At 38.8% G+C, this 277,799-nt stretch overlaps 10 protein-coding genes across 21 annotated transcripts; 5 read left to right on the top strand and 5 right to left on the bottom strand.

Moving 5' to 3' along the window:
* Positions 1–9,219: 9,219 nt before the first annotated feature.
* On the bottom strand, positions 9,220–23,648 carry LOC311081187 (uncharacterized protein; the record flags this gene model as incomplete). Its single annotated transcript, XM_084111602.1, has 5 exons — positions 9,220–9,338; positions 9,499–9,811; positions 17,332–17,400; positions 23,227–23,368; positions 23,547–23,648. 5 exons carry the CDS (start codon positions 23,646–23,648, stop codon positions 9,272–9,274), a joined length of 693 nt encoding a protein of 230 aa, XP_083967728.1. The 3' UTR covers positions 9,220–9,271.
* A 3,396-nt stretch (positions 23,649–27,044) lies between these two features.
* Positions 27,045–37,315, top strand: suz12a (SUZ12 polycomb repressive complex 2 subunit a). Its single transcript, XM_084114745.1, has 16 exons — positions 27,045–27,777; positions 28,424–28,470; positions 28,599–28,663; positions 28,888–28,947; positions 29,053–29,102; positions 29,211–29,296; positions 31,519–31,738; positions 31,830–31,932; positions 32,043–32,148; positions 32,241–32,421; positions 32,551–32,639; positions 32,920–33,063; positions 33,218–33,375; positions 34,700–34,898; positions 35,239–35,318; positions 35,508–37,315. The coding sequence occupies exons 1-16, from the start codon at positions 27,606–27,608 to the stop codon at positions 35,797–35,799; spliced, it is 2,052 nt and encodes a 683-aa protein (XP_083970871.1). The 5' UTR covers positions 27,045–27,605; the 3' UTR covers positions 35,800–37,315.
* Positions 37,237–52,993, bottom strand: crlf3 (cytokine receptor-like factor 3). The gene is made up of 9 exons (XM_084114757.1): positions 52,854–52,993; positions 49,841–49,969; positions 43,078–43,285; positions 41,905–41,992; positions 41,003–41,180; positions 40,690–40,912; positions 39,884–40,022; positions 39,535–39,647; positions 37,237–38,763 (listed from the first exon to the last, which is right to left on the bottom strand). The coding sequence occupies exons 2-9, from the start codon at positions 49,955–49,957 to the stop codon at positions 38,495–38,497; spliced, it is 1,335 nt and encodes a 444-aa protein (XP_083970883.1). The 5' UTR covers positions 49,958–49,969; positions 52,854–52,993; the 3' UTR covers positions 37,237–38,494.
* A 5,313-nt stretch (positions 52,994–58,306) lies between these two features.
* On the top strand, positions 58,307–167,792 carry caskin1 (CASK interacting protein 1). Of its 8 annotated transcripts, none has more exons than XM_084133937.1 (23): positions 58,307–59,425; positions 123,866–123,917; positions 137,571–137,668; positions 137,811–137,956; positions 143,524–143,619; positions 143,723–143,853; positions 149,638–149,746; positions 151,094–151,202; positions 151,328–151,422; positions 152,464–152,590; positions 154,123–154,353; positions 154,635–154,661; positions 156,072–156,176; positions 156,654–156,769; positions 157,582–157,681; positions 157,955–158,058; positions 159,297–159,407; positions 160,363–160,464; positions 160,801–160,939; positions 161,072–162,267; positions 162,371–163,106; positions 163,264–163,795; positions 164,413–167,792. In XM_084133937.1, exons 1-23 carry the CDS (start codon positions 59,332–59,334, stop codon positions 164,507–164,509), a joined length of 4,653 nt encoding a protein of 1,550 aa, XP_083990063.1. In that variant the 5' UTR covers positions 58,307–59,331; the 3' UTR covers positions 164,510–167,792. The 8 variants fall into 8 exon arrangements, with proteins under 8 accessions (XP_083990063.1, XP_083990062.1, XP_083990064.1 ...); XM_084133936.1 differs by having other exon boundaries at positions 152,464–152,611; XM_084133934.1 differs by having other exon boundaries at positions 58,308–59,425; positions 162,371–163,154.
* Positions 167,793–168,551: 759 nt separating this feature from the next.
* Positions 168,552–181,143, bottom strand: traf7 (TNF receptor-associated factor 7). The gene is made up of 21 exons (XM_084134007.1): positions 181,047–181,143; positions 179,848–179,980; positions 179,693–179,750; positions 179,258–179,343; positions 177,023–177,139; positions 176,790–176,882; positions 176,486–176,519; positions 175,330–175,513; positions 175,082–175,216; positions 174,754–174,971; positions 174,590–174,663; positions 174,446–174,494; positions 174,232–174,359; positions 174,056–174,138; positions 173,838–173,877; positions 172,485–172,601; positions 171,961–172,083; positions 170,735–170,854; positions 170,481–170,612; positions 170,281–170,400; positions 168,552–169,538 (listed from the first exon to the last, which is right to left on the bottom strand). Exons 2-21 carry the CDS (start codon positions 179,941–179,943, stop codon positions 169,524–169,526), a joined length of 2,022 nt encoding a protein of 673 aa, XP_083990133.1. The 5' UTR covers positions 179,944–179,980; positions 181,047–181,143; the 3' UTR covers positions 168,552–169,523.
* A 4,992-nt stretch (positions 181,144–186,135) lies between these two features.
* Positions 186,136–196,001, top strand: gng13b (guanine nucleotide binding protein (G protein), gamma 13b). The gene is made up of 3 exons (XM_084133918.1): positions 186,136–187,055; positions 192,791–192,923; positions 194,771–196,001. Exons 2-3 carry the CDS (start codon positions 192,826–192,828, stop codon positions 194,874–194,876), a joined length of 204 nt encoding a protein of 67 aa, XP_083990044.1. The 5' UTR covers positions 186,136–187,055; positions 192,791–192,825; the 3' UTR covers positions 194,877–196,001.
* Positions 196,002–211,577: 15,576 nt separating this feature from the next.
* dctn5 (dynactin 5) lies at positions 211,578–213,715 on the top strand. Its single transcript, XM_084126255.1, has 6 exons — positions 211,578–211,721; positions 211,974–212,042; positions 212,140–212,258; positions 212,651–212,762; positions 212,841–212,943; positions 213,163–213,715. Exons 1-6 carry the CDS (start codon positions 211,674–211,676, stop codon positions 213,258–213,260), a joined length of 549 nt encoding a protein of 182 aa, XP_083982381.1. The 5' UTR covers positions 211,578–211,673; the 3' UTR covers positions 213,261–213,715.
* Positions 213,716–214,317: 602 nt separating this feature from the next.
* On the bottom strand, positions 214,318–217,401 carry rpusd1 (RNA pseudouridine synthase domain containing 1). Of its 2 annotated transcripts, XR_014607942.1 has the most exons (7): positions 216,977–217,401; positions 216,650–216,845; positions 216,417–216,540; positions 216,234–216,336; positions 216,044–216,145; positions 215,490–215,966; positions 214,318–215,287 (listed from the first exon to the last, which is right to left on the bottom strand). XR_014607942.1 is itself a non-coding variant. In XM_084126239.1 (6 exons), exons 2-6 carry the CDS (start codon positions 216,829–216,831, stop codon positions 215,593–215,595), a joined length of 885 nt encoding a protein of 294 aa, XP_083982365.1. In that variant the 5' UTR covers positions 216,832–216,845; positions 216,977–217,318; the 3' UTR covers positions 214,318–215,592. The 2 variants fall into 2 exon arrangements, 1 of the variants encoding a protein (XP_083982365.1); XM_084126239.1 differs by having other exon boundaries at positions 214,318–215,966; positions 216,977–217,318.
* Positions 217,402–218,019: 618 nt separating this feature from the next.
* Positions 218,020–219,853, top strand: ndufab1b (NADH:ubiquinone oxidoreductase subunit AB1b). Its single transcript, XM_084126355.1, has 5 exons — positions 218,020–218,249; positions 218,920–219,042; positions 219,285–219,372; positions 219,462–219,555; positions 219,670–219,853. The coding sequence occupies exons 1-4, from the start codon at positions 218,079–218,081 to the stop codon at positions 219,551–219,553; spliced, it is 474 nt and encodes a 157-aa protein (XP_083982481.1). The 5' UTR covers positions 218,020–218,078; the 3' UTR covers positions 219,554–219,555; positions 219,670–219,853.
* A 4,595-nt stretch (positions 219,854–224,448) lies between these two features.
* LOC311083260 (trinucleotide repeat-containing gene 6A protein-like) lies at positions 224,449–265,014 on the bottom strand. Of its 4 annotated transcripts, none has more exons than XM_084114674.1 (23): positions 264,844–265,014; positions 262,910–262,961; positions 254,264–254,353; positions 241,460–241,777; positions 240,143–240,190; positions 236,003–238,552; positions 234,912–235,121; positions 234,558–234,718; positions 234,359–234,436; positions 234,180–234,231; positions 233,941–234,068; positions 232,286–232,417; positions 231,822–231,956; positions 231,641–231,715; positions 231,112–231,550; positions 230,415–230,552; positions 229,979–230,140; positions 229,690–229,830; positions 229,203–229,310; positions 228,910–229,119; positions 228,736–228,803; positions 228,465–228,604; positions 224,449–225,836 (listed from the first exon to the last, which is right to left on the bottom strand). In XM_084114674.1, exons 5-23 carry the CDS (start codon positions 240,186–240,188, stop codon positions 225,461–225,463), a joined length of 5,349 nt encoding a protein of 1,782 aa, XP_083970800.1. In that variant the 5' UTR covers positions 240,189–240,190; positions 241,460–241,777; positions 254,264–254,353; positions 262,910–262,961; positions 264,844–265,014; the 3' UTR covers positions 224,449–225,460. The 4 variants fall into 4 exon arrangements, with proteins under 4 accessions (XP_083970800.1, XP_083970799.1, XP_083970802.1 ...); XM_084114673.1 differs by having other exon boundaries at positions 262,914–262,961; XM_084114676.1 differs by having other exon boundaries at positions 231,346–231,550; positions 262,914–262,961.
* Between the last annotated feature and the right edge of the window lie 12,785 nt (positions 265,015–277,799).

Here is a 277,799-nt window from a genome sequence, read left to right as displayed (position 1 = left end):
ATCTATGACTGAGTTGAATATTCAACCAGAAAAAGAAAAAAAACTAGTAGGTTTTTATCCATATCCGTAAAGAATTGTTTGGATCTTTCATACCAAAATGGATCCAAACCAAGCAAAGTTTGAAAAAATAGCTATTTGCCTGTTATTCAACATTACTTGTGTGGTCCAAGTTACATCCTCTTTTCTGAAATTATTTATTATTTATTCAAGATTTAAAACAATTATTTTACAATCCTTAATAAAACAAAGAGTCCCTTTTCTGGGACTCTTTGTTTTATTAAGGATTGTAAAATCATTTTTCTTTGCAAGAACATGCAATGATGAAATGCTCATAATGAGACCAGGAACATGCTTTAAAGGGTTAGTTCACCCAATAAGGAAAAATCAAGCGTAGCGTCAGTTCTGGCAGGTCACGTTAGTCAAGCTCACATCAGCTGAGTCTCAGCTGATACACGTCTACCTATAGGAATACGATGCCTATCACTGTATACATATATAAGCTCCTTCAGTATTATCAACAGCTATCGCGTTTCTCAGGAGGTAATTACCCTCCTCCATCCTCAGCTCTTCCTCTCGTCCAGTCAGGATTTGGTATTCTGATTCTCCTTTGAATCAGACTAAAATCTCAAATTATGTTTTACATTAAAATCTTGAATTAATGATATCTGCAATACATTCATGTTGGTTCTGTTCTGTTTACCCTAAGGGGGGTTATTGCTGCTCTCCCTGCTCTTATCCATGCTATAGTCTGCATAGATACAAAGGGAGTTCTTGCCCAGAACACACCCATACCGCCAATCCCAATTGTAAATACCACTTTCAAGCCCCAGAAAAGTAGTAAAGACATCATAAAAGTAATCCATGTGACTCCACTGGTTTAACCTCAATGTTATGGAGCGATGCGAGTGCTTTGTTTGCGACTTTATTTACAAATTATTAACTATAGGCTTGAAAGTGGTATTTGTGTAGACTGTCAATGGAGGGACAGAAAGCTCTCAGATTTCATCAAAATTATCTTCATTTGTGCTCCGAAGATGAACGAAAGTCTTACGGGTTTGGAACGACATGAGGGTGAGTAATTAATGACAGAATTTTCATTTTTGGGTGAACTATCCCTTTAAGGAAGTAAAAGAGGGCTAATAGCTTAAAGTCAGCTTCAAAATGGACCCTATGGTTTAAATGACCTGTCGATGTTGCTGTAGCCCACAGCTGTTTCACTCCCACACCAGACCTTAGAGTCTCTACTCTCCTGTCATGGTGTGTGCTACATTACCTCTCTGCTAGGGGAATGTAGTGCTTTATTTGGGCCAGGCGCGGCTGCTCCTCATGATTGAGCACTGCAAGGTGTGAATGACCTCCTTCTCACAAGAGCAGGGAGGACGTAAGTGAGGAACCCAAAGTACTCATTTGTGTACCCAAAGTCTGTCCCACTTACACACTTTTCTCAGATCTCCTTTTAGGATCGGGCGTCTTGGACCATAGACTCCAAATCACAGCTGAGAATGACTTTATAGTCTGATATATAGATGAGCATATTGACCTGATCTAACACTCATAAAGCCTGTTATGGAACATTAACTATTTGATCAGATCTGTTTAGACTAGGAAACTCATCCAAGATCAGATTTAGTCTGAGTTTTTCTATATTGTAAGTTTCTGACTTGATAAATCGTCACCTTGGATAGAAATGATAGTTTAGAAAGTTCTATATGACATTTTCGTCCAAATGGAGTTATTCACATATTCTTATTCTATGACAACTTTATGTGATGTTTAAAAAAAAAAGAAAAAGTTGGTGTACATTTTGGGATTCTTTATTTAAAAAAAACAAAACAAAAGTTCTATCTACAAAGTCGAATGGAATGCAAAAACTTCTCAAAACCGTCCAGAATGCAGAAAGAACCTTATAATTCCAAGGTGGGGAAATGTAATCGACAGTTTTTTTTATTTTTATTTTACTTTTAGTTATTTATTTATTATTTAATGAAAATGAGAAATATTGCCTTGCATCTAGCTGCAATATAAAACATTTAGGTTTTTATGTATTTATTTTATTTCAGTTAATGTTTATTTTATAATGTTTAGCAAAAATGTTTTTATGGTTTTAGTTTTAGTTTTATTATATCCCCGATCCAAACCTTTATGACTTTTTTGCATCTTTCTACATCTTAGAAAAAAAACAGGTTTGGAAGGACATGAGGGTGAGTAAATGATGACAGAATTGTAATTTCGGGGTGAACTGTCCCTTTAAGTCTCTGTTGTCCATACTGAGTGCTTTTCCCACAGGGCCCTGTTAAGGGGACTCACATCCCTCCCCACTGCAAAATCAATTGACTTCGTGTTAATTGCTGTTCTCAACATGATGTCTGCCCTCTGGCCATAAAAAGATCACAGTTCTCCCACATGTCTGGCAGGCCATCTTCACACAGCTCTTTTGAGAGTCTTCAGTGAGGTTTCACTCTGTGTTTCTTGAGGGGGAAAATCAATCTGACGGCCTCCTGCGTAGTTAAACTGGTAACAGAAGGACAGAGTAGTCAATGTTAGATAATTCTCTCATATGCAAGGCTCTATTGAATGTAACGAAGGAAAAAATAATCACTGGTCATGTTGCTTAAAAAGTCAGTAAGTGTTGTTTTGGATCGGCCACATTCATTTTCTTTCAGTCTGCTCTCTCTCTGGTTTTTAAAGGGTTAGTTCACCCAAAAATGAAAATTCTGTCAGTAATTACTCACCCTCATGTTGTTCCAACCCCCTAAGACCTTCGTTCATCTTCGGAACACAAATTAAGATATTTTTGATGAAATCTGAGTGCTGGATCACTTCTCCGTAGGCTGCTAGGTGACCGAAACTTGCTGGCCCAGAAAAGTTATTAAAGAGATCGTTAATATAGTCCAAGTGACTACAGTGGCTCAATCTTAAGTATATCAAGCGACGAAAATACTTTTTGTGCGCAAAAACAAACAAAAATAACGACTTTATTCCACTATTCATTTCCTTCTCTCTGGGCCTCTAGTTGGTTCACGTAGTGTTTTTGCGCTGCGCGTCTGTGTTACACGTCACCACGTAGGCTCACTATTGGCCGACGCTGGTCATGTGTGTGATGCGTGATGACGTGTAACACAGACGCGCTGAGCAAAAACACTACGAGGCCCAGAGAGAAGGAAATGAATAGTGGAATAAAGTCGTTATTTTTGTTTGTTTTTGCGCACAAAAAGTATTCTCGTCGCTTGATATACTTAAGATTGAGCCACTGTAGTCACTTGGACTATATTAACGATCTCTTTAATAACTTTTCTGGGCCAGCAAGTTTCGGTCACCTAGCAGCCTATGGAGGAGTGATCCAGCACTCAGATTTCATCAAAAATATCTTAATTTGTGTTCCGAAGATGAACGAAGGTCTTACGCAGTTGGAACAACATGAGGGTGAGTAATTACTGACAGAATTTTCATTTTGGGGTGAACTAACCCTTTAAAGGGATAGTCCCCCCCCCCCCCCCCCAAAAAAAAAATTCTGTCATTATTTACTCTGATGTTGTTCCAAACCTTGTTCTGCTGAGGCACATCTTATAACTAGATTATTACAGTCCATGGAGTGCATGTTGTTTGAGCCCTAGTGTTGTAAGTGAAATATCTTTATTTGTTTCATGCAGAAGAAAGAAAATCATTTGGGTTTGGAACGACATGAAGGTGAATAAATCATGACAGAATTTTAATTTTTTGGATGAAGAATCACTTTAAGTAACTGCTTTTCTTGGCCTGCAATGCAGTATGAATGACACAGCATCAAGGGACTTTATGTACGGTAGTCTCTTTAGAACTGAACATATGGAAGCTTTACGGCCATGTGGTGTTGACTGCAATATGCGGCAGAAGTCATTGAGATCTGCATTAAGAACAGTATGGGATACAGAAAAGATAAAGACAAATTTAGTGCGACTTTGGGTCCCAAATGACACTTTGTAAAAATAAAATTAAAAAAACTTTTGGAGAGCATTTAGTGTGTGACTCAGTGTGTGTGTGTGTGTGTGTTGTAAAGGGGAACTCCGATCTGTCCAGGCATGCCTCCAGCACTCTCTCTTTCCCATATAATGACTCATAGAAACGTGTTGTTTAAAGTAGGGGAATTCTGCCCTGGTCTGGCTGCCCTGCACTTTGGGGGCTAATGTGAGACAATGGCTCATGGAAAGCTTTTGCTAAGAAGCGCTAGCCAATGAGAGCCTAAAACAGTCCCGCTGCAGTGTTTTTGGCGTATCGCGCTGGAATGACATTTGGCAATAATCTGTTTGTCAGTCTAAACGCAGAGCAGAAACAGATTCCAGCTAGGCATTTCAGGTTCTCTGTAACTGATGGAAAAACAGATTGCAGTGTTGAGAAATTTTCTGTGTTCTGGCTTTGCCAAACCCGCCAATAGGGGAGCAGACTTCAACTGTTGCTGGGCAACTGTGCCAGTCCTGCCTGGAGAGAGTGCCAAGCTTAGAGAGAGCTGTGTGTGGAGCCATGTGGGTCGTGTTAGCGCTGGCATTCCTGTTCATCTAGCTCATCTACTGCCACCAAGCCTAAGATGTCTCCTGAGATGGCACCGATGCCTCGGTCTAAGTGACTCTTGAATATCTTCTGACACATGCCATGACTCCAAACGATGTCTATTCAATCTAAAGCATTTAATCAGATTAATATGCACGGCAAATTCAGTCATGCACAGTAGACAGTGTTCCTGGAGCAACCTTATGAGGGTGCAGGTGGAAACCAAAGAGGTTTATGATACTTTGAGAGAGCTATCTGTTAGCATTTCCATTCACCACAATGGCAGTTGCTCAGCTTGCACAGAGAAGCCAGTTTCACACTTTAATGAGCCCACCAAAAACCTACTATAACAGAATACTTGAATGGCTGTGGAGAAAGTTACTCTTTATCTATCAGCTGAGACTAACTGAACCGTGCTAACCAGCCGTGGTGGGAAAAACAATTTGAAAGTAATTTTACGGACCACACTCAAAAGTAGGACTTAAAATACCGCATTTGGAGCTCTCAGTAACTTGAACTGGCTTGCTAACAGGGCTCACAGTGCTATGTTTGTAACCACAGAAAACAGTCATCACATGTGAATTTCAGGTATGAGAAGAGCAAATGTTTTGGAAGGGCTGAAAAACTGCTTTGGCTTATAGTCTTGAAAAGAAGAATGATGTCAGTGTAAATACATTGTTGATTTTAGATTTGAGCTGCTTCCTGAAAATCCAGGATAATCTCAGAATGTCGGAAACAATCTTTCGTGAAGGAAGCCATACAAACAAACAAACATACAATAAATAATACATTGGCATTATTTTGATATATTTAATCCGTTGTTGCTGAATAAATGTATTAATTTATTTTGTAAATATATATATAGTCAATGCAATAGGCAACATAAAATAAAATGATGTTAAGGACAGATACTGTGCGTGAGAGAAATTTTATAAAAATTATAAAATGTAAGGATTTTGTAAAAATGATATGATCAGTAAGTCAAGACAATGTGTGTTTTTCCATTACTTTTACTCTTTAAAATAATTTAACCAATTTCAATTTCATTTTTTAAAGGTAGGGTAGAGAATTTCGGAGAGGCTATAAAGCAAACTAGCTTAGAAAGCATAAGATCCCACCCTCCCCCTTAGAGCAACTCCAAAACACATTTAAGGTGATGATACACAGGGCAACTTTTTGAGCAATGTTGCCATCAACGGGCAACCAGGTGAGACACAGGGCCGATGACCAATCTGAATTATCCAGATAGAAATGTATTGCCCATTTTCAATGGGAAAGTGCCCAAGCAACAATCGCTCGGCAAGATTGCCCAGCAACATTGCTCTAAAAGTTGCCCTGTGTATCATCACCTTAACACAGCAGAGTCTGCAAAGCGTCACGAGAGATGGCGTTAAACTACCTCATGTACCCCTAAGCACATAACATTACAATAATAATCATTGTAAACAACTTACAGAGCTCTTACTTGTACCACCTGACTGCTGCAGATTCATTTCAGCGTTGATAGTGTTTCCAGAGAAACACATCAATTCGAGTCTGAGGACGTGAACAGCTCCAGGTTGTCCCGAGAACATCACGGGTTGCCATCTTGTAATTACAGTTACGATATGGCGTGAACGCAGCATAAGCTTGTTGTTTTGGTTCAGGAGGAACTTTAAAAGGCGGCTGCTTTTTGTTTGTAGTGCTCGCTGACTCTGTCCAAAACTCTGCACCAAATGCAATGATTGGACGAACATGTTTTGGTCCTGTGACTTCCACAGAAGATATATATACATGTTTTAATATTAAAATTGCTATCAGGATGTGAAGAGAGTTTCAACCAGTAGGCATATAACAAAAAAGGCTTTATAAAACAAATTGCCTATAGCCTACCTTTAAGTTACAAGATTCAACTAGGCAAGATTATAATTTTTTTAATAGTTTAAATGACTTGTACAACCAATTTGATTATATTTGAATATGGCAGCAACTAAACTAGTTGAATTAGGGGGACATTTTTTTACAGTGTAAACATAAAATATACTGGAGAGCGAGTTGATATGCAATTGATACATGCTACAGGCCGGACTTGAACCTGTGTCAAGTAATAATGCCCCACTGACATTATATCACTGTACTCATTATATCACATGGCTCCTTTTATTCTATGACAGCTTACAATGGGATATTTCAGCGGTGTTACTGGTATTCCTCAGGAATATGAGGAAATGAGTCAGACTTGAAGACCGTGTCATCTTTGTTGTACACCCCGCCCATGCATCCCTGTGTCTGGGTTCAAGAGCTCTTGTATCTTCTTGGTCAGCAGAGAACAGATGTTTTCCAGGACATCATTGAGTAAACATATCTTCCTCTACGTCTCCTGTGCCATATGACAGGTTGGAGAGTTGTTTGTCGGGAAGGTGCAAAGCCTCCACCTTCATCATACTAGAGACATCCAAGACATTTATCATGGATTTCAAAACTACATAACCGCTGTGCGCTAATGATGCTATTTTGAGACACTGGGAAAAACGTCTACTGCATGATAGCCATCTTAAAATATTGTTCTGGAGTTTGCGCATGTGTTACTATGAGTGGGAGAAGGTCTCATTAAGCTCGCTAGGTATGGATGGGACTTTGGGTCAGTAATATGAGTATTTGTCTGACAGTGAAACCTGCAGACATTGTGGCTTAACAACATACGTCCAATGTTAACATTGGCTCTGAGCTTTGCATTGCCTGAGTGTTTCATCATCATGATTTAAGGCCATTGTCTCTTACTGTCGAGGCTATGGATTTCCCCCATGAGTTTGTCTGTGTGCAACCACCAATGAATACATTTATTCTATTGCTTGTGATACTATTTTAATGACATTTACAGCATTTGAACAACATACATGTTTGATGTAGCCTAGTATAGCTACAAATGCATCATTTTATTAAGCAAAATCACACAAACACGAGTGCTGTCGTTATAAATACCAGCACAGCAGTAATTCAAACAAGCAGTTGATATCAAGAAACTTAAGCTTTACAGAAACAATCGAATCAGATTGGCCAAGCTTGCACTTGCCTCCACCATTTGTTATTATGCATTTTTCTATTATTTGTATTTTACTTATGTTCAACTTGTAAATAAGATAAATATACGACAAATATTTCCAATAGCCCAGGGATTGTTCACTGTTTCAGGTTTGCATCTCTGCGCTTGTCCGTGTACTCCAGTAGATGGCGACAAGTTACTTTCTTTATGAGTGAGTCATTGAATCATTCATTGAACCGATTCGTTCAAACACTCAGATTCACTGTGTGTTGATGAGACACGTCGCTCAAATTGATTCTGCTTTGACTTCGTTTGGATAAATGTTCGTTGGCACTTGGCAGAGCGACTGGCAATAATGTGTCTAAAATGTAAGTTACTTAATATTAACACAGTTTTTGTTTGTTTTAACCGTTGTATAAAAAGCAATATCACTTTGTCACATAAGTAATATGAAATGTAATATCACATACATAGGCCTAAATTAAGCCCAATTTATACTTCTGCATCGAACTTACGCCGTAGCTACGTCGTAGGCTGTGTGTAGCGCGCGTACCCTTCGGCGTACCCTGACGTGCACCTCTCCAAAAATGTAACAAAGCGTCAACTCTACGCGGACGCAAGCGCTGTGATTGGTCTGCTAGGACCGCTCCCTCGGGTTTCACATGCTCCCTCTGCGCGCGTGAACGCGGACAACGACGCAGAAGTATAAATGAAAACCAACGCGTTGCCTACAGCGTAGAGGCTCCGGCGTAGGTCCGACGCAGAAGTATAAATCAGCCTTTAGGTGTGGGGATGAACCTTTTGAAACTCAGCAGCCTCGCTTGGCTTCAGAAGAACTTCCTGTTAGTTAACTTGGTATGTCGGCGTTGTGATTTATCTCCAGCTATATGGAGGCATGATTAGTTTTTGTATTTTGTTACTGATAGTCCTGTTGATTTATACCGGAGCTCCATGCCTCAGGCCTGACCTCTCAAAGCATCGTCTCGTTAAATCAGCCTGTTCTCCATCACTGTAATATATACGAGATGAGGATGTAAATAATTAGAGTATACATCGTAATCCCCTCTAAAAGGGTGAAATTGAGTGTGACGGTGTGTATATATTTGCGTCCCCCCTCATGCTTACAGTTCATATCTCACCAACAGGATAGCATCAGCTCGACCTTTAATTGTACAAAAGGGTCCCAAAGCAGTGCTGTTTTCGTTGATTAATACATTTAATGGAAAGAATGTGTGTGTAAGAATGTATATATATATATATATATAATGAAAAACTTAAAAACTGAATTGATGCCTTGGGAGCTAAAAAAAGAAACATTTAAAAAATCTAAAACTAAAATGACAAGCACAAAACCAAATTACTAAAACTAAAAAGCCAATTCAAAATATGAATACTATAATAGAATATAAATAATACTAAAATAACACTGTTCCAAAGTCTTAAGACCACATTGAAAATCAGATATTTAAAATTTAATTTAAACCTGGAAATAAACAAACTTTTCGTATTTAAAAAAAAAAAAAAATCATCATCATCATAGAATTTACACACATGATGTAAGACTTATTTGATTATGCAATATTTAATTCAGCAATATTTAATGATTAGTAGAAGCATATTTGCATCTTTTTTATTTATTTTTTTATTTTGCAAATGTTTAATCAATTTCATAACTTGATCCCTGGTGAAACGACAGACTTCTCTCTGGTAACATATGCCTCTATCTTACTGCAAGCTCACATTCAGCAGATCTGCCTCCATCCAAACAACAATTGATTGACAGAACCAAGTCCTAGCCATAAAAAAAAGTCACAATACGGAAGAAAAGATTTGCTGTGACTTTAAAGCAAATTGTGTTATTTTCAATGTTTTACTCAAACTGTTATGCTGATAATTTTCACCATTAGTCACCGACTTTTCAACCACGTTTTGGATCCATGTTTCATATTCACCTTGGAGAGAAGTGGGTTTTCTGTCGTTTCTCTGGCTTCATTTTACTCCCCGTGGCCTTTGTTCTCCTCATCCAGACGCCTCTCTGTTTGAAATGTTTTTGGAGAGACCTGGCCCTCTCCCTATACGACTCCTCCATCCACGAAAACCTCCAGAGCGCAGTAACACTGCACAATCTCCCGGTCATCCTTAAATCATCCCTGGAATGTAATCTTAACAGTATTAATGGTCTCTCTTTTAAGCAGGGCCAGGACGGCTTCGTTAATGCATGGTGGCCTGTAGAAATGCTCCTCTCGGGCCTGACGCAGATAAGTGCTGCACAAAAGACAGGAAACGGTCTAAATAAAAACGTCTGATATAGATTTTAAAAGTGAACATTCATTGATGATTATGTATTGAGAAGATTTGTTTTCAGTGCTGGATGTCTAAACGCATCCGCTTGTTTTCTCCCCCATTCTGATCATTTAATAACATCTATTTTGAGTGCTACACCTGTGAAACAGAGTATTTGGCATTTTTACAGCGTGTGCTGGTATTGATGATGTTATATGGCTGGTGTGCACATGCGTCTGTGTTTGTGTTACAGCAATACGTCTCTCTCTGCATCTGTGTGCTATTGTGTGTTTGTCAGCTGTTGTGTCAGGCCATGCCCAGTTCTTCGCTCTGATTGGAGAGCAGCAGAGCCTCTCAGCGTTCCCGTGAGTAATGCTGGGCCGCTGATCCAGGGTGTGTCGACCCGCTCGTGTCCCTGCAGCTTACTGACTGTCAAACCCACTCCAGCTCTCAGCCCACTGCTCACCAAACTCTTCAGCTTCACACAAGCACATGGTTATAGTTATTCGCTACAATTCCGTCCATTTCAGATGGCGAAAACCTGAATATTGCAAACATAATTTGTGATTATTTGTAGCACTTACATAACAAGACTTCCATAACTCTATCACTTTTTTTTATGTGTAAAAAATATGCAACTCAATACAAATTAAATAATTACTAGATATTGTTTGTTTGTTTTTATTTGTTTTTTTTATTTTTAGCTTTGGTGCAGTGATTTTTACACCATACTAAAGGCTCTGTATGACAACGTACACTATAACATTCAAAAGTTTGGGGTCAACTTTGACCTTAATGAACAACTTTATGATAAGGATTTTTTTTTTTTTTTACAGTTTTTTATTTATTAATGTTTGAAAAGCTGCTGATAATATATATATATATATATATATATATATATATCATAGTTTCATCAAGGTTGCATTATTCGATAAAAAAAAAAAAATCAGTAAAAACAATAGAATGAAGTATTTGCAATTTAAAATAACTGTTTTCTATTTGAATACATTTTAAAATGTAATTTATTCCTGTGATGTCAAAGCTGAATTTTCAGCATCATTACTCCAGTCTTCAGTGTCACATGATCCTTCAGAAATCAGTCTAATATGATGATTTGATGCAAGAAACATTTATTATTATCAGTGTTGAAAACAGTTGTGCTGCTTAATATTTTTTTAAATATATATATTTGATTTGTCAGGATTCTTTGATGAATAAAAAGTTTAAAAGAACAAATTTTATTTGATAGATAAATCTTTTGTAACATTTTTATTACTGTCACTTTTGATCAATTTAATGCATCTTTGTTGAATAAAATATTAACTTCTTAAAAAAAAAAAAAAAAAAAAAACTTACTGACCCTGAAGTTTGAATGGTATTGTTTCCTTTATTCTTTAGGAAGAGAGTCTCCTACAATATCATTCTTAGGGTCATTGACTCCTGCCATAGACTAATGCATGCATTTCTAGGCAATTTCTTATTCAAATGTTTCTGTGGATTCAAATTGGATTACTTAAATATTTTATCGGGATAGGATAAAACAAACCATCATCTTGATTAAATTAAAAACAGGATGACGACAATCATTGAGCCAATTCTATCTGTAAAAAAGAAGACAGAATAACTATGCAGCTTCAAAGATGGGCTTTTATTGAAATTCATGAGATTGATTCCAATCCATTGTGAGTTAAATAGGAAGTTGATATCCTGACTTGTTGCTTCGGGTGGAAATAAGCAAGCATGTGACTAGTTGTCCCCGTGTAGGCGTAAAGGCTGGAGTAAAAAATAAATACCAGAAATACTTCTATTATTTTCTTTAACATTACTAACACATAAGCGAGAGAGCAATAGAAGACATGAGAACATTTCTGAGTAGAAATTAACATCTGGTATGTGCTTTTATATCATCCAGTACATGAATCCACAGGATGTGTGACCTTTAAAGTGCATTCTGTTTCTCAGTTTGTGTGAACAACTTGTGTCTGTTCTGGATTATCTATGTAGTTCTCCTGTTTCTGACCTCAGCGCAGGTTCAGGAGGCTTGAGGGATGACATACACTAGAGATGAAGTGTGCAGAAGGACCTCGTTTCTGTATCCCATTAACATCACCTCGTAAAATGCTCCTACACGACATGAGCAAACTGACACCCATATGTTAGCTGGCTCAGCTTTCTGCAGGTATGGCATTTTTGGGTTTTCATTTAGCCCTTGGCTCACACAGTGGTGATGGATTGTCAGAAAACGACGTGGTTGCGGGTGTAGGGCATGGCAGAAGAATCTACCCGACCCTCTGTCGAGCCATTTGTGCATTTCTGTGTGTTGTTTTGCCCTGGCAGAAGCGGCCGCTCATCTGTGTCTTATATTAGTGTCAGGAAACTCACACCTTAGCAGTGCGTCCATCACGTATTTAGAAAATCACTCTGCTAAGGAACTCGAAATAGAAGTAAACTAACTGCATAACAGCTGATGTATTAATTAGGGTTCATTTCGCATCTATTACAAAACATACCGGTCTTAAATTGCAAATTAACTAACTGCTAATTAAGGTCAGCACATTTCGACTTCGAATGCTGATGTTAACTTCCATTAGAGAGTCATGGGTTGAATTTCACAAGCAACAGGCTCAGGATAATGTGTGTGTGTGGGTTTCCTCCGTGGCCTCTGTCATAAACACTGACTTGTTAATCCTGTGGGTCAAATCGCTGGGCTGTCGGAGAGGGGTGAGAGATGCTGAGAATACCTGGCTATATTAAGCCGACCCTCTTCATCAAAAACATCCTCTGTCTCAAATAAAGGCAGAGGAAAAAAAGAAAAAAAAGAACATTCTGTCATCATTTACACACACATCCATGTCATTCCAAATATGAATTACTTACTTTCTTCTGTGATACACAAAAGAAGATATTTTTTGAAAATGTTTATTCATTTATTAAAAGTCAATGGGGTCCAGTGTTATTTTGGACCCCACTGATTTTCATTATTTGGAACAGGGCATTTGAAACGTTGCTTTTTTTAAATGTTCCACAGAAAAGGAAAGGTTTGGAATAACATGAAGGTGAGTAAATAATGGCATAACCTTAATTTTTGGGTGAACTAACCCTTTAAAGCTACATGTGAGCTCCCAGTGTAATATATATATATATAGGGATTCCCTCGAAAATGAGATGTTACATCTCAAGGGGCTATCCTTTCAATAAAATTCAAATATATATATATTTGTGTTTGGACATTTAAATACCTTAAATTAAGAACATTCATTACTACATTAAAAATGTGTAAAGATTTATATTTCAAATAAATGTTCTTCTTTTGAACATTCAATTCAACAAAGAATCCTGATTTAAAAAACAAAATATTAAGCAGCACAACTGTTTTGAACATTGATAAAAATAATAAATGATTCTTGAGCATCAAATCATATTAAAATGATTTCTGAAGGATCAAAAATTCAGCTTTGATCACAAAAATAAATACATTTAAACAGTTATTTTAAACTTAATTTTAATAATATTGCACAATATTGCTGTTTTTACTGTATTTTTGATGAAATAAATGCAGCCTTGGCGAGCAGAAGAGACTTCTTTTAATAACAAAAAAAGTGGTTACCACAATAAGGTTTCATTTGTTAACATTATTTAACAAAGAACAATACTTCTAATCTACAGCATCTTCTTAATGTTAATTTTTACATGAACTAATACACTTATGTTAACAGATACACCTTTTGATGTTAATAGTTAATGCACTGTGAACTAACCAGAACAGTTGTAATTTTATTAACTAACATTATCAAAGGCTGATAACTGCTGTTGTCCTTCCTCTGCACCTGTGCAGCAGTAGATGTGCTGTGCGGCTGGAGCTCTCATTTAGTCCATTTAGCATCATCAATTTCTACCAGTCTAGCTGGCCTGGCCCACAATGGGCTAAATTTGGGCACTGGTGCTCCTCTTTATCTCCCCGCAACAAAGATGTCAACTCCCCTGATGTACTCATTCAAAGAGCATTCAGCACAAGTGGGTCAAGCCAGTGGTTGATTCCCTCACCCAGCCTGCACAAGCAAAAGTGTGTTTTGTTTCTTACTAGGGTTATTTAAGGTTGCCTTTCAGTTTGGTAATTGGTTACAGTTTGCGACCACATTTGCCAAAAATTAATCAACGCTTTTACAGCTCTGGTGGCGCAAGAACACAGCAAATATGTTGCTCCGTTAATACTAATTTGTTAAAAAAATATTCATTTATTTATTCAACATTATTTGTTCTTTTGAAACTGTTTATTATTGATTAAGTGTAGCATTGTCATTATTTTGTTTGTCAAGAGAATGTGAGGTCTTTGTTTATAAAACTATTATCTTAATATTGATAGTATGCTATTTACTACATATGTGTAAATAAAACACATTTGTGACGTGCTAATATACACAGTGATTGTAAAATAAATGCTTTTTGTGAACCAAAAAGGCTTTTAAAACAGTCTAGGTCATGACAAGTGTCACCATATGTCAACAGTCCATTAATCTGTGGCCTGTAGTTCACAAATGCATTCAAAACAAATGGACATTATTTCTAGCAGAAGTAAGAGCTCTTGCTGTACACACTGGAGAAGTGTGTGTGTTTTTTTTGTTTTTTTTTTGAAAAATCCTGTTTACCACTAGGCTAGACTCATTAAACATGATGTTGAGGAAGGGTAAACGGCCCCCTGTTATTTTGGAGCTGTCAGTTGTGTACACTAGACCGCTGGGTCAACTACATGAAACACTAATTCTCTGCCAAATGTGGAAGAGCATGGTTTGGGCAAGAAAACTCCATTTAGACTTAGTTTAAGCATTGTAGACATGATGAACATGGTCTTTGTATTTTTAAAATCTCTTAAACATTTCGGCACTGATTCAAGCAGTGAAAAGGCACATTGTTTGGCATTTAGGACAAGCATCGTTCATTGCAATGAAAGAAACATATTTGTTAACTTTAAGAAACTGAGGGATCATGACTTTTTAATTAAAAAAACTAGATGAGTAAAGTTCGTAAACAAGTTGCGAATAAGTTGGCTTGAAGAAAGTTTGAAGTAGTTTTAACAGCTTTTTAAGGTTTTAAGTTCAAAATAGTTATCAATAAACTTATAAAACTAACAATAAAATCAAACCCAAAATAAACAATAAACAATAAAATCAAAATCAGACAGTTCTCAGCACATAGCACAGCATTATTAGTCTCGTCATACTGTAGAGTTTGACAATAAAACATCTGCCTCAGATTAAATAAATGTAACACACCTGTCTGTTAAGATTCGCTGATTCTGAAATAAATATTTATGCATGCGACTGTCTCAGCAAATACAAGAGATATCAGCAAGAAAAATGTATGTGTGCTGTGGTGCCATTTACAATCTATTGTGGGATGACATCAGCTGAAATTGTGAAATTCCCATGATAGGGATAATAATGATTTTTTTTTTTTTTATGTAATTACAACTTACATTTACATTCAGGGCATTTAGCAGTGCCATTAAAAAGTGCTTTATCTTGACATATGACAATATTGTGGTCAAAATATGACCTTACAGGCACTTTCATAGATCTTTTTTATCACAATTTCACAAGAAACTTAAGCCATAATGGATAGTTGAGAATGGTTGAGATAACAGAGACTTTCTGGATCTGGATTCTTCTCTGCACATCGGCTGTCCAGCCACACACAATTGTAAATGTTTGTAAAAGCAGATGTTTTCAAGCCAACTTTTCACCTGAATTCATCACTTTAACCAATATAAGGTTACACTTTATTTTGATGGTCCAGTTTAGACATTCTACCAACTAACTTTGCAAATACATGTCAACTACTAGTCACTGGGGACTTTACGGTTAGGTGTAAGGGTTCGGGTTAGTTTAATAAGTTGACATGTAGTTGCAAAGTTACTTATAATTAGTAAAAAGTCTGTTGGGAGACTATCAAAATAAAGTGTCAGCAGATATTAAACACAGTCTAATAATACTCTAATGAGAGCTAGTTAACATGCAGTTGCAAAACTACATATAGTTATAGAGAATGTCAGACCATAAATAGACGATAGAAAAATAAAGAAGAAATTATTAATAAACATTTATGAAAATGTCAATAATTCCATGTAATGTAATTTAACTTATTGGTTACTTTACTTATGTCTGAAACCCAACTTTTAAGAAAAGAAAGTTATTGGATCTCTCTTGCAAAAGGAATTTTTATTCCTTGTCTGGGATATGAAAATGCTTTTGGCTGCCCAGATGGATTGGCAATAGACTGACTTTACCACACAGTTGGTTCTTCTTACTCTCCAGTGTGTTTATGACTGCTCATATTGCATATCATTCAGATTGTTACAGGCCCAAGTCTTTACCACATTAGGGATTCGAAAAAGTCCAGTTCAGGAAGTTGTTTTGTCCATTTTTGATCCTTTTAACCCACTGCTAAAAGGCCTGTATCCAGAGAAAAGCATGTCATGGAATTATAGGGTGGACAGAAAGTTTGATAAATACCGTTTTCAAACAAATTTGTGCCTTGTATAAATTCATAATTTTCCCTTTTATAAACAAGAGGTCCAATTTGTGCACAAATTCAGCCGCACTCTGTCACATCACTTTCCGTCTTCCTAAACTGATTTGATTTCATTTTGACGCTTTTATGAAAGACACCCTGTCATCTATATGTTTGATTGACCAGACGCTCTTCAGAAACTTTCTCTGCTTGGCAGATGGTAAATAATTTGCATGTGGAATTATAGGCATCATGGGGCATATTCATGCCAGATGACAGACTGTGCAAGTCCACATGAAGCATGTCATTCGAATAAAAGATATTTTGTCTGTTTCTTTAAAAAGCTTATTTTTCATGCCTTGACAGACATGCTAGGAGGGAATACAGAGAAAATTGTTTGCCTTAAACTAAAAATAAATTTGGTGGTATAGAGCACACCACAAGGCTGAAGACCGCTGGCTGAATACGGCTGAATGTGTAATTTGTTTCGTGTTCACAATAGGACTTCAGTTGTTCATGCATCATATATATATATCTGTTTTTTGCACATCACTTCTTTTTCTATGATATCTGTACTTCTGCTTCCTCTGTTTCTAACTCTCATATCTCGCCACTGCCGTCTCTCTCTTTTTTCACTTAAACAAACGCAGATTTCTTCACCTCTGCTCATCTTGTTTCTTATATTTGATAGGATCTTTCGTTTCTCCTGGCAGATCTTTCACTGTTCACAAAGTTTTGGCAGAGCTCTAACAGACCACAGGGCATGTTTGCGAATCATTTTAATCACGAGGTGTATGATTTATTCTGGCATTCCCTCTCCTTATTCCATCCAGCAGAGGCTTTAGAGTCTGTGTATCTTGGTTACGATTGCTTTGCATTAACAATGCTATGTATATACACCCGCACACACTATATAAATATATATAGCCAGCAATTTGACAATTACACCTGGGTAAAACTACTACAGTATGTAAATGAAAACTTAAAAGAAGTACTTTGATTGTGGTTAGAGCTTTGGATCAGTCGGAGCTGGATGGTTCCTACAGGCCTGAGGCCTCTTCCTGCTGCGGAGAAGAAAACAACACTGTGTGTGTAGCAGGCACCAGAAACAACACCACTTTAAACAACTGAGAGGCGGAATTGCTGTGTTCTGTTAAAATACTGGCTTCAGATTCAGTCAGGATCGTCAAGCACCTATTTTTGCAGTCCTGGCTCATTTGGTGCTCTGTAGGCAAGATAAAACATGACCAAAGTACATACATATATGTATAAAAAGTGATCCAAAAGTGATCTTACTAGGGGGGGTCCAGGGGCATGCCCGAGTAAATTTTCCCGACCTACACGAGCATTTTACGGTGTTTGAATGCAAAAAATAAAATAAAAAATTGGATAACAGTAGCTTTAAAAGCATGTCAGTGGGCAGTATCAATTATTTGCAGATTGTTTATGCTTATTGTTGACAAAATACAATCCCATAGCCTATTCGAAACAGGATTATTTTGCATAGATGTTACATTTTCAATCGAACGCCAATGCAATCGTTCTGTGTCCAGAGGCACATACAGTACAGGTCAAAAGTTTGGAAACATTACTATTTTTAATGTTTTTGAATTTTGAATGCAATTTAAAATAATTGGTTTTCAATTTATTTTACTTTAAATTATCATTTATTTCTGTGATGCAAAGCTGAATTTTCAGGATCATTACTCCAGTCTTCAGTGTCACATGTGACATCCAGTCTATCACATGATCCTTTAGAAATCATTCTAATATGATGATTCTTTATCAAAGTTGGAAACAGTTATGCTGCTTAATATTTTTTCATAACCTGTGATACTTTTTTAGGATACTTTGATGAATAAAAAGTAAAAAAATAAAAATAAAATAAAAAGAAGCAAATTTTTTGAAAATAGAAATCTTTTGTAACAACAATATACACTACAGGTCAGTCATTTGGGGTCAGTCATTTTTTTTTTTTTTTTTTTTTTAAATAAATCAATACTTTTATTCAGCAAGGATGTGTTAAATTGATAAAAAGTGATAGTAAAGAAGATTTATATTATTAGAAAATATTTTTTTATTTTGAATAAATGCAGTTCTTTTTAACCTTTTATTCATCAAATATATTAGGCAGCAGAACTGTTTCCAACACTCATAATAAATCAGAATATTAGAATGATTTCTAAAGGATCATGTGATAGACTGGATGTCACATGTGACACTGAAGACTGGAGTAATGATGCTGAAAATTCAGCTTTGCATCACAGGAATAAATTTTTTTTTAAAGTATATTCAAATAGAAAACTATTATTTTAAGTTGTAATAATATTTCATAATATTACTGTTTTTTTTTCTGTATTTTTTTTATCAAATAAACGCAGCTTTGATGAGCATTAGAGACTTAGCAAAAATATAAAAAAACGTAATGTTTCCAAACTTTTGACCTGTACTGTATGAGCAATTAGTATGAGCATTGAGCATCAAAGGTCAGTTTCCACAACTTTTTTCTTTCCTAAATGAATCAATGTTTTTGGACTATGCTGACTATGAAGCATCGCGCTGGAATTTATTTCTGAAAATGGTATATGATGTATCATCACCACACAAAATTATCACGAGAACTTGAAGCAGTAACAATTAACTAAATTAAACAAATGTAACAAAGCAGAGTGTGAACGAACTGTGAAGCATTAATATGGTTATATATAATAATATCGAAATGGTTTCCAGATAAACAAATTCCTCAGCGTGATTGTGAGTCAGTGTGGCTCAGGAGGTGTGTCTGTGCTGAGTCACCACATGTGTCACCTTTCATTTCGGTTCCCCACCCAGTCCGACCACTGCCTCTTCACTCCTCAACAACACACAGCTGCAGTTTTCACTCGTGGTTATTATGCATGGATGTTTGTAAAAAGTGAGTGTGATTCATACGTGAACTCTGGGTTTTTGAGTGCATCATAAAATCACATTCATGTCAATGCTTTCCTGTGAGCTTAATCAATATTACATACTACAGTCACAGAAGTAGATCACAATGTGTGATACTCAAAGGAGATGTCTGAAATCAACATCAGCTTTCATGAGAAGTATCCATGACCTAAATGAGTGAGTGGATGACCTCCATTTCTCTCAAATTAAACAATGACAGAACCGAAATCCTGCTAGTTGGCCCAAAATCTTTTTCTTCTCTGACCTCTGATGATCAAGTGAGGCCTTCACATGCTGTATGTAACCTGGGTGTGACGTTTGACTCATTACTCAAGCCCATTTCAAGCACTTCATCAAGTCTTGTCATCTGCACCTCCAAACCTTTATTTGTATTTCACTTATCTTTAAAGATGCCGAAATTGTAATCCATGCCTTTATAACCTCACACCTAGATTACTGTAACTCCCTGTACTGTAATTAAACTGTTTAAGCAGTTGATTTTTCCTGAACTCTGCAGCCCATAACACTCCCATTGTCCTCCAAAGGCAGTAACTTCAGGGTCATGGCACCAAAATTCTGAAATACCCCCCAATATCTCTCTAAAATATCAAAACTCAGTTGAAAATCTGAACTGTTATTCAAATGTGTGTAATCTTTGATTCCCTCTAGTGCTGTACCTGTTCTTGTTTTTATATTAGTTGTTTCTGTCTTTTTCTTTTGCTCACAGCGCTCGTAATGCGAGACACGACACAACAAAGACATCAGTCTGCCTGCGTTCAGTACATAACCAAACAAATTAAACAAATGGATTGCTATGAACTTATATTTACATTTACATTTTACATTTATGCATTTGGCAGACGCTTTTATCCAAAGCGACTTGCATTGCATTTCAAGGTACACATTTACATTCTTATCAGTTCTTGTTCTTATATTGTGCTATAATGATATGGAAAAAAACTATACTGACTTTTAAAGCCACTTTTTGTAAAGTCATTCAATTCTTTATTTGTCTTCTACAATAATGCAATGTCTTTGAATTATCTTCATTTGGGTTTTTTTCTCAGCAAATATTAGTATTGATTGAATAATGCAATTAATTTGCTTAACATTTTAAATCAATTGAGATCATAAATTATTTCAAAGAAAAGAGTTGAATGAGCAAAAAAATTAATACTCTCTATACTTTTTTCTTCTGCTTACAAAGGCTGCATTTATTTGATCAAAAATACAGTAAAAACAGTAATATTGTAAAATATTATTACAATTTAAAATAAATATTTTCTTCCTACATATATTTAAAAATGTAATTTATTCCTGTGATGTCAAAGCTGAATTATCAGCATAATTACTCCAGTCTTCAGTGTCACATGATCCTTCAGAAATCATTATAATATGATGATTTGCTGCTTAAAAAAACATTTATTATCATTATTATGTTGAAAACGGTTGTGCTGCTTAATATATATATTTTTTCAGTATTCTTTGATGAATAGAACGTTCAAAAGAACAGCATTTATTTAAAATAGAAATATTTTGTAACATTATAAATGACTTGATCAATTTAAGTTGCCTGTTTAAATGATTAGTTTCTAAAATAAAAACACACTGACCCCAGACTTTTGATACGGTAGAGTAGATAATATATAGTACATCATTTATATTTCAGTGTGTAAAGTGTCTTAAATATTGCTATGGTCTTTAATGGCCATGCCTTTCTCTTTGGCTTATTTTTGCACAGGGACGTCCTGACCCAAATCATCTTCTGCTCTCAGCGAAGGGAAATGCTGTGATAATAGTGACGTGCAAATGAGACGTGTGGGACAGCAGGCGATCTCAAAGAGCAGCTCGAGATTCCACAGGCTTACTCTCTTAAGAGTGCATGCATCCTCTCCGAGCTGAGTCATTTTTCTCCCTCAGCCGCTGTGCAGGCTATTACCTGCCCCTCACTAAAATGAGACCATACAGACCGTTTATTGAGTTTGTCAGTGTGATTTCCATGTGACATTATAATAAGATAGAATGAAGCAGGGCTCGGGCTCAAGCTCAAGCTCAAAACGCATGCAGTAACACGATCATGTCCAGAGGAACTGTAAGATTTAATATAGAGTTTTGGGAGAATGAATGTGCTCAAACTGATATTGACAACACAACACAAACTCTAAAAAGTCATAACCTCAAGCCAGCGAACTACATTCTGTGTTTACAAGGCTTACATTGACAAAAAAGCAGTCCGATTCAGAGCTGAATGAAGTCACGTCTTTGAAAAGAGCTCGATGGTTTGAAAGAGAAAACGGACATTGCATTGCATTAATGAAAGGAAAGGGTGTATTTACTGAACCGCTTATTAACATAAACCACATAGTGTTTTGCATTAAGTGACACCACATCTTTTGTCAATCCTTTACAGTCTGTCGCAAATACCTAAATTGCTAAATTAAGAGCCTGCATTTGAAACAGGAGGGTCTGAAAAGTATTTCACAAGAAGGCTTTCTTTTTCTCTATTCTCCTGTTATGTTAGAGCGCGTATGAGCGTTTAAGCCCTGCTAGGTCATGTCTGTCCACGCAGGGACGCTGAAAATTGCAAGAGCAATAAGGATTTTTAGGGGCATTATGACTGGGTTAATAAAACACAGCTGCCCCTAAAAGTCCCTCATTTTTCTTGCTGCCTTTTGGGTCCTCTTCCTAGACTCACATTTCAACAGCACGGAGCCGGCTTTCAGTCCGGCGGCTGGGTGTTGGTGAGAGCCCTCTCCCTCCCCTGGGGAAGCGCAGACATGGGGCTGCTGTATCGCGTCCCTGCTTCTGACGGCTGGAAGCGAGCAAGACCCTGTTTGTCAGCCGTCCAACAAATGAAAAGTTTAAATTAAGAAGAGAGAGAGAGAGGGGAATTTTAACCTCCCTCCTCCCCTCAAGCGTGCATGCCAGGGGTTTATAAATTGCCCTTATAAAAAAGGGGTTTGCTTTGGGATTTAAGTGGGTAGCGGAGAGAGGTGAATGAGTTCAGTGCATTTTGGAGCGGGATTCTTTCCTATTCGGATTGGTATTTCTGTGTTTATACATGCACTACAAACATGCCCATTAGACAGCGTGAAGTCCCTTTCAATATTACAGTCATGAGCCACGGAAATGTTTGTGAAGTTAAAGTCTACATACTAGGTTCTAATTCCAATTTGAGTGGCCTATATAAGTGTGCTAGTGAAACAAATCACAGTACAATAGACAATAACAATGTGCTCAGTCCAAAATGAGCCACGATGCAATTTAAGCAAAGGCAACAGGAAGCTTTTGGCAAATAGATCCAAACAAACTTTCATAAGATTTGAACTTCCAAAAGTGGGATATTAAATAGGGAATCCTTGACAGAACACCTTGAGCAAACTATTTAATACTGTAATTCTAATTATTGTTCTCAAAAGTATTATATTCTAAATAGTATTCTATTACTTATAAGCAAAATAGACTGATTTTAAAACTTTCTTTCCCATTTGAATGTATCCCATGATCAACAGTACATATTATTTCATTATTATTTACGTGTGTGTTATAATGTACCTGTTCGGACAGAAATAAGTGAGGATGATTACATGAGCCAGAAACTGGGACTTTGTAGGCCAGTTGAGAGTAAATTTAACTACTCACCTTGCCCGCAAAGACCCAACCTCTAACACATTCATGTCTTTAACCCCAAATATACACAGTTTATTATTATACATTCATTATTGATTTTTAAAAAATATATATATTTCATGATTAATAGCCTTAAAAATACACTATTTCACAAAATTCTAATTTAACGTGGTTAACCTAGCCTGTTTCATTCATTCACTGCTATAATTCATATTGACATAAACCAAAACATATCACAAAATCTTTACATTTCATCAGGGATGAAGCAGCACATATTGATGTAGGCTATTTTCTTATCAACAATTAACTAACGTTACAGCAGATTCATTTACCTCGGCTGGACTTCCACTGTTTGAGCGTTGTATCAACACAGCCTGTTTCTGATTTATGTCCACGGTCATAATCGCACGTATTGACACTCAAACAGTTGGAGAAAAGTTTGTCGATGGTACGGTCCAGTTCTGGTTCTGATTGCTGCCAAAGAAATGGAATAAAGATGCATTCTTCACTAAAGCCAACATAAAAGTTTCTTCTCATAAGATGTGCGTGTTTTTTTCCTGTTGGATGCGCCAAAATTGTATGAATATCCTTGTAAGTTCCCTCCTCGGTAGCGCAGTCATGACTGTCACCGCCGCCTTCTTAAATGATTTACCTGTATTCTGCAGAGCCGCGTGCCATGTGCGACAGACATCAGCGAGCGGAGATCCCGTGCCGTTCTCAGGCCCTCCCCAAAATGCAATTCTAGGTAGCACATGCATTAATGAATGTCACACTCACCTATTGTTGGTAATCTTGACGGTATGTCTTAAATGCGAAATGTGTGCGTTGGTGTCGGGAGACATCCTATTAATTTATTTAAAATGGCAAACATATGCAATGAGTCCCACAGAGGAACAGCAGTTCTGTTGTTTGGGTCGAACCTTTACAGTTTTATAATTTTGAGCTGTAGAATATTCACTATATTAGCTGCGTAGCCTACCCGCTTGTGTAGATATGTTTTAATTTGAAGCGCTAGCGACATCTTGTGGATACATGCGTAACACTACATGACCGACCGATAGGCTAGGACACCAGTTTACATTCTTCTGTTAAACTTTCCCAATGAACAATTTGTCTCTCTGCATTAACACAAAAATAAAATCACACAATCATGAATATTTTTCTTTAAAATGACTTTCCTTGCATTAGAATCAATATTTTGTTTATTATAAATGTTTGTACTTTTAAATTGAGGAGTTTTTGCACGTTATTCATTGTGTTCAGTCCAACGTTTCTAAATTACACAGAGAGCGTCTGTAGACTGTTCAGGCAGGCCATCATAACCATAAACTCTGCTTGACAGAAACAGTTTATCTTAAGGGTTTGCCTGAATTTGGCTCTATTCATGTTAGTCTTGATGACAACAAGCTTTCTATTTCCTCCTGCTGAAATGAAACCTTCTGTAGTGTAATAATCTTAAAGTAAAATAGGACTATTTGTATGCGGTTTCGCCACACCGCATTTATGCAAAAGCAAGTTAGTTCCATTGATCGAGGCACGGACGGGGTTCGAACCCGCGATCTTCGGTTTACGAGACCGACGCCTTACCACTTGGCCACCGCGCCTATTGGCCGCCAGGGCGCAAATAACTTTATTTGGTCTAGGTTCGACCTACGAATAAACACTTGTTCTTTCTTATTTTTATCCCCGATAATTCTTTCTCCCATGTGAATTCACGCCTCTTCTTTGTACATATTATAGAAGTGATCTAACGACCCAGGTTATTTTATTCCCTCTGCTGACACATCCGGTAGACGTTAGATTATTAGAGGTGTCCCGGATGTGAATCAAACCAAGAACAAATTTATCGACCTCATCACACAATAAATGTTAGCACATGTTATTGGTAATTTAATTTTAAATATGGATCCAGAAAGCAATAATATTTCCCTTGTACTAATTATATACTAGCAAAATAATATTTTTTGAGCTTTTATTAAATGTTAGCACGTGTTATTGGTAATTTAATTTTAAACATTAATATTTCCCTTGTACTAATTATATACTAGCAAATTATTATTTTTTGAGCTTTACATAAATACACAATACGGCCTGAAACATATAATCATTTTATTTTTTCCTTTTCATCAAATGGAAACAACCTTTAGCGCGCTTAACCTATGTCAATTTAGGAGGTTAAACTAAGTATTATGATTTTTTATTTATTAGTTCTCCATTTATTTCCAACATTTGGAACATGTATAAATATAATTTAAGTATAAAATCTTGAAAAATGTGCATTTCACTACTCCCATGGTGTATGCTTGCAGAAATATATGTATGTTTTTATTGAACTTTGATGGAGCAACAGATTTTGTGTGAAAATAAATTATAAAAGTGGTTTGTTTGTTTAAAAATCTAATAAATGAGGAGGCAAGTGGGTCTGTTACCCCACACACGGGGTAAAACCAGCATGGGGCAAAAGGCACAAAGTATTTTATATTTATATTCATTTTTCTAATTATGTCTAAGTTAATACTTGTTCTAAACAATCACTTTAGCAAAATTTGCACTGTTTTCAGTTTATTTTGATAAATAAAAGAATTAATTTTTGTTCAATAAATATATTCTCATAAAAATAAAGATTCTGAAAGCATTGAATGAGATCCCACAATAATTTAATATAGCTTTACAGTAGTAACAATGATATGATATTTTATTATATGATATGATTAATATTTTATACCACCCTTTTACATATTCTTTTTGTTGGAAAACTATTGCTTTAATTACCTTGAACAAAACTGAAAATCAATAATTAATTATTGAATTATATTCAATAATTTTAGCGATTCTCATTTGCTACTTGAACTACGAATACACAAAAAATTGACTGGATTTGAGGAGTTTTGTTTAAAAAAGTAACAAATCCCATTTGCCCCCCTTAGGAATAAATAGAATGCGAGGAATGCTTCAGTACACAGAAAAACCTAAAAATGCTCAAAATTCTAACTAAAAACATCATTTGCTCCATATTGAGCTATGATAGCTATAAGGTCATCTGGAGGCAAGAGTCATGAAAAATCATGTTATATATATATATATATATATATATATATATATATATTGGGGGGTTTTTTTCACAAGAGGTCAGCAAAGACACACAATGTAAGATATTTTGAGCTGAATTAAAAGGGTTATGCATGAAATTGTGTTGTTTTGAATTTAAGTTGAAAGAATGTAAAGACTGTGCTTAAATTCTTATTTATTCATTATTTATTGATCAAATCTAGTAATTTAAAGGAAAAGAAAATGCATTAAAAATAGAAAAATATTATCAAAATGAAATGAAAGAAGCTTTCTGGACAAAAAAAAAATGCAAGTATTATTTTAGGGCTTCGGGTCATTTTGATCCGCAAGGGAAGGATTTTTTTTTACAAAGTGCGAGGGAAGGATTGCTGAGCTGAATTTATGTACCATCTAGTGGTTTAGAGAAAAATAAAATCAAAGGCGCCTTTTACCCGGGTGTGCCTCAAGCCCCATTGTTTGTAATCAATACATAAAATCTAGTGTTGTAGCTTGGTTCCCAAAAAAAGTTGGTATTTTCTTGGCTTTCATAACAGTGTTGTTACTGCCATATCAAGTGATGAGAGTCTCTAGTGAAATAACCATCCAAAAAACTTTTCATGGGGAATAAAATAAAATGGCGAATGCCATTATATTATGGAAAATATGTATTAAAAAAAAAGAATAACATTTTTCACAGCTGCTCATTATTGCTTATTATTTGTGTTTGTGGACATTTGATCACATCTCAAAAGTAGATAGCCTATATAAGTATGTACACACAACTGATTAAAAGTTTGATCAGATTTCAGATTTTATGAGCTGGAAAAGTAATGAACTTTCATAAAGCAATGAGTAGTAATTGTACCACTTATAACGAGAGGCCCTAAAAAAAGAACTGTTCTGTTAGTTTAAATTGATATAGTTACTATCAAACAAAACGGCTTTTAACATTTTCAAAAACAACTTAAATAATATGTCTACAGATAAACTAGGGGCCCGAATGTACACCCTGAACTTTTTTCTCGCCACAATATCTACTCTGGAAAACGAATTTCCCGCGAAAATATAATAAGCAAAACTGAAGGCAGCGCGAGCGCACAGCACACTCTCTACCGAACTTGACTGCAATACTGTCCAAACTCGAGGTTTTATCAGCTGAGAGTGGAATACATTCAAGAAAGAGGGCGGTAATATTCACGGCACTTTCGACTTCAGGCTGTTTCCCATAGGGCACAAAGCTTCTGGGCTTGTATATTGCTAACAAGTAAACAGCGGCGATATTCCCTTCGCAGCACAATAGTGGACAGCTAATCTTTAAGCATACTTTCTGCTGCGGCTGGCTTCTGTGTTGTAACGTTAGTCGGCGTTCACTATCGCGTGGAGTCCAAATTATGATCCGATAAGAGTTCGCGAAGCGCTCTTTTTTTTCCACGCTAATGAGTCGTCATTGTTGCGATGTTTTTCTACGTGTACATTTGCGTTGTCGCGAATTCCATCCGGTCTGTAAAACAAACTGATCTGCCGGCTCGTGGATGTTAACTGTTACTTTGTTGAGGGGGCGAACCGGTCTCGGCTGCTCTCCCTTTGTTTGGGCTCAGGACTCGGCTGAATCCACTGGGCTTCCGTTTCAAACATCTCATTCGACCGCGAACACAATTCTAGGATGGCTCCACAAAAACACGGCTCTGGTGGAAATGGGTTTTATTCCAACAGCACGAGTAAAGCTGCAAATGGAGGAGCGCACGTATCGTCCGGTGTTGTGATGCCTTCAGTCAAGCGACCCAAGATGGAGCAGATCCAAGCCGACCACGAACTCTTCCTGCAGGCGTTCGAGAGTAAGTTGCTCCGGTTTGCTCGTAAATCTAACTTTTTTCACCCTCTTCGCTTTGTAAACGCGATAAACGGCTGTTTTTCTAGCACACTTAACTGTATCCAATTGTTTTATGTCACACACTCCTAGCTTGAGGACTAAACAACAATACTAACCAATACTACTGTGTCCAGTAGTTCGTGGAATTTCTTAAATATTAATTTTAATGCGGATTATCTGCTCAAGTCATGTTTTTTTTTGTCACAATAGAGTTATTTTAAACACATATTAGTTGTCTAGGCCACATCCTATATGAAACTTAGACACGTGTATCAAGAGATGACACGTGCTTTATGGTGATTTTATGTGTTTTACTATTATATGGCATTGGGGACTTAGACTTATAGTCATAGAAGAGCAAGGGAAATCACCAGTCACAAACAACACAAAACCCTTGAAAACCAGAAGTTTCTCTACACGAACTAAGACAAGTCTTGCCAAACTGCCATCTTGATTAATGTATAAGAGTGTCATTATAAAATAATGGGGTTAATTTCATAGATGCTGGCTCGACATGCTTAGTATGATTTAAAAATAGCAGCTTATTTATTTACATGGCATCTAATTTTGCAACATCAGTGTACGTGATTTCTCTGCACTTCTGTTCACAGAACCAACTCAAATATACAGATTTCTTCGCACGAGGAATCTCATAGCAGTAAGTAGAGCATAATCATGAAGAAATGGTGTGCTGTTCTCCTTTGGATGTAAACTTGGAGAACTGTACATGGCTGCCATAACAATAGCTTAACTGGTTGCATCTTTAATTTTTTCCTTTTCCATCAGCCTATCTTCCTGCACAGATCTCTTACATATATGGCCCACAGAAACTCGAGAACAAGTTCAAAAAGGTAAAATGATTGCTGTATATTAAACAAACTTCATGCAAGTTAATCTCTTTGTTTGTCAAAAAGCCACACCTTCCATTTCCTTGTGTAGGCCTCACAGTGAGACAATTTGTTGACAGATTCACTGCAACTGAGTGATCTTCTTTAGTTGTAGGTGGAGAAGTTAAATGAGGGCTTCACATCTCAACAGATAAAATAACAATGTTTGTTGGCGTCCGTTCTTTCAGAAAGTGCTTTAGAGTGAACGATCTGCTAGAGAAGTCAAAAGTGGATCAGGAACCTCACAAGTAAGATGTCCTTTTATTGCAGATTATTGTGGCTCTTGTTTTCTGAACTTGACTGAATGGGTCAAATGCATGCAGAGGTTTTAACTCCAGTCTTTTGTCTTGTAGTGTGGCTTCAAACCTGCAGCTCACTTTCACTGGATTCTTCCATAAAACTGGTAAGCCAACGTTAAGTTTACATTATTTTTTTTTTATGCTCTTACCAGCATGTACAAATAATATCCCCTGATCCTTTAGTAATTTTGATTTGTTGTTCAATGTATCAGAGAAGCCACTGCAGAACTCAGAGAATGAAGAAAACTCAGTGTCTGTAGAAGTGCTACTCGTCAAGGTCTGCCACAAGAAGAGAAAGGTAAAACTTTGCGCCATAGAGAAGTAAAAAATAACTTGCATTGACCTTGCACACCAACAAAAATAAGCTTCCTCAATGAAAAAAAAAAATGTGTCCTTGTCTTGATATTGTATGTGCACATGAAGGTTAATTTTTAATCTGGTTTTATCTTTGCCATTGGCACATAATTAAAGACCCAATGAAATCACTTGACAAGCACAGTTTTGTGTCCTTTGTTGAGAGCATTTGATTACACCAGTGGTTCTCAATTCCAGTCCTCGTGACCCACTGCTCTGCACATTTTGTATGTCTCCCTTATTTAACACACCTGAACCAGATCATCAGCTCATTAGGAGAGACTCCATGAACTGAACTGAGTGTGTCAGATAAGAGAGACATACAAAATGTGCAGAGCAGTGGGTCACGAGTACTGGAATTGAGAACCACTGGATTACACAAATGCTCACACATTTGCCGTCATTTTTTGTGGGAGAAATTCAGTCAATTCAATAGAAATTTCAAGTGAGGGTGAAAGAATTCCCCACGCAGATTTCCAGTGGATCTGCCATGCTGACCAACAGAAAGCTGCTTGGTTCAAAAGTGAGCTGTGCTTTATAGATTTCTACTCTATTGACAATAGTAGGGCTGTCCCCTAATAGTCGACTAAACGTTATGCCAAGTTCACGCTGCAAAATCACAGGATTTTAAGTCTTATTTGCAAATCATCGAGCTGTGATTGGGGGCAAATCAGCGGGTGATCAGCCCTCGCCGATCTTTATGTGTGAACTACTCGACGGCTCGCCGACGCCAGACAAATATCTAGCATTATAAATATCTGGAGCTATCGGCCGACTCGACATCCTGTGGACGAGCTACAGCCAATGAGAGAGTAAGGTATTGGGTTGAGATCACTGAAAGAAAAACAGCAGCAGCAACAGGCAGCTACTTTCTCATTATTAAACATGTTTTACTTGCCTCCAACTCTCTCTGAAGCACAGACAATCCTTGCTGTCCACGTGTGCTGATCCATTCTTTCACACATATTCTTTGTCTTTTACTTTTTCAGGGTTTTCAGATCATCGCGCTAACTGCTTGCAGCGCTAATTTCTTCCCGATGTCCATGTTCAAATAAACAATTCTTGTTTCGTGTCATTTCCCGTTCCACTTCTTGCGTGTGTTTTCGTTTCAAAACGTGGTTTGGGGACCAGATAGAGTCATTGGGTGACAGTTGTTGTTAGCTTGTGTAGTGTGGCACCCCCTGTTGCGGATCATTTACTTACATTTACATTTACTTCAAGACAGACAGCAAGTCATGTAATCTGAACAGCACAGCGATCTGCCGACGTCTAAAGTTGTTTAATCTGAACTAGGCATTAGTCGACGAACTAGTAATAGTCGGAACTACATTTTAATCAGTCGGTTAGTCGGAGAAAAAAAAAAAAAACTCCACAGGCTTTGGCGAAGTCAGGCGATGACGGATCGCCAACTCGGCTGGCCCATGTGGTGATAAGTTGGGCAAAAAATCCAAAGTGTGGGGAACATTTCAAAAGGGTGAAGAACGACCACAAAAATGTGACGTGCAATCTAATTGTCCATATTGTTGTAGTGTCTTAGTTTGCTGCTATACATTTTATTTATTCGTTTACATATAGGCTAATGTATATTTATTATTTTGTTAGTTTTCATTTAATGTTAAGGCTATTTGTCCGTTGGACTGATTGTTTGCACTAATATATTTAAGTGTTTCAGTTTGCTGTATATTTATTTTATTCATTTGTTTATAATTTATATTTATGTCCTAAATTTCACAAATATATTCGTAAAATTTCAGGGGGTTCTTTGTTTTAAGATAAGGCTGTTATTTATATTATAGATTTATTTTCTTTGCATTCTGATCTCATGCAACATTTGCCTTTGTCGCTGCAGCAAGCTTTATGTGCGTGCTTGAACGCTTAATTTATATTTTAAATGCTCGTTATTATGGTTTAGTATTTCTCCCCCGACTAATAGAGTAATGGCTTAAATGAACGACTAACAGTTGACTAGGAAAATCTTAAGTTGGGGGCAGCCCTAGACAATAGACAACGAATCTTTTTGCCTCAAATTTCATAGAAATTTCACTAATGTGACTAATGTAATTTTAAATTTGTAAATGTTAATTTAGCCAACTTTTAGTAGTACACTAGCATATATATTTAATGGCTGCTAAGCTAACAGACATTTTGAACTCATTTCTGTTTTAGGATGTAAGTTGCCCTGTGAAGCAAGTGCCTACAGGTAAAAAGCAGGTGCCTCTGAACCCCGACATCAGTCAGACCAAGATGGGAGCTTTTCCCACACTCGTAGTGCCCAGCCATGAGTTTGAACCCAGTAACAGCCACATGGTGAAGTCCTACTCCCTTCTGTTCAGAGTGTCACGTCCAGGCGGGAGAGAGCTCAACGGCATGACCACCAGAGACTCCAGTATGAGCTTCAGCTTTTGAGACTTAATAATATTACACCTTGAAACACATTTTGATGAGGCCTGTTCACAAAAAAGTTGTTATCTTCTCAGATGTTATTGAAGAGATGTCTAACAGGAAGAAGAGATACTGCTCTCATCAGGATGATGGAGAAACTACATTTGTGGCACAAATGACAGTTTTTGATAAAAATAGGTAAACATACTTTATTTAACACTACTTTAAATTGCTTATTCTTTTTCGTATTTAGTTGCTTTGTGTTTGCGTGTCTAGTTTAAGACTTTATTTTTGCGTTCCTTCAAAAGACGCCTCCAGCTTTTGGATGGCGAGTATGAAGTCTCCATGCAGGAGATGGAGGAGAGTCCTGTAGGAAAGAAAAGGGCAACGTGGGAAACCATACGAGATGGGAAGGTCAGTTTCAGGCGGTGTTTTATTAGTCTGCATTTTGTACATCATTAAGTAGTTTTTGGTCATCCGTTTGTGATCTTTACCCCATGTTTCAGTGGCTCCCACCCTTCGAGACCTTTTCTCAGGGACCCACACTGCAGTTCACTTTGCGGTGGAACAATGACACTGCTGACAGAGGAACGGCACCAGTGGCCAAACCGCTCGCCACACGCAATTCTGAATCCAGCACAGTAGACAGCAGCAAGCCTAGTAATGTAAAGCCGCCACATGCAGTAGGTAAGATCACAAGCACTGGTTAGTGTTTACAAGTAAAGTTCAATAACTTTTTGGCTTTTAAAGCATATTGATTTGTGTGCAATACTTAAGAAGATTCTAGTCATAACAATGGCTTTTGACATGTTGCAGCTGTGAATGATTCAGTTGGCACTGATCTACCAGTAAGAAGAGAACAAACTCATGTTGAACCTCGTCAGAAACTACATGTTTATTATCAGGTGAGTAACATGCATCTGTAAATTTACCTGACGACACCAACAAAGCTTTCAAAGCAGACGGCACACACAATAATAAAGCACACCTATCTGTGATCCCAGGCCTTTATAATGACTATCAAAGTGCAGGGTGTTTCCTTGCTTGTCTTTCCACTGTAGAATTCTGTGCTGTATGATATCAGCATGAGAGCGCTGGAGTTCATAAGTCCCGCTGTGACATTTCGCTCTGTCCATGGGCCGCTGTGTGGTCATGGTGTGTTGTATCCATCCTCTTGTTTCCTAGTTCCTCTACAACAATAACACACGGCAGCAGACGGAGGCCAGAGATGACCTGCACTGTCCGTGGTGCACGTTGAACTGCCGTAAACTCTACAGCCTCCTCAAGCACCTCAAGCTCTCGCACAGCCGCTTCATCTTCAACTATGTGGTGAGAGACATCACCAGAACAACATCTCAGTGTTTTTTATATTTATGAATGCATTATTTGTAGTTGGACTGGGTTAAATCACATATCTAACCTTTGCATATAGTCAATATTTGGTAGAAATGTTTATACTGAAGTAAAGGTGTTTCTCACCCAGCCTCATCCTAAAGGAGCCAGGATAGATGTGTCAATTAATGAATGCTATGATGGCTCTTACGTGGGAAACCCTCAGGACATCCACTGCCAGCCTGGCTTTGCCTTCAGCCGTAACGGCCCAGTGAAGAGGACTCCGGTTACACACTTCCTTGTCTGCAGGTCTGTGTGGTTTGAAAAAGAGACTGAAAGTATGTGTATCCAAATTAAAAAATGCTGATGCTTTAGCTGCTGCGTGGGCTTAGCGAAAGGTTTCATTATTCATTTCTATTGTGGTTGCGGTGTATATATATATATCACAATATAGTTAAAATTTGATCAAAAATGCATTACTTGGTCATTAATTTCCCCATTAACTAGTCCGTTAAATTATTTGGAAGCAAAACAGATTGTTCATAAGAAATTAATGATGCGTCTGGCATCAGTGCTGAAACAGCTGCTTTGTTCTATAATGCTTGAGTTAAGAGTAAGACTCAAACAGTAGTTTGTTATGAATTTGACTGGTTAATCCGTGTTCTACTCCATTGTAAATTGGTGAATATATGCAAACTTTTTAGGGCGCGTAATTTGAATTCTAGCCCGACTACCATTCAACTGGTAGGTGTCTGAAAGAATTTTTCATACACACAAAAAAGTATCTTATGCTAACCAGGGCTGTGTTTATTTGATCCAAAACAGGAATACTGTGAAATATTACAATTTAAAATAATTTTCTTTTTTTAATGTCACATGATCTTTCAGAAATCATTCTAATATGATTATTTGCTGCTCATGGAACACTTCTTATCAATGTTGAAACGGTGTTGCTTATTATTTGGCATATCTTTTTTTCCAAAATCTTTTGATTTAATATAAAAAAGTTAAAGAAAACTGCATTTATTTGAAATAGAAACCTTTTGTAACATTATCAGTATCTTTACTGTCACTTTTGATTGGTTTAATGCATCCTTGCTGAATAGAGGTATTCATTTCTTTTTTTTTCTTTTTTAAATCTTACTGACCTCAAACTTCTTGGTAGCCGTTAACAGCCTACATCATATGTACTCCGGACACTTGTATTGTAGACATAATCATTTGAGTGTAGACATAAGGCAGCCATCTGTGGCACAGACTTGTTCTCCTTGGTGTCAGATTTGCCATTTCTATAGTATATACTGTAGTGTTGCCCAGGCCTTTTACACTGCATTCACACTTGGTGCTGACGTGAGCATCATAGTGACAACAGCCAATCACTTTTACTTTTTCAGTGTTGCATGAACGCAATTGCATAGGCGATCTGATTGGCTAACTCCTGCGTTGGCGCTTGAAAAGTTGAACGTTTTTCAACTTCTGCCATGAGCGACGCAACGGAACCCACAATTCAGTCCGGCACCCATTCAAAGTAAATGAGAAGCGTTAACTCCGAGGCCCGTGTGAATGCACCGTTACCGACCTTGTATTCATTTCTTTGAATCTGATGTTAAACGCAGTGTTGCGGTCTCCACAGGCCCAAGCGCTCAAAGCCCAGCCTCTCTGAGTTCCTGGAGCCCGAGGATGGAGAACAGGAGCAGCCGCGGACCTGCATCAGCGGCCACAACCGCCTGTACTTCCACAGCGACAGTTGCGTGCCACTTAGACCACAGGAAATGGAAGTGGACAGTGAGGACGAGAGGGACCCGGAGTGGCTCAGGGAGAAGACTGCTATGGTGAGGAAGCAGTCATAATATCATTTAAGACCCTTTGGTTCTGTTACCATTGAAGATGCAGCGTAGAGGACAGATGGCGTGCTGTTTGTGACTCATTGTGTGTGTGTGTGAGTGAGACGTCGTGTCAGAGGAATTATGTTACATTCCCATATTCAAATCACATCTCTGGATCTGATGTAAATTTTCACTAAATCAGTGTTAGTCTGAAAAGGGTCAAATTGACCCACAATGTTGTGTTGAGTGACTATGGATTTCACGCACCTATGAAATTGCAAATAAGTTTGATTTTTATTTGTCATTTTCTGTTTAAATGATTTTGTTCATCTTCATCACCCCTCAGCAAATCGAGGAGTTCACAGATGTCAATGAGGGAGAGAAAGAGGTCATGAAACTGTGGAACCTGCATGTAATGAAACATGGGTACGTATTTTCACTTCTTTCACACTGTCCTTTATATTTTTTTAAGTTTGTTGTATTGACTCTCCTCTTCCATTAAACACAATCCATGTTCCGTATGTTCGGTGTATCACCTTGCACATATGTGAGCTTATCTCTCAGAGGTTGATCACATTTCTGCCAGTAATTTGCTTCTTATTTCCTTCTGTGCAGATTCATAGCTGACAACCAAATGAATCATGCCTGCGTGTTGTTTGTGGAGAACCACGGCACCACCATCGTGGAGAAGAATCTGTGCCAGAACACTCTGCTCCATCTGGTCAGCATGCACGACTTTGGCTTAGTGAATACAGCGACTATAGACAAGGCCATGGCTCACCTGAGAGATCTGAAACCGCACAAAGATAGCCAGGAGCAATCCAAAACGCAAGACAATGCTGATGGCGGATCCAGCGGCGATGGCGAAGTCAGTGTATCAAATTTAGTCAAGACCCAGAATCACTGAAACCACCTCCTCCTCGCTCTTGATTGAATTAAGTGTCACATGGGTGTCAAACGGCCCCTGGACGTGAGAACCACCACTTTCTGCACTCACAGGGTTAAAGATGATGTCTAGTTACTTAGGAACAGGTTGTGTGGGGATTTGACCTGATGTCATCAGAGTTCAAAGCAACTCTAGATTCAAATTACTTGAAGATGCCATTAGAACTACATTCAGATTTTTTTTTTCTCTACTCACACAATCCCCCCCCGTAGCTCTAGCAAGTTTTTAGCACTTGTTTTAGGTGCCTGTTTTTAAAAGGACTATGAAAATATTTTTTAATATATTTTGAATATTGATGGTTGGAAATGGCTCCTACAAACTTGCTTTTATTGCATATTTTTCACAGGGGTTGATAAACTCCTTCTGAAAACTTGAACATATTAGTTTGGCTGGTGTAGAGTTTTTTTTTCTTCGTTGTTGTTATTCAACATTTCTGTTTGTGCCACTTCTAGCATTTTTGGACCAAAGTTTTGCTGATTTCTTTGTGGTGGCTAAAGTGAAAGTTATCCACATTCATTTTTCACCACACTTGAAGACTTCAAATGACTTTTCTTTGGAATCTCGGCTTGAAGAATAACCATCAGTGATGGAGGCTGCCTATGCCTACACTGCAATTCTTTTAAGTTTGTCAAGTTTTTCAGAGCCTTCATTCCACTGACCTTGCAACACAGATACATACAGGTTCAGGGTACTAAAAACAGTGGGATGGGATGCCTTGCAGAAATGTTTACATTTGCCTTATCCATGGAAACATGGACTCTAAGCAGGGTTTGATATTTTGGTGTAAATTGTGGTGTGAACAGGTTTCTTTTACTCTTGTTTGAATTTCAGTGACGTTTTACTGCACACAATACTGTGTCCAGTTCCACCTATTAATATATGTTAGTTTTCTCATAATGCATCTGCTCTGCTGTATCTATCAGTTTACTTTGATTCCAATTTGTTCTTAATGGTGCCCATTTGTTTTATTTTCAGGTGTTTCTGTTGAACCCTGTTATAATATGTACATAAATTTAGTGACATGGCTTTGCTGAAGGTGACTGCATTCAAGAAAGATTATTTTAGACCAAAGTGAAATGGCTACAATGTTTGTCTAGTTTGTTTCAACTCAGAAATGCAAGTCTTCATAGTTGTTTTTTTGCTGTATGCATCTGTTTTAAAGGAAAGGGATCTGTTTGTAAAACACTGTTTTATTTAGCTAAAACTGTGCACTGGTTTAAAAAAAATGTTTTTGGTCAATATGTGAGATCAGTTACTTAACTGGCTGATGCAGTTGCGTAACTGTGAGTGCGTAACACACTCCAGCATCAATTACACAAGATGTGGATTACTGATATGAATTAATGTCAAAAAAAGATATTTATATCAAGAATATGATAGGGACATTATGAAACCTGCTTGAGTTTCTGAATTATGCTGAAACGAGTGCTTCAGGTTCATTATTTAAAATAAAGGTTTTTTTTTGTTTTACAATTGATACCTCACAAGTCATGTTCACACATTCTTTCATTTGTTGGTTTTATTTTAGTAAACATTTGCAAAAAAACGGGAATTTGTCTAAATGTTCCAAACTGTTTATTGCAAATGTTACATCTGTACTGAGAAGGCACAGGCAAAATGAGGTAAATATACATGAAACGGTCACAGTTTTATAAATATAGTATCAGATATTTCATGGGTGTATCCTCATTGGGTTACAAATGTTTTCCTTTCTGCAGTGAGCAATTACATAGTACCTTGTAAATGATGTTCTTCTACCTCAGGAGCAAGTGAATTGGGTGCTTGGCCCCTCATTTTGTTGTGTGAAATGCGTTTTATTTTTTCTAAATCACCGACAAATGCATTATAACAGTTACCGTAAGGTAAGCCAGCTAATGAAAACATGAAATGGAAAAGCAAGACGTATGTATAAAAAAAATAATTAAAAAAAACCAGTTCATCATAAAATGGCACAACACTTAAGCTTAGTGCGAACTATCACATTTCTGTGGAAACATTGTATTGGTATCTACTGATCAGTATTGTGTCGAAGCTGTGAACTGGTTTTAAAAACAGTACTTTCTAGAATACTGAGTACCAGGCAAACAAGAATAAATTACTAGTTGTTAGGTACGCCATCTCTAAATGTTACTGTGTCCTACATAAACCAACATCCAGCTATGTTTAAACAGGCAACAGTTTCTTCCACAGATACATTCTCCACTTCTGACTTGAGAAAACTCATGCAGAAAGATTGTCAGAGCATTAAAGATTGATCTTTGTTGGTCGTTGTGAAGAACTTTTATTTTGCACATTTTCTGAGCAGTTTTGAGTGCCTTTGATCTCTGATCACCTTTTTTTTCTGTGGTAAACCAGACCAACATGCTTTGCAACTTAACACCTGCAGGAAAAGACTTTATTAGACTAACATGTAACAGTCTCTTTTGCAAACATGTACTGTTATGCAAATAACTCAACACCTGTAATGAGGTCAAAGAGTAGTGGTTGGCGTCATACCTCAAAACAGAAGGTTTAATGTTATTCTGCAGTGATATCTGTGACTGATAATAAGAAAAAAGGGCAAAATGTGACACTGTAAGCACTTGGAAAGTTTGATCAAATTAAAGGAACTTGAGGTCTTGAATTCCAGCAGACTGGATATTTCATCATGCAACAATCAAAACACTAGCACTTTCCATCCAGGGTGTGTGAAGGAGCAGCCAAAGAAAAGGCTGTCCAACACCTGATCCAGCAGCCAATCAAACACCACTTCTCTGTTCCCTGAGCCAATCGTCACCCTCAGCTTGAAGTTGCCCCCGTCGCTAGGGTTGTTGTTGTTGCTCACAGGAAAGAGGTTGACCATTTCCATGTCAAAGGTCACAGATGAGCCAACAGTGATGGCTGGCAGCTGGTTGGTCATCTCCTTTCCGTTCACAAACACAGCACCTGGAAACGGGAAAGCACATGTTGACTTAACTCTAATGTTTGCATCACCTTAAGAAGCCTGCAGTCGGTGAGTGGGCGGTGCAGCAGGGAACAATCACACACACAAAAAAAACTTCACTTTTTCTGATTTAACCTTCAACAGCAAAGATGGTGTTATTTTGAGCTGATTTTAAGAAACTTAAATGACTATCAATTTCAATGCATCAGTTCAAAACTGACTTGAACAAAACATTTGAGTCCCAGAAGTCGTCGTTTTTTTGTTTATTTAATTGTTTTAGCAATAAGTATTAATACTTACCTGTTTAGTTTAGTTAAAACAGTGTGATAAACAAGCCTGGATTATTGCTAGATTTAAAGCGTCTGCCAAATGTTACTATACATTGTTACTATTTACATTAATGTGGATTTAAGAATTTAAGAGAAAATGTGTCACCATTTCCACAAAAATATTAAGCAGCGCATCTATTTTCAACATTGATAATAATAATAAATGTTTCTTGAGCAGCAAATCATCATATTAGAATGATTTCTGAAGGATCATGTGACACTGAAGACTGGAGTAATGATGCTGAAAATTCAGCTTGTTTTAAATTGTAGCATTATTTCTTCATATTACAGTTTTTACAGTTTTTGATCAAATAAATGCAGCTGTGGTGAGCAGAAGAGACTTCTTTCACACACAACTAAATCTAACCAACCCCAAACTTTCGAACAGTAGTGTATATACTGCATATCTTCAAAAGGTATTTAACTATATTTTCCTGCTCGTACCATTAGTGGAGATGCAGACAGCCTGATCCCTCTGCAGTGAGTCTGTGTCAGTTCTGCTGTCCGCACACACACCCAAACTGTCACGCTTATCTGTCTGTCCAGCAGCTGTGATCCTGCAAACAAACAAAGAGCAAAGAAATCAGGCACAGTGAGTGAGACATTTGATAGGCCTGCTGATATTTGTTCCTGTAAAAATGTCTTTTACGATGATTCTGCATCTTTCCGTCGTTTTGAATAATTAATCGGTATACGAGTAATATGATCTTAACCTATTTATAGTGTCCCACTTTCAAATGTCCCACAGTTTATCTGCTATGAGAGTGTGAAGAAGAATGAAATGCTGATGTACTTGAAGGTGAGGGTCTGGCCACAGAAGTATGTGGAAGAGTTGGAGTACAGCACGCCTCCATGACCAGCTGATGAGTCACTGCGCATGGCGATGTTCTTCCTACTGCTTAAAATGTAACCATCCACGCCAGGAAGCCATTCTGGAAACACACAGTGAAACAATATTCGTGAAACATGTTCGTTTGGAGGTGTTTCATGAACAATTTACACAGAAATATGTGTTATGAAAAAAGCCCGGTGAGATGTTCCTCTGAACAGTACTCTGAATATACATAAAGGCATAGTTTACCCAAAATTTTAATTCTGGAATCATTTAATCATCCTCATGCCATCCCCGATGTATATGACTTTGTTTGACTATAGGCCATTGCTTTCGGCCAACTGCCCTAAGCGCATTTACAAGTTCAGCTTGACATAAACGTAAGAGGACCGCCACTTCTCGCGCCACGTCACAACGTCCCATAGTCATGAACACTTGTATGACAGCAGACCGGAAGCAATGATTTACAGTTAAAAAAAGTTACAAATATTAGTATTTTTCTCACACACACCTATTGTTTCACTTCAGAAAACAGAATGATTCATCCGCTGGGTCGTACGGAATACCGTCCTGATCGCTGTGTGTGGTTTTTTCAAGTGTCAACCGAGCGGCACCCATTCAATGGCATTATATGGACTAAAAAATGTTCTCTGAAGACAAAAAGCTGTACATCGAGATGGCATGAGGGTGAGTAAATGATGAGAGAATTTTCATTACTATAGCTAATGTTAGAGAGTGTTTGCAATGCTAGGTTTCCTAGTCTGTACCGTGGGGTGCGAGTGTGGTGTAGCCGGTCTGCGGGATGCTCCACGGGCTCCATTCGGTTCGGCCCTCTCCTCTGGCGCACACGCGGAACAGGTGGTCGATGTGCGGGTCAAGGTGGAGCACCAGGAACTCATTGTCTTTCCCGATGTACGCGTCCTCATACTGAGAAGAGTTACCGCGACGGTACTGCAACCGGTAGTCCTGAGGGGTAAAGTCATCGTCCACCTACATGCAAAAAGAACAGGCATTACCAAGAGGCTCACATGGGGTTAAAGAAAACATCTGATGGGCATGAACGTGGGAGGCCAGACCCACCTTACACCAGCGCACCAGCACACCGCCTGGTCTCTCCACCAGCTCCTCAATCTGGACGGGCGGATGAGACGCCACGCTGCCGTGCCGAGCCACGTGCGATCGGAACATATGCAGCAGAGAGTCGTCCAGCTGCGCCGACAGACACGGCACGTCCACCAGCACAGGTACCTCGGGCAGACTGAGGACACATGTATTTACATATACTGTCCTTACGCAGGCTCTATTGATGTCTAGAGAACAGATGCTTTATATGATTCAATATAAATCTTTGGCAAATAATCCTAAAGGCACATCAAGTAGCTAAACTGTCCTTCAGTTAGTATAAAGTAGCACAAAACAATGTGACGATTGTATATTTTTAATAGAGGTGCACAGTTATCCAGCAACATTGTCTTTTCATATTTTTTAGATAATTTCATTAAAACTAAAACTATCCAAAAACACAGACCCTCCTTAGACAAGAGCCTAGCCAACAAAGAGGTGGAGAGCAACGGTTATTCATGTAGGATCGGTGAGTAATGTTTTGAAGGCGGGAATTAAGTCCCGTTTACATGTAACTATAAATTATTCAAAAGTGTTTATTCTAAAACACAAAAGTTAGGATTGTTATTTAAATGTCATCTGAGTTAGATGCTTGGGTGATTCAGCACATCACTGCGAGTACGGCTGCCACCTCTCCATTAAACTTTGAGAAGATGCGTCACAAAACAGATGAGTCATAAAACCAGGCATTAGTAAAGGTTAGCTAATGCGTTTAAGTAAGTGCTGCAGTAATGGAATTACGGGAATATTGTCTTCTGAACTTCAGAAATAGGTTGCTTTGTTTCTGAGTGTGACAGTGATATATCAAAGCTCTGGGCCAGTTGAGGTTTGTCAAGAGAATGAGTGTGTGCGCTCCTCACCTGTCTAACTGGATCTGCAGGGCTTTCTTAGTGAAGCTGCCCAGCTTGTCCTCCTTCTCATTTATACCACAGCGGATGGCAGCCTCCCCTGAAAGGACAGATGTATTATTACATTCATAACTGAACATCAGGGCAACTGTAACAAATATGTGACCCTGGATCACAAAACCAGTCACATGTCGCACGGTATACATTGTATGGGTCAAAATGATTGATTATTGATATTAAGTAAAGATCATGTTCCATGAAGATATTTAGTACATTTCCTACCGTATATATATAAAACATTTATTTTTGTGAGTGAATGCAGCACAATCGCGAACATAAATGGACAACTTTAAAGGAGATTTTCTCAATGTTTGATTTTTTTGCACCCTCAGATTCCAGATGTTCAAATAGTTGTATATCAGACAAATATTGTCCTATCCTAACAAATACGTCAATGGAAAGCTTGTTTATTCAGCTTTCAGATGATGTATAAATCTCAATTTTAAAAAATTGTGGTCCAGGGTCACATATAATCAAATGAGCTCAAGAGGACATTATAGCTATTGCAAAATCAAAATAAATTGCAAAATAAAACTCTTAAATATTTAATAAGCTAACAATTTGATAGCTAGCAATTATCAACAATAAGATTTCTTTTTCTGCTGGTCCATATGTGCCAGTAGGTTCAAATTTGTACTTTATCTGCTTATACTTTCAATGACCCTACAGCAAAAATGTATATATTTTAAATACAATTTATTTGAATAAAATTAATTTCCTTTTTAGCAACATCATTTTATGTTTGAAAAAAAATATTTATGTAAATTATTATATTTCAATGTTTTTAAACAAATCTTTACAAAAAGCTAAAAAATATTTAGTTTTAATTAAACTAAACTCTTTCACACAGGCTCTGAGCGCCATCATTGCTGAGCCTTGAATAGCCCATTTTTTTCACAGTTTGATCAGATTCTACCACACAATGGCTATTCTTCAACTACTTAAGCAAATGTCTGGCCTGATTTCATTTCATACCGTTGACATAGACCTACAAGCTGGCATATGACTGATCTCTAAAAGAAACTGACTGACATGAAATCAGATTAGTGTGACTGTAGTTGAAGAATCATTTTAGCTTGAACAATGAGTGGCCAGCCTCCACTTCCACTGATCTGACAGACTCACCCTCTCGGAGCAGCTCATCAGCTGTGCTGACTCCACTCTCAATGAGCTTCTGGCAGTCATCTAAGGGACTGACACTGTCCAGCTCGATGTTGTCGACTTCTTGCAACAGAGCGTTCAGTCTCTCGGTCAGCAGTCGACTCACCGCCACCTGCACCTCCTGGAAGTGCCGCTGCAGAGCATCACGTGTCTGACTGGCACTGCCTCGCACCTGGACACACACACACACACACACACACACACAATGTTAAAATTTTCACATTTTACTATCTTTGTGGGGACATTTGGTCCTAGCAATGTAGGTTAAACTAGAACGAACACACACACACACACACACACACATACACACACACACACACACACACACACACACACACAGACAAGATTTACATACAAACACCTCCATTACACTAAACTGCTAAGGATAACTTTTAGAAAATTTGCATTTCCTCAAACCATTAAGTATACTTTTTAAAGTGTATTTTTATTAAACGTTTAGAAAATGCTTCATTTCTCAGTCTACAGTGTAAAGTATAAAGTGTAAAACTCAGAAGGGCTCAGAAAAGGCCTCAGGTCATAGAGTGCACTGTGTCTCCCTTCAGTAGCTCTGAGCACCAAATGCAACAATGATAAGGAGATACTTTCGATGTTGAGATGTGCAGGAAGTGTAGGATGTGCAAGAAGTGTAGGAGTGTTCATGCAAGAAAGATTAAAATGTGTACCTGATATTTTCCTCTGCTTTAAGAGCAGGAAGAGGATGGGCTGATAAAAATTTAAGATAACCCAACGAATGACCATTGGTTGAGAAAAGTTTAAACAGGTTGTAAGAAATTGTATAAAGGCCAGGACGCACCAAGCCAATGGTCGGCCATCGGGCCGTTTCTGAGCATCGGTCGGCTTAGTTTTTTCGGTGTGTGCACAGCTCAGTCAGATTCCGCCAGGTTTTTTTTGGGCCGATGCAGCATGTTTAATCAGCGTCGGGCTGTTGGTGAGAGAGAGAACTCTGATTGGCTGTTCAGCTTAGCGAATGAGTCCGTGCACGAGAATAACAGTGAAAGTGATGAAAGCGAGCAAAGAAGTCAAGATGGTACCGACAGAAGCTGTTATAATTTTACATCGTCTTACCTGAGCATTCGAACACACGGATATTTTCATAATAACATGAGCGGACTGGAATAAAGAAAGTGATTAACATGATTGCTATTCAAAATGTTAAAGCTACACTGTGTAATTTTTTAAGTTGATTCTTAGCAAAAAACACTTTGTTCTTTAAAAATGATGTGCTCATTAATGTGTAATTACTTCTACCAACTAATCAAGTATTCTCGTAAGCGTAGAATCTGCCATTTAGAATACATACGAGCGAGTCGCTCGAATGGCGGCAGCCATGTTGCGCCTCCATCTTGAAAATACATTAGCCAAAGAGGGACATACCTGGAAATTCGAGCTTCGCCTTTCGCGTTTTTACTCAGTGGCACCGTGACGAATGCGAGGGGGAGATTACTCGCGACTGCCGGCAGATTTGAAATAATACGGCCACCGTAGGAGTTAAAACGCCCTTGGAATGGGAGGGGCTAGAAAGTAATATTCAGTTGGTAGTCATAAACAATTTCACCGCTAGATGGGAGAAAATCCTGACCTACACAGTGTAGCTTTAAGCAAACACTGATTTGTATACGGTTTTATATCTACAGTCCTAGTTTCGGTTTCCCTTTTTGAATGACGAAAATAGACTCTTGATACCTGCTGATATACAGTAGACAGATATTTACTTACACTCAGGCACAGAACGCACGTGCTAGTCGACAGTCGCCTTTAGTCCTTTTGGTGCGTTCAAGCGCAGCTTTTTGTCTAAGAAAAAGTTCTGCAGGCATCTCGGCTTTGTTGTCTCCACCAATAAAGTCTGAGCTTTGGCATCTGGAAGTCCTTGACTCGAGTGCATTTTGAAAAGAGGGGAAGACTTTTTCCACGACAACCACAGGCTCAAAAGAGATTTTGACACTGTTTTTAAGAAGTCTATAGTACTATTCAGACAGGACTTGTTTTTTAAACAATGTTTGAATTACAAATATTTGTAACAATTATTAAGTTACTTTAGGGTGTCAATGAAGTCCATGAAGGTGCACCAGGTAGTAAAGAAAATGATCTATTGTTATGGTAAATTACAGTAAATAAGAAGAAATTTTGTGAAATATACAACGTTCAAAAGTTTGCACTCGGTAAGATTTTTTAAATGTTTTTGAAAGAAGTCTTTTACACTCACACTCATGCATTTATTTGATCAAAAGTACAGTAAAAATAGCAACATTGTGAAATATTATTATGGGGCTGTTGAATGCTTGATTCTGATTGGTTGACGAACGTTCTAAGTTGTGCAGTTATTTTCAGGTAAACGCACGGCTAAAGTAGTTCCAGGCAGGTCTTGACCGCATTACAGTTCCATATCACCTACAGAACCAAAACCCACAATCACAATTTTATTGACGATTTTATTAGTAAAATAGTTTAGAAACTTAAAAGCTACATGACGTTTGGTGTACTCACTTTTGTGAGATACTGTAACTGCATTAGACTGCTATCAGTGGCTCAAGTTCTCCGTTGGAAGCTCTAAAATTATGTTTTGGAATTAGCAACGGAGGATGAGATGCATAAGAAATGATTCCCAAACAAGAGCTGTTTTAAGAACAAAAACCTGACAAACGTTTGTCAAACCTGTTTGTCAAAATGTTTTGAGGTGTGGTAACCGTAGTATAAGCGGAATACTTGACTCTGGCCCGTTGAATTATTAGAAAAATAAGGCACACTCGAGGTGTAACTCCGCTTCGCGTTGTGGAAGCATTACCACATCGGGTGTGCGTTATTTTTCTAATAATTCAACGGCCTGGAGTAAATTATTCCTTACTTAAAATAACTTTTCTATTTTAATGTTTTAAAATGTGTAATTTCTTTCTTTAAAATGTAATTTCTTCCTGTGATGTCAAAGCTGAATTTTCAGCATCATTACTCCAGTCTTCAGTGTCACACGATCCTTCAGAAATCATTCTAATATACTTAGATATTAGATAATATTCATTTTGTGGAAACGTGAAACTTTTTTCAGGATTCATGATGAATAAAAAGTTCAAGAGAACAGAATTTATAGGAAACAGGGATCTTTTGTAACAATATAAATGTCTTTACTGTCCCTTTTTATTAATTTAATGCATCCTTTAGTTTATCCTATATTCATTTAGTCATATATGAGGGTTACATAAATCAGTGATAGTAAGTGCCACTGTCTTATTTTGAACATGAAGTGTAGGACTGAAAGCGGAAGTGGTGAGAAGTGAATGGCACATTTCTTGGTGCATCTTTCAGACTAACTGCTTCACCTTCAACAAAATGGAGCCAAGAGTGACAGGAAGCCTGGCGGTTTTCAATGTAAAAAAAACAAACAGTTCCTCTTATCTTGTGAACATGAAACTTGCACTTGCAAAAGAAAGTTAGCTTGGGCCCTTTAATGCCATGTATCAATGAACATTTGTATCTGTGCTGCAAGTGAACTGTGAACCAGTACACTAGCTTAAAACCTAGTGAAATACCACACACAAGCACTCTTCACACTGACATAAAAGGACACGTTAAAGCCTGTAATTATAAGAATTCCTTGAGTCATATTTCTGGAACGAGGAAAAGTCTCATTCCCTTATAATCAGTGAAGCCCAATGCAGCCCTGGGCAAAGCATGTTGACAGAAATGCACAACAGGCCGCAGAGCAAAAGTGTTGACGATTAGCACCGTGGAACTAGACAGACTGTAGCCACAGTGTGTGTAGGTAGAGACAGCACCAGGAAGTGGGAAGAGAGTCTAAAATAACACAGATAAAGTGGTGCAGGATAAATGGATGAAACCCAAAAAAGACGGTGCTATTAATGAACCTTAGTGGAAAGTTCCAGACATGGCTTTGTTTGCAACTGACGCAGGAAATGCTGCTGTCCAGAGACGTGCATCATTCCACATACGTTGAAGTCTTATCAGGATCAGTCTGAATATTTTGAGCCAGGACAGAATCCTTTGCCTAAATATTGTTATTCGTGACAATGCGCTGTGAGGAGCGCGTGGAGGGTGGAGGTGATTAGAAGTGCAGGCTCCCCATCACAGGATGTTTAGACTCAGCCTTCCCAAAGATTCAGTAGGATCATACAAAACTCTTCAGTAACTCTTTTATAATGTCAGACGAACACAGGCGCAAGAACAATATTCCTGGAATTTATGTTCAGCGTAATGTGCTTCAAAATTATATTCTTAGCTTGTTCTGAGCTGGCATTTTGGTCAAATTTAAATAATTGAAAGTGAATTGATCTAAGGCCACAGTGAGAGTATGAGAGTGGAGCGACAGCAATTTCACTTCCCAATTAAAGCCCAAAATCACATCGTTCCATGTTTACTTCATAGTCAAATTGATCAAAATCGAAATATAAAAAAATACCTGAAATATATAATTAATTTATTTTTCATCTGGGCACAAGACATTTAAATAAACACAAAAATTAACAAAACAGAACTGTAAATATAATTAACAATTATAAATAAATAATTATATAATTATATATATATATTATATAGACAAATATGTATGCTAGTGTTGACCAAACACGCTATAGCTCTGCATGTGTTCCCTGTGATCATGTATTAAGACTCCAGCTGGCTGCAGTGTGGCTCGTGGGTGACAGGCTATGGGAAACAGAGGCCACTTGAAGGATTTAAGGAAGCATCAGTGGCTGAAACAGAGTGTAATAACTTAAAGAGGAAGTAGACAAGAAACAACAGCTAATGTTAAAGATCTAGCATCAAGCTCAACTACTGCCCAGGAAGCTTCAGTTCTTTTAATACATGAAGAATCTTGATACAGAAGAGCCTCTACAGCTGGAAGCTGGAAGTAGTTCTGTTCATACAGGACAAATGCAGTTTGACCCGAAGATTAACCGCAAATGTTGTCACTGCTGTGAATAACAGAGCATGTGATATGATCATATCAGATGGGCTGCACATATGGGATCTCACTCAGACAGCTGCACACGCTGTGAGGTTAATCACAGTACCGTGGGGCATCATACAATCACCAGTCAATGATCCAAAAAGTTTGGTTCAATTCTCTGTCCTGTGGTGGATGTGAGGAGAGAGAGCTTAACATTCTCTGAGTTTAATGTCTCATAATGAAGAGCAGGAAATTACAGCCTTGTTTACTCTCCGAATGAAGCATTGTGGGAGGTGGGGGAAGGAGGAAGTTGGGTAAGATGCCAGAAGCAAAGACTGAAGATAACACCGAGCAGCAGGCCGGCTTTACATCCTACAGTCACCCCGGGAGACGTGCGGCATGAATCAGCCCTTCTGTGCTGACCAACAGGCTTCCTGGCACTGAGGATCCGAGACAGCAGGGGTATCACTTACCCACGCTCTCTCAAAAACACCCACATATGTTCCGTTATTTGGTTACTGTGTAGGGAACCACTATCTTTGTGGAGCTGAATTGTTTCTGGCATTTTCTACATTGTGTTCGATGTAGTATTTTTATGCATTGGTGCATGCTGGGTGTGATCAGTAGCAATTTCACTACTGTCTCTATGGTTTGTCCAAACCAGACACGATCAGATAAAAACAGATTTACATGGAAGAGATCGCTTTATCTGAGCCAGCCTTGACCAAGACAAGTTACGAGCAAGAGGACATTTTGTCAATTGCTTGGTTCCTATTCCTGTCAATGTTGCGCAAAATTGGACAGAGAGATAGACAGACAGATAGAAACATAGACAGATAGATATCAAAACAAAAGCTAATTCAAAACATTAATAAATACTATAATATTGGATAAATCATTTCAAAATAACACGGCACAATTTTAATTTTATGGACCAAAGTGGAAAAACACTAAATTTCCAGATTACCTGTTGAATTCCAATACATTATAAACAAAAATTTCCACAATTCAACTTCCTTTCTTCTTCAATTGGTGTTGCCAATTAAAGTGCCCCTATTATGATTTTTCAAATATTACCTTTCATGTAGTGTGTTATACAACTGTTTGTGAATGTAAAAGGTCTGCAAAGTTTTAAAGATCAAAGTGCACGACAAAGTTATTGTCTCCTAAAATAAAGATTTGATTCTGAACTGCTGAAACGAGTCATCAGCAATTCCAGTCTCACTTCCTGTTACAAACCTACGTATTAACAATGTAACAAATTCGCATAATGCCAGCCTATGATCTTCATTGACTGCTCGTGAACAACGTCTACTTAGTACTATTCTATTCTGTTGTTACTATTCACATCACTGTGTATACTGATGAGCAGAGTAGCTCATGTAAAGGAGGGGTTTAGAGAGACTAAATCTTCAAACAAACCGTTTTCAGACTCTTTGAGAAATAAGGTGATGTGCAATGTATATTATGAGAAAAAAGTGGTTTTTGACCTTGGAGGCCTGTAAACCTATTGTAGGAGACCTCCAAAACCAAATTAGGAACCTTTAAAATAGAAAATTCAAATTCAAATTCCAACTCATGAATTCTTAAATTCAGAATTTTGGCCAATCCTGATTTCTGCAGCGCCACACTGGGTAGCCCCGCCCACTGTGAAATCTCATTGGTCCAAAATCCCACCGTATATGAAATATCTTCTGATTGGCAGTGATTGTGTCACATTGCACAGCAGTTTCGGTGTGGACTGACATGTTGCAAGTTGTTGGAAACCTATTTATTCCTTCCGCGGCAGTGCAGAGAGCTGCAGCGTACCTGTTTGCGTGCCTGGCTGAGTCCATGCAGTCTCTGCTGTAGTTCGCTTCTGTAGTTCTGGGCTGCCTCGATGCTCTCCTTCGCCTCCTGCAGCAACGCCTCTGCCTCTATTGACATCCTTGTTGGCCTCTGCCAAAGCACAAATATCAAGGTAAAGTGTAGGAAAACATTTCCATTGATAGAGATAACTTTTAGTTTGACTAGATTTCTCATTATGGGGTTAGAAAACATTACAGCGAAAGGCTAAAGCCAAACACCCATTCTGGAAAATGTCACTCTAACAAAGCTAAAATAATAATAACAGGAGCATGAAATTCCACACAGGCCTGAAAAACAGAGCCTGTTCCTCATGGTCTGTGCTCATAAAAATGTAACACCAACTTTATGCAACCATCAGGCTATCATTTCCACGTCATGTGGAAGTAAGGAAGCGTGTTTTGAAACATAAAAACATGTTCACAGGCTTATCTGTTGAATTTTAGCACACGGGGATGATGCAGTCATGTATAGTTATGACTAAAAGGCTCAGACGCTATAACCTTGAGAAACCACATTCAAGTCAACCGTCATATCAGTGCAAAATCACAGGAGTCATGGAAATTAATCACTGGCCTGAAGGTTACATGTACTGAAAACAAGACCTGATGAGATGTGTGTGCAATAAACTCATTCGCATAACAGTGCGAGCCACGGTTTTAGATAGGATGGCATCAATCTGTGTGACACTCGACACACGGCTGTGCCGGTTTGTGCTTTGACTGCTTTCACTTTAAATAGCAAATCTGTGATCAAGGAACATTGATTCTCAATCAAATAATTATTCACATTCACAACTGTTCTGATTCTGGTTTTTGGACAGGAGAGCACAAAGTCAATACTAGATGCAAATATTAATAATGCAACTAACCATATACTCGCAAATAGTTTTAAAAAGGAGGAGAAAATGTTCCTATATATTTAGTTGTTAACATCAAAGAAACTCAAAATCATCCACCACTTGTCATGGCAATTAATGCTAAAATAATATTTGGACTATTGTTTGTTCTGTGTTAAGGGCCAGTCACACCAAGGAACATAACGATAACTATATATATATATATATATATATATATATAAAACGATAAAGTTTTAATAATCATTCTACTTCTATAAGAATAGTAAAGTCCTCTCCACACAGCTAAACAGAAGAACGATATTGTTGGAATCACTTTTCAGAATGTTTTTTCTTATCTGATAAACAATTACAACACTAGAGGCCAATCAGAATCCACCTTGAGCATTTAAAGCGGCAGATGACGTAACTGCGGCACACACTGATAATAAACAGAATGCTATTGTGCATTGGTTTGAAATATGCTACTGTATTTATAGTTATGATTCTTGGTCTGAACAGGCCTTTAGGCTGGTAATCACATTTCTGCTGGTATTTATGAACTAACTTCATAAATGTGATTACCAGCCTAAAGGCCTGTTCAGACCAAGAATATATTAAAAACCTTATTTACATATTTATAAACCTTCTCTACAACTACTAACAAGAAAACTCACTTCTTTACTGATCAGGGGATCTGTTTTGAGGCTAGCATGCTACAATGAAACCACTTCCGTTAAAATGGGTGTTCCGTTCAAGTGAAAGAAACTGCACTTTCCTTACATGTGCCCATGTGGCTTCAATTTATAAGCATGACTGAACCTACCCATATACACTGCCCTTAACTAAAACTACACCTTAACTTTTGTACAATAGTGCCTGTATAACACTGGTGTCATTGTGCAGGAGAGAACAGCTGCCTATTTGTTTTTTGCGTGTAAGTGAACACAAATACAGGACAGGTGGATCGGCAGCTCTGTTATGCAAGCTATTAAATGTACCCTTGTTTAACACAAAGATGCTGACTTTAGTACACAGAGCAGAGAACGAAGCTGTGCTCAACTCTCAAAAACACCCTTTCATCCATACACATGTGAGAGAGAAACCTAAATAACAAACTGTGACCTGCACCAACAAGCCTGTGTTTCCACACTCATCTCCCTCATGATCAATGCCTAAAAAATGTGATGAGCTGCAACCGCTGCATATTTAGCAGATTTTGACATTTAATGATCAAGGGAAAGGGAGCGGTTCTCCAAATTCATAGTCTAATCCTCTGATTTAGCAGCAGGGTTCTCATCCAGACTGGGGTTAAGAGCATTAAGACTAGCAATTATATTATCTATTGCTCTTCCAGAATCCTTTCCCACAAGTGAATCCATCAGGGAGTACAGCAGAAGACTGGATAACTTTCAGAGGGACATGAATGACCTAGATTCAAAAAAAAAAAAAAAAAAATCTGCTACCAAAAGACAATGTTGGGAATTCCAGGATGAGATGTGTCAGATCTGAGGATCATGTGTCCCGCTTCACAATCTGTGACCGTTCCCTGATAAGGGCCACAGTATAAAGGGCCCTTCTCTTAAGATGAATACCATAAGATGCATTTAAACAAACAAGTGTTTATAAACCACCAGAGGTCATTTTCATCCTGCTGCCTATCAGCTTTACTGTTATATTCTTAAATAAAAACGTGTATTCCTCTTTTGGTCCAATCCAAGTATTAGAGGACAGTTATGTAAAGTGCAGTATTTATCTATGGGCCACACTGATGCATCGTGCACACTCAACATGTTTATACATGTCCAAAACAAGTGAAAAGTACAGGAAGATGGGAGAAGAGCAGTAAAGATATATAAATATTACATTTAAAATCATCTTTGAGAAACAACTGATAACTAAAGTAGATAGAACTTAGCAGTTATTTTAAAACTCAGGAAAAGAAGCAGTTCATGAGACTCTTCTATGAGGATCGCCACACCAACACTCATCACTTTAACTCATCTCAATCTTACAGTAAGCTCTTCAAACTGCTCCACCCATAAACCTGCTCACGAAGAGACAGCATATCTAATTGAGCACTGAAAAATAAACTGTAACGAAAAATATGCTATTATTGTAAAGAGGTTTTTGCAGTATTACCTTATGCGAGTCTGTCTTGTGTCATATTAACTTCTGCTGCGGAGTTCCGCCATTGACGCCCTGGCAACAGAAGAGCTCGAGGCACATATTTTCACTTTGATACAAACCCGTCATCCAATCAGATGCCGCATCGCTGTGTTTTCCTCCTGCCTGCTGTCAGTTCTAGCCAATCAGATGATTTAACCTCTCTTAACCCCGCCCCATCTTTTGTTAAAAACCCAAAGCGCACGAAGGCGTCAACAGAGTTATTTGGCGTCAGACAACAAGGGAAGGTAACTTCTGTTGATCACAATATAACTGTTGTCTTGCAGATATTTGTGAATTATGAACAGTACTGTAGCTCAAGACTTTCAGAAGAAAAATGTACAACCATCGTTGTCAGAACGCGGAATACCAAATTTACTGTGAAATAATAGACTCATGTTTCATCAGCTGAATGGTTGCTACTGGTATTGTAGTTTTGAGTTATTGTTTTGTGTGATCTATTTTGTAAAATATACAAAAACCAGAGTTTCGTAAGCAAACCCATTAATTTATCTCTCTCTCTCACACACACACACACACACACACACACTCAGTTATCTAAATGGGGACATTCCATAGACGTTATGGTTTTTATAATGTACAAACTGAGATTTTGTCAGGTTTTGTTCACTTCTGGGTGTGGTGACAGTTTGGTAGCTGCTTTGTGTGGGCAGTGAAAGCTAATTATACACATTATACACAGTTATTTTGTGATGACTCATTAAATGTTGTGATATGAAACGTTACAGCTTGAAATAACTTTACAATACCAAAGTACTTATATGAATAAATGAATGAATGACTGAGGCATTTATATAGCGCTTTTCATATGTACTTCTGTTCTGTACACCCAAAGCCCTTTACAATTGTATCAGGGAATCTCCTCAACCACCTCGAGTGTGCAGCATATGTTATAACTACAAAGTACTTCTATAATGTGTGCCTCTAAATTAAAATATTAAAGTTTCTTGAAACACTAAAACACCCTTTTCAGGTGTTAACATATGTAGGCTACAGGTTGCACATTACTGAAAACAATGATAAAATCCAAGTAAGGTCAAGTCACCTAAATAATTGTTTCAGAGCAGCTTTACAGTGATAAGCAGGAAAATAATGATCACTGATGCAAACAGAATTCAATTCTGCTGTAAAGCAGCTCTAAAAAGACAATAGTGTCATTGTTCAGCTGAAGTCCGTACAGTGTTAATTCGGTCCAGTTCAGTGTAAAACTCATCAATTATTACATGAGTTCAGTTCAGCTATGAAGCAGCTCTGGAGAAAACTGATATCATCATCCAGCTCAGTTCATTTCTCATCCAATAGTGTCAGTGCAGTCAAATGTATTATAATATTGCTGAATATTAAAGCTACAATATGTAAGATTTTTGTAATAAAATATCCCAAAATCACTTGCACAGTGTGATATATTTCCTGCAGTTGTGTAGTTTACAATATCCCAAAAGTTACCAAAGATTTTTAATTTCAGAGAAATTCCAATTTTAAATAATGGCTCATCCCTGGTTATTGTCGCCTGTCAATGACGTAATATCCTTGTTATCCCTGGTTTCCGCTCGTACTGCCATAGTAACCATGGCGACAGACGTGGACAACTGCAACTAGCGGCACACTCACGCTGTTATTTCGTCCAAATATTATGGACCATGGCAAGCAGACTTTGGGACAAAAGGAGAACTAAAACGAGGATCAATATCAGCGTTGCGTTTTCGAGATGCCAAGAGCTACACGTCCGTGACTAACTTCGACTTGACAGAGACGCCGCTCCTGCATGTACTTTATTAGACAGGTGAGCAAATGTACATAAAACGAATCAATGTTATATAGCTCAAAATGAGAAAATGTTAGAATCTGATCAGTATGTTATTCTAATGTTGATCTAGCTTACTGCTAGTCTCATACAGCCAACAAACAAACACATAGAATAACATTATAACTTTCAACACACTCAAATGCAGTTTAGTGTGATAGTGTAGACCAAGTGAAACAGCGCTGCGTTACTTCACAAGTTTAATTCGTCTAATAAACTGACCTGTGTGAGTAGTAATTCAGTAATTCAGGAAAAAAACCTTGGGAGAAACCAAGAGACCAGTTCTCCTCTGGCCAAATGAACCAACAAGGTGTGATTATGATTCCATGCTGCATTACAAGTCAGATTGCGGACTGATGTCATTAAGAATATTTCATCCAGTTCCAACATTCATTATGCTAATTATTAAGGTTCAGGAGGAGCCACTTATCTAATCTGCAAATCAATCTCGTTGCTGCCTGCCTGTCTCTGGTGATGTTTTTTCTGGCATCTGTCCTAGTCACCACCTCCATCCTCACTCCTTTAAGAGATTCTGCCTTATATACAGTAGCTGTCTTCAGCCATTAATAGTATCATGGGACAATTGGACAATTGGACAAGGCTTGAGTTGAGCCTCATTCTTGAGTCCCTCCTTTGCGTACAGCAAGCCAAATACCTGTACCCTTTCAGCAGTTCTGATGTAACATGAACATCATGTTTATTTTTCAGACAAGTGTAAAATGTCTCTCCTGGGTGATATGTAATTCACCTATAGCCTGCATCATGTCTAAAAGTGCTTGATGCTGGCATATTTCTCCTAAAGCAGTTTTCCTCTATCTAATTCTAAACCATTTGCCTCTGGCCTCTTGCAACAGTTATCTTATTCACTTATCTTACTGTATTATACACTCTCAAAAAGGATGAGGTCACTCTTTCGCCGGAACTCGACTCGCGTACGGTTGTTACCGGAAGCCAGTGATTATAGTTTATAAAGTTATAAATATGGGTATTTTTCATACAAAAACACACCGCTTCGCTTCAGAAGGCCTTTATTAATCCCCTGGAGCCAGATATGGATTATTTTATGATGGATGGATGAGCTTTTATGGGCTTCAAAATCTAAGGTACCATTCACTCCCATTATAAATCTGGGAAGAGCCAGGATATTTTTTAATATAACTCCGATTGTGTTTGGTTGCAAGAAGAAAGTCATATATACCTAGGATGGCTTAAGGATCAGTAAATAATGGGACAATTTTTTTGGTGAACTAACCCTTTAGTAATATTATTGTTATGGCTATTTTAACACATTTTGTGTAATTTTGTGTTGGTTATTTGTTAAAAAATGCTTTCTATAATGTTATTAGGTATAGTCTATGTATAAAATATGTGTTTGTATTTGCATTCTTGCAGCTGTAAATGGAAGATGCTTCAAACACTTGTTGTCGATGGTGGAGATATGCAAGAAACTCAGCCTCGCTTGTATGCACTCGAAGTATAAATGTAAACGAGATGAATGTAAAAGAACTGTATGTGAATTTGAGTGAATGTTAACTGTTTTTAATATAAATGTAACAGTGAAGTTTTAATAAAGCGAGTTTGTTTTTTGCATTGCATGTTTTTGTCAAATTGTCTCAAAGATGGCACATTTCTGACAAAAATAGTGTGATTATAACACATTAGTGTGTAAAAGATCTAAACACACTTTGTGTTAAGATGGTTTACACTGGTTGAGTTAACACAAAATGTTTTATCCTTGTATAGACATGAAATAGCACAATTTGTTTTGTTTCCAACACATCGGTTTTATGAGTGTTGCAATTAAGTGCTCAGTGCCTTATTTCAATTGTTCATTTGGTACTGAAAAATATTTATGACTGCTAAAAGCTTTCAGAACTGTCAGAAGAGTGTGTGAGACCATATTTTTTCATATATTTTCATATATTCATATTGAATATTTTCATATTTTATGAGATGCACGTTTTAATGGCGTTCAATACATGGTCTTTATATAGGGTGGTAGCCACAAGAGGCCTGTCTCCACCCATTCACTGCATTCTATCTGCAAAAAACTGACAGCTGAAATTTAATGTGCATAGTGAACACTAGAGGTCTGCAAGATGTTTTATAGGGCATTTTAGAATTGGTTTTCTATTATGTAACACTGGGTGGCGCTGGATCACAGTACAGTGAACAGGACAGGGTCTGTAATGTCTGGATGGAGGATGTGCAGGTATGTTGGATGATGGTGATGATGAGGGCAAATTGGTGAAACCATATTAGAGAGTTAAAACACAATTGGAGCAAAATGGCTTTTCATATCATTTGTTTAAAATCATTTAAAATATTAAAATATCTGGGTAGTTTTTAAATCTCTTACTGTTGCTAATTTTTAGGCTACTGCTAAACCAGTGCTGCAGATGCAGAACATTCTGGGATGATAATAATAATAATAATAATAATAATTATAAAAATAATAATTGGTGTACAAATTAGAGAATTTTCAGAGATCGTCTATGATGAAGATGAAACATTATATGGACTTGTTCAGACGTTTGAGCCCCAAGTCACCCTCATGTCGTTCAAAACCTTTATGACTTTCTTCTTTAAAACACATTCATTTTGGTTTCCAACATTTTGAAGATTTTGTAGCCAATTTGATTTCCACCTTTTTGAAGAATGTTGGAAACCAAACAGTTTTGGTAACTACTGACTTCCATTGTATGGACAAAAACAAACAAAAAATCATAGGTTTGGAACAACATGAGAGTGAGTAAGTGATGATAGAACTATCTGGGTGAAATATCCATTTAAAGACTTTGGGTGACAAGATCAGTAACTTTGAAAGTGCAGTTTCCTAATTTCCAAAAAAAGAAAAGAAAAAACCCTTATAGGCATAATATTACAGTTTTCTTTTCTGAGGTGGTAAATCAAGTGTTAAGTAGCTGTGAATAGAACATGACAGACAGTCATGGATCTGGATCCTGCTCTGAAAGAGGGTCATTGTGACTTGGATATAAGACTCTGAAAGAAACCCCATGTAGTTAAGACAATAACTCTGACCAGGCATTCAGGGAACAGTTTTGTTTTGTAGGCTTCATGCAGCCAAACTCTTTTTGTATCCTACTTTGTAATCTTCAGGCTCCTTCAAACTGAAGAACTGACAGCATTGTTGGGTCTGAGAGGTAAGAAAAACAAAACTGCAAGTGTTATTTTATGTCCTATGTATTCTTTTAACTTGTAAGAAAACAAATCTGGAAAACTGCATGAATCATAGCATCCTACAAGACAACACAGTTCAGAAATGCTCAGTCTTTATGGAAATCTTCCTTACAGCATCCAGATAAATGACAACGAATTCCTTTAAACTAACTAGTATATATTTTTATGTTAGTACTTTTTAATAAATGAATAAGTAATTCAATAGACTATTTTTTAAATATTTTCTAATCGTAATTAATATATTTCACTACTTAGATTCTGGATATAATCCAATATCCATGAAGTATCATCACTAATAGTTTTTCGTTACCTGCTAATAATTATTTTTAGTTTTGCATATTAGCACCTGATAAACTATTGTTAATGTTTCTCATGTCACTTGTTATTTGCTTTATTTTTGGTAATGAATCGTCAATGGTTTTGTTAATAATTGTTACTAATGACAATTTACCAATATTTGGAAAATAGGCACTACTAGAAGCAAAGGAAGTATTAGGGACTAATTCAATTCTACTGACTATCGGATTATTTACTAATTACAAATAATTACTAGTAGCATAAACAATTTTCGTTTTAAAAGATGAAATTTATTTCCAGTGCACAGGTGAAGTTGTCCAGCTGTAATCCACCTTTGGCAGTTGGGCAAAAGGTAGGTTACTAAACAAGATCATAACAAAGTTCCCAGTGCCAGCTACAGGGTAATGGTGTTTTCAACAGCATGTCTTTATGATACAGCAGTGCATGAATGTAGACTCGTAGCATGTGGCTGTCAACACTGGAATAGGGGGGGTGTTCCTACACTTTGGGACCGCCCTCTGGATGAAGCGGAGCCATTTACCACAGCAATGTCAGCCCAATCCACGGCTGGGGAAATGCACATTGCACGCTCCTTGTGTATTTCCATCGCAGCATAGAAAATAACGGGTCGAGTAGCCTACTACGGAGCGATGGCACCGCCGACTGACGCGTCTTCTGAACAGCCTCACGGATCCCAGGAAAAAAATGCTCGTGGGAATTTAAAGGAACATTGATTTTGCTGTATTTTAAAGCATCGCATCAACTCCGCTCACGCTACCAAAACGTGATTGAAGCTGATTTATCTGATGATGGTTTTCTAGAACAAACTGTTCAGTTTTGGCCATCACAACGCAGACTGAAGATCCAATCCATCACCGATGCGTTAATCGCAAGTCCGTCGCCGCGTTGCTTGTCTTCTTGATATCAGAATAAGAACATCTGTGATTCATAGGAGCCAGCTGCACCAGCTCTATAGTATTCGAGCATCCTTCCGCCAGTGTGCATCATCATCACCATCATCATCATCATCATCGCGCCCTGCAGGTCCATCGCAAGAGGGAGGATCCGCAGAGGAAATCTCCGGGCAACACCACACATTCAGAGGATGCTTTGGATGTAAAATAAATAACGATGGGGAAAGATCATGAATTACTTCAAGCGGTGAAGACTGAGGACCTGATGACGGTGCAGAAGCTCCTGCAGAGGCCCAAACCCGGGAAAGCAAGTAGGTCTTGCTTGATTTTTAAAAAAATGCGTTTGCATTATTGCTTACCATGTTGTCATGGCTGGTAGGCAAGAGAGATCGTAAGTTGTTGGGTGTACTTTCTGATGAGAAGGAGAACACTTGCCCTACCTTTTAATTATGGCTGTATGTTTAGGATTTCACTCAAGGTGTTGAAAATACCAGAATATGTTGTGTTTTGGGTGCTGATGCTCTCAACAAGCTTCCTAACTGGCATTATCAACAAGGTCAATCAGCTTGGTGAACATCTTGGTTTTGTTGGTCCACCAAGACCAGCATAAACCAGCATGGCAATTCATTACTGGGCTGAGCTGGTCTTTTTCAGAATTATATGTCCCATGTTGAATACTGTGATGTTCCAGACTTTCATATGATTATGGAGCTGATCCTGATGAGCATCACATCACTTTTTTTATTTTAATCAATGATAAATGTTTTTGAAAGCCCAATGTATTCACTTGATTTGCAATGTGATTCGGATGCTTTCCCCTTCGTAAAGGGGCGTTTAAGAGGTGGAATACTGTTTGTGCGTGGCGTGCATAAAAAAAGAGTTATATGAACATTTTTAGGTGTAAAATGTTTTTCAACAGGCAACAACTTCTAGACAAAGCTGGGTGGTAAACATGATTTATTTTTAGAAGGGGGGGGGGGGGGGGGATGCATTTCATATGGTGAGAAAAACACTCTCCCATTGAGAACTAGATTTGCTTGGCAGGTTCACACTATCATCTGAAAAGCAAGCGTGAACATTCATATGCCCACCTGGACTGAGCTTCTCATCGATGTTCTGCCTTGAATACCACAAACTGAGCTGGCTGCACATCAGGATGCATTGTGCTGGTCTGCTTTCTGTCTCCTCCACCACATCTGTGACATTATCAACAGCATCTCACACAACAGCTCGACTGAGATTTCTTTGTCTTACGTGCCTGTCTGCGCAGAGCATGTTTGGATTATAATAACCCCTGGGGCTCAAGGCAGAGAGCCACAGCCGTCATGACGCTCAGAGCACCAGGCTGTGTCTCGGCACTCGTCTGCCTGTTCTCCAGTGTGGCAGCAGCACACTCCTGCTCTGCTAAACACTGCCCCCTGTAATGATGGGGTGAACGAGCATGAGGTGCATCCACATCACTGCACTTTCACAATAGGAGAGAGAGGAATGAGCTGCCAGCGAGCTTCATCACATGGCTTCTTGCCATCGAAGCAACACGTAGATTTATTCTGTAAACGATGACAGCTTTTTGACATTGAATATGTATGATGCCGCTCTGTGGGAAAAGCAAAATCTTGGAGTATTATGTCTTTTATAGTTGGTTATTTCAGGTCATGGTTGATTATTGTAAGTCATTTCACTTAGGAAGACTCAAATTGTGTTTATGAAAATCTGTGTTGAGTTCACATGTTCATGTAACATAGTTTTTTGTCACTCAAACAATGAGTCTGCTTCAAACAGAGAGTGATATGCCTCTGTGAAAGTGTTGTTGGTTAGCTTTTATGTAAAGCTCCACCTCTGTATTGGAAACACAAAGCTACCCAGAAGCCAATTAGTTCCAGTCAGAGCAACTGCAGTCTCCTGTTTGACAGTGATTGGTTGGGCTGGATGCTCTCTGTGCTCTGTAACAAAGTTTTGGTCAATTGACTGAAATGCAGCACCTGCATTTGTTTTGTACGAAAATCCTATTATTATAAAATCATAGCTTATTAGTTTAAGGACTGTAGCTTTGAACAATCAAGTGCCTGGTGTCGTTGATGCCAACTTTGAATTGTTGTGTGTTTGACACATGCAAGTTCCCTTATACATTTGTAAACATTTTTAATATGAATGTAGAGTTTATTTCTGGTTATTACTAGATGCCTAGATGTACTTTTACATTGGTACAGCATTTAATTTAATTTTAAAGGGGTCCTATTATGCTTTTGAACTTTTTCAACATTAGTTAGTGTGTAATGTTGCTATTTGAGCATAAAAAACATCTGCAAGGTTACAAAGCTCAAAGTCCACTCCAAAGGGAGATATTCTTATATATAAATATATATATATATTTAAACGCTTTTTTCCTGGGCTTTGTGAAGTCACAATGCTACTCATTTAAATAATCCCCACCCACGGAATTCGCAAAAAAAGGTGCGAGGCCTGGCTGAGCTGCTGCTATGTCAAAGAGACGCTGTTTTTTCCACCCCTTTTCCAAAACTCATTTGTTTGACCTTCCTAAGGCTGATGAGAGTGGTTAAAATTGATTATAAGCACTGTTGCTAAAAATTATACCCCAACATTTATCTGTGTGCTGCACATTTTACGGAGAACAGTAGACAGACAGAGTACAATGCAGGCTATACGCACAAAAGCTTCTCCTGAAATGGAGCAGTCCCCAATTTGTCGGGACAATCTGTTGTTTGTGGATCACAACTTGTAAGTATGTCTTATTATTTGTAGTTGCGTTTCTATTAACAGTTCCTATTATAAGTTTAATAGTTGCCATGATGTAAACAAAGGGCAAAGCGTTTGCCTCTGCTAGCCTGCTAACTAACATTACAGTACTGATGTAGGCTAGTGTTTACTGTAGCATTTGTAAGCTCTTGCTTTTGTAAGACTGTTCACCGCCCCTTAGGAAAATTAACCATGGTTTTGTGATCGATTACTGTTTGTATTACCATAGTTTTCAGACAAATATCATAATTAAATGGTGTAGAACATCGTACCTAAAATGTATAAGAAAATTACGGGGGGCAAAACACACCACTCTGAAAATTTCCTGTGAAATCTGTTCTTGTAAAGTCCGTTCTGGACGATCCTCTTGTTAACATTCTGAATTCTGAATCAGGCTTGAATTGGTTTGAAATTGACGCCATCCTTAATATTTACACCTTTCCCAAACACACACTAAGTCGTGCCAATCAACAATCACAGCACATTTCGTATTTCGGAAAGAGGGGCTTCATGGAAATCGGAACTAAACGGTGCTGTTATAATGTATATCTATCTATCTATCTATCTATCTATCTATCTAAAAATAGCTTGCATCACGTAAAATATTGGCAATATTATGAGGTGAGTTCAGACAACATCATTAAACATCCCTCAAAAAGTGAAACCAAGCTGCTGGCCGAGCTCATATTTGCACTCACTGCCAGTCAATATTAAGACAGTGGCTTGGAGCCCTGTAGCTAATCCAAGTAATCATTACTTTCACTGCTTAGTGTGATGATTGAATTACAGTGCAGATGGCTTTGAGTGAGTCGCAGAAGAGAGAGAAAGAAAGGAGGAAAGAGTGCTGGGAGAGAAAGCAAGAGAAGCAGAAATACATCAGTTACTCTGAGTCTGACATAACGAAACGTTCACATCTCACTGGACGGTTGGCCACCTTTGGGGGATTTTAGTGGTGAGCATGACTCTAGTGCAGATGTCTCACGCAAGAAGCGTTTGTTTCTCAATGGGGGTGAAGCTCCTTTTCTGTTCATTTATCCGAAGTACTGAGGTCTGAATTCTGAGGTGTTACTGTGTGTATGAGCCCAGAGGGAGAGTGAATTGGAAAGAGTGTTTCCAGACGATTTCTGCGCAGCATTTTTCCACATATTCAGCACATTCTCCACCTTTTCCACAAGCATTCAATGCAGAACCCTACAGAAAGAACATCTGGAATATAGTATATCTTATTGCAGTAAATTGCTGATTAGATTCATTAGCATGAAGTGAGTGGAACATTGCAGAGCGTGACTCAACATACTGATGAAGACATGATGGGATGGGTTATCTATTCTCCACCTCTACAACCTGTTCACATATCCCAGCAGCAATTAGAGACAAGCTATTTTAGCAGTCGAAGCATATGGGGTCCCAAAGGAAAAAAAAAACTCGCTCACTCTGCTTTCCTCTGCCGGCTTGATTCTGATGTTTTGGAGTGAAATAAATCTTGTGAGAAAATGAAAGTAGGGGTTTAGTATAGTGTAGTGCTATATTGATGGATGACAGTCAGCTCACCGAAGTACTAATACTGTTGAGATTGGTTGGAGGATTTTTTTTCACTGTATATAAGCTCAGAGTCTGCAGCGGGTCTCCATGGAGACATCATATGTGTGACTATCCAGGACAAGTGTAAATTAAATGTAGATGCTTGACATGGCATGCTTTATTAAATGTCCAAGGTTGGATATCTTATTGGGTGGTCAAATGTATAATATAGTTCAGTAAGTACTCACAAATCTCTCTAAAGAGCTGAACATCGAATTACACATTTGCGGTTGTCTTCCAGACCAGGATGTTTTCTCTTTGTACACAAATAATTAAAATAAATCCTAATAAAAAAACAGAGTGAACACAGAAATAGTGGTTGTATTTGCTTGTATTCACCCTGTATTATGAAGCCCATGCATATTGCTGAATATTAAGCTTTTAAGATATAAAACACCTTTGTCTAAGAAATGGGTAATTTTTTTTAATACTATATTTAGCTGTGGAATAGACATTTATTTAGTTGCTATTGAGTCAAAGCAGACCCCCCCCCCCCCCCCCCCCCAATAACATCGATGACAGGACAAAAACTGTTAGAGCTGTCAATTTATGATAAAGTTTCTTATTCTGTTAATATCTTATGTAATTAAAAAGCAACTTGATGTGATATTCAAAATATGTTTTTGAAATTAAAAAGTTTTTTTTTAGTAGACTAAATTGTATTAGTCTATTTTAGACTAATAACTGGAAATGGTTATGCAAAATGTTTAAGTGCTCAATTTGTTAACATTAGTTAATACGGTAACACTTTAGTTAGGGTCCAATTATTGCATTTAACTAGTTGCTTGTTAGCATGCATATTACTAGGATATTGGCTGTTTATACTTATAAAGCACATATTAATGCCTTATTTCTGCATGACCATATTCAACATCCCATAATCCAACCCAATACCTTACAACTATATACAACTTAACAACTACCTTACTAACTATTAGTAAGCACTAAGCAGAAATTAGGAGTTTATTGAGGAAAAAAACGTAGTTAATATAATAGTGAGAATTGGACCCTAAACAAAAGTGTTACCGTTAATTCATTAGGTATCATAAACAAACAATGTACAACTTTTTTATCTGCATTTATTAACCTACATTAATGTTAACATACTATTATACATTGTTAATTCATGTTCATTCAAAATACATGTTAATTGATAATACTTGAAATACTAATGGATTAGAATTGTATATGAAGAAATTAACATTAAACAGTTTAATTCAGTAAATGCTTTGATAGTATTGTTCATTGTTATTTTGTGCATTAACTATTATATGAATGTAATTTATTCCTGTGATGTCAAAGCTGAATTTTCAGCATCATTACTGCAGTCTTCACTGTCACATGATCCTTCAGAATCATTCTAATATGATAATTTGATGCTTAAAGAAGCATTTCTTATTGTAATACATGTTGAAAAAAGTTGTGTTGCATAATATTTTTGGGGAAACTGTGATGCTTTTATGGACTCATTGATGAAAAGACAACAGCATTTATTTGAAATAGAACAATGTTAAGTCTTTAATAAGTTTAATGCATCCTTGCTGAATAAAACATATGTGCATCTATATCATTTGATAAAGGATTTGATACCATATTGTGCAAATTTCCTTCCCAATTGTAATGGCTGCTGACCCTGTGAGCACATATCCATCCAGATCTCCTCATTCACACTCCAGATGGGAACTTTAATCATGCCTGAGTCTGTAAGGATCAGATGGATTCAGGTTTGCTAGATATGTGATCCATTTGTCTGCTGTAGCCCGGCAAATATGGCCTCCAGACAAGAGACATCTGCACTATTTCTCAGCCGACAGACACAATTCTCCACACAGCTGCCTGTCGGTCAGCTCACTCCAATCCAACATCTGGATGTGAAGATCCTCAATATCTCTCAAGATTCTTTATTTTCAGTTACATTGGGTTTACTGAGTCACTCTTAGTGAGTCACTCATTAAATCTGTTTATTTGCAGTGAGGATTATGATTAATGACTCTTGCAGTGACTGTCCTTAGAAACTCATACTAATAATAATGTAAAAAAGTGTGTGTACTTTCCAAAGGTTTAGTAAAAATGTGAAAATCTGTGGTGATGGCATGGAATATATTTCAGAATATGTAAGAAAGAAGGAGGTACTCACTTAATAACATTAGAAATTGATTGAATTGAAGAAAAAGGGTGTTCTTTAAATAAAAAGTAACCATTAATGATATAGAATACAGATTAAAGTATTCATATGAATGTGTGCTGTAATACATTAAAAGTTATGTTTATTTCACTTTATTTATATTAAAAAACAGCCTTAAAATTCAGTTTCAGTTATCAACATTCTGCTATATTGTTAGTTTTCAGGCGATGTTCTGTAACACTGCAGCATATAAGAAATGACAAAACACACAGTCCACTTTTTCCACCCTCTCTCTCCGTCCACCCACCTCCACTATACCCACAACTCCATTGTGTGAGGTTACATAACAGCATCCTCTGTTTCTCTTCACACCTCTCATTGATGTTCACAATAGCGCAAGGTTTTATAGACTTTTTGAACCGTACAAGGGCATTTTTCAATTTTTCAAACGTATGAAATCATCAAAACTGCAATTATGCTCTCAAGGCTATCATAAGGAAACTTAAACAGATTTCATGTGTACCATGCTGTGGTGTCTGATCAAAGTGATAGCGATAAGCACATTTATACATGCCAGAGTATGTGGCTGGAATCAGCAACAGTTAATGTGCTTAAGAATGCTGCCGCCTCCTCTACCTCCAGGATTATGTGGGTCAGGTCCCCAGATTAAGGTCATGTGTTGTAAATGCTCCAGGGGACCAAGGCAAAAACGGGACAATGGGTGGTTGACATTTTCTTAGTCAACTATTGTTGTGTTACACATACTACAACTGATACCTCATTTCTTTCTATATTATCTCTGCTTTTACAAAATGCAAAAAGGTCATACATTCTATATATTATATATACATTCTCATATATTCTTCTGACAGAACTTCAGAAACACTGTCAAAATAGTCTCCCACACATTCTCCAAGAGTGTCATCTCTGCTTCCCTAGCTCCCATGTGTAGGATTGTTTCATTTGTATAATTTTTCTTTTAAATAAACCTCTTGCCGCTCACCAGATCACACTTTCCCAGAGGGGGCGATTGAAGCCAGGCATTTGTCTCTGCAACCGACCCAGTCTGTTGAGGAAATGGACATTTTCTCCCCCTTGTGACATTAATCTTCCTCCCAGTGTAGCTCCAAGTTATTTCAAACCAATCTAGTCTGTGAATTAATTCTCTGCACTCAGGCCCACTTTTAATAAATCATAACTCGCACTTTGTGATAAATCAGTCACGCGCATGGCAAAAGTTTCACCTTTTTGAACTGTTTTCTTTGCCTGTTCTCTTTTAGCGATAATGAATTTTCTAATGGATTCCTGATGATGTCATGTATTACATCCCTATCAAGCAGAGAGGATAAAAACACATTTCCCTAAGCTTTTCCATTTGATGAGACCTCATTGCTTGAAATGGCAATTAACAAATTTAAGTTATAATCAGATTTTCCAATAATATTCTACAATTTTTTTTTTCCATTTGACCTGTTTGTCTTATCTTAACATGCACAGACCATATAACAAGCTAGCCTCTAATAATGGATCTAATTGAACTTTATGATGAAAGGTTTTGGAATGCCCTTTAAGATCCATCTTTAATCTGGTCAGAACTGCATCTTGGTACTGAATGTTGAAAAAACATTTCCCATTTGTCTTCAGTTCAAAGAATTTATTCCACTATTCTTGTTCTCTCAATAGTGAAAGGGCTTGTAGATGCTTTGATGAGAGCAATCAGTAGGCTGTTTGCATAAAGATCCTTTTCTTTGTGTTGTCTGAGGTTGAAGGTAAAAAATATCATGGAGACGGTCTACGTTCTATAACTGAAGCCTGTTCACACTAATTAAATCCCTGGAGGTTATTGAGTCGTTGTGCTATTGTTTTCTAATATGCATTCAAACTCCATGTCATAGCCATAGCCTTTATTGTGCCGCTGCTCATTCACATAAAGTTCTTTCTTATGTCACAAAGAAAATGTCATTCAGACACTTTGTCTTTGCAAATCACTGTCAGTGTGAACTCCTCTTTAAGACATAATTCATTCAAGATTCATCCATTATGATTGTGTTCATACATGGTCATAATACATCTTATTTTGTGAAAATGCATGTTTCCATACTGTATGTGGCTACGTTGTGGCTCACAATACTTGGCTTTGCCAAACCAACATAGTACAATTACTCGTGGAAATCTGAGTGACTTGTAAGATTTCAGTTTCCTCAACTCTTAATTGATATAATCATGGAGCCTTCACGTGCTATGGTAATTATGGTAAATACCAAAAGCCGACGTGGAAAATGCACATGAACACCCCCTCATGTGGTATTTTCCACTGGGCAGCTCGTAGAATATTTTGATGCACGAGTTGCCGAGATGAGATAACCTTTGACCTTTTCAAAATGGCAGAGAGCAACGCAAGAGTTGTGAATGGTTAAGCATTGTACACAACTAAACGTTTTTTGCTACTGTTAGCGGATAGTTTTTGTAGCCTATACAATGTTGTGTCATTAACAATTGTAATATAATGCGTTAACACTCAGTGTCAGTTTTAAAAATACCGTTATGGTTTGGTGTTACCTACCCAGAGCAGATGCTAGCTAGCAATCAAAGTTATTCACTTTATGTATGCGTGTATGTATGGTAGGCCTTATTACAACAACACTGTTTTTGAGCTGCTAGGAAAGATTAGGCTAGTAGCTATGCTTCACATAAGGGTAGACCTAGCGTTTGCAGCTAAAACAGAAATATTAGCTCTATTAACTCCCTTGTCCTTAAAAAAATCTCTACTATTCATGATCTAGAAAATATACAGCATATTATTTACCGTTTGAGTTTTGATAAGTCATCTTCTTGCTGTAGCAGATGACTTAAGCAATCTAAAATTGTTTTAGCCAAACAACAGGTCTGGATCTGTGAGTCCATCTTTTCCCTACATTACGACAACAAAAGCACTTGAACACAACACACTGGTAAATACCAGTTCACAAGTGGAAAATATCATCTTTTCCATAGCACGTGAAGGCTCCATTATAATGGTAACTACACAGTAACTATATTAACATCCACACAATTGAGCGATAATGCTGCAGTTTTGTCATCAGCCTTTTGAAATCCTTAAGCTCTTTAAAGTCAGCTGAATTCTGAATCGCTGTCAGTGTTTTATCATTCATCAGCTGAATTTTTTTTGTGAAAGTGATTCCAATGATATCGTTCATCTGTGTCGTTGTTATACCAGTGGTGTGGACTTTACTATTCACATAGAATTAGAACAATTGTTAACATTTTCTTGTTACAGTTATCGTCCTTGGTGTTAACTGCCTTTAATCCAAAATGCAAATAACTGTTCCTGAATGTAATGCGGCGCTAACAACCACCAAAATAGACAAATGCAATTTTGATCTAGGTTGGAAACTAGTTAACATTTAGTTTGAAAGCTCAATTTAACCGTTGTGTAATTTACAGTCAGAGATGTCCATTGAGAAAAGGGCTTATCTTGTATTTGGATTTCCGCACTAAGGATTATAATCTGCAACTGGTTATTATTGAGAATTGAATTTCATGCCTATTGACCCAGTGACTGGTATCTCACCTCTCATCAGGCTCTGCAGGTTGAGGATGTTTCCCAGCAATCATAGCAGCCCTAGCCTACTGGTGGACTGTTTGCTGGCCTAAAGAGATCGGTTCAAATATCAGGCTGTTTCTCCTGTGTGTGTGCTAATGGTGCCCAACAGGGCAGCGGGCAGATGGTGCCAGGGTTTACAGGTGCCACACTGTGAGAGTGGTCCTGGCAGAGATTAGGGACTGAGAGCGCTCGTGTTGGGACGCCCAGGATGAAGATAAAAAAGTTGCCCATAGTTGATGATGCTGTTTGCTATGGAGATTCACATATATTTTTGTCTAGTTCAGCTCTTTGGCTGTGATAAAGTTGGATGCATACTGCATTGAGCTGAGCATACATTCCTTCAGACTGTGGCATCACTCAGGAGTAGCTCTAGATAACAGATGCCTTGTCCTGGGGATCTGTCAGACCCATCCATGCTTTTCTTATCGTTTGCTATCTTTCTCTCTCTCTCTCTCTCTCTCTCTCTCTCTCTCTCTCTCTCTCTCTCTCAAACAGATGCCTTCGTCCTGCAGTGATGTGTGGGTAGAGAAGGCCCTCCAGCACCAAATTATACTTGACATTTTTTGTTGAATCTGTAATTTTCCTAGCTTTCAACAGACAGCTTTTAGTCTCATATATTTAAAGTCAGTATGAAATGGAAGTTGCGATTGCTTTTCATCCCTATTGTGACATATATCTGAGTGAAATGGCTTCTCAAATGAGAAAAATATGTCATTGTGTCAATAAGATGTCAATAACAATTCTCAAGTTTGATTTTGTAATGACTTTAAAGGAATAGTTCATAGTAAAAAACAACAACAAAAAAACAAACAATAAAAAAACATTCTGTCATTATTTACTTCCCCTCATGCCATTTCAAACCTGTATGATCTTCTGTAATCCTCCCCTTCAATAGGCTGTTAAATGGTGGGCTGTTGCAATGTTGAACTCAGGGCCCCTATTTGTGAATGATTCATTCAGACCAGTTTTGTGAACTGGACCAACCGATTTATTGAAACGATCAAACTTAAAAGAATGTTTCAATGTTACTGTGACAATCAGGGTGGGGCCGAGAGCAGTGGGAATGGAGCAGGCCGGTGGTGTGAGTGCTAATGAGTGTCACCTGCGCGCCACACCGGTCTCGAGTCTCACGGAGGAGCTCCAGAAGGGTAAAAGGAGGATTGACAACAGTGAGGGACAAGAGAGGACCAGGCCTGGACTTTATGTTGTTGCCTTGCTTTAGTTTATGCGTCAGTCGTCTGTGAGGGGCTGCCGCTTTATTTTCGATTTGTTGTTTATTTATTTTGTGATTCAAGTTTTACGTTGAATGTTTGTCGGTTTCCGCCTCCTTCTTCCCTGAACACAAACCTTGTTACAGTTACATTCTGGCATGCTTTGCAAGGTCATATTAGCCTGGCTAACGTCAGACCTCGTCTCATTGAGACGTGGTCTGGGAACCACATGTTAATTTTCTCGTAATTGAGGCGTGGTTTACGAATGCCCAGAGCTGTTTATTGGGCGCTACGAATGTCTATCAAATGCGCCTGTACGTAGCTCATAGCCAATTATATTGTCGTTTCAATTATACCAGATGACGTATGTAGAGCGACAGAAATTCGACGAGGAAGAAGATGATGGGTCAGAGATTCATGTGTACACGATGGCGTTCAGCGACTAAACTACTTAGAACACTATCTAAGGCTGCATCGAAAGGTAACTTCGCGTCTGATGCCATGTTGGATCCATAAATATAAACAAACTGCTTCGGTGTGTCGCATAGACGTCGTCGTCGTCTTGCTGCTCCCTCCCCGTTCTGTGATTGGTTCCCTTTTTGAGGGGAAAATCTGGTCCATGGTGTCCAGGCTGCCTAGCAGCGTGAATAAAATCACGCTGCGCACAAGGCAGCATGAAGAAACCCAGGCTAAGGTCATATATGAATTTAATGAGTGTTTCCCATGGGTATGTTTGAGTGTCTGTCTAACAGTAGCTTGCTCACGTATTAGACTACTCATACTACTCATGAATGCGTCAAGAAGAGCTAGAACTGAATAATAACTTAAATATTGGCCCGTTTCTCAAAAATATTGTTTGGCTTCGAAAGACATGAAAAAAGAGTATGGAAACTTTTGATTCTTTCACCTTTTGCATCCTGCAGAAGAAAGAAATTCATCAGGTTTGGAACAACATGAAGATGAGTAAATGCTGACAGGATTATTATTTTTGGGTGAACTATGGAAAATAGCAAGCTACAGTAGTGTTTGAGTGTAGATAGACTACTCTCAAACATATCCATGGGAAGCACTCAATAATTTACATGACCTTGCAAAGTTTGCCAGAATGTAACAGTGAGTCGACTGCTGGAATTACCCTTATTAACAATGTTTCACAGCTAACATTTGAAATACTATATTCCCACGCTCATTTATATTGTGGTGTGTCTTTTGACTCCAAGTATATCATTGTATGTCTGTTCACCCCACCCTTAAACCAATATCCATGGAGATGACTTACAAAAATGGGTTATTGTGGCAACTTGCATTTCCAGTTTCAGCTATAGAATTAGTCTCATTGTCAGCGCCTTGTTTGGATAGATGATAAGCCACACTGATAGCGCTCCATGAATATATAATTTGAGAAGTGCTGCCAGCTCCTTACCAACATCATACTATCAGCGTGTGTTATCTTAGAGCGCAGCTCCAGCTGTTAGCTAAAGTGCAGTGTTAAGCTTAAGTGGAGGCTCTTCAGGAGCTTGACAGGGTCTATGAGCTGGAACACACTGCAGTGAACGGGAGCTGTTCTTCAGAGAGTCCACTGGAGAATGGAAGATAATAGAAATACTATCCTTTATCTAGACTTTAACTCTTCTCTGGTCACAGCCGGTATTCACAACACAAGATGCAACTTAACACACAGGGTGCATGCAGCTATTCATTTTTTCTTTTGTCTGCAGCATTTCTCCTAATCACTTGTCCTGTATGGTAGTTTTTTTGTTATGAATGTTTTAATTTATTTTTATTTCATTTCATTTTAATCTGTGGCTCTGCTTGGCTCAGTAGAAAATCATTAATGGGTCAATAGATAAATGTAGTACATGAAAATAACTGTTTTCATTTATTTTTTTATCATTATTTGTATTTTAGTAAATGGAAAACCTAATATTTATCTATGTTTTTATTAATTGATTACTTTGATCAAATTGTAAATTTGAATACATATAGTCATATGTCAGTAATGCTTAATTGATTTAATTTTTCTAATTAAGTTTTTTTTTTTTTTTGGCCTATCAATTTCTCAAATAATTATAAATTGTCACAGTTACTGCTTTACTGCCTTACTGCTTGTGTCCAGAGTAAATGTGATGTAACTGTAGGTTGTGATGATTGACAGATTACAACCACAATAGTTTGCTTGACATGTAAAACACTAGATTTCTAAAGGTTGATGTCCTGAGGACAAGATGTGTTCCATAGTCCTTCCAGCCAACGATTAATCAGCTGGGTTTGAGTGTCTGCTGATGCAGCGTTATAGCACTTCATTACATGGATGAGTGGTCTTAATCTATCCTGCTAGTCCTTAAACCACAGAGTCCTCATTATTGCTACTCCACAGGCTCAGCCTCCTCTCTCAGTATCCTGCAAGACTGCCGCCTTAATCTCAGTCCAATATGCCATTTCCTCCTATACAAACATTGGCCTGATTCCATATTCACTGGCTAACTGCGCTTTTGGGAAATGGGAGCGGGCTTGAGTAGTCCTGACCCCCTATCCTGTGCAGCACAATGCAAGAAGCCCTATCATAGACAGGAAGGAGTTTGGTTCCTGGCACATGGAAAAAGCTCTTTGTGTTCCAAGACCAAGCGAGGAAAGGAGCTCGAATCTCCCTGCTGGAGGAGATTAGGCCCTGGAAGAGTATCAAGAGCAGGGCGGTTTTAGTGGCACTGTCGTTCTGGGAGCCGTTTTCTTCATATATCCATGTGTTGTGTGTAGCATTTCATCCTGTAATTCACTCACGCTGGATTTGTTTACTCCTTCTGTGGCAGAAAACGAGTTTAAATCGATAGTTCACCTCCAAAACCATGTCGTTCCTAAGCTGTATGAGCTTCTTTCTTCTTTGGAATTCAAAAGGAGATTTTTTTGTTGTTGAAAAAATCGTGATGTAAAAATGCTTTAAAAATTGTGAGTTTGTTAAAACATGAATGGTAATGTTTATGCAAATGTAAACCTTTGTACATCTTTGTACTTTTTTGTTGATGTTTTTCGAGTTGATTTCTCTTTGCACAGTTTGGAGTTGGTACGAATTTTAAAATGTTTATGAAAGAAGTCTATTATGCTCACCAAGGCTGAATTTATTTGATGCAGTAAAAATAGCAATATTGTGAAATATTATTACAATTTAAAATAACTGTTTTGTATTTGAATATATTTTAAAATGTAATTTATTCCTTTTATGCAAAGCTGAATTTTCAGCATCATTGCTCCAGTCTTCAGTGTCACATTATTTTGTTCTCAAGAAACATTTCTAATTATTATCATTATGTTGAAAACTGTGCTGCTTAATATATTTGTGAAAACGATGCAAATTTTTATTTCAGGATTCTTTGATGAATAAAAAATTCAAAAGAACAGCTACTTTTTTGTAACAATGTTAAAGTTTTTGTGGTCGCTTTTGATCAATTGAACAAATCCTTGCTGAATAAATGTTTAGTTCTTTATATAAAAATCTTACTGACCCCAAACTTTACAACAGTAGTGACAAAAGTACTGATAAATGTTTGTGATGAAGAGTTGTTTGATTTCATCCATCTCTGCGTATTGGAAGCTTTTTGCAAACATACTTGGCAATAAAGCTCTTTCTGATTCTGATTCTGATAACAGAAAAGAGACATAAAAGATGTATCATGTTGATAAACAATCCCCCCCCCCCCCCCCCCAAAAAAAATCTAAATATTTAAAGATTTAGTTAAAGTTTGGTCTGTTACAGTTTCACACACATTTTTTATGTTGCACCTTATATAATGTTTTTATTTATTTATTTCAGTCCAAATAAAATGAATTAAAATGAATGAATATGACATGGCAAAATACTGACTACATTTATTGGGTCAAAAGGCAAAAATTGTGACCAAAAAAAAAAAGAAGAAGAAAAGTTTTGACACTCATCCAAGTGGTTTCAGCTACTATGTAGTGATGGTGGAGATTCCCTGGCACTGAACCGCATCACAACGTCATAATACTCATGAATCGCTGCCTCCAGATGGTGTGCATCACAATCACTGTGTGAAACGGGGCACATTTGCAGGGGTAAAGATGAAAGGACGAAACTCTGACAAGTCCCGAAGGCCCACCCTGGTTCAGAGATGATTTCATCTTTACCCTGGCAGTTGGTTACGCTTGTGTCTTAACATTTGTAGATTTGACTGGTAGCATGTGAGTGCAAACCAGTTATATATTTCAGACCCTCAAATCAAAAAAGAGATGCCATCAGTTATCATCACAGAGTGAAAAGGCCTCTGCTTTTTGGCACTGGAACAGTTGGCAGTGTCCTGTCCTAAGATTTGTGCACCCTCAGAGGAACGTTTCCAACACAATTCCCATTAAGTGGATGCTTTCATTATGACAATAACTTGGATAAGGTTTCTATGTCTATATATTTTGTCAACTAATGGAATTTATGATTGCTGATGGATGGCTTCTGCTCGGGGTGACCTGCGGTGTTGGCTCCTTGATGACATTTGTCGAGCGCTCCGTAATGGAAACTGAGTGTCAGAAAGCACAACATTTCAGGCAACAGCATTTCAGGCAAGCACAACAAGTAGCGCTAGATGCAAAAAGAGTCCTGCGAGAAAAGAGTTCAGAATGATCTTTAAGAGATAGTTCACTGAAAAAATGTTAATTATTTTATCATGTTCTCACCCTCAAACAAGATTTTTTTTGTGTGTGTGTGTGTCTGTGTGTGTAACTATTCCTTTAAGTAAAGAAATAATTAAATTAATCGGAATCAACAGGAAGTTCCTTTTCAAATCAAGTAGTTAAATGTTGACGTTAGATGTCTTTAGTAATTACGCTCTCTGCTTTCTGCAGGGTGTCTTAAAAGAAACTGATCAATGAGATTTTATGTCTGTATTTATGTCAGTCATTGTTATTCAGAAAATGCAGTGAAACATTGCTTATTCAGAACACATAGTGTTTAATAAAGCATGGTTCATTATCTCTAGAACTTGACAATAAATTACAAAGTTAGATAAATCTTATGATACAAAAACAGAGCTTGTTCACTTGCACATGCACACGCACACTCAGGCCTCAATGGTTTGAAGTTGTGATTTTAATTAGGAGAGCATTAATGATACAGATAGGCTGTAATTTGCTGGTGGGAAAGAAGTACTACAGCCTCATTTGACCCAGCATTCATTATAGTTGCAGTGTGAACTGTGGAAAGAATAGACAAAGCAGTCCCATGTAAAGCCTTACGAAGACGTGCCCGCACACAAACAGAGATTTGATGATATTTTGGCGTTAGCTCCATGGAAACAGGCCTTACGGATTCAGGGCAATAAAGCTGTTACTAGCTTGCTCAGTGTGCAGGACATATCAAGGCTGTGTCTTCGTAATTCATGGAGGTGACCATGATGGGACATGCACATCCAATAACACCCCACCCCCACTGGCAAATCTCTCTGTTCTTCACTCTCAGTCTGTTCTCACCTTTCTTTCTGTTTTTGTGCTGTCATATCATCTCCTCTCTTGCTGTGTCCGAATTCAATGCAGAACTTGCTACTTGACTATTAATGAAGGATCTTACGCAGGTTTGCTGAACAAGTAATTTAACCACAGTGAACAACTTTGCATTTACAAATCTCAGAGTATGCAGTAAGTCATCTGGGTATTGTACGCCTATACTGTTTTATGAATTTTGAGTAATTGAGCATTTTCTATTTTAAAATACTGCCTTTTTTTGCAGTTTACTCATCTACTTTATATGAAATTATAATATTTCGCTCTGTCCTGTGACTGCTGCAATCATGTTTCGAAAGATTACATATTGTTTGTTGGTAGGTTTAGAGGTTGGAGTGGGATTAGCGGCATCAAAATATCTTTTGAATGCTATATTGTTACTAAAAGTGACATTTTCCTACACATTTCTGTCCATTACGTTTTATATATTCTCAAACATGTTTGGGTTTGGGGGGTAGGGTTAAGGGATCTACAACTAATCTTTAAAATGGTAAAAGGACAATTATATCTTAATGAAATAAAAGATTTGTAAATATTTTACATTTCTTTAGCTGTAAATACATAATGAATACGTTTAAATGTTGTCAATACGTCCTTATTGTAGCATCTATTCAAACATACAATAGCCTAATGTACATTTTGCACCTGAAAATGTTATGTATTGATACCTATGTATTAACAATTTTAAAATGTACTTTATTCATGTGATGGTGATGGTAAAGCTGAGTTTTTAGCATCATTACTCTCCAGTCTTCAGTGTCACATGATCCTTCAGAAATCAGTATAATATGTTACATTTTTATTCTCAAGAAACATTTCTGATTTTTATTAATGTTAAAAACAGTTGTGCTGCTTAAAATTTACGTGGAAACCATTATAAAAAAAGGTATATATACATTTTTGTAGCATTATAAATGTCTTTATTCTGACTATTCTGAATTTAATGGATCCTTACTGAATAAATGTATCAATTTTTTCAACAAAAAAAGAAAAAAACTTGCTCCAAACATTAAAACGGTAGGCTAGTGTATGTGACTCATGACTCATGGCAGAAATAGTAAGAGTTGTAGTATGCTATTCTTAATTCAGCCAATCTTTATACATTATATATAGTAGTATAATATAGTAGTAGTCAGAATCGGTTTGCCCAGGGCTCTTAATGTGACTTCCTGTACTATCGTCAGTTCCCTGTGACATTCTTAGACAGAATTCCTAAACCATTAAATGCATTGCTTAAACTCTTCCTCTGTTTACAGCAAAACCATTTGTTTTTCTCAAGAAAATGCCAACTTTTGAACATATGGCCACAATTACTTGTGGGGAAGCATGTTTTCAATCTGCCAGTTTCATGATCTGAATGCAGTGTAGATTGAGACTCAGAATGAAAGAGAGGGTTCCTGTGGCTGTGTTGTTTTTATCTTCAGCTCTTTGATACAGTATGTTGTGCAGTAAGTTGTCATTGGTAATTGCAGTGAATAAGTCTGGAGGCTGTTTACTAACTGAGATGTGCACTCTTAACAGGTCAGCTTGCCTCGGCCTTGCCCCGGCTGTTTTTGTGTGCTGGTGAGAGCTGGCAGGCCGTTTCGTGTGAAGAGTCTTGTTTACTTTGCCCACCATCCCATGCTTGTTTGTGTCCATCATTCTCCACTCCAGCTTATTTGTCTTGTCGCTGTGGTGATAATTGTGAGTGAGATTGGTGAATGGTGGTTTGTTTAGAATGGATGTTTAAGTAGTCTGGCTTGTGGGGGACGGTATGATTTTAAGGCACACTTAACACTAAACACAAAATTCCCCAAGCAAGAGAGATAAAGAGGCATGAAGGACCACATTAGTCTGATCTGGAGTGAGCAGGACCCAAAGGAGGTGCAGGGTATCCCTGTGAATCTGAAATGAAAGGAACAACAGAAGTTCTGAAAGATATTTCGTGAAAATGTGTTCAATTAATTAACATAATATATCATGCATATAATTTTGTCATGAAATAGGTTATTGTCAAATTTTTATATTATTTTATTCTTACTTAAAAAGTAATAAAAAGTAAAGTAATATGAATGCATGAAATTGATCACAAGTGACAGTAAAGTCATTTATAATGCTACATCATGCATTTATAAAGGTATCTAAAATAAATGAATTTTCTATTCATCAAGGAAAAAACTTTACACCAAAATTTTAGCACAACTGTTTCAAGATAACATAATAATAATAAATGTTTCTTGCATCAAATCATCATTAGAATGATTTCTGAAGGATCATGTGACACTGAAGACTGGAGTAATGATGATGCTGATAATTCAGCACAGGAATAAAATTACATTTTAAATATAGGCCTATATAAACAGTTATTTTCAAAAATCACTGTATTTTTGACCAAATAAACTTCTTTCAAAAACATTAAAAAATCTTACAGACACTTTTTGAATGGTAGTGTATATTTTATTAAAAGTAGTTATTGTAAATATAACGTAGTTAAATACAGTAATATAAGAAGATGTATTTGTCACCTTATATATTATGCTAATTATTTAATATTCCAGATACATCAACATTAGAATGAGGGTATTTTTTGCATGAGAAACTTTTCTATTTGCATAAGTACACAACTTGTACACAGATAACAGCGAACGAGACCCAGTGATATTATGCTTTAGAGACTGTAGTACGAGTTCATGGAAGTGCGTTGTCTGTCTCATCGTTCTCTGTGTCACAGGCTCTTGGCTCAATACTGGAGTGTGTTCAGTATAAGAGCAGAGTGCAGGCTATTACTGTCAGAAATGGCATTTACAATGATGAGGATATTTCTTCAAAACCACAGGCTCGGTGCAACCTGGGTGTCCCACATGCTGAGAAAGAGAAGAGAGATACAGAAATGGAGAAAAAATAGCACGGCTTGCAGACAGCGCGCTGGATGTGCTTACATTAACTTTGCGGTTTCTCTGTTTTTGCATGTTGTGGAGAAGCTTCAGTTTTACTCTTATCGGAATGGTCCTGGCTCTTGCCTACGCATCAATAACAAACCCTGCAGGACAGACGCAAAGCTGCAGAGCTGTGTTTATGCCCAGGCTCTGTCAGAGCTGCCAACCAGGGCTAATTTAATTGTATCACCTCCATCAAAGCAAAGCAGAATCAGCACACAGGATCCAGAAAGCAGATGCAGTGTATAAAAGTTACAGGTTATCTCCCAGATGGACTCGCCATGTTTAATTGACCAAGAAAATGACGCTCTTAGGAAAAGATGAAGGTGTTGTAGTTTAAGAAAAAAGGAAAAGGCCTCCAGTGGTATTTAGCATGGCTGCCCACAAGCCTTATCTAGTAGTAGTGCTCTTGACACATGCTATGCTAATGTACTCTTTATCTGTCCTCGTTACACTGTGTTCTAGCTAGGCGAGATGCAACCAAGAAATACAACCAAGTCATCAACAAAATGTCCCAACGTTCATTATGGCTTGTTGGGAAAAACACTCTAACATGAAAATAGCCTTTGGCTTTTGACGGTTTATCGGTTGTATGTGGTTAAGACGCTGTGTTAGAGTATTGTCTGTGTGCCCTCAGACTGAGATCACAGCTAAAAAAAAAACACCCCCAGCATTTTGACCCTGTCAAAAAAAAAAAATGTTTATAGTTTATAGTCAACTTATACTGACACCTTGTGACGTGAATGTAGCATCACGCTGCACGCAAATGTAAATGTTTGTGGCTATTGATGCCGCTGGAGAAATGCCCTATTTGCAGTCAGCCATGATTTACTGTGTCCAATTATAAGTGTCCCATAACAAGTAAAGTGAGTAGCATTCGACTTGTTTTGTGGGACTGCAACACGTCGGCCCCCATGAGGCGACCCGCTATATATGTGCAGTAAGCCAACGTTTATTAGGCTACTGAAATGACTGAAGTCATCTCATGTGAGTAGACATGATTTTAAACATATTTTCATAAAGAAGTTGTTTTGATGCCTTGTAAAACATTAAATGGTTCTAATTCAGAGCACTTTTGCATTATTTCAAGAATACGAGAAGTGTAGGCTATTTCTTCTTCAGTTGCCTGTCAAATGAATAAAATATAAGACACAGAAATATTCGGGTAAATATTTATACCCCGTATTCCAGACCTGACATTTACCCAAACAGTGTTCAAACCGCTTTTCTCTGTTGTTTAGAGGATGACCTCTGCTGTGAAAAGAAATGAGATGACTCTTTTTTTCTTTTGCTCTCTTTCTGTCTCTATTCCTTTCACCCTCTCTATTTGCTTTGCCTGGAGGAGAATAAGACGGACAATGCAGCAATATAATCCAAAGTTTGCTGTGTTTAATCTCATTACACTAAAGCTGAATCCATGAATGACCCAGAGAAATGGAGACCCTCAGCCCTATACAACCCCACCTGCTTTGACCTTTCACAACCAGAGTGTCCTTAGCTTCAAAGACTGACAATTCTTTTGAAGCTTGTGATATGGCTGCGAGAGCCAGCAAGCCTTTTAGTTTATCATGAGCCAAGAAGAACAATAACAAAACCTCAGTGAAACCCAACACACATCAAGAAGAGTAGATACTCTTATATTATAGCATTGTGGAGGCCACCAAATTGCTTGACGGCAGTTACTGTCACGGTATCAAATGAAGAGAAGGATTTGCAGGTTAACAGTGTTTAATAAAAACAGAAAACTCACAGCCGTACACAAAATGATAATCCAAACAGGTGACACAGAGAAGGCCACAGAACAACCAGTGACATCAAACAATGAACCAGCAAAAGACACACACAAAGACACAGCTTATATATGCAGGTTAATGGGAAACAGCTGGTGACAAATGATCAATGATTAACAGACAGGAGTATGGGAAATGCAGTTCATGATACATATGACAGTGAGGGGAAGAGACATCTGGTGGCAACTCAGGGAACACTAATACAATAAACACAAAACACAGTCTCACACTGTGACAGTACTCCCCCCTAAAAGGAGTGGCTTCCAGACACTCCATAAGACCAAGCACAAAAGTTCAGGTGGGTGGAGGAACGGAGGTGGATCTGGGGGAGGGATGGAGGGTCTAGAACGCCAGGGCGGGGCCGCAGGCGGTGCAGGGAGCCAGGGCGGGGCCGCAGGCGGTGCAGGGAGCCAGGGCGGGGCCGCAGGCGGTGCAGGGAGCCAGGGCGGGGCCGCAGGCGGTGCAGGGAGCCAGGGCGGGGCCGCAGGCGGTGCAGGGAGCCAGGGCGGGGCCGCAGGCGGGACCAGAGACCAGAACGGCGCTGGAGACCAGGGTGGTGCTGCAGGCATCTCCAGACACCAGAGCCGAGCTGCAACCCATGGTGGTGCTGGCGGTAACAGGAACCTGGGCAAAGAAGCACAAGAGGCCCTATGGGCCAGGTTAGCTAGGGCAGACAGTTCAACTAGCTTGGGGTCGGCCATCTCGGGCCAGGCAGAGAGTTCAAGGAGCTCGGGGACGGCCATCTTGGGCCGGGCAGAGAGTTCAAGGAGCTCAGGGACGGCCATCTTGGGCCGGGCAGAGAGTTCAGGGAGCTCAGGATCGGCCATCTTGGGCCAGGCAGAGAGTTCAGAGACCTCGGAGTCATCCATCTTGGGCAGGACGGAGAGACTTTCAGTCGTGACAGGAAGTGCAGTAGACTCAGGTTCAGACCTCTCAGCCGTGACAGGAGAGACATCTTGCTGAACAGAAGAGCAGAAAGCAGACCACACACACCACAGAGCCATGGTAAACACAGGAAATACTGAGTCCAATGAACATACCTCTGGTGCCTTCCTGAGAACAGGTGCAGGCGTGATGATAGCCCTCCTTAGAACAGGTGACGCTGAGACAACAGCCATCTGGAGTGTAGGGGCAGGTATAACCCCAGCAGTCTCAAAAATAGGTGCAGGCATAGTGACAGCCATCTTGGGTACTGCTGCTGGCTTGGCGGCGGCCATTTTGAGGACGGGTGCAGGCTTGGCAGTGGCCCTCGTGAAAACCGGCACCGGGGTTGGAAGGCCAGCCCTCCGCACTGACCTTAATGGAGTCTCTGCCAGACTAGACCTCAGACGCTGGGTTCTGGCATGGATAGGAGAGAAAGGTGAGGCAGCCATCCTATGAAGTGGCTCTGGTGCGGCAGCCATCTTGTGAAGTGGCTCTGGTGCGGCAGCCATCTTGTGAATAGGCTTGGGTCTCCTCTCCATCTCCCTCTCTCGTGGCCGACGCTCGGGAAAGAGTGAAACAATCATGTCTCTAGCACTCGCTACATCCATAATTGGCTCGGGTGTGGCAGCCATCTTGTGAAGAGGCTCAGGTGTGGCAGCCATCTTGTGATATGACTCAGGTGTGTATTCCCGCAGGCCCAGAGTCCCAACACACAACGACCGGTGCGCACTACCTCCCCTCAAAAAATTGCTTGGACGGGGTCTCCTCCCTGACCTCCGAGAAGAATTCACCTTAGTCTTGGAAAAGACCCGAATCATCTCCCCGGTAAGTGCCTTGAAAGAGGCACAGCATGGGTCCCGTCTCTCCCACATCTCTGTTCCCCATGTGGCTGCTGGACCGGTCAGCAGCAGTAGCACGAACGCTACTTTCGATTCCTCAGTTTCGAAAGTCCTGTGATGCATATCTAGATGCAGAGAACACTGATTAATAAAGTTTTCACATAACTTAGGCTCACCAGCGTATCTCTCAGGGAAGTCCGTGCTAGGCTCCGGCTGACCACTCGACTCCGTGGGGTTGGGGGAAATGGATGGTGTGGGCGACACGGAACCACTCTGCAACAACAGGAGCTGTTGTTGCAAATCCGCCACCCTGGTACTCAGTGCTTCTCTCACCCGCTCCAAGTTGCTCTCCTGTGTCAGATCCATAGTAGTGATACAAAAATAACTCCGGCTACAAATAACTCCTGTGGCTGATAACCCGCTCCTTCCTTAATGGCTGGTTCATTCTGTCACGGTATCAAATGAAGAGAAGGATTTGCAGGTTAACAGTGTTTAATAAAAACAGAAAACTCACAGCCGTACACAAAATGATAATCCAAACAGGTGACACAGAGAAGGCCACAGAACAACCAGTGACATCAAACAATGAACCAGCAAAAGACACACACAAAGACACAGCTTATATATGCAGGTTAATGGGAAACAGCTGGTGACAAATGATCAATGATTAACAGACAGGAGTATGGGAAATGCAGTTCATGATACATATGACAGTGAGGGGAAGAGACATCTGGGGCCTGTACCATGAAGGTAGCTTAACAAACTCGGGGTTACAGGATTAGTTTTGAGTTGACAAAACCAAACCGATGCAATCAGGCTTTATTGGTACCATGATGCAGCTCATCAACTTTCTTTGTCAACTCAGGCTTTGATCCTTAAGCTATGATTACTCCACGCGCGCGTGCACATAAAAGAGTGACGTCGACACTGAACAGCCAATCGCGGGTAGAGCGAGAGCGATATATTTTTCCGCGGAGGAGCAAGAGATAATCATTCATAATTACGATTAATTTAAATATGTATGTCAAGCTCGAAACAATACGGTCTCTGCTGCCAAAGCAAGAGAAGACTGTTGGAGAAAGATTGCTGATTGTTAATGTGTAAGTTAAACAAATACGTTCTATATTTATCTAAAATTATGTATGTATATATGTATGTGTAGCCTATATGTGTAATATAGCCAATAGCCTATTTTTATAATATATAAAAAATGTGCATGTATGTCCTAAGAAAGATAAATATTCATTGATTTTTAGATTTTTAGATGCAACCCCAACTCCAAATGTTCTTGGCAGCAGATAAAGACAAAATATAAAAATATAATTCAAAGTGGTTATTTCAAGGAGTTAATTCAAAGAGTATTTACCACAACCTTTTATTACTTTTGTGAACATTTTATCACACTTGTTTGCAGCAAACAGAAATAAAGAATTAAATTCAGAAAACCAGAATACACTGGCGGAGGAGTTGGCTCTGAGTAGGCAATAAGGGACGGCCGATTATGGATGTGATTACAGGTGCTGTACAATCTGACCCTGGTGCTGGCTCCTCTAAGCAAGTAACACTGGGTAAGTGTGCAATACATTACTACTTTTTTTTAAGTTTTAAATATGGCTGACTGTATGTTCTGCAGGGAAATACAGTGTCCCTGTTGAAGCTAGCACACACACACACACACACACACACACACACACACACACAGTCTCCCACACAGAGGTCAGTATGCAGCAGACAGAACACCAAACATAACCTGCTTTACAACAGTTATGCTTTACATTGGCCTTTTTTTATTTATTAGGGTGAAGCAAATGATGAAGACACTCTGTCTGTGTGTTCAGTTGCTGATGTGGATGCACTGGGCTTTTTATTATGGCAAACATTTGAATGTGTGGCATAAAAAAGGGACTGGCCCTTACACATCTCTTTTGTAGGATTTTTCACAACCTGCCCCAGAAACTGAGGCCTCTCTCAATGGGCTTCAGAAGAAATGTGTAAGGATTTAAAACCCTTGACATAAATTACAGTCAGTCCTGTGTTTGTAGGAAGTCAAGGAACTTTTTGTGATTTTGATGAGCCTCCAGAAAACTTGTAATGATCATGTTTGTGGTGGAATTATGTTTCAGGTGGAAACAGACTCAGTCAGGGCCCTGCACAAAAGGAGTCTTGAACTAGACTGCACACTAAAGGAGACTTGAACTAGACTGTTCACTAAAGGAGACTTGAACTAGACTGCACACTAAAGGAGCTGACTGTGAGCTGAGGAGGCTCCAAACAAAATCAAACAGCTGGATAAAACTGATCTCAGTATGTATATAGTTATATATATATATATATATATATAACTTATTTAACCAAGTAACACTTTAGTACGAATATTTATTAATGCAACTTTCTCTTGCTCTCTTTCTCCCTCCCATCCCACAAAACCAATAAAACAGTTTGAGACCCATCTGCAGTTTCAATGTGCTTTTATTAAGTGTAATATTGTATGGTGATTGCATCTACATCTGCACCAGCTGGGTGGTCAAGTGTGATCGGGTCAGTTTCATCAGGGAGAAGCTGGTTTTGTGGTGTTTCTCGCTCCTTTCTACTGGTGGCTATAATATACAGAATGGCACATGCAGACACTATCTGTGATGCCCGCTCTGGTGACTCTGAAGCGCCGAACACAGTTGAAATGTGCCTTTAGGATGCCAAAGGTCATCTCTATCTTCACTCTGGTTTTACTGAGGGCCACATTGAAGCGGTGCTGTGGCCCTGTCTGAGGGTCATGATAGGGGGTTATTGTGTAGGTTTTTCTATCTCAGTTTAAATGAACAGTGTTTTGTACTGTACCAAATTTAACTTGCTTTCCTCAAAGCGCTGACACAACACAGACTCATGGAAAATTTGTAAGACAAGTACTGGAGCCAGGCCATTTGGCATCCAAACTTGATCATATGTTCATGACCACAAGTCGTCTGCAGATGAAATGTTTAGTAGATCATTGTTATATCTGTTAAAGTTACTATTAATTTAAAGATTCATCTCACAGAAAATAATCATCTCACATATTCACATCATCTCTACCTGAACATTAAGGCTGTGATAGGACTTCCTATTAACATAATCTGCCTCATGTTCCCCTAGAGCAGTGGAGATTGGAGCAATAGACTGCATACATGTTGCATCATAAGAATAAGATTAAGAATAAGAATCCTATCATAAGATTAACAGAATAATAATAAAAAAGATTCAAAATAATTCTTAATATGTATTATATTGTATAGTACATTTGTGAAATTTGCTTTTTGAGAAAAAAAAAAGTGTTCATGTGATGTCACCCTATCAATATATCTTACCGGCAATTTTATAAAAGCCCTCTTTTATGGACATGGTCGATAAATGTCCGGGGAACATTATTAATTAAACTTTTCATGTACTCCTGCAGAGCGAGGACCACCTTGCGAATGGTTCGACAAACCGTGTTTTCCCCTAGCTTCTGTGCGTCACCCACCGTGCAAGAATGTACCACTTGCAAAAAAAAAAAAAAAAAAAAAAAAAAAATGCAACGCAATACAATTTGCGGTACAGTAAGTGCATGAATTCGACGTGTTAAATTCTTTATGTGCGGCTCAAGAAGTTCGCAAAGATAAGACATTCCTTCCGCGGAAAATCTGTATCTTTCATACAAGTAACTATCAGTTAAGGCAAGGGGATTTTGTCTGGCTAAAAACTCTTTCTCTACGAAGTGCTCGTCAAACAATTTGCGCTGAGATGTCCACCGGATTTGGAAGAAAAGGTGAAGTCATTGCAACAGACACTGGGAATAAGTTACGTCACCTGTATGTTTCTTTGCTCTCAGCTGATTGGTCAAACTTCGGTCTGAGATCTTGAATCCAGAACATAGCCTGCCCCGGAGCAGGTTAGCCGTGCAGCGTAAGATACCATGGCAACGAACACCGATTAAAGCCGAGCTACTTTCATAGTACCTAAAACCCAGGGTTGGCGGAAACTAAGCTGAAACATAGCTGGCTAGCCACCTAATCCGGCATCATGGTACAGGCCCCTGGTGGCAACTCAGGGAACACTAATACAATAAACACAAAACACAGTCTCACACTGTGACAGTTACGTCTTGGCTTCGCAGACTTTGACCGTCCCCTTTCTGTGTGAGCTGTGGTGTTATGCTTAAATAGTAGATTTTATGATGTTTGCGACGGGCTTAGTGGTGGTCTGTTCGTTGACATCGTTTAAAATGCTTATTTGACTGTTTTCCAGGCTCCTAATACTCTGAAACACACACAGCCTGCCGTTTACTGCGGTAACAGGGACGCTGCATGTTTGTGCGATGTGCAGTTACATCTCTTTGCTAAGCTCTCGGTCCACACACAACAAAGCTCCTCCGCCTGCGCTTCAAATTGAGATAAATGAGGCTGATGTTTACCTTGAATTGGAAAGCAGTCTGTTGTTGTTTATTTACCACTTGGGATTCGAGCATGCTCTTCTATACAAGTCTGTGTTATTTGAGACAATGATGTTAAGCTTTGGCATTTTCAATAACCGTCACAAGAGTGGTACTTTATTAAAATACACAAGTAGTTGTGCTCTTGATTGTTGACATAATTGACATATCCAATGGCCTGTGTTTGACCTGAGGTTACTGTTAGTCATCAAATGAACGCAGAGTGTCCAAGCTATTTATAGGGATACGCTCAAGACTGCCCTGAAACAGCTGCACGAGTTCAAAGGAGGCCTTGCGTAAGTTTGTACATGTACTATTGTGCTTGTCTTTAGATGGATACATGTATTAACAAAGGCAAGATTGTGCAGATATTCGTAGGCTATTGCTTTATTTGTTATTGAGGCGTGTTTGAAGTAAACTTGGAAAATCGATTGTTTACCTTTTTAATAAATGTCTATGGTGACATTGTGGACGTCATTGAAAAGAAACACAAAGGTGCTTCATAATCTTTAATCAACATGAAACTGCTTCTCTATAAAAATAGTACATAAAAATAGCATCATCAACCAATAATTATTTTCAAGATCTTCAAAATCCTCTTAGAGATCACAGCATCTCTCATACTTGAGCATGAACATCACTTTGTTTTAAAAAGTTGTAGGAACAGTTGGACTGCCGGTTGTGATGTCATGAAATGGGGAGGACTTAGCTCATGAATATTAATTAGCATAGGCTCAAATAATTTAACATGTTCTTTTATTGTGTTGAGATATCCTATGAGGTGCACTGATCCGAAGATCAAGTCTGCATAGAGTATTTTTCAGAAATTGTTCTCTACACTGACTTCATAAAGCAGTCATTTTTGTTGACATCCAAGTGCTTGAGTGAACTTGTGACATACACTACTGTTCAAAAGTTTGGGGTTGGTAAAATTTTTATGTTTTTGAAAGAAGTCTTGCTCACTATGCTCACTGAGGCCTTATTTTTGTAATCAAAAACAGTTTAAATGACTGTTTTCTATTAAAATGTAATTTATTCCTGTGATGAATTTTCAGCATCATTACTCCAGTCTTCAGTGTCTAATATGCTGATTTGCTGCTCAAGAAACATTTATTATTATTATCCATTCTGAAAACAGTTGTGCTGCTTAATATTTTTATATAAATTTGTGGAAACCGTGTTACTTTACCCTAATGATTTTCAAATCAGGGGATAAAATATGTATTGGCAACAACTCTTTAGTCTAGTGGTAATATTCTTCTGATGATTCTCGCTTAAAATACAAAAGGGCTCTGGGTTCCAAATAATCTGCCTTAATATAACATTTTGTTTTTGTGAACCAAATTTGTATATCAGGAGGCAGGAAACAGTTTGCATTTTGTTTTGTGATTTCACTAGAATGGATAAAAGGTGCATTTCTGAGAGATGTGTGCTGGAGAGAAAATATTACTGCTGATGATTTCTGCAGTGGATAATGGCAGTGACCACTCAGTAAAGTATTCAAAATTATGCATTCCACCATTCATTATAACACACACACACACACACACACACACACACACACACACACACACACACACACACACACACACACACACACACACACACACAATGCTTGACAGCTGGAGATTTGATGTGTCTGTATTACATATTGTTAGGATTGATATTACCACTGACATAAAATGTGTATTCCCACCATAAATGATACCTGTGTAGACATGGCCTCTTGTCTTTGATTGACAGGAGATCCATCACTTCTGATCCATGTTGCATAACACTCTTTTGCACTTCAGTTTTGCACTCTTTGATCTAAATTCTAAGAGATCTTTTGTGGAGTCTGAGAACTGCTGGATCACTGTTTCTCAGCCAGTTTTAATTCAGAAGTAAAAGATCTGTCGTAGTAATTTGGAGGTAGGCTAGGAATGACTCAGCATTTACAGTATTTACATATTCCCAAGAATGTAGTATGTAGTAGCACATAAAAACCTCTCAGACTAATGGCCTCTTATTATCGGCTGATTGAATTTGTGTTTGTTTGTGTGTGTGTGTGTGTGTGTGTGTGTGTGTGTGTGTGTGTGTGTGTGTGTGTGTGTGTGCGTGTGTGTGTATTGTATTTGTAGTGTGTGTTAATGGGTCTGTGTATTTAAGCCTGCTGTGTACCTGAAATATTCCAGAGCTTTTAAGTGGGTCTAATCATATCAGTCACCAGAGCTTTGAAGCTCTGCTTCTGTCTGTGAATGACTGAGAGCATCTATAAACATCTGAGTGATCAGCTCTAAAGGATCCTCTGCTACCAAGGGAATAAGAGGCTTTTTAATTCAGCCTGGGAATTGTTATGATTTTAATGATTCCAGCTTCGGTAATGTTTCCGTTATTGATTCTCTTTGTAATTTCAAGGAATGTAAGGGATGTACAAAAAATTATTTGAAAACAATTCTTCTCACATGCACAATATAAATAAGAATGGAATGTATTGTCTGTTAGTATTGCATTAGTTTAGTTATTTTGTGAGGAATGTCATATGTCTGTGAAAAACTAAGTTTAAAGGAGTCTATACACTGTGCAAAAAGTGTCACTTATACCAGAGTGTTTTCAAACTTTTTGAAGCTGTATATTTCCATGTGCAAAGACCCACTTAGTTAGTGTGTGAACAAAATATTAAGTGTGATATTATAAAGAAAATTAAATAATTGGCTTTTATATTGTCACTCTACTAAAGGCAATTATTAAAATATTATATGAAAAATATTTACTTAATATTTATATTAAGTTGACAGTGCATATTAATTCTACCCATTAGAGTAATATTAGATATAATAACCTGAATATAAATCCTTTAAATTCAATGCAGGTTTATTTGCAAAGCTCTTTTCACAATACACATCTTTCCAAAATATAAAAAAAATACTGCATTCAACTTGACAGCCCTGAAAACATATTGCATAAAATCAGTTTCTTTTTTCTCAAATTCATTCAACCTCTAATGTATACCATAACAATACATTCCTATTTCCTGTGATTCATATTAACAGTGTCACTGACTCTTTTTTTGATCTGATTACTTTTTTTAAAATCTGAATTATTATATGTAGTATAAAAGTCTCCTTTATTTTTTGTTTGGATATTTTTATTGAAAAATATGGCACATTGAAAAATACATAACAATGAGGTAGAGATGACACAAAAATAAAGCCATACTTCGCTGTTTTTTCTTTTTTTAAACGTACAATACATAAAAAATAAAATAAATAAATAAAAATAAAAACGAGTACACAATGCAAGCTAAGTGCAAAGTTCAAAACATACAGGCATTCACAAATTCACAAAAGCAGAGAAAAAAAAAAAAAAAAAAAAAAAATGAAACCAATAACTGATAAACAACAATAAGGGAGGGAGGGAGGGGGGGCTCAAATTAATCAGGGGGTAAAGAGGGAAGAGATTTAAAGAAAGTTAAAAAGGGCTGCCATATTCTGTAAAACTTGTTGGAATCACCTCTCAGAGAATATTTAATCTTTTCTAATTTCAGAAAAAACAAAACATCCCTTAGCCATTGAGCGCTGGAAGGGGCTTTTGTAGATTTCCAGTGGAGAAGGAGATGTCGTCTCGCCAGTAAAGATGTGAAAGCAAAGATGTCTAATTGCATTGATGTAAATCTATCATAATCCTCTGGGCATCCGAATATGGCAATATGGGGAGAGATAGTTACAGTCGTCACAAGTATTTCAGAGATAATATCAAAGTACCTCCGCCAGAAAGAAAAAACTAACGGGCAAGAATAAAACATATGGGTTAGATTGCAGGGAGAGGTATGGCATTTATCACAGCTGTCGGTGACAGTGGGAAAAATTTGTGACAAACGTGCCTTGGAGAAATGGATCCTGTACAATACTTTGAATTGTATCAAAGTAAGACGGGCACAGGTTGAGGTAGAGTGGATTTTGTTGAGGGCAACGTCCCACCAAGTGTCATGCAACTCCAACCCAAGTTCACCCTCCCAGGCAGCCTTAACTTTAGTGATGGATGAGGTATCATGATTCAGGAGTTTGTTATAGATTTCTGAAATGAATGACTTCTGAGGGGGGTCCGGAGAGAGAAATTCTTCCCACAATTGGAGTGGGGGAGATGAGGGAAAGGCCGGGAACAAGGATTTGGCGCAGTGTCTGATTTGGAAATAGCGGAAGAGGTGAGATGGCGGGAGTTGAAATTCACTAGACAAATCTGCAAAGCTACGGAAAGTACCATCTCTATAGAAATCTTTAAAAGTTTTCAGGCCTTTGTCATACCATGTAGAAAACGTGGGATCAGATAGTGCAGGTTGAAACAAATGATTTTTTAGCAAAGGAGCTGAAATAGATGGAGAAGTAGAGTTAAGATACCTTCTAAGTTGGAACCAGATTTTTAGAGTGGAAATTACCACTGGGTTATCTGTAAAGCCAGAGAAGTTGGTAGGGATAGAGGAGGTGAGCAAAGCAGGCAAAGAGGATGAGCAGCATATGTATCTCTAACTTGCACCATGGGGGATGTGTGGATTTGGACCAAAATGAGATTTTATGAATATGTGTTGCCCATTAGTATAATTGGATATTTGGGAGAGAGAGTCCGGCATTAAGTTTACATCTCTGAAGAATTGATTTACTTATTCTGGATGCCTTTCCACACCATAAAAAGCTAGATATATCCTGATCAATAGTTTTAAAAAAGCGCTTAGATAGGAATAGAGGGAGACATTGGAATAGAAACAAGAACTTGGGTAAAATGTTCATTTTAACTGTGTTGATCCTACCTATAAGCGATAATGGCAAGACCCTCCATCTTTGAAAGTCAGACTTAATTTTAGACATTAAAGGGGAGAAATTGGCAGAAAAAAGAGAGGTTAGCTTTCTGGTTACATTAACTCCTAAATACTTAAAACCTAAGGGGCTCAATTTGAAGGGGATATCAGACTGACTCAGTTGACAGGCTAGAGCGTTAACAGGATAACATTCGCTTTTGGAGATATTAACTTTGTAACCTGAAAAATAACCAAATTTCTGAATAAAGGACAAAATTACTGGTATAGAGCGGCCGGGGTCGGAGACATATAACAACAAGTCGTCCGCGTAAAGAGAAAGTTTAAATTCCATTCCAAAACGTGAAATACCAGAAAAAATGGAGGAGGATCTCAGATAGATAGACAAAGGCTCTATGGCCAGCGCAAAGAGTAAAGGAGATAATGGACAACCCTGTCGGGTGCCTCGAGATAAAGGAAAATAAGAAGATTGAACGCCATTGGTGGAGATACTAGCTTCTGGAGATGTATAGAGAAGGCGTATCCATGAAATGAATATATCACCCAACCCAAATTTATTTAGTACGGCAAGCAGGAAGTTCCATTCGACCCTGTCGAATGCCTTTTCAGCGTCAACTGAGATGACCACTTTAGGGGTTATAGTTGAATTTTTAGAGTATATTATATTTAAAAGGGTGCGGACGTTGTAAAATAACTGACGGCCCTTTATAAAGCCAGTTTGCTCTTGTGAAATCATGGCCGGAAGTAATCTTTCCAAGCGGCTGGCCAGAGCCTTAGCAAGGATTTTTGCATCCACGTTTAGTAAAGATAAGGGTCTGTAAGAACCACAGAGATCGGGATCCTTGTCTTTCTTTAACAGCAGACTTATGGAGGCTTGTCTTAAAGTAAGAGGGAGAGAGCCAACCTGCAGAGATTCCTTATATACAGAAAGCAAAATCGGGGCCAATTTAGATTGAAATCTTTAAAAAAATTCCACTGGGAATCCATCAGGGCCAGGAGCTTTAGATTTTTGCATGTTGTTAATAGCAGTGTTGATTTCATCAACTGTTAGCGGCAGATCAAGATCTTTGGTAACATGTGGGCTAATAGTAGGAAAGTCGAGGCTATCTAAAAAAGCACCCATCTCAGAAGCGTCAGAAGAGGACTCGGACTTATACAGAGAAGAATAGAATGAGCAGAATACAGAGTTAATGGAATTAGGGTCAGTATGCAGTGTGCCTGAGGGATCCTTGATTTGAAGAATCATACGTGAGGCAGCCTGGCGACGCAACTGATGGGCTAGGAGCCGGCTTGCCTTATCGCCATGCTCATAATATGAGGAACGCGAGCGCAAAAGAAGGCGCTCTGCCTCAGTAGTCGTAACGAGGTCAAATTCAGTTTGTAAATCAACACGGTCTTTGAGTAAGTTAGGGGAGGGGCAAGTGGCTAGCTGTTGATCTAATTTGTCCAATCTAGTTGAAAGCTCTTGAAGTTTAGCTATTCGAGTTTTATTTAAATGTGTAGAGTAGGAAATTATTTGACCACGCAAGTATGCTTTGAGTGATTCCCATAGCAGTGAACAAGAAATAGGATCAGCCTTGTTTTGATTGATCATGATAAAATCATCAATTGAAGATACAATAAAAGAGTTAAATTTATCATCTGATAAGAGCAGAGTATTTAACCTCCATGGTGAGGAGTATCGGGATTGCGGAGAGAGCTGAATATCCAAAGAGAGCGGGGCATGGTCAGAGATAACTATAGGATGATATTTAATCGTTGACACCTTGGAGATAAGTTTAGCATCAATGAAAAAATAATCAATCCGAGAAAAGGATTTATGCATATGTGAAAAAAAAGATTACTCCTTAATGGTAGGGTTGTAGAATCTCCAGGGATCAATGCAACCATTTTTGGCCATGAAGTCAGAGAGCGATCTGGACATTAATGATGGGGTCAAGCTTTTGGGAGAGGAGCGTTCTAACCTAGGATCAATAACACAGTTCATGTCCCCTCCAAAGATGAGGAGGTTATCATGCAGAGAAGGGAGACGTTCAAATACCTTATTCATAAAATCTGGGTTATCAAAATTTGGAGCATAGATATTGACTAGTAATACAGGAATGTGCGACAGCGTGCCTGAAATGATTAAATATCTGCCATTTTCGTCAGAAATCAATTTAGAAGTAGAAAATTGAACTGATTTACCAATTAAGATAGCAACTCCTCTGGCTTTAGAGTTAAAGTTGGAGTGAAACACCTCAGAGACCCAGAGAAAAAGTCAGAGACTTTTTATAGGGCTTCCCAAACCCTTGATGTTCCAACTCACAAACCTAATATGTGAACCTCTAATAGTGGGTCCTGAATTGCCAGTGTTAGTAGACATTTATGGATTATTAACTAAGAGCCGTAGATGAATGAAGAACACCACCCCAGAGAGAGAGAGAGAAAAAAGAAAAAAAAAAGAAAAAAAAAGAAAAAGGGGGGCAAACACACACACACACACACACACACACACACACACACACACACACACACACACACACACACACATACACACACACACATAAACTGGATGGCCAAACAGGCTGAACATTAGCCACACCCCTCCCACCCTCACCAAAGCACTTACAACAACCCCATCCCCAAACGATGGAGAACCCAGTGCTAACTCCAAAAAGTCTCCTTTATAACGGTGTGAGAAGATGGATAAAGTGGTGGGTGTCTTGCTCTAACTGGCAGCTGTCTGAGCACATTGGAGACGTTTTGTGCTCCCTGTTGTCCTGCTGTCCATCCTCGACTCCCCACTTCTTTCATGGGCATCAGAAATGACAAAAGACCCTTTAACCCCATTAGAGAGGGCAAAAATTGTCAGAATGGTAGTGCAGATCTTTTGAGGCCACACAGTGACCTTTTGACCTTAGTAGAGTTCTTGTGACACCACTGTATGTATGACTTCACACAATGAAAGTGAGGCATTTTGTTTGCTTCATTACATCATTCCTTCTTTCATTCATCCATTTATGCTTGATTCTTTCTAAAATTTAAATCTTCATTCCACTTCACTCCCTGTGGGAGTTCCAAGGTCAACAGCCCTGATTGGGATCTTTTAATTGAGGATGCTTGTACTGAGTATGGAGAATGATGTAATTGTAGCTGATGGATAGATTCCATTGATTTCTTATTTAACCCTCTGTTTGAGTCCTATGGACATCATGGTAAAGGTCAGAATCTCCACTATTAGAGGCCCTCTGCCTTTCATTTTGCTCTCTTTGCATTTCAATGGCTAGCCTTTAATCTTTTTATTTGTAGATACTGACCATATATCATGGATTCTTAAGTGAACAACAGTGTTCCCTCAAATTTTTTTTCTTGCTGTGACATTTTGGCCACAAACATTCTTTAAGTGAGTGACGTGAAGGCCAAGTATGGTAACCAATACTCGGAATTTGTCCTCTGCATGCAACCCATCCAAGTAAGTGCACACACATTAGGAGTAGTGAGTAGTGAACACTGAACACACATGCACACTGCAAACCGTGGACACACACTCCCAGAGCAGTGGGCAGCCATTTTTGTTGTGGCACCGAGAGCGATTGGGGGTTCGGTGCAGCAACACTAACTCTATAGCGGTTTGCCCGAGCACTGCAATTATTTATCATTTACTAGAATACAATCAAATGACTTTCCTCTGTCATGTTTGCATCTGCATTTTTGGCATTTTATTTTTTCTGCATGGCTGCAACATAGGAGGGGGAACAGAATTAGAGGAAGCATTGGTGAACACTATTTTTAAAAACTGTGACTTATGGATAGTTGACCCAAAAATGAAAATTCTGTCACTATTGTCAAAATTCTGTCATTATTTTATCTAAAAAAGTAATTAATTACTAGATACTACATCTTTAACCATGTAATTAGATTACTGTACTAAATACTCTCATCTAATCTAAAAAGTATTGCATTCCTTATAATTACTTTCTAAATCCCATATCAACCTAGACCATTTGAACAATACAAGGATAGACATAAAACTTCTCTTTTAATTTTGACTAAAGTGGGAGAAGGTTATATTAAAAACATACATTTTAACATTAGACCTTACATTTTGATATTAATTCCACTATTGTTCTATATCAAATTTTTCTCTGTATATGCCGTATTTAATGCAATTACATCAGAAGTAAATGTAATTAAACTACAGAAAAATTAAAGGTAATCCCTTACTTTACTTTTTCAAGGGAAAAGTAATTAAATTACAGGAATTCATTACTTAGTAATGTATTTGTTACATGTCTGGTTTTGGATTTCTTTTCATGTTCATGTTGTTCAGTTTCCCACAACTCATTGTTCCCAGGTTCACCATCTTCATTAGTTCATTTAGTTCAGCTGTGTCTTGTTAATTAGTCTCGTTAGCTCCCCTCGTTTGCCATGTATATATTCCCTGTGTTCTTGCTCTGGGGTTGGGGTTGGGGTGCTCCTGAGTTTCTCCATGTAATGTGTTCGATGATTAAAGTCTTCCTTCTCCAGTAATTCCTCGTCGTGAGTACTTCTATGCACCAGTAATAACAGTATTAACAGTATTACACTCAACACTGCCCTCATATTGCTCCAAACTTTATTTCACCCGATATTTTATCAGTTGAAAGTGGATGTTTAATTGTGCAAGCTCATTTCCCACATTTTTACATTTAGATTACCTTTGCCATCCTCTAAAGCTCACTTAAAAACACAATTTAATGATAATGTTAAATGTAATCTTAACATCAAATCTCAAAATGAAAATCCATTTTTCGTATTGAACATTATAATGTTGTGATGCCTAAATTCATTTGTAGCATTTAAAACGATAGATTTTAGTTGTTAGTGTTTCACTGTAAATGTTTACAATCTTATTTATCAACCATTTATTGATTAACGGCCATAAAATGAACATAATTACTGCCTTTCAGTATCAGCTAGTATTTCAATATCTGTAATGTGCTGTTAGTCATTCCCCTCCACTGCAGCTCTTAAATCAATGGTTTGAAGTTTCATCACAAATCACAAGAACCAGTGGCATTTGGTGTTAATGACCACAAACTTAATATTTGTAGTTCATATGACTTTTGTAGTCCATTTCAAAGGGAATGTTTTTTTTATATTTTTGGGTGAACTGGTAACACAGTAGTACAAGCCTATGCATGAGAACCTTGACACTGAAACGCAGTTGCTAGGAGACAAGATTTATGCCGCTCATGGCAGGATCAGCAAAAACTAGCAGCAAACATTATTAATGGCTGAGGACAAGATCATATTTCGATTGCGATTATTGTATGTGTGTCATTTGTACATCTAATTGAGTTCCTCTCTGATAGTTACATTAGCTGAGGCAGAGCTTGCCTTAGATCAGGTTGTTTTCTTTAGCTGAATGGCTGTCTGAGAGGAGAGGAAACATTGGTATTATCCATCGCTGCTGTCTGAAAGCCTCTGCGGTTTTGCTGCACTTGATTTTCCATTTTTTTTCTTATTCTATTATGATGGAGCTATTCTTTGAGTTCAGGTTTCATGCAGACTCACCAGGGATGATATTTTGTCTAATCAGAGGGTGAAACCAGCGTTACGGTGGTGTCATTAAACTCATGTCGTCGTTAAACCGCCCAGTTTCCTCTACTTGTCGGCAGAGGGTTTGTATTAAAGGTTATACATCTGACTGAGATCACAGAGGAAGACATGTACCTGTAGGCTTTCAAGAAGACTTGTCACAGGAGAAGAGAAACTCTATATTCTCAGTGCTGTCGTAGAGTAGCTCAGACCAATACGGCAAGGTCAGGAAGAAGCCATGATCTTCCATTTAACACCCATGCATTAGGTGTTTCATTTTGTTAAGCAATATTCTGTTAAATATTTAATATTTTATGAAATGTCAGGGGGGTCAGAAAGGGTTAATTTTCCTTATGTTAGTCCTTTAGATAAACAAGACCTTTGATTGTCAAATGGTTGAGTAGCACATAATTACACCATCATATTGGTTGATTTCTAAGATTCAGATTCAAAGATCTGTTTTGTAACCATAGAGACTGCATCTCCAAAAGGTTCAAACATAAAGATAACCTCAGCATCGCAGTCACAAACACACTATCCTCGTTCATAAACACTGCACATCCACTCCCACACACACATGCATAATTTATACGAGGTTTGATCCGAAATGAAGCCTTTTGCGAGGACGGGGTCAGATTTCATAGCTTGCACACAATGAATATCACTGCATTATAACGTTTGTGTTTCATTTTGTCCATCGTTATTACACAAAAGTAAACGTAATTCAATGAACCACAGCAGTGATTACTGTACACTAAATAAAGGTTCCTAAAGCAGATTAGAAGAGTGGCACACATTGTGCGTACCATGAGCACTACAACTGACCTGAGAAACATGTCAGTGGATGTTATGTGTCTCCTGTATTTATGTCGACAAAACTAGCTATGCCAGCCATTCGTGAATTAATCATTCTTAAGTCGGTTCTTTCTTTTCAGTGATTTGGCCAATCGGGTTTGATTCTCATTCGTTCGGACTGCTTTTCTACTGAATCATCTGGAGCTGTTTCTCAGTAGAGATACCTAAGAACATGGAGAGCAAACAGTGCTGGATGAAATGGTTATACACTTACGAACAATTAAGTGCTGCTGTGTCATGAATAAGCAGCCGTTCACACTGCAAGTGTTTTTGTGTCCGTCCATGCTGTTTTTAATTTCCTATGTGAACAAGCACTAGATGGATTTGACGATTTCATTGCTTTTTGTCATTTTCCTGTTTTAAAGTTTAAAACTTGTCTACGTAAAACGTGCATGGATCTCAAGCTGTCTGGCGGACATCTCGGCATGGGTGAAGGAACATCACCTGCAGCTCAACCTGGCAAAGACTGAGCTTCTCGTCCTCCCTGCCAATCCGTCTCTACAGCACGACTTCACCATCCAGCTAGATTCATCATCAATCACCCCGTCAAGGTCGGTCAGAAATCTTGGAGTAATATTGGATGACCAGCTGACCTTCACAGATCACATTTCAAAGACCGCTCGATCATGCAGGTTTGCACTGCACAACATCAGGAAGATCAGGCCTTTCCTAACTGAGCATGCAACACAACTTCTCGTCCAGGCCATGGTCATCTCTAGGCTTGACTACTGCAGTGCTCTTCTGGCTGGACTTCCATCATGCACAACTAAACCTCTACAAATGATTCAGAATGCTGCAGCTCGTCTTGTCTTCAACGAGCCCAAGAGGGCCCACGTCACTCCTCTGTTCATCTCTCTGCACTGGCTACCACTCGCTGCCCGCATCAAGTTCAAGGCATTGACGGTTGCTTACAGATCTACCACAGGCTCAGCTCCCTCCTACTTCCACTCACTCCTACGAGCCTACATCCCTACCAGAAGCCTACGATCGGTCAACGAGCGACGTCTCGTGGTTCCATCACAGAAAGCCACAAAATCACTTTCCAGAACATTCTCATACACAGTTCCATGCTGGTGGAATGCTCTCCCCACCCTCATCCGGAATGCAGAATCCCTGACAAACTCTCAAAAGACAGCTGAAAACCCATCTCTTCCGTGAGCACTTAACCTCATAAAAAAAAAAAAATCTCTCCTTTTTCCTTTTAATCCTCGCTTATCGGGCTTATGCTACTCTGAACAATGCCTGAACTTTGTATTTTTGAGCACTTCTTGCATTGTTTCTTGCCTCTTCATGATGACTCACTTAATTTAGTCATAATTTGTAAGTCGCTTTGGACAAAAGCGTCTGCTAAATGACTAAATGTAAATGTCTAGAGACACATTCTTTCTTTTCGGGTGTTTCATTGCTCACATGATCGTTTGGTCTCAGATCTTATAGTTGTGTAACAGTTACATTAATGCCAAACATACTCAAGAAAATTTCAACTTCTTTCAGAGTTGAATTTTTAACATGAGCATGTATTCAATTGTTTAACTACTTAGTGTTAGGAAAAAATTCCCTCAGATGAAATCATGCATGGTGCCCCTGCCATAGAAAAAACATTTTTGGTTCCCTGAGGGACCTTTCAGTGAACAGTTCTTAAATTAACCATTTTTTCTTTGTGAAGAACATTTTAATAACCTAAAGAGCCTTTTTCTACTCAAAATAACCTTTTGTGCAATGGAAAGATTCCATGGATGTTAAAGGTTCTTCATTAAACCATAGGTTTTATTTCAACTTTTATTTTTTAAGTGCCCCTATTATGCTATTTTAAAGTCCCCCTGTAGTCAATAATTGTATCCCTTAAAACTCATCTTTGAAAAAAATTCTTAAATACTCATCAATGGTGTTGACTTATGAATTTGCACATAGTTTGTCTTAAAGCACATTAGAAACACCACATAGACATCTAAACAACATTAAAAACTTTTTTTCACCACAGGGGGACTTTAAAGGTTCATAATTTTGTTTTGGAGATCTCCTACAATAGGTTTACATGCATCCAAGGTAACAAAAAACAACAACCTTTTTCTCATAACATACATTATACATCACCTCATTTCTCAAAAGGTTGTTGAAAATGGTTCGTTAGAAGATTCAGTCTCTCTAAACACCTTTCCGAGAGCTACTCTGCTCTGATTGGTCAGACGGCCCAGTCTGTTGTGATTTGTCTACCGCTTACAGCGCTTGTTGGAAACGTAAAGCCTATTACCACCCATTACCATATCTGAATTTCAGCTCTGGAGGCTTCCTCAGCACTTTTACAGTGATACAGTAACGATAGAGTTGGTTTTACTGTATCAATTCAAGTTAGAGTATGCTGCGGCTGCGCAGAAAACAGCGTCTTTTCGACATGTTGACAACATAAACCAAACTCTTCCATGCTTCAGTGTTTGATGGCGGGCAAAAGTACTTAGTAGACGTTGTTCGTGGGCATGCAGCTAATGAAGATCATAGGCTGGCATTGTGCAAATTTGTTATAAAACCTATACATAGGTATGTAACAGGAAGTTAGAATGGAATTGATGACGACTCATTTCAGCAGTTCAGAATTGATTCTTTCTTTTAGGAGACAATAACTTTTGTCGTGCAAAACTTTGCGTTCACAAACAGCTGTATAACACTAAATGAAAGGTAATATTCGAAAAAAACAAAATACAACAAAAAGAACGTGTGGCACACATGCATACAAATGCAGATTCTTGTTGTCAGGAGCTGTAGAGCCAATGACATGTCTTGTAGTGGGAGCATTGACCCGAGGAGACCCTGCCTCTGTGGGGGACACGGGGGCAGCAGATGCTTATGGGATGTTCTTCTCTGAGTGGCAAACTATAACACAAGCAATATGGCAGAAGTTAGCATGATGGACAGGCCCAGGGCCCACCCAGGCTTCTGAGCATAGCATACAGCTTTTGCCCCCTCTCATTCAGATGCTAATGGCTTTCTCACTGCTACGCAAAGGAACGAGACCCTTCGGAGTCCAGCCAGCCTAAACACAACATCCACCTGCTGTTATAACCAGCTTCAGCTGCGTAAATATATTCAAGAATGCTCCCCTCATACATCAGTTAGACGGTGTACAAACAGGATGTTTTTTGCTACATTTTTTTTAATGGTCTTTGTACACAGGGCGTTAACGTCAGCTTGCTTGCTAGCTAAATGACAGAAAGACTCTACCATCTTCTATAAAAGGTCTTATTAACATTTTAACAAGTTGTGTTAATTAATTAGTAAACTGATGCATTAAACATGCAGAGAAACTGGCGACAAGCCTGGGCGCTAAATGGCCCTACGTTCTGTTACATTGTGTCTAGCTGTCCTGTCAGCTGTATACTGTCATCATCTCCAGGCTTTACGTGCAGAAACATTTCCACATGTGCCAGAAGATTTCCTTCTTATCATTTCTTAAGAAATATTTTGGTTTCTTTTTAGTCAAGCAATTGAAAGTTTTTACTTTTCTCAGCTTTGTTATCTGCATTTTTGTGCTCTTAAGTGCCATTCAATGACATCTTTTCCAGCTCAAATTAGAAAAAAAAGTTTAGTTGCAGTTGCTGACTAAAAACAGATGTTAGTCTCAGAGAGTTGTCATTATGAATTGCTGAGACTTGAAGATCAAGTCCAGATTTTAGTCCTGAAAAACTGAAATATTGTTTTGTTCAGCATATTACATAAGAATTCCAAAGATAAATGCCATTTTCACTAAATATCATTATTTAATTTATGTTCAGTCAAAGGTACTTAGTTTTTAATATTTTATTAATGGTTTAATGAATTTTTATTTCTGCTGATTCAGAGGACATATTCAAGGGGGATTTGTCAGAGGACAAATTCATACTTGAAATCAACCCAAGACATTTGCAACCCATGTTATTTCCATAATGTGACATTTTGAAGTAATACTGGATATTTCATTAGAAAATGTAGGGCTGATATCAATAAGAACATCATTGGATCGTGAAAAGTTGTGCATATGACAGGTGGTTGGAGTGGAGGGGTCGAACTCTTTATTTATATAAAGATTTATATTATTTATATTAGCAGAGGGGTTGAACTCTTTGTTTATATAATATACAACATATGCATACACATACATACAAGCATACATATTACAGACATACAGTACATAATTCTCTCTTGTGTTCCTTTTCTCTCTCTCTCTCTCTCTCTCTCACACACACACACACACACACACACACACACACACACACACACACACACACACACACACACACACACAAACAAACAAACTGCCGTGTTTGATTTGGCTCAGGATGTCATAACACACACAACATTGAGCTGTCAGTAATTAATAAAACATTCTTATTTATGAAGGATGTTTAACCACATGCCTGATTAAGACTCTCCTTTACACTGCAATAAATGAAGTGGCCAATTGCAGGACACACACAAGAATCTGGGAACACGTACTGCCAACATAATTAAGGCCACGTTTAACCTCTCTCTGCTGCTTATCTCACACACAGACAAGTAAAGGTGGATTATGTTATATTTGTACCTCCAAGAGTTACATGTTTTAAGCAGCAATTTTGAGACCACTCTATACAATCTAATGGTTATTTTAGAGTTTTATCTCACTTAAGTAACATTGCTAGAACAGCTGTACCTGTTTCTAGAGCTGAAATAGTGCTGTTGGTAAAGCACAGGGACATGAGCAGACACTTTGAGGTCCAAGCATCCTGCCTGAGTAAATATTAATCAGTTTGCAGTTTACTGTAAGCCAGGCAATACCAAGAGTACCTCCATAGAGGTGTTTCTTTAGCTGAAGAAGAAATCTTAACAGATATGCAAAGATTTTTTTGTGAAAGTATTCTATCTCAAAGTGCACAATAAAGTTGAATTTCATTGGCCGAAAAAAACCATGACATCATTACAGCACTTGCAGAGTGCAATGCATTGCCATTTATCTCCCTCTTGTATATGAACCAGTGAACTACTCGTATTGTACTAGAAATTAACATAAGCATATTGCATTCACAGTCTTTGTTGGCAGAAGTATGTGTTTAAGATATTGCTGCTTTTACATAAAGATGGATAAAGTCCAATCCAATGTAACAATTATTAAATCCCACCAAAATACCATCAAAACCTTTTCCCTCCCATTTAGTTTGTTTTTTAGTTAAACATATATTTTAGTTAATGTACTAATATTTTTCATGTACATTATTTAAAAATAATGTTTTTTTATTGGCATCTATGGTTCCATGAAGAGCCTTTCTTAAAAGTAAAGGTTCCGTAAATGGGTTTTCTCATTGATGCCATAGAAGAACCATTTTGGGTTCCCTAAAGAACCTTACAGTGAACAGTTCTTAAAAGAAGCATTTTTTTCTTAGTATGAAGAAAATTTTAATAATTTAAAGATTTTTTTTCCACAATAAAGAACCTTTTGTGCAATGGAAAAGTTCCATGATTCCAATAAATAATCATACCATGCCTTTATTTTTATGAGTGTGGAATATTTCCATTGCACAAAAGGTTCTTTATAGCATAAAAATCCACTAAGAAGAAATGCTTATTTTAAGACATGTTCACTGAAAGGTTCTTTGGGGAACCCAAAATGGTTCTTCAATGGCATCACTGTGAAAACCCTCTTTTGGATCATTCATTTATTTATATTTAGTCCGAGATTTAGATTTAATTTAGATTAAATAAGTCTGAAAAAACAAAGCTTTGGTAAAGTTTGACAAAACAGTTATTTCTCTTTCTTTTAATGTAGCTGATATTTTCTCTGCACTGCCACCTGCTGTTTCTGAGAATAGAGCAATGACGGAATGCGTAAAGTATAAAGTCTGTCCATGTAGTCTGCGGAGAGTCGGCAGCATCAAGCGAGTGTAAAAACAAGGCTAAAGCTAGTGCAGAGCAACAGTTGGATGCCCAGAAGTGGATTCGGATGTTAAGATGTGTTTGTGGAGAGTGATCATAGAGAGGAAGTGGATGAGGAAGTTGTTAATTAAATGAGGAAAGAGGCTTTTTGCAAGGCCTGTCACACACTGTTTATATTAATCTAGATGCGGGCGCCTGAGACATGCTTGTGCAGACTCGTCTGTGCCATCCTCACTCTTAATTAGGGAACTTTGATCAGGACAAACTGCAAAGATCCCAGGGACCACTTTAAAGTATCACTAACCTCTACTGTAAACAACACTAATTCCCGCTCCATGGAGTCCTAAAGTTCAGTCATCATAGTGTGGGTAATGAGAGGGGAGGTTTGATCAGGCTGAGCTGTTTTCATGCATCCTTTCTGAGAGCTGCCCCCACTTTTATCTGTGACCTGTAGGAGACAACAGTTTGTTTGCCTTCTGAAATTCAGCTTAGTTCCACCTGGTGATCAGCATTATAAAATGTAAATTTTACAGCTATTATTGGGGGAGATTAGCTTTCTAAACATGGAGAGCATTTGATTTAATTGTGTAAGAGTGCGGTTCATAGGGATGCAGCTGAAGAAAAGAGACCAATGAGGCACGAGGTGTTGTACCTTTGTGTTTGACAAGTTTACGTAAAAAAAGCAGACTGGCTTCTCTCAGTTCTCTGATATACTTGTACTCTGTGTGACAGCATTAGGAAAGCTACTTTGAAATGCCAAGCTACCCTTTTGAAAAACATTTAGACAGAGTGACATTCAAATCTTATAAACATTAATTAAAGTAACATAACATATAATGTCCTGGCAGAAAATTACCACTTACTTTTCTGTTAAGTTTATGGACATTTCCTTCAACCCTAAAACACAATGCAATGCGCAGTTTAAAACCGTAAAACAGCTATGAATTTCTTCAAATTAACACAGTACATCGGACCATATTTTTTACAGACTATAGTGTATATAAAGATATAAATCAGATTCTGTTTATTTATATATTGCAGTTAAATCAGTATTTATGTGGCACACAGAAGAATAGGAGTGACAACATGTGACAACAAACATATTAACTTACACTAAATACCACCAATAGAAACTAGAAAAAATTATTAGAGAGAGAATTAAAGAGAGAAAAACATGCAGAATTCCTCTAAATATTATATTGTTTTGAAAAATAATACAATTTATATGATATCTTCATTGTTAGTTGACTGTTTAGACTAGTTGTTTACAATTTAATGCCAAGGTAATATAACACAAAATAAAGTGTTAAAAATGTACATTAAAAAATGTTAACATGAAAAAATGGGCCAATGATAACCATTGCAGTCTGGGAAAAGGGCCCATTATTGTTAATTTGTACTACAGAAGAGAAGACATACAGTAAAATGCTGTGCAGAAGTCTGAGTAGGGACTCAGGTAGGTCAATACGTTACACAAATTGTCTTCTATTTTTTTCTGTGGTAACTAAAAAACGTACTCGGTTACTAACGTAACCTCGGTTCTCTCTAGAAGAGGGAACGAGTACTGCGTCTTAGCTAAGACGCTACGGGAAAAGTCTCTTTTCACGAAATACTGAAGCAAAAAATTATCCTTAATTTTGTAATATTGTAAAGCGCATTTGCAGCAGCATACAGCCATAGGCGAGACGGCTCGCTCGCTCATTGGCTGCTCTGCGGCAACTGCATAAGCCTATCGAGCGAGGGCTGATGCAACATCAGACCAATGAGGGTGCTTCGCGCCCTCCTTGCCACTTCCCGCCGAAACGGGCGTGGCCTAGCCTTATAAAGGTAGCTCGAAAAGGCTGACTCACTTGATTTATTTCATCGCCGAAGCGAACCAGAGTGAATCGTACGCACGGCGGGGAACGCAGTACTCGTTCCCTCTTCTAGAGAGAACCGAGGTTACGTTAGTAACCGAGTACGTTCTCTTACGAGAGTTCTCTCGTACTGCGTCTTAGCTAAGACGCTACGGGAACCCAATGTAAAACGCCGTGCGTGCAGGGATGAAACACCAATAAACCTGGAAGCGAAGCCCAGGATTTACAGTGCACAATCACTAGAGGGACTCACAGAGAGTCCTAGAACAGGAGGGGGAACCCTCCGTCCCCATATATAGCAGCGTCCGCAGACGCGATAATATGACATCACATAGTCAAGGCAAGAGCCTGACTAATGTGGGAATGTGGGTCTTACGCAATACTGCCCATATGACAGTCGGCAGCGCGCTGCGCTTGCGATCTCAGTGTTCCAATCAGACTACTGATTCAGCTACACCGACAACAGCTTAGCCTGTAAGGCGGGAACCTCTAGGTTATAAAACCTGATAAATGTAGACGGCGAGGCCCAACCTGCCGCCATACATATATCCTGTAAGGATATCCCACTAGACCAGGCCCACGACGAGGCAACGCCTCTCGTGGAGTGCGCTCTGACACCCAGTGGGCACTGAAGACCCCTGGAAGTGTAAGCTAACGCTATGGCGTCAACTATCCATCTGGATAGGCTTTGTTTCGAAACAGCCATTCCCTTGGAACGTCCACTGAACGAGACAAACAGCTGCTCAGTCTGTCTGAAGACAGCAGAGCGAGACACATAAGCTCTTAAAGCCCTAACAGGGCAAAGAGAACTTAAGTCTCCTTCCTCTTCCGACACCGGCAGGGCAGACAGGGAAATAACCTGAGCCCGAAACGGTGTGTTGAGGTTTGAGTATGACTCCTGAGTCATTAGGCCCAAACTCCAAGCACGTCGGGCTCACCGAGAGCGCGTGCAGGTCACCTATGCGCTTCACTGAAGCGAGAGCCAGCAAGAACACTGTCTTAAATGACAGATGTTTGAGGCTAATCGTCTGGATGGGCTCGAAAGGGGAACCTTTCATGGCCTCCAAAACCGTAGAGAGGTCCCATACAGGGACTGAGGGAGGTCTGGGAGGATTCAGCCTCCTAGCTCCCCTGAAGAAGCGGATGACTAAATCGTTCCTTCTTATTGACTGACCATGCGTTGTTTCAGAGAACGCTGCGATCCCTCCTCAACGGCACTGGCCACGGGGCAGTGTCTGCTAACTGCATCAAATCTGGAAACCATGGTTGGTTCTTCCAAAGTGGTGCTACAAGCAGCACTGAGCATTTCGTTTCCCTCACCCGTTCTATCACCTGAGGAAGGAGGGAGACGGGGGGAAAAGCATAGAGCGGACAGCGAGGCCACCTTTGGGACAGCGCACTTTCGTTCTTGGAAAAGAACACGGGGCAGTGAGCGTTTTCGTGGGACGCGAAGAGGTCCACTTCCGCTCTGCCAAATCTCTCCCACAGCAGCTGGACTGTTTGTGGGTGTAAAGACCATTCGCTCGTGGGAATGTTGTTTCTGGACAGTCTGTCTGGACCCAGATTCTGTAGCCCAGGCACATGAACTGCTCTCAGCGAGCGCAAGTTGTGCTGAGCCCAAACCAGGAGGCGTTCCGCCAACCTGTACAGGTCTCGGGATCTGAGACCGCCCTGGTGATTTATGTAGGACACCACAGACATGTTGTCCGAACGGACTAAGACGTGATGGTCCTTGATTCGGGGACGAAAGCGCGTCAGCGCGTTTTCCACTGCCAGCATTTCCAGACAGTTGATATGTCGGAGCTTTTCTCGTTCTGACCACAGGCCAAAGAACGGTCTGCCCTCGAGCAGCGCTCCCCATCCCGAGGTGGAGGCGTCCGTCGACACCACTTTCACTCTCGAGGAAGTCCCCAGGCTTACACCTGATTGGTACCAGTCGTTCGCTGTCCAAGGTTTTAGAGCTGTAACACAGCTCTGATTGACCTTGAGACGCAGCCGACCGGATACCCACGCTCTGCACGGTACCCGCGCTTTCAGCCAGAACTGCAAGGGGCGCATGCGGAGCAGGCCCAACTGAAGAACTGGTGATGCTGAGGCCATGAGACCTAGCATCTTCTGAAATTCCCTGAGCGGGAAGGTCGCGCCGCAGCGGAGAGAGCTCGCTGCGCGCTGAATGTCCAGCGCGCGCTGTGGCAACAGCCGCGCCATCATAGACTGTGAGTCCAGAACTATACCCAAAAACGGGATTGTTTGACTGGGGTTCAGTGAACTCTTCGTCCAGTTGACTCTGAGACCAAGTTTCTCGAGGTGATCGAGTAAAATGGCCCTGTGCTCCACGAGCTCTGATCGTGATTGAGCCAGAATCAGCCAGTCATCCAAATAGTTCAGCACTCGCATGCCTCTGAGTCTGAGAGGAGCGAGCGCTGCGTCCATGCACCTCGTAAATGTACGAGGCGCCAGGGACAGGCCGAACGGCAGGACTGTTATACTGGTATGTCTGGCCCTCGAAGGCGAATCTCAAGTATTGCCTGTGACATGACGCTATCTGTATTTGAAAATACGCGTCCTTCAGATCTATTGACATGAACCAGCCTCCTCTGCGAATATGCGCGAGGATTTTCCTGGTTGTAAGCATTCTGAAACTGCGTTTCGCTAATGCTTCGTTCAGCTGTCTTAGATCCAGTATGGGTCTGAAACCCCCGTCTTTCTTGCCAGACAGTATCTGCTGTATAGCCCCCCTTCGCTTTGAGCTTGAGATACAGGCTCTATAGCCCCTTTGCTCATCAGTTTTGATATTTCGGCACGAAGTAGGTGTGCTACTTCTGAATTCACCGTAGTTTCGACGCGCGCTGTGAAGCGGGGAGGGCGTCGACAAAACTGTAGCGAGTAGCCTCTCTTATAATGTCTAGCACCCATTCCGAAACCTCTGGGCGACAGAGGTGCTTCGGGCGTGCTGTAACGTAGGCGTTATGCCTGTGACATTCGAGGCGGGGAGCGCGCTGATCACAGCGGGCAGAGCGCTCGTCCTCGACCCCACTACGGTGCTTAACCGAGAGAGGGAGGGCTGAGCGAGTCTCGTGGGACTCGTTGTCTGTGAGTAAGTGTGGGCGGGAAGCGGGCACATTTACTGCTTTTGACGCGCTGTCTGCCTGAGCAGAGCGAGCGTGCACAGGTTTCGTTTACAGAAACCACGTGACACGTGTTTGTGGCACTGGGGAATGTGCACATTTACTATGTTGGGTGCGCGATCGACCTGAGTCGAATTTATGGGCGCAAGCCCCGTGTGAGGGGCTGTGCTTGTGTGTAGCGATGGGCACTGGGCAGTGGGCATCCACTACATTTATAGCACCATCGGCCGTGGCCGGGACACCAGAAAATACATCCATATGGGATATTTCTGGGTAGCCGTAAAACGGCTTTTGTGTGCAGGCAAACAGGCACGGGTTGTACCACGTGGTCGTCGGCTGCAAAATACATATCTGCAGTCGCCTCTCAGGGCACTGGCAGAGCGATTTGTATTTGGCGGCATAAAACTTTTTGCCGTCAGACCTGGGAATCGAACCCGGGTCGCCCGCGCGAAAGATTTAGAATCTACCACTGGACCACAGTGGAAGACACATTGACTTTCAGTTAAACGCGAGTATTTGTTTGCAAGCATGCGGGTAGCATAACATGCAATATCGACATTTTCAGACGCACTCGACTTCGCCACGGTGTTTAACCGAGTGAGGGAGGGCTGGGCGAGTCCCGTAGGACATGTAATGTCTGTGAGTGAATGTGGGCTCGGAAGAGCGGACACATTTACTGCATTGAGCGCACTGTCTGCCTGAGCAGAGCGAATGCGGACAGGCTTCTTTTATAGAAAAACCATGAGGCATGCAAAAACATAGTGTTTGTGGGCACCCAATGGAATTTTTCTAGGTAGCCGTAGAACGGCTTTCGTGTGCAGACAAGCGGGCACGGGTTGTACCACGTGCTCGTCGGCTGCAAAAATTCACATCTGCAGTCGCCTTTCAGGGGACTGATAGAGCGAATTGTATGTGACGGCATACATTTTTCTGCCGTCGGACCTGGGAATCGAACCCGGGTCGACTGCGCGAAAGGCTATGAATCTACCACTGGACCACAGAGGAAGACACATAGGCTTTCAGTTACCGCGAGTATTAACCACACTAGCGTTTGTTGCAGGCATGTGTGTAGTACAACATGCAATACTGACATTTTCAGACGCCTGAAAAGTGTCAGAATGTGAGAAGAGTGGATATCGCCCGGTTTCAGCGGGGCTAAAACACTCCATTCTCTTTTCGCCAGTGACGCACGGGAACCGTAGAAACGGTGTTCGGTTGCAGGCAAGCGGGTACTACGCGCTTGCTGGCTGCAAAAATACACCTCTGCAGTCGCCCCCGGGGGACTGACAGAGCGGAGCATTGGCGGCATAAATATATGCCGCAAGACCGGGAAACGAACTCCGGTCTCCCATGCGTTAAAACCTATCATTCCACCACTGAGCCACAGGGGGATACAGGCTTTTGTTATGCGTTGAGCGTCAACATGTATTCTTCGGCGTTTGCTGGCAGACGTGCGCTTGCAGCAAATGACATTTCCAGTCGCCGACAGGGAACTGGGAAATGTAAGAGAAAAGGGGGCCAGTAACTACGAACACACTTTTCTCCTTTCGCCGGTGAATGACGCGCAGAGGCAGGGTAGTTTTTCTTGTAACGTAAAGAAAAACTAACCCCGACCGTCCGCTTCCAGGAGGAGCAGCCTCGGAGAAGGATGCCAGGTGAGTCCTCAGAGTCACCATAGGCAATCGGCTCGGAGTGAGGGCGGTCGCCGTCAGCGAGCGCGAGAGCTGCGAGATCCTCTAGGAAAGGGGGGGCGTCTTGAAAAAGACGCCCGGCTCTTTTAGTGTAAAATGTACATACATAATACACATTATACACAGAAAATATATAGAAGGATATAGGCGCCGGAATGCGCAGCAGGTACGGCAGTGGAAGGCGGCGCTGGCCAGCGGCTTCAAGTGGCTCGTCCCGCTGAATTGCTTCTCAGACGACGCGTTGCTTCTCTCGTGATCCAACGATGCGTGAGCTTCGCTGAAGAGATGAAAAATCAAGTGAGTCAGCCTTTTCGAGCTACCTTTATAAGGCTAGGCCACGCCCGTTTCGGCGGGAAGTGGCAAGGAGGGCGCGAAGCGCCCTCATTGGTCTGATGTTGCATCAGCCCTCGCTCGATAGGCTTATGCAGTTGCCGCAGAGCAGCCAATGAGCGAGCGAGCCGTCTCGCCTATGGCTGTATGCTGCTGCAAATGCGCTTTACAATATTACAAAATTAAGGATAATTTTTTGCTTCAGTATTTCGTGAAAAGAGACTTTTCCCGTAGCGTCTTAGCTAAGACGCAGTACGAGAGAACTCTCGTAAGAGAACTACTGTCATGCTACAGAAAATCTGTCACTGGCTGAAAGATTCTTCGAGTCCTGTTTGAGCATTCATAGAGAGAAAACCCCTAGATGACTGGTACAAGTTGTTTTACTTTATTTTAAAAGTTTTTGAAGGGACAGCCTCAAGATTGTTCCTCAGAAAAACTGTTGACGTTGAATAGAGAGTAATGAAGAGATGGTCTGTGTCCATTTTGGTTGTTCAGACTGTATTTATAGTAAATGAATTCCCACTGGCAATGCTACTGAGCTCTTCCTGGCTTCCGCTGCTGTGCCATAGAACAATACAGTCTCTGTGTGAGTCTTTAATACTGTGTCTCTGGCCACAGCTCACAATCTAAAATGTACACTCGCTCCTCTCCTCTGACTATTTATCGCTTCCTCTGTGGACACAAGACACTGGCACTGTTATGTGCCATCCACTGAGATGATTTTGTGTCCTCTGACATGACACTGGGACTGGCATGTGGAACAGTGTGACAGAAGCGTTTGGTTGTCTAACAGATGGTGCTACTGCAATAGACTGACACAAAGAAGATGTGCTATAATGAAACATGTTGGGTCTTTAAGGGTAGCGTATTTACGATGGTTTGTGCTCGTGTATGTGATGCATTGATGTGCCATGGCCATTCAGCCTGCCACATTCGGTGAGAATCAAATTACATAGTTTTTACTTTGCTTTAGTCTGATATTGTAGACCTTTTGTGTACTTTTCTTAAGAATTATAAACTCTAACCTGAACATAACATTTGAGAAAATAAAGCTATTCAGTTATTTCACTAGCTGATGACAGGCTGCCATTTCACAATTTTAGCCCTTGTGTGGTTATTATTAATACTGCTGAAAAACAGCTTTAACTAGCCAAACGTGGTTAGCTGGTCTCCTAGCCTGGCCAAACTGGTTAGGTTGGTCTGTTTCTTTGGCACTTTTCAGATGGTCAGGTGCCTTAAACCAGTTGGATGACAAGCTAAACGAGCATACACCAGCTATGTTAAAATGGAAGACTGTGATAGAGACCCTATAGCGGTGGCAAGGAGAATCACACCAGGCATCCATTTAAAGCATAGCTGTCAACTCTCACGCATTCACCATGAGACACACGCAATTGACACTTTTCACACACTCTCACGCCACACATCCATTTTCTCACGCACAGAAAAATCGCGAAGCAAAGAGGACACGGAGACCGACAGACTAGACAGAGCAGGTTACTTATGATATAAAAAAAAATCGCAGCTCTCAGATTCTGTCACTTTCATTACGAAATTCAGACAATAAATACCGTTTTGGCGCTTGTGTGACGCGACAGATCCCTAGCGGCACGTGAACCGATCATCTCTAGCTAATAGTAAATAAACACGAATGAACACTGTTGAAAGATAGCCTACAGTACAACTTACCGAAATGTATATTCCTCATACATAATATCGACCAATCAATCAAACAAAGGGGTCAATAAAACAGCTGGAGAACAATTATGTCACATAACATTTACCTCAGGAAAGCCATTTAATGACCATAATAATATAGGCTAATAGCACGTTAGTTGGCTAGAAAAAAGCTATAGAGAGTATTTTGCTAAATATGTGTACTATTTTGCATATTTATTATATTTTTACTTATATCATTAAATAAAGTTGTTATTATAATAAAAAAATGCATTATATTTAATTTGTGTTATTTTTTAACCTTAAATAATACTGCCAGCTGATAGGGCTCTCTGAATGTTTACAGCATTAGGTGAGTTGTTTTTTTTCTTGAGAAAAAGTAATGCCTATCTTGTAGCCTACCTAATATTTATCCAAATGAGTCAATATTAAATCAAATCACAATAATTGAATTGAAATAATAAAAAAGCGCAGCTTACCAGAAATTGAACCATGTAAACATTGTAACATGTTGTCACTAAACCTAATAAAATTCAGTTTAGTTACTAAAATGTTTTGACAATCACAATACACTTATTGCCCCCCCCCCAATCTAAATTATAAATCCTAAATTAGTTCAAATGAGCATTTCCCACCACCCAGGGTATGCACATCCCTAGAGGTTAGGCCACAGTTTGGGGGGATGGAGAAGCAACACTGGCTCTCCATCACAAAGACCAATTAAAATAGCATACACCATCAAGGTTAAGGTGGAAAACCAGTTTAATCAGCATACACGAGCTAGGTCAGGCTCAGAGATCATCTTAATCTGTTAGACTAGGATGAGAGACCAATTAAATCAGCTAACACCAGCAAGGTTAAGGTGGAAAACCAGTTAAATCAGCATACACCAGCTAGGCCAGGCTGGTAGACCATGCTAAACCTGTTAGAATAGGCTGAGAGAGCAGTTAAAACAGCATACACCAGTTAGGCCAGGCTCAGAGACCAGCTAAACCATCTTAAACCATCTAAGATCAGAAAACCAGGGTTTTTTTTCTTCTTTTATTGGAGGTATGTGTATGTTAACTTAGGCTGCTATGTTTTACATGCTCCTCAGAGGCCCTCTTTAAAGAGATTTGCTAAATGTACTACGCACGCCACTGTGAGCTTTTAACTGAGTAAACATTCATCATGTAGTGCAAGCCTACACATAAATCTGCCCGGTGCCTCCATGGCAAACCCACACAATCCTTAACAGCCTGCCTTATGCAGAGATAGAGCACTGGATCTTAGCAGGATAAGGCTGATGCATGCTGGGTATGCAGCCTCTGTAATTTGGGAATGATCAATGAGGCTTCTCTAGCCGTGGCAGCAGTGCTGTGGGAAATAGATTAGCTATCAGCGTACGAGGAGAGGCAGACTCACCTGTGGGCTGCAGATCCCTTGAGGAGACGCAGCCCCACACTAACACTCTCAGCCGATGACACTTGAGAAATGAACCTGCGTGCATGCTAACATGCCATTACGAGGAGTGTTTGGAGGGTTTGTTTGGTTTCGTGTAGTGCCACAGAGAGTTTACAGGAAAATAGAAGGGTATGTAAAAAGCTTTTTTTCAGAACGTGTTTTAATCTGTCCTGTTTTGTGAGTGTATTTGTGTGCGTTGAACGTAACAGAGTGTTGAAGGGATTGTGTGGGTGCGCTGCACTAATTTTTGTGCACATGTGTAGGAAGAGGTAGATGATGCTTGTTGCCTAGCAACTCCATTACAGCTCTACAAAAGACATGATAAGAGAGCTGCTGTGCCATACAATGTTGCCGTACTTTTGCATAAAACAATGTCGAAACCTTTATACACCCCAGCGGCTTCTCTTTGTGCTTTAAGTCAAGAACAAAATAATTGTGGTTTTATGGAAGCTTGATATGAACTTGTGTGTGGGATACAGGAAGGTGAGATCCCGGAATAACCCCATGCAAGGGAAGAGCACCAGATGGTCTCCTCTGTTTTACCTGGAAGGGAAATGGCTCCACAGGAAGTTCAGGAAGCAAGAAAAAGCGGGGTCAAACTGGATCAAAAGCTGCTTACAGCTACAGAGAAGTCAAGCTGCGCTCCACTGCTGAGGAGCAAACTGCTGTTGACATGCTCACGTTTTATCATACACATCCTCTATCTGAGAAGAATTGTTTTGCTTTTTGTTTGGACCATAGCAGATGAGATATTTTTGGGAGGGAGTTGATGAGGAGGTCCTGGGGTTATTCAATGAGGAGACAAAACAACCCAAAACAAAACCCCCTTCAACTCCCCCGACAATACAGTGTCTGCACAAGTTTGCAAAGAGAAACTCATAAATAGTACAGCTGCAGTTTGGAGACAATGAAAAAGTTAAGCTTGTTCCTAAGCTTTTAAAAGCACTCTGGCAAAACGTCTGCCATATTATTATGAAGTTTTTGTGATTGATATGTCAAAATTAAATTAAGAATGCCTTTTAAATTTCAATTTGATTTCTGAATTTGAATTTAGGTAGCGGACATGTATCCAGAATGGCAATTTGAATTTTGAATGTAAGGATGTATCAACGTGCACCAATGCAACATTTTTCTGAATGTCATAATCATTTGTTAACAAACAAGTATTAATTACTTCAATGAGCTCATTGTTTCTGCATTAAATTATTACATTGTTTAAATCAATAATTTTTTCGCTTACTGTGATTTTGTATATGTACATTTCTGAAATGCATAACTTAAACAGTTATCTCTGATAACAGATCACTCTAAATTGTTATGTGGACTCATGCATTTTCTGTAAAGCTGCTTTGAAATGTGTATTGTGAAAAGCGCTACACAAATAAATGTGAATTGAATTGAATTTAATGTATAATTAAAAGGAATAGATATTCACAGAAATTCTTATTGTTGAAATTAAACTTTAGTTTTTATTTTAAAAGTATAAAGAGCTTTAAAAGGTTTATATGCCTTACAGAATGAAAGATACAGCTAGATCTTCAATTTGAACAATCATTTTATTGTTTCTTATTTTGAATCTAATAAAATGGATTAAAAAAAAGAAACCCTAACAAAATTCATGCTGTGAAATGTTTTGACTGAAAAGTGTGCTATATTTCTTTACAATAAATGCTACTCGTTTTGCTGTTTTGTTATTTACTGCTTTTCAAAAGTTTGGTGTCGGTAAGACTTTTTTGTGTTTTTGTCTCTAATATTCACCAAGCCTGCATTTATTTGATCAAAAATACAGTAAAAATGGTCTGAAATACAGTAAAAATGGTCTGAAATACAGTAAAAATGGTTTGAAATCTTTTGTAACGTACATTTTTTTTACTGCCAGTTTTGATCAATTTAATGTTTACTTTCTGAATAAGCATTTTAATTGGTTTTAAAAAAAAAACTGACACCCCCCCCCCAACTTATACATATAATGCAAAGACATATTTTTTTCCCACTGTGTATTGTCAGAATAAACTGCTACCTTTGAAAATTCTTTTGAATGAAACATTTTTGAAATCAGATGATGAGTTACAGCATGTACCAGCAAAGGGTGACAAGGCCATTCTAACCAGCTAAACTTTGACCCTTTGGTTAGACTAGATTGGGATACCATTACTTGCACATCCAAAATACACAATATCCCCCCTTTTAACAATGTTTCAGGGTTCACTACAGTGATAGCCGTGTTCAAAAGTATGGTTAAAAGTATGTGTAGATAGTGTGTGTAAAGTGTGTCTGAGACTGGGAAATAGTGGAACGAGGCTGGGGAGCAGTCCAGAACATGGAGGAGCCGCCCCACCAACACTAGCCAAGAGAAGAGGCAAAGGAACGGGGCCAAGCTTTAACTAATCACTTTCCATCCGCTCTGCCAGCACCATGGAGACTCAAACGTTACTATTAGCCACCTGCCAGCCCTGCCGGCACCAAACCCCGATATGAGGTTTGGTTTCGCCCCAGTTCTGTTTGAAATGGCCATCGAGGGTGATCGCAATCAGGCCAGTTCACGAGCTTGAAACGGGAACTGCTCCCAAGTTACTTGGACACTTGGAGCCATTCCCTCCCTGGGCTGGAGTCTGTGCTCTCTCTGCCTGTTTCTGATCTCTTTGATCCGCTGTCAGCATTTGGGTGATTGGATTGTAGGAAGAGCACCTCTCAGAGGACGCTTTCCTTTCCGTCTTTCTCATTCACTCTGTCCTCCTTATGAATGAACAGTGGAGTGTGTTGTGTTCGCACCGCGGGTCCCTGCGTGTAAAGATGTGTGTCGCGGAGCTCACACCGGGAGCAAAAATGTCTTTATTAGACTGCTTATGTGTGCTGTAGTGTGAAGCACAGACCTCAGCAGTCAGATCGGATGAAGGGGTCTCATTGTGTGCATTCTGGGAAAACCCCAATGTAACGACTCTGGAGGTGTGGACATTTTCCTGCTGCTACTATAACAAGCTGAGAGCTTGACACCGAGAAATGAGCTTTGATGCTAAATGATGTAAATGGTGGATAAAACTAAGGTTTGGATGTGAAATGGGATATGAAAGAGAGTTGTTGCTAAGTTTAGCTTAGCTATTGTTTGCTTTCCCAGTAGGCCATTTTCCTCAACCCCAGAGACATCTATCAATGCTGGCAAGCCAATGCAAATGCAGCTTTATAATCAGCCTCTTTTTTCACTGAAAGATTTTAAAGTGCTTTTGTTTATGCTTACAAAGTTAGACCTCTTTCTAAGCAACCACTGACTTGCAGAAATATACTGCTGTTTTTGTTTTACTGCTGTTTTGTGTATACGTTTTGGGGAAATTTACATTTTTTATTTATCTCTTTACCCGTCAGCATTTTTGAAAAAAAGCTGCCAGCCACTGCCAGCATCTTAGATCATTTTAACAAGTTTCATGACCCCCAGGATATTTTGTTCTATGAATATCTGAACATGCAATATGTCAAAAGAAAGAACATACCCTCTGCTTTTAAACAAACAAACGAACAAAAAACGTTTTATTCTAGCTTCATGCATTCCTTTTTTATCAACACTTGAATGTAAGTAGGTTACATTAAAAAAAGCAACATTTAGAAAAAATCGTGTTTTTGTCAAAGGCTAACAGTTACGTCTGGATGGGATTCAGAATGATGATCAAAACAAAGATGGAGTAGATCGAGGCCATCAACACCCCCAAAGCTTCACAGTCCTGTAGCTCATCCTGGGTCGACATTTCATTCAGTAACATTAGTCAGTTTTGATTTATATAGTTGATTTTACAGTGCTGATTTTGCTGTCTTAATTTCTTCATTTTCAAAAGTTTAAGAATCAAGCTTTTATTTTGGCGAATACCACAGCAAGCCCTTAAAGCAGGGGTGCCCAACCCTGCTCCTGCCGATCGACTGTCCTGCAGAGTTTATCTCCAACCCTAATCAAACACACCTGAAGCAACCAATTAAGGTCTTCAGGATCACATGAAAATTAAAGGCAGGTGTGTTTGATTAGGATTGGAGATGAACTGTGCAGGACAGTCGATCGGCAGGAGCAGGGTTGGGCACCCCTGCCTTAAAGCTTCTCTTTTGTTGACAACAGCCAGTTCATTAGTGCTTCTCGTTACAAGTGTGGGAAGATGGTTGACGCATGTTGCGTTCCTAAAGACATGTTATAAGCAACAAGTTGATTTAAAATATACAAATTTTGAAAAATAAAACATTAAAATAGCACTTCAGTAAGTACCATGTAATGACACCTTGTCCAAAAAACATTCCAATTCCTTTTTTGTACTTTTTTTAGGCTATACCCTAAAGCTGTCAAAATTATTGTAAAATATTGCCTCACAGTTGATTGCCTCACATGATTTATTGTAACACCAAATTATGTTTCAGGCCGTTAGGTCCAGCTAGCATTTTTATAAATCCCGAACTGTGCATAAAAATAGTGTTTGCAGTCTTTGAAGTCATTTTTGCATACATAACATTTATTCATGAGACCCAGCTGTGAGTCACTGTTGTGGGTGACTTCCAAAGTTATTCCAGATGTGTCACAATATTTCCTCAAGCACATGGCTACCGTACATACAATTTGTCACAGTGTATGGGTCGTGTGTACTGTTCTTTTGTTTGTAAACTTGGTCTGTCAAATTTAAGCCTTAGTTAATCCTCTTGATACAGTTGAAAATTCTGAGCTTTAACCATTGCTGTTGATAGAGCCTTTCTATTGTTAAACTACAATCTTTACAAAAAAAAATTACCAATTGTTCTTTGGGCATGGTACCGTGGTAATATTGTTGTATTTTTGGATCCTAACATGATGGTAATGCCATGGTATTCTTTCACACATCTTAAAATACAATTGAAATACTATTGCATATTCTGTAGTAATCATTTAGTAAAATAATATATATTAGACCAGGGGTTTTCAAACTTTTTGATGCCAAGGACCTCAGAATATCATGATCTCCTTGCAAGGGGACCCCTTCCTAAAATATAAGGTCAAGATTTCAGTGAAATATTAAGTGTCATATTATAGACAAAACAATGCATTGTATCCTTTTATTTTTGTTAATTAAATAATTTACTTTTACACTGCTGTCCAAAAGTTTGGGGTCAGTAAGATTTATGTTTAATTAAAATGAATGAAAGTAATGCATTAATGAATGAAAAAATGAAAATTCTGTCATTAATTACTCACCCACATGTCGTTCCAAACCCGTAAGACCTTTGTTCATCTTCGAAACACAAATTAAATCAAATCTGTGAACTTTCTGACCCCCCCATAGACAGCAGCTTTCAAGGCCCAGAAAGGTAGTAAAGACCTTAAAATAGTCCATGTGACTACAGTGGTTCAACCTTAATATTATGAAGCAACCAGAATACTTTTTTTGTGTGCAAAAAACAAAACAAAAACAACTTTATTCAACAATTTCTTCTCTTCTGTTTCAGTCTCCAACACTGTTCATGCTTTTTTTCATGTTGTCATATCTTCTTTTCAACCTAATGTTAGAGTAAACCCATCCCTGAAAATACTAGCCTACCTTTTTGTAAGTGAAACTCAACTGGAAAACTGTCAATTCCTATGGCACAGTACTACTAGTCAGACGGCCTAGTAGAGTAGAGTTTTGGCAGCATAATCACAATACTTCTTTTTATGTTCCAGGAAAGTTTCAGGCGTTTTCACCGTCTATTTCAGATTAAAGAGCACAGCTGCAGATCTAGGCTATAAGATGTATTCTTGCTGGAACACATTTCCTTACTGTTCTTCATCTGGCATCCAGAACTTTCAATGCCTTTGACTCATCACCACTCCAGCTTGTCTCTGAAATGCTCAGGGCCTCATCTGTTGTTCAGAGGTTTTGTAATGACCCCTCACCCTGTCTTTTGTGCATCACCAAGTACACTACACTAGTCCCACTTCGGATGGCCTGCAGAGAGAGATGAGTCACAGAGAGCCTTTTCCACTACATCTCATAACATTCTTCTGTCTGGAAACAGCGGATATGCAGAATCAATCGTGACCGGGCAGCATTCGCTGTTTCCCCCCTTGTTGCTGTCTCTAGTCCTGTAGTCAACTCTTTGATTTTTCCATTAGAGCTTCTGTCTCTTTTATCCACTCCAATATTTTAGCACAAAGCAACAATGGATGTCATGTCGTAGTCCTTTAGGAGGAGACATTTCTCCTCAGTCAAAAGGCAGTCAATCTGTCTCCCGTGTGCTTCTGCTGGAAACTTCATTCAGTTCAGGTCATTTCAGGTGTGAGAGCGCTGTTGTCATTTGGGGGGAATGTATTCTGGCTTGACAGCTGTTGTTTACTTCTTGTAGACTATAATAATAATTGCTGAGTTTTTTAATGAGACCTATTTGTTGTGGGCTCATTAATTTTTACAAAGAGGCAAAACTCCTCCTCTTGTCCCCAGAGCGAACATCTCCAGGCTCATATTTGTACCTCTAAATGTTTTCATACAACAAAGCAACCAGTTCTGTCTTTGCTCTGAGTGTGTCAGTGTGATGTAATCTTTTGTTTTCAGTTTTGATGACCAGACTATTCAGCGGGTTAACTGCGGGCACTATAAAAAGATCTGAAGGAAGTATATACAAAACAACCCTGAGAGAAGTTAGGCTGAGTTTACCTAATTATTATGTGCATTGAAGCTAAGGCTGATGTTTATTATTGTATTGCTTATGCAGCTGAAGAATGGTTTAATTTTCATTTCATTTTCAATTTACTATTGTTGCTCTTTATTAATGGAAGACAATTGGAACATCAGTCTCAATCTTCCTTATGTATCCGTAAATATATTTTAAAATGTAATAATATTTGACAACATTACTGTTTTTACTTTACTTTTAAACAAATAAATGCAGCCTTGGTAAGTATAAGATTACTTCTTTCAGAAACATCAAAATCTTACCATATATATTTGGGGGTTTTTTTCACTAGAAGGCAACAAGTCTGGCTATCACCAGACCAAGCTCAATCTTTTAATATTGAACATTAGTCTGGGGAGTCTGCTCTGTATTTTCTCCTGCACAAGAGGCGTGATCATCGGCATAGTTCAAAAGACTCTGTACGCAATTGGATAGTCCTTCAACCAATCAGCAACGCGAAAACTCCAGGCAGGAAACGTGTCAACAACCGTGTTGGTTTGGACCATTGATCAGCGGTTTGCAGAAGCAGCAATGGTGATTTTTGCAGGTTGTGTAAAAAAAAGAAAGTGAGTGGTATTTACACCTACTCGAGCGATTTTTTTGCTAAACTAAAGAAGCCATTGAGCATCGTCTAGAGGTTAAAAGGAATTGGATTGGATTAAACCCGCCAATAGCGCGCCATGTGGATAAGCCAGTTTGTGATTGGACCCCGCAGATTTGTAACGCAAACAGGATAGAAGAATGTACGGGTTTCCAGCCTGAGCTGAAGGGGAAATCAAACCGCCGGCAGATCGGGCTGGGTTTACCCAGTCTAAACATAAACCACTATTTCCCACAATTTAAAAACAAAATCAGCAACAAGTCATCCTATTGATGTAAGCAACTGAATAATTGATAAAAGATGTGAAAATAGAGTCTCTAAGTAGAATCCATGCGTCTGCACTTTTCACATTGCCATTATTGGGATTAGTGCTAACATACTGTACAGTAACTCTCATGTAAAGGATCTTGTTTCAGAGGCCAAACGGTTGATAAACAGTCCATCCGAGAGCAAGAGCACAAAAGCAGAAGCTCACTGTAAATAGATATTCTCCTCTGTAACCATTGTATCTTGAAATAGAAGCACACTTGTTTCCTCATAAACACAGGCAGTCATTTACTGGGGACTTACTCCATCCCTGTGTTTTATTTAATATCAGTCCCCACTCTGCTCTGTTTGGACACATCAGGCCAAGCCTGAGAGGTGAAAGAGTTAAAGACAGAGCAGAAAAAGACACACAGATGTTCTCTGTCACATTGAGCTGCAGCTGTTGACAACAGCCCTGTATTCAGGCTGACTGATGTAGATGGCTGCGAGCAGCTCCACTCCAGATGGAATACGGACCTCATCTGGCATATTCTGATCTGCTTCCAAATTCCACCGCTCATATTTTAGGACAAATAGAAGCCCTTTTACCAGGTGTTAAAGGTTTTATCACCTATAGACCAGTTAAATTGGTGAAATCTCAAACACGCCAAAGCCACAGGCTTCAAAACGTCTGGATGAACAGACACTGTGAACATTCCTCCTGTTTACCATTGGTTGATCAAACAGAACCTGTCTCAAATACATGCCATTGTTGCTGTGTTGAGTAATTTGAAAGAAGGTTTTGAGAGTACTTTTTGTGGATTGGAGTACTACGGATTCATAATATATCCATCCATTATCGCTTTATTCTTATTAGGGTCGCGGGGGGCTAGAGCCTAACCCAGCTTCTTGGGCCACAGGCAGGGCTCACACAAACATTCACACAAACATTCACACCTATGGAAAATTTGGTGCTGTGCTGCATGTCTTTAGAGTGTGCGGGGAAACTGGAGCACCTGGAGCAAACATACAGTATATTCATTTCATAGTATTGATTATTGGAGCTTTTTTTATTTATATGTTGATATTGAATATCTATTGGCCAAAATAAGATATTTAGTTGTGCGCATTTGCCCTATTTTTACAATTAGATTACCTTAACTGTCATCTAAATCTCGCTTAAAATTAACCTTTGAAAACACTAATTTAGACTAATTGTTAACACTGTTAAATGTAATCTTAAGCAAATCTCTATATGAATATCCATTTTCATACTCTACATTATACAGTTGTGTTGCCTCAGTTCACTTGTAGCATTTACAATTTGTGCTTTTATTTTTTGTTTTATTTAAAAAAAAAATATTTTTTGAAAATATTCACATTTCATTTTCAAATTGAAACAAAAATAGTGTACAAATGGGGATTTATTTGTGTCTGATTCAGTCTCATAGACGCTGCATTTGAGCACCAAGGCACGAGGTGACTGAATTCTTCCTTTAAACCTGCATCCTGGTCCCTTGGTGGCGCTGTGAGTGAAGCATATGGGATTTATGGATGGAATAAAATGCGACACCAGTATTCAGTCCTCCACAGAGTCTCTTAATGGCTGTGCTGCTGTTAGGGGAAGTGATGTAGTGAACGGCCTCTAGAGACAGGCATAGCATTCTTCCCCATGTCTGCTGGGAAACAGGGCAGTTTGCCATCCACTTGTATGCAGGTCCATTTGAATGCAAACTAAAAATGGTCATGGTGTATAACCTCAAATGACAGTAAAAGTATTTGGTTTTCTGTGTGTGACAAGGATGCATGGGTAACTGACAGTACTAAACAATAGTTCTGGCCCACACAGCTGAGAATAATGATTATCCTGTTGTTCCTTCTCTCTAATTAGTACAGCCAAACTATGAAGATTATGTGATGTTTATGTAAAAGTATACATTTCAATAATTGATTATGGACCAAAAAATAATCATAGTCCTATCTCAAGGCATTTTCAGTTGTAATGCAGTGCAGAGTTTTAGGTACAGAGTGTGTTATTTTCACTGCTGGTCATGCAGCTCTTGTACACACTCAGTATTCTAGTGTGTACTCAAAGTTGCTCACTTACACACATGCCCTCAAAATGGCAGTCCTAAAATAGAGAAGTTTCCAATGCAAATAGGAAATTCAAGCCTTAAATTAGATGCACTGGTCTCCAACACTCATCTTTGCAAATGTTGCTATTTTTTGCTACGAAAACTGTATATAAATCCCTAGTATCATAGAACCTGCTGTGAAATGTCCTTACTCCCACAGATTACTATTGTTGCTTTTTAAACATACTTATCCCTCTTTCCCTCTCTTTTTTCTTTAGAGTTGCTGGGCTCTGCCAAGAGGGTGAACGTCAACTTCCAGGACACTGATGGGTGAGTGGGACATATAAGGACTTTATATGGCTCCATGTGGTAGAGTCTTGTAAACATGATCGTTCCTGTCTGACTGCCAAATATCCTCGGGATCTGCCAGAGCTTATATGCACTTGTTGGTTGGTTTAGAAAAACTTTTATTCAAGTCTCTTTCCCACTGACTGAGGACAGATACACTTCTCAAATTTACTTGTAACAATGTGTTGTTTTATAACAATGTTTTATAACAAAAGGTACACTATTGAAGATTTTTCATTTAATCTTTAGTTAGAAATAAATAAAATACTAGTAAATAAAAATGGGTTATTGCTTTACAGTAAGCCTTCAATAACGTTTTATATTCAGAGCTGTTGGATCTGATTTGGCAGGAAATGTCCAAAAAAATGAAAATTAAGTCTTTATATGTTTCAACCACAGATGGCGATAGCCCAGTATTTTGTGCTATAGGCTACCTTTTAAATGTGGCTTAAGCGTCCAAATACTCTTTGGAACTGTTAATTGCTGATTGCTGATAAAGTCTAACTAGATTATGAGAGTATATTTGCTCTCATCCAAATTGGTTCTGCCACATTCAGTAATTCTTTCAGCCGCACTTGATGTCTGTTTAGTTTTATCCAGTTTGTTTCAGAGGCAGAGAGCATTGTGTTATTAGTGGCAGTGTGTTATTTGTGCTAACGTCATAGTGAGATGAATCAGACTTTTGTTGGGCTGCCACTTACGGAACAAAAATATATGGGAATATACTGCAAAATATAATGCATTACATAATACATTTCTATATATGGGAAACTAATGCTTATATTTTTTAATATACTGCAATATATGCTTTGACCATGTATGGCTTTATATTAATGAATATAAAATATTTATATGTTTTAAAAATAGCATTACATGTAATATTCACAAAGTTTTATCTTTTATTGTGTAGCCTACATACACTGAACAAAATTATAAACGCAACACGTTTTTGTTTTTGCCCCCATTTTTCATGAGCTCAACTCAAAGATCTAAGACCTTTACTATGTACACAAAAGTCCTATTTCTCTCAAATGCTGTTCACAAATCTGTCTAAATCTGTGTTAGTGAGCACTTCTCCTTTGCCGAGATAATCCATCCACCTCACAGGTGTGGCATATCAATATGTTGATTAGACAGCATGATTATTGAATATATTAATCATTCATATATGGGAAATATATTTTCGTTCCGTAAGGGGCTCCTGTAGAATATTTTTCCAGATGTTGTATAAAGACAACCATGCACTCTTCTATAGTTTTACCTGAGTACAGCATGACTGAAAAGAAGACACTGTGTTGAGACATAATGCACAAGGTGGTTTGTGGTTTGGCACAGAGCAGAAAGAGACCTGGATTAAAGCACCAATGTTTCTAGTGCTGCATGGTCAAATATTTCTGTTGACGCAGCTGAATAAAACAATGGAATAACAAATAGGGATTCAATACTAATGTGGATCCAAACAGTGGAACCAAGGTTTTAACAGATTCTCTGTGGTATCATCAGATATCATCTTGTTACAAAACAATGAAAACAGTGCAAATCAGGAACAAATGATTCTTATGAACTGATTCTTTTGAATGATCCAGTCATGTGTTAGCCATTTGATTCGGACAGAGAATCATTCAGAGCTGTTACTAAATTCTCAATTGACTGAACAACCATCTTCATCTAGCGATACCGTAATTTGTCAATCAACTTGCATTTTAAGGAGCCAGTAGCTCCCTAGCCCTTTTTTTGTGTGTGTCTGTAGTCAGTGGAGCACAGTCTATTCTTCAGCCAGTAACGGTGGTGGTATGGAGCACGAAGAATTTCACAGAATTTGCACCTCACATATTAAAACACACTCGTGCACACAGTGGATGGGCAGGCAGCCACAAACACTCACAGATTTTCACATGCGCAGGCGGACAGGGAAACACACACTGACGCACACTCTCACACATATGCAGTCAGGCTGAAAATACACAAACATTATCTAACAAAACAACACAACCACTATCTCAAATGATTCAAAATACATATCTGCTTTAAGCCCAGAGATCCAAAGATCAAAGCCTGTTTTATTTTGTCGTAATCTGTCAAGCTGTGAAACCAGCAGAATAATTAAAAAATCTCTTCTATTGATCACTGTCATTGAACAATGGCTGCGTTCATCATCACAGCTCCGCTTCATGGGTTTTAAGGAAATGAAAGCTGTAACTCTAAACCGACGGATACCTCTGTGCAGCCTGAATCCTCACACGCGGTGTGTATTTACACATGCAGCCTTGCTCAGGCCGAGCTCACATTTGAATCAGTAAGATAAATGACTTGCACATTAATTCCTTCTCCATAGACTATTGCTTTCTACACAAATATAAAATTATGTTGTCTGCTGAGTGGAGAATAGAGCTGCAGTGAGAAAATGGAGTGCAGGCTAGACTCTCTTGTCCGAGGTTAAACTGCCAATATGGGCTCTGGTCCATCTAGCCTTGAAATGACAGCCAGACAACAACATCACCTTCCCCTGCGAACATCTCGCACCATGTGATTGATGAGGGTACATCTACAATGTCTAAAATGTATAGGTCCCATATTGTCAAAAATGAATTTTTTCATGATAACAGAGGTCTAGGGGCTATATAACTACCATATAAGTTTCAAAACAGTCAATCCAAAGACAAATGCACACAGCCTGCATAAAGTAGCTGTGCCTTTTCACAAGCCGTTGTGACTTCCGTATAAATGTGATGTCAGAACTACTCAGTCACCACCCCGAGCACTGCCCACCATCCCTCCCTCCTTCCTTTTGCCCAACCCCAGACAACATCGTTGCTGAGCAACAACAACACGGAAACATGTAGAGAAAATGCTGTTCAGTCGATGGAGAGACCTGCACTCCCGCGGGACCCAATGCAACAGAGTGCGGCGCGGGACTAGATTTGATGGCCGGGTGCGGGCGTAAGGTACTTGTGTATATGCGGGTTGCGGGAGAATAAAACGATTCGCGGGACTCCTGCAAAATAGAAATATCTAAAAAATTAAATATCTAAAAACAAATAAATTGTTATTCATATGTTTCACAGAATAACTAAAACTAAATAAAAACGATTTACAGGCCAGAACGAGTTTCTATTTATAACATGTTTGCAGCGTTGAGCAGTGTAGCCAATCACAGACATATGAGTTGATTTCTTGAACGCAATGGCCAATGAGATGCATTTAAGATAGAATCCACTCACCGCTCAAAACTGAGTTTTTGTTCAGTGCTGAATTCTGCATGCTGACAAATCCTCTGATTATAACAAACGCAGTGTTGACATTATGAAAGATTTATTGTGCAGTCAGCTTCATTGATAATAACGGAGCTTTGTGATATCGCGATGAACTGAGATATCAGCTTTTTAGGAATTAAGGCAGCGCACTTTGCGCTATTTTTGTCATGCCAAACCATACACTTAGTAGCCTATGCTTGCTTTTATGTTAAATTAACAGTGGTTTGTGAATGTTTATGCTTTAATAACAAATAATTTATCACCATCATTACAGGTGTTTTATTTACCTTACTTGGGAGCATCACCAAGCCACAGCAGGCTACAGCATACATGACCCTAGTTACCTGTGGTTGGCCTGGCCGTCACTCAGAAAACAACAGGCCAAATCAGAAGAGAGCCTCATAGAAAATTAAGTATACAGGCCAAAATCGATCTGTTCTTGACAGAGCTCCTGAGAAAGGAGCTGTAAAAATACAATGAGATGGTTTTTGGTACTTATACTGCAAATATATATTCTTAAGGACATCAAAACCTAAAATAAATCTTCAGAAAGGTGTACAATATGGGACCTTTAACTTATATAAAGAAAAGGTAATCTTAGCGTGTGTTCACACTTGTAGTTCGGTTGGCTTGGTTCGTTTAGTCTGGGCCAAAAAACAAACAAAAAACATTTATTCCTGGCCCACTTCGTGTTCAGATTGGCATTTTTACCGAACCAAAAGATACAGATCCTAAAGTCATACGGATACGTTCACAACCTGATTGGTCGGCTTTTATGACCTATTGCCTATTTTGAGACAGAAATTACTGAACATCCAAAACAATGCTGTGTTCTGGGCTAAACTTGCCCGTTGTATGAGCGTAGCCTACATATAAATACATTTCAACCAGTTGAGAACTCATGAAGAGCTTATAAAATGTGTACAGGAATCAGAACAGCTGCAGGAATCCCTCCGTCACACACACAAATGAAGATCTGCTGCGAGGAGTTGCGGTTCTGATGCCTGTACCGAACTGTGATGGACAACATCGCGACTATGACAGGAAAAAAGATATGCGTGAGAATTCTGTCCTTTTTAGGGTATCATCTTACTGTTTTTGGTTTGTTTACATGTCTTTGGTCCGTGTTGCTTTCGTATTTCATTCGAACCGCTCCAGGTTTCGGATGGCAACGTTCACACATGCTCAAATGAACCGCACTAACAGAGCAATCGCACCAGAGTCTGTTTTAATCAAACCAAACATGCCAAGTGTGAAGACACCCTTAGCGCGGTAACCCTAACCTAGTGTTCCAGCACTGCTAGGTGATTGCTGGGTGGTCACTAGGGCATTGCTAGGTAGTTGCTACGGTATTACTAGGCATTTGCTTTGGGGTTCGGGGTGGTCACTGGGGTGTTGCTAGGGCAATTGCTATAGAGTTCTGGGTGGTAACTAGGACATTTCTGGTTGCTAGGGCATTGCTAAGTGGTTGCTTTGGTATTCTAGGGTGTTGCTAAGCAGTTGCTGAGGGTTCTGGGTGGTCACTTGGGCTGAAAGATTAATCGTTTTAAACCGAAATAGCAATTTGAAAGGGAGCGGTTTTCAAATCACAAGAGCTGCGATTATTTCGATTAAGGACTAGTAGAGTAGCACCCTCAAGCCCCTTAGTTGATACTGTAATAATATATTGGTGAAACAGATTTGGCATTCTAGGGTGTTGCTAAACAGATTTGGCATTCTAGGGTGTTGCTAAACAGATTTGGCATTCTAGGGTGTTGCTAAGCAGTTGCTGAGGGTTCTGGGTGGTCACTTGGGCTGAAAGATTAATCGTTTTAAACCGAAATAGCAATTTGAAAGGGAGCGGTTTTCAAATCGCAAGAGCTGCGATTATTTCGATTAAGGACTAGTAGAGTAGCACCCTCAAGCCCCTTAGTTGATACTGTAATAATATATTGGTGAAACAGATTTGGCAAACGCTGCATATTTGTGTTCGTGCTGCGAGAACGTCAAATGTATATATTTGCAAAATGTGTTTTTGCAAAGGTAAGCAGTGGAGCTAATCACAGACATATTTGTTGATCTCTTGAACACTATAGCGATTTAGAGGTGTTTAAGTTACTCAGAATCCACTCCTCACTCAAAACACAAGATTCAGTGCTATTCAGTGCTATGAGTTATGCAGGCTCGCAATTAACAATCTAATTAACAAACAAAGTATAGAGACGATGTAAGTAAGAGATTTAATGTGCATTTTGGCAGCTTCATTGATTGTAATGGAACTTTGTGAGATTGCGAGGAACTGACAAAGCATCAGTGTTTTAGTGATTGTAAAGTGAGCGCTCTTTCATGCTTTTGAGGCTACAGCCTATATAATTCATTGAATAAAACTGTTGTTTTTCATGCTGGGGGGGGACGACTGCGAAAGCCCGCCCGCACTTACAATTGATTGGTTGGGTACACACACAAGGTCTCTCGCTCCCTCTCTTCACGTTCTTCTGCCAAGCCCTATGATTACAATGAACGACCATCATTTGAAGTGTCACACAGTTCTGAAATTATCATACATTATATAATTTTTTGTCATTATTGATCGTACATCGTAGGTCAAATACGATAATTATCGTACGTCTGGCAACATTGCCTGATCGGGAGCATGAGAGAAACAGCAGAAGCACAGTGTGAGGGATGTCAGGTGCATGATGCTGAAAGAAGGATCCTCAGCCCTGTAGTAGAAAGTTCCGGTGGGTGTCTGCTGGAACAATAAAAACAAAGGTGCTTTTAGATGGGGCGTGCACTAAGGCTTGATTTAAAGGCTTGTTGTGACAATGTTTTAGACAGATTTGTGAAGGCAGTGTGTCTCGGTGCCACAGGCACTCAGTGTGAAGGTCATTGGCACTGACAGCCACACAAATACACACTCTCATTGCGGTCAGAGTTGAGGCCCAGCAGAGCCACAGCAAAATAGCAGGCTTTCATTGGATTCTAAGATAAGCTCTATCTGAAATGAGCTTGACAAACATTGCAGCACGACTGCCATCTGCTGTGAGGCTGTGTTCACCAGGATAATCTTACCATGTCATCTCTCCTGCTGCATCTCACACATTTCTGTCTAACTGTCTCAGCCACGTACCATACCAGCTTTTAAATTGACTATGGATTATACCAAACCTGTTTGTCCATTTCTTCCAGGTGGATTCAAGGTCTGTCTAACCATAGGGTTCCTAGACATTGTTTAGGGGGGCTTTGTCCACGTCTTTCATATCAGCCCACATAAAAATCCCCCTAAAAAAATCTAACCTCACTTTTGAAGCAATAAATATTTCTCTCAGGCACAACAGTTACAATTTCAGGTAAGAAGCTACTGTAAGACTGAAATTCTAGAATTGCCCACACATGATAGTGTTGAGCTACAGAACATAAATATAATGTTGAGGGTTTATTCAGTTTTGGTGCTGAGGATTTTGATTTGTGGTAGAAATTCCCCCATGCAGCTGACTTAAGTCCATCTGGGACGTCTACTGGCAACATTCACCCTGGGACCTCTACTGGCGACATTTACCCAAAACGTCTACTGACGACACTTACGAATTTATTGTCTAGCATATCTACTGGCGACGTCTGCTGAGTCGGACGATGTCTGGCCTCCTATGAACACTATTACTTGGGAATACGGTCTCTGTTCCACTGACCTGCTGCACAGCAGTAACCAGACAGACTCCAGACAATGCCTTTGAATATGCTTTAATCACATCCGGGAGGATCTCGGACCAATTTTAGAGAATTCCCCTCGACCAAAGGAGTACAGTTTTTATAGAATAAGTGTTAGGGCAAAGGAGACTTGATTCATTACATTATTTTCTCTAATATGATTGGTTCTTCTTATGTATAATTCTCTGTTCATTGGTAAAAGCTTGATGCTGGGGTCATAAAGTTAAAAATATATATATATTCAGACAACTGTCTAGCTTTGTTATATTTAGACAGCATCTAGTTTTTCTATATCAAAGCACACATCCAGACACAATTTGGCCAAGTGTTGGGGACATTTAGTTTGCAAAAGCATTAAATGTTAATCCTGCAAGAAAAAGGGATGTTAGTTGTTTTATTAAAAATGTAAAATTTCCCTCACAGATTCATCATAGGATTAGGCTTGCTGCGATAGACTGTATAACCGGTGTTACCGTGTTCGGCTATAGGCTACACCAATTACATAACTTGCTCACCGTGGCAATAGATTTATAGAAGCAAAAACCATTTAGTTCCGTTGGACAATGGACACTACGCTACAATTTTTTACTTAAAAGCATCTGCTCTGCTCCATACAGCATGAGATGCAGAGTCGCAGCACAGTGAAGCAGGTGTCAGATTTCACTTATTACGTGACAAGAGTAAGGAGAGATGACTGAAAAGACGATGGCGGAGGATTTGGTGCACAACAGATGCTGAGCATCACTGACAAATGTACACAGAGTATGTGTGATCGCGAAATCGAAAGTGAAAATAAAAATCATTTCAAAAGCCATTTCAATCCCGCACATATTGAAAGTGGCTCCCTGACGCCTCAAATTATAGGCCTATACACAGAATATGCATGATCGCAAATTGAAAAGAGAGCGCACATTCAAATCCCTATATACCGGTGTGAAAATTATATCGCCACCTTTCTAGGATTCGTGTGTTTTGAGTTTGTTCACTGAAACGATTCATTCAGATTCGTTCATTGATTCGTTCAGTGTCCATTTCTTTAGATGCGTCCATTTCTTTCGCTAGCAAAAGGTGACATTTAAACTATGATTTTTATGTCCTTTACGTCATTGAATTGATTTGTTTAAAAAAACAGATTCATTATTACTGTATGTCATGATTATGTTTCTACCACATGGGAGTTCTCTAATTAAACACACAGCTTTAGCTCAGCAGATAATGTTAGTTTTTTGTTTGTTGAGAGAACAGTGTGCAATACAGACTGCATTTACGGATCAAAAATGACCTCCTTTATAAGCCTACTTCTTGCTGATGTTTTCAAAACACACAGCTTGTGCAGCTACGACTCAATGGCAGGATTAATGATGCTGTTCTTTTATTGAATTCATTACCACGCTCAGTGAGCATTAGTAAAGTCTTAATTGTTCTGTCTAAACCCAATCAGTTAATTATGACTTTTCATTTCATGAACTGCAACTATGCAGTTTCTCCCATGCAATTCGTCATCTTAATAATTTTTAATATACTAAAGGTTCCTGTTATTGCAGCCAATCAATATAACAAAACAAATCAATTCAGTGAAAGCCACACTGTGAGTTGCTTTGAAGCCATACAACTCATTTTTAAAAGATGACACTAGTTTAAACATTTTTCATATGAGCAAGAGTTCTGGTAAACAATTATATCTGAATTGTTCTGATACTGTAAGTAGCATAGGTCAGTAACAGTATATTTAAGCTCATTAATTTATTGTAGGCCGTTCAAAAGATTTTGATAGAAATTAATTTGTTCAGCAAGGATGCATAGAATTTATCAAAAGTGACAGTAATGTTTAATGTTCTGTTATGCTGGAATTTAAAAGGGGTTTCTAGTATGTCAGAGATTTACTGGGGTTACCATTAGGGGTTACCACTGGAAGAATAGCCTGTGGGTAGGTTAAGGCTTGACCGAATACCACTAAGACTATATGTTGCTTTTAAAAAAAAACAAAAAAAACAATGGCTGTAGTGTGTACACTTCAGCACAGTGGTAGTCTCTTTGCTAATTACACAAGTACTAGCAGTTAGCAATAATACAAGTACAGTAAATGATTTGAGTTTATAGGTTCTGATTATAATGGTTTTATGCAATTTAATTAAGTTCCAGCTACATAAAGCATTTAAGTAGTATTATAGTTTAATTTAATATAATGTTGACTCAAATGGAATAAGTTCACAGTATTCATAAATATTAGTTTTTAAACTTAAGTGGTTTAAGCTAATCAGTTCCTTTAATGATTTTAGTTACCTTAACGTTGGGTTTTACAGTGTACAAAATATTTCTATTTCACGTAAATGCTCTTCTTTATGTTCCCAAATCAGCTGAACCGTCTGGGGATGGAGTCTCCATTCCCCGGGATGTGGCCGAAATCGTGAGAGCTTGTTGGCTGCACGATTCATTCGGGCTCTCCCGGAATGTAAATGGCTCGAAGCTACCTCAGATGCTTCTGACTCCATAAGAGGAGATGGCGAGTTGCAACATACGGCGGGAGCGCAGACCACCTTGTCGGTTGATATACGCTACTGTCGCCGTGTCGTCTGAATGGACTAGTACGTGTTGGTCCTTGAGCAATGTTCGAAAACGATGCAGAGCCAAACGTACTGCCAGCAACTCGAGGCAATTGACATGCCAAAGGAGCTGGGGTCCTGTCCAGCATGTCTATTGCACATGGCACCCCAGCCCGTGGCAGAGGCATTTGTTGAGACAACAACATGCCTGGAAACTCATTCTAAGGGCACTTAGGCCCATAGAAAGGAGAGATTCGACCACGGGGTGAAGGAGGTGAAGGGGAGGTGGAGCGTCCCGATGTGGGGGCACGGTCATATGCCGTGTCCTGAAAGAGGAGGCCAGGGAAGGATGAGCCTTCCTGCGGCCACCTCCACGGCGTGGCCTGGGTGAAGGCTGCTGCTGGGGCCGGGCAGGAGGGGCGGGAGCTGCAGGAGGGCTCCCTCGGCAACGAGCGGACTGAGGTGCCTGAACCGGCGGCTGGGTGGAGGCAGCAGCTGGCCGCCGGGGCAGAATGTGTCTAATAGCCTCAGTCTGCTTCTGGGCGGCCGAGAACTGTTGGGCAAAGTCCTGGTATATGGGGGAGTTGAGGGATCGGGTTCGCTCAGCCTCCCGCATATCAGCCAGGTTAAGCCACAGGTGCCTTTCCTGGACCATGCATGTCACCTGACCCAGGGAGCGTGCGGTCACCTTCGTCGCCCGTAGAGTGAGGTCGGTGGCGGCACGCAGCTCTTCCATGAGCCCTGGATCAGCTCTACCCTCGTGCATGTCTCTGAGCACCCTGGCCTGGTAGACCTGTAGGATGGCCATAGCATGCAGTGTGGAGGCAGCCTGCCCCGCAGCTCTATAGGTCTTTGCCACCAGAGTAGATGAAAACCTACAGGCTTTGGAGGGGTGCTTTGGATCAACGCCCCAGGTAGAAGCTCTCTGGAGACACAACTGCATCGCCAACTGCATCGCCAACTGCACAACTGCAACGCTACGCATTAGCCGCCGCCCCGTCGAGGGTAGAGAAGGCGGAAGAGGTCGCTGAGTCTGCGACCTCATCCGGCAACCTCGCGGGTTGCAATGTGCCAGAGAGGGGTGTGGTCCAAGGAGGAATCGTCGGAGCTTTGTTCCACACCGTGACCCTCAGATCACCCTGGCCACCAGTCAAAGTATCCCCTCTCACGGTGGGGATAGATTGGGGTGTGGCAGAGGGGACTCTGCCTCTTCTGAGGTCATCGAGTCTCGATCGCAACTTTGCGATGGTCATGTTCCTGCAATAAGAACATGACGCATCCACGAACACTGCCCGAGCGTGATTTAAGCCCAAACATCCCAGGCAGTGATCATGCCCATCAGAAGACAATACTTGTCTACCGCACCCAGAAATACACGGGCAAGACATCTTTAAAAAGACGTGCCACATGCAGCTCTTTTAGAGAGGAGAAAAAAAGTGCGTGTGTGTGTTGAAGCGCCCAGGGAGATCACTGCAGATCTTGGCAGATCACTGCACAGACCAGCAGCAGGTAATGTGATCTCGCTGGAACACGCCGTAACACCAACAGCACTGAAGAGTCGCTCGTCTCGAAGTGATATAACTCAGAAAGGCTTGCAGAGGAGTGAAGAATACTCTTGGCTCCGAAGCAAAAACATAATGCGAGATTGCCGCGCAGCTCCTTTTATACCCACGCGGTGGGGCGGAGTTGCGCTATGCAAATTCCGCAGACCCAAGGCATTGTTTTGCCATTGGCTCGTTTTGTAGAACTCGAAGGTGATAGGCTTCTAAGCGAAACCCCCATTTCGTCAGTCATTGACGTAACTCAGAGTGACTGACTGAAAGGGAACCATAATATCTTCGGTAATAGAGATAACAGACATCTTGTGATAATAAGTGTTCTCATAAGAGGCTTAATGTTCTTTCTAATCTGAGATCATTCCCTTAAATGGGAGCACTAGAGGAGCAATGGTGGAGCAAAATTTGATTTATGAGCAAGGAAGAGCCTGTCGTTTTGCTGCCTCCCCCTTTAATAAAACAATATGAAACCTGCCTTCAAATGAAAGTGTTTCAGAGAAAGAACAACTGAAAAACAGCAGAGCTGAAATATTTCAGAAACGGATATTATCAGCAGTAGGATTGTCTCGTTTGATGACATTTTGTTGGAGATAAATGTTGAAGAGGTGGAGGAGCCAGTAGAGCAGTAGATGTGCCTGGATTATTACCCATGATTAATTTGATTTGTCTGCCAAAAACCAAATGTGTGAGATCATTGATGGAAGAGCAACAGTTTATTCTATTTGAAACAAACACCATTCAAATTAACAGTGAAATGCGGAGGTCATATACAGTCTGCAGAGCTTGTAGCGTCATGGCTCTGCTGTAACCCATTGGAGGAGGTTTTTGTTTATTTAACATGGCTGCCAAATCTTGCTAGTACTGTGACATTTCTAAGAGGGTGCAGTCAAGTTTAATGATTCTATATAGTCCCCTGGTAGTTATAAATAATCCAGTAAAGTGTTAATAAAATGATTATGTGTGTCTTGAGGGCATGATTGTTCTTCCGTTATCGATAACTCAAGGGTCTGTGTGTAATATATTCATGTCTCTTTTGTGAGTCAGTGTCACATAGTATATATGTACATTTGGGTCCACATTTGAAAAAAATTAAATTACATTTAACTAAATATTATATTATTTTATACACATATTATATACATATATTTCATTTCTTGGGGTGTCTATAGTTTGGGGTCAGTGCAATTTTTTTATGTTTTCTTGAACATGACAATGAGTTCACTGTACTAAAATGGCCCCCACAGTCACCAGATCTCAACCCAATAGAGCATCTTTGGGATGTGGTGGAACGGGAGCTTCGTGCCCTGGATGTGCATCCCACAAATCTCCATCAAATGCAAGATGCTATCCTATCAATATGGGCCAACATTTCTAAAGAATGCTTTCAGCACCTTGTTGAATCAATGCCACGTAGAATTAAGGCAGTTCTGAAGGCGAAAGGGGGTCAAACACAGTATTAGTATGGTGTTCCTAATAATCCTTGTAGTGTGTATATATATATATATATATATATATAATGTATATATATAGTTGTAAACAATATCTTATTAGACATTCTGCTCAGTCAATGGAGGAGTGCTGATTGTGCTTCCTTTCGAGGGAACGCCTTGGGCTTTAGTACCCTCATTAAGAAAAGTAGGTCAGGCGACGTGTGTATATGTGTTTACCTATGTCTTGCTCTATAGTGACACATGAGAAAGAAATACATACACGCATATATGAATAGACAGGGCTTACTGTATCTGACCTACTAATAGAGAAAGTGACACAGAGTGAAAGGAACATGAATATTGTATTGCATGAGATGTGGAGCCTGGGAAAGGGGGGACGTTTGGTGGGGAGACTGGCCCATCCCCCAGCAGCTCTTCTGCAGTGGCACAGTGCAAACCTGCATGATAGTGCCAGTGAGAGAGGAAGAGATTGGTCAGACCGGATTCCTGTGAATTTAATATTCTGCTCTGAGCTGAGGGTTTACATTCACAACCGCAGCTATGGTTACAGCATATTTCATGCACCAATCACAGAAAGTGAGCTGTGACAGAAAATCCAATGAGAGCTTTTTGTCTTCTCCACTTTGAAAAACCTTCTGCACTACTGGGTTATGAACACAGGACACTACTGCACTCTGGACATGTTATACTGTATCATTATAATGCACTGTGAGAAAATACTCAGATTCATTCTATGAAAGTAAAGCTGTCATGAATGTGTATAGATAATAATATTAATTTGGTGTAATAGGTTTTTATTTTCAGTGTTTATGCTATATCATATATATATGGGTATGTATATATATACTATATATATATATATATATATATATATACTGTATATATATTATAGTTATAGTTGATAAATTTCTGTGTAAAATAACCAAACAAATGTCTGTTATTTATATATTATGATATTTACATATCGTTAGCCTCATAGCATAATTGCCTATAAGTCATGTTTTTTTTAAATAGGACGTAGGCAATTATGCTATGAGGCTAACGATATATATTATGATATTTACATAATATCATTTACATGTTCTGAATGGCGCACAGTCCTAAAATCTACATCCTGTTTATGTTTTGTGTCTGTTATTCACAGATTTTCACCACTGCACCATGCAGCTCTCAATGGAAATGTGGAGGTTATATCACTGCTGCTGGACTCTCAGGCCTTAGTTGACATCAGGGACCAGAAAGGTACAAGAAAAACATTAATGCAGAAAAAAAAGTACTGCATTGCTTTAGATGTCACTTCCTAACGATCTTAAATAAACTTAACTCTACATGCATGTTTTAGGAATGTGTAGTGAAGTCAAAAGCCTTTCCTCTCGTGTTCCAGGGATGCGGCCTCTGCATTATGCGGCATGGCAGGGAAAGTCCGAACCCATGAAGTTGCTGCTGAAGTCAGGCTCCTCAGTGAACGGTCAGTCTGATGAGGGGCAGATCCCCCTGCACCTGGCCGCTCAGCACGGACACTATGACGTAGTGAGTACATACTGCTACAACACCATGCCCACTCTTCTTCAAAGACGGTGTATGATAAAAGATCCAACATGCTGTTATGGATACTGACATCTTGGAAGCAGAACCTGGGGCCGGATTCATGAAAATCATCTTAAAGGGTTAGTTCATCCAAAAATGAACATTCTGTCATGATTTACTCGCCCTCATGTTGTTCCAAACTTGTACTTTTGTTCACCTTTGGAACACAATTGAAGATTTGTTTCCCTCCATTGACAGCTGCACAAATACCACTTTGACGCTTCAAAAAAGTTCATAAAGAGATTGTAAAACTAATTCATATGAATTGTTGTGGTTTAGTCCAAATTTTCTGAAGAGACTCGATCGCTTTATATGATGAACTGATTTAATTTAGGCTTTTATTCACAAATTAACATTGATCAGCAAACATAAACAGATGCTCAACCGATCCTGCTTAACGTGTGAGAACAAACCTCATTGGTTCTTGCGGAAGCTCAAACGTGCTGCATAACACATGAAAATGAACCTCATTGGTTCTTGTTGAAGCTCAAACGTGCTGCGTAACACGAGAATGAACCTCATTGGTTCTTGTTGAAGCTCAAACGTGCTGCGTAACACGAGAATGAACCTCATTGGCTGTTGCTGAAGCTCAAACGTGCTGCGTAACATGAGAATGAACCTCATTGGTTCTTGCTGAAACTCAAACGTGCTGCATAACACACAAGATTGAACCTCATTGGTTGTTGCTGAAGCTCAAATCTGCTGCGTAACACGAGAATTAACCACATTAGTTGTTACTGAAGTTCAGACGTGCTGCATAACATGAGAATTAACCTCATTGGTCCTCGCATGTCAAGCGAACATGCTTGAGCTTCCGTTTACCACAACTGATGTGTGAGTTGATGAATGTTTTTATATGGGAATAAAAGCCTAAATTCAATCTGTTCAACATATAAAGCGATCGAGTCTCTTCAGAAAATTTGGACTAAACCGCTCAATTCATATGGATTCGTTTTACAATCTCTTTATGAAATTTTTGAAGCGTCAAACTGGTAGTTGCGTAGCTGTCAATAGGGGGACAGAAAGCTCTCAGTTTAATCAAATAAATCTTTATTTGTGTTCCGAATATGAACATAATTCTTACAGGTTTGGAAAGACAGAATTTTCAACATGGGGTGAACTAACCCTTTAACCCTCTGGGGTCCTTCGTGTAACAGTCACACTTGGGACCTTCGGGTCCAAATGGACCCGAAGGGAGGGATTAATATATAGAAAAAAAAATCATAATATTTTTTTTTTTACTTGTTTTTTATAATATTTTTTCTTTTCTTTTTTGGTGTTTTGAAATAATTTTATGATTTATAATTAATATTTATGCAATAATTATGACCCATTTTTTCCCATTGAATATAATAGAATTTTTTTATATATATATAATTTTTATTTTATTTTTATTAAAGCTGTATTTCATTTTAGAGTCAAGCCTAGGCCTCATGAAAGCAATTTTTGAAATGAGATGGGCGCCAACTGGTGGACACACTGAGCATTTTTATCACGCAATAGCACATTTTTACCACTAGTGGATATACAGCTCTCTGTAGAAAGGCTTGCGAATTCTAGTGATTTTTGCCTGAACAGATTTAGTCTGTTTTGCACTCTTGATGTTTAAGAGATTCACCCCTTCACTGTTGAGTCCTTTTTTCTTCATCCTGGCTGATTTGTAGATTGTATGCACCAAAAAACTCTGTGTTTTCATATGTTTGGCAATTTCCCATTCATTTCCTATGGGGGTCATTTTTGACCAAAGAGCAGAAGTTTGATGACCACTTAGTATGCTTGGATCATGACCTCAATATTTTTTGTGTGTTCACATACCTAATACCATAAAAGTCACCTAGTTTCGTAACATTCCGATGAAGCTGTGATTTTTAAAAATTCAAAACAGATTTTTGTAATCTGAATTTATTAGTGTGTATGTGTATAAAAGTGTGTTTGTGTGTGTGTGTCTGTGTGTGGATGTGTCTGTTTTGCACTCTTGATGTTTTAGAGATTCACCCCTTCACTGTTGAGTCCTTTTTTTCTGCATCCTGGCTGATTTGTAGATTGTATGCACAAAAAAACCTCTGTGTTTTCATATTTTTGACAATTTCCCATTCATTTTCTATGGGGGTCATTTTTGACCAAAGAGCAGAAGTGTGACGACCACTTAGCATGCTTGGATCATGACCTCAATATTTTTTGTGTGTTCACATACCTAATACCATAAAAGTCACCTAGTTTCATAGCATTCCGATGAAGCTGTGATTTTTAAAAATTCAAAACAGATTTTTGTAATCTGAATTTATTAGTGTGTATGTGTATAAAAGTGTGTTTGTGTGTGTGTGTGTGTGTGTGGATGTGTCTGTTTTGCACTCTTGATGTTTTATAGATTCACCCCTTCACTGTTGTGTGCTTTTTTTCTGGATCGTGGCTGATTTGTAGATTGTACGCAAAAAAAAACTCTGTATTGTCACATTTTTGCCAATTTCCCATTCATTTCCTATGGCGGGTCCATTTGGACCCGAAGGTCCTGAGTGTGACTATTTTTTTTACAACCGCTTAGACTATTCAAATCCTGTCCCCAATTTTTTTGGGTGTTCATATACCAAGTACCAACAAAGTCACCAAATTTCGGACCATTCCGATGAAGCTATGATTTTTTACATTTTTTTATTTAAACGCTTCGGGACCATATGGACCCGAAGGACCCCAGAGGGTTAAGAAAGAATTTAAGAAAGTTCTTAAGATACATTCTAAGAAGTTGACTGTCACAGAATGTAAAGCACAGGATTGTGGGATATCAAATGCAGGATACATCTATGCTGCCTTCAAAAATCAATCAGATGAAGGTATCTTAGGAGACAGGAAGTGAAACTAACTTTGTATTCGGACGTGCCTTGATGCCCTCCTCCCGTGTAATGCAGCATTTTTAAGTTTTCGAACACAGCCAATGACGATGTTTACAAAAATAACCGAAATAACCATATATGGAGCTTACAACGCTTAGTTTTACTATGCATATCGTCATTTGCATATGCATATTCATCCACGTGATACCATGTTTAGCGGTACGAGACTGTAGGAAAATATGAGATACGGATGTGCCGTCACATTACATTGCTAAAAATCATTTAGTAGCCTTGCCTTATATTTGAATACATAAATCAAATCATAGTATAAAATACATTTCAGAAAAAGTTTTTCTCAATCTTTTCCTCTGGCCAAATAGTATTTTGAATTGCTTTATATTTTTAATGGAAACAGATAGGCCTTATTGTGCATTATTGATCATTATTTGCGCAAAAATATTTTCTCAGACCACAAGTTCTGCTATTATCATGCGCTAAGCAATCCTCGATGTAGTTAAAACCAGGAAAAGTGTTCAAAAGCATCACATCCACTACAAATATTTCTATTTATTAGAATATAAAAAATGTTGTAACTTAATGATTTCATGTAATTTAAGTACTTAACTCAAGATTGGCATATTTAATCTAAATGTGTATATCAGATGTAAAACATAGTTTTAATCATTATTTTATTTATTTAAACTGTTTTTATGAACATGCACTGTATTTATGAGTAGGACTCATAATGAAGATTTAAAGTGGTTTTCCTTCATCTGCCGTCAGTCCCTCAGCTCACCATCAGTGTCGCCAAACTGCTCCGTCTCCAAAATGTTTGTATGCATGGGTCAGAGTTTGCATGCAGGTGCACAAATTTTCCCTTCAAGTTTGTTTTATAAATCACAACTTATTCGTTGGAAGTGGCGTATGCCTCTCTCAGGGCCTGTTTTGTGCATACGCACCGCTTGTAAATAAGGCCCCTGATGTCTGAGGATTTCCATTATGATGCACACAAACACACAAATCAGTTGTTTGGCAAATGGTCCCTTTAGTAAATAAATTTGTTGTACCAGCAATATCTCCATTTTTTTTCCGTTCAATATACAGTAGTAATTTCAAATGTGATAATGATTAGCATATGTCAGCCGGTGCACAAGAGAATACCGGCACTTTTTTTTCCACTTAAAGCAGCGATCCTAACTTTAAGTTATTTACAATGATTTTAAAGAATATTCTTTTCAGGAATATGAATTCTTCTTAAATGTTGTCTTAAGAACAATCTTAAGGAAAAAGATGAGAACATTCTTAAGAAAAGTTTCTTATTTATTAATAAGTAAAAAAAATAAAAAAGCAGTTAAGAAGAATTTTATTCTTAAGAAAGTTTCATGAACCCGGCCCCTGATGAGTCAATGCTTTGAAGCGAGATCATCCCACACACACATGCATGTAATAAAACGCACATGCTTTCACCTCTTTCTCTCTCAGAGTTTCTAGTGCTTAGTGAAGAGGCAGTTTCAGTAGATACTGGCTATTATTCTGTGACACTGTGCGTTTTGGTTACGTGATGATCCTGGTTCCAGTGGCCTTAATCCATGCACAGCTTTTTTATCACCAAACACCATAATAGTCTATATTTCAGCATAAAAACTACAGCTAGCCAAATTGAAGAAAAATGTATTCATTATAATCGCATTATAATCAATGAAGCTGTCTCTGAATCTCTTATTTACATTGCACCTACACATTGTTACAATGAGACGATTCAAACGTGCAGAACTCAGCACTGATCAAAAAAAGCTGGAGCGGTGAGTGGATTCTGACTAACTTAAACACCTCTGATTGGCCACTGTGCTCAAGAGATCAACGGAAATGTCTGTGATTGGCTGCATTGCTCAACGCTGCTAAAACACTTTGTAAATAGAAACATTTAACATTCTCCAGAGCGCAAACACAAATACACACTGGAGCGTTCGCCAAATATGTTTTGCAAATATGATATTATTACAGTATCAACTAAGGGTGCTCTTGCTTTTGTTTAATAGTGCTTAGCACCCCTGTAGAACCATGCTATGCAGTGTTCTAAAACAGGTTTTAATTCTGGCATGTTAAATCAGAGTTTAATTTTTTGTTTTGTTGTGTATGAGCGCATCCCGATTAGGAAAAACATCCTCTAACCCCAACCTGCTTTTTTCACAAATCTCACCCTGGGGATGCACAATAAAATCCTGCTATTAGTAATCTGTTAATTACTTTCATGTTATGATTGATAACCTACAATTTTTTTTATTATATTGTATTATTATATTATATTATATTATATTATATTATATTATATTATATTATATTATATTATATTATATTATATTATATTATATTATATTATATTATTATATTGTCTAAAATAACAAAATAAATAATACAAAATTAAACAATAAAACACTCAAGAAATAAAATATTTTTTATATTTCTAAATGTAAAAATAGGTGGAATAACATGTTTTTAGAAATATTATATATATATATATATATATATATATATATATATATATATATATTTACTATATTAAAATTAAATACTATGACAACCCTAACCTTAACCTTAACCCTAACCCTAACCCTAACCCTAACCCTTAATATCAACTATGGTAGTGATATATGCAACTAACAGTTGGTTACCTGTCCACAGTCTGAGATGCTTCTGCAGCACCAGTCGAACCCCTGCATAATGGACAATGCTGGGAAGACACCACTGGACCTGGCTTGTGAATTCGGCCGTGTTGGGGTGAGTCACACGCTGCTTTGGTACTGTCAAATTACTTGTATATCTTTTTGTTTCTGTCTGTAATTGGTTTTTGTGTGTGTATGGTCTTCTGTTTGCCCTGCAGGTGGTCCAGCTGCTGCTGAGCAGTAACATGTGTGCAGCTCTGTTGGAGCCCAAACCCGGAGACTCGACTGATCCCAATGGCACCAGCCCACTGCATCTCGCTGCCAAGAACGGACACATCGATATCATCAGGTGAGCTCTCTGAGCCCCAAGACTCTAAGAATGCTTTTCTAAGAATAGAAGTCACACCTCCAGTCCGCCATTCTAGATCTCAGGCTGTCTGTGCCGGGTCGATGTTGCACCTTTGTTTACCAGACACTGAAAGTAAATCAGGTCACCTTTTCTAGCCACTAAAACATCTTGGGATAAGAAATCTTGGTGATGCTTTACAATAATTTTTTTTGTTAACATTAGTTACTGCATTAGGTGTCATGAATTAACAATAAGCAAAAGATTTGGTTACACTTTATTTTAAGGTGACATGGTTACATTGTACTTACTCAAATAAGAACTGATTAATATTAATTAACTACATGTACTTAGTATAGAGTTACGGTTAGGGTTTGGTTTAGGGTTGTTACTTGTATTATGCATAATTTACTGTTATTACTATAGCAAGTACATGTAGAAACATGTAACTACATCACCCTAAAGTAAAGTTTTACCAAAGATTTTCACATTATTTATTAATCTAGGTTCATTTTTAACTCATTTAATTTGTGTATTATTATTATTACCAATAATAATAATCATGCAGTTATTCAATAATTCGTGTTTGTTCATAATACATTCATTATTGTTAATTTCTATAACTTGAAATGTTAAAAATGTACAGGTACAATGTTGTATATGTAGAAATTAGAATTTACATTTGATGCTCTGCAAGGAACAGGTCATATCCAACACATACTGAAATTCTTTAACGGAAGCAGTGCATGTTTTTCATGAGAGAGTCAGAAGCTGCTGCCTCATATATTACGGGCGAATACATCACACATAGGAATTTCTCGTAACGCATCTGTAAACCTGTTGTTTGTGTGAAAGGAAATTTTACAGCCCACAGCAGCACGGCGTAAGAAACGATCCAGATTCTCTTCAACACCCAGAAGGAGGCTTTAAATTTCAGAGATTGTGTGTATTGATTAAAACCTGCAGCAGTTCTGGGATGAGACAGGAAAGTTTGAGTGAAATTAAGAAATAACACTTGAATCATTTATCATTGTGAAGAGAAAAACTCAGTTATGTCCTGTTTGTGAATTCACGTTTATATTTGTTTTCTTATAAGACTGTTTACGTCCTCAATAAGTGTTTAGATATGCTGTCACAATCAAGGTGAAGCAGGTTTTTGTATAGTCGAGCTACAGTCTTCATCTGTCAAGCCTACATGTCATAATACTTAACTGAATTTTGAAAGGATTAAAAACACGTTGCACGCCACTTATGTCTTTCAGAGTGTGCACACAACTGCAAGGCCAGTTGATAAAGCCTGCATGACATGTAACCAGACTGGTTACATTTACATGCTTTTATACAAAGCAACTTGCATTTGCATTCAAACTATACATCTTTTCAGTTCAACACCATGACCTTGGCGTTGCTAGTGACTAAAGCTAAAGCTAAGACTAAAGCTTTTGCATGAAATTTTTAAAAGATAATTTATTGCTTTAGACTGAAATTGAACTTTTAAAATGGTGTAATTTTTTTAATTCATGTAAATGCACTTAGGGGCCTTTCTCGTGTGTTTTTGAGTTTAAAACTGTAAGACGCAGGGCAGTGGAATGAAAGATAAGTAAGGTATGTTTTTTTAAAGGTTGTTCTTTAACTTGAACGCCACATTTTTAGAACGCATATCATCCACGAGATGCCGCAAAAGACAAGATCAGAATGATCAAATATGTCTGCCTGGTGCATGTTTATGCTGAAAAACATAGGAAAATCAGCGCAGTTATATTGTTGATTGCAGTGTTATTTGCTTAAATGTTTAGATGAATCGCAACAAAGTATTTTAATAAATGAACTGTCCTATTTTATGCAATTTTGCATCACATGTACATTTATCTTGTTAAGGAAAGCAAGACAAAAATACTGATTTAAAAAAGATAATTTGTATTGTCCTTTGAATCACTCTGCATTTTATCTGAACCAGCACTTTTCATTTTAAGAGCTAAGAAAGTAGTTTTGGTCATAAACACAATCAAAACATTGTAACATATACTGGAGCTCTGGGATGGAAAAGTAGATGGTGGAGGGAAAAGCCTACATTATATTAATGGAAGTTGACTTCATGATCCTTTGGTGTGATGTGACGCTGGGACACACTGTGTGTGTTTGAGTGTTAATGGATCCATGTGCTTGATGAAGTGCGAGTGCAAACAGACCCTGATGCTAATGAGCAAAAAATTAGCATGTGATGATGATGCAAGCAGCGTGTGCAGGTCAGAGCGCTGGATTTACTGCCGCTTAACAGTCAGTCACCCAACATGTAATGCAACATCCATCATGTTCAACAAAGCCATTTCTGCACCACTGGAAACAAACGGAATTGTAATTCCCCAAGCCATTGTTTGGACGAAGGGGTCCAGTCGTCCATAGTCTGAACTACACTATTCTGGGGGCAAAAAAAGATATTTTTCCATTGATGGCCCTTGAGTGTAAAAGTGTAATAGGCTGTAATTAACACTACACCAGAGTTATGAAATGCATAATTACATATTGTCTGAAATATGTATTTTTTATATAAAATTATTTTATTTTATTTTAGCCACTGCTTTACTGAGCATTTAAAAAAAACACAACTTCATGTTTTATCTCACAATTGATTTTCACACCGTTGATCTTTGTGAGCGTGTGTTGTGAGATCTGAGCATTATCAGAACTGGCCTGGAGCTCAGAAAGCTAATTAGAGAAACTCTTTGATGAGCTATAAGTCAATTATCATGTGACTTCCCCCTGCATTACCATATAAATGCCCAAAGGTCCTCATGCAACTATTTACATTGAAGGAGAAATCCATTGCTCCAGATCTCGGCTCAGCCATGCATTTCGTGCATCGACATACAAGCCCAAGTGAGTTAGAAACTGGAGAAGTGGTGTCCTCAGCATTAGCTGCCGTATCTGTGCACAACCAGCTGCACCTGCTTGTGATGAAGGGCATCTTTCCTTCTTTCCACTGGGAACATGAGCATGGTTGAGGGTGCACGTAGCCAGCTGTATTCCTAAGGGTGTGCCAGGCCCCATCCACTCCCTAATACAACACACTGCCATCCATCATTGTGACAGCCAGACCTCCTCCATGATCAGACAGAGATGAGAGGAAGATCAGAGGTGTTCTGCGCTGTCCTGCCTTTGTACCAATTTGCATGGTAAAAAGGCAGGACAGCGCAGAACACCTCTGATCTACACTGCACGTCAGACATTTTGTTGGACAACAGTCGGACTAGCATATTATCACACTGTATCATATACCCAAATGTTCCATATACAGTATGATTGATTTTTATTAAACAAATTTTAGTCTTATTTTTCCCTTTTTTTTCCAGTGGGTATCTAAAATTAAACTGCTTTTAAATGTAAACTCTCTGGTTGTGATTATGATGATGATGAACAGTTTCAGTCTCAAGCCCTGAGGAACTCTCAGAACTATCAGTGCAGTTGTCAATAAGGATCAGTACTCTGTGTCAATACAGATGTCAGCATGTGACTGTTTGTCATTGTATGTTCTAGTGCAGGGGTGTGTTTTTTTGTTGTTGTTTTTTTTACTTGTTAAACCTTGGACCCATAGAGAGTGCTTGCCAATTTTTGGTAAACTAAAACCTGGTAAAAAATAAACCTTAACTGAAACAAACACACATGTATGTGTATGTATTTGCCATGGCATCATTTCTCATTTTAATTTAGTTTAACTTGATATACAAAAAAAAAGAAAGAAACATTTATAAAAACTGAATGCACATGTATAAAAATAATAATAAAAATGACAAAACAAGAAAAATGACTAAAAATGTAGTTACATTGAAAATCAAAATCAAAGCAAAATGAAGTGTATGAAAAGTAATCATTTCATTTAGAAGAGGCTTTTAGATTTCATACAGGGGCTATGAACTCTCACAGAACGCAATTTTCCATTCCACTGCTCTACTTTTCCATTGTTTTTCAATGTGAATGCGTTAGACGGATGTCTTTAACCGGTGCGCTCGGGTCTCGCGTCTTTTGCAGCATCTCGCGCATAACACCGCGTTCTAAAAATGCAGCGCTCGAGTTAAAAGAAGTCCAACTTTTAAAAAACGCGTCTCCAGTCCTTGCTTTTTTCCCCTCCTTCCAATGACCTGCGTCTCGCATTTTTAACAGAAAAAACACGTTCTGTGTGAGCCAAAGCTGAATTTTCAGCATCATTACTCCAGTCTTCAGTGTCACATGATTCTTCAGAATTCATTCTAATATGATGATTTGCTGCTCAAGAAACATTTATTATTACTATTATCAGTGTTGTGCTGCTTAATATGTTTGTGGAAACTGTGATACACTACCATTCAAACATTTGGGGTAAGTAACAAACAAACTATGAATTGACAAGCTATTTGACTTGGTCAGTGTATCATAAAGGAACATCTCCATGTGATGGTCAGGTCTATCACTGCGCATTGACACTCATCATTAATTAGCCTGCCTGAAGTGTTGCAGTGCCACACATTAGAATAAGGTACATGTGCCCACACAGCACCCACACCTCCCTCTCTCACCAATCCAGCACGAGTCCAGCTCTGATCAGCCTGGAGCTAATTATAGGCCATGTGAATGTGCAGGTTACAGCAACAGTGTGGGCTATCGCAAGGCTGTTAATTACATCATTAATCCAGTAGCCCTAGAGGCCGTACGCATTGGCCGACCCTAAACAGATGGATGTAGTGAGGGAAAATATGAAAGCAGGCTTCATTTGTTGTTCATATCTGTGAAAGAAATGGATCATGGCACCTCTAACCAAAGCTGTTACCTTCATATTAAAACGCTGTCTCCTAAACTTAATGTCATGTACCTGTGTTAACGCTCTCATACCTTTAATTAAATGTGTGGCCATTTGCCCACTAGCAGAAACTATGGTTTCCGGTGTGGGCCCATGCTAAGTGATGGATGGCTCAGCACACAGTCAGACCAATGTGTGCTCACCCAGACAGTCAATATGCCTTTTAATCTCCTGTGTTTTCCAAGAGGGGTCGAGCACGAGAGGGCATTATGCGAAGCTAAAAACGGTCATTTTGATAGCTAATTATAGGGCAGGTGTCTGACACCGCGCCGGGGCCAAGTTCTCTGCTCTCACCCTGTTTCCCATCCTCCTCTCTGAAGCCATGACTCAGGCCACCTGTGTTTGCTGATGTCCCGCTGCCGTAATTTAATTTACTCTATAGTGTCAGAAGGTCATGCCCTATTTAATAGAGGTTCTTCAGTCTTCAGGAGGCTGATTTGGGTTTTTTGGGGGAGCAATTTGCAGTGCTTACAAGTTTAATATAATTACATGGCTCTCTGGAATACTTGATTGGTCAAAGGTGGCATTCTGCTGTCAAATATTTTATATAATGATAACTAAACTGTATATTTTGCTCAGCAACCAATCTCATACCCTGCCTCTCTTATTACTCTGTGGTTTCTTTTTCTCACATAATTAATATCATGTAAGAACTGCGTAAAATAACATTTTAATAACTAATTCATGACTATTTATTTATCTTTTAAGTAGCTGTATAAGCAGGCTAATGTACAGTACAGCCAGCTGGTTATGATTGCATAATAAACCTCATCAAGAAGATGATCACTGATGTCTGTAATGACTTTATATTATCCCTCACATAAGTGCTGGCAACATGCGGACAATAATAACAAGCTTAAAATGAAAATCCAGGCATGAATTCTGTGTGCAGTTTGATCACAGTGGTTTTCAGTGGTTGTGTCAGACTAGTTACTAATTTGATCCACTCTCAATAGACTGCTGATCCAGGCGGGCATCGATATCAACAGGCAGACCAAAGCGGGCACTGCCCTCCATGAGGCTGCACTGTGTGGGAAGACTGACGTAGTGCGCCTCCTGCTGGATGTAAGTAGAAAGAGATAGAGAAAATTTATTGATCCCTGAAGGGAATTTAGTGCACAATAGCAGCCTAATAAAATAACATCACTAATTTATAGTTGTCAGTAAGCACCAACATTAATTTACTGATGGATTTACCCACACTGTTTGTGATAACATTGATTTGTAATAAAGTATTAAAGGGTTAGTTCACCCAAAAATGAAAATTCTGTCAGTAATTACTCACCCTCATGTTGTTCCAACCGCGTAAGACCTTCGTTCATCTTCGGAACATAAATTAAGATATTTCTGATGAAATCTGAGAGCTGGATCACTCCTCCATAGGCTGCTAGGTGACCGAAACTTGCTGGCCCAGAAAAGTTATTAAAGAGATCGTTAATATAGTCCAAGTGACTACAGTGGTTTAATCTTAAGTATATCAAGCGACGAGAATACTTTTTGTGCGCAAAAACAAACAAAAATAACGACTTTATTCCACTATTCATTTCCATCTCTCTGGGCCTCGTAGTGTTTTTGCGCTGCGCGTCTGTGTTACACGTCATCACGCATCACACACATGACCAGCGTCGGCCAATAGTGAGCCTACGTGGTGACGTGTAACACAGACGCGCAGCGCAAAAACACTACGTGAACCAACTAGAGGCCCAGAGAGAAGGAAATGAATAGTGGAATAAAGTCGTTATTTTTGTTTGTTTTTGCGCACAAAAAGTATTTTCGTCGCTTGATATACTTAAGATTGAGCCACTGTAGTCACTTGGACTATATTAACAATCTCTTTAATAACTTTTCTGGGCCAGCAAGTTTCGGTCACCTAGCAGCCTATGAAGGAGTGATCCAGCTCTCAGATTTCATCAAAAATATCTTAATTTGTGTTCCGAAGATGAACGAAGGTCTTACGCGGTTGGAACAACATGAGGGTGAGTAATTACTGACAGAATTTTCATTTTTGGGTGAACTAACCCTTTAATAGTATACCTGACTGTTATACCTCAGTTACATAATTGTCTTAATCCAACTCCGCAAGTGAACAGTCCACTTATTTAGTCTTGTCTAGTTCGTTTGTATGATATGGTGGTTTCCTGCAGATTTGGCCCGTTAGGTGGTCTATTTTTTTAAACTAGTCCACCACCTGAAAAGGTTGGATATCCACTGCTCTATCCCAACACTATACATTGAATTACTTTGAATAGTAAATTGTTTAGAAGTGGCTAGAGTTTTTAGACTTATATACCCTCTTATCTAAATGGTAAGTAAAAATATCAAACTTTTATGTATCATTGAGAAACATTTCTACCATGTTAGTCAATTGGATCCCAAGCATTATCTAATATTGCTTTAACCTTCTCCCTACAGAGTGGCATCAATGCAGCAGTGAGAAACACATTCAGCCAGACAGCGCTGGATATCGTCTATCAGTTCACTGCTACACAGGCCAGCCGGGAAATCAAGCAGATGCTACGAGGTAAGAAATTTTTAAGAAGTTTTTTTTTTTTTTTTAAATATACATCACATATGTATTCATGTATATATGTTTATTAGTGATGTGTAGTAGATTATGCAGTTTTATGTCTGCTTATCTCTGTGCAGATGCCTCAGCAGCCTTGCAGGTCAGGGCCCTGAAGGACTACTGCAACAATTACGACCTGACAAGCCTCAACATAAAGGCTGGAGACGTTATCACGGTAATTTTCATAAGACTTGCTCTAAATCAATTCAGAACCTTTGAAAACAGTTCATTCAAACAGTTTGTTTTACTCTCATGTATTATATAAATTTCAATCAGTGTTAAATATGCTAACTATTTTAAAAATTCACAATGTTTGTTTGTTTACATTATAAATTCCACATTAATCCTTTGTAATCATAGTAGTTAGTTCAGTGTACTTTCAGAATTTCTCAACAGAGGGCACTGTTGCCTGTGTTTTTCCTCAGACTGTCAAAAATAATTTAGACACACATCAGCTCCTTCCCAGAGAAAATATATCTTTTTTTGCTCTATATACAGTATGATATTTGGAGTGATCTAATTTCCTTTACCTCAGAAATTATCCAGGGTTCAGCGCAAAGTTTTGAAATCACAGAACTGCCCCAAATATTTAAATGTCTTACCTATACTATCATTTATCGACATGCTATCGTTTTATTCTAGGCCTGTTTAGTTAAGTTTTTATATGGTTTGAAAAAATGCCCTCACAAAGATAAAACATCAAATAAATAAATAAATTGAAAAACAATTCCAAATATTGCCATATACATGATATATACACTACTAAAATTATTTTTTTAAAAATCAAACTTTTATTCAGCATGGACACATTAAATTGATAAAAAGTGACTGTTAAAAAAGATTTCTATTTTAGTAGAAATTTTAATGGAAATTCAAAGTCAAATTCAAATAGAAAACAGTTATTTTAAATTGTAATCATATTTTACAATATTAGTTTTACTGTGTCTTTGATTAAAGAAATGCAGCCTTGGTGAGAATTAGAGACTTCTTTCAAAAACATCTTACCGACTTCAAACTTTTGAACAGTATAGTGTATAAAATAAAAATAATTTACATTAAAATAATCTTAAAATTTCTGCCACTGGTTAATGCTGCCTCATAAACATAAGACTTTAAATTAATTCATTTAATTTTGACATTACAAAGTATTAAAGGCGCCCAGACAATGCATATTGCCATTATAGATGATGGATGATTTTGATTCATTACTCTGTAGGTTCTGGAGCAACATTCAGATGGGAGGTGGAAGGGCTGCATCCATGATAACCGCACAGGGAATGACAGAGTGGGCTACTTCCCCTCCAGCATAGTGGAGGTGATCAGTAAGAGGCCTGGGGCTGTGGGTAAGAGACGACAACGGGCGGGTCAGTGCTGCCTCTCACACTCACAGATGCATAAGTGATGCTGCTGAACTCGCATGACCCTGATTCTGTTTACAGCCAGCTGTTCTTGATGCTCATGTGCACTGGATTGAGAGCCAGACAGGGCCATCTGCTTTTGTGGCAACAAAAAACAGGGCAAATGTAGAGCTCTTTTCTCATCTCGTAATGTTGTAGTTCATGCAGTCAGGGAAAAAAAAGCTGGTCATTAATAGTACCTTAAAAATAGTGGCCTTGCCTCCATCCATCCATTGACAGAACAGCTGCAGATCTCGTTGGATTGAACCCTTTGGGTCTATTTACATTTGCTACCGGTATTTTCACAAAACTCTTACCCACTTACTTCGACACTCAAACATTGATCAGTGTTGCGCTCACTATATAACAAATAACAGTCCATTTTTTTTCACTGTTATTTTTTCATTGATGGAACATACAGTGTCACCAGATAAATATTAGTGTGGGGTACATCTAGATCTTAGTTCACGTTGGACAATAAGTACCTCCTCATCCGTGCTGGAGAACAGAGAAGAGAAGAGAAGAGAAGAGAAGAGAAGAGAAGAGAAGAGAAGAGAAGAGAAGAGAAGAGAAGAGAAGAGAAGAGACGAGACGAGACGAGACGAGACGAGACGAGACACCTGATATTAAATAGATATTTAGATTGTCACTCATTGGAAGAATCATTGAGCAACAGAACACTCTTTTGTGCACTCATCCAGATGCATATGATCCATCCAGTGCGCTCTTTCCATTCAATGGGTTTATGTCCGGTTGATATCTCAGCAGGGGTCTAATCTGTGTGTTCATTGTGTCTCATGCTTCACTAAGTATCCATGTCTGTGTCTCTGCATCTGCTGCTCGGTCTCCTCCACTCCATCCACATTTTTGTGCGCTTTTTAGAACTCCTTTCTTATAGTGCCATTTTTACTGAAATTGCAGTTTTTATGAAAAAAAAACAAACATTGTTGATATGAATGTAATTAGTGAAGGAGGACGACTATCTCAAACAAGCCCTGCTGTGCTCATAGCAAACATAAATGGTCAAATTACACACTCGCACACCCACCCTCCCACACACAGACTTACTGAAAAGAGTCACGCTTACTAAACTTCTCATTTGAGAGGGTAGCTCTACAGTATTTCTCCTCAGGCACTTACAGAGACAAGTATTTGTGTTTTACTACAAGCACCAGCTCATTTCATTTCACTAACCTTGCATTTCCACACATCAACTCTATTTCAAATATATGGAAAATATATAAAAATATCATTCATCCTTGAAGAAGTAGTTATAGCCATTTCACTCCATTCTCACACTAAACAGCTCGAAGTGAAAAACAAGCGTTTTCTTCCTTTTAATTTGTCTTTTATGGTTTTTCCGTTTTGAATTTTGTGATTGGTTGTGATTTTTGTGTTGGGTTAATTTGCTTTCCCTCTCTTATGTGTAATTGTTTTGTTTGTTGTGGTGGTGGTGGTTGCTGTGTTGTCGTATCTAGGTTCATGGAGTACAGTCACTTGTACCCAACAGTATCAAAAGATACAAGTCTGTGCGCCGGTGTGCGGCCCCGTGTCGCCCGCCGTTGCCATGGTGAATGGGGACTCGTATCATGAGATTCATATCCTGCCGCCTCCTCCACCTCCGCCACCACATTCCCATCTGCCACTTTTCACTTCCTTTGGCTATAACAGGTCCCCAAACACCTCAGGAGAGCCGCACAGTGGACAAGGTACAGATCCCCTAATCTGTCTCCACTGTATTATTATTATTATTTATTATTATTGTTGTTATTATTATTCACAAAGCTTTAAGGAATGTGTTAAATTACAGTATTTTTCATTTAAATAGTCTGAATACAAACAATGATCAATTAGTTCCACTAATTCCTTAAAGTTTTCTGAAATTATTTTTCTGAAAATTATTATTTCTGAACTTTACATTTAATTTAAAATTAAACACATTTAATTTTATTTTCTGACATTATTTTGGTTGTTGATTTTTTTTTTTTAGAGGCCAAGAATGATCAAGATTTGGCTAGTAAGTTCTTTTAACCAGCACAAAAGAGGTTCATGGGCCTCTCTTTGTTGAAGCTGTTATCTCTCCTATTTTACCCCTAAATTTTCCCTGATCTTGGTGCTATATTTTCCCTCTCTGTGATGACCACACTTTGGATTCGCTCCACTGCCCCTTTCAACCGTTCACTCGTACACGTGACCAATAGGGAATGCGCAGCCAGCCTCTCACCCCTCCATACCTGCATCTCTGCACAGCCATTTGTCCGTCACTGAACATCTGTCTGTTTCAACTCTCCTTCATCTCAACTCTACTGATCTGTCCATTCATACTAACTCTGATCCTTTCAGTGATGTGTATCAAACCAAACTTTGATATTGGTACGGAGCATGAAGATATGCTTATGTTCTCTGGATTACCGTAAATTGTAATATAAATATGTCTGTTTTAGTTGTAAATGATCAGTAATCATCAGGCCCACATGGAATCTGTGCCCAGCAGAATTTGAATGGTGGACATGGCAAAATATTTTGACTAATCTATTTTATTTCCTGCTCACTTTCTGTAAAATGTTTAAATCCATTCTGAAGAATTATGCTGATTTTCTCTTAAAAACAGCAAAACAAAATCTGCACATTCTGTCTGGGCCTGGGAATCGTAAAACAAACACAAAGGGACAGTTACAATTCTGTCATAATTTACTCACCATTATGTTGTTCCAGTTTTTTCTTCTGTGGAACATTAAAAAAATATGTAAGTAAAAAAAATGAAAGTCAGTGGAGTCCAAAACAACTCGTTCACAAAAGAAAATCACACAGTTTTGTAACAGGGGGCTGAAAAAAATCTGGCAGAATTTTCATCTTTAGGTGAATTATTCCTTTAACAACATAATAGTCTGGTGAGACTGTCTCTCTTCAGTGATTAGAGAGACCATTGCCATAAGATGTTATTGCATTTATTTGTATTTAAACACATTTACCTACACTTGTGGTTTGATGTCTTTGGAGTCACTAATGAACTATGCTCCTGTAATGCACTGCAACTCCTCTTATTGTTAAACCTATTTACATATATAATCATATATCTCTGTATATATTATATATGTTTTACCTATGTGTATGTGTAAATCAAGGCATATATATATGTATATACACATATATACAGTACATGTTTCTTCTTATATATTTCATGTACCTCTGTATATAAATGTTCATATATATTTGTGTTAGATATACAGTATATATATATGCGTGATTGCCTTGTGTGTGTGTGTGTGTGTGTGTTTGAAAGAGAGAGAATGAGGTTTGTGGTCAAACAGACTGCTAAAGCACATACATAGTTAAGATTTCCTCTTGCCTGACCTGTCCAGAAAACCTCTGATCCCGGGCAGGTGGCCAAGCCAGGGCGCAGTTAATGGTGGTTTCTGTGTTAAAGGTTCTCGCGGCTCAGACTCCAGTCCACATGGCTCACCCACCCCAGCCGGTGGTCCCCAGGGCGGCAGCAGCGAAGAGATCTGGGTGCTGCGCAAGCCTGTGGCAGGTAACAGCAGGACTGCCCCTTCCTCGTCCTCCTCTTCCTCTTCTCTCATGACTTTGCCACCTCCTGGTGCAGCTGCTGTGTACGCCTGACCTCAGAAACCTCCTCAGTTGCAGGCGTGTAGGCGCATTGAAAGGCTCTCATTCGCTCTGTTACAGTAACATCCGTGGAATCGTTCCCTCAAGAAACACATGTAGAGACAATCCACAGATGTGTCTGTAGCCCTGTGGCAAACTGCATTTTCAATGAATGCAGTGTGGGCTTGAGTGTGTTTGTATTAGTGACTATGCTAACATGTCTTGTGTCCATCAATCACCTGGTCTTTCACCATTGTTATGTAAGTCTCTGTCATCCCGTGTGTCAGATCAGTGCATTGCAGAGGGGGAGTTCATAGTGGTGTGATTGGAGCAAACGTGATGGTATGGTCCAATGGGGCTGACTGTGTTTGTGTATGTGTTTGTTGGGGGCTTGTTGTTCCAGGTGGAGACCGCAGCAGTGTGGGCAGTTCAGGGAGTGTGGCCAGTGCCCGATCCTCTGGTAGTGGACAGAGCGCAGGCAGCAGCAATATCCTTCACGCACAGGCAGAGGGAGTTAAGGTGCGCTATCTGACATGCAAAGTGACTCAACTTCAATTGTGGTTTGAGAAGATACCTGAAAGAACTGTCTTATTTGTTGTTTGTCATTCATTTTAAAGGCCTCTTATCTATTGCCAGTATTACTAGATTTATTACAATATCTGGAAAAAAACAGGTCATAACATCCTAAGATGAACAGCCTTGTCAAGTTTAGTTGTGTTTTGGAATTTTACCAGCTCAGCCAAGGTCATCTACAAGCCCTAACCAGCCCAAGATGGTCTACAAGGCCAACCTTGAGCCCATTTCCTGGTAGTCCAGCTGAACCAGCTTGAATGGATTACAAAAACATAAATAATGAGCTTCAGCTCCAGCTAGAAAACATTTAAATCCAGCTACCATCTAGTCTTCCAGACCAAATAAGGTGGATCAAGATGATTTACAAGGTCGACCTTGACCCTTACAAACTAGCAGTCCAACTAAACCTGCTTGGACCATCTAATCACCTTAAAAGACCTCCCAACAAACAAATCTACCAGCCCTAACCAGGTTGACCAAGATGGTTTATGAAGTCGACCTTAACTCCATTAGCTGGCAGTCCACCTAAATCAGCTTGGACCTGAACAATAAATAATCAGCTTTAACCAGCTACCTTGAGGAGATGGTTTTAGCTGAATTTTCCAGCAGGACCTTTAATACATCAGAGAAGAACCTGTTACTCATTCTCACAAAGCTTTGTTCTTCAATAAGGGGGTGCACTTGAGGTCCAGTTTGCATAGTCTGCATTGATATTTGTATGTTATTTCTTGATCTGATGAGCTTTGTTTATCCTGTAGCTTCTGGCCACGGTTTTGTCACAGTCTGCTAAAGCTAAAGAACACCTGCTGGAGCAGACAAAGTCTTTGGAACACCCTTCTCATGCTTCCAGCAACAAGGGTTAGTGGGAATTTCAAATGACTCTTCTGAAAAGATTTCATATGAGAGTATCTTGTCACAAAGAAGTCTCTCCATCCAAAATGTTTTTTGTTTTTTGAACAAATTAGAGACTTGGCTCCTTTTTTTGTGCCAGATGGTTGCACTAATTGCTGTGGGTGGGAGCATCACAAAGATCTGATTGGCTAAAGGAGTAGTTAGTCAAAAAACATAACAGGGATTGGTTGTGTAATAGTAATGCTCCAATGTGTATGAATGATCTCATGGTCCTTCTAGGATCTTCCTCACGCAGTCAGAGTTTGTCAAGCTGTCCACTCCACGAGCAGCCGTATGGGGAGGCGGTGTCCCAGAGGAAAGGGGAGGCGTTGCCTGAGGGGAAGGTAAGGAGACTCCTACTCAAAACACACTGTCCTGTTACCTCTCCTCAAACAAGCATACACTCTCTCAGACACACACATACATATAGATGCACTGGCACATCCAGGATGCTTTCCCAGCACTTCCTCTCACAGCTGGCCTCATCGGTATTACGCGCTCTCGGTTGTCGTCAGGACACGGTGAGTGGGCTTTTCCGCAGGCTTCCTTGCACGTTGTCCTCAGCTTCAGGCTTCTGTCAGCCGCTCTGTCTGATACTGCTGTCTAATATTGACAGCGATTCCTTTCACTGTGATCTTTTCTGATCATTCATTTCATTTTCTTTGCTACATTTTAAAGTCCATTCCAAATTATTTTTTGCCTTATTTTCAGTAATTTTCACCTTTTGATTTCTTTTCAGAGAGTACCCAACAATGTAGACGTGTGATTTAAATGTGGAGTGATATGGTAATTGGGGCAGGATCAAGATTTAGTCGGTCTATATTGAGACATGAAGAACAGTTATAGGGATAGCTATAGGGAAAATGAGATTATTACACTGATATTTTTTTTTAGACAATTTTTATTTTTTAACACAATACCAACAAAATATGACACAGTATAGGTATTATTTATCCTTTATCTCATTAAATGAGATTGTATGTTGCAAATTGGTAATGCATAACTGACCCTCGCAGTTTTTGATGTCATTTTTACACTCAGCTGATATCAGAAATTCCACCATTTAGTCATATAACAGAGAAATGTGGCTGCCATATCTTTCCCAGCAGGACTTTTGAGCTGCTGAGTAGAGCTGCTCCATGCTGGACTTGTGGACTAAGGGCCATCTGTTCAAAACAGCCCTATTTTCTCTGCTGCCCAACTCCCTTTTTGCCTCCCCTACACAGAGTTACAGTACATCCTCCTACTTCCAGGGAAGTGGCATTCAAAAGCAGAAACTGTATGAACCACTACTTTTTAAAAGCTGAACCCTTTGGTTCAGAAAGGAGAGTCCTTATTTGCTAAAGCTTTGTGCCCTGTTGCCAGAGCAGATACCTGGAGCAAGAGCAGTAATACTGGACTAAGAGCAATAAGTCCAATTTAATACAAAAAAAGTAGGGTGGACTTTTTAATTATTTAGGAACTTATAAAGTTTAGTGAAGCTGTGACATTGGTCATTGGCTCATTTGTTGGCCTGGGGTCTGGTCCATCTTCAGCCATGGGACCCAAACAGTGATAGACTACCACCTATCTTCTCTTCTAGAGCTCAGAGGCTGTTATCGAATGGCTGAGTGAATTTCAGCTGCAGGTCTACGCTCCAAACTTCATCAGCGCCGGCTATGACATTCCTACAATTAGCCGAATGACCCCAGAGGTAAGAGTTGCCCCCCCCCCCACCTCCTTAAACCACCCTAAACTATTTACGTCACTCCCCTCTTCCCTAAATGTAACACTCACAGACCCACCCAAAGCACAGAAAAGAAGCAGTCAGAAGATAAAAACGAATCCACCAACAAACTCTCTTTGGATTCTGAAGTGAAATGGCTTGCAATGAGTCTGAACTGAAGCACATAAAGCCATGGGCATGGCTCACACAGGCTTTATGAAACTCGTGGCAAAGGATGGAAATATCTCACCCAGAAACCCCCCAGACATTGTTGCTGTTGTGGTTATCAAATGTGTTTCCTGTTATGTTATGTTGGTATCATGATGACCCACATAATAACTTAAGCATATGTACATGCTCTTGTGAGCTATGTATTTATGTGCATATAATTAAAATTAAAGCATTTAATCAAATGCTTTTTTCATTTGCAAATATTTTACTATTAATGGTAATTTCATGAATTTTCATAATGGAGTGCAAATCTTTTACTAAATTGAACTAAACTAAATTGTTACTAAAACTGAAATTAATATTCGAGCAATTAGAATTCCTGGAAGCAAACTCGCCTACCATACTTAATTACATTAAACCACTGACTTCATGAGATTTACATATTATTATTGCTGAAAGCAGAATTAACAGGGCTATTTTGTTGAAACACCATGGACATGCTCAATTAGGATATGTTTATATGGTTATGTTTGGGGTACTCTGAAAAGGCTTCTTTTCCTCACTTGCTCCTCACTTGCTCCTGGTATTATTTTATTATTTTCCCTTTCCCATTTTTTTTCATCAGCTTGTATCATCTTTTTTGTGTATATGTAATGTTCATAGAATATGCGCCACTTGGTTTAGTGTGTATGTGTGTACAAAGGTCTTGGGGTTCTTGAATGTGCTTGGTTATGGATCTGATGGTTTCTGGGACTCCTATATGTATTTTCAGGATTTAACAGCTATTGGAGTAACCAAACCAGGACATCGAAAGAAGATGACCTCAGAGATAAATAAGCTCAGTGTTAATGAGTGGCTGCCTGACCAAAAACCGGTGAGTTTAACAAGTGCAGACACACACACAAACACACACACAACATTGGGTTTCCATGTTTTATGGGAACTTTCCATAGACGTAATGATTTTTATACAGTACCTGTACAATCTGTATAGATACCCTAACCCTAAACACAACCCTCACAAAAAAATGTCCTGCATTTTAACATTTTCAAAATAAATAGTTTAGGATGATTTTCCTAATGGGGACCAAAAAATGTCCCCACAAGATATAACATTTCTGGTATTACTATTTTGTCCCCACAACGTAGGAATACCTGAACATACACACGCATCCAGATGTAATTTGTTTTTATTTGTATTTAATCTGTAGGCGAATCTTGGAGAATGGTTATCCATGATTGGGTTGAGCCAATATCACCAAATTTTAGTCAAAAATGGCTACGAGAACATTGACTTTATCACTGACATTACATGGGAGGACCTTCAGGAGATTGGCATTACAAAACTTGGTAAGATAGACAGTGGACTGGGATCCATAATCTTTAAGTACTTCAAAATGATTACACATAAAACTTCTCTTTTTTTACCAAACTGCATAGGCCATGTTGGTTTACATTACTTCTCTAACCAAATTTGCTTAGGACACCAGAAGAAGCTTATGCTTGCAGTGAAGAAGCTGGCAGAGATTCAGAAGGCCTCTGATGGTCGTAACGCATTGCGTAAAAAGCCCCCAGCCGCTCAGGAGGTGATGGCAATTGAGAGCCCACCCCATGACAGTGGAGAGTGTATGTCTCCTAAAATGAGCACTTTCCAGGACAGTGAACTGAGCGGGGAGTTACAGGCAGCTCTTAAACACCCTGCTGATGTGCAGGACGGCACAGAGGTGAGAACCAACAGTGGTCCGGGAGCACAGCACCGAGCCCGCAGTCTGCATGAGAACAGCATGAATAAGAGCCGAGACACAGAGGAGCCTAGCGGGCCACCCAGAAAGGAGGCACGTACCATGCGCCAGAGCAGCCAAGGAGGCCAGAGAAGTGTCTCATCGGCACAGCCAAAACCACGTCAGTCTTATCCCCAAGGTGCAGGACCACCCTATACTCCACCACAAACACCCACCAAAATGAAGCCTCCTGCCTCACAAACGGTGAGCAACCCACCGGGTAAACCAAAACCTAGTCCTCAGCTGCTCCAGCAGACAGAGAAGCCCATGACACCTCGTGCTCACCCCCAATCCCCCACTCAAATGTCCCATCCACACCCAGCTGCCCAGCCTGTGGAAACCATGGAAGCTGCACCCCAAGGAGCTGCTGTCTCAGTGCCACTCCTGTGCCTGCCACCAGATGGAGACGAAGCTTGCGATGAGTATGGTCTGCCTAAGAAACGTGCCCACAGCCTGAATCGTTATGCTGTGTCTGATGGTGAGCAGGAGCGCGACGAACTGAATGTGACAGATTCAGGAGGAAAGTATGCCACAGTACAGCACCGGGTGGGTCGCAGCAACTCAATGAAAGGGCAGGCAGAGAAGAATGTCAACCGAAGCCAGTCCTTTGCACTCAGGCAGAAGAAGAAAGGTCCTCCTCCACCTCCCCCTAAACGCTCTAGTTCGGCTATCTCGAGCTCCAGCAGTAATCTGGCTGAAGTGCCCAAGGAGACAAGCAGTGGACCTCTTTTGGATGTTCCCTATCAACCACAAAGACGTGCTAGTGACCTGGGTGGCACTGTAGACACAGGCAGTGCAGGAACTGTGAGGAGCATTGCGGCCATGTTGGAAATGTCCTCTATTGGTGGGGGTGCCAAGGGTCTTGCTACACAGAAATCTGCAGGTCACTATCTGCAGGTAAGGTGATTGTCAGTACCCCCTTGGGATGATATTCAGCATTTTTCATAAAAATGTCTGTTAGCAAAATCTGTCGTATTAAAACATGGTTGTTTCTCTACAGGTGGGTTCTGCTGGAACAAAGCAGCGTGATGCCATTGGACTGGATGGGGAAGTAGTGAACCGTCGCAGGACCATTAGTGGTCCTGTCACTGAGTTAGTAGCAGCTGCTAAGCGAGGACCAGAGCCAGTCCAGGATAGGCAACACACTGAACCCCAGCCAAGCTCTAGTGGGAGTTCAGCAGAGAACCTTCCATTTGCTGAGGATGGAAACCTTACCATCAAACAAAGACCTAGACAGGGAAAGGATGAGGCTGAGAGGGGCCTAGAAATGTCATACTCTTTACCCCAGGAAGACCTTTCATGTGTGGATGCCACAGCCTCACTGAAAAGGAGGATCCAGAGCACCAAGCAGCAGCCAAATGGCACCAAGTTCCTGCTCACAGAGTCAAATACGGTTAAGCGCCGCCCCAAAAGCAAAGACAAAGATGCAGAGGAACAACAGGATGGGCAGATGCACGTACCATATGAGAATGGGACTGGCACCATTAAAAGACGCCCTGTGTCAGAGGTGACCGTTTCAGAGCAGCCCCGGCCACAGGAACATCCTGAGAACTCGCCCCGTCGGGACAGTCCAGACCTGGAAGGCCATGTCACTGAGAGTGCCCCTCGTAAGTCCGTCAAGCCTCCAGTGTCTCCCAAACCTGTTCTGGCCCAGCACATAAAGAAACAAGGACCACCAGCTGCCATCACCAAGAAAGCCCCATTTCCTGGACCAACTGGGGCACCTGGCAGCCCAGGTACTACACAGTGCGGGCCTTTCACTTGCCCTGTCTTTACACAATTATGTGAGTATCCCGTAAAGCCGTGTAACGTTTAAACCTTGTTGAATCAAAGTCCGCTCAGTCAGTCTCTCTTCCCGTCTCTCTTCCTATCTCTTTTCTTTTCTATTTACAGTCGAAGGAAAGAAAGTACCTCCTCCGATTTCACCAAAACCTACACCTCCTCCCACAGCTCCCAAACCATCCAAAAATGTTCTGCAGTCTTTAAATACGACACCTAATCCCACTCCCACACCCTCTCCAGCCAAGCAGACTGTCACCAGAATGGCCAGTACAGCTTCTGCCCAGACCAACCACCCTGTCAAGGCTACAACCCCACTAGCTTTGAGTGCGCAGACCACAAACACACCTCAGTCTCCTCACACCCCACACACACCTCAGTCTCCTCACACCCCACAGACACCTCAGACACCCCAAACCCCACAGACGCCCCAAACTCCCCCAACCCCTATCCCTACACCCCCACCTGTGAAGCCCCCTCGCTCCTCAATCAGTGGGGTATCCATGGACAGTTCAACTGGATCAGCATGTGTCGCAGGGGTAGTGACAGCAGATGCAATGCACCAGAAGATAGAGGAGACCAGTGCCTCACTGGCTGCGGCCCTGCTGGCAGTAGAAGAGAAGATCAAGGAGGATGGGCAAAAAGAGTGAGTGTCATGAAACATGCACAAATTGTATGATGTCAGTGACATAATAGACCAGTAGGAATCTAGTCTATGATGGCATCTAGTCTGAGGTTAATATTTCTTTTCAAGTAGTTACAAATATAATTCAAGTCCTTCAAATCAATTCAGCAGTTTTGAGTCTACATCTGTGGTTATTAAGAAACAGACTTCAAGCAGTTTTCCACCATCGTGCTGAATACAGCGAGTACCAGAATTCTATAGTAATTATTATTTATTTTTCTTTTCAAAACTGCCTGTAGCATGTTAGCCAATTTAAACATGAAAAAGCTGAAAAGTTGAAGAGGCTTTATATTGACAAGGCTATTGTGTATTGACGCAGTCTATCATTGAGACACCCTGAGGGAAACCACCTACCTTTAGTGACAGCGACACCAACTGATCAAATTTGATAACTAAAGGCAGATCTGTTCATAGCTTTTGAATTTATTCTCTTTTAAATTCACCACTGGGGGTGTGTTGACCAAATAAATCTATTCAACCTTTCAATTTGCATGTCTTTTTTGACCCCACAACTATTGCTTGCAGCTACATTTTTTCTTATTTTTAAAATATATTTAAGTGTGTGTTTTGATTCACAGCTCAATGACTGAAAACAAGAGCACAGTGAGCATCCTAGACGACATCGGCAGCATGTTCGATGACCTGGCCGATCAGCTGGATGCCATGCTGGAGTGAAGAGCACAGCATGTGTCTCTGTGGCACAACCTCAGGACCCCGGGAGAGCACAAGGGCACAATGACCAATAACATACCCACCTACCCCTTTCTAGTCCTCATCCCTTGCTCCTCTCACCCCCTATTCTCCTGCTCCTTCCCCATTGTCATGAAACACCCGTCTCTCCTCTCTCCCTCCGAGTTGGTTTTGCACAAACCCGAGTTGATGTACCTCAGAACTGGGCAGAAGGCCATCCAGGGCTTTAAACATCAAAGACAGAGCAGAGGGTGGAGAGGCAGAGGTTGGGTTTTAATACATAAAGCTCAACTCTCTGTCCATGGAATATCTCTATCTACCATGAGCAATGAGTAGTAAAATAATAATATGAAAACAATAATTGTATATGAAATAATAGTATGGTATGTGTACATTGTAAGCATGAGGAAAGTTTGTATCTATAAAGAAAAAAAATCTCATAGTGAGAGTCATGCATTAGTACAGTTATATATATATATATATATATATATAAATATAAATATTTTATGTTTTTATTTCATGTTCAATGGTACATACAGTGTTGAAACATTAAGAAATCTATAAAGTTTGATGACAGATATGTGGATTTTTCTATGACTATAATGAAGTTTTAAAACAAAACAAAAAATAAGGCTGGCTTAAACATCTTGTATGTTTGGCTGTGCTCTGCTGAAGAGTATTGTGGGCTGTGTTGAATGTAGTGACTGAAGTGGCTGTTTCACCCCCTGCTCTGTGCTTGCTCTGGGCTCCCGCTCTGTGCTGCTGCTGTGACCCTTTATGTTTCCATACACTTTTTGCCTGTGTGAACTCATACATTCCTGCTCCTGCACAGCCTTCTTCCTTCACCTTCCCTCTTTTTCTTTGCCCTCATCATGTGCAGTGTCCTGTGTGCCTTAACGTGAGAGGTGACCTCAGTGCTGCTAACACACACAAGCAAACAGGTTCAAGCTGAGATAGGCCCGATGTCCATGTGAGTGGCATTGCCTTGTGGGAAGGGAGGCGCCTGTGTGCTCTGATTTGGCGAGGCGTGACCTCATCCTTGGACATCTCTATGCTTAAGTCATCTGCAGAAAGGGGATACACAGTGTAGGCCTTGAAGTCAAAGTGAATAGCCATTTTACTTCCATGATGTAATGCATTTCCAGGCCATACAGCAAATGCTAGAAAATATACAATGATTCTGTTCTTTGGCAATTTAAAATAGGTACTGAATACCAAAATAGCTATTGATTATCATTATGCAATAGCCTGTGCGCCCTAAGTGAAGATTAAGACAAACTCATTTTTCTTAGGAATAAAGTGTCAATGAATTGTTCACAACAAGACCAGGATTGTGCATTAAGAAAGTAAATAGAGTCATGTTGACTTGTACTACACGAGTGACCTGAGAAACACAGGCGAGAACGAGGTACACGGGTCCAGTGACGGTTGGCGGTTTTCGGAAGGTGGGACGCCAGGAAGCACAAAGTGAGAAAGTTGCAAATGTGTGTGTTTGAGTGGCATAAAAACGGCAATCGAAAAGAAACATGCATGTAAGGTGTTATGGACTGACAGTGTAGTGAACTAACAAGGATTTTGCAAACATTAATGAAGCTTGATGCTCAGCATTTCCACCCCCTGGTCAGTGAGCTTGGACAGGTGTGTTTCCACTGGAAGCCTGCATGCAGTCTAATCTCAGCACATTGCGCAGTGGCTGTTTAAGGGTGTGAATGTACCATGGTGTGCCTGCTTTGTATTGCATTCCCCCCAGTATCATCCAGACAGACATTTCCTTAATGACCAAAGGAAGAGCACTAGTCCAAGATGCAATTAAGCTTGGGTCCATAACTTATTCTGAAAAACATAGCAGTATCTAGGTTAAACATATTCACTGAGACTCACATTAAGTGACTTTTACAGGGACATATTGAGGGTAGAATGAGTGATGCTTTTACAGTTTGGTCTCTGTGGACATGAGATGTTTCCAGATGCCATGTTCACTCATTCATGGTGAGGGCACAGTTTGCTGTTATGACAGCACCAAACCTCTTGCAAGCCTCTGAATGTCATTATCTCATTGCCAGCAAACTCACAGTCTCTCATTACTTAACCATCTTTGTTGCCATGACAATCTGCCTGCTCATTATTAGAATCGTCACAGTATCAAAATGATCTTAAATGCAATTTAAGAAAGGGCCCAAAGGAAGGGGAACGTGAGCAAGAAAAATAGTTGTGTAGGTCCCACAATGCTTTACACACTTTCAGTAGCTCCATATATACTTAATCCCTTCCCTGGTTCTCAAAAAAAAAAAGAGAAGAAAAAAGAATATTTGTAATATTTAAGTTATTAACAGAGATTATTATAGATGTTTTCAAAAAGTATTTAATGATGCAGCATCAAGAGGGCTTGTTGATGAAACTGCAAATATTTGAGACAAAAGTGTCTTCTTGGCTCAAAGAGTTTTAAATGAATTGTAAATGGTCATTTTTTTAGAACTCCAGTTTTCTTTTTTAAGGTAACTTTTTGTGATAAGTTTTTTGACTGCCATGTCTTCAGATGAAATAAGTTGTATATTATGCAATGTTAAGTTTTTTTAAAACATGTATGTGCCTTGCTTTAGTTCTTTTCATTTTGTCTTTCATGTTTGAACAATGTGTAGGGGATATGTGGCCGGTCTCAGCTTTCGTCCACCAGATGTTCAGAATTATATCCCTCTTTATTGTGGTCTACTCTGTGGACAGAGTGCAGATGTCTGGCATGGGAATGGCTTTTATAAAAGCTTTATCATGCCCATCACTTCAAAGGACTGGGTGTCGATCCAGTGTTAATTGAGTAGTTACAACCCTGTCCCCACTTCTGTGTATATAGCTGGATGTTTGTCACTGTGAAATCATCCTTTTTTAAACTTGATTTCTCCACTTTAAAGTTCTCATTTCTGTCAGTTTCTTATTGTCATGTTTGCTTCTTTTTTTAATACCAGAGAAGAAAAACAAAACAAAACAAAAAAACAATGAAAAATATTGAAATTCTGAAAACACTGAAGTCAGACTTGTTGTTGGTGCAAGATGTTATTTAATAATGAAAGCTGTTTTCAATTCCATCCTATTTGCAGAGACATTAAAAAAAGAAAAGAAATCTGCACTGCTCAGTGTGTGCAGGCTGTATATTGTGTTGATGTTCTGCCATTGACTTGTATGATACCTGCTGTGACTGGCATTGGGAACAGTGGTGTGCTTGCAGTGACTGCATCAACAGCCACCTGCTCTAAATAAACATTATATACAAACACTCTCATAGCCGTCCAATTACTGAAAACCAACAAGGCCAGCTGGAAACTGCTTAACACCAGTGTTTCATTAATTCGCGTATATAATACTGAGCACTTGTCAAAAAAAATTACAAGTTAAATTACAAGCTGGTACCAAAGGGTACTACAACCCTTCACAGATTTATTTGATATAACTGAATATGTATTAAGGACACTAGAGGGAGTCAACGGCACGTTATGTGTGAATTAAAGATAGCGGCTGAATATAAAAGACTCATGTACACTCAATACAAGCATTAAAAATCTGTCTTATGTATTTTATACAAGAAACTTATGATAGTTTGCATTTGAACATTTTTAACATCACATCCTGTCATAAGCTTAATGGGGGGAAAATATGGGAACAATGCTGAAATCGGTTCATTACTTCCATAATTGTCCTATTCGTGTGAAGCTGGATTGAGTAGCTCCATGCCACTAAAAGGCACTGTGATATCCAAAATAGCAGCTGTTTTTATGCCTTTTGTCTTAATTTAGCATTGACTTACCTAGTATGCTTCAAATTAAAGGGATAGTTCACCGAAAAACGAAATTTCAATCAATTTACTCGCTTCTTTGGAACAAAGATATTTTGACAAATTTTGATAACCAAACAGTTTTGGTACCCATTAACTTGTATGGGGAAAACCCAAAATTTTCTCAAATTTCATCTTTCATCTAAGATATCATATTTATATTCAATAAAAGAAAATGTCATAGAGGATTGGAACATTGTTTCATTTTTCTTTTTTGGGTGAACTGTCACTTTAAGCTGAGAGGAACTCAACCTCACACTGAACGCAAGATTGTGTTCCCCTCCATTCACCTCATTGTTCCTTCAAAGTTATCCTGGGATGCTCAGTGATAATGAATTAAGTGCCTTACATTTGAACTTTCTGTACAAAATGATTTAGTAAGGAAATCCTTTGGTAAGGAAACATAGCAGTATTTACACAAGCATGATGGATGATTAGGTCATTACACCGTCATACAAAGGTTTCACATCAGTCAACAGGCAGTTAGAAAATATCTGAGCAGTTCTGGGCGTTCAGTTGGCACTGTCAAATCGGAAATAAAAACATGGGCACCGTGTTGTCAATGCTCTGCTGTTTCAGGCCCCCAAGTTGGTTTAGTGTAGGTCTTCATTCAGCCCTGGGATGATGGTCACTCCATGCATCTCCACTGGCATCAGACTGAAGCTTAGGCACTCACTTAATCATGAGACTGACTCACAAGGTTCAACAGTCATCGCAACATTTCCGTGGTCTCCTGGGAACATGACCTTGGACTGGATTCAGCTTCATTTGGAATCAAGTTGAAGTCTTACCAAATCTAAATCATACTTTTGTAGGAAAAGCGTATAAAATACAGTGTTGCTCAGTGTTGGCTGCGCTCCGCTCCGCTGGGTGTTAATAAAGACTGCAGGTTTGGAGGTTCTGTTTGCTGTCCAAATGTGTCCGGTATGTGGAAAGCAAACAAGCACCATCCATCCAGCAAATAAACCCAGACGACATTTTACTGCAAAGTTCACACGGGACAGATGCCCGGGTTCACAGGGTCAAAAATAAAAACATTTCCCGTCCAATGTATGTTGCAATGTTCTCTTGAATAATATTATTCATACTCGTATACAAGTCTGAGCATCAGAGTTCATGTTGGTTCTGAGTTTCATGGGATTTGTAATAATAACTAATAATGCTCAGAAGTCATGTTTAGCATGTCCACACCTGAGGAAAGGAAACAGAATCCACTGTTAGTGCTCATATACAGAGATATACAGATCTCATGCCAGTAGAAAATGGTTCAAGGAATGGTGTAAACTGTGTTGCTCAGCTGCAAAAGTAACGGCCGTTTTTAACGGCACATACTGATGAAATAATCAAGTCCGATTAATTCTTTAACAACAACAATCCACATAAGGGCTGTCACGATTCCTCGATTAAATTTGAGTCCTTGATTTTAAAAAGTCCTCGATTGCAATTTAACAGTGTCGAGTAACCGGAAAAATACTTGAAACTGCATTATTAGATCGTTTTCTAAGGCTGCACGATGTATTAAAACCATACTATAGCATAGTGCTATTGTGAATTCACAAAGGCTGCGATTCAATTAAATAAATATGCCCTGTGGGTTTTATATATATGTGTGTGTGTGTGTGTGTTTTACTTATTTACATGCATGTAGGTTACATGCATCTCAGAGCAGCTTCGTTCACAGTAAATGCTGCTCCACATCAACTGTTATCATTTACATGCGCATCTCTTTTGTTCGGGTTGCTTGTAACGCAATGTGTGCCATTTCATCAGATTTGTAAGGTAAATTATTTAAAAACCTACGCCAACACAGGAGAATACATCAGTGTGTTTCTAAATATGCAAACTGTTCATCGCAATTTCATTTAATGCTGTCAGACTTTGCAAGCTACAGTTTCAAAGCTGCATCCCAAAACTGGTTGTAAGAGCCTCTGACCTTCACTGTGCTGTCTACAGCTCCAGAGAACAGTCTTCCTCTGGATACAGCGAGCGCCGTCACACTGCCCTGGTGCCGCAGCAGAGTCTGGGTGCAGATCATGTTGTCCATGCTCCACACCTGCACAGGTAAAACAATCAATGCATTAGAGGTTTCACAAATCCCCCATTTCACATCCCATACCCAAGCCTTGTCCTTACCCTGAGAGAGCGATCATAGGAGGCACTAAACACTTTGGTCTGATCAGGGGTGGAGATGACGGCTAGGGCGTACACTGTGCCCACGTGGCCCGTAAGCGTCCGCACCTGTTCTTTGGACTCAATGTCCCAAACCTAGTTCATATGGGAAGTATCAGAAATCGCAATGTTAAAAATGTCCTGACATTTCCAGGTTGTCCATGACCATTACTCTCATATGTAAAGCCCTGCAAAGCGTAGACATTAATACTTCTTACATGTATGAGGTTCTCATAGGTGCCACAAACTATATGGTGGTTGGTGACTGCAATGGAGTACACACTGCCTCCAGAGGTCTGGAGCACATGCACACACTCCAGAGAACGGATGTCCCAGATCTGAGGGGAAAGAGCATACAGACCATTTCACAAAAATCCATTTCATTTATTCACTCTAGATAGTATGCAAGTTTTGCATGATATGTTAAAGAACGTGTTCAGATTCATAAAAAAATAAATAAAAAATTACTAGTGGAGAACTACACTACTCATAATCCTGTGGAGAGACCAATCAGAGAAGTCACTGTTACCAAGAAGACGAGAAGAGTGCCAAAAAAGCTCAGCAGCCACCCACTCAGTGGAGCAGGGGAATAATTGAGTCCGTCTCTCTACACTCTCAATTTAAAACAACTTAAAGACTTAAACTTTGATCACTGTTGTATTCTAATAGTAGCGTGTTTGTTCATTCTTTCTCTTTGTGAGCATTTGCCTGTAGTCTGCTTCCTGCCTGCAATCTCTGGAGCCATAATTAGACAACTTGAGACAAGCAGCTCGGGTTTATCGGCCTTATCTGTTTTAAAAACATCTCGGAGAGCTGCTCTCGTTTTTACCCTTTAGACTGAACACTAAAGGAATTCATGAGAACAGCTTCCAATCTGAACTTTTTGAGCAATTTGAACAATTTGAGTAATAAAAAAAGTGTCTAATCCATTGAATTAATAAAACTACATTTTTTATATTTATATACAGTACATTCTACTGTACAATAGGTCCCTTTAAGCCAAGGCAAGTCATTTAACTCGGCGGCCATCTTTAAAACACCTCTCGGGCAGCTGTTTCAGTCAAGCAAGTGCCGTTTCTATCTCACTAAATAGAGAAACATCAAATTCTCCCAAGCTTTTAATTAAATTTCATATTTGAAATCACCAACAAATTCTGACAACTGTCTCATAAATTGTTTCTAAATGGTCAAATCATGACAAAAAAAAGCCAATGCCATTCACAGAGTCGCACAGTAATACTTAATTTAATATTTACAGGAACTAGTCCAGATCTCGATTTGATTAAGTGTACTTTTGTTTTTACATCTTTCAGATCTTACGGATTCTGCAAGGATTTCTGTCAATCAACCTGCATATTGTCCTTTATTATATGGACTGGGCGTTCCTGAAGCAACTGACAGAGCTGTTTTCTATTTAAGCAGTTCAAAGTTGAACACTTCTAACCTTTATGGTTTGATAAGATCCACTGTACAGATGATTCTGAGAAGCAACCAGAGCTCGAACCCAGTGATTCAAGCCAGTCAATTCCTTCTTTAGCTTCAGCTCAGTGCCCACAATATCCCACACCTACAGAGAGAGAGAGAAAAAAAGATGTTTCAACGCTTAAAGAACATCCAGAATTGGCAAACTGGAAAGTCCCAGAGAGATGAGATCATTCTACTGTTAAGCCTCCACCCCCACATTCCTCCCACACATCACCATGGTGATATTAGCACAGCGTGTGCTCTTCAGACGAGCTCTCAGAGCCAAGTGGACCTAATTCTGCTCCACTCGTGCCTCAGTAGCCCAAGTCAGTGCTTTTCTCTTCTCTGCTGGAGCACCGATCGTATCTCCACATCACTTTAAGAAAACCGTACACAGCTAACGTGCACATCAGCAAATGGGGCAGAATAAAGCTCAATATTAGCTGCTTGATCGGGCTCGTGTCTGCAGACACGCACATCTTTTCTTCAGCAGGCACCACTGACCTTAATGGCTTTGAGAGAGCCGCTGAAGAGCATGTTGTGAGAGGACACCAGAGTGCACACAGGGTTGTCATGTGCCCGGATAGTGTTCACTTTCTGCAGGGTCTGGATATCCCAAACCTGAGGAAGAGCAAGTGTATATCTGCATTAGACTCACATGGACCGTGTCATGGTTAATGTTAATGTTTTACTTTATATTTTTTATACACATATAATTAAAATTACTGTCATGTTAATGTTACATTTTAAAATGAACATTTTAAAAAGTGTATCTCTGGAGCAGAAAACAGATTTTCTTTTCTCTCTGACATTTGCAGCGGGTTCAGAGAAATGCCCACTCGGAAGCTGAGCAAAGTGAAGGGAGTATTTTGAAAGCCTACACAAAACTTCTCTGTTTCTTCTATGCTGCTTGCTACTACCGGGTATGAGAGACAAAACAGTATGAAATTTTATATCGGAATAAAGGAGAAACATTATGAATGAAAGATACTTGACACTTGAACAGTTGCTATATCAACACCCTAATGAAGAGAATACGCTTAAATAATGTATAGTTGTCAGCACAAATCAAGCTTTTCATGCGATTTTGCCTAAAATTTGTTAAAATAGTCCAAGTGACTACAGTGGCTCAACCTTAAGTTTATCAAGTGACGAGAATACTTTTTGTGCGAAAAACAAACAAAAATAACGACTTTATTCAACCATCTCTTCTCTTCCATGTTATTCTCCTAAGCTGCTGACGTAGTGTAACAGCGCTTCTGGGTTGTATGTCAGAACGTAGGCTCACTATTTGCCGACGCTGGTAATGTGTGTGATGCTGGCCAATAGTGAGCCTACGCTCTGACGTTCAACCCAGAAGCGCTGCGCTGTTACACTACGTGAGCTCACTCAAGAGGCCCACACAGAAGAAAATGAATAGTTGAATAAAGTCGTTATTTTTGTTTTTTTTGCACACAAAAAGTATTCTCGTCACTTGATAAACTCAACGTTAAGCCACTGTAGTCACTTGGACTATTTTAACGATGTCTTTACTAACTTTTCTGGGCTGGCAGAATGAAATTACCTAGAAGCCTATGAAGGAGTGAGCCAGCTCTCAGATTTCATCAAAAATATCTTAATTTGTGTTCCGAAGATGAACGAGAGTCTTACAGGGTTGGAACAACATGTGGGTGAGTAATTACTGACAGAATTTAACATTTTTGGGTGAACTAACCCTTTAACGGTTAAACTGAAATTTTGAAACAGACTAGTCGACTAGTATAATCCCCAACCCTTTAATGAAATTAGTCGTTGCGCACATCCCTAGTCATGAACAGGCCTGATATGAAATGAAATATGCATTTCAGGAACACTCACAATGATCGTGCAATCAGCTGAGCCACTGTACAGCTTGTTCCTGCAGCAGAAAGGAGAAAAGAATATATAAGATTTCCTGTCCACTTAAAGCCAACATGAAACATTTGCAAAAATGGTCATTTTTATTTCTAGTTGTAACATTTAATACACTACACTGACTGGCAAGGAAAAGTTATGAAAAATCTAAAAGTATTCCTCCAAATCCTCAAAATACTTACCCCTGAATGCACAATGCCAACACTATGCCATCATGGCCCTCTAGGGTCTTCTGGCACTTGTATGTGGTGCATGTGTCCCAAACCTATGTTGAGCACAGAAGTACAGAAGATTTATCTGGTTGAAGAGGGATCCTCAGAAACCAAAGGGACAGCTTGCTGATGGCAGGTGGAATTACCTTGATGGACTTATCTGATGACCCACTAAAGAGAAGATCACCGGTAGAATACACACACAGACACCACACCGGACCCTGGTGGCCAACAAATGTACCCTTGCATTTGAAGATCTGCTGCGGGTCATAGGCTGCAAAACATTTCATACAGTCAGATGATGATATATTTCATTATATTCACAGAAATTAGGAGTATAAATGAGAACGAGACACTCACAGCCCAGTATACCCATATTGAGCCTGGCATTGATGTGGGACAGTTCATCCTGCAAAAAGAAGGGATGAGTTAGAAAGCTCTTAATACTGGAACACCAAAACTGTACGTCTCAATTTGGTAAAACCAGAGTGAAAATAGACCAACATTCAGCATGGAAGCATCTCGTCGGAACTCCATCAGATCTTCACTGAGCTTACTCTGATTCTCATCCAGCACATCTGCCACATTAGCACAAGAAAACAACAACAATTTGACCACTTTTGGCTTAAAAACAGTTAAGAGGTTAAGAATTAGCTTTGTTTCCTCACCGAACTTGAGCTCCAAGTTCTTCTCCAGCTGGTCTAGTTTCTCAGAGAGTTTGCCCAGCATGGAGCGCAGGAACGAGATGTCCTGGTCCTTCTGCGCCAGTGTCACCTGCATCTCATGGAATCTGTCATCCGTCTGCTGGAGAAACTCCTTCAGCCCCTCGAACTTACACACCTCCAGGTGCGTCTCATATGTATCCTGATTCCCAATAAAGGTGCAACTGGAGAAAAGTCGGCAGTGGTAAATTCAATGTTGTTTAATTTCCTTGTTATGTGTAACATCATCTATGGAACTGAAGGAAAGAATGTTAGCCTTTTCAAACTCCCATACCCATATTTAGAATGAGGGCACTTGATGTGTTCACACTCTTTCAGATGGGCTTCCAGGTTCATGGTGAGCAGTGGAGGGCAGTTGGGGTTGTTGGGACAGCGAACAGGTCTGTAGTCACAGCTTACTTCATGATCTCTGCCACACACACACACACAATACAGCGTAATTAAACCCCCCTTGCATAACTACGTCACAAAAACAGAAATCAAAAGCTGACATTGTGAAAAGAAAATAACCTGCATACTCACTTCCTGGTGCTGAGCTTGATGGTGAAAGGACAGCCAAGTGGGTCAACCTCAAAGGCACCGGGCTTGCCTGAGGCAGCTGGCCGACAGCCGTACTTGCAGTGGATGAAAAGCTCACCAATTTGCTCAGCCACCGCTATGTTATTCACTACCACTGTTAGCTTGGAGTTGTCCACAGGGCATTTATCTGTGGAACCACAAGGTTATTGGCAAAACAAAACAGTTACCCTATGTTGAAAACTTTTCTCTAAAAATGAGTGTGAAATGACAGCATAGAAAGGAAATGAAACAGGAACAGAGCTAGAGACCTGCACTCGTAACTTAAGGCCACTCCTGCTAATGACAAGCAAATTTAGAAATTGTACATAAATATTCAGATAAGTTTCAGAAAGAATTTAGACCCCTTATTTTTTCACATTTTATCTTGCAGCCCTATGCTAAAATGCTCTACATTTATTTTTTTAACATCAATCTGCTTGATTAATGGCAACACATAAACAGATTTATGATAACTTTGCAAATGTGTTAAAAAGAAAATAAAACTTGAAATGTTAATATTTCTTATCAGCTATGTAAAAGTATTTTGCATTATTTTTCATATTTCAAATTTATATTTTTGTCTCTGTGACCATAAAATTATTAACCTCACAAAAAAGTCAAGACATTGAGTTCTAGATGGAAATAAATATTGTGAATAACAAATACTTTCTGTAGTAGACAGTTTGTATAATATTGTAGACAGTTACAATATTACATTTTCAATACATGATTATCGTGGCCAAAAGATTTCATGATAATGATATTAATCACAATATATATAGAAATCTAAAAGAGCAAAACAACGTAACGCTATCAGTCAAATTAATCTTTAACTTTGTTTATTTTGTGTTTTCTCTCTTTTGGCAATGAATCACATCAATGAATGAATCATATTACGACACACCAAGTTACGCCTTTTGTTTGAATCGCTCACATCTGCGCACTTCTTCTCTTCAACTATTGTTCATTCAACTGATGTTAAGTTTCCTAATAATGGTACTGGCCAACTGTAATTTTTAATTGTGATTGTGGAAATTGTGTTGAGCCCTCTCTGTACTAACAGTCATCATGAGAAAGGTGAAAGCAAGACAAATGCGTAGAATAAAAATGCTATGCTTACCTGAGGTCAAGGCACATCGCCTGCAGAATGTGTGCTGAGGTGACAGAGGAAGAGGAAGAGAGCACAATGAGAGTGAATAAGAGCTGAATTTGACTTTTTCATCTACTCAGCTATTTTAAGTGTAATTTATCTCTCAACAGACACTTGTATTTTGGTGTTCAACAGCCTGACAGTGCCGTAGGAAACGGGTCAATGAGGCGTGCTGTTCACGGCCCAAACAGGAAATCAATACATGGCCTGAAACCAAATCATGAACGACAGCCCTATCCTGAGGGAGAGGTGAGGGGACGGCTGACTGACTCACTCCGCAGGTCGTGATGACGGGGTCCTTGAACACGCTGCAGCACAGCTGGCAACAAAGCTTGACTGAGGGCTGCTCTGCAAACACCTGCGGCTCCTGGGTAAGAAAAGAGAGCAAGGGCGAGAGAGAGAGAGAACGTCAATCTCCTGCTGGGCAATGGTGCATGTCTGTCAGCCTTTCGCGTCACCACGCTAGATCAACATGTGAAAAGGAAACAGAAGATTGCTGACACTCACTGTGTCTTCCTCTTCCTCGTGCAGGGAAAAGGTGGAGCGCAGTGACATGTTGGACTCGGAGTGCAGGGAGCGAATCGAGATGGCAGAGTCTGAGCGACGAGGGGTACTGATGGGCGGCTGCAGGAACAGAGTCAGTTTATTTGTTTTTTTGTTTTAAGTTTTTTGAATGACATCTGGAAGGTATTCCAGAAAGCAGATTATGTGACACATCCGGGTAAGTGTACAGATAAGTAAAAAGATTACCGTAACTTCCAAAAACTGAGGTGACTTACAGGGTATACAAGTAGCCAAAGCAACTTATTCTCTGAACATAACCTCCTCCGGAGAAGTATTACATATATATACACATGCCCTATTGATGAGGCTTCAGTGGCCGTGACAGATATTTGTACAATATTATATTATATAGTTAAATTTTTTCTAAAATTATAAAGCACTATTATAACAAAGCAATGATAATTTTATTTTTTTATCTATTTATTTTATTGTCATCTCACACATCATGGATCTGCATTCAACAGGTTTTTATTTATTTATTTCTATAATAATATCTCATCTCACAAGAAAGTAGAAGTAAAATGGCTAAACATTAAAAAAAAACTATATACAACCATATTATCTGTGCAAGCAAAGACAGTTTTTTTAGTTCAAGCAATCCTTTTTTTAATATATGTATTTTAATTTTTTATTTTAATATTTAGCAAAAAACTAAATTCTAATATATAATTTTAATATTTATCAACAATCAATTTAATTTGTGTTCGCATTATTAAATGTTATAAGATAAAAGATAAAAAAATAATTGCACAACAATTGCAATTGTAGGTGGCAATATGCACTAATAATGTAAATGTAATGTAAATTGCTATTAAACAAAAAAAGTAGTAAGGCATGAATCCCCTTAGCATCCGTTCCCATGGTGACTCATGGATTCGGTGCACTGTTGAGAAAGGTCAAGTGACCGTAACAACATGCTGAATGTAGTACATCCGAATTGCATTCATATTACCCATATTCATACTATATAGAAGAACATACCTTTTTAAAGGTCGCAAAGTATTGGTGCATTCAAGTCATGTCGTAAAGATAATTGTGGTGGCGTTCAACTATTAAATACGAGTGGGAAGCTCGAGATTTTCATTAACCCCTGATCTTTACGAGTGAGAAACATGGCGGAATACCACAATACTTAAAGGTATTTAGCTGTGATATTGTCAGGCTTTTCTATTTACAACGAAGTAAGCTAATTGCCTGCACAAAATATGATAGCATTATAATGTAACGATAAAGTTTACAGTGGTTTCATAAATTAATTTAAAACATAAAAAAGCAAAACACACCTGATGCACATTTCTTTGTTCTTCATTTTCTATAAGCAGAGTTTAAGAACCTTGCTGTATTTTTGTGTAATTAATTGAGACAAAGTACACAGCCATCTTACTCCGACAAAAGTGATTTGAACTCACCTGCCGTCGTAAACACGACTTCCTGTCTCGTAAATATGAACTTCCCCGGAGGACTTGAACGCACCATACATTCTAATTCAAATATAGTACCTACTCCATACGCGATTTTGGACGCAGCGTTTGGGTTTTCCCCATGAACATGCTCTGAGTTTACGGAACTTACTCATGGTTGCATTTTTGGAACCGATAATCGCAAGAAAGGTTTGGGTTAATCAACCGGGAGTTATGTGACATTAAGTTAACCCTGCTTTCTGGAATACACACCTTGGCATTACAAAAAGCATGCCCCCTCTTTCCAAAATTCCACTCTACAAAGTAAGATGTGTTACCAAAATCATCAGTAGTAAAACATTTTTTGTACAACAAACAACAGGTTTTGATACTGGATATGGTCCTTAACAAAAAAAAAATCAGATTTAACTACTTCCCCCTACTCATAAATAGGCGAGCTTTCCTGTGAATGTGCAAAACGATTGAAAGGAGGAGAGCACCTCAATGTCTTCTGATTCACTTACATTTGGTGGAAAAACAACACTGTGGTGTCTGGGAAAAACTAAACAATATACATAGCCACTCATAAACAGTCTAAAAATAATCAGAAAATAAATGCCTTTATCAAAAACTAAGAACTGCACAAACAGTAAATCAGCTAACCCAAAAGCCCACTGTGACGCACGTCAGCAATGACAAAATTGAGAGGGTTTTGATTTCCATTCCTCAATATGTAAATGTGATTGGCTGTTTTGAAAAGAGATGGCGTTGTGATTACCATGCCATCGTCGTCGTCACGAGGCGAGTAGGTCAGAGTGCTGGAGGTTGAAGGGGTTCTACGATGCTGTTTGTAATTGGTTTCCGCTGAAAAGAAAGCGCACAGTTACAAGCGACTGACTGAACCTTGTTGCTAGGCAAATGCTCACATGGATTTCTGTCCAATCAATGCTGATCTAGGTAATTTTTAACAACGGTAATTACTTTCATAGTGGTTTGAGGTACGACACTCAAAATGTAAATGTAAGTCAACTTACAATAATCTTTATTTTATTTTTTTAGGAATTTTAAAACGGCTGTACCATACATCATTTTTTAATATTTTGTTTCCCTGAGGACCACTTAAAATGTTTGCCTTCTTTTTTTTTTGCACTATTTTTGTTTTTAAATGCCTTTAATCTGACTCCAAGTAGAGTCAATGCAAGATAATGCTGACCTTTTGCTACTTGAGGGACTGCTGGAAACGTGGATCCAAAACTAGCTTCCATTTTGGTCTGCATAGAAAGATTATGAAAGAAGAAAACAATGAGATTTTTTGCCACTGAAGTCTTCAAATAACTCAATAAACGCAAGTACAGATCACACTCTTACCCGTTTGCTGATATCAGGTGAGGGTACAGTGATAGTGGCACCTGCCACAGATCCTTCTGAGAATCGATCAAAGCGTGACGGTTTACTACAGCTCATAATACAGCAAAGCCCTGTGGAAAAGATCTGCTGCAGCCTGAAAGGGAAAAAATATCATATTATTACATATAATATATTATGTTATGAAACAAGATATTATGGTACATAGGCATGTCTGTGATATGCTATACTACTTCTAATACTATTGGAAACAGCACTGTGCTCATTTTTGCTATTTAGGCCTAGATACTACATGGAGTACCTATTTTATGCATAAAAAAATAAAAATAAAAAAATCAACCCAAAGGATCATTTAAAATAAACTAGTAGTAAAATGTGATTAAAATGGTGAAAAACGTTTAAGAAATGGTGACCTGGTAGAGAACCTAAGATATACATCTTACAATATATTATTTTGACATCATTTTAAAATGCAAGTATTCATAGACAATTTTCCGTCAACTACCGATTCTCGAAACTGTGATGTTCACTCTTGTTATTATGTGTGTGAATATATATATATATATATATATATATATATATATATATACACATATACACATACACACACATATATATATATATATCTCTCAAGCTGTGAAGACAATCACACATTTCCCGACAACACAGCGTTTCATCTGTCAAAATAAACAATGACGGAGGCTGTATGTCAGCAGAACAGAAATGACAACTGGCACAACATTAATGCTTTAGTTTTCTTTATGTCTAAAAAATGGTGAGATTCAGAATGGTGCGATCACAAAAAATGCTGTTAAACTAGACAGCTAGCAGTAACTATGTTTTGATTCACAGCCAAGATTTTGTTAGCGGGTGATTGCGAAAAATGGGACAATGTCTTTTAAGCGTCGGATTAAACGGTAATAAAACACATAATATGTTTATTACACTATTAACAACAGCAAACATGTTAAAAGACAAGCAAGCACGTACGTTTGATGATGTACTAGTGATCCGCATGCCTAAAGTGAGCTGGCTAGCTGTGTTGGCTAGCTGACGAAGTTGGTTTTTCGAACAGCTTTAATAAAACATCGGATTTAGCTTTACGAAATGTAGTAAGATAGACCTCTAGCTCTGCTATAGAAAAGACAAGCTGACAAGATACATATCGCATGTCTATTTAGGCAAACAATGTAGGTTCTCACCATTGATGCTAAATCAAAGTCTGCAGATGGTCCAATTTTAATCTTTCTCTCACACGCCCAGGCTCACACACACACACACCAAGGGATTGTGGGAAATGTATTGCGGAAGAGCAAATACGCTTCATTGTCGGGAATTGACACAACAACAAGTTCCTGGAATATTCAAGAAGACGATCAGAACAATACGGTTAAATCATGATTTTTATTTGGTATTTTCCAAGTCACTTTAAGAGTTTAACGTCAACCATTTACTATAGTTTCATAATGATTCATCTTAGTGAGTCGAATCTTTTGAATTCTGCAGGGTGCACCGCATTGAGTGATTTGCTCAACTGATTCAACGCCGAGTCGTTCAGCAAGTCTTATTTAAGTCTTTTGTCTGCATGTCTTGAAGACAATAATATTACCAAAGAAATCACACGCTTCAAAAGGTAGAGACTTCAATGGGGAACAAATAAACATGGAAGTGAACGAGAACGATTTGTTCACATGAAAGATTTGTTCAAAACACCGATTCGTTCACTTAAAAGATTCATTCATGAAGCAGCACCTAGTTCCCACTCGACGACATGCTCGTAACGTCACGTAACGTTACACACTTTGTTAGTAGATATTTTTGTTATGATAGTAAGGTATATATGATTCCGTTTTTGTGTACAACTACATGTAGCCTAAAGTCTAGTGTTCTGCATCTACATTTTTGTTTTTGAGTCATATTGAGTCAATTAGTTAAACGGAAGGGGGCGCTGTTTGCTCAGATCCTGAGTCTGGACATGAATTCAACTCCTCTGTAATTCACATTTCACTAGAGTCCGGAAGCAGAAATGGTTCCATCACTATAATTTAGACAATAATACTCTTGTGTGTACAGATGTTCCTTAAATTCTGCCATGTAGTTTTTGTCAATAACAGATATTTTAGTGAAATATTCCTTCATGTCAGGAACATTCCTGTTGTATTGTAGTATTTTGTGAATATGTAATGCATGTGGAAATATTATAATACCTATAATTGTGCCCATTTAAATATATAAAATCACAATATACAATGATGTGTTGTGCACTTGTGAGGGTGTATGATTTGATCTGCATTCAAATCTGACCTGGCTGGAGATGCTCAGTTATGCAGTTCTCAGAGTCACAGGTAAACCACTTAAGGCCAAAATAAATGCAGAAATGTTGTGAATATAGAATGTCTTAGGCTTAGGCGTGAATATAGAATGCCCCCCCCCTCATGGTTTCTCATGGACACCCATCAATTTAGGACACATGGGATATGTCTTTATCTCCAGAATGTGGTCCCAGGCTATTAAATAGTATCTGTGTAAATTCTCTCTGATGAAGCATCACAGCCTCTATGAACGGTTGTCCTGGCACTTAAGATACTCTTTGCACTGTTAAGCCAAAGAATAGCCAGCGGACCCATCAAAAGCTTGACCCCATCGGCAGTGCAGGAAGTTCTTCATTCAGGATCCATTAAGCGTATTCAGAGCAGAGCTCCATTCTTCCCATATGCCTGTGCAATAAATGATGGATGCAATAAAAATAGGATGTGCTAAAGTTAGATGGCCGAAGGGAGAACTGGCCAGTGGCTATTAGTCAGTTGCTGCTTGTGAAACACAAATATCTAAAGAGTACACCCTGAATGTAAAATGCAAATTCAAACGGGTTAATGCATGGTGTTAAATACAGCAAGGTTATACTGATAACATGTATTGAATACACTTTGAAAGCAGTCTCTTTGGGGGTAGAAAATACTAGACTACACAAATCACTTCAGTTTGGTCATGACATGAATGATAATGAGTTTGGTATAATCTAGTACTGTGGTCTGATACAGATTTTATGATGGAGGTTTGCTGTCAGACTATTTTTAATCCACACAGAAATGTGTGTAGGCCTATCTACAATCTGGTTCACCATTAACTTATCAAGCCTATATTTTGCACATACTTTGAATTACGTTTATCTCGCATCTTGTGGTTCGCTTTGTTTAGTGACAGCAACTTCCTTTCCATCTTTGCATCACCTGGTCTTTTGTTCAATTATTATTGTTTAGTTTTGTCTGTCATTCATTGGTGACGGTGGTCCCACAAAAGGAGGCTCATCTGATCTGCTGCTTCTGCTGTCCCGCGGGCATCTCCTCATCTTACACCTCGTGATGTTGCTCTTGGGTGTGATACCACAGGAGACTGACATGAGTGCTGCTCTGAGATGAGCAGATGACAGATGCCCTTGTATCAGCCAACAGGCAAACATTTAAATCTCCCTATGTGAGCAGTTTACAGCCATAACATCTTTGATGGAATTCTATTGTCAGTGCTTTCAGGTTTATGTCAAATAGCAATAGCATTCGTAACATAATTAATACAAGCCTTGAATTTGTTCTGTTTCTGTTCTTTATGAATGAACGACCGTCTAGCACTTAAAAAATAAAAAAGCATGTACAGTATGTGTCTTGTGGAAAAACATTGTTTTGGATATGCTTTGACATATGGCTTTGATATGCTTTCAAGGCACCGGTGTACAAATGGAAGCAGTAGCCTACATCTTATCAGAGCAACTAAATTACTTTTTTGGTGTTTTTGTTGGTGTTTTTTTTTGTTCAACTGGTGATTTCCCAGAGGTTTGCCGTTTTTAATGATCCATGGTAAGTTTTTCTCGTTCGTTGTGACAACAAAATTTCAGCTTCAAGGTATACCTGCTACTTTTTTCTGTGTACCAGGCCCGGCTCCAGCTTTGGGCCAAGTGACATTTTATAACAAAAGGAAGAGGTCTTTAAAGGGACTCTATGTATAAACACACAGGGCTCAACGCTAAGGAGTTTACTGGTTGCTTGCCCTGCCAAAATGTTCACTGGCCCCACCACAAAAATAAATAAATAGTATTTTAATAAATAATGTTAAATAAAGACAGTAAACAGTAAAATAAGAACTTATGAACAAATTACAAGCAATAGCACAAATAAATATAATAGAATAAAGACACAAATGAAATAAACATATTTCAGGTAAGTCTAACAGTATTCAGGAACAAAATACTATAATGTATAAATTAACTGTAGCCTGTATTAATCCTTATTAAAGCTAAAGAAGTTATTCAGTCAAGAGAAGATTTAAGCAGAGTTTTTTTTTTTCTCTTGTTCTTTAATTAATGACAAGACAACAGCAGGTATATTAAGCTACTGTCACTTTAAAACCAAAAGCACGGACCTGACACACATCAGATATTCTCAGAACTGTTTACGCTCATTAAGACTTTTTATTTTAACTCAGTTAAGAACGGGCATTTTGACGTAATTTTGTGTGTATTTTCCCATTTAAAGGTAGGGTAGGTAGGAATTGTCTAAAAAACTTATTTTCCAAATTTGTTTAAACTTTATTTATATATCAATACATAATTAAAATGTAAGTACTCTGAAAAAGAAAGTATAAAAATCGAGTGTCTGTAGACCTCTCAAGGCTGTTTTAAAGACAGCTCATTATTTCCATTCACTCCACTCCCTCCCTTCTGGGCTCCTTCCAAAGCCACGCCCCCAAAACACATGAACGCGCGACTCCGACCGCTGAGCTGGAACTGGAAGACGCATTTACCTGAGACGAGCGGAGAGGAAGGAGCGCAGTGCATGTAGTGACATCATGTCAGAATCACATGTAATAAAAAAAATCTAACTTTATCATTATGAATATAAACAAATAAGATGTATTTTAGTACTCACTATCAAGCTAGCATGTTGATATTGGTAAAGTTTAAAATATATATTTTTTGATTCGCTAACGAGCTAGTTATATCTATAAGGCAAAGCTAAAAACAGGTTGCATTCATACACGTTTTTTCCATTACCATCAGTTACACTGTGATGAAGATGAATTTCGTGTAAGATTCATAACATATGGTGTTCTGCATGTAAGAGTTTCCATGATGAAAGCACTGTTGACTCTGATGAGGACTAAACTCCAGAGACAAGTACCGCATCGTCAGCTCGAGGACATGGTCCGGGGTCGAGGGCGAAGCAGAGGAGGTCGTGCAAGAGGCCGTGCAACTATGGGTCCGAGGATATTGACACACGTTTTATTTCTTTGTTTATCCAAAGACTTTTTGTTCATTACCTTTTCTAGTACTGTCTTCCTTTTTTGCCTTGTTTGCCTTCGCTATATGCCGGTAATGTGAATTTTTGATTGCTCTTTCTCTGCCATTGTTTTGCTATTCCTAGGTTCCGTGCCTCTTGAATTCCTCAAATCAAATGGGTGCGCGCGCATATGGGCAGATCCTGTGTGGCAAAAGGGTGGTTGCCATGGTTGCGAGAGAGTGACAGTCGCCTAAGCCAATCCTTTGTTTCGTCCCGAATGGAAATAATGAGCTGTGTTTAATGCAGATTAAACGGTCTAGAGTCACTCGATTTTTATACTCTTTTTTTTCAGAGTACTTACATTTTAATTATGTATTGATATATATAGAAAGTTTAAACAAATTTGGAAAAAAGTTTTTTATAAAATTCCTACCTACCCTACCTTTAAGCGTGATGAGATACAAAAGAGAACACAGCTGTGTGTAGACCTCCCGAATTGAGTTTCTATCGCATCTTCTTGTGCATGAACAGTTAAAATCGCTTGAATGTTTATGAAGACAGCGGTCACGTTGTAATACTGCTTTCTCATATAACAAATGGATATCAACCGGCCGAAAACCATGATCACCCTCAAAATCTGGAGCTGAATTAAACATCGCACCAATTTTGCAATCGATTGATATTTGCTGTGGGGCCAGGGTGGGCCAAGCTCCTGATTGGGTGGGCGCCCCCTTGTGGAGCCTTGCCTGCTGTGTACGAATATTACGTGACATGCACGGCACGGGCAAATGATGAATGAAATTCGTCCGATAGCTCTTTTTTCTTTTTCTTTTTTTTTTTACATAGTGTACCTTTAAATATGATTGACAAGCGACATTCCAAAAGCACTTATAATTAGTATAAAATTCCACTGTTTGCATCCCTCCACTTATTTTCCTTGCAGCCAAATATCAGTAGGCTATTCTACTCCATTACAATTTAGCTGTGTTGGGCGGTTTCTTTCACTAATGAGCGATGAGTTAGAGATGGAGCGGAGCTGGAGTGGATTACAAGAAATCTTTGAGTAAGGAACGGTTAGGAAGGAAGGGAAAAGCTCGGTGGCTCCGCGTCACACGCCGTTGTTCCACACCGGCTTTCAGTCTGTCGCATGGCAACACGCAAAGCTTGATGTTTTGGTTGGAACTATTTTAGTTGGCGGAGAGAAAATAAATAAGAACGACTTTTCTTTGTTAAAGCAAGAGATTCGTGCTGACAGCCGTGGTATTCCGAAAAACACTATAGCATAAGGATATAAAATAATCGCACAGCTAAATAATATAAATGTTTTCTTTGACAGAAAAGCTTAATCTTCGCGAAGCATAAGTAGCCTAACATGTTGAAGCTCAATTTGTCCATATTAGGGCATAGATACTAGATCAAACGTAGGCTAACCAGAAGAGTAGGGGCAAATCCGTATGGAAAATCTAAACACTTACACTGACAATTCTAGCGAATAGGCAAGGGACATCGGGCGTCCTTTTGTCTCCAACATTAGAAGAGGCATTTAGACTTCAACAGCATATAACCGCCCCCCGATCCCCCCCTCCCAGACAGATTTGCCCCAGCACCTCCTCTACATTGGCCCAGCAGCAGCAGCGACTGAACAGCGTCCTTGCACTTTACTAGGCTGTAACCACTGCCATCAGCTCAACTTCTTCAGCATCGTTTATTTCAGCTGTCTCTCTCTCTCTCTGCCGCTGCTGCCGGAGCTCACCAGCCTATCTTTAGTCTCTCTGTCCAGTCTGTTGGCTGTCTACAGCGAACACACAATCGTCCATCGTTTTCGCCAATTAGACACTGGCGTATGTGTGTTTTTTGACCAATCTAAGGACATTTCCCATAGATAAGAACAGTCTGCGCCAAAGACGGGCTTCGGGTATTACCCAAAGATACATCACCGAGGTAAGCGACACAATTGTGAATTCATATCGATCTAATCTTTTCCCGCGATTGACTCTTCATGGCAGTTGACACAACTTATTATGTTGGCGTGAAATATTTGTGATGGACATCCATATATTGTTTTTTTGTGTGTGCATTTTCCATATTGTTTTTCCACTCCCACCATCACCGCTGTGGCTCCCAGCGATTTGCCGGTGTTATATAAAACTTCGATTTTCAGCGTCCTCCTTTTACCTCATCCATCCCTCTTTTTTGATTAATAAAATCATTGGGTTATTTAAACGTAGCCTATATTTACAGGAAGAAGGATAGGAAGAAGCCTACAATTCAGCCTCAGCCTGCAGTATCTTCTTAATAGTTGTATCTGCTCTGTGAAACCTTAATACACCCATTGGAGGTAACTGAGATACAGCAAGTCATGCTGGTCTTCATCAGATGATATAGCTACAGAAATTAATCTATCACATTCTTTGATATGTTTGATTCATCTTCTTTGGTTCTTTCCGCACCAGTTCTATCTTCTGTTTAGTAATTGTTACATTTTTAAATTCATTTTTTGGAACCAAACTAAAATGCAATCCCCCCTATTTGGATGCGATACATGGTGATGACCTACATCATTGAACGACCTACATGAAGAACTTGGCTTGGGAAGTTCATCCTCATCCTCCATCTAATATGTCACTTGTCATAGGCTACTGTACTGATGAGTAGGCTACACATATTATAAACAAACTGACAAATATAAAATGGTAGGCTATCATTCATTGACATTAACACCCGCCCGCCAAATGCGACTGGATTTCAGCAGTGGTGTGTAGCCTAACAGTCACTCACTAGCCACTTTGGCGGGTTGAATTTTAAATATAATAAACATTTTTCAATTGTTGTCTTTTAAAAAGGCATCTGAAATAAACTAAGTGCGATGTAGTGATGTCAGAAATATTGATTTTTCGATACCGATACTGACATATCTGAAACGCTTCCAATACCCTTTTCCCGCAGAATAGATAGGCTATACCAGGGGTGGGCAAACTACGGCCCGCGGGCCACATACGGCCCGTTAGGCTGTTTAATCCGGCCCGTCGAGTATTTAAAAAATTGTCTTAAGATCGCATTAATTTAGCCTTTTTCTTGCAATACTTTGCGTTATATATAAATTGCGTTGCATATATTTGACAATCGGAATATCAGATATTTCATGCCATAGCTAACAAATGTAAAAAAAGGAAAAATGACATAAAAGCAGATCATCATTCATTCAGCGCTGTTGTGGCTGCGGTGTGTGTGTCACGTAACCAGCTAGACGCGTCACCATGGAAACCAAACAGACAGCAACTTAAGCGCATAGACTTGGTGCACGTTAATGTTTTTTCCTTTTTTTGAAAACTCACAGAGAAAAAAATGTTTGGTAACCGCTTGCACACGTGTTTAGTTTTTCCTTTGATTTTTCTGCTATTTAGTTTTGCTACTCTGGATTTGTGGATGTAGTCCTGACTGATTCCGTTTACAAAACCTTTATCGCCCGGCTTTCGACTACGCTCCCCTGACGTCTGCCATGTACAGAACCCGGTTTTGTTCATTAAATGTTCTGATCTGCATTTGCTTTTTATGTTTTATTTTATTATACTTAAAATAAATTTGTATATTCGTTTATTTCGTTTTTTTTTTCCAAATTTTCGTTTTTTTAAAATTAACCTCAAAACATAACATGGGGGATATCTAGCATAAAAAAAATGTATTGTCAGAATGTCGTCTCTCAGTTGTTGAATTTCGCGCAGACGTTGCCACAACGTAAATGTGTTTGCCCAGCCCGATCTCATGAAAGTGCGAATACCACGAATTGTATTTGTAGTTCTTATGAAACGCAGTTTTCGCGTGCATATGATACGCACTTAAAGGGATAGTTCGCCCAAAAATGAAAATTCGGTCATCATTTACTCACCCTCAAGTTGTTTCAAACCTGTATGAATTTCTTTTTTCTGCTGAACACAAAAGAAGATATTTTGAAAAATCTCGGGTAAACCAAACAGTTGATGGACCTGATTGACTTCCATAGTATTTTTTTTTTCCTACTATGGAAGTCAATGGGGTCCATCAACTGTTTGGTTACCGACATTTCTCAAAATATCTTCTTTTGTGTTCAGCAGAAAAAAGAAATTCATACAGGTTTGAAACAACTTGAGGGTGAGTAAATGATGACCGAATTTTCATTTTTGGGCGAACTATCCCTTTAATGGCGTGTAATAGGCACGCACTCCGCCCCCCAAATCCTAACCAAAGGGTTTACAGTGCGCAGCATATGCACGCAAAAAAAAAATATTTTTGGCGTATAAATGGCACGAGAAATAAAATTCGTGGTATAGATACGCACTTTAATGAGATCGTGTTTCATAATCTGCTACTGGGCCGGCCCTCTGTCAAATTTTAAAACCCAGTGTGGCCCTTGAGCCAAAAAGTTTGCCCACCCCTGGGCTATACGATATACCAGCTCCACAGATACACAAACCCGCCTCCCCTCACTCACTCGTTTCATTTGCTCCGGATGAATATAGTTGCTGTTACAGGTCTTGCATTTTGGTGTGAAACAGTCAGGGCTGTGCGATATAGCTAAACAATTTATCACGATATAATGTTTCATATCGTTCGGTATATCGATAGCCTAATTATTGACATTTGTTTATTTATTTTTTTATGTATTATTAAGGCAAACAACAAATTATATTAGATTTAGCTGTCAAAACTAAATAAAATGTAGCCTAAACAAAAATATCTTCTTTATGTCTTGTATTAAGATAAAAAAGTAAGTGTTAAAGAAACTCTTGAACTTAAATAAAATGTTACAAAATGTGTGCAATAAAAGTGTAAACGTAGAAGAATCAAGGCAAACTCTGAGGTAGATCAACATCGGTAATAAGTAGGGGTGTAGGCCTAACGGTTCACAAAATTCACGGTTCGGTTTGATAGGACACAGTGGTGTCACGGTTCGATATGTTTTCGATATAGCAAAAAGAAAGAAATGCCAGAGAAATTTCCTTGATTTAAAAAATATATATATATTAAAAGAAAAATTATTCAGAAATAATTTGAAACTTTTAGTTTTATAAATAGGGTTAAATAGGGTTTATCTTTGAAGGATAAACAAATAATGTTTTGGTCATCACATTAAAAATAACATTTAAATATTATAATATTTCAGTTTTGAAGTGCTTGAAAAAGATGTGTGATGTACTTGAAAGCATTTTACTATTCCTGCCAAACTTCCATGGTTACAACAGTTAGTGTTACTACATTAAATCAATGGTGAATGTTGCTGATCTGTGGACGTAAAGCCTATAACTAGTTCATTCATGACACAATGTTTCTCCTGGTTTCCACGCCAGCGCTGTTTGATCTAATAGACATCTACGGTTAATAACGGAGAAATTTGAATGTTTCTCACTAAATCTTGCAGTGATGTTATTACTTGTGTGGCGAATTCGAATGCTTTCTTTACTGGATATTAGCGCTGTGTAGTAACAGTGTCGCGTGATCAAGATCGGCTCACGCTGCAGTGACATTGGTCCAAACTGAGCGTGAAACAAAATAACGAGTATCGCAGTTCTCGTTCCGCTTTCATTACGTTTGTCATTTTGATGTTGGGCAACGTTGTGGTGGTCGCGCCATATTTAACTTCGCAGTCTACGAATCACGGTCGAATGGAACCAGAATGGAACGCACCTTCAGTCAACATGATGTGTAGAGCGCGGTTCATGGTTGCATAGCAACGAAAGACGCAAGCGCTTTGGAAAGAAGGAGACGCGATATGTGAACGGCCCCTAAGATCTACGGGTTTTTTAATTCTTTTTAATTTAATTTAATACGGGCACGCATTTTAATGAAAATATCAAGCGCTATATCGAACATTTTTTATATCGTGACAATGGTGTAGGCTACCGTCGATAAATACCAATGCCGTTTTATCGCCCAGCCAGCCCTAAGTCAAATACACACAAAATAATGTAAAATGCTGATCTTGATGAGTATTCAAATAAACACAGTTAGGCTATGTTTTAAGTGAAAGTAAAGAAAATGCATGTGTAACAGTATAATGGATCCGTGCATCAGGTCTTAAAGTGGCATCAGCCTAATATACCGGCTGCCAAATTATAAGATAATATTAAAAATATCTATATGGCAGTTTTTTCCCCTTCAGTGTCAAAATTGTGGCCAGTGAAACTGCTGAGTGGCTAATAACTTTGGTTATTAACAAAAAGTTAATGTCAAGCCCTGCGTTTATCAATAATATTTGGTGCATGACTAATGGGTGAAGGGGGGGGGAAGGTTTATGCATTGCGGCAAACTGCTGTATATTCTGGGACACTATTGATTCTATATTTGTTTAGGGCCTCAGTGAAGCACTGAAATCAGTGTATTTACCTTCTGGAAACAACCAATTTCAGCTTCCATTATATCGGGACACAATGTCATGAATTTCATGAATATCTCCATATGAATTAAGTATTTATGGATGGTTTGAGAAAAGTGGACATTTTTAGAGCATTACAGTTAATCATACAGTTGGCAAAACATCTTTGTCCCCCAACCATTTCTGAACATCACGTTTGATTTGAAGAACAGCACAGTCTCCCAGCTGCTCTGTGAGTGTGTTTAGTCTCAGATAGTGAAATCAGAGCTTTTAGAGCGAGAGGCTCCAGTGTCTGGCTGGTGTTGATGGGAAGCGCTTAAAAGCCTTTATGCGACGGATGTATACAGGCAGCAGAACACCTGCATGCTGAACTGTTTCTGCTCTCTGGCTCACACATGCCCTAACGCTGGACTCCTCTCAACACTGAAACCCTCAAGACGCCAAGTCTGATCCCCCAACCCCTGCTCAGAGAGGAGCAAGCATTAGACAAGCATCTCATTGCTCAATTCTTTATTTATCTGAAAGCTAAACACATGCATGCAGTACATCCCAGAACAAGAATATAATAGAATATATGTGGTTATAATTGTGGTTATGTAGAAATGCTTTGTCAGGTAATCTAAAATGTGATTCATGTGGTGACATCTATTTTCAATGAATAACTATCTGTTATTCAAGTAAAGAAAAATAATGTAGCTTGACTGAGTCAGCATTATAACATTAGATTACACAGATAAGGTAGAAACAGTCCCTTAAGTTAACAACGGCACTTTTTTTGTTTTTTCAATTGTAAAACAAAAACACAAATTAAAATTTGAATTAAATTAATTCATCAAATAATAATAATAATAAATCAATCACATATAATATCAATAATATAATATATCAATCACAAAATATCACATATGCCATTATTTGCTGAAAAAGCTCACATTATTGTGGTAGTCAAAATAACTTAAACATAAAAATTTGCTTTGCATTGTTAGTAGTCATTACGTTATTTTGCATTATTTTCAGCATGGACATACAGATCACATCCACAAATCATTAGTTGTTGCATACACATCAAATTGCGTGAGGGGCTGGTTTGGCAAGATTTTTAATTGCAATCCACATTGACTGATGCAAAATCAGCTGTTAAAGATACATCAACAACAACATACATCTATTTTACATTTTTATTTGGAGCCGGCACAGTTTGCCGGTCTAAAAATGCCCTAGAATGGCTGTTGAAAGAAAGTCATGTAAAAGATACACCAATGCAGTTTCAGTAGGAAAATTGGTTTTGTAAAACGATCTTCTTTCTTGTTTCAATTTTGTTGTTTAGGTTTAGTTTGATCACTTCCACATCAAGCCACAGCCATGGATGAGATGGACTTGCCCCAGATGAAGAAGGAGGTAGAAAGCCTCAAGTACCAGCTGGCCTTCAAAAGGGAGAAATCCTCAAAGACAGTGACCGAGTGAGTGTGCTCTCTTTTGTTCTTCACACTGTGATAGTCTCTGTTCCAAGTTCCAACCCATATATTTTATGCTGTCGCCCCATATCACAACAGAAAAGATAATGACTCGTTCTACCCTCCTTCTATTTTTGGTGCTGTACATCACATAATCAAGCACAGAAAATCTAACAGCAAGTCATCAGAACATCATCCATGTATTCTGTCAGTTTATTATACAAATACTTCATTCTCATTGGTCAATTGTGGCATTGAGGAGTCCAGTATTTTGTTATAATGAACTCTCAACTGTACATTTGACTGTTGGTTTGACAATATAGTGCTTCTCTCATGTCTCTCATATCACTCTCTCTTTGCATACAATGCAAGTTAGATTAGCTAATTGGAGCAATTTCGCAACTTTGCTGTGGTAAAAAATGCCTTTTTAAGAGCTTCAGTTTCAGTAATATTTCAGTAAACACTTTTGTTCAAAAGTCTCTTGTCGGTTAGATTTGTTTTAATGTTTCTGAAACCAGTCTCTTATGCTCACCAAGGCTGCATTTATTTGATCAAACATACAGAAAAAAAAACATTTAAAATGTAATTTATTCCTATGATGGCAAAATTTCAACTGTCATTAATTATGACAGTCTTCAGTGTCACATGATTCTTCAGAAATCATTCTAATATGATAATTTGCTGCTCAAAAAACATTTCTAAAATAAATGGAACCAGGTGACACTGGTAGCACATTCAAGTTACAAATGGCTCCGCCTGCTTATACGTTAAAGGTGGATATAGTGAGCTTAAAACCTCAGCAATGGCCATTGTTGGTCCTGTTCTTTTTTTTCTTTTCTTTTTTTTGTGTAGACTAAAAAAAGTGCTAGAGGTAATATAACTTATACAAGTAAGAAACAATTAAAATATTAATAAAATAACTTAAACTCAAATCAATATTACTTATTTGGTAAATAGTCATCTAATAAGTTGAATAATGTAGTTATTTTAAATTTTTTGCCTAACTTATCCACTTAACATAGTTCATACTTCATAGCTCCTTTTTTTAGTGGAGAGTAATCCGTTTTGTCATTGGTTTTCTCTAAACAGTTTCCTGATTGAATGACCCTAATGTCACCATGAACTCATAACTGCAGTTATTTCTGATTTTGCAGGTTCACCTCATGTCACTAATTAGGCTGCCCAGAGGTCAGGTCCTCTTGGTGATTGTTCAGGACAAAGCTAATGCTCTCAGATCTCTGGTGCTTTACTCTCCAATTCGAGAGCATGCATGGTCTCTTAGTCACACCCGCCACTGTCACATTATAGTGACATCTCATTTCCCTGCATCCCAGGGCTCCCTTCCTGAAGTATTCACAATGGTAATTTCTCTGTTACAAATTAAATTTTACCAGCCAGCAATGATCAGCCCAGTTTATGCCAGCGTAGTGGTTCCTCCAGTGTTATTGTGCAGTTTAGCTGAACAAGCAATTGCGAATCCATCATAAAGTTGGGTCATGATGACTACAAATTTTTACTTGAGTCTCAGATGAATCTAAGATCATCACTCTCATCTTGGACACATCATTTCTATTAATCGCCTGTGATGGATGGTGCTCTGCAAAGAGTTACGTGATTATCACCCTCATTTATCATTTGCTCAACATGGGTGCTGTCTTACATGACCCTAATTTCATAAATCACTCAGCATTCGTGTTCAAAGTCACAGACATCCAGAACAAGTCTCTGCTCTATTTACCCCTAAATAATAGCCTTTTTTTTTGCATCAAATGTGAGGTTTGTTACTTTAAATACGTCGCACAATTTGCAATGTGTCCCATAATGATGAGGGACCTTCTCCTTCCTCTCCTTAGCCTGGTGAAATGGATCGAGGAGTGTGTGCCCGAGGACCCTTTCCTGAATCCCGAGCTGATGAAGAACAACCCATGGGTGGAGAAGGGCAAGTGTGTGCTTCTATAAGAGAGTAGCAGCAGCAGCAGCGGTCGCCCCAGCCCTCCGTCTGAGCCTCCACAAGCCTGACAGGATCACACGGCGCTTGCTCTCTGTTTCATTCCCTCATCATGAATGTACAGCAGTTTAGCATCCACTGCACAAAAAACACACACTCATACACAGAACACTAGCTCTATATAGTCAGAATTTGACACTTTGACATGCATTACTATTATATTTATAACCATCGATATATATATATCTTTATATGCAGTTAGTGGAATTTCTCTTTGACTTCAGTGTTGTCGCCGCTGCTTGCGCGCTTGATCTTGAGTTCAGGCATGTAGTGTCGACATTGGAAATGCCAGAAAAGGCCTGTTAGACAACATACTGCATGACAGAGGTGAGAAGAAATGCCTCAAAAAGGCAAAGGCAGCAAATATTCAAGTTTCCCTCTGTTACGCAGCATGTTTATTTCTCCTGCAGGCTCGTGCACTATTTACACCACAACTCAGCACTCTCACTTACAGACCATTTTTAAACATGTACAGATCGTTTTAATTTATTTACTTATTTATGATCATTAATTTATTTATTTATGGTTTGGTTCACCACCGAAGCTGTCGGCGCCGACTGCTTTAGAAGCTACAATGGACCTGCTGTTGTTCAACTGCACCCTTCCTTCCTTGAAAAGCTAAAGGATAAAAAAAAACAAAAAAACAACGCATCTTGCCAGGTCACCATCGAATACTGCCTTGTACACAATTTCCTTAAAAAGAATGTATGTGTGTTGTGAGGGACTTGTAAACCATCAGCACCCTTAAGCATTGAATGGATATGCAAACAGAGAGGTTGTGCACTGGCCAAGGCTTTTTCTTTTCTTTTCTTAAGATTAATAGCTTAATCTGCACTTATGGCAAGGATGTGGGGTTAATTTATGACTTTTGGTTTGTTCATGTTTTTATATATTCAAACAGTAGAAACCTGTCTAATTATCTAGATGTGTGTTACATATGAGAATGCTTTGAGAAAATATGCATAAGATCAAGTACTAGTTTAATAACAAGCAATAAGTGATTACATTTTTTATTGAATGTTTTACAAAACATCTTATTGAATAAAGTAGAGGATTTTTAGACAGCTTTAATGTAATTTGTGTGTTTCAATTGGGTGTGTGTCATGGGTTGGGCAATTTATTTCTGTGTGTTTACACAATAACAGTTATATTGAGATTAGTAATAAATACGGCTGTCAATTTAACACGATAGATAGAGATAGAAAAAGTAATTAAAAATATATTAGTGATTAAACAAAACTAATTAAATCATGGCCCCTCAACCCAATATGGAGCCCTGCACATGACATGTGGGGAAAATAAAAACATGATAACGTTGGACATGAATTAAGAATTTGTGTGTTCCCACTAATTAATTAATTAATTAATCTCCTTGTTTTAGTTAAATCAGGGCCACGTTGTACTTATTTATGTCCTAATTTTTGTTCAATTGTGGGATTAAAACAAGGGAACAAATTAGTACAACATGGGCACGATTTAACTCGTGGCCACAATATTTTGTGCAAGTCATAAGAGATTTCCCTTCCATAAGAGCCATTCAAACTTGAATCACTACCTTTATGTTTTTGCAAGCCAAAGAATATACCGGTAAGAGAAACAAAACAGCTGAGGAACATATGGAACTCAACTGAATGTATTCAAAGTTTAAAGTTGAACTGCTGTTAACTTGACAAAATGTCTTACAAACACGACGCTCAAAGCACGAGACGTTGAAAAACGGCAGAATGTGACACAAAACCAGAGACATATGTCTGCACATGTATACATAGACCAACAATTAAGAAACAAGATTCTGTATCCATTCTGTATGGACGCCCCCAAGACATAAACAGTTTTACAAACTCGATTGCTGTGGACTTAAGGCGGGTGACAAGCTTATGTTCTATGATAAAAACAAACTATTTATTGACTTATAAAGTCACTTTTTATGTTTATTTTCTTTCTTTCTTTCTTCACAATAATGTAACATAGTCTCTTCAAATTATCTTTATGTGGGGGCTTTTCTCGAAAAAAAAAATTACATTAACATTGATTCATTTATCAGATGCTTTTATCCAATGCAAATGAAGAATACAAGCGATTCATCCATAACAATATTGCTGAAATTAATTGAATCTGACATGCAGTAATGCATTAAAATGTCTTTAACAGATCTGGTACCTCCTTTGTAAATGTAAATTTTTATCCCAAATCACTGCAAAAAAAGCATTACAAACTCATTCTCTGCTAAATAATAGAACACATGAGCTTATTTTCTTCCCATCTAAGGGAAAATTGTAGCTCTACTTTAAGCACACTCAGAATTCACTCTGTTCAGACCCATCTGCGTATTGCAAGTGTAACTTTGCCAGGCATTTTAATCAAAGTCAATACATCTTCATGCACTTAATGGACCTGCGAGTATCGGACCGTACAGCCGTCACCCGTTTACCAAACAAAGATGGCATGAGTGGTTCTGGGGGCCGTGAGACTAACACGGTGGATAATGGCTCACTCTCTAAGATTAGGAATTGGTAATCCTGATGCCCGTTGCCTAGCCACACATTCACATGATTGCTCTCTACGCCGGTTGAACCCGCAGCAGATGACACTCTAATCTGCCCAAAATAATCCACTCTCTCAGCCCCCATCACAAATCTCCATTTCTAAATACATATGGGATCCCATGGACCAATAGTCTGCTTAATGTACACATCTGGGGTAAAGTGCTTCTCTGACGAAGTCTGACACTGTGACCGTAAATCTGCATATATGGCAAAGCTTAATGACTCTTTAATCTAAATACGGAAAATGCATCCTACATCTGGATCTGAAATGGGGATTTATGCTAAGAAGGGCATATGGACTGCGAATGGACATAATAGAGGAGAGAATAAACGATGGGTTCTGACTTGTAAAACCACTTGCTGCTCGAAACACTCTTGCTGTTCTCCTTTGAGGATCTAAAAAAGATGTGTTGTGTGAAGAGAAAAATCTCAAGAGTGTAAAAGTGTGATCCAGGCAGTATTAAACCCTTTAAAATCACATAGGTCCAGTTCAGATGAAGTTAACACTTTTGTGGTCATTTAAACATAATCAGTGTCAACCTAAATCAAATAATGTTATTTTTAACCACAAGGCAAGGCTAATCCAACCTTTTAGCTCATGCATGACCATGTCTTAAGCACATGATGAACTGAATTTGACCAAATTGGGCAAATAAAAGTCTATCAACTCAAATCAACTTTTCTCTTAAGTCATTAGTAGAGGTTTACATATTAATCATTGTTTTCAAAGAAATATATATTTATGTATATGTACAAATATATTGTGAAAAATATATATATTTTTAAATTGTTATAGGTGTATAAAAATAGTTACATAAAAATAGTTAATAGTACAAAGAAAAAAATTATAATGTTTTCACTGGCCAAATTCATTGTATTTAGTAAATATAAAAATATTTTCATTTTGATGGCTGAACACACTCCAAAAAAGTTGGGACAGAGGCAAAATAAAGGACTATAGAATATCCAGGTTTTGAAACAGTCCACAATTAGCAGGCTAACTGGTAATAGATGAGGGTATCGGGTATAAAATGAGCATCCACTAAAGGCTCGGCCTTTGCAAGCAAAGATGGGTCATGGCTCGCCACTTTGTGCCAAATTTCATGAGAAAATTGTCAAACAATTCAAAAATCACATTTCTCAATGCAGGATTGCAAAGTATTTAGGTCTTTCACCATCTACCGACTACCATACATAATATTGTGAAAAGATTCAGAGAATCCAGAGAAATCTCCATGCATGAAAAGTCAGGAAACCTCTGTTGAATGAGCGTGACCTTTGAGACCTTCAGACGGCATTGCATGAGAAACCATCATGCTACTGTGTTAAAAATAGCCATGGGCTCGGGAGTACTTTGGAAAACCATAGTCACTTAACACAGTCTGCCCCTGCATCAATAAATGCAACTTGAATCTCTGTTCCGCAAGGAGAAAGCTTTACATCAATTCTATGCAGAGAATTGCTGCAAAATGCTGCAAAGTTCTCTGAGCCTGAGCTCATCTCAGATGATCCAAAGTGGAAATCTGTGCTGCGGTCAGATGAATCCACGTTTCAGCTTATTTTTGGGAAAAACTGACTTTGAGTTCTCAGTCCCAAATACAAAAGAGACCATACAGGATTTCATCAGCAACAGGTGGAAAAGCAAACATGTCATGACTTGCATGTGTGTGAAGGAACCATTGATGTGGAGGTGTATATTGGGATTGTACGGAGACATATACTGCCATTAAAGATGACATCTTTCCTGGGAAGCAAGACAATTTCAGGCCTCATTCTGCACGTACTACAACAGAGTGGTTTCTAGACACTTTACACCATAGAGTGGATGTGCTTGACTGCCTGCCTGCAGTCCAGATCTGTCTCTTATTGAAAATGTATGGCCCATCATGATAAGGAGAATCAGGCAACGATGACCACAGACTGTTGAGCAGCTGTCTTGTATCAGGTGAGATTGGGCAAAAACTCCACTTGTAAAACTGCAACAATTAGTCTCCTCAATTCCCAAATGATTAAAAAGTGTAATTAAAAGATGTGACACAGTGGTAAAAATGCCTCTGTTCCAACTTTTTTTTGGAATGTGTTGCAGCCATCAAAATGTGTTTATATTTTCAAAACACGCTTAAGTTGATCAGTGAAAACTTTGAAAATCTTTTTTGTGCGCTTTTGTCAGTTAAAAAAGAGAATTAACAAAGCAGATTTTATTGCATTTTACAAAATGTTCCAACTTCTCTGGATTTGGGGTTGTACTTTAGGCTCCATGAGTAGTTCATTAAGGAGTGGCACACAACTTGAGACTCATAAGCATGCCTGAATCATTCATTCTGATATCGGGGTTGAGAGATGGACCGCAGCAATGATCAAGTAGGCTCCTGAAGACTTAATATAGTATATGTTAAGTAGCATGCAGTGTGTGGCCATTTATGAGCCATTTCTGTCACAGCAGCGTGGCTCTTGTCCCCTGGCAAAGGCAACTGATCCAGTTCTGTCAGTGCACTCTTATAATGTCAGCCTACACATATACTTTAGCGCTGTCGAACACCTGCACGCCTCACTCCATTAGCCTGAGCACCAGGGGAGACGGGTCAAGCCGAGGTCATGCTTCATTTCCTCAAATGAGGACAGTGCAAAAGATTCTAGAGACACCCATTTTTTCCCTCTCCCCTCAAAACTCTTCTGTTCCGCGCCCTGGGCTAATTGGAGCCGGCTGAGTGGAAATTGAATGAGTGGAAATGTGTGTTGGGATTGTGATCTTTGGCCCACTTTTGGTACATGTGCTCAATGAGGAAGATGTATGGATGTAATGCTGCGAATGGCGGTCTGATCTTATTCACACTGAACCTGAGTGAGAGGTTCCTTCCCAGGGTACGTGTCCGACTCCTCACAATTCCGAATCAGCCATTTTACAAGGCAACCAAAAACAAAGTGGAGCACGGCTGCCCGTTATTCCACTGTGGTGTCATTACATGGCTGATTTAACCCCAGTGGGCCTGCTGTGTTTGCACAACGATCTGGCTGAACTGCCCAAGGGACTGAATGCCTCTTATTCTACTCTGTGTAACATGGCCACTCCCACTATCTCTCAGACAACCCAATCAAACTCGCATCTTGCCTAAGAAAACACGCACATTGTGAGTCTTTTGCAAAAAGCATCATCCTTCATTTCGCCTCACCTTCTAAGTTGTGCATAAAAGCTGTCACTGCCATCCCTCCTTCAGACAACAGGCAGTGACAGGAAGTATGTGCTATGACGTGCCTGTGTGCCCCAGCGGTCCCTCTTTAGGAGATTAAAGCCCCGAGCTGACAGCTCTTTAATCTCTGGTGCTTTGTTAGCAGAACATGTGGTGTAGAAGCAGCAGTGCCTTATGGGAAATAGGTCTGGGACGAAGTCATCCACAACATTTCACATCATCAGCAGCTGAGATAGAGGTAAAATCATCAAACGTTACCCTAAATATTAATCGCTGAGGTGACCCAAAAATATGCGTCTTCTTGAAATTTAGAGTATATATTTGTATATGTGCATATATTGAGTATGGTGCACAGTCCACGGGACTTTCCAAACTGTGCACATCATCTGTGTGCCTGCTAAGACTGATGGCAGCTGTATACGCTGTATGTCTTACTGTGGAAAAATACTGACTCACTCTAAGTTACTGTGTGACATGAGGAGAGGGAGCAGCACTCAGGGAATTCCATGGCAACATGCTGACCGAGAGACGACAAGATTCTAGAAACATTCCAAAAGAAGAAACACAGGCTTTAAGACCACAGTCTTCCTTTTATAGCGCTCTCCTGTGTGCTTGCAACGGTTGGAGATTTTGTCAGTGTACCAATGTGTATGGTGAGATAATGAGGTTGCATTCTTTGTTTCTACGTCGTTCTCTTGCAAGGTACTTTTAAAAAAAACATTTAAAATTAACTTGCGGTTGGGTTTAAAATGCAGTGAAGTAGAGCATACAAATGGTTATGGATTATTAATAAATCTAAGAGGAAATATCACGCATACAGTGCAGACTCAAGCAATGCACAGCTGAAATAAAATATTTAGTGGGCACTTTTTGAATGCACGCTTTAGAAAATGCCACCCTCAGTGAAAAAAACTACAAAACCCTTCTTACAGATTTACGCAAAGCATCAGATTGGAGCAGGATCACACATTTAAAGGGGGATCTGGGCAAAAAAAATGCCCCCATAATTAAGTAGAGCAAAATTAGTATATAAACAGTCTACTACAGTTTAAACGTTTGGGTTTAATGCCGTAGTAAAATGTAAAAGTTACTATCTGAGACTGGATGAGAATTATAACATCAGATACATAGATTTCTTTCTTCATCCAACCTGGTGAGATCCACTGTGCATAATCTCAGAGTAGATGATGCCACTTTTCTTTGTCAGTTTTGTTCTCTCTTGCTCCGTCCCTTAGGTCTAATTAACCAGCTCAGGCTCAGCAAAGCGCAGTCAGCCAATTCAAAGACATTAACAATTCATGGACACACATCACAGAAATAACCAGACCTTCTCTTTCCATTTGGCTCTGGAAGGGGGAGGGTGGGTCAGGGAGGTCCCTGCTAGAGAGCGGGGTAGGTCTATCATGTAATCGGCTCACTCTCTCCTCCAGTACAGCATCCTTTAGCTTCATCCCACGAGGTTGCACACGCTGGAGCACTCTTATGAAACTGGAACCCTGCCATAGAGATTGAATGATGCGCAGTGAGAGAGTTCCTTCTGCACCATCAACACTGCATGACCATTTTTATTTTTGCTAAAGCAGCGAACACTTTAAAGCAATAGCTCATCCTAAAACAAAAATTCTGTCATCATTTAATCACCCTCATGTCGCTCCAAACCCGTACAAATTTCTTTATTCTGTAGAGAGCAACAGAAGATGTTTAGCAGAATGTCCAATGTCAAAGTGAATGGTGAACAGGACTTACTTTCATTAAAGAAAGTCATACATGCTTGGAACAACATTGATAATGACATAAATGATTATTCATTTTTTTGGTTGAACTACTTTTTTAATGGGCTTTTAGTTAATTGTAAAAACACAAACCTAATATAATGTAATGTAATAATATATAAATTTGCTTTTAGTTAATTGTAAAAACATAAACCCAAACCAATGCAGTGCATAATATGATATAATATATAAACGAATTGACAATAAAAGAACACAATCATTTATAACATGAGCTGTAATATAAACACACTGATTTCTAGGCCTATGCCTCGAATTTTGGCATATCCCAGTCCAGAGAAAGCTGCTCAATAAAACATTGCTGTCATGGTAAAACTTTAATGGCTCTGTCTTCAAGCATTAACCCACATGAACACACATTTAGGGCATCTTTTCTGCATAAGCCTTAGTTGAGCCCACCCGCCACCCCACCTGCCACCCCACCTCCCCACTCCTAAAATCACCAGAGAAGATTTAACGGTCATTTAGCAAATCAAGCTCCCCAGCCCAGATCAAAAAGCATTATATCTGTTCAAATGGTATCATGGATGACTGTGTATTAACCCTTTTTCCATGACAGGTGGATGCAGTGTCGGTTGCTGTCACAGTACACACAGACAACGGTCGTGTGTATTCATTTGAAATGTGTGAGAGTTTTGTGTTAAAAATGGATAGTTCACAATTTCGTTATCATTTACTCACCCTCGTAACATTCAAAATCCAGATTTTCTTACTTCTGTGCAACACAAACAAAAGGTGAATTTTTAAAGATGATTTTGGCCACTTTTTTGTTTCGTTAAATCGTTATTTTATGGTAATCTTCCACTATTCTGCATCTCCAAAATCAAATGGAGCTGTTGACGTCAAAGACGTTTGGCCATGAGAAACACAACAACCAATCGGATGTGGCGTTATTGGTAAAAGGCGCCATTTTTTGTAGTCCTTATGGCTTTTTGTAGTTCATTTAAGAGCTTCGACAAATAATCAATTAAACAATGAAATATTTATTTATTTATTTATTGCATTTAAGCACCTATCAGATAAAAAAAAAGTTCATTTGACTTCGAGCTCGACACTATGGTCACACTCACACGTAAAGTTTATGCATACTGAACATGTAGCCTATTTTTACAAAAACAAGTGAGATTCTATGTGACACCTCACATCCACTGCCAGAGTCAAAGACAGTAAGAGATTAAGCGCTAATCTGATGATGGGGCACTCCCGTCAAATACAATAAAACAAAATAGATCTCCTTTTTCATTGGAGGCTGTTGATTAAATCAGCTTCCCTCGCTATACAAAAGCACCATGATCCCACAAATCCACTAAAGCCTTGCTCCTATAATGTCTTGAGCACTTTAGAGGATAAGCAATTATTACTGGAGGCCAAGAATAAGTATATAATACTTAAGTATTCAAATAAGTATTCAAATCCTTTAATTAAACTGACTGTGTGCTAGTTTAAATAATTAACTATTTAAAATATTTATTTTTAAAAGAATTTGTAGATATAGGCCTATATTAAATGCCAACTTGGGGAATGTTTTTTGTAATTAGGTTTTTATGAAATAAAACAAAGTACATGAAATAATAAAATGTAGATTTGAAAGCATTCTCATTTTTATCCTTTTAATTGCACGTATAGGCTAACTAAAATCAACATGGTTCTCAAAATCACTAATACCTTTTTTTAAGTAAGGCTGTTCCAAGTAAATGTGCACTGTTTGACGTGTGGTGTTCTCTGTCTCTATCACACACACTTACACTGTAGCCATGCTGACATCACAGTGAAGGTTGCAGGATTCAACAAAGCAGAAGTCTGCCCTCCATCGTCCTGTTCCCTGAATATATCTACACTTTCAGTTTAAAGATGAAAGAAGAACCAACTCATTCTATCAATAAGACACATCATTAGATTACATAATACAATACAATTAAAACTGTATTACTTTTAATATTGTATTAATAAGATCTTGATATAAATGTGAAGCATTCACAAAGTCCATTGGGTTCAAATACATTACATGCAATTTGTTGAATATTATGTATGAAATTCATCTACATCTGGTGGTAAAAAGGGCACATAAATCACATTATGCATTAATTGTTACAATCTGAAAAGTCTCCTCAAAGACGGAATATTTTCACACAAAAAAAATACAGATTATCAACCAATCATAATCATTAATTATATATTTACAACAATTACAATTTCTTTTCTCTTTTTTACTGGTTTAAGTCCAAAGGCACCCACCTTCCTCGAGCTGAATAGATTAGTTTCGTGCGGGTTTGATTGCTGGGATTTTAAACAGAATATTTACAAGCTCTAATATCATAGTGATTCTTTCTGGCTGACACGATAAGCTGCAATGATGACTTCTGTATGACTAATTCCTCTCCCTCAGGCTGGACTGGAAACACAAGGCTGTCCTATGTGGTGAGAAATCTCAGAGCTGCACAATCCTCTTCTTCCAACTGTGGTAAAATATGATTCACCATTCACATCTCTAGAGAAGCAGCTATTCTTGGTGTCTTAATCTTGTGCATAAAACAAAAACTCAAAAGAAACACTGGGGCCGTCTGTGTCTCATCATCATTATCGTCATCTGATAAGGAAATGCTGCTTCACAGGTTTCAAGGTTCAGGTCACTTGCATAAAAGGACATGATAAACAGCTGTGCCAATCCTAAACGGACGAACTTCTGCTCAGTCCTCTTTAGGAAGGAAGTCCAAGTCGGCGCTCTGGTTAGTGAGGGCCTGTTCCAGCAGGGCTCTTTGCGTGATAGCAGGCAGGTAGAGGAACACGTAGAGGAGCCCCAGCAGCAGAAGAGCGATGATCAAAGGAAGACCCCAGTCTGTGGTCATGACTGGGTCTTCGCAGCGGGCCTGGAGAAAAGAGCCATGCATTGTGCCGGTGGCCGACGGAGAAGGAGACAGGGAGAAGTGACCTTAGCGTTAGCAGTATAGTCCAGAGACTGTTTGGAAGTGTGTGTCTGAATGCGTCCCTTTTGGCAGGACACACCTGCCACTAGCCGCTCAGCTTGGCACCGAGACACAGCTGTCAGTGTGACACTCCAGCCAGATGTTACTGAATCTAGGAGGGACATCCCCAGACTGACAGCAGACACGGTGACCTACGTCAAAGACATGCAGAACTCTGATGGCATCATTAGTAAACATCAAGCATAAAGTGTGTTTCAGCCTTTAACTCCTAAGGCTATTACCTGTGTGTGATTGTTGACTTAAGCCACTCTCAAGGTGGCATAAGGGTAACATTGCTATGGCACAGGGCTGAATTTAAATGTTATGCAACACTGTTTGGGAACATCACACTATGTTTTCGACTAATACCTGAAGCCAGCACTTCCTCGTTACCACAAATCACCTCCCAAATCTGGAATATGGATTATGCTTGCATAACGTGATTATATAATTCTTAGTAACATTTTATGCATCAGACAAAATTGCCTGCACTCCTTGGATAGAATGGGATTCATTTTGGGATATTTTTACACATTTTTAAACCACAACAATTCTTCTTCCTCTTATTAAAATAAAATACATACTTTCCCAAACAAAGATGTAATTGAATCCATCCATCCATTTTCCAAACAGTCCTATGTCAATAGACATATTAAATAACTAATAATATAGATAATATCAGTAGTGTGTTTTCATATTTCAATAATATCAGAAGTTAACACCAATTCTCCAGAACCCAGTTGGAAAGCCACTGTTCTATTTTTGTAATGCGGTTTTTATACATGAAAAGATGTCTTCATATGACATATTGTTAAAACATATTTTAAAAGAGTTGTTTTATTTGATCAATATCATCAAGGTCTATACTTGTAAGGGTCCATTATATTTATCCAGACAGTGCTGTATAAACGTTTGTTCCACCTCTAACATAAATAGGATTCTGTTAAATTATGAGCACACACCCTCCTTTAAACTGATGTCAGAAGCAGGAAAAGGATGGTAAGCGTGATGGTGCTTATAAATGCAGTTGATGTAAGCTGTCTTAACCTCCACAGAGAAAGGCCTCTCCCTCAGTGCCTGCAAAATCAGGTCACCTCACTGTAGAGCGCCAAAGCAAGGACAGGACTCACAGTGCTGGTGAAACCTCAAAGGTGTCCATTATTTTTCAGACACAAAAGCATATTTCACATAATTGTCCCCTCTGTTTGGTCTTTTCATTACTGAATCTGATTCATTCCCTGCTGAAAAATCAAGCATAAACCAACATGTCCAGGCTTTATGCTTGGTTTATGCAGGTTAGTGGTTAGTGCTGGTCCAGGCTGGTTCATGCTGTTAGTGCTGATAGTGCTGGTCCAGGCTGGTTTATGCTGGCTAGTCCTGGTATAGTGCTGGTCTTTGCTGTTAGTGCTGGTATAGTGGTGGTCCAGGCTGGTTTATGCTGGTATAGTGCTAGTCCAGCCTGATTTATGATGGTTAGTGCTGGTATAGTGCTGGTCCAGCCTGATTTATGATGGTTAGTGCTGGTATAGTACTGGTTAGTGCTGGTCCAGGCTGGTTTATGATGGTTTGTGCTGGTCTAGTGCTGGTATACTGCTGGTTAGTGCTGGTCCAGTCTGGTTTATGCTGGTTAGTGCTGGTCCAGCCTGATTTATGATGGTTAGTGCTGGTATAGTACTGGTTAGTGCTGGTCCAGGCTGGTTTATGATGGTTTGTGCTGGTCTAGTGCTGGTATACTGCTGGTTAGTGCTGGTCCAGTCTGGTTTATGCTGGTTAGTGCTGGAATAGTGCTGGTCCAGTCTGGTGGTTTATGCTGGTTAGTGCCGGTCTAGCTGGTGGACCAGCATATTCATGCTGTTCTCAAGCAATGTGCATGTACCATATCAAATAAATAAAGCCAAACTGGTTTGTAATAAGTGAATATTTTAATGTTGTTATAGGAGTTGTTTAATCATCCTCTGGTGAGATATTGGTTTTATTTTAAGTTGATTTCATCTAAGGCTGTGTGGCTGTGAGTCAGTTGTAGTTGTTGTGTTTCTGCTCATCTCTTTTTTCTGTTCTTGTTGTTTCTCTTATCTTCAGTGATTCTGTTTGTTAACTGTAGGGGTCTAATGCTCAATCATCACTTGTATAGCGCATTTACTTTCTTTCACTAACTGCAACATTGCTTCAGTGTTACTTTTACTCTCTATAGATTAGGAACATATGAAAACTGAGCAAAAACCAGCAATGCTGGATTTTTCAGTAGGGTAATTAATGTTGTCAGATTTTGCAAAGATTATAGGAATGCTAAAATAGACAGACATGGCTAATGAAGACAAAGATATGCTGAAGTTAGAACGCCATTAGAAGGTCAACTTGATATTTTATAATGTGTGAACAAGGCCTTTAAAGGGAATGTTTTGCAATTTGGATGCTAGTAATTGCTCTAGATGAAGAGCATGAACTTAACCATGTTGTTGCTGCAAGGTTTATTAGGTAATTGCCATCAGGGTCAAGATAATTTTCTCAGTGCTTTAGAATTTGTGTTACATATAGGTGTAATATTGTATGGGTAGTTGACATTTAAAAATGAAAATTAAGAACACACCAACATCATACCTATCAAATGAAACATGTTGAAATAAAAATAAATAAATATGACTCCTGCATTTCCATTTCCTTCCTGTTCAGCATATCCAGTATATCATCATTCTATCCATCCCTTTTTTCAGGCAAAATCTCTTTATTCACAGTTTTAGTCATAGGTTTTATAAATAAATTAGTCAGATTAGTTGATTGTGTCGCTAAAAACATACATTTGTAAATTACAAACAAATATTTCTTTTATATGTGAACAAGGAAACATATACCAGGAAATACACTATATGAGCTCAAAATTCATGTCTGAGCTGAAGGACAGATTAAATTCATCAAGTGTCAGTAAAGACATTTATAACGTTACAAAAGGCTTCTATTTCATATAAATGCTGTGTTTTTTTTTGTTTGTTTTTTTACATTTTCTATTCATCAAAGAATCCTGAGAACTGTCATGCTTTTCAGAAAAATATAAAGCAGCACAATTATTTTCAACATTGAATAATAAAAAATGTTTCTTGCAGCAAATCATCATATTAGAATGATTTCTGAAGGATCATGTGACACTGAAGACTGGAGTGATGATGCTGAAAATAAATTCAGCTTTGATATCACAGGAATAAATTATATTTAATATTATATCACAGTATCACTGTTTACACTTTATTTTCGATTAAATGAATGCAGCTTTAGTGAACATAAGAGACTTTTTCAAAAACATAAAATTTTGAACGGTGTTGATATATTTACTGCATACAGAATGTAATGCCAACCAACCATATCAACTGGCATTACACCAAAGTAATTATATGACTCAATACATATGATCCAGGTTGCGAGAGGATGGCATTAGATAGCGTTTTCCCAGGAAGAATTACATAACAGCTCCACAGAGACAAAACTCCACACTCCGAATCAGGAGAGAAAGAAATAGCAATTAAAGGACAGAAAGAAAGGAGGCATGCTAACAGTGCCTCCAGTTTTCCTTTTCTCTTTAAACACAGGCAGAACAAATGATCTCAACACACACGATACAGTCCTGACTTTGGCTCCACTGGCTCTTCTCAACAGATAGCATGTCCATCGCCCACAGACATGGAGGCTGTATTATATAAAGCCCTCCTGAAGCCCTGTCCGCTGCAGAGATGACTATACGATGATGGCAAAACTCCACATCTTACTGTGCACACATACTGTGCACACACACACACACACACACAACCACACACACACACACACACACTTTCCATAGATTTTTATACTGTACAAACTGTATGTTCTATTCCCTTACACAAACCCTAAACCTACCCATCACCCAAAACTTTCTGGATTTTTTGAATTTCAGGACAGAAGTGTCTAGAGACTGTATTTGGTTTACGAGGACATGAAGAGTCCTCATAAACAATGTTTTCATTGTAATACCCATGTCATTATACAAATTTGTGTCCACATAAACCACATACAAGAACACGCACTCTCTCTCTCTCTCTCTTTCTCACACACACACACACACACACACACACACACACACACACACACACACACACACACACACACACACACACACACACACACACACACACACACACAGTACTTAAAAGCACATTCTCTAGACACTATGACCCCTGAACTATTTTTAGCTCAGCTAGTGCTGAGAACTTCACTGCTAAGAGATGCATTCAGAAAAGTATGAAAATAGTTTGTTATTTAAAGAACCCCGACAAACACTGTAGAGGAAGTCATCTCTAGACAAGACAGAATAAAATACCACATTAGGTGATGAAAACAGTGAAAGTCTTGCTTATGTGACTATCAAAACAACAGATATACAAGGAGATAAAGGCTCCTCCTCAGTGCTTGGAAACATAAACAGTTTCTTGAGTTCAAATGCTGGATATGTTTTCCTGATGTAAATCTATCGATAAAGACTAAAATGGGCGAGACAAATCCTCCCACACAGACGCCAGCAGCCAATCATAAACACATCTCTCTATCTGATCTAATAAAAATAGATTTTTAGTAAACTGCTTCTGTTAAAGATCCACGAAGGGCAATGGGCCGTGATAGGGAGTGTTTTAGCTGTGTTAGTTAGTTGTGGGGACACACACACAGCTGCGTATAGGCTACAATCTAATAACTAGTCGATACAACGTCAAAGTGACCTTTGCTGTGACATTGTGATAACTGATCTGTGGTAGCCTATTGTATAACTATAAGAGAATTTCAAGCTGACAGATGTGGTCAGCGAGGGATTACAGGACCATCTTACACAACACTGCATTTGCTTGAGCACATTTCAGTCAAGGTGAGGGGGCTGTGTGTATTCAGGAGGCTATTCCCAGGCTCAAGAGTAAACAGAAATACTGCAGAGCAAAGAATTTATTATGTGATAAAAAACAAACATTGAAAATGGTAATTAAATTAAAGATAAAAAATTAAACTGTTTTATAGTGCAAGCTAAATTCATTGTGCATAGCCTACTATGATGCATCCGTTACGATTTTACAGGCTATTATTAGTGTGCATACTACACTAACTTTTGCATGGTAAACGTTCACATCATTTTGACATAGGCTAATCATTTTGACGTACGTACTGATGGAGCACAGACCGCTATGGATTAATTAGGCACGTTTTAAAATAATACCGCCTCCGTAGTCCGTACTGGAGTCAAAACTGTGAAACGATACAACAGCGCTAGCATGCGGTCAAACAGTGTTTGCATGTAAAATAAGTAAATATATAACACATTTTCAAGAAAAAGAAAGAAAGAAAAACCCCCGAAAAATCTAATTTGATGTGCAATCCATTTTGAAAGCATAAAACGCGTACACATTTATATAAAATTTCTTATAAATGACCGGAAACGTAGATTAAAAAAAAGAAACTAACAACATAGCATTTGCATATTTCTGGTTTGATGATTGTATGCATCTTGCATATAATGAATATTACATATTTAATTATCTCGTTGACATTTTTGTATATGCAATGGAAAATAAATCTAAAATATTTCTGTCACCTTGTACGATGCTCTACAAGTCATAGAAACGTATACGTAGAGTCAAATTCGACCTCTTCAGACACGTCGGCGCGCCCGCCATGTTGGAACGGTCGTCACTATAGACTGTAAAAAAAAAAAATAGGTCGTCACTCACAGCTTCTCTTTGTGAAACCGCCGAGATTTAAATTCCTGAAGAAATAGGATAACCTTCCACAGGTGAGATTGTGTTGGTTTGTATTTTTTATGCATTAACTAAATTTTACAGGTTTTTAATATGGTAACTTTTTAAAGTTGTGTTTGCTAATGCTAACGCCTTCGTCTTGTTGTATTGTGTTAGTTGAGCAAAATCATCTGCTAGAGTCTATTGTAGATATAGTCAGCCTCGTCGTCTAACAACGATTGCAGAGTCAACGACGCAGCGGACGCACAGTCAACTCGCTCTCGAATGTTCACGGACCGGCTTTGACCGTTCCAATATGGCGGATTACTTATGTATCGCGAACGCGAACCATAGACAGTCGCGGCCTATTGAACAGCCGCTTACGAGGCATCTAGTATCTATATTTCTATGCTACAAGTGGTGTCTTGGTACTAACCGGAAGCGGAAATAGCGAGGGAGCGGTTGACAGCTGCTGGACATCATCAGAAGGGGTTCGCCAACAAAACAATAAAATTGTGCAGAAATGGAGCTTTGTGAAATATTATACAACAAGGCTGAATACATCGAGACGGTATGTGAATACCGTCGATAATATCCTTCTGATGAATCAAGCGGTTGCAAATATTAAATTCAGAATTAACTGACTGTCTAGTTTGTCTCTGCAAACCGAATGTGTTTTCTAATAAACAAAGTGATGGTTTGACATAACTTACCAGTCAGTAAACGCGTCTGTATCAGTTGCATATGTTGTTTATTTAATTACTCAGATCAGCCCAGAGCTGGACCGTCATGTGATGGTAACGTTCACATTTGATCTCTCTAGGCATCAGGCAACAAAGTCAGCAGACAGTCGGTGCTTTGTGGCAGTCAAAACATCGTCCTCAATGGAAAAGTGAGTTTGAGAACCCCTCCCTTGTTTCGTTCTGTTATTTTCCCCAGTGTGTAAACTTTGTGAAATTGGCTGTTTTTGTTTTGTTTTGTTTTTCCAGACCATCGTGATGAATGACTGTATCATCAGAGGAGATCTTGCTAATGTCAGAGTTGGGCGCCACTGTGTCATTAAAAGTCGTAGTGTGATCAGACCACCGTTTAAGAAATTCAGCAAAGGGTGAGTAAAGCATGTGCATTCTCGCAGAACCTGATTTCACCAAGTGCAACATGTTCCTGGATCAACATCTTTTTTGATCCTGGAACAACATTCCCAATCAACCAATCAGATTTGAGGGACAAGTTTACAGTTTATGTCAAGTTTAGGTTTACAACCAGGGTTATGTGCTTCTACACCAGTGTTATTCACCTATCATTTCCCTCTGAATTTCAGCGTAGGGTTAGGTAGGTGTAGGGGTAGTTATATGATTAGGTTTCGGACAGGAATGTTGTTCCAGGATCAACAAAATACGTTGACACAGGAACGCGTCAAATCAGGACGTGGCTGTATTCTTCCTAATAAAATTGAATTTGTATGATTTAACTTGCTTGTGTTTGTTCTGTGTATATTAGAGTGGCTTTCTTCCCCTTGCATATTGGGGACCATGTGTTCATAGAGGAGGACTGTGTTGTCAACGCCGCTCAGATCGGATCATACGTCCACATTGGGAAGAACTGTGTGATTGTAAGTATCCCCCTCATCTGTATCCTCTCATTTGTTTTGTGGGTGTGACATTTGCAGTGATAAAGCATGTTTTTTCAGGGTCGACGCTGTGTCTTGAAGGACTGTTGTAAGATACTGGATAATACTGTCCTTCCCCCAGAGACAGTGGTTCCTCCATTTACAGTATTCTCTGGCTGTCCAGGTCAGCACCTTCAGATGTTTTATTTTATATGAATTTAGAATGGTATGAATGTGATAAATTGTTTATTGTTACTTATAAATCCTGTTAATTATTATTGCAATCTGGTAATGTAATGTAGTGAAGTGAATTTATTTTATTTATATTATGCCAACAATGAATTTTAGAAGTGAATTAATATCACTTGCTAAATGTAAGCTTCTTTGTTATTCTGTATTTCAGGTTTATTTTCAGGAGAGCTCCCTGAATGTACCCAGGAACTGATGATCGACGTTACCAAGAGTTACTACCAGAAGTTTCTCCCTCTCAGCCAGATCTAGGACTAAACTTCAGTTTGTGCCTCGCTCACTTTTTCATTCTGGGACCAAAGGAAACTAATATGGACTAATATTCCCCAGCCTTCCCTTGCTTTAGGTCACAGTTGTAAATCTTGAACAACAAAGAAATGCTACTTAATTCTGTTCACAGTTGCAGTAAAAAATCCCTTGCTGTGTTCATGGCTATGTTAACATAGAATATAAAATGTAAGAATATGTGTATTATATGCAACCATCACATATCTCCTGCTTTTCATGTCAGAATTTTTAGATTTCTGTTAATGTCTCATACCACTGTCTTGTTTGCGTGGCTGGGAAAAATATCACAACACAGTGATTAGTTGTTAGACTGAAGGACCTTTATTTATTGAACAGTAAAATTTAGCAACACTAAACCTTTTCTGTGTGCAAAGACAGATTACAGATGGTAATAAATGTTTTGTTTTTTACAAAGAAAAGAGCATATGTACTGACTCATTTTAAGTGGTCACAGCATGTTTTGGGGGCTTTTACTAAACAACACGCTCCTTTAGTAAAGTGCGGTCACATTAGTGAAATTTTTTCTGCAAAAAAAGGTCTATTGTCAATAATGTAACAATGTATGAAGCACAGCTCAAATCCAGCAACTTTCTGTCGGTCAAAGCAGTTAATCCACGTGACCAACAGGAACCTTTTGAAAGATCTTTCCCTCAAGCAAAATTCTCCATCATGTGGATTCCTATTGAAATGACTGGATTTTCAAAACTCGCTGTACAACGGTTAATGACTGCCTGCCACTGTAGCTGTGTACAAATGTTATTTAACGGTGTAAGGAAAAGGATGACATGCAAGAAACATACTCTGTAGATAGATGCACTAAATTTCATTTTCAAAGCTATACTTTCAGTTTTTGAGGTAGGGATCGTTCAGTAGCAATGGATTTCTACAAACATGCTTCACACAATTCAAGTACAGAAATTAAGACCTTTCATCCATGTATAGTGTTACTTATAACTTGCCTGTTTATCTAGTGGGAAAAAAAGGTGAGTCTTGGCCCCTTCTAGACTGCAAAAAAAAAAAAAAAATCATAAATTATTGAAAAACAATTGATTTAAAAACAAAAATGGTAAAAACATACAGATATGCATTCATACAATGAACAATACCATTTGTACACATAGCATACTTGAAAGAGGTAAAGATACGTGATTGGGATTTTTTTCTCAGCTCTCTAATGTTATGCTACCTTTCTTCTGACTTTTTGTTTTTCAAATTAAGTATACTCTGCTGTTCAAAAGTTGGGGGTCAGTAAGAAATAGTCAAATAATACATCCTGTTCTTTTGTACTTCCTATTCAAAGTGTCCTTAAACAAAATGTATTGCAGTTTCCACAAAAATATAAGCTTTGATAATAAGAAATTTGCCTTGAGCACCAAATCAGCATATTAGAATGATTTATGAAGGATTGGAGTAACGGCTGCTGAAAAAAAAAAAGTTTGCCGTGGTAATCTTTAATCAAAATCTGAAAAGTTACTTCTGGTGTGGAATGGCGTTCCTTTTCTTATGATGTCAGTTTGACGGCTTGGGTTGAAAACGCTTAACCACTCCCCTCAAACCGTTAGTCTGCTATAAGCAGAGATGGAGAGGAGGAGCGCTAGAGTAAAACCCTGCCCTCTGTTCAATATTCCGTTTCACTGGGAAATACGTCACAAAACTGCAGAGAAAAGTCGTTTGCAACTTCCGGTTCACGGGGACTTTAAGCTTTGCCAAGTTCCCGCTTTACAGGAATAAATTAGATTTTAAAATGTAAAGAAAACAGTTAATGTAAATTGTAATAATTTCACAATATTACTGTTTTTACTGTAATTTTGATCAGCCTTGGTGAACATTAGAGGCTTCCTTCAAAAACATTTAAAAAAATCTTACAGACCCCAAACTTTTGAACGCCAGCGTGGGGGGGGGGTCTCCATAATGCACAATGACTCTCAGTGATCTTTTTCATACACAGATCGGCCAAATGGTTTAACACTCCTTCGTGCCTTCAGTTCTTTCTGTACACCAGAGGTCTTCAATCCTGCTCCTGGAGGGCCACTGTCCTGCAGAGTTTAGTTCCAACCTGCTTCAGCACACCTGCCTTTGAATATTCAAGCGATTCTGAAGAGCTTGATGAGATGATTCAGGTGTGTTTGATTAGGGTTGGAACTAAACTTTGCAGGACAGTGGCCCTCCAGGAGCAGGATTGAAGACCTCTGCTGTACACTGTTGTTAAGGAGGGTTGGCCTTTTAAAGAAGAGGGTACCCCATAAGCAGCCTGCAGCATAGCTTTAGCAGTTTACTGGTAAAACAGCGCAATTCCTCAGTCCAGATTCCAGTCACATAACCACTGCTGACACTGTGCCTGTTGCTCCTCACTCTCCACTGGGTAGCTGCTGCTCCTGTGCACGGGCTCTGGTTCTTCTTGGATCTCAGCTTGTGGCTTTGTTAAAATATTCTTCAGTAAATCCTCCAGAATGTTCACACATCTCTGTGGTGCCCATTTGGAGTCGAGGCTGGGTACAAAGGGATCTGGGGCTATGACGTGGATGGGTTCATTCTCTAGAGGAATGTGCAGGAAGTAGGCGTGCAGCATCATGCGATACGGGGCATTGTCTGTGCGCAGACTGTAGGTATAGTCGCCCACTATAGGGTGACCAATGGCACTGCAGTGCACTCGGAGCTGGTGCGTCCGTCCTACAAAGTTTTTGATACTTAAACTTTTTTTTATTTGACACATCTATATTTTTTCTGTACTGTTGATGGTACTGTACCTGTCAGAGGCTGTAGAAGCACTTTTGTGACTGGATCTCCGTCATATGCTCCATACTCTAAAACTGTGAGCTCTGTTTGGCAGGGCTTGGGGTTCTCACAACCTACCGCATATGGCAAGAAATATACACATGAATGCGTTTCAGTTAGTTTAATTGTAAAGTTTAATTTTGAAGCAAAAGAGATTCTGACCTTCTGTTCCTTCAATGCACATCATATGGGTCTTGCCCTCTGTTGTGTTCTTGCCAATCGCAAAGTCCAGGGTCATTTTCTCCTCAGCCACAACACCACGGACCTGCACAGGACATATAAATAGACTGTTATTAGGAAAAACCTTCTATATTCACAGGATGTCTGAAATGTACCAGGATGTACCAGTGCAAGATAAGCTTTGGTAACAAGTCTGTCTTTAAAACAGCGGTACGCATGTCCTGCTGCTGCCTTGTTCAGAGCCACACACAAAGCACCACTGGTAGAGAAATCCAACTGATGGCAAAACCTGCAGAATACAACAATGCATATCAATGAACTACTGTTAAGACAAGTGATGGTTTAAATTATTGTTGGTGTCAGCTTATGGCAAAGTAACAAACACCCAAGAAAAAGACCTGAAGCCGTAGTAGGTGTAAGGATCTGCAAGCTCTGGGAAGCGATGCTTTAGCTGACTCTGGACCGTCTGCTTCTCATACCACATTTTGCTGTCAATACGGATGTCCCAGTGTTTGTTGACAACTATATAGTTTGCACTGTGGTACAAAACACACAAGTTTTCCAGGCTCGCAGGCTCCATGGTCTCTATATCTTCTGCAAAGCAACACCAAGGTTATTCTGTATCATGGTATATCAACACGTTTTTACATTATTTGTAACATATTAAAATATTCCATATGTATGTCTCTTTTTGAATATAAAACTGCTATAAAAAAAACAAATACCTGCTTTAACTGTTGTTGTGCAGCATGCTGGTTGTGGATTATTTACGTCAGTCTTCAGTTTATTTTGTCTCGGCACGAAGCAAACCTTCTACTTTAGAGAAAGCATTAGTTCGTACACGGTTTCTTCAATCATCTTGCAAAAAGTACTTTGACGTTTCTAGCTATTAGGGTAGAGCAAATAAATTTACTCTGATGGACCATAACTGACAGCCATGATTGGTTCTTCTTCTTCTTCTGTCTTTTATTGGCAACCGCACTAAACAGTGCATTACTGCCATCATCGGGTAGCTTGGCTCAGAAACATTTTTCCTATTCCTCTTAACTCTTTCTAATCATCCCCACAACATAAAAAAACCAAAACAACAACAACACTGGCGCTGCGTGTTCAGCTCCTCCAGTTTCCACCCCCATTCCCTTTTACTTCCAATAATTCACTATATCCTACCATGATTGGTTTCAAAATAAAAGCCTTATTATTTCATGTTACACATATCCAATATTGCATAATTTAAATGGCCATATATATTTATCAGTTACATATTGTCACCTTCCTAAAATAATTGCCCAAGTCATTTTTTCAGGTTTCTCAGAAAACACAAAAAACTGAGCCCAACTTCAGAGGTTGAGTAGACTTTCTCAAGTCTCATTGTCTTTTGTCTTAGGCAAAATAAAACGCCTAAGTCACACTCTTGACATAGGCCATTATACTACAGGGGTATAATTGCATGATCTGCTCAACTGAGGATGTGGACGATTTTACCAGAGGTGGCCAGCTGGTGAGGAGATGAAAAAAAAAATTATGCAAAAAAATATTTTTTGTCAAAAAATGACTTAGGCAATTATTTTAGGAAGGTGACGATATAACTTTAATAAATAATTAAACGAGGGTAAAAAATAGTAAATTCTTGTAACGTCCGATTCGTGTTTTAATGAATCTTTTGAGTCGGATCTTTTCAATGAATTGGATTCGTTAGCACTGTTCCACCGTTCGAAAGAACCGATTCGCGGAAAAAAGTCGCACTTGCTGACAGAGTGCGCACGCGCATGTCAAACTTATGTCCAGTGACTGTCGCAGTGAATTGTGGGATAGAAATTCACAGACATGGCGTCCCGTGCGCTTGCACACTGTGTGCGCTCCGTCGCTCGCTCCTCTGCAAGGTTAAATCATGGCAACATGCTAACAAGATCCGCCTGCGCGCCCCTCGCCTCAAACCAGCGAGCTCTCTCTGCCGTTTCACGCGGCCAGCGGACGAGGTGGACTGACCTAGTGCGGGTGAGAGTTCTGCAGACCAGGGATGTTTGTGTGTGTGGCCTACTGGTGCTGGATTACTCAGTGACCTACCTGTGTCTTTCCGACAATCTATTCATGCATGACAGCGGGCAGCCATAGTCTCAGTTAAAATAGTGTGCATTCACAGCATACATCTACCACATCAGTGTGACCTGCAAGATTTTAAACCCATGTCATAATTATTTATAGTAGAAATAGCAACTAGTTAAGTTAACTTAATAAAACGCACTAGGAGAATACATTTTAACGGTGCATCTTCACTGGCGGTTATTGCTCTGCCAGTCTCTTTGCGTCTATTATTGTAGCTATTATTAAAGGAATAATTAACGAAAAATGAAAATGTTATCATCGTGTCATTCCAAACGTGTATGACTTAATTCTGAGGAACACAAAAGATGTTGGACATATTCACAGCCTCTTCACTTGACTGTATGGTAAATGGTGACCAAAGCTATTAGTCTCTAACATTCTGTCCAACATTGCTGTGAAACAAAAGCAGACACATATGACAGTTTTCATACCTTCACTTGGTAGAGGGAGATTATTTTTATTCTAATGATCATTGTGTACTATACATCCTTGGTCTATGTGGCAAATTGCTTGATATGTTTCTCATTTTCACGTCATAATGTAAATGTTTGCATGTCTCTAGATTTCAGGCCCGTCTGTTCATCTGTGTCGGCGTTACGGTGATCTTCCACCCCTCACTTTAGAGAACATCCAAGACCGTGTTATGTACGTCCTTAAGCTGTATGACAAGATCAGTCCAGATAAGGTGAGAGATACTAATATTTGAGAGGTACAAATATTGTACTGTAACATTGCATGGGTGCACTGAAATTTGAAGGACAATTATGTGCAGTTTACCTGTAAATTGCATACCTGCCTAGTACCACATTTCATTAATTTTTCTGTGTGGATATACAGATTTATTGTTACTGCATTTGCTTGGTTTACATTTTTTGCATATTCCCAGCATCAATCTCTGACATGATTGACCTTTTTTCCTTCCTCAAGCTTCAAACATCGTCTCATTTCATGAAAGATCTGGGGCTGGACAGCTTGGACCAGGTGGAGATTATCATGGCTATGGAAGATGAGTTTGGTTAGTAGGGGTTTGTTTCTCTAGTATTAAAGCATTTAACAACCGTCACATCTTATAAAAGCATTGAATTCTGAATTCAAATAACACAGGATTTGAGATCCCAGATGCAGAGGCAGAGAAGCTTATGACTCCTGAGGAGATCGTAAAGTACATTGCGGATAAAAAAGATGTGTATGAATAGAGGTAAGTCTTATGGTCTTATGAGCTATAATGCCTAGATTGTAGGTAACTCATGCATGCTTGGTAATTGTATTTTTATGATCCTAAATTATCGTTTTTATTTCCTCATTTTCACAGGCTGAAGGATTGACTCTGTATTAAACAATATGGATGTGGATCAGCTGTATCTACTCATTGTCCAGTTTCTGTCTCTTGCTTATGGTGTCAACTGCCTTGTCATGTGTACTGCTGTATTTAATGAAAATGTCACTAGTAACTCTTGGGAACTTGAGCTGAAAATAAAGCCAAGACTAAATTGTAATTCTTTGGTTTGTCATGCCACAAGTGAAGCCTCTCACTGGTCCCTCTAGTGGAAGGGCAGTAAAATGGCCACTTAATTTACAAGGTCAGGGCCACTTTGTGAATGTCAGTGCAGATCCTTAAAGCTGCTGGTTTTTTTCCATTGAAAAATTGCATCCTTCACCAGTTTAAAATGCTTAGACGTCTGTAAGCAATGCAAAAGATGTTTCGAAATGTGTGGTGCTTTCAACACTACTTTGAGCAGCCTGACATACTGACTGAGGCAGGTAGTAGGTGAGTGTTTAGGAAACCTCAAGGTCCCACACTCTCTGACCAGCAAGTTTCCATGACATCTGCTTATGATTACTGGATAAAGATTTTTAAAAATCATTCAAATTCAGGCTGATTCACTAAAGAATAATTTGGACTGATTTGAGGACCAGTTTGGTTCACATCCACAACTTGTTCAGGCCTCGAAGTCATGTTCGAAAAATATTCCTTGGAGATTTATTTGGTGGCACAGAAGTTATACTGCACCGTTGAAGGTGTATTAGATCTTTAACATTTTACTGGCCAATAGAAAACTGTTCCATAATGACATCACCCTTGATTTATGATTGAGTACTGCAGCAGTACTAAAGCCATCTCATGATAGTCCAACTTTATGTAAAATAAAACTACTTTTTCAAGGCCACTGTTTGACTAGAGTCTTTGTCATGTAAACATATGTGATAAGCCTCTTTTAAAAGCACTGTTTATTTTTGTAATCACTACCTTATACTACCAGTGGACAAGACATGCATGCTAATCAAAATGTGCGCTAATGAGCCAGTGTTAATTGTATTGTGAATGAATGAGGCATTTATATTGCGCTTTCATATGCATTACTGTACACCAAAAACGCTTTACAATCATATCAGGTAATCTCTCCTCAACCACCATAGAGATAAAAATTATAGTTTGAGTATATTCATTTTAAAGGTCTAGTAATTTTGTTTATCATATTTTATTATTGCTTTTTGAATATGTCTACAGTTATTTTAGAACATCAAGTTATGAAAACCAGAAATGTTGCTTTGGTACCTGCTTGTTTTTTTGGGGGGGATTTTATTTCAAGTAACAAATGTTTTTTGGCTTTAGGTAACTATAATAATCCTGTAAATAAGTGGTGATTGTCTTCAACATTTTCTTTTGGAGCTCTCCAGAGGGGAAAACCCCCCCCCCCTAACAATACAACTTTATCATAAAGCATAATATTAATTACACTCCACATAAATGTTTTGTGATGAGGCCTGAAATGTTTTTTGATTACAGGTCTAATGCAAAATGTGGCATTTGATGAAGATTTTTGAGCGTTTTCCAATTGCATTTGCAGTAAAAGTATATTAAAGAAAGAGATAGAAACACTGATCTATATAATGACCAGTGGATAGAAGAAAAAAAAAACCCATTTCACACCATGTCACTGTTAGGCTTTATTGCGGGTTGTACCCAAGTTATACAGCTTTGTATTCCGATATCAAGATCAGGACTTTACAAACAGTTATCAGTCTACAAGTACAGCCAACAAAAGACCTAAAAACTACTCTATTACCTCCACTACCTCGTTACATATGCACTTAAGGGTACTAAAATTGAAAACCAAGCAACAAAGAAGGAAAAAAGAAAAAAAACAGCATTACAGGAAACATTCATCACTACACATTTGAGTATCTACCATGTATTACTAGACTAAACCTTGTGTCAATTGTTACCAATACAAATAAGGATTGTCCTTCAAAAAGTGCAGTTCCCCAAGTTAAAATTCTAAGATGACCCCAGGAAGACGCTGAAAAGAACTTCCTGCTCATTTAAGTTATCTTATTGATGTTTATTTCTATTCATTTTCAAACAGTCTATCAAAGCAGTGTGCATATAGGTTACATGTGAGCAAAACTATTTCTGGACAGACCACTAGAAGAATTTGCTATTCCACAGCCCGTTCAGTGAGGAGCGCTGTGAAAAAGGAAATGTTAATGCAACCCTCCATTTGCTACAACTGGCCAATTTTTGTGACAAAAACGAAAGAAGTTTTTGAATCATGGCACATTACAGGAATCGTATTTTTAAATCCGAACCACTACCGTGGTCAGGATTTCATTAAGCAAAGACACAAACATGGAAGCCTCAACTCTACACTGCATAGACTCTCTTAGAATTTCCCCATGGTGGAAGCTTCGATTTAAACTCTCGTTCATCCATTTCTTGTGCTGGTTTTACTAAAGCTTTTTGGGTTTATAATAACATGACAGCAATACTCACAGTTTAAGTCAATTGCCTTAGCACATTGTTCAACAGTAGGAACCATTTAAAAGACATGGGTATATTTGCTCACAGGATAAATCAGAAAAGAATGACAATTTCAGTACAAAAGTAGAATGTCAGGCCAAGTCACTTTTTCATTTCCTCTACGTTCAACCTATAAAAATGGGGATTGTACATTGCTCATGAATATCCTCAAAACATCCATTTTGCAAGTGACATTTGAAGCATATACATTGTCCAGCTTTTACAAAACAGATCCCTTTCCTCCCCCTACTTGATAATTTGGCATGACGGTGGATTATCAAAATGTCTCAGCATGACAGTTCGGTCTAACACCAAACAGCTGCACATACATAAAACAAAATTAAGAGGAGGGGGTGGGGGGAAAGAACAAAAAAAACAACAAAAAAACAAAATTAATAATTAAAGTGGAAACAAACTGGGTGCCAATGGCTTTTCCCTATGCTTTCACAGTTCACTTCAGAAAAACAAAGCCACGAAGAATAGGGAAACTAGCATGTTTGCCAAGACGGCAGGAAAGAACCTATTCAGAACCATTGGTAAAGCTCAGCGCCGCACTTCCAGAAAGGACACACGCTATCCTGGATGCATACGAACATGTAACTGAAGCACAAAAGATTGAGAAATCCACATCGAGGGAGTAAACAAAGACACGGCAATCCGATCGGTCATACCTGCAGTTATACGCCCCCATACAACAAGAGGAGAATACTCGGGCTCCTGATGCGCAGGAATGGAGTGGACCACTCAAACACGCAGGCACAAACGCACGCTTTAAAGAGTCTAGCCAATGTACACAAAGAATAACAGACAAACAAAAGGCCCGTCCAGTCTCCAAAGCTACAGTCTGCCTCCAGAACACAAATACAGTACAAGCTTCTCTAGTTCATTATGTACACCAAGTGCAATTCCAAAAACTCATTTTCGGCTTTCGTTATGTAGTTTCTCTCTAATGTTCCACTTAAAATTAGTCAGACAAACAAAATGAGATAAGCCAGGTCTGGAATTAAGTAAACAAATCCTTTGATTGAAGTATATTTGGTAAAGCGGTTACTTAAAATGGTTCAATACTGGCACGCAACCATAAAGTGAGGGTAATACTCAGGGTTTTGTACGATGAGTCATTAAATATGGACAAGTTAACACCACGCAAGTTCTACTTCTCAAATAAAACAAACTGGAGAAAAACAAACAACAACAACAACAGCTTAAACAAATATTAAGGTCCATGGCTTAGCCTAATGCTGACATCTTTCTCTCCCTCTCGCTCTTGAAGCGTCTCATACATTGTGCACCTAAAATATAGTACAATAAAAGGTAAATAGTTTGTAAATCTATGCACATTATTTTAACTACCAGCAATAGATTACATTCACCTCTAATCCAGCCTTCCTTGGCCACAAGTACAGAGGCAAGCCATTTTCAATGACAAACCAGCTTTGAGGAAGGGGGAAAAGGGGAGGGGAAAGGGGAAGAAGAAAACAAAAAATAAAAAAAATTAAATTAAAATAAAATGGTAATGAGCAGCCAAAACATTAATTTATTAATATTGTAAGGAACTTCAGATTAACACAACCAAACTGTACACATTACAATCATTTTCTATTTGTAAACAGTTAAAAGCCACTTGACTTGTTGCATCTTCGGACACAATTTGAATCAAGGCAATGAAATGTGGACGACTTTTGCACTGTTAAAATAACCAAACAAGATTTTCTTTAACACCAGCTCTGGCGATGAGGAAAATATATATATATATATGTATATACACATATACATATATATATATATTTTCAAACAATGTATATGCAAATTGCGGAAACATATAAAACATTACTTCAGACAAAGAAAAAGCGATTCTGTAGGCCGAGTCAGTGGCCACAGTATGCATAGTTACAGATTTCTGCTTTTTCTTATGACTTTTGACAGTTACTTCGACAGTCACAAAGCGAAAAACATTGAGCCACTCAGTGGGAAAAAGGGAAGGACTAGATAGTGATTCAGCAAACCATATCCACTCATTAATAAAAAGACAGCATATTCGAAAAGCAGTATGTAGAATGTCTCCAGCTTAAAGCAGTTATTTGGCAGAGAAAAACTTACAGAGCTATAAGTAGTTTCAGTGCTAAAAGTTGGATTTTCCTACAAGGAGTTTCTATGGGGGAAAACTGGCTATATTTCCTGAGAACCATGCTGGTTATTTAGCAGACAAGAGGAATAGATAAAATAACCAATGACATGGCCAAACACTGATCAGTATTCCCAGAGATAGAAAGCTTCGTCTTCATCCTCAAGATTTTTTTTTTTTTTTTTTTACGTTTTCTTTTGTCGTTTTTTGTTCTTTTTTTGTTCTTTTTTTTGTATTTTATCATTTTTATATGATTTTTAAAAAATTCTTTATGCATTTTTTTTTATTTTTCCATTTAAAATAAAAGGAAGAATGACCATACTTTCCCCCTCAAAACGTTTTGTAAACAAGAGGGCACAATGTGACGCCTCCAAAACAAAATTGAAAGCCTATTTTGAAAGTGCTGTTCCCCCTGGCTTGCAGGTCGGGTTTGCAAGTCACAGCTGTGGCTACAGTTTTTTACACTGCAGAGCTAAATTCTTTAGTTTTAAAACAAAATTGGTGCAATACTTATTTCTGTAATATCATCAAATAATCCTAAGTCAGCATCTATATCTTGATCTCAAACTCCACAATACCACAATAAGGTAGGCGTACATCAAGGCATAGTAGAGCGCACACTTTAAGAACATCCTTGAGTAAACAACTACACTGGAACTGTCGGCTCCCTCCATATTGCAGATTATACTGAGAAAAACCACATTCAGTGCAAAGTTAAAAAAGCTCAAACTCCAACATTGTCAGCAAACAAAATGCAAATAATAAAAACAAAACGAAAAGAATTGGAATTCAAATAAACATGATGAATAAACAGATGAGCTCAACTGAAGCTTTTTTTCTGTATGAAGAGCACTACCTGGAAGTGTAAATACATCCTTTCACATTATAGAATTGGCCTGCATGATTCAAGTATTCAAACTGATATGTTTTGGGCTAAAACAAAGTGGACATATGTGCAGAAAAAAACGTAACTTGTTTCCACAGGGTGACCCCGCATTGTTTTTGTTTTTTTTGTAAGTGAAGAAAGTCTAACTAGTGCCATTTGATTTTTTTTATATATAATATATATATGGTCATATGATTATGATTAACTATTTCCACATTGAGGTCACGGGTTTGTATGTTTTTGTTTTTTTTGTTTTTTTTTTGTTTTTAAGTCAGAAGGTGAAAGATGCTCTACATGGACTCCCCACCTCCCATCAGATGGTCAACAGGAAGGAAGGAGCTGATGGGGGAGGGACTGTTGATTCTCCCTCCCTCACCACCACTGGGGCTGCCCCACAGGCTCGTGGAGTAATTGGGAACGCCCCAGAGAGACGAGCCGTGCAGGTCTCCGCTGCCAGCTCCTGACAGCCCGCTGCCGTTCCAGTGATTTGGATCAGTGCGGTTTGGGAAGGGGTGAGAACCCTCGATGGATCCGATCCGATTCTGAGAAGAGCCCAGCGTCTGCCAGCTGGGAGAGGCAGTCATTGACTGACCTTGTGCAAAGAAACGATTAATTTCCTCTTCACTAGCAAACTCTGCAAGAATAGTAGTGTTCCCTAAAACACACCTGAGGAGGAAGAGGAAGAACAGAGCCTTTATCAGTATTGTACCTTATACTCATACAAGTCTGTGTGAACTCCGGCATGCGGTTCTGAGAATCTGGAAACCGCTTTGCATAGAGGTCGCTACATTATTATAGTTTTAAACTTTAAAAGTAAACGGGTTGATAAACTTCAGTCAGGACCCTTAAAGGGTTAGTTCACCCAAAAATGTAAATTCTGAAGTGACGAGAAAACTTCTTGTGCGCAAAAATAAAAAAACAACAACTTTATTCAACAATCTCTTCACTTCCAAGTCAGTTTGCTACGTTGATCACATGGTAAACAGTGCCACACACCACGACATGTGTGATGCTGAAGCAGGAGCCAGCCAATAATGAGCCGGCGTTCTGACGTAGAAAGAGTTTAGCAAACTGACATGGAAGAGAAGAGATTGTTGAATGAAGTTGTTCTTTTTAGTGGGGGTGGGGAGAGAACTGAGAAGTGAGAACTGAGAAGATGCCGCTCACGATCATTTGATGGGAAAGTGTGAAAGGTAAGCCATTCATTTTGCGGCACTGGTAAAGCACTTTCACGTTTTCTCGTTGGTTTCTCACGATTTGGACATCCAGGAAATACACACTTTAGAACCATTTTAAACACTACATCGAGACCCATCTGCGGCATCTTCTCAGTTCTCGCGCATGCGTCATGGCGATCTCGTTAACTCACTCAGAGGCCCACACGGAAGAAAATGAATCGTTGAATAAAGTCGTTATTTTTGCGCACAAAAAAATATTCTCGTCGCTTGATAAACTTAAGATGCAGATGCAATTACCTAGAAGCCTAAGAAGGAGTGAGCCAGCTCTCAGATTTCATCAAAAATATCTTAATTTGTGTTCCGAAGATGAACGAAAGTCTTACGGGGTTGGAACAACATGAGGGTGAGTAATTACTGACAGAAATCTACATTTTGGGTGAACTAAACCTTTAAGGTTTTGAAACGACATGAAGGTGAGTATTTAATGACATAATTTTCATTTTTGGGTGAACTAACCCTTTATTGTAATCACTTCCAATACTATAATATATATATATATATATATATATATATATATATATATATATATATATATATATATATATATATATATATATATATATATATACACACAGTATATATATATATATATATATATATATATATATATATATATATATACAATATATATATATATATATACAGTATATATATATATATACAGTATATATATATATATACAGTATATATATATATATACAGTATATATATATATATACAGTATATATATATATATACAGTATATATATATATATATATATATATATATATATATATATATATATATATATATAGACACACACACAGTTTAAAACTCATTTAAAATTAAAACATGACTGAACAGTATCATGCATATCCCCTTTAGATCTTATTCAGAGCAGCGCCATGCCAGGTATGAAGCGGGGCTGTGAGGGATAGACATGTTTTAAATGGCATCCGCTGTTAAAAGCTCTATAAAGCTCCTAGATCACTTATAATTTTCCAAAGCTCATATTGTCTGGGATTTCTTGTCTACTGAAATTTCTCAGAAAGACATTTTTTCAGTGTTTAGTCGGCTGAACAATCCAAAAACATATTACATAACAGCACAACCCACTGAAGAGATGTATGTCTATCCCTCACAGGCTCGCTTTTATTCTTGTTAAAAATCAAAGATGTGAATAAGGTCTATAGTGCAGTGGATCTAAACCAGGGGGCCGGGGCAAACTGTAAAGGGGGCTTCAGGAAGTGTCATGTAACTTGATGCTCCATTGGCAATTGTATAATGAATATACATTTTCTAGCTGTGCTAAACAAAAATATTTCATCAAGTTAAAATTCTTCTCTTTAATCTTTCAAATTAAGGGAGGGGGGCAGGGGTTCAGGACCATGGCAATACTGAACTGCATAAGCTGATTTTTTTAAATATAAGAAAAATATTATTTGAAGATCAACTGACAGTCATTCAATTTTATATAGGAATGTATCAAACCTCAAAAATAGTAGCCATGTACCACAAAAAGAAAACATGAACTTGCAGTAGGGCTGTGCGATATAGCTAAAAACTGTATCACGATATAATGTTTTATATCGTTCGGCGAATTCGAATGCTTTCTTTACTGGACCTCTTAGCGCTGTGTAGTAACAGTGTCGCTTGATCAAGATCGGCTCACGCTGCAGTGACATTGGTCCAAACTGAGCGTGAAACAAAATAACGAGTATCGCAGTTCTCGTTCCGCTTTCATTACGTTTGCCATTTGATGTTGGGCAACGTTGTGGTGGTCGCGCCATATTTAACTTCGCAGTCCACTTACGAATCATGGTCGAATGGAACGCACCTTCAGTCAACATGATGTGTAGAGCGCAGTTCATGGTTGCATAGCAACGAAAGACGCCACGGGAGCGCAAGCGCTTTGGAAAGGTAGAAGTTTGGAAAGGTTTTCAAGGTAGAAGTGGTCCAAGTTACGTATAGCTAAATTTAATGCACTCACCTCCTCTTACACTGCTATTATTAATTATTAGCAATCATAATATGATTTCTGTTCTTTACCTGCATTGAAAAAAAAGATAGACTTACATGTGCAGTGACTTCTGGGCTTTTGCCGCCTCCTCCTTAGAGCTGTAGCAGACCACAGCATTGCCATGGGGAAGGTTCAGATGGAATGTGATCAGTGGACCGTGCTGCATGCACAGAGTTCGCAAGGTGGAGCCATCAATCTGCAAAACATGTTACACAATAAATGATTACACAATTCAATGTGTTTTGCACTGCAAAAATCATGAGTGCTGAAACAAGCAATGTGAATGCTATGGACTGTTAAAATAGTCCAAATCATTAAACTTCTTACCTGAGGTGTGAGGTTTTTGAGAACAAGCCAATTAGTTCTCCCTGAGCTGCTGTCACCCCAGCTGGAACCTGTGAACAACGATCATTTCAGGTCTCTCTCAATTCTTCAAACTCTACAGTACGGACACTGTTAATAGAGTTTGTAAAGGTGAAAGGGAATATAACTGTGACTAACCAGAGTTGAATCTGGATTCAGAGCCACCCCAGCCTGCCAGTCTCAGAGAACCGTTGTCCCAAGATGAGGGCTGTTTCTGGCCAGTCAGGCCAGGTGGAGGGCGGGACGGAGCAGAGATGCCTTTCGAAGGGAGAGGAACCTTCCACAGCTCATGAGCCAAAGAGGTGTTGGTGACTGTACCAGGAGACCATTTGGAGTCACTGTTTCTGGCTGCAGGGAAGAAAACAGAAAGTTAATGGACTATATTTGAACTATAGGCCTGTGTGGCTCGGCCTAAATAGTTGCACACCAACCTGAAGTGCTTTGTGCTGTACTGCTGAGGGAACTATTGTGGTTGGAGGCACGAATGGATGTCCAGGCACTATTTGAAGGCAGCGTGGTGTTAAGTGATGAGGATGGCCCTGGAAGAACAGAAAAATTTAATATTTAATTGTTGAAAACACAAATACATACAACTCAGCAAATTACAGTACCATTAAATTTTCTTTAATGGTCTCTGAGCAAAGTCTCTTACACCAAGGCTGCATTTATTTAATCAAAAATATAAAATAAGGATCACAATATCAGAAATATTGTGACATTTTACAACTGAATGTAACTTGTCTAATTTAATATATTTCAAGTTTAAGATTTTACTGTTACTTTTGATCAATTTAATGCATCCTTGCTAAATAAAAATGTATTTCTTTAAAAAAAAAAAAAAAAAAAAAAATCTTACTGACCACAAACTTTTGAACAGTACTTTATAATGATATATAGCTGGTTTAACAGATCACTTACCATTGTTCCTGTCCCTGAGGTGATCAACATCCCGGACTGTATTAATGGAGAGATTATTAATCACACTGCCAGGAGTGACAAATGGGTCAGTTTCAGGATCAATGTTTGGATATCCTTTCCAGGGCTCACCAGGACGGAACTCTGTCAAATAAACATAACATGGTGAGCTCGTTCATGCCACAATGGCACAACGCCATGCTTAACCAGCTGAGCTTCTCTGTAATATTCTATTTCAGTGAAAGATTTGATTGGAACATGTAAATCATTTATGAAGCAAATGGGTCTGAACCTGGTGGCCAGTTGACATTAGTGGAACCATGAGGTGATTTGGCACGGCTGGGCCAGCCATCTCCCACAGAGCCAGGAGGACTGATGGGAGTGTTACTGGCATTCATGAAGTCATATGGACCAAAGGGCGAGTCTTCAAGCCTCAGGCCAGATGTTATAGCACCTATAGTAAAATCATATCCATTAGACTTTTCAATCACATTGTTTGATGAGATGAGATTAGGGCTGCACAACTGACTAAAAATGATTACTGTTGATTTTTATCCTTGATAATATAATGCATTATTAAACAGAAAAAAAATTCTAACAGAACAACATTTAGATGGAATGCACTAATTGACACTTGTCACAATTAATCGCACGGTCATATTTTTTTCATATTAGCTGTGAAGCTATGACTGATTACAAAAAAGGGGTTATCAAATGGGGAAACCCACCAGATTTGCTGGGGTTTTGATCAAGTGGCGAGTTAACGGAGATATCCATGGCAGTCCACTTCTTCAGACGGGACTGTGGCTCCTTAAAACCAACACTACTTATGTCGAGGTTGCTTACATTCAAGTTTGAGTTCAAACCTAGAGGAATACAACAAAAGTAAATAAAAAAAACAAGAAAATGCACATCCTGATAGAAAATTAAGTTAACAACATTTCTGGTATCCAGGAATTAGCAGCAGCAGCAGCTCTAACAAAAAGATCATATCAACATTACATTCAATTTAAATGCACCCAGTGTTTTGGATATATCAAAGTATTGATTTTTTTTTTAATTCTAATTATTTATAACGGTGACAGTGTCGCAACTCAATACTTTGGCTTTTGTGTAACACTGTTCACACCACCATGGAAGCCGCATTGTTGCCAACACTGATTGCCAACAAACAAAAAAATTACAGAGTGCACAAAAACTGGGAAAACAAAGGCGACAAGCAAAAACAACCTGATTATTGTCAAGCGGCAGAAATTATAAGTACAAGCACCATACGTATGCCAGCCAAACATTGGATTTACAATCAAATAATAAGGGTCTGAAATCAGAAGGTTTTGCAACATTGCATTCTTTTCCTTTTCCCTCTAATACAAAATGCAAGAAGAAACTTTGCTGGGGACAACAAAATAGATAGACTGTATTCACCTCTTGCTGGCAGAGAGCTGCTGTCAGGACAGAAGTTCTTTCCTACCCGAGGGTTGATGGGAGAGCCTGGCACCATGTGGCCATTGCTCATAGGTGGGGCTAGGAGGCTATGACTTTGACTAATGCCAGCTGGCAGATAGCCTGACATGTCAGATGCAAACATTGAGTTGGGCTTGGCAGCTTGGTGCAACATAGAGTCAGTCTGGCCTATATTAAGATGGGGAGGACACCCACCTAAAGGGAAATTACTGAACGAGCTCAAGGAACTTTGTTCTTTCTGCAGGTCAGAGGCATTGGGGGGCATGAAGTTCTCCATATAGGACTTGAGGCTGGGTTGGTGCAGTGAGGGTGGCTGAGGGGAAGTCTGCTGCTTCATCAGGGAGGGATCGAGATGGCGAGGAGTCTGGATCATTTGCTGGGACGGACCCAAACCACGACCCTACACAATCACAAATGGAAAAATTACATAAACGAGCCAAGAGAGAAAGAAACAAAAATCACACACAAATTGGTCCAAGAGATCACAAACCTGCTGTTCCTGTTGCTGGCGGCTGTTAACAGGCATGGCCCTCTGATTTTGAGCTTTTTGCTGCAAAAGGAGACGCTGGCACCGAAAAAAAAAGAAAAAAAGATGTAATATGTATCGCTAGGAACATGGTAACTTATCAGTTAAATATATTCTAGGCTGTTACTTCCAGTGGGATCAATACCTGTAACTGATTAATCTGAGAAAGCTGAGACAGTTGGTTGAGTTGAGACAGCTGGTTCAGCATAGCCACCTGCTGTGGGCCAAACAGGTTCAGACCTCCATTATTGGGAGAGTACTTCAACAGGGGTGGAGGAACCTGCAGAGAGATTGTACACATTCATTATGAAAATAAAAGACATACATATTTGAATGGTTTATTCTGGTTTACAAAATTACATTTATTCTGTCTTTTTAAAAATTTAATTGAAAATAATTTCTCAAAATATAAATAAAAAATTTATCAAATCGTGCAGATCTTCAAATCAAGATCAAAAAGATCTTCATTTGTGCTCCGAAGATGAACGAAAGTCTTACGGGTTTGGAAGGACATGAGGGTGAGTAATTAATGACAGAGTTTTCATTTTTGGGTAAACTAACCCTTTAATCTTAAATTGAACTGAGCTTTAGAAACCCAATTGAAGTTACCTGAGAGGGAAGTAGTGGAGGAGGCACTTGGTTGCGTAGACTGGGCTGAGCGGAGTTCATAGGTTGTGCTGGAGGCTGCTGGGCGTTCCGGCCTTGTGCTGCTGCATTACCGACACTGTACATGTTTACATTCTGTGGAGAAACACAAACAACACACATGTAAATAATAAGCATTCAGCAGTCCAGTTGCATTGGTTTTGTTGTGCATTAAGGCCTGTTCACACCGGGACGAATTTCGCGCACGATTTTCGCCGACGTTTAACGCCTCGTGACTAAACAAAGGGCGCCAATGTGAGTGTGCACACCGACGCGAAAAACGGCACGCGTAAAAGCGTCACTTTTTAAAAAACGCCTCGGGTTCGTTTTTTTGGTTTGACGCGCCGCGTCAAAAACTATCCGACCAATGAGATTGGTGCTTTTGCTCACGTGTCCGGAGCTTCTGAAGTTACAGTAAAACACAACTTGGGGGCGCTCAAACACAAAACGGTCTTGCCGAGCACACATACATAACGGCGAAGAAGATATACGCCAAGTAGTGTCTACACCTCTACACTGCCGCCGGGAAGAAATAAGACGAGGAAGATGCAAGGCAAGATGAATGTAGAGCTGCTGGTCTCGTTGGTGTCGGAACATAAATAACTATATGACAAACGCGACAGTGACTACAAAAATCTTGATAAAAGAGAACTGTTATGGAGTGGTATTGCAGAGCAAATGGGAATTTGATGGTTAGTTTCATTTCACTTAATTGTCTTTCATGTACATAGGCTATAACTTTTTCCCACAAACGTTTGACAATCGCCACCGGGGTATTTCTGTTTTACATTAAGCGCCATCTAATGTCAGGGAATGAATTTGCATGTTCACTCGGCTCATCGTCAGCGAAAATCGCTTGGGTGTGAACACAAAAAACGCGTTGAAAAACGCTGGCGAATAACGCGCACCGATATTCGTCCCGGTGTGTACGGGCCTTTATTCGTAAGGGAAAAGCAGATATTCTGCATGGAAGTGATCGGTGAGTTTGGGAACTCAGCTACAGAGCTATTACATACGGGCAGTGAAAGCTGAAGCACAATCACAGGCCAAGCAGAGAGAGAAGCAGGACGCAGAGAACAACAGCAGTTGGTCAAAGAACAGAAGGAACACCAGGCCACCAGAGAAAGACACATTAACAGCCACAGAAAAGGTGTCAGAAAGGCTATGTTAGCATCCTCTTTGGCATGTTTTAGGAATTGGGATAAGAAAGAGACTACGACTCCTGAATGACTTGATGTTAAATACCCCATGAAATTGATTGAGGCATTTCCTTCTGGAAATTTGGCCTTTCCAATGGGGCCCCAAGATGACTTAAAATGATAAAAAAAAAAAAAAAAAAAAAAAAAAATCAAGCTTAAAATTAAGCAAAAAAATAAAATAAATAAATTCTAAAAGATATTTTTTAATTTAATTTACTCCCTTAAATGTCTCCCCCACCCTCAAAGCTCTTAACTTCACGAATAGTTTAATTTGAACTAAACATCAATTTTACATCATGGGGTCTTTACGTTGCATTTCTTTCCCACAGAGGGTGCTAAAGTAACCAACAAGCAAAAGCAACAGTCACTGTGTGAAGTGAAGGCTCCATTATTGCTACAAGATACTAGGAAATAACTGACCTTATCCATATAGGGATTACGGTCTATGGTAGAGTCTTTGTGGATCTGGTGGCGTGAAGCAGGATTTTTTCCGTACTCTCCCATATTAAGAACATGCTTGTCAACATCAATGCGCTTGTCTGTCATTCCTGCAGAATATGAGAGGAATTTATAGATTTGACAATATCATGTTAGTATTCATGGACTGCAACAAATATCGCTCAATATCAGCACTGGAAGAGCATGTGAATGTGACCTACCTCCAGACATATCCATCTTATTGCTCTTCATGGAATCTTCAGCAGAATCCCTCTGTAAAAAGACAGAAGTGTAAGCATGCTAACTAATGAGCTTGTTTCACAAAGGATTTGTGGTCACCTAATATTTAAAATAATCAGGTTTCACTGGGAATTGTAGCAATCAGACTATTAATCCTTACAGGGTACATGTTGTTGAACTGTTTCACAAACGGATTCATCCATGAAGAATCATCTTGCTTGTTGGGTCCTTTGTTCAGCTAAGGAAATAAGCAACCAAAATGTACACAATTTTGTCACTAAGTCCTTGCAATAAAACAGTAAATTCAGTGAATGATATTTTAAGTAGTTCTGCAGGCTAAATCAGGTCTGAATTTTTACCTTTGGAGGCATCTTCTTGTAGGACCAGTTTCCAGTTTGGTTCATTTCCAGTGATGAATTGTTGTTCCACATGCCAATCTTTACTTGTTCTTCCTCCTCCAAGTTCGAGTGCCCTGCCATAGAATTCTCCTCTCCATACCAGTCTTGCATAGGTTTGGATCCTAAAAAGACAAAAACAATATCAAATGAAAAATAAAAGGGTGATTATATGTTCAGTGATTAAAAATAAAATCACTGAATAGTTACATTTAAATTAATTTGATTTCACCCTGATATTTACATTGGGGAAAAATAAACAATGGGTTTCAAATAAATCAAAGAAAGTTCTTTGCCTTAATTGGAGATATGACATACCAGACTTGTGCTGTGACTGCTGTCCTACAGCAGCATTGCCCCAGCTACTGCCTCCTGAGTTTTCCCTCCCTGGCCCTTCCCAGCTGGAACCTGTATCAACAGGCTTTCCCCAAGCAGACGTGCCATTGTCCACAGTGACAGGTGAAGCAGCATGCTCACCCCAGGTAGAGGACTCATTTTTTTGTGGCCCACCATACGTCTCTCCCCACCCTGTGAGGAGACATCAAAAAACATGATCAAAAGACCAGTACACAAAATAATACTATTTTTATAGTATAGTATTTTTTTTTGCAAACAAATTAAATCGTCAGAGCAAACAAGAATCAAAAGTGTGAATTATTAGCTACATGGCAAATGACTATGCAACTCATTTGCATCTAAACAAAATATTTAACATACTTAAAACAAGGAAAGGTTATTGTTTTAAAAAATAAAAACTAATACCAAGGATTACTAATACCAAATTAATATGTACAAATAAACTCCAAAGTGGCATTGGACAGCACCTGCAAACTTTCCGATGGCCTAAATCCGACCCTTGCATAAACATGCTTATGTAAGCTTTGTTTACTCTGAAGTCCTTCTAATGGATCAGCTTACATTTAACCACTAAGGTTTATGCACTTTCACCATCCAGCATATGCCCTGAATACTTCCTTCAAAAATAGCCCTGTTCATGTGTGCCCTCCTGCTCAAGTTGCTGTCTTATGACTGCACCATCGGTCAGAATGTAACCCAAGCCTATTTTTCCCTGAGCACAAGCTCATATACAGCCAATATCAAATGAATTGGGAACACTATTTGAACCTATCCTTTTACAGTTCCCATTTAGCAAATAACAAAAATGAAAAAGCTGCACTTATACAATGTACATCAATTTCAATGTACTGCATGAATACATTTATATATAGACATGCACACAAACACTCAATCATAAGTTCAGAACTTGTCAGTGCAGGAGGTATTAGAGGAAAGGGGTGGGTGGAAAAAGCACATCCAGAAAAATTCCAAAGGGATGAGTGCATGACTAAAGATAAATATAATGGGTGAGTAATAATTGCCAAGGCACTGCCAAAAAGGAAGACACCCACCTGGGCTGCAGTTCTTTTCCTTTGGAGCCATGGAGCTTTGGGCTTGTGGGGGCTGACAAACAGCCATGCCATCCTGCTCTCCAGCATTGTTCTTGTTCCACATATTTACGTTGGAGTTAAATTTGTTGGGATCTCCCCATGCTGAAGTACCATCATCAATATCCATTCTGCGCCTGATGGATTCAGGGGATGGCTCTTCCCATCCAGTGGATGATTCTTCTTTGGAGGCAGCAGGTATTGGGCCCCCCCGCCATCCTGTAGGCTTGTTCTGACTAGGGGCTCCAGTCTGAGAGGTGTTCCCACTCCTGAACGTTCCCATGCTGGAATCTTGGGACTTGCCCCATTCTGAAGAGTTGTTCGTTTTTGTGTTGTCGCCCCAAGCAGGGTTGGAGTGGCTTGGTTTGATTGGCTCGCCCCAGGTTTGATTTTGATTGTTGGTCTTCGGTGGGTCTCCCCATCCTGTGGCTGAACCACTCTGGTCAGGAGTGTTGGTGTCTCCACTGCCTCCCCAGGTGTTGCTTGTCCCGCAGGGCCCAGGCTCGCTCCAGCCCGATCCAGAGCGGTCGCTGTCGCTGTCCCAGCCACCTGAACCAGGCTTCTGGGTCTCTACCCAATGGTTTCCCTTTGGGCCTTCTCCACCCCATCCCTCTCCAGCAGAGCCCCAGCCTTGCTTTGCCTTTGGCGCATTATTCCAAGAGGACTTCTCATCCTTGGTGCTATTCCATGAAGAACCGCCTTTGTTCATTGTAACAGAAGGGGCATCCTCCCATCCATTTTGCCCAACTGGGCCTTTGGTAACTCCCCAGCCAGTTGAAGGTTTCGGTTCAGACCACCCAGACACTGAAGAATCGCTACTTTTGTTGGTGCTGGGTCCATCTCCCCACCCACCTGAGTTAGATCCCTGATTGGGAGCACTGCCCCAGCCTGTCTGTCCACATCCTGTCTTTTTATCGGAACTTGAAACATCCCAGACAGTGTTCTGGCGGACTGGAGTTTGTCCCCATCCAGTGTTGGACAGCACCCTGGGGTCCACATCAATTCTAGAGAGAGCTGCATTAACCATCCCCTGCGGATTTCCCCTCCTTCGGTTGCCACCACGCTGCCCGTCCCTCTCACTGCGACCTCCCGAGCTCTCTCCGCTACCTTCACTGCCTGTAGATTTGTTCCACGTGCTGCCTGGCAATGCTTGACCAGAGCTCCCTATACCAAGAGCATCATCCTCCAAAGACTTCCATCCATTAGTTCCCTTTCTGCTTCCATTCGTGCTATCATTGGAATGCTGACTGTTGCTGGGCAAAGTGTTCCACTCCCCGTTTGAGACCTTAGTGCCAGTGTTTGAAGAGGATGAGGAAGAGGAAGAAGAGGAGGAGGAGGCACTCCCCCAGGGGCGAGGGATCCCAGCTGGGCCCACACCATTACCTGCTCCCCAAGACATACTTTGTGAGGTACCGGGGGTTGAGTCCCAACCTCTTTCACGACCGCCCATCCCGTTATTATTATTATTCTTTAAAGCAGCACTCACAGAGGAGCTGTTGGCTCCAGACTGCATTAGAGTTGCATTCACAGTGTCGCCCACAGCTTGGCCTTTAGGGATGGGACATTTGTCTCCAGAGTAATTAGTGCTGGGCGTAATGCCCCATGCTGTACCATAAGACCCACTGTTAATTCCCTCACTGTTGCCGTGTTGAGAAATGGAAGTGCCATTAGAGACTGGAGAAATAGGGAGCTGAGGGGAGCCCCCTGTACTCATAGGCCAAGCTCGGTGCCCTGGGGGCTGTTCATTCATCTGTATTGAACCTGTAGAGTTTGGTAAACTAGAGGTCATCGAGTTAGTAGTGTTATTTGGTCCATTAAATTCAGTGTTAAGGTTTTGAGGCTGCCCACTTGGAACCTTGTTTGTACCATTGACTTCAGCTTCAGACAGCTGCAGGCATCCCCAGGGCATCTTAGAGTTGATACTCTGCATGCTGGGTGTTTGACCTATGGTGCTTTGTTGAGTGTTGGTGCCACCATTTCCGTTCCCCACCGGCCCGTGGGGATTGGGCCCAGTGCTCTGAAGAACGGGCCAGGCACCATGGTTGGCATTTGGGTTCAAAGTGCTTGGATTTATACCTATATTGGTTGAGGAAACTTGGGTACCCCATGCATTTATTTTGCTTTCTGCCAGCTTGCCACTGGGGCCATCTCCGGAGCCTTGACATGTGCTTAGCATTGAGCCATTGGATACACCCCAAGGCCCCTTAACACTCCCATTACCCACATTATTGCTGCCATTTGCAACCATGAAATGAGAACCTTGTCTATTGCCATTGTTGTCACCCCCAGTGCTCCCAGACGGCATCATACTAAGATTTTTTTCCGACCCAGAGCTGGAGGCAGAGTCAGCATCCATACATTCAGAGGCTAACTCTGGATCACTACCAGTGATAGAGGGCCAGGGTCCCTTATCTACAATTACTTTTCCCCAGTTGCTGTTTGAGTCGCTGCAAGGTGAGCCTGAGCTCCATGGTGAACTTTCATACTGAGGTTCCAGACCAGCATGTTCCAAACCTGTGAACGCAAATAAAAGGTCAGTCATTTCAGATGGCAAACAGGGGAAAAAATTTGGACACAGTCTGTATTTGTTTAGTAAAGACTTAAGAATGTGGTGACTTAAAATATAAGGTTCCTTCCAAAAAATATTTGTTGGGACAATTTAGACATTCAGCAAGACATTAATTTAGACATTCAGCACATTCAGTTCCACAGACTCCATGCAATGAAATATCCCTATACTTTTATTAACTGAGTTATTAACTGTAATACACCCATGAGTAAATAAAACAACCTAAAACACAAGCCAAATGGCGTATATAAATGTGTTGGTTACAAACATTTGGTTACAAATTACAAATTGTTTTGTACAATGGCTAACTGCCCATAGTCCTTGTCTCTGTCCTGCTGAGAGGTGTCTCACTCAAGCCAGACTGAAACAGTAGTAGAGCTGCCACCATTTTGTAGCCGCAGCATGATCATGCTGCAAGCCAGGATGGAAGAGAAGGGAAAGACAGACGACTGCAAGCAGCAACACTAAGTGTGAAGTGTCTCTGCAAGTTTGCTAATTTTGCTTTGATGCGGCAAGCATGGTGGCACTAAATTCTAACAATAACACAACTGCTGTGTTCGTTGAAATATGCATTTTCTGGTAGCCTGCTCTTGTTTTCATATTTTTCTGCAAGATGGCTGCCAAGCTTCTTTGAGCACTGTTCTCTTGCCAAGTCTGAGATCCTTCTCCCCGGCTGTGTTAACAACAGATATGGGAAGACAAAGCAGCACAGACAGTCTCATTGCTGGTCTCATTGCTGGTCTCAAGTAAACTGTTTGTTTAAGAGTGACTCAGTAAAATATGAGATTCTGCTGAAGGTCACTGGAGGTAAAGGAAAATTACAGTTATATTACATTTCAATCTCATATTTCATCTCTCCAGGGGAGACAAAAAGAGACGTCAACTAAGGAGAGACTTGTAGTCTACAAGTTAATGGGATAGAACAATGGAAATTCCGCTATCATTCACTCACCCTATTAAAGGCTGTCATTTACTGACCGTGTCTTTCCAAACCTATATGACTTCTTCTGTTGAACACAAAAGGATATATTTTGAAAAATAAAAAAAAGAAGCCATTCAGGTTCAGAACCACAAGGTCAGTAAATGGAAGTCTTTAATATTTTTGGAGGAACTGTTCCTTTAATGGGAGACATACTGTGTCATGGACAGAGGGTACAATCTCTGACTTACAATGCAAGACTGAATTAAGAAAAGTTAGCACTTTGAAACAGTTGGCAGCACTACTAGTCTGGTCTTATATAACACAGGAAAAACACAGATTTGGCAGGAAACAGGGAAAGTCAGTATACCTATGCCAAAACATCATAATTCTTACAAGAAGCTCTAGAGCAAATGGCTAAATTTAGAGAGAATCAAAGCTACTCATGAAAAACACTTAAGCATGCACCACAGAGATATTGACAACAACTTGCAATCTACCTAAACACAAACTGATGAACAGGTCTTCAGATGACTTTTGGACTTAACACACACACACACTAAACAAAAATGGTAAACAACAGCACATGGTGAGAAAAAAAGAAATAGTGAGCCACCTGTTTGGTTAGGGGAGTGGCTGACAGAATCCCGAATGGGAGCCATGCCTACAAAAAAACAAGAGCAACACAGTCAGGAAAAATAACTAAATGAAGCTGCAAAATAGGTCACACCAATAAAAAGGCCACACACTAAGACCATTTAACAAATAATATTGCTTATTTCTACAGCTATGACCAACGATTCCAATTTATCACTGCTACTTTTACAGGTAACTGAACTGGACTTTAAATTAGTGCTTGACTAATATGGGTTTTTCAGTGGGAGATGCACATGCCAATATATACTAGCACAGATATTTTTACACAATACTTGCATTACCAAAAAAAAAAAAAAAACACTTGAAACTAATTATTTTGTTGTTTAGACACTTTAGACAATGCTACAATCTGAAAATGGTGAAATATTAGCCAATTTATCAACATGACTACTAAAATACCAAAGAAACAAAAAAACAACAACAGTACTTTATGAACACTTGGGGTGGGAATCTTTTGGTACCTCACTATTCCAATTCATATCGACTATTGAGGTCATGATTAGATTAAAAAAAATCAATTCTCAATTTTTAATAAAATTTGAATATACATAGATTTGATTCTAAATTACTGTTTTGTGTTACTTTTCCTATTTGACTGTGGTAGATAGGACTTGAAGAAAAAAACCCACTGAATTAAATGTGAACCTTTTTCTTCCCATTTTAAATCAACCCAATATTATTATTAAGCTGATTGCAATCATTACACACATGACTGGCAGTCTTCTGTAATAAAGCAAGGCAGACAATTTTATTTTATCTAATATACTATTACACATAACGATTTCCTCCTGTGTTAGGACATAACAGACTGTGCTTATGTGAATACTCCACCTGATGTGCATTTTGACATAATTGTGTGTGTATTCGACCATGCAAGCACAATAAGCTGTGAAAGAGAAGTAAATTTGGGATTGCATGCATCTAAGAGGCAGCATCTTTGCTCACGCTTTGCCTGCGTCCGTCAGTGCGAGCATTACATTGAGTTCTACTTCACCGGCTTGTGATTAACAACACTAACGTGCCAATAACTTTTAGTACTGTGAAGTTAAAGTGTAATACTTTAGAAAATTGAAATTTGTGAATCGGTAGAAGATAGAATCGCTATTCATGTGAATCGATTTTTCCCCCACCCCTAATGAACACACACATATCTGTCCTTGTAAACTTGAAAAGCCTCCGTCTATCACCAATGGCTAACTTTAAACATATACATCATAGCTCTCAGTGTACCTGGCTGATCCGTAATTAACAAGGTCATCTTGTGGAGGACTAGTACCTGAAAGGTGGCTTTGGGCGCAGTGTAGGACAGACCTCTCAGTTGTAAGCTCCCCTGGCTGGCTGGAGTTGAGCTGCACTTGAGTTCCCAGGGTGGCAGCGAGGACCGTGAGGGATTGCCCACACTTCAACAGCTATTTCTGTTTGTGCTGACAGAGATGCGGCGGAACTTCACGGAGCGGGTACCGAGGCAGGGCTTGGGGCTGGCCGCTGGCTGGGGCCCTCTTGGCATTGCTGATGGCGCAGGTTACAGTGGAGGTGCTGCTGTTCTAATTGGCAGACTGAGGCTGGCTGAAACTGGACTTGATATGTTCTGGCACTGAAATCAAAACAATAACAGGTATCAAAAACTGTAAACCCCAATATTTCCATCCTACACAACTCTGCACAATTTAAAGCTAATCAACAAATATCTACTTCAGCTTAATAATGATGCCTAAAGAAGAGTTTTTCTTTGTGGAATTTTTCCTTACCTAGAGACATAAAAACCACCCCTAAAGTAAAACAAAGAATAATAAAACTAGGGCTGGGCAATATGACCAAAATCTCATATCCCGATAACGATATAGGTCACAATATACTACCTTTTCTGTAAATTCAATCAATTAATAGTTTTTATACCATGGTCTGGGTGAATACTCGATTCTGATTGGCTGCAGGGTGTCCATTAAAAAGTGATAATGTACACCTAGGAAAGGCGTCCCGTCAATTTGCCTGATGACAGTTCTAAATGATTGCGCTGGCTCAAACTCACTGATCAACTGCTGCGGTCGGGTCGCTGTGGCCACGTTGCTTGGCAACGCCTGTATACGGGAGATATTAAATAGTGCGCTCGACTTAATAAATAAAAACCCTCACGATTTTTACTCTAAAACACATTAAAGTATTATTAATTGATTAAATATTGCTTTCTTTCGTAAGTGACCATGGTATAAGCGGGTTAATGCCCTTCGAGGTGTCTATTGTCAGGTATCAATGGACTTCGGCGGAGGTTCACACCTCGCCGTCATCCATTAATACCTGATAATGGACACCTCGTCGGGCATTAACCCTTACATATACCACATGGAAAATACTTTCGTTTAGTATATATAAACTAAAAGAATAGTTGATTGAGAGATTTAGAACTTTATTTAGAACTTCTGGGCAAATGTTTGATTAAGAATGTACTTTCTCTTTGAGTGAGAATGTACATTGTACTGTCACGTTTAAAGGTCCCATATTATGCCCCTTTTCACAACATGTAAAATAAGTCTCTGATGTCCCCAGAGTGTGTATGTGAAGTTTCAGCTCAAAATACCCAACAGATCATTTTTTACAGCATGTTTAAATTGTCATTTTTTGGGGCACAGAAAAACGGGCTGTTCAAGTGTGTGCCCTTTAAATGCAAATAAGCTGCTGCTGGACGACCCAGGGGGCGGAGCTTCATGAGCTCGCGCTTAGTCTGTCAGGACAATTTCATCTCACGGAATGATGATAATATCAGAAACTCTCAGTAACGGTGTTCATTTCGAGTCGGACAATAATGCCTACAGAGTCAGAGTGCTGTATAACAGGTATAGTTTAGTAGTTTAATTACGGTTATTATAACGTATTTGTCATCTGCTTGTATGTATCCATTATTTATTAATAGCCTACAAGTCTGCTGTCTGAATGATGATCAAACATATACTGATGAGTTTAATAAAGTTTATTGTACATCACACAAAAGATGAAGCGTCAGTTTTACTTCAGAAAATCACCGTAAGAGTAAACACCGTAAACACAGTAAGTTATAAGAAGTGCGCAAGTGCATAAACGAATTTCGGTAGAGTTGAGGGAGCATTCCTGTGGGCGGAGGTCAGTCAAAAAACGGTTCTAGTGACGTCATTAAAGAAGGAAGTAGAGGGATGTAGTCCAAACGGGCCGTTCGATGTAGGCGACTTCTGTTAAATAAAATATCTTGCTTGGCATTGAACTTTGAGCTTTATAATTTTACAGATATTATTTATGCTCTAACAGCAACATTACACACTAACTAAAGTTTGAAACATGGGATCACGAAGAACGGGACCTTTAAAATATAGCAGCAATCAAGGCTCCAAATCTGTTCAATGAACGAAACGAACGAAATTGACAAACATAGCCGGAAACAGAAACAAAATCAAAACAGACACACTTATTTGAAATGGCCATTAACCGGTTATTAACGTTATTTTATCATTCTGTTACATATTTTAATTTGGTAGTCAACCAATCACGAATTCAAATAGTACAGACTGTGCAAATGTGATATTGACGCATAGCCAGGGAACTACACTGCGACCAAAATGGTCACATATGCGACCTTTTGAAATGCCATTGCAATTTTTAATGGGTCGCAAATGTATCACTGATTATTTTTGTACCCATGTTTTAGGCAATATGCTATGATTTACTATGAGCATTTATTAAAACAGAAATGCGTATTTTAAGAATACGTTTTATAACATGCTCTGAGCATTCAACACATCAAGTTGGCTTCAGCCCCACGACCGTTACTTAGATTAAAACGTACCATTGTATCAGTGCTGCGCGAGCTCTCTCTCTCACAAACACGCGCACACAGAGAGAGAAGATAATTGTAAAATGAAAATTGACGGGCTATAGTTTAAATTTTGTTCTTGCTTGTTTTTTTTTCTGTCAAAATGTCAGAAAGCATTTTGTATTATCCATCCGTGTTTTTAAAATTCGTTAAATGACGGACGTTTTACAACACAGCCCTCGTTGTATGTCGGATTCGTCTAACTTAGCCTACTTGATATTATTTTTAGAATAAGTGATTCGTTATGCTATTATTGGACTCCTGTATATTCATTGTCAACTGTTTTCTATAAATATGTTTGTATTGGCTAACATTTATGCAGTTCCTGTTTAAAATGTGCAATGTTCAAACGCAAAGACAGCACGTCACAAATAGAAGCTCTTTTCCCTGTGCTATTTAGTATCATATTTGGATATTGGAATAATAAATTAAGTAGCCTATCTTAATTGTACACCTGTTTTTATTTTTTTATTTTTACTGTTTTCTAGGGGTTTCTTAATTTTAGACAAGTTGACCAGCACACATTATATGCAATGCAATGCAATATAATGCATGTGTGTCCTATCTGTGACATATTTTGCACACAGGTAAAGGTGCCCAACATAAGTCATTTCTAAAGTAAAAAAAAAAAAGAAGTGTTTTGGAAAATCTCTATTTGATTATCAGTAAATTTGTTTTCTATACAGAGATATTGGTATCGGCCATAACAGCAATATTAATATCGGTTATTATCGGTATCGGCCACAATTTTCACATCGGAGCATCACTACTTAAGAGTTCAGGAGTCTGCCCATCTGTGCCAACCATAGCATGTTGAAATCCATTTTGCACTATGTGTACTGTATTTTCTATTGCAGTAAATCTATCCCAACCAATGTTAAAGAAAACAAAAACAAGGCGGCATGTGGTTTAAAAGATGGCAAGTAAAATAAAAAGCACATCTGTATGCAATACAGTTTCATTATTGTTCATTATTATCCATAGCGGCTTACTATAAATAATTTGTGCGACCAAATCATGTTTTGCGCCAGTAACTGAAAAAGTTAGTAGCGCAAGTGCCACCAGTGGAAAAGGTTAGTGTAGTTCCCTGATAGCCAATATCAACGTGAGTGAAATGCCTGCGCTCAGCTGTCAAGTCATCGTAGTTAAGTCGCAATGGCAATGCGCTGGCGTTAGTTTTCCCAAGGATATACTGTATATGTCACCAAATGTCAAACAATTAGGCCTACATTTCAGTGAAAATGAATAGCAGGTAGCCTAATATGCAACTTTTTGTTTTTTGAAACCAGCAAAAATTCCAGGATAGTGTAGAACATTGATTCACACAATGTCACATCACGCACTTAAAGCGCTTCTGTGAACGGAGGAAACAGAATAAAACTAAATATATAAAACTAATATATAGGCCTATATGCAAAGTATAAGCTATTCGCTTAAATAATTACAGATTAACAAAACAAAAGAAAATTTTTGCTGATCTCGGTTCATGCGACGGGGTCCAAAGTTCACGGAAAGGAAACCGAGACGGCAGAAAACGGCATCGTGCTTGTTTTCTGTATTTTACAAAAGCTTTACAGTTTTGAATCATGTTTTGCTTCTATCCGTATGACCATAAATTGTGGAGTAACGGGTTCCTCAGGTGGACAAAAATTGCTGTGATCGCGCTATCCTGCTTGGAGCCACCTGGTTCTGTCTCCCCGCCATGTTATTCACATTTCAGCCTGCATCCCCCATGGTTGGCGTGTAAGATTGCAGTCATCCAAATGATGAAAAAGTTTTGTCGTAAACAATGTTTTTTGCGACACCATGATTATAAACTATAGAGCATAATATTAAACAATAGACTTTTTATGTCGTCCATACGATATATATCGTCATATCGCACAGCCCGAATAAAAACTATGGAAACCTTACAAAAAATAAATAAATACTGCACCTCGTTAGAAACTGACCTCATTTAAAACACTTTGAAGGCCAATAATCTGAATAAAACAATATTCGAGAGATTAAGTTGTTTATGTGGTTTGCTTATAGAACATATAGAGCAGTTCCATACAGATTCATGGGTACCACGTTAAGTCCACTATAGCCCCTTTCACACAGCACTTTGAACCCGGGAAATTGCCGGCAAATTGCCAGAGCGCCTTCTGTGTGAACGCAAACTCGACCCGGGATTGATGCCGGGATCGATGCCGTGTTGGGGACCTAGTAACATTGCCGTGTTCAGTCCCGGAACGCGCGCTGTGTGAACAAAAGCCGTAATAATGCCGTGTCGTAGTGATGACGCTGAAGCCGGGATCGTTCGCCAGCTGTGAAACGGTACGTAATGCGCAAGTTTATGATCGAATCAGAGAGAAAAATGCACAAGCGTGGTTTCTCGCAGCAAGAGATCGCAGCTCATAAGCAAACTTAAGAGATTACAAGTCACATCGATGTCACGTGTCTTTACGGCATTTTTACGGGTTGTGTGTGAACGCACTCTCTGATTCCGGAAAATCACTGGCAGTGTGAATGAATCAAAATCAAACGAACCCGGGTCAAATCCTGGGTCACTTTATCCGTGTATTTTCCGGAATCTCTGTGTGAAAGGGGCTTATGTTAATTATGCCTCCTCTACATTGGCTGAATAATTGAGGAAAATTTTGAAAACAAACTCAAAACTGTTTAATGTTGCTAACGTAGTATTGTTTTGCTACTACCATTATACAAATAGTTCAGTTGTTGTCAGTCTAGCAGTTCATAAATACAACCTTGCACAATTGCAACAGACACTGCAACAGATAGTGGGTTGTAAAATGCAGTAAAACCTCAATACTTAATCTCCATAAGAGTCATAGTCCATGTAAATTGTGACTTAAACAATATTTTCATTGAGACATTTCCAGGATTTATTACATTATTATTTTCACTATCAACCATCAGCCGATTGTTTAAAAACAGCCGATGATCAGGGCCAGTTATATCCTGTCAATCAAAAGGGGACAGAAAAACATGTCATACTGCAACTTATACTGTGTGTGAAGAAAATATCTAGTGTTGAAATTAGGGCTGTATTGACGCTGGTCCCATCCACTAACAATAACAGTATCATCTATTATCATTTATTTTTAGATCTTATTTGTTTATCTTGTTTACTCGATTGGTTGTGATTTTACACAGTCTAATTTTCTTTTATCTTTTGTTTATTGTATAATGAATTTTATTGTATTACAACAGTTTTATTTTAGGATGCCTAATAACATCTGGCAAGGGGACTGCCGATGAAAACTAGCCTGTGGCTAACTCGGGTACTCTTACATTTCATCTGAATGTTGATTAGTGTACATTGTCCCTTTTCAAATAAACAAATAAATATAAAAAAAATATTGAAGTTAACAACTATAATGCATTAACAGTTAAAAATAGCAACGTTAAAGCAGGCTCTATTTTACCAGGGCTGGTAGGTCCATGGGTTTTCCCTACGCCAAACGTTAATTGTAGTGTGCCTCCCATCTAATGATCGCAAAGAGCTTTGTGCTTTGTTACTTCTAATAAGAAACAGTCAAATTCAAAACAATACATGGTGTTTTGATGCACTTAAATGTGACATGACAGATCGCTGTAGTTCCTCAGTTCAAGTTCTTCATCTTCTCAGTTCTCGCGCATGCGTCATGGCGCTCTCGTGAACTCACGTCAGAGGCCCACACAGAAGAAAATGAATAGTTGAATAAAGTCGTTATTTTTGCGCACAAATAGTATTCTCGTCGCTTGATAAACTTAAGGTTGAGCTAGTCACTTGGACTATTTTGACGCTGTTTTTACTAACTTTTCTAGAGCGGCAGAATGAAATTGCCTAGAAGCCTATGAAGGAGTGACACAGCTCTCAGAATTCATCAAAAATATCTTAATTTGTGTTCTGAAGATGAACAAAAGGTCTTACAGGGTTGGAACAACATGAGAGAATTTTCATTTTTGGGTGAACTAACCCTTTAACTTTGCATTTACTTTAGGGAAGTTTTCCAATGTCCAGTTCGTCAGTCAGCTATAAAGAGATTTACTGTTAATTATACATGTAAGTTTTAATTAATTTGACATGAAGACAAGCGTTTATGAACGCATATAACTATATATAACTAAGTTGTTTGCAAACATTTCAGTTTTCATTTGAGTGTAATTATTAAAAAAATAAAAAATAGCAGTTGAATAGTTTGGGCTATGTTGTTAATTTTAACCTCTAATATTATAGTAATGTACCAAATGAGAGGGTTCCCTGTATAGTTTACAGAATTAGTTGGGAGAGATTTTTTCCCTTAGGAAAACCAAACTACCAAACAAAAATCAGTATCAGCAGATATCATTCTGAAAAATCTGCAATCGGTATCAGTGGAGAAATTTAGTATTGGTGCATCTATATTTATGACAAAGCTTCCCTGCAATTGATGGAATTTTCAGGCAATTCATGGTTTCACTGTTTTATGGTAGGGGCGCTATTACGCATCTCTGAAATAGTACAGAATCTTCAGATCCAAAAACAAGCAAAGCAGCAGCAGCAGAAACAAGCGATAGAAGCATTGCTTACGCACATGTAGTGGTGGACAATATGACCAAAATCTTGTATCACGATATGAATAATTTCACAATAACATTATACATCACGATATAGTTATTTTTGCTTTAAATAAAGTTATGATATAAAAATTTTATTGAAATTTCATAAATCTCATCACCAGTTTTACAAACTAATAATAGCCTAACTAGCAAGTAAAATATGATATGATGGGGGTGCACACAATGACATTAAAAACAGAATCAACAAAGCCAGAAATGCATTCAGAATGCTAAACAACATATGGAAGTCTCAGCAGTATAGAACCAAGACAAAACTCAAATTATATCAGAGCTGCGTACTATCCACCCTACTGTATGGCGCAGAATGCTGGAGAATGACAGCAAGTGACATATGCCAACTGTCAGTCTTCCACGCAAGGAGTCTGAGAAGAATCTGTCGGATTTTTTGGCCAAGCAAGATATCAAATGAGGATCTATTAACAAGATGTCAACAAGACAGCATGGGTAGCATTGTAACAAAGCGGCGCTGGAACTGGATTGGCCATATTTTGAGAAGAGAGCAAGACAGCATCCCAAGCGTAGCCCTTCATTGGACACCCGAAGGTAGAAGAAAGAGAGGACGACCAAAGATCACCTGGCGTTGCACAGTAGAGGAAGAAATGAAATCTATGAACCTGACATGGGGAGATGTCCAGAAAATAGCCCAGAATCGACCAGAGTGGAGGACCTTCGTTGCTGCCCTACATGCCAGAGGCATAATGGGCAGTAAGTAGCAAGTAAAAAACAACAATTGCATATTGAAGACTAGTAAACAGTCAGAGATAAAATAGGAACAAGGAAAATAAAAATCTGAAAAATAAAAAACTACAATAGAACAAAAGCAGGTTTATTAGGCTGCTCTCACTTTAAAAGCAAATGCAATGATCTAATATACTAATACACATACGCTTTTTTCTCAACCATTTACATTCACTTAAGACATTAACGACTGCGTTTATAAGGACACTCGCAAAGGCGGGCATTTTGACATAAGTGAGTGTATTTGACTGTTCAAGCCCAGTAAGGTGTTCCTGCTAAGTTCAGAACTCACATGCTGTATTCTACCGTTTAATTGTGTCTACAGGTATATCACCCACCCCACACACGTAAGCTAATGCGATCATCAAACATTAAACCGCATATAGATCAAAACTGCCTAACTTAAACGAATATAATGTCAAACCCACAAAGAGTTGTAGGACTGTGCATGCTTTGGGGGTGTTGATGAACACAATCTACTTTCATCGTTATGAATCAGATCCAGATCCAAAAATCTCTTTAAAATAACTGAATATTCCTTTATATTTAAAATTTAAATTTAAAATTTAAATCCCTCCTTAAATGCCTGTCATATAGACCTTATGCGCCAGAGAAACGAGGGCGCCGCCATCTTTAGAATATTGTCTTTAACTTCCGTTTTGTGGTCGCTCTGTATATTTCTATGGCATTGCTGTCCAGGAGTAATTAGCTTTTGAAGTGGATTTACTTAATGTAAAGTTAACGAAAGTTATCATGAGGACTGTAATGTTTAAAGCAGATGACGAAACAAATGTCAGTCGACCGGGAAGATTTTAAAACGAGCCGTTCATTAATAAACACGCAAAATCACTGTGAAAATACAGACCGGAAGTCAAAAGACAACGAGCGCAGCGCTGAAAAGGGGCGGGGCTACATAAGGTCTATAGGGACCATAGGAATCCAATTTTTTCCCTCAGAAGCAAGCACAATTAACATCCACTTTCAATTCTGTAATAATTCACATTACATGTAAAATGGGGACTGCAAAGTACAAGCAAAGACAACACAGTCCCTATTGACAGTAAACGCGCAGTAAAATTACTTTCCAATATTACAGTGTCCCCTGCAAGTGTCTTGAACATTCAATACTGACTAAGATGTAATAACATCTTTTCAAAACTGAAATTCAATTACAGATTTGTTATATCCACTTAACGCACTGGTACAGCATCATATGCCAATACCATGATACTGAACGATTACTATACAGTGTTTCCCATACATAGATTTATTTGTATCGGCCCGCAACAATATCAACATAGATAAAATAGATTTTAGTGCTTCCCATTCATTAACTACATTGTTGCGGCCAAAAAATATTTTTAAACTTCTCATAATAACAAACGCTATTTAATGTCGTGTTTTGCACCATTACTGTCAAACAAACTAAAATCAAAAGCACGATAAGGGTTTGTGTCCTTATCAAAGGTGTGCTGGGCAAAAAGAAGTGCGCACATTCAGTTCAGTGAATGAATGCAGTGAACTCCATCTGTGCATGTGCTGAGTTTAGCGTGAATTTGGGAACGTAGTTACGCATTTTTTTCACATTTGGATAATTCACGATTTACAGCATTTCACTAGATTTGTAATGAGAAGTGTTTGTAAACTTGTTTTCCACCAAAATAAAAGCTCAACTGCAGTTTCCGTTAAACTAAAAGCTCACGGGTTTATCTCTTGTATGGATAGAAATTAAGACAAAACTAATTATGAAAGTTTTATTTATTTTTCAGCGCATTTGTTTTCCAATATAGCTCATAATAGGAATAATATTATAAGATTATTATTATTATTATTTATTAGTAGTACTAGTAGTAGTATGTAGTGTAATGTAGACTGACAATATCACAATGAAAAAGAGGTTCAAGTCTCCTTTAAAGTCCAGAAACAGACTTTTTCTTTGTTTCTTTGCACACTGAATATGGGTTGGAGCTCTTAATTTTGAACTCTCAAAGTGCACCAGATTGATCAAGTTAACTTTAAAATGTACAAAATCTTCTTCCGGGGGACATGCCCCCGGGCCACCCTAAAGGGACCACGGTCCACCCACCAGTTACACAATATCCTATGGGAAACACTGCTATATTTGTGCGGCATCATATTTGGATGCTATTGCAGTATTTCAAAGCATACAGTGCATGTCCTCAAAACATGGCATTACCAGGATGCATTGGTACTTTATAAGTATCTAGTTCGTAAGAATAAAAATAAGCAATGCATTGAATTGTTCTATAACTTCTTTTCATGCATTCAGGTTTGAAAAAGTACAGTTCTAAAGAGCAGACAGTCAATATCACTAACCACCACTGCACATTCAGCTTCTTAACACCGTTAATGCAGTATTTTTATTCTTACAAACTAGATACTTATAAAGTACCAAAATGCATCATGGTAATGCCATGTTTTGAGGACATGTACCATTGTATGATCAGCTACACTGTTTGCAATATCCAGCAGTTTGTTCATGGACATTGTTTTGGCTGTGGAATTTCCTCTTCAGGAATGACCTCACAGTGCAGCAATTCAGTTTCACATTAAAAAAAGAACTAGATAAATGCTTTATAAACAAAAGAAAAGAAACCGTCCCGACATTCCCAGAACGTCAACCAGTCTAGAATAGAGTTACTAATAAAAAGACTAGTATAATTACATTATTCCTCTCACATCGAAACAGCCGTGAAGATTTTACAAATTCAACAATTTAACAATAAAAGGGAATAGAAGAACTCAAAATAAAAAGTAAAACATATTTGTAGCTTATTATAAAAGCTGAAACTCTACCTTCAAGTAATACAGGATTAGATAACAGCTTCCTTTTCCCCTCCTATCCAGGTTTACCAGAAGCCTTCAAACACATCCAGCTTTGTTTCTTCTCTTTGCATTTCATAAGAAGAAAAAAATGGAGGGGCATGGTGTCATTTTACTGCTTGAGTTGAAACTCCTGCCAGCTCCTCCTGCTGCCTGTAGTGGGGGCTCTGTGAGGGGGGAGCTCTTTGGGGGGCTTTCATTTTTTGAAGTCTACTTTATCTCTTGAATGTTTTAGCGGAGGAGTTCAAAATGAAACAAGTGTGAAATAATACTGCAACCATACAACAGGTCTGTGTTTTTTTAGGGGCAACTTCCTGTTCAGACAGCTTCGACTCGCTTGTTGTGGAATGACAACCGTCAGGAAGTCAGGTGGTCATGTTGCAACAAGCAGACTACCATGCAGATCTGTTGCACTGCAACAACCGGTGCTGCATTCAATGGCAAGCCTGTATGACTACAAAATTAGAGAAAGAATGAATGCTTTCTGGTTTGATGCAGTATCGGAAGGCAACTTTCCAGGAATACTAAAAATACTAGTGCATTTATTTTTTCACTGCTGAAATGCAAAAATGACAATGTGCTTGTGCAAATGTCAAAAGCGAAATCAAGTGGAGAAAAAAAATATATAATTATAATAATAATAATAATAATAATAATAATAAAACAAGTTTTCTCTTGAACACTCCCAAAAGAAGTTGCAGACATGATCAGGTCTGCCATTTGTCTTAAAATTACAAGTATGCATGAACAGGTCTTGACTTGAAACGCCTTTCCATATTTGGTGCCAGCTATGTCAGTAATCTATTACCATTAGAGCCAAAAAGACAAGGTACTATCTTTTAGATGTCTGAAGTTTTGCTTTTGTCATTTTTAAGTGATTTTCCAGCCTCTATGACTTAATGCCTGCCATCTTTGTCAGTGGCTCTTCCTTGAAAGCAAACATATTGTGCATGGTCATTGCTAAGCAACAGCTAGATGATTTAGTCAACACACTAAACCATCGTCGCAAAACACAGATGCTACAAATCATTTCTTGAAGGGTTTTCCATTGTCTGACCCTAAGATTTTGCTAAGAAAAAAAAGAGATAATGATAAACATTTGACTTTTTCATAGACTGAGAGGTTCAAAATGAGAGGTGCAAGGAAAAACTGGAAGGTAGACTGTGTTTTGAAATTTTAGATGAGGACCAAATAGTTTCCAGCTGGTATTTATTTGGATGAATAAGTCATGAAATATAATTTGTGCGAGTGAATGTTACTTATCTAGTCAAAATAAAAAAGGAGCAAAATATTGTTTTGCACACAGCAAAGTCAACTTTATTGCCTAAGTATTACTCGGTATCATGAAGAAGACAAGGACATCTGGGCCAACAGATAAGTAAAAAGTCACCCGGGGTAACCAGGGAGGGGTGGGTACTGGAAACATGATTCTTGGATATTTGCCGTGCGAATCTCTGAGCAGTAGCGCGTCACCCAGATACCAAATGAAGTAGATGCAGTATTTACATCACAATACTTTAAGGTCTTTTCCCAAGCTCAAACTACTTTTTAAGAGGATTTCAAAAAAGCCATATTCCTACATAAAATTTCATCATTTCCACACATTTTAATTTGTGACTTTCTATAAGCAAGACCACAGACACACCTGCAAACTTTTCCCAAAGAGAGCATTAAGTTGCTGTTACCAGACTGAACCAAGCGTCAGTCACACCACTGGCCTTAAGCTACTGTGAGAGCGAAGACAAGGTCAAGAGATAAAGACCCGAGCTATCAGCCTTTCCACATCACTCAGTGGAAAAATGCTACACCCACTGACAAGTTTCTATGATGTGCCTCGGTCTGCATAAAAGGCAAAGTATGGTCACTTGTGATAAATGGCTTTGCTTCTCTTTTCCAATCAGAAATAAACAAACAGAGCAATATCATTAATGAATATGGCTTGATAGCTGATGCCTTGACAATGCATTGAGCTCAAAATAACTCAATAACAATAGTTAACAAAATAACTAAAATAACTAATATTTAGCCCCGTACACAGACAATAATTCTTACCTTTATACCAGCCCCTTCTTCCTTATCGTCATTCCAATGAGCTCTACACTTTTCTCCATCCACTCTCCATCCGTGTTTCGAATGATTTCCCTGAAAACAAAAGGATTAAATGGCAGATAAGACATGATAACGTGGCTTCATCTTTAGCAACTCTAACCCACAGCTACATTTCCAAATAAATGATGCAGCAAGGCATTTAGTAAAAGGGAGAAAGCTTCTGGTAATCTCCTTAACGGATTACACTGGGAAATGACTCCTCTATAAACAGACAACTATCTCTATGGGTCACACAAGCAAATACTTTTTCGATGCACAAAGATTTGCTACTCTATGCAAGATGCACAATGTTTATGTAGTAAGTGAGATCAATGAGGTCATCAACTCGCTGTCAATATGCAGCATAGATTTACAATAATATAAATAATTATACACAATTAGCTTTTGCACAATTAACAGGATGAATTATTGGCTTCTAATTATTTCATGGTATTAAATTAGTGTACTGGGTAGGGTTGCACCAGCCATTCGTTAGTTCTTACTCAAACTGGAACGTAAAGTCCACACTAGAGGCTTTATAACTTTGAAACTAACTCTTGTACATTATTCAGATGCAACATTTGTTCCTATGGTTCTGCTGTGATCTTTGTTTGGAACTATTTTCGCTGCTGAAACAGAACAAAAACAGTCATTACATCTAAAATGTAAGTGACTTAATTTTAACTATTTGTTTTTTGAACTTATGAAATCAGTCTCGGTTTCAATCTTGATGGCATTCAGGAAAACAGCTCTCTGGTCGCGTGTAGCCTAGGGCCTAGGCTATATATTGTTTCTTAACTATAATATGTTATAAATAACTGCGCGAGCCTCAACAGCGCAACATTGTTACCGTCAGTACATTAGGTAGGCCTATATTATTATCAACTATAGGCTGTCAATCGCCACTTACATTAAATGAAATAAAACAGAATCATCCTCACGTTTTCGGTGATTCCCTAGTTATTTTTTATTGTCGAGAGCCGGAGGCGGCACGGAATTTGACGGAGGCGGCCGCCTCAATTCTCTATGTAGGAAAAACCCTGGTATTCTATACAGTGATAAAGGCTATGTCGATTAGCACAGCATTATACATATACTTTATCATCATGAAAATACCCGAGAAGGCTTGAAGAACTCAGATAAACCATATATTGTTGAAGTCATGTGCTTATTAGTCATGTTTAATCAAAGCGTTTCGACCTTCTGTTTATTCAGCTACAGCGATAGTATGATGTCAATAGGGATTTTCTGGAATGACGTGCGTTATCTACTTCTGCGGGGCATATTTGGAGTGACTGCGTAAGAGCGGCTTTCAGATGGAGCAGCATTTATTACTGATCACAGAGCCGTGCTTCACTACGGAGCCCGGGAAGTCACCTGTGGAAGAAAAAAAAAAACAATCCGTCGCGACGGTTTTGCAATCCGTCCGCTCAGTTTATAAACCGTGCTCACGAATTCTCAAACTGTTCCCTCGGTTTAACAAATTGTGCCCACGGATTAATAAACCATACCCACGAGTTTCTAATCCGCGCTCTCAGATTTGTAAACTGTGCCTTCAGTTTCTGCAATCTGTACCCACAAATTCATAAACCGTGCCCACGCTTTCGCAATCCATTCCCACAGGTTTGTAAACTGTACTCACGGATTTGTGGCTCGCCCTCATTTTAGAAGAACACCAGGAGGTACGTTGTTAACGAATCTTTTTGTGTGTTAAGTGGAATACATCAAATTGTCTTAACTGCGTCTGCATGCTTAAAGTGATTCTCAATTGTACGATTTAATATGAATCACGTGCATCAAAATCTTTTGTTTATTTGTGATAATCTTAGCACTTTATTATTATTGTCTAACCTGTATTATGACTGATATTTGACGAATTTGCAAAACAAAAGCGTCTTCTAAATATGTAGCCTAAAATGTAATAATAATAATTATTATTATTATTATTATTATTTGAGTTTATAACTATAAATGAGTTGTGTTATATGTACAAATATGTTTGTCATAAAATAATTTATCAATGCTTTATTTTTATAGGCTATAACCTAATCTTTTACAGTTTTGGATAAAATAGGCCTAAATTTTTTGCATAATTTTTGCTTAAAAATAAAGCATTCATAAATTATTTTATGATAAACATATTACTGTCTTAAGTTAACTCATTTATAGTTATTAACTCAAATAATAATAATAGGCTCTTAATAATAATAATAATAATAATAATTATTATTATTATTATTACATTTTAGGCTACATATTTAGAAGATGCTTTTGTCCAAAACTTACAAAAAAAGGAACAAAGCAATTTGTCAAATATCAGTCATAATACAGGTTAGACAATAATAATAAAGTGCTAAGATTATCACAAATAAACAAAAGATTTTGATGCACGTCATTCATATTAAATCGTACAATTGAGAATCACTTTAAGCATGCAGACGCAGTTAAGACAATTTGATGTATTCCACTTAATAAAAAGATTCGTTAACAACATACCTCCTGGTGTTCTTCTAAAATGAGGGCGCGCCACAAATCCGTGAGTACAGTTTACAAACCTGTGGGAATGGATTGCGAAAGCGTGGGCGCGGTTTATGAATTTGTGGGTACAGATTGCAAAAACTGAAGGCACAGTTTACAAATCTGAGAGCACGGATTAGAAACTCGTGGGTATGGTTTATTAATCCGTGGGCACGATTTGTTAAACCGAGGGAACAGTTTGAGAATTCGTGAGCACGGTTTATAAACTGAGCGGACGGATTGCAAAACCGTCGCCACGGATTGTTTTTTTTTCTCCCACAGGTGACTTCCCGGAGTGTAGAGGGTGGGAAGACGGGAGAAAACAACCAGTAAAACACAGAACGGCAACCCACTCATTATACAGACAAAAAAAACAAAACAGAGTTGAGGGTTAAAAATTGAACCCTAAAACAAGGGAGAAACGCGGAAGAACATTTAAACGGTCTAATAATATTTTCTTTAGGCTACATTTACGAGCACTGTAATCAAACTGTAAAACAAATGACGTGTCAGTCCAACTGAAAGAATAAAGGCATAGTTACTTTTTTTGTCCCTTGTTCTTTGAATTGTTGGTCTACATCGTCTACCTCATCGTTCACAACTCAAAAAATATGTTTTGGGGTTTCATGACCCTTCAAGTGAAACCAACATGTTGTATTCTGCTGGTTGAGACCTTTTCAATCATAAGTCTATCTTGTTATGTACTATTATTTTACAGATCACATTTTTTGTTATTTTTCCACGCTATGAAAATAGAGCATTTGTAATATGTGAGCAAAATCAAAAGCACTTGTTAAGTGATGGTCATATTCCCTATATTTACTGTAAAGTCAAGCTTCTAAGCTTTAAAATGACACCAATTTTGTGTTGGTTAAACAAGTGGTTGTTAAGTAACGTGATAACTTAGTAGCGCCCAGCTTTGGATTTGAGAGGTTAAGGTTAATGATTAATCGATTGTTAATTTGACACTTCAACTCGGTACGTGTATGACATGAAAGGTGAAAGCATGTAGCCTATTAGATGCCCAGTCTGCAGGAAGTGCCAATTAACAGCAAGTTCTTTTTGTATGTTTTTGTACACCTGCCTACACTTGTATTTTGAGTCTGAAAGTAAATTAAAAGAAATGTGACCGATAGATTCCTCCAGCCGAACCCTGTCCCCGCAATCATTCACAAAAAAAATCAGCAATATGCGTTTTAAAAAAATAAAACGGAACAATCTTGATTTCACAATGACTTTAGCCACTAGGTCATTGAAAAAAAAAAAAATTAAATATGAAACAAATGACAAAACCACTCTTGCTCTTTGTACAAAATTTAACCACATCCTCTCTCTATAGTTACATAGTGGTAAAATGAGGAAAAAAAATGGATGGACACTTCCACCTGTAAGTCACAGAGTAATCACTATCTTGGTACAAATTTGAACTACAGCACTGAAAAGCTGAGAAAGTCAACAAAAACAATTAATGAATTGGTATAGCTCATATCAAGTGACAGCTAAAACGACTGACACTCAAAGAGATAACAATTGTGACTTCAGCCTGGTAAGAAGAGCAGTTACCAACAGTAGGGGGTAGAGTTACACTGCCTCCTGTTTCAACATCCTTCAAGCTCATAAAATAAGCCTACAGCATCACATAAATACGTGAGAGGGCCAAACAAGTATCTGATGGGAAAAGTAGAATATAGCCACTTCCAGCCACACAGCCCTGCCCCTCCCCCAACCTCTTCTCCTTAAAGTGTTTAACCAGATGGCCATCTCAACAACAGAATCCTCCCATACACAAACACAAAGACAGGGGCATCTGTTTATGAAGCGCCGACATAAGCTCAGCTAAAAGATGACCAGTCAAAATCCTACCAGCACATACAACTTCACCGCAAGACCTTAAAGAAATAAATGCATCACGTAATTGTAACATTGTTGATATGAGTAAGGCTGCAAAAATCTATCGAAATAGCGATAATGGTACAATTCAATTTTTAAACTGCAAAGGCTGCAATTTATTTAAATAAATAATTGCACTGCATGTTTCAGTGTGAAGCGCAGCATTTACACGCGAGCAGCTCACAATCCATTGTTTTCAGTGTCTTGAGCGGCTCAGTTTGCAGTATTTGCTGCTCCACACAAACTCATCTGCTCTTGAGTTTGGGCTGTTTATTGTGTGCATTTGTGAACACAACATGCACAAACCACCTTAACAAACTTCTAATGACAACCACTTATAAACCGGCTATTGTCAACTAGAGAAGCTTTAAAGTGTTAGTTCACTAAAAAATTTAAATTCTGTCATTTACTCACCCTCATGCTGATTCAAAGTAGGGGTGTACACGAATAGTCGAATATTCGATCTGTAATTATTAATCGAAAAATAAAATACTATTCGAATTTTACTACGTTGCTTTTCTGGCCGTAAATGCAGTGAATCCATGATAAATCCCAAGCACTAACTCAGTTATAATCAAATGCCTGGGGGTGGCGCTGGGGAGCGTGTTAACAAGTTTGAAATTACTTAAGACACGTGATATCGATGTGACTTGTAATCTTAGCAGCGTCTTAAGTTTGCTTATGAGCTGCGATCTCTCTCTCTCTCGCATAAGAAACTACGCTTGTGCATTTTTTTCTCTGATTCGATCATAAACTTGCGCATTACGTACCGTTTCACAGCTGGCGAACGATCCCGGCTTCAGCGTCATCACTACGACACGGCATTATTACGGCTTTTGTTCACACAGCGCGCGTTCCGGGACTGAACACGGCAATGTTACTAGGTCCCCAACACGGCATCGATCCCGGCATAAATCCCGGGTCGAGTTTGCGTTCACACAGAAGGCGCTCTGGCAATTTGCCGGCAATTTCCCGGGTTCAAAGCGCTGTGTGAAAGGGGCTTTAGATGAAAATTGAGAAATCATATGAAATCCAAACACTAGAATGAGGAAAGACAGCTGTCCTTCACTGCATTCATGAGCCGAAATGACACTTATCATAGCAAAATGATTTTGAGACATATGCTTCCTTTAAGTTTCGTTGAGGGAGAAAACCAGAGGTGGAAAGTAACTAATTACAAATACTTTCGTTACAGTACTTGAGTAGATTTTTTCTACTTTCTTGAGCATAATTAAATTGTGGTACTTTTACCTTTTACTTGAGTAGAATAAAAATGAAGTATTCAACTTCGCTACATTTATTTTTCACCAAAAGTACAGAGTACTTTGACAAAGGTGCTGACGGAGCAACAGGGCGAGCTGACATTTGACAGGCACTTTTCAAACTGTGGTGGAGCCAAAACGGCCAATTCGGCTGGGGGGCGGGGTCTTCAAACCGCGCTTTGACATTCAATCACGGCTCATAACATGGATGTAGTTATTGTAAAGCTCTCCCTCTTTTAACAATACAGTTAAACTAAATGTACGAAGCAAACTTTGTACAAAGCTGAAAAAACCTCAATAACAGTGAAATAAGATTGCATGATTTATCTGTCAATCAGATGCATGTAAAAGTGTAGTTCGTTACTATAGCAACAGTGGGCTCCCAGCACATTTTTGGTAGAACGTAAAAAAAAAAAAAAAAGAGCATTTCATTTAACATGTTAAAAATACCCCCCTTATTTATTTTATTTTTTGGCACTTTTTTTATTCATATTGTTGTAGGCCTACATCTCTGTTTTTTTACCGGACCTCTCACTTAACCCTTCTTTGCTTTCAGTTATGAAATGATTCAAATGAAAACATTAAAATTACCTTACCTGGACTTACTTTTCAAAATTAGTAATAAATCAATTGTTCTTGACAACAGGGAAAGCTAGTATGTTTGCTTAGCATGCCGTCAAACACTTTATGAGTTTAATATTTTTTATTCCAAAATCACAATACATGTCAGTCGTGTTTGAAATTACTTCTGTGGTTTCATGTTGCTTCTTAATAGAGTGAGAATATATTATTTTATTAAATTCTATTATACAGGCTATGTTGATTAGCATTGCATTAAAGGGTTAGTTCACCCAAAAATGACAATTATCCAATGATTTACTCACCCTCAAGTCCTCCTAGGTGTACATGACATTCTTCTTTCAGACGAAAAAAATTTTAAACCCCAAATAGTGCATCCATACATGATAAAAAAAATACTCCACAATACTCCAAATAAATCGATGCGTATGGCCGTCTGGTGGAAGCTAGTGATTATAGTTTTAAATATGAGTATTTTCCTTACACAAACACATGGCTTCACTTCAGAAGGCCTTTATTAACCCCCTGGAGTAAAAGTGGAGCACTTTTATCATGGATGGATGCACTTTTTTGTGCTCCAGCCATTATAAAGCTTGGAAGAGCCAGGACATTTTTTAATATAACTGATTGTATTCGTCTGAAAGAAGAATGTCATATACACCTAGGATGACATGAGGGTGAGTAAATCATGGGCTAATTTTCCTTTTGGGGTGAACTACCCCTTTAAAGACATACATCATTCTTATGAAAATACTTGAGATAGCTTGATGAACACAGCATATTTTCGCTATCATGTCTTTGTCTTCATGTTTCATCAGTCAAAAAGTCTCTATTTACATGTTATTATATCCATATAAGGCATTTCCTGAAACGTCATAAGTGTAATACTTACGCAGCACGTTTGAGCTTCAAGAACCAATGAGGTTCATTCTCATGTGTTACGCAGTACGTTTGAGCTTCCGCAATAACCAATGAGGTTTGTTCTCGCAAGTCAAGCAGGTTCTGGTTGAGCTTCTGTTTATGTTCACTGATCAATGTTTATGTGAATAAAAGCCTAAATTCAATCTGTAAATCATATAAAGCGATCGTGTCTCTTCTGAAAATTTGGACTAAATCACTCAATTCATATGGATTAGTTTTACGATCTCTTTATGACCTTTTTAAAGTGTCAAAGTGGTATTTGTGTAGCTGTCAATGGAGAGTACAGAACTAGCTCAGATTTGATTAAAATATTTTCTTTTGTGTTCCCGAAGATGAACGAAAGTCTTACGGGTTTGGAATGGCATGAGGGTGAGTAAATGGATGAACTTTCCTTTTAAGGGCTCCCTGCACCAAAATAAAAGCTTGATTGTTTAACATATGAAAAAGAAATTAAGACAGCTATTAGTAATAGTATTGTTGTTTTAAAGTTGTACTGTAAATTTTCCATTTTACAGTGAAATATTACAGTAATACAATCTTATTTTGTTTACTATTTCTATTTAGTATGCGTATTGCATAATAATAATTATTATATAAAAATCAAACTTTTGGCCAAGTTGTGCAGCCCTACAAACAAGCACAGCAAACCTGCAATTTTTTTTATATTTTTTTTTTTTATCGCAATCTTTATCAGAAAGCAATTCGATTTTTTACCCACATCATGCAGCCCTAGATCTAAGTCACTAAGATGATCTAAATGACACTTTTCTCATTATGCATCAACAGATGAAAAGCACATTGTGAAATAATCATGAAACAATGACATGAATAGTTTAGGCCTAAATGCTAGAAATATACAACGATATGCCATCAAACTCAGTGAAAGCAAACGTGTTATAATCTAGTCCCTGGCATTGTTAGGTGTGGACGTGGTTATGACCATACAGGGGCAATGTTCATTTCCCTGATAAGAAAAACTCAAAACCTGTCTATGATTAACTTGAAGTTAAAAACAAACCGGTTAAGCAATATACTGATGCTTATCGGCATCACAACAAAACGAAAACAAATAAAACTGAAAGTGTTACTGATGTCTTGATCAGTAGTTTTTATCTGGTACATATGAACTTTAAAACAAACTCAGGCAGATATAAACAGTGCAGGTAAGGGTTTTGTGACTCATGACTGAAATACAGTAGCGTCACAAAGAGCTACACAAACACTGTTTTTGTTGAACATTTAAAAAAAGCAAAGCTTACTCAGCACTGGGAACCCCTTTAATTCAAACGGAACTGCATTTGCTTACACCAGCAGCAGCTGCTTTGACCCGGCTTTGTTAGTGCTGCCCAGCATAGGAATGAATAGGAAAAGCCCAGAAGGACCAAGCTTCAGAAAAACCAAGCACCCATCTACATTACTGAAAATGACTACAAATACTTACTGACCTGTGTTGCTTCTCCTCAATGTCTTTGGTGGCAATAGCATCCAGTTCTCTAATAAGGAAATAAAACAGAGCTGTTAAACTAATAAACTGACATCCACTTTTCATTCTCTAGTTCATAAATGATGCTGACTAAACCAATAGTTATTGCATAAGCATAAATCTGACAGAATCAGAGTGGAATTGAATTATTTAGCTAAGCTTGATATATTTAACTTAAAAGAGGTGAATGCAAATGGCACCTTCCATTCTTGTACATAAGACTACGTATTGTGTGAATGACACTGAAGTGTGCAATGACAACAAGGCAATGCTTTGGCACTATACAGCCTAGAAACAGTCAATCTAAAATGGAATAGATCTAGAACTCAGCCCCCCCCAAAAGATCTCAGTTTCACATAGTTGGGTGACTTATCTGATGGCAACCACAAACATCCCGTCACAACATACACTGCAATGTGAAAGCAAAATCAACTCATTATGCCTCTCTCCATAGTTGCATAACAGGAAAATGAGGAAAAGATGGATGGACACACTTCTGATTGTAAGTCACAGTAGTCAGCACCATTATATGCATGAAGACCAGCCTACACTGTTGAAAAAAAAAAGGTGCTGCCTTAAATTTCAACTTGGATGTTTAAGTCATTTTAGCATAAATTACATTAAACTGACTTACAATATTAGTTGAATATTATATAACTTTTTTTAAAAAGTTGAAAATTGCTTATGATGAGTTAATGCAATGTTAAAAACATATGTTGTCAACTTATTGATCATATAATTTTTTTAAAGTGTACATTCATTAGCTAACCTTTGAGCTGAAATAATACGAATATATTTCTTAAAAACAACAATTATAAAGTTCAACATTTGCTATACTTTATCCAGACGGTTAAAAGCAGGGACACCTCCTCCTCCTCCTCCCCCACCTCTGGCTTCAGCTGCTACTGCTGATGCTAACAGCAGCAACCTTGACCTGCCCTCAAAAACATTACAATATAACACTCTCAACACGTTTCTAAACAACTTTTTCTCTCAAAGAGCGACTTCAGGACGTCTGTATGTCCTTCATTCTGGGTTGGGAAAAGGAAACCCTGCTTTTTCTCTGACATTTTCCCTCTGAATTAGCTGCCGTGACTGCGTACTTTAAAAGCTAAAGACAAAATAAACACATAGCATTTAACGCTGGCCTCTGCATTATGTTATTAAAGCGAATAAATCGGTTAAAATGAAAGCTAGCGGTTATCCAGTTATTAAAGACCATTTTACTCGATGTGCGCAATTCAGCAGCTGAGCTAAGAATGCTAACAAACCAGCTGGCTACTAACGGCTCTCTCATTTAACTGCTCAACGAATCAAAAATGGTTTGTAATTGCTCACAACACCTGAAGTGTTACATTACCGTATTTTATCGTAACGTTCGTTGTTGCTTTATTATCGAGCGAATGCTCCATGTAACGTTAGCTACGTTACCAACTCAAGTAGACGTAGAGAAAAGTTGCAGGACGTCGAATTAAACATCCAAATTTAATCAAAACATCGTTCCAAAATACACTACAGTAAAGAGTTTCAGAACGCACGAAACCTGATATTTAAATATAGTACATTAATTAACTCGACTTTTATATTTGTAAACACGCCGACTGCAATGTCACTTCGATGCCATTATGTGAAAGCAGGAGATCAATGTTCAAGAAATCTACAACAGAGATGCATTTGTGCTTTATAGACATCATGCAGACAGTAGACACTATTGTTTGTTAAACAATTAAAATGTGTAACTATCATGCAAACGCAAACAACAGTAAAACATTTAACCGTGTATTTCCAGTGCTGAGCTCAGCTTATATATCGCAGATACGGTGGATAAACGTATGCTTGCTTACAAGGTGGAAACCACAAAAACACACACACGAACGGCTCGAAAAACTCACCTCTTGTAGTTTAAAGTGCAGCAGAGATGAAATGAAAGCAAATAATAAGGCTGTAGAAAATCAACACATTTGCAGAGTCTAGGAGGGGAAACATTTGTCCTGCTCGATCGCCATTTTCTTCTCTCGCATTCATGCATTCATCCCCGTAACTGCAGGAAGAGCTCAAGCGCTGCTCTCAGAGCACTTCCTCCAACTCTACACACTCACCTCCAAAATGGTGGCCACATTCAGGCTGTGCTTCAAAACCTACCGAGCTGCCTACTATAGTGCATTTTTGCGATTCAAGAGCGCATGCAGTATTTTTGGACATCGTAGGAAATTGTAAGCATCGTTCTAAAACAGTTATGAAGAGTGATGCGTAAGCTGAACTGATTTCAATGCCCAAAGATGCTGTCTAGGTAGGCAGCTCGCTAGGTTTTGAAACACAGCCAGGTCAACCAGGACTGTCACAATGGCTTTGCAATATGTGTTTTTCCCAACGTGATATAAAGTCAAATATTGGAGGGAAATGTATAAGTAATTGGGTTATAGCGAGAATGACAACATAATTCATAACAGAAATAGACAAATAAACAAGAATGATATATCATTATCTAATCCAAACAGATAGGAACAAAAATGACAATTATACAGTCAGAGTTTAAGAAACCAACACTGTTTAAACAACATAAATTTGTATGACAACAGGGTCAAAAATAATGCGATGTGCAAGTAAAATGTGAAATCAAATAATATAGGCCTACATTAGGTAAATTGTAATGATTTGACAATGTGAACGATTTCCTAATGTCACACAGATGCCATCAAAAAGTCAAATAGCATTTGATTTCATCTCAAACAGGGCTGTTTCACTTTATTAAATCTAACCCATTTAGGGGCCATATTTATCAGACTGAATTTTAAAATAATATTGTGTTCTCATGGATTCCATAGGCTATTTAAAATTTGTTTATTTGATTATAAAAATACAGTTTGTAGTAGTTTGATGTGCTGATAATGCCATCAAAGTATTATGAAAACGTTGCAGTCGGAAACTAACTAGACAAAATCGATTCCTCATTCTTTTTCAGATGTTTGTTGACAGTGAATACCCTCACCATGAAATACACAACTCTTTCATCACAAGACAAAAATGCCAACCAAGTGCAGACTGGGAAAAACCTAAATAAATCTACAACAATATAGATACAGACCAGCTTTTAGTCTGGAATTTGCCTGCGTTTTCACTTTGAAGACAAAGCAGTGGCACACGGGATGAAAATGGCTCGGCTACGCTGTCCTTTTGAAGGCACTCATTCTGCCTCACTAGGCAGGAAATGCACAGAAGTAGCTACCGATTGAAACTGTTTCAAGCGGATAACAACCTGGTTTAAATTTATAAACTTGATCGCTATAGTCAGATGTATATCCGTCAGGTCCCATAATTTACCTAATTTTATTTGACACAAAAATAGTATACTAAAAATACATGAGCAGGTAGAACCACATTCCATTGAGTTCAGATGTACAATGCAAAGATATTTTGCATGACGTTGTTGCTAAACTATGTCAACAACTGTTTGTATGAAATCACAGAATAATTAGCATTTTTAGCCTTTCATAATCATTCCAAATATTATGTAAGACATATTTCTTCTTTAACAAGTCTGTTTTGTCACAAATGTCCTAAAATAAAACAAGAAAGTAACAGCGCACAGTGCTCGGGACAGCTCAGGCCTCGGCGTCTGTGATATTGAGAATGAATTTTGTATGAGGCATGAATATTGATGATCAGCGGAGGTCCGAGGCCAGCTGCTTGTGAGTGAGTTAGCTGCAGTAGGACAAGGGTCAGTTTGGTCAGGCCAGTGGGCTGCTCTTCCCCCTCCCAGACCGATGAGTGCAAGTGGAGCCTGGGAACGCGGGCAGATGCATTGTGCTCGGGCAGACAGGGCAGGAGGAGGGGAACAGCTTTGCATGACAAATACATGGCTGGCTTTGGCTTTCAGAGACTCGCTTTCCAAACTCAATAGTGAGCTCTGTTACGCTGGTGTTATATTTCAAAATGGTCAAAATATACACATTTCAATCATCAAAACTTGTAGCTTGTCAAAATTAGCAAAACTACGCTCATGCCGTGATAGGACAAACTTTGCATGTCACTCACAGTATTTGACTTTATTTTGGTTAGCTGTCCCCTTCTTTCGTCTTTACCTCTCTGTCCCCCTAATCCTCCTTATTCACTGGTCCCCAGATGTACCAAGAATCTCACCAACAAGGGCAGTATGTTTCATTTGCTCTTGCCTAATTCCTCCACTACCTCATCATTGTATTCAATCTCTATCTGTCTCTCACCCATCCCCCTAGAGTGACTGTCTCAGACAGGGTGCCAGCTGTGAAAGGGATTTGTTGGAGCTGAATTACACCCTGATCCAACCAATTACCTGTCCGACCGTTCGCAGGTCAGCCTGCACCACCGTGCTTCCAGGCTCGATTTATCAGACCACTATTCTGCAAGGCATTTATCATTTTCACAAAGCCATGCACACTGTCATTTATAAATGTTAATACACACTACTGCCTCATCAACTATTAAACCTAAAGAGACCATTTTTGCTCTGTTGTGCTAATTTATGGAAACAGTCAGCACCCTTTATTTTGAAATATAACAAAACAAGATTTTTTAAATGTTTATGAGAAAAGTATCTTATGCTCACCATGGCTGCATTTATTTGATCACAAATACTGTAAACAGTAATATGGCGAAATATTACAATTTAAAATAACTGTTTTGCATGTTAATATATTTTAAAATGTAATTTAGACTGTGATGCAAAGCTGAATATTTAAAATCATTACTCCAGTCTTCAGTGTCAGATGATACTTCAGAAATCATTATAATATGCTAATTTGGTGCACAAGTATTATTATTATCAATGTTGAAAACAGTTGTGCTGCTTAATATTTTTGTGGAAAAGAAATCGTGATACATGGTTTTCAGAAGTTCAAAAGAACAGCATTTATTTGAAAAAAAAAAACTTTGGATCTATGTATTGCGTCCTTGCCGAATAAAAGTATTATTTTCTTCATTATATATTATATTATATTTTATTATATTATATAAACTCAAAAGAAAGGTGCTGACTGTATAAAATAGCACAAAATATATAATCAGCAAATATTTGTATCCATCCATTACAATAAAATACTGTTGTATGAAGTGATGGTATCAGATCTTAATATCATGGTACATGGTACTATCAATAATACAAAACAGTTAACTTCCAGAAGACTTAAGATGTTCTATGAGAGAAATGTTTCTCATGTTAGCAACATATTAAAGATTGTATGTTAAAACAAACATTTTAAACCTGACCATTTTGATTAACACAGCAAAATATATTTATGGAGCTCCATGCTTTAACATTTACCCATTTATTTGTGGTGATCTCGGTCTTCACAGCTTGACTTGTTTTAGACCCACTCCAGTCACGTAAAAGCAATATAAAGATGCAAATGATGCTCAGAAGAGCGATCTTATTGTCATTCATGTATGCATGCAGTATATATTTTAGATAGAGGCATTTTCACCTATACTAGAGCTGCTAGAGCTCCATTCAGAAACTTTGCTCTGGTCCAAATGAGACTTATTTGCATGTGCCCATCCCGCCCTCATCTCAATAATTCACACCTGTGTAATGTGTTTCATCCACAAGGCATGCATTTGAGTTTAGACATGTTAAATCTACTAGGCGTCTCACACTGTGCTTTGCAGTCTTCTGTGTGGAAAAAAGTACAGAAATACATTTTAAAAGTAAATGTCATACATGCTTCAAAGATGTCACTTTAACTAAAAGTAAGTCCTGGAACCCCGAAGCATAATAATAAAATTCAAGATTTGAGAAACATCACGTCTTTCATGGAAACAATTTCCATGCGTAAAGATGAATTCTTTGCTATTGTAGTTTTGCTAATCTGATCTGGCTTGGTTCAAATAATATCCATAGCGTAGATGGACACCCTTGTGGCCTGCATTGTTCCGTCTCACGGGGGGCGTTTCTGTGGGCAGGGGTAGGAACAGCTCTCCCTGTGCAGTGCAGTGAAGGTCGGTAATAACACAAAATAGGTTTTTGAATGAAATCGTACCATGACCATGTTGACTAAATAGAAACTTTGACCTGCTCCCTTATAGCCCTGTAAACCCCCCTCCACTGCCCATAAATAGTTTTTGCCCCCTATAGCAGCAGCTAGTAGTTGATAATGAATGAACAACAATATGTAGAAAGAATTAGGTACTTTACAACCTGGAAAATGAAATGAAATGGAATCAAAATAAAGTAAATGAAATAAAACTCAACAGAAAGGAAGTGTCCTGACTATTCACCCCATTTCTCCATAACAAGAAGTTGTACCAGGTACAACCTATGTACTTGTGTTCATGTGACGTGACACAATTTCAAAATAAAAAAGGTTTCGTCCAACAGCATATATTTGTGTTAAGGATGCTGGCATTCCAAAGATTAACACAGCATTCCAAAGATGGTCTTAAACTAGCTTAACCAGCAACACTTCCTCATATCAGACCAGCCACGGAACAGCTTTAAATTCATGCTGGTCTAAACTGGCCTTTATAGCCGGAAGACTGACTAACTTAACTGCAAGAGCAACTAGCCGGAATGTGTCTGACAACTGCATGTAGCCATATGCGTTACAGTATTTTACTGAAATAACCGCATGCTATTTGAAACAAATCTTTTTACCTGACTTTCACAACTTTGTGCTGACCATCTGCTTGAGATTTACTAGATCTACTATGAATATATGTATTCTAAATATATGTACTGCATGGGGAGAACTGACAAAAAGGAAATATACAAGGCCAAAGACTGGAGAGATGAGTGGAGCTCATTGGAGGCCATAATGATGACACTCTCTCTCAAAAAATAAAAAAATAAGGTGACAATATTTCAGGTAATATGAAATAACACTGATCCCGATGTATTTTACAACTATTTATTCCATTAAGTGATGTAATGTTATTATACCAATCTACTTGACCCAAATCTGCTTTCTACCTTAAATTGTACTGATAACCACCATAATAATATAAAGCCACATAATGAATCAGAGTTCATACGTCTATAAAACATGGCCAATACTATATAGACGGTGCACAGGGTCAAGACACAAGAAACATAGAGAAGAAAACAAATAATTTATACAAAATCTAATCATATGTGAGGTGCAATGACATCTGAGAATGTTCTTTTCCTGTTTAGGGCCATAAATTATTTAGCAATTCATAGTTTTTACTTGCAAAAATCCTAAATTTGACAGTATTTTACAGTAAAATGAAATATAATGCAATGTTAAACTATTTTAAAAAATTTCACTGTACTACAGTAAGTTAGTTAACCAATTTAGTTAGTTTTATAGTTTTTTTCTGTAAAAAAAAAAAACTGTAGGTTTATCTCTTTTAAAAGTTTCTATAGATAAAATACATCCATTTGTTGAAGATTTACCCCATCTACAAACTTTAAAAATGTATGCATGTCTGATAATGTGTTTGGCTTTGCCTCCTATGAATCTTTTATTAGATTTTTTATTATCTTTATTTATGCAGCAGAGCGTGTGCATTATACAGAGCCATGCATGTGCTTGGCAGGGTGTCAGGTAGCAAATGGGTCTCCTCACAGCCCCAGGTCCTGAATACCATGTGTTTTTATTTAGTATAACAAAAGACTCTTCACCACAGGGCAGGCTTCCATGAGAAACACTGTCCGGCATGCAAGGAGGAGGAGCACAGAAAACTCTTGACATGTTAATTGACTTGATTAGCATCAACATTACTGGGATTCCAGAAAAAGCCAAAAAGCTACAGTTAACTATTCATTTGGATTCAGTTCGATTCAATCATCAAGCTGCCGCAGTAAACATGATTTTGATTTTAGATAAGTCGTTTATCTGTCAAGTAAAGAGGTCTTAAGTGGACAGTTTCACACCAGCATGGCTTGTTTTCTTTTGAGGAACACAAAATAAAATAGTGTACAGTGTTTACATTTTTTTTTGTCCATACAATGGAAGTGAACGGGGTCCAAAACAACATTGCATTGGGATTTTATTGACATTTAAAAATATATATGTTCTTTTGTATTCCACAGAAGAAAGTCATACAGGAGTAAATTATGACGGAATTAAAATTGTTTGAAAGGATCTAAACTAATTCATGGTTCAACAATGGTGAAGGATCCAAAAACACTGCAGGAATAATAAATCAAGTCAGGTATGTCCCCCTACTGACTGATCCTAAAGTGAGCCATGGGTGACAGTAATTAATACAGACAAAAAGGTGACTAGAGAGTGCATCACTGGATCCTGATGTGAGCACGCTTTCATGGTGAAATATGCAGAGCGAATCTGTGAATTATGAGCAGGAAACGCTGGAAAAAGAAACAGCCAGGACTGAGGTTGGTTGGATGTTGCCCTGGCATCTTGCCAACTGCTCATTACCGCAGAATGTGTGTGCAGTTAGGCCAACCAATGTGATGCCCGTTGCCGTGGCAACAGTAGAGCAGACAGGCAACGTAATGCATCATATTTCAGCAGACCAACTCAATTCAATTCACACAGATCCAATCTTTGGGTTGTAAGTGGGGGGTGAGTGCAGGCAGGGGAAAGCTGGTACTACAGAAATAAATTGCTATGAGTCCATCAGCTTTCCATGCAGATTTTCTTTTAACGCTGTCTGTTAGAAACTGAAATATTCATTGTCCAGCACAAATTGGTTTTATTCAAATCCAGATGTTTGCCACGGAGCAAGGCGTCAATAGTGATGTGCGCACATTTTTCCTTATTCAGCTGTTATGTTAGAAAAATATCCAAGCTGCTATAGGTATAATATAGCTAATGACTTTAATATAGCTTTTCTATTATGCACAAAATCCAGTTTTTGAATAAGATTTTTTTTTGTGGCCAAACTAGTTATGTAACTGTCCAGAGACTGAAATTCCTAAAATAAAAACCTTGGCATTAGTAGTTTAGCATGATCTTTTATTAGGGGCCAAGCACAGAAGCTGTGAAGGAAGTAGGAACCTATTATATCCTTTAGTGTTCTTATTATTCCTTCTTCTTCTTCTTCTTCCTCAGCTCTTGAGTCTATGGCAGCCCATAGAACTGTATGGTAAAAAGTTGTGTTACATTGTAACATGTGTTAATACTGTGGTTAATGTTGAGTCTGTCCTCTATTTGTGTGCTGAATTTCACAACTTTTTGTGTTACAATGTGTTATTGTACCATCAAGTCTTGGACGAGAACCTCCTTCCCTCAGCCAGAACACTGAAGATGGGTCGTGGATGGGTCTTCCAGCATGACAATGACCCAAAACATACCACCAAGGCAACAAAGGAGTGGCTCAAGAAGAAGCACATTAAGGTCATGGAGTTGTCTAGCCAGTCTCCAGACGTTAATCCTATAGAACATCTGTGGAGGGAGCTGAACTTCGAGTTGCAAAGTGACAACCAAGAAACCTTAAAGGGATACTTCACTGATTAGCATTAAGCTTTGTATCAAAACCCTGTAGTATTTTCAAATGACCATGCTTCCCTCCCTCATGTCCCCCTGAGACGAGAGATTTCTGTTGTGTGTCTGGAATAAAACCTACGATGACGCAAAAATCGTCATTTTGCGTCATAGGAGGCTTTTTTGTCTAGAGGCGAGAGACTACAGCCAGTAGTAGGAGCTCGTTCCACATGTTTTCAACCCGCCCATAGGAGGTGGGATCTCACGATAAAACAGCATCTTTTCAGTTTTGAGTCAACTAATAGTTGTATCCAGGGACGTGCACTGGTTGCCCGGTTGCCCATATGCCCTTCTCGACTCACGTTGCCCTTCCGAGGAAAAATAAAATAAAATCGTACTATGGATGCAGAATTTCACGTAGGCCTAGATTTAAAAATAAATAAATAAATAAATAAATAAAATCACAAAGCCTCATTCACTTCCATTCGGGCACCGAAAGTGAAAGTCAGTAGGGGAAGGGCAAACTCTGTTTACGTGGCTGCAGCGCTGCACGCGACCGGTGTAGCAGTCGATTCTGTTCCCTACCGGAATTCCTGTTCCCTTTATGCAATCATACTACAAATCATGCGTAGTTGCCCAGTTACCATCATAGACAGTATATAAACGGTTACCATACATACAACTGATTGTACGGGAAGCCAAAAGGTTAAAAAAGGATTGTATTTTCCCCCGAAATTTAAGCGTTTTTTTATTTTTATTTATTAGAAGCGAGTTTTTCCCCATCTGTCAATTCAATCCATATTATTTCTTTTCAAATTTAAAACAATAAAATAAAAAATAAAAAAACAAAAAAAAACCAAACAATAATATGAGGAACTCTTTTTCTCATGTGTATTTTGGTGACATTTAACATATTGTTAATACATTCTGTATACTGTTTACAAAGTTGTATATCATAAACCTGTCATCTCTGACGTTTTGCAATCTTTATAAATAATAATAAGACCATAATATGTCTCAAGTCATGTTTTTCTGTGTAATTATTAGTAGTAGTTAAGGTGATTGAGTGCTGTATTTCAGTGTTTTACTTCTTAGTGTATATATATTTTAATAAAGACCTTTTTTCAGGTCAGAGCAACTGCCCCTCAAAATTCCTGTGCACGTCCCTGGTTGTATCATTTCTTCCGATACTGGCCTCTGTAACCGGTAGGTGTGGCTTGGGAGTGGCCTCGTAGGGCAGCGAAGCAAGTGCATTTTGGGAGTTGTTCAGTCTTTCATTCACATGAGCCAAAAATACATTTTCTGGCTTTTCTCAGTCTAGAAGGCACCAACTTCTAAAATAATTTCACATTTCTACTACATAAATGACCCAATTTAAATACACATTAATCTTTACAGCGGTGAAATATCCCTTTAAGGATTTAGAGAGGATCTGTAAATCCCTCCTGAGATGTGTGCAAACCTGGTGACCAACTACAAGAAACGTCTTACCTCTGTGCTTGCCAACAAGGGTTTCTCCACAAAGTACTAAATTATGTTTTGCTTGGGGATCAAATACTTATTTCACTCACTGAAATGCAAATCAATTTGTAACCTATATATAATGTGTTTTTTTTCTGGATTTTTTGGTTTATATTTTGTCTCTATCCATTAAAATAAACCTACCATAAAAATTATTGACCTTTCATTTCTTTGTAAGTGGGCAAACTTACAAAATCAGCAGGGGATCAAATAATTATTTTCTCCACTGTATGTCACATTACAAGAGATTGTATTTATGGACATTTAACTATTTTGCCTAAAATCATCTCAAAATGTCTTTACTCATTTTTGCAGTTGGTCTGATGATCACTGCCTTTTTTAGCCCCTTTTTAATTTTAATTAAATATGCAGGGAAGCAGTTTATTATTGTAGTATTACTAACATGCAGGGAAGCTGTTTTGTTACGTGAAAAAAATATATAAAACAGAAAATGACAACAGAGTGAAATGCTGGAGATCAATATAATAATGCCTTATTTATCAAAAAGGCAAGGTTAGCAATGCATTGATAAATAGGCCTACACACAGACACACGTTGGGTTTTCATGTTTTATGAGGACTTTCCATAGACAATGATTTTTATAAATTCTTTTATACCCATACCCTAAACCTACCCATCACAGAAAACTTTCTGTATTTTTACATTTTCATTTAGTATGATTTATAAGCTGTTTTCAAGTCAAATCAAGAATGTTTTTAAAAACTGCATAATGATTCATGTTTAAAGATCTTGAGATTCTCGACACAAGAAAATAACTTGACTTTTTTTTTTTTACTTTTCTGTGGTATCTTAAAGAGTCAGGTATCCAAAATGCCAAAAAACCACTACTAACATCAACAGCTTGAAAAGATCTGAACCTTTTGTAGTTCTCCCACTGAGACTTTAGTCTCTGGGTACAGTATAGTGGCATTAGGAGGGCAGACAGGCACACAATGGTCTCACACCTGAGCAGATGCTTAATTACAAGCTCTTCATCACTACTTCACTCATTACAGGCCAAATGCTATGATACTCCACTTACAGCAGCTCACAGGGAGATTTGGTGGCTGTGAATTTCCTTTAATGAGCATCTTACCTCCAAAGCTTTTAATGAGTAGATCCCAGGTATTACTCTGCACAGGTAAGATGCTAGCAGATGCCCTGGCTATAAGACATCCTCTTTCTCTGTGAAATCTCTTCAGGACATGTGAACCAGAGCTGGTAATGAGATACTACTCTTACTATCTCCAAAACTATTTTAGTGGATGTAGTTAAAAATGTCCTGTCTAATTTGATTCAAAAACTGTTTAGAACATCATGATACAACCAAGTATATTGTGTTCATATTTATAAACATTTCTAATTTCAGTCCCAACATAAAGCCCACATTTTGTCTCATGAATCCATTACAGGCTGACTTTAAAGGCCACTTGAATAAGCTGTGTGTGGGTGTGCAGGACTATTGACTTGAAAACATCTAGTATGGAAAACAATGTCCATCTGAGATGGACCTCAGACACAAAGGTTTGAACCCATAGTGGAAAAACAGCATTGGATTGCTTTCCAGACCTCTAAAGAGAACAGGGATATTTCCACTCCGTGTTTTCTCCAGAACATTGACATACTGAGCAGTGATAAGGCTGTACAGGAGAAGATTATTTATTCATGTGAAGGATAAGGTTGCTCACCTCCCCGTCTTGACTATGGGTACCGACTCAAAATGAAAAAAAGTTAATTTCCTGGCACTATCAGGGTTTTAATAATGCAAAGTCACTAAATCGACTCACAGGGGCACTAATGTATCTAATGTCCTACAAATTATCATGCAGAAACAAATATCTAATGTCTAACAAATTACCATGCAATAGACTTCAAATATCCACTTATACAGACTTGTCAGGTTTAGGCATTATTGTAAAATCCGCTTTAAAATGCACACTGAAATGCTTGTCATAAACGGGACAGCAGCAGATTTGCTGGCTACGTATCAGCAAAAACAAAGAATGTGGAGGCAGACAATTAGACAAAATGCCTGCTGGGCATCAGAAAATGTTGTCTGTCTGCTCACTTTCTCACCAAGCTAGCCAAACAAAAGCAAACACACTCTGCAAGTATAGCTGTCAACCTTTAAGTGCCTTCACCACATCAGCAACCAATTAGGGGTCATGAATTGAGAAATCAAAATTTCCTTGAGCTTTTGACATATAAGAGGTCAACATACTATGAGAATAAGTCTCAGAACTGAAATCTTCCTTGTTATTCTAAAAACAGCTTTTATTGTAACCAAGCTCAGAGAACGGTCATATGGTGAAAGACCGCCTCTGCAGAAGAAAATCAATGCCTACTTCATCATCGCAACTTTGGTCCCACCCACTGGCGTATTGAGATGATGAGGAGAGAAGAGCGATACAGGATAAATGGACTAAAAATAACATTACCTGTCAAAGTATCCTAATTCCAGGAAAGTGGTTATTTATTTTCAAACATCTAAATGTCTCAGTTGAGCATTATTTATTTGTATTCGGTACATTTTACTGTGTATTCTTTGGTAAATCAGTCGCAATTTCAGCGCAGGCTTTGCAAACAGACTTAACTGTGTTAATTCTAATGCCTGATATGATCTGTGACCAGTGATTTCTTATATGATATACAGTCAGATAGTCTTTGTTTAGAAAGTAATCGAAGAACGCTCCCTTTTACAATCGCTGGAGCTGTCAATCAAACAGCGCAAGTTTATCAGTGACTGAGTTTTGGACTCACTCCAAAACTCCCTTAATAATCAACGAATCTCTTAGTTGTGTTTGCACTGTTAGTTATGATGAAAGCATTCTTGAGTGCAGAAATCGAGTTTCAATGACGAGATCACTGCATTCATGCGCTCAACATGTCTGTTATCAGCTACAATACTCTAGGGTGACCATACGTCCTGTTTAACCAGGACATGTTTGGCCAGGATTTCGAGATCGCCCAAAATGCCCGGGATTCGGCTTTTGCTTTCTACAGTCACCATTCATTATGTTTACATTATTACATCATTTGACACTGACACGTACGTGCCAGCTTTGCTGGTCATGCATTCTGCTTCACACGGATCCCGATCGAGACGAAAACACAGGAATTTTCTTAGCAATGGTAAAACGCACATCAACCGATCACTTGTTTAGCGTTCATGTAAACACTACATTCAGATTCACCAATCGGAATTAATTCAGTCCTACTGAATCAAAAGGTGTGCATGTAAACAAAATGAATGGCGACGATAAAGCAAAAGCCGTATCCCGGATATTTTGGGCGATCTCGAAACCCCGGCCGGACATGTCCTGGAATATGGTCACCCTACAATACTCATCACTGCAACCTTTCATGTCATGATCTTAATATAATGCTATAGATCTAAATATAAAGCTATAATCAACACTTTTCATGATTGGTTAACCTTGAGAGCTGTAATAGTAAAAACGGGCTAAAAGTTTTTGAGAGAGTTCCACATGTAATATTTATTTCATATGCAAAGATGTTAGCCAATCACAGTGGGCGTTTACACTGACGTCTCACAGCAGACACGCCCCTTCAAACAGAGCGTGCAAACCAGAGGGCTAAAATCAGGGTAGAAAAAATGCCTTTTATTTTCTAAATTATGACAAATTTTGATGTAAAAAAAGCATACAAACATTATAAGTGCACCCCAGGAAACATAATAAAACAATAAAACAATGCAATTCATGTCCAAAATCTAGAAAACACCTTCTCAGCCAGTGTACAGAGGTTAAGCCAACAAGGCACATCCAAATCCAAAGTATGCTAATATTGTTTAATATGACGCCTTTATATGATCAAATTTTTAAGGCAAAAAGGATTTATCCTTCGCTGTCTATAATATACCACAATCCTGTGTTGATTCCTACCATTCAAAAGTTTGGGATTACAATTTTTAATGTTTA

Source organism: Abramis brama (genome assembly GCF_963993115.1).
Source record: "Abramis brama genome assembly, chromosome: 1".
NCBI classification, from domain to species: Eukaryota; Metazoa; Chordata; class Actinopteri; order Cypriniformes; family Leuciscidae; genus Abramis; species Abramis brama.
This window is presented reverse-complemented; position numbering and strand designations above follow the sequence as displayed.

Bases quoted from the DNA above. Each gene is read 5' to 3' on its own strand.
- suz12a (XM_084114745.1), top strand. From the start codon at position 27,606: ATGGCTCCACAAAAACACGGCTCTGGTGGAAATGGGTTTTATTCCAAC. The intron at 33,064-33,217 runs GTGAGAGACATC...TTTCTCACCCAG, and splicing joins GCTTCATCTTCAACTATGTG to CCTCATCCTAAAGGAGCCAG. The intron at 35,319-35,507 runs GTACGTATTTTC...CCTTCTGTGCAG, and splicing joins CTGCATGTAATGAAACATGG to ATTCATAGCTGACAACCAAA.
- crlf3 (XM_084114757.1), bottom strand. From the start codon at position 49,957: ATGTCAATAGAGGCAGAGGCGTTGCTGCAGGAGGCGAAGGAGAGCATC. The intron at 43,286-49,840 runs GTACGCTGCAGC...GTGTGTGTCCAG, and splicing joins TCAGCCAGGCACGCAAACAG to GTGCGAGGCAGTGCCAGTCA. The intron at 40,023-40,689 runs GTACAGACTAGG...GTGTGTTTCCAG, and splicing joins CACCACACTCGCACCCCACG to AATGGCTTCCTGGCGTGGAT.
- caskin1 (XM_084133933.1), top strand. From the start codon at position 59,332: ATGGGGAAAGATCATGAATTACTTCAAGCGGTGAAGACTGAGGACCTG. The intron at 143,620-143,722 runs GTGAGTCACACG...TTTGCCCTGCAG, and splicing joins GTGAATTCGGCCGTGTTGGG to GTGGTCCAGCTGCTGCTGAG. The intron at 149,747-151,093 runs GTAAGTAGAAAG...TTCTCCCTACAG, and splicing joins TAGTGCGCCTCCTGCTGGAT to AGTGGCATCAATGCAGCAGT.
- traf7 (XM_084134007.1), bottom strand. From the start codon at position 179,943: ATGAGCTGTAGTAAACCGTCACGCTTTGATCGATTCTCAGAAGGATCT. The intron at 173,878-174,055 runs GTAAGTATTTTG...TTTCTGCTGCAG, and splicing joins TTGGCATTGTGCATTCAGGG to GAACAAGCTGTACAGTGGCT. The intron at 172,602-173,837 runs GTGAGTGTTCCT...GCTCTTCCTCAG, and splicing joins CAGCTGATTGCACGATCATT to GTTTGGGATATCCAGACCCT.
- gng13b (XM_084133918.1), top strand. From the start codon at position 192,826: ATGGATGAGATGGACTTGCCCCAGATGAAGAAGGAGGTAGAAAGCCTC. The intron at 192,924-194,770 runs GTGAGTGTGCTC...TCCTCTCCTTAG, and splicing joins TCCTCAAAGACAGTGACCGA to CCTGGTGAAATGGATCGAGG.
- dctn5 (XM_084126255.1), top strand. From the start codon at position 211,674: ATGGAGCTTTGTGAAATATTATACAACAAGGCTGAATACATCGAGACG. The intron at 212,259-212,650 runs GTGAGTAAAGCA...TGTGTATATTAG, and splicing joins TTTAAGAAATTCAGCAAAGG to AGTGGCTTTCTTCCCCTTGC. The intron at 212,763-212,840 runs GTAAGTATCCCC...ATGTTTTTTCAG, and splicing joins TTGGGAAGAACTGTGTGATT to GGTCGACGCTGTGTCTTGAA.
- rpusd1 (XM_084126239.1), bottom strand. From the start codon at position 216,831: ATGGAGCCTGCGAGCCTGGAAAACTTGTGTGTTTTGTACCACAGTGCA. The intron at 216,541-216,649 runs GTCTTTTTCTTG...TGTATTCTGCAG, and splicing joins TACACCTACTACGGCTTCAG to GTTTTGCCATCAGTTGGATT. The intron at 215,967-216,043 runs GTACAGTACCAT...AAAACTTTGTAG, and splicing joins GCTTCTACAGCCTCTGACAG to GACGGACGCACCAGCTCCGA.
- ndufab1b (XM_084126355.1), top strand. From the start codon at position 218,079: ATGGCGTCCCGTGCGCTTGCACACTGTGTGCGCTCCGTCGCTCGCTCC. The intron at 218,250-218,919 runs GTGAGAGTTCTG...GCATGTCTCTAG, and splicing joins GGTGGACTGACCTAGTGCGG to ATTTCAGGCCCGTCTGTTCA. The intron at 219,373-219,461 runs GTTAGTAGGGGT...CAAATAACACAG, and splicing joins GGCTATGGAAGATGAGTTTG to GATTTGAGATCCCAGATGCA.
- LOC311083260 (XM_084114674.1), bottom strand. From the start codon at position 240,188: ATGGCTCCCATTCGGGATTCTGTCAGCCACTCCCCTAACCAAACAG. The intron at 234,437-234,557 runs GTAAAAATTCAG...TTATTTCCTTAG, and splicing joins ACAAGAAGATGCCTCCAAAG to CTGAACAAAGGACCCAACAA. The intron at 234,232-234,358 runs GTAAGGATTAAT...GTCTTTTTACAG, and splicing joins AGTTCAACAACATGTACCCT to AGGGATTCTGCTGAAGATTC.